General features: G+C 40.9%; 2 protein-coding genes across 8 annotated transcripts; one reads left to right on the top strand and one right to left on the bottom strand.

The window, feature by feature from the left end:
* Positions 1–65,694: 65,694 nt before the first annotated feature.
* ATP8A1 (ATPase phospholipid transporting 8A1) lies at positions 65,695–275,625 on the top strand. 7 transcript variants are annotated; one of them, XM_036332572.1, is made up of 37 exons: positions 65,695–65,984; positions 96,760–96,874; positions 97,999–98,098; positions 99,031–99,129; positions 104,341–104,386; positions 117,218–117,258; positions 123,527–123,600; positions 129,235–129,304; positions 130,891–131,018; positions 131,889–132,000; positions 134,533–134,698; positions 135,986–136,113; positions 138,415–138,492; positions 139,551–139,639; positions 146,039–146,083; positions 154,627–154,699; positions 157,297–157,402; positions 159,375–159,457; positions 164,503–164,552; positions 166,502–166,571; positions 172,005–172,089; positions 174,468–174,607; positions 189,198–189,336; positions 189,827–189,891; positions 208,152–208,324; positions 225,644–225,827; positions 225,920–226,030; positions 233,646–233,720; positions 233,824–233,946; positions 237,317–237,395; positions 240,212–240,273; positions 241,580–241,636; positions 242,844–242,951; positions 260,243–260,331; positions 261,042–261,134; positions 269,651–269,742; positions 270,917–275,625. In XM_036332572.1, exons 1-37 carry the CDS (start codon positions 65,936–65,938, stop codon positions 271,012–271,014), a joined length of 3,495 nt encoding a protein of 1,164 aa, XP_036188465.1. In that variant the 5' UTR covers positions 65,695–65,935; the 3' UTR covers positions 271,015–275,625. The 7 variants fall into 7 exon arrangements, with proteins under 7 accessions (XP_036188465.1, XP_036188473.1, XP_036188446.1 ...); XM_036332580.1 differs by lacking the exon at positions 65,695–65,984 and adding an exon at positions 81,059–81,113; XM_036332553.1 differs by lacking the exons at positions 65,695–65,984; positions 123,527–123,600 and adding exons at positions 95,468–95,570; positions 126,620–126,693.
* A 5,382-nt stretch (positions 275,626–281,007) lies between these two features.
* On the bottom strand, positions 281,008–285,906 carry SHISA3 (shisa family member 3). The gene is made up of 2 exons (XM_036332531.1): positions 285,066–285,906; positions 281,008–282,495 (listed from the first exon to the last, which is right to left on the bottom strand). The coding sequence occupies exons 1-2, from the start codon at positions 285,340–285,342 to the stop codon at positions 282,056–282,058; spliced, it is 717 nt and encodes a 238-aa protein (XP_036188424.1). The 5' UTR covers positions 285,343–285,906; the 3' UTR covers positions 281,008–282,055.
* Between the last annotated feature and the right edge of the window lie 2,452 nt (positions 285,907–288,358).

Here is a 288,358-nt window from a genome sequence, read left to right as displayed (position 1 = left end):
CCCTTAGTCTTGCGTTACAGATGAGGTCATGGTAAAGTTAAGTGGCTTACAAAAGCTTTTGCATGAATACTTATGGCAGCATTATCTATAATAGCTAAAGAAAAAAAAAAGAAAAAACTCAAATATCTACCAACTAATAAATGGAAAAATAAAATGTGATATCTTATCTAATAAAGAGGGAATATGCAAATTGACCATCATACCATAACAGTCAAGATGGCTGCACCCACGGGATTCCCTAACACAAGATGGCTGCGCCCACAGCGGAGGCTGAGTTCCCCTAACAACCAATCAACAGGGACCTGAGGCTGCATGGCACTGGGCTGGGGAAGGGGACCTGAGGCTGCACCCCCCACCTGGTGGGGCTTGATGGGGGACCTCAGGCTGTGTCCCCCGCCTGTCAGGGTTTGACAAGGGACCTCAGGCCACACCCCCCACCCCAGAACCAGGCCAGGGGACCTCAGGCCATGCCCCATGCCCCAGTGCCAGGCCATGGGACCTGAGGCCTTGCTCCCCGCCCAGCAGGGCTTGACAGGGGACCTGATGCCACGCCCCTGCCCCCACCCCGGTGCCGGGCCAGGGAACTTGAGGCTGCACCCCCCACCCAGCAGGGCTTGATGGGGGAGGGGCCGGCCGGGTCTGGATCTAGCCCAATGGGGGTAGGGCCAGCCAGGTCTGGGTCTTGTGCAATTTTGAGGCACACATGGGTGGGCAGGGACTTGACTCTGGCTCGCATGGGGTGCCCCAGACTCTGATAGGAGGAAGATTTTCATATACATTTTACTAATTTTCTTTCATCTCTGACACTTCTATTATAGAGAAAGGGCAAATAGCAATATTAAAATGTTTCCTCTAATTCCCTTTTAATGTGCACTGGGTCACTAGTCTACACTAATCTACACTAATAAAAGAGAAAAATGGTAATTGGCGTACTGCGCTACCCTTTTCATTGGCTAATCAGGGCTATATGCAAATTAACTGCCAACTAAGATGGCAGTTAACTGCCAACAAAGATGGCGGCTAATTTGCATATGTAGGCACAATGCAGGGAGGCGAAGGGGAAAGCAGGAAGAAGCCCCCTGCCACTGACAGTGATCGGAAACCCAGGGGGGAGCTAAGAGGTGGGGGGCAGGGCAAAGGCGGCCCTGGGGCGTTAGGCCTGGGCAGGGGCGGAGCCTGCAACCGCGGGGAGCTGGGGATCCCCTGCCCAGGCCTGAGACCTCTGCCGGAGGCCTCAGTCCTGGTCAAGGGGCCAATCCGGTGATTGGTGATTGGAGGGTGATGAGGGTCAACTCCTCTGGCCGAGGCATCAGGCCTGGGTGGGGGGCGAAGCCGGGGTTTGGGGGGATATGATGGTCCCCTTGCCCAGGCCTGAAGCCTGGGTCAGAGGCATCAGGCTTGGGCGGGGGGTGGAGCAAGCGATCAGAGGGAGATGGGGGTCCCCTGCCCAGGCATGATTCCTGGGCCAGAGGCCTCAGGCCTGGGCGGGGGTCAGAGCCAGTGATCGGGGGGGAGATGGGGGTCCCCTGTCCAAGCCTGACACCTCTGGCGGAGGCGTCAGGCCTGGGCAAGGGGCCGATCAGGCGATCGGAGGGTGATGGGGGTCTACGCCTCTGGCCGAGGCATCAGGCCTGAGCAAAGAGCAGAGCCAGCAATCGGAGGGGTCTGGGGGTCCCCTCTGGCAGAGGCGTCAGGCCTGGGCAAGGGGCCGATTCTGCGATTGGAGGGTGATGGGGGTCAATGCCTGAGGGCTCCCAGTATGTGAGAGGGGGCAGGCTGGGCTGAGGGACACTCCCCCCCCCACACACACAGTGCATGAATTTCGTGCACCAGGCCCCTAGTTTCTATATAATAGGATAGTATTCAGCAATAAAAAAGAACATACTGACACATGCTACAATATGGATAAAACTTGAAAACATTACACTAAAGTGAAACTTATATAAAATGTCCAGAATAGCAAATCAATAGAGATAGACAGTAGCTTAATAGTTATCAAGGTTGAGGGAGGAGGAAATAAGAGTGACTGCTAATGGATATGTGGTTTCTTTTGAGGTTATGAAATGCTATAAAATTAGATTGTGGTAATTGTAGAATTCTGTGAATATACTACAAAGCACTGAATTATATAGTTTAAATGGGTGAATGGTATGGGATGTTAATGACATTTCAAAAATGTTATTTTTAAAAGGCAAAGATTAAGTGGCTTGTTCAAAATTACATGAATATTTGGTGAAGCCAGAATTGTAATCCACATTTTCCCAACTAACATATTTTTTTTCTCCTGCTTTGCTGTTGTCTTATACGCTGGCTTTTTATTTCCTTATTTTCTGAAAATAGTCATTTGTTTTTGTTATCATTTGTGTATTCCTATTTAGTTATCTTTATTCCCTCCCATTTCTTAAATTCCTTAATAGTTCTCATACTGTCCTTGTCCAGCTGTTAAATGACCTACATTTTAATGTTCACAACTCAGCTTTATTTCTTACTTGGTTCACCTCAGGGTGACTTCTGATACTATTGATCTATTTCATCCACCAAATGCACACATGGGAATAAGCATATGAAACTTGATGGGTAAGACTTTAGAGAAGTGACTTTTAGTAGGATGTGAGCAGCAGGTGGGAAACCACTGAACAAAAGAATGACTCTATTGTTGGAATCTTATTACATTCATAGAAATGAGAGACCTGCAAGTGTAGCTTAACTTGATACTCTTACCCAGGAGATTGACTTACAGCCAGCGTGTGAGAAATGCCATCTTCCAGATGACTTCCTCTCCTCTTACAAAGTCTGGCTCCCTGCAAAGTGCTGGATCTTCTCCATGTTCAGGCGTTTGAGATACTTGTCTTTCTTGTCTGTGCTGGCTTTTTCCATTCACCTCTTTTTAATTTTAAGAGTAGGAAGGTTAATTCTTCTCCAGTGAGTTCCATGTCTCTTTTCAATATACACTGAGTGGCCAGATTATTATGACCGGCCAGATCAGGGGTCCTCAAACTTTTTAAACAGGGGGCCAGTTCACTGTCCCTCAGACCGTTGGAGCGTCGGACTATAGTTTAAAAAAAAACTATGAACAAATTCCTATGCACACTGCACATATCTTATTTTGAAGTAAAAAAACAAAATGGAACAAATACAATATTTGTATTTGCATGTGGCCCGCGGGACATATTTTGAGGACCCCTGGGCCAGATTATTATGGCCACCCCATCAGTACAATGAAGTGAATTAGTTATGCAAATAATAATAATAATAATAATGATAATAATAATAAAACCTTGAGAGTATTTGCTTAGGAAGTTTTCAATATTCAGTATTTTTGGAAGTGTCAATGAAGTACTGATGGGGTGGTCATAATAACCTGGCCAGTCATAATAATCTGGCCACTCAGTGTATATGCTTCTGTTGTAATATTCCTGACTAGGATAGAGAAAAGGCATAAGGTAAATGGAAGTTCATACTATTAAAGAAAGTCACAAGGTAATAATACACTTTCTCTCTTTGTAGGATATGACTGGATTATCTTACTCAAATTTAAGAAATGAAAATGGACCTCTTGTCCACCTTGTCTCCTCAGTCTCTAGGAGATTTCAGAGAGGAAGGGAAAGGGTGAGAAAGATAGAAACATCGATGATGAGAGAATCACTGATTGGCTGCATCCTGCATGCCCCCCACTGGGAATCGAGCCCACAACCCAGGCATGGGCCCTGATGGGAATCGAACCGTGACGTCCTGGTTCATAGGTCAATGCTCAACCACTGAGCCACTCCAGCTGAGCAACTAGATAGGCTTTTTCCACTATTGAAGACATCCTCTGGTAACTTTTAGTAGCTTTTATTCACTTAGTATCCATAATCATTACTCATTTTCCATTAATCCCAAATTGTTTGGTTGAACCATAAAATTCCTGCAGGAAAAATAAGTTAATATTGGAATTTCCCATCATTCAACCGAACATAAACTACTATGTATATAGTAGGACTTCCTGAAATCTACTGGGTGGTGATGGGGAGGGGCCAATGACAAGAGAAGGTGAAGTCATGGAGAGTCAGGTGGAAAGAAGGAAGAAGAAAAAGGATTACTCTACATAAAGTCACAGTAGAAGTAAAACCCCAAGGTGAAGCCTTTATGCAACACTTATATTCCATATTGTTAGGAGGGAAGGATTACAGGTAGCAGACAAGGTTAGTTCCCTATCCAACAGCCATTCTCTTCTTTCTTTCTTGTTCACAGAGCCCAATTGTGTTTGGGTTGACAAAGGACTAACTCATGGTAAGTCTTACCAATCATGACTTTAATGTCTCTTTTTAATATCTTGCCATTTGGGTTGATGGTGTGTCATAGTAACTCCTAAAACTTCAGCAGCCACCTTGCCGCCATTATGCAACAGAGGAAGATAAACATTAAACGTCTGAGGAACAGGAAGATACAAAGAAATGTGTTCCTTGGTGACATCACTGACCTGTTTGGACTAGAAATACTGCCTCCTCCAGACTCTGTAATGTAAGAGAATAAAGTGTCTCAAATATTCAGTTAGGTGTTTTTTAATTGCAGACCTAACTTAAAGAGTGTCAGAGCACTGCCCTGGCCTGGTGGCTCAGTTGGTTGGAGCATCATCCTGCACATCAAAAGGTTGCAGATTGCATTGCTGTTCAGGGCACATACCTAGGTTGTGGGTTCAATCCCCACTCTGGGTGCATATGGGAGAAGCAACTGATCAATGTTTCTCTCACACATAAATGTTTCTCTCTCACATTGAAGTTTCTCTCTCTTCCTCTCTCCCTCAAATCAATTTTTTTTTTAAAATGAACATACCCTTGGAGACGATTTAAAGGGGAAAAAAAAGGAGTGTCAGAACATTTTCATACCATCACGAGTGTATCTGATATGACAGATTATAAGGAAAGTTAAACCTTTCATCAGGCTTAGACAATGTAAACCTTTCAGCAGGCTCAGCTAGTCTGTGGGTGAGCAAGTTTCTCCTCTCTAATATGCTCCTCTGGGCAGCATGACTGAGGTGGAAGGCATGGTTATGGATAAGCATTCTTTAACATTCTTTTAAAAAATGGATGACCATTAAGGTTTTAGGATCTTTCCTCAAGGAGATAAGCTGTTGGATCAGATGACCTTATTTAATAATCTTTTAAAATTTACATTTCTGGTTATTATTACACACAATATAGAAGATATACCTAACTACCTAAAAGTAGACGGCACGTTTCATATTCACAAGCAAATCTTGTTAGATAGCATAGTTGGAGCCTGGAAATATGCAGCTATGCTGAATAGCATGCATCTATGCCCTTTGACAATCCCCCAGTCATACCCTCAGCCACAGACTTTTATTCAACAATAAAAGAAATAGTGTAGCCCTGGCTGGTTTTTCTCAGTGGTTAGAGCATCAGCCCTGGACCAAAGGGTTGTGGGTTCGGTTCCAGATCAAGGGCACACCCTTCTATTGAAGGTTCCCTAACCCCGGTGGGGGTGGGGGTAGGAGGCAGCCAATCAATGTGTCTCTCTCACATAGATGTTTCTCTCTCTCCCCCACCACCCTTACATACTTCTCTCCTCCCTCCTTTACACTCTCTCTAGAAATCAATGGAAAAAATATCCTCGGGTGAGGATTTAAAAAAAGAAAAAGTGAATAGTATAAAATGTACCAACACACCAAATAGTTTTTATACATCTGTCCCAATTCCCTAGGTAGATAGGTTATAAAATAAATACAATGACTATGGCCTTCTATTATTTTCCTATTAATACTTTGATCTGCAAGGTCCCCAGGAACAGAGATGTGGTCTAACAGATTCATTAACTAGATCATAGTAGGCTTTATGCAGCTGGTGGTTACTGAGCACCAACAATGAATCAGGGATTGGATTTAGCAGTGAGATGGAAAGTGTGATTCCCACAGCAGTTTCTCACAGATGAAAATGAAACCCAGTTATGTACCCCCAAAATGGCATCATGCTGTAATTAAAGTGCTATAAGAAAGGTTTGGAGCCAGAGAACAGAGATGCAAGATTCAGATGGGGGTGTCTGGGAAGGCCTAGGATGGTGGAAATTTGAATTGAATCTTGAAGGTCTCATTGGAAATTTCTGGATGAGGAGAGAAGGATATTTACCAGTGGGTGGAACTGGATATGCAAAGATTCCAAGGCAATAGAGATGAAGCAGTTAATTATGGCAGAGATGAGGGATCCATGTGAGAGAGAAGGAGCAGATGGGAAGGGAGGGACTTTGTGGCCGTCCTGAAAAGCTTAACCCCAAAAGCAAGAGGAAGACCTATGGGTATTTTAGGCAGGGAAGCAAAAGATCATTTTAGCAGCATAGGATGTGATGAATTGGAATGAAGAGGTTCTGGAAGTAGAAAGAAAACAATTTCACCAAAAAAAAAAAAATTATGACAGTGACAATGGATATGAATAAAAAAATACCAAGAGATCATCTGAAGGATTTAGTGATCAATTGAATGCAAGGGTAACAGCACTACCATGGGTCTGAGGATAACTCACATATTTCTGACAAGCAACTGGGATGAATAATTATGACATATTTGATGAAGTATAATAAAAAGGAATTGTTTTTTGTGTAGAGGAGAAGAGATGAATATACTTATTACAGTTGAGTAATAAGTCAAGTTTGAGGTGGTCGTGGTTTATTTAAGTAAATCTGCCTAACAAATCAGAAATTCCAAAGCTTTCAGGTTTCACATATCAATAAAATTTCCAAATAAATATAATAAACCAATTTAAAATTTCCAACTTTTTTATTTAGTTATTTCAGGATATGTTTTTAAAAAACTATCATCTACTAATATCAACCCTCCATTATTATAAAAGGATATTTCAACATCAAAAATTAAGGAGTGAATCTTAATATAAAAGGCAATTTATTAAACTAAGTAAACTTGCTTTCATTTAAAAAACTCAACTGGTATCATTTTTTTCAATTCCTCTTGTACCAACATGAGGCCTATCACTGACTTACAACAGGCCACAAACTGGCATTGGAAACCACTGGAATGGATTGTTGCACATAGAGATTTGGAGCCCAACAGGGAGCCTTTAGCTGAAGACCTAGAGTCATAAGCATATTATTTGAAGTTGACAAAGTGGATCATCAGAAGTACTGTTTACTCAGCACCTTCTCCATGCCAAATGCTATAAAAGTGTTACATAATTTCTCATTTCAAAATCTCAACAACTCTAGGAGTTCAGAGAGGGTAGTGCATTTTTACACATGAGGAAATTGACACTGGAGGTTATGTTACCCAAGACCACAACGCAGGAAGTGGCAGAGCTAACAGTCAAGATTTCTCTACCTCAAGGCTCTATGCCTTAAGGGTGATGTTATACTGCCATCCTGGAAAGAATATCTAGGATGAGAAAAAGAGCATCAGGGATGGAACGCTAAGGATTTTCAACACATTCAAGATGATGCCCCAGAGAAAAAGAGCCTAGAAGACGAATAATAAATAGAGCCTTGGAAAACAAAGGAGAGGGGAATTTTCAAAAGAAATGCATTGTCAAAAATTCCAAAATGTCACAGAGCAGTAAAGGTAAATGTAGATTTACATATGCATGAAGATCTATATTTATACAAATCCAGGCCAAAAAAAAGGGGAGTCCATTAATTTTTTTCCTCCTTCACAGTATATTACAGAGGTGGGTAAAAATAGGTTTATAATGGTGAGTACATGAAATAGAGCTTCATGTTTATTATTTATAAATATAAGTATTATTATTTATTATTATTTATTATTTATTAATTATTGTTATTCTCCATATGAACAACTATAAACCTACTTTTGCCCCACCCTGTATATTTGGCTATACACCCCAAAGTATTAACTTTGTGGCTGGCAAACAAGATCTTTTTTCTACTGAAATAGTAGAATCTTTTTTCCAAAAGTTCTACTATTTTTATAAGAGCAAAATTTAAAAGTTATAGAGATTTATTGTTTAGTAAATCAATAAGGAATTTGTCCAGGCAACTAATGGTCTCTGGCTGGGTTTCCAGTCATCTTCGTATTGACTGTCCCTGTCCTCATCCCACTCTACCCTCGTCCATTAAAAAAACTGCAGCTAAAACCCATCTTTTGCTTTGCCCATTTTCTGCCCCGTCATGTTATGCTTCAGGAAAATTCTGGCTACCTTCCTTAATGGACTTCTGGGGATGAAAGAGCAACTTCAATAAAAGTACAGTGAATTAAGTGATGGGACCAAGCCATTAACAAAACTCTAAGCTTGTCCTAGATTCCTAGACATATTAGCTTAGCATAGTCCCTCTAGCTTATGCATATTCTTATGCATATTAATTTAACAAATAAGTGTTTACATTTATCAGATGCCTTTTCTGCGTCACTTAGTCATGTTCTTTTCTCTCCCTCTCGGTTTTGTATGTCCATTATTATGGTGAACTTTCTTGATATATTTTCTTATGTGGAGATCTCAATGCATTCCTGAGATAAACTTGATCTGAATAATGAATTAGTGTTTAATAACCCAATGTTTGATTAACTAATATTTAAATTAGACACTGAAGCATGCATTCCCAAGTGAAATCGGCTTATAGTTTTACTTTATTGCTTTTATCTGATATTGGAATCAATATTGCACTAATCTCATTAAATAAGCTAATAGTGCTTCTTTTCTGGAAAAAAATTGTAAGATCTATTTTTTTTTCTTGAAAATTTAGTATAAATTTTCTATAAAATTGACTTTGGGCTACAAAGTTCTGGAGGCAGGGAGGCCTTTTGTGACCATTTTAAAGTCTCTGCTGCTTTTTGACCTGCTTAATTTTCCTAAAGTGGGCCCTTTATATTTTTCTAAGTAGTTTATTATTTCTAATAGGCTATGCATCTTAAAGCAGGGCTATAGGGTTAGCATATGTGTACATGATAACCAGACACTATTCTCCCTTCACGGCCAAGCCCATGAGAGCACAGCATGTCACTCCCCAACAGGGGTGCAGCGGAAAGTAAGGCAGTCAGCACCTGGGCTGGCCTGCCTCACTCTCTTCAGGCTTTCTCAGACACACATCTTTTCATGTGTAGAATGATAAGCAAGGTTGAGCACACTCTGCACACTCGGCATTTTATAAGCATGGAATTGTTCCTCACTTTCCAAATGAAGGTCACAATCTCTGTGCCTCATTAGTGAGGCAGCAAAGAAAGAGCAGGGACTACAAGTAAGGAAATCTGGTTCCAAAATTCCAGCTCTGCCATGAAATCATAGACAAGTGATTTAACTTCCCTGTAAAATGGAGACTGTAATACTTCACCACAAACACTTCTCAGGATTGCTGTAGGGATCCATAAAATATCACATAAACTCAAAGAGCCTACGGTCTATCAAAGAATTTTGTGTAGTTCTAGAAGAATAATATGGTATAAAGTGGAAAGTATAATATTCCCTTATTAAATGAGGAAGAAATGTTAAGGCACCATTTGTTTCAAATGCCTAATGAAATAATAATGAGCAATGCTCAACAATGTAACATCACACCAAGAAAAGAGAAACAGATAGACATTATCTATATGAGTTCCTAAAAGGTGGGGGAGAGACCTAAATCAGATCAAATCATCAAACCAAGGTTCTAGATCTAATTACCAATTTTCAGGAAACAAAAGAGGCAAAGTACATGTTAAAGACACTATGAGGAAGCAGTTAGCAAAATCCAGAATTCCAGAAACTTTACAAGATAAATTGCTTGCTTTCTTAAATTGTTAAGGGGGGGAAAAGAGATGAGGGAATCTACAGATTAATGGAGACTGAAAGACATGTGAGAGCCAAATATATGTGAGAACATTGTTTAGAAACTGATTCAAACAAACCAAGATTAAAGATCAGGTTGGAGGCAATCAGGGAAATCTGAACACTGACTAGATATTTGTTGATATTAAGGGATTATAGTTAATATTTTAGGTGTGACAATGGTATTGTGGTTATGTTTTTAAGCAATTTTTATCTTTTACAGATATAAATGAAAATATTCATGGATGAAATGATATAATGTCTGGGATTATTCTAAAAATAACCAGAGTGAGGGTTGTAGATAGAAATGGGTGGGGACAGACATGAGCCTCCTCATAACCAAACCTAAACAATAAATTAAAACAAAATAATTATAAGCATAGTACTTAAAGTGTATAATGAAATGTGTCACTTAAAAGATCTTTTTTGTTGTTGTTGTAGTTAATCCTCACCCAAGGATAATTTTTCCATTGATTTTCAGAGAGAGTGGAAGGGAGGGGGAGAGACAGAGAGAAAACATTCATGTTGATGGGATGCCTCCTGCACATGCCCGACGAGGACAGAGATCGAGCCTGCCACTGAGGTATGTGACCTTGATCAGAATTGAACCCTTGACGCTTCAGTCCGCAGACTGACACTCTAACCACTGAGCAAAACCAGCCAGGGTCATTTAGAAAATCTTGAACAGGCCGTGTTTCTTTTGCAGTGAATTTATAGTCACTGAGCATAATTTACACCATCGTAAGTTCTAACAAGAGCTTCAGAGTCAAAATTTACACCACATGGGAATTTTTTTTTAATCCTCACCAGAGAATATGTGTTTATTGATTTTTAAAGAAAGAGAAAGGGGGAGAGAGAGAGAGAGAGAGAGAGAGAGAGCGAGAGAGAGAGAGAGAGAGAGAGAAACATTGATGAGCAAGAGAAGCATTGATGGGTTGCCTCCCATAAGTGCTCTAGCCAGGGGTCAAAACCGCAACCTAGGTATGTGCCCTGACCCAGAATTGAACCTCCAACCTTTTGGTGTATGACTCTCCAACCAACTGAGCCACCTGATGAGGGCGGGAACTTAATATTTTTTAATACTAATCATTGAGTTCTTGAACATGCATCAATACACATTGCAGACTAGACATTTGGGGAGATGCAAACGCCTTTTAATTTACACATTCTTCTATTGTTTTCAAAGTATAAATGGAAGGGTGAGCTTTATTCTTTCAATCTTGGAAGAAATCTTTGTAACTCCTGTTAGATCTATGCTCACTAATCATGACCCTCAAAAAACCAAGTGTTCTCTGGGTACTTTTAAAGCTGATTTGTGATAGGCTAGTGGTTCTTTGGGCTCCCCAGACCTTTGACCACACATGCTAAAAATACACTTTGGGTGCAAATTATTTGCACTGTTAAACGTTACAGTCCATAAAATCATTCATGCTGATTTAAAAAAATTGAATGCTATATTTCCAGGAAGAAAAACTAAGGAAAATTACCAGTCAACATTCCTACTTTTAGCAGATTTATCCTAACTTAAATTACTAAAGACTTCAAAGCATCTAGGCTTCATATACACGTCATAAAAATGTACATAATACTAGAACATTTTGGAACAACTGTGCATAGAAAATAAAACTGTAATGTTAAACACGCAACCTCAAAAGCTGCAAGAACACCCATCCACCTAAGTATATGCACGATCTTTGGCTTCAGTTCTTAAAACTCACAGCAATTTAAAAGTAGTGCTGTATGTCCACTTCGGAGAGGTGTCTACTTAAGTCCTTTGTCCATTTTTTAATTGGATTATTTGTCTTCCTTTTGTTAAGTTGTATGAGTTCCTTATACCCGCATGTTTTGGGTATTAACCCTTTATTGGATGTACCATTGGCAAATATGTTCTCCCATTTTGGGGTATTTACCCTTTATCAGATGTACCATTGGCAAATATGTTCTCCCAAATATGGGCTCCCTTTTTGTTTTGTTGATGGTTTCTTTTGCTGTTCAGAAGCTTTTTATTTTGATGTCGTCCCATTTGTTTATTTCCTCCTTTGTTTCCCTTGCCCTAGGTGATGTATCGGTAAATATATTGCTATGAGAGATGTCTGATATTTTGCTGCCTATGGTTTCTTCTAGGAATTTTACAGTCTCCTGACTTACAATGTGGACATACAGATGGCCAAGAGACAATGAAAAATGCTCAAAGTCACTAATCATCAGAGAGATGCAAATTAAAACAACAATGAGGTATCACCTGTCAGAATGGCTATCATCAACAAATCAACAAATGACAAGTGCTGGAGAGGATGTGGAGAAAAGGGAACCTTAGTGCACTGCTGGCAGGATTGCAGACTGGTGCAGCCACTGTGGAAAAACAGTATAGAGTTTTCTCAAAAAATTATATATGGAACTTCCATTTTACCCAGTGATCCCACTGCTAGGAATATATCCTAAGAAACCTGAAACACCAACCAGAAAGAATATATGCACCCTATGTTCATAGCAGCACAATTTATAGTAGCTATGATCTGGAAGCAGTCCAAGTGCCCATCAGTAGATGAGTGGATAAAAAAATCTGTGGTATATTTGCACCATGGAATACTATGCAGCTATAAGAAAGAAAGATCTCTTACTCTTTGTGACAGCATGGAGGGGCCTGGAGAGTATTACACTAAGCAAAATAAGCCAGTCAGACAAGTATCCCATGATCTCACTCATATGTGGAATCTAAAAAGCAAACTAAACGGATGAGCAAATTAGATCCAGAAACACAGAAGCATAGAACAGACTATCAAATCTCAGAGGGAAGGTAAGGGTGGGTAGGTGGGCAGGAAGAGATTAACCAAAGAATTTACATGAATATATGCATAACCCATGGACACAGACAATAGTGTGGTGAAGGCCTGGGGCAGAGGGTTGGTAAAGGCTAGAAGGGGTCAATGGGGGAGAAAAGGGGACACCTGTAATACTTTCAACAATAAAGATAAATTTGTAAAAAAAAAAAAAGATTAAATGGCTTGAAGGACTAAAAAAAAAAAATTTAACTGGCTTTCCCTCAAAAAAAGTAGTGCTGTAATCAATCAGATGATGTCCCAGACAAAATAGAGAGAAAATCTCAGTCACTCCACCTCAACCACGTGAATCTATCCTCTTTTCATTAAATGATGGGGATCCCATCAGGGGCTAGAGCTGCAGAAAGCAAGTACCACAAACGCGGTGGCCTAGGCAGACACGCTGTCTCCCAGCTCTGGAGGCTAGATGCTCAAAGTCGAGGTGTCAGCAGGGTGAGTCTTTCTGTTGGCTGTGGAAAAGGATCTGCTCCATGCCTCTCCCTAGCTTCCAATGGTTTCCTAACAATCTGTGGTATTTACTGGCTTGTGGATGCATCGCCCTGATCTCCGCCTTGTCTTCACATGGCCCCCTCCTCATGTGGGTGACTGTCCAAATCTCCCCTTTTATAAGGACACCAGTCAGACTGAGTTCGGGCCCTCCTTATTCCAATACACCCTCATCTTAACTAGATATATCTACAACAGCCCTATTTTCAGAGAGGTTGCATTTTGTGGTGCAAGAGGGGAGGACTTCAATGTATGAATTTGGGGGATAAATAACAACGCATAACAGGACTTAAGATCATTTGCTCAAGTGATAGACATAACTATCCAGGACAAACACAGGTAGGAAGTAAAGCTATCAAATTAGAAGAGCTCAACATATTAAAATTTGTACAGATCCGTTTCATTTTAATAATTGATTTATCCATGCATTCAAGAAAAGTTATTGAATAATACCAGTGATGTGTAGATACAGTCAGGGATAAAGGAGCTCACATGCCATTAGGTACACCTGGCATGTGTTTTGTACCCTGCACAGACTAATTATTTTTAAAAGGCTTGTTCAACATTCATTTAATGGCAGTGAAAAGAAATTCATATACTATAAATAAAATTATATACTTTATTTCAAAGTCATACATTAAACCTAAAATTAACATTTACTTAATTCTTCCTATTCACATTTTTCTGTCATTCATAATGAAATAATGTTAACAATTTATACTCATTAAGGATCAAAGTGGCTTACAAGACTATAGTTATAGCTAATAGTTCAACAAATATTTGAAAGGTGTGTGTTTTTTTCTGGCTATCATGTTAGCAAAATAGTTTCTATGTTTCTGTACTTCTTAATCTTTTTTCAGTTTTTTGTTTTGTTTTGTTTTTTCTTTGCAGTTTTCTAAATAGATGACATCTTGGGAGGCACACTTAAGCGTTCAAAATTTAGGTAATAAAATAAATCACTCACTCTCATCAAATAGCACCACACCATTCGGAACTTCAGCTGACTCTGAATTCTGACTTCAGGGAACTGTGTATTGGAGGGAGAGGAAAGGGACTAAGGTTTAGGACGAGTCTCCAGAAGAAGCATCTACAGTGGGTCTTGAAGGATGTATGACAATGATTTGCAACTTTTTATCTGCCCCAAGAGAGGTAGGAATAAATCCATTTCTAACATTAAAAAACGCCTCACAGTGGCAGTGACTATACTAAACTCAGGCATAATAGGAAGAGAGTGGCATTGATGGCTTGAAAACAAATGCATCCACTTGCTCACTCACTAATCCCTGCACACCCATCTTCTCCAGGACTGCTAATGCAAGCGAAAGAACCATGGAAAGGACACACACATGTTCTGCATCTCCCTGGATGTGACTACGGAATTACAGACTGCATGACTGGGACTGAAATATGAAAATTTAAATCATTTAAATATTCAAATGTACGATGGCCTGTCTTTCACAGTTCCACACTGCACGACTTTAATTTGCCACTTACTTCAGTTGCAATCTTGCATGCCCTACTGTAATTAAGTTCCTCTTTGTATTTCTTTCTCAGTTAACATGATCTGTAGTGCCCAGAGGCATTGTTACACAACTACCAAAAAGAAAATGGTTGCTCCCGACTTTCAGGATCAGCAAATACCTAAGTGTGGAGTGATTGCCTGTTACCGCATGTGGTTAGGGATGAGTACAATTAATTCTCACCTACCCGTGCATTTCATTTTGTGTGCAGCAATGGGATAAATGCTGCTGAAGACATACTAGTAAGAGAAAGATAATATGTGCTGCCTAATTCATGCTCCTTGCTTGGAAGATTAAAACCTAATTGAAAGGATAAGACATGCACTTATGAAAGAATAAGTAAGTCACTGTGCAGGTTAGTGAACAAGTAAATGTCAAATTGAATGCTAGAAGCCATCATGCTACAAGATGGGCATAGAGAATTTGTCACAGGAGGAGGAGCATGGGCTAGAACTTGAAGAATGGGTGTTATTCAGCTAAAAAGTTAATATGCAGTCAGAGAGAATACAACTGGGAAAAGCCAAGTCAGGAGACTTGTCTCTACAAATTAAAAGATGAAGAGAGTAATGAAGAAGCCAAAGATAAGGGTCTGATCAAATTACTGGATGGGTTAAAAGCCAAGCTCAGCAATCTGTAAGTTTCCTATAGTCAAGAAAGAGTTGCTGATACCTTCTAAGGCAGTGATGGCGAACCTATGACACGCATGTCAGAGGTGACACACGAACTCATTTTTTTGGTTGATTTTTCTTTGTTAAATGGCATTTAAATATATAAAATAAATATCAAAAGTATAAGTCTTTGTTTTACTATGGTTGAAAATATAAAAAAATTTCTATATGTGACACGGCACCAGAGTTAAGTTAGGGTTTTTCAAAATGCTGACACGCCGAGCTCAAAAGGTTCGCCATCACTGTTCTAAGGTAAAGCAGAAAATGAAGAATTTGTTTTGGACTGGTTTAATTTGGTTTGGTTTGGGGCACGCTTGCATGTTCTAATACAGCAGTTCTCAACTTGTGGGTCGCGACCCCTTTGGCGGTCGAATGACCCTTTCTCAGGGGTCGCCTAAGACCATCCTGCATATCAGATATTTACATTATGATTCATAACAGTAGCAACATTACAGTTATGAAGTAGCAACGAAAATAATTTTATGGTTGGGTCACAACATGAGGAACTGTATTTAAAGGGCCAGAAGGTTGAGAACCACTGTTCTAATAGAACATGGATCATACCAAACATCAAATAACCCAAAGTCATGTGCATTTGCCTTTGGATGGCCTTACATGAGTGGCTAAATTCTTTCTTGATAGAGAATTTCCATGATGTCTGCTGAAAGGAATTTGACAATTAGAAGGAAAAATAAGTGTCCCTCCCACTTAATCCCCTTAACCAGAGAAAAATTTACAGGACTTTGTTTTGAAAGCTTAGGTACAAAGGTCTACCTGTTTATCTGGGAAGGGAGGAGTCTGATAGTTCTGTAGGGAGAGAGGGTCCATTCTGGGGAGGGTTGATTCCCTAAAGAGGGAAGGGGCTGGGAGGAGGTTCCACTCTGTGAGCAGCAGAGGCTGTGGACTCTTTCACCAATGCCCCAGGGTTTGGCAGGACCTCCCAGAGTCCAGTACATAGATACTTGGGACACTAAGCAAAAGGACACGGGCTAAGACAGAAGTTGAGCAAAAAGAAACATTGGGACTGTGGGTAATGAGTCTCCTGACCCTCCAGGAGATGCAGAGCAGCTCAGCAGTGCCCATGAAGAGCTCTGAAGACTGCCTCTGCTCCAAATATACTCTGCAAGCAGAATTGGTCAGCCTCGAGGTTGGGTGAGGAGACAGAGGTGTCCATGAAGCACAGGGATGCAAGGTGGGTGAGGGGCCAGGACCTAGCCTTCCACTACTGAAGATGTTATCAGACAGCAGAGTTAGCACAAGAGTAATGGGGCCTGAGCAAACATGTAACAAGCTATAGATGTTGAATGCCACTCGTTCGTCAAGGAAAAATGAGTTCTACCATCCTCATGCCAATTGACAAACTCTCTGGCATAAATATTTTCCCAGGTTTAGTGAGGATTAATTAACAAATGAAATTGTGTATATGTAAAGCATACAGCATGATGATTTGATATACATGGTGAAATGATTACCACAATCAAGTTAATTAATACATAGTTAACTCTGTGCATGTGTGTGTGTGTGTGTGTGTGTCTATAATGAGAATGCTTAGGATCTACTCTCAGCAGATTTCAAGTATGTAATACAGTATTGTTAACTATAGTCGCCATGCTGTACATAGAGCCACAGAACTCAGTTATAACAGAAAGTTTGTATGCTTTGACTTGTATTTCCCTATTTCTCCTACTCACCCACCCCCTGACAACCACCATTTTATTCTTTTATTCTCTGTTTCCATAACACTGGAGGTTTTTCCTTTTTTGTCATATTTTTTTGATTCCACATATAAGTACACCACCAGTATTTGTCTTTCTCTGGCTTATTTCACCCAGTGTAATACCCTCCAGGTTCATCTATGTTTTTACAAATGGCAGGATTTCCTTCTTTTCCTCTGGCTCAATAATAGTCCGTTGTATATAAATACCACATTTTCCTTATCCATTCCTCTATCGATGGGCATTTAGGTTGTTTTGAGAGTATGGCTATTGTAAATAATGCTGCAATGGACATGGCAATGCAGACATCTTTTTAAGTTATGATTGTGTTTCCTTTGGATAAACATCCAGAAGTAGGATTGCTGGATCATATGGTAGTTCTATTTTTAATTGTTGGAGGAACCTCTATATGTTTTTCTATAATGGCTGTAACAGTTCTGGTACAAATTTTAAGAATTATATTTAAAATGCTAATTGCTATGGATTAAATGATATGTCACTGAAAATTATATATGGAAGCCCTAATTCCTAATATCATTCCTAATAATATTGAAGGTGGGACCTTTGGGAGGCATTTAGGTTTAGATGAGGTCATAAGGGTGGGGCCCATGATGGCATTAGTGCATAGATGATGTAGATGTAGATGTAGATGTAGATGTAGATGTAGATGTAGATGTAGATGTAGATGTAGATAGAGATAGAGATAGAGATAGAGATAGAGATAGAGATAGAGATAGAGATAGAGATAGAGATAGAGATATATACATATATATAAAATAAGATACCAGAGCCCTCTCTCTCTGCCATTTGAGTACACAGCAAGAAGACAGGCCTCTGCAAACCAGGAAGAGGTCAAGAGACAACAGATTTCCCAGCATGATGATCTTGAACTTCCCAGCCTCCAGTTCTGTGAGAAATGTTTGTGGTTTAAGCCACCCATCTATGGGTTTTGTTATAAGAGCCCAGACTAACTAAGACACTAAATAACTACTTCTAAGTGGTTGTTGTCCTTCTTAGAGTCTTTAAGATGCCATTCCTATGGTGTAGATTAGAGTTTACTTGTACATATATGCAGATAAGATTATTTATAGTGAATAATTTTAAATAAAGTGCAGACTACAAACTATTAAAGTGTTGTCTTCTGTGTATTTTTTGCCAATAATTGTTAATATATACAAAATTGCTAAGTTTTAAGTAGGATAAATATCATTTTAAAGATGAGAAAACTGAAGCACAGACATCTATTTACTAGTTTTGTGACTATTCTAAGCCTCAGCTTTTTCACTTGTATAAATACATAGCATAATATGGTCATTGTGATAAATATGTAGGATAATATATGTGAAGTTCTTTTCTCAGTACCAGGCATTCATGAAGAAGTCAATCAATTATTATTTCAACATTCCAAATGAAATATAAATGAGTTAAAGAATTTTTAAGCCCTCACTTTAATATCTGAGTTGCCTCTAGGCAGTAATAGAATTTTACAATTAGATAAAAGTTTAGAGATAATTTAAGACCAATTTTTCCAAGAAACTAAAGCTTAAAGGACTTTTTAACTTGCCTGAGATAGCATAGAAATTCTTAGTATAGCTAAAGCCCGACAAGGCTCTACCAATGGCCAATAAAACAGAAACAGCAGATTTACAAATTAAATCCTCTTCATGTTTTAGTTAGCATAACTATACTCAATGTATCACATCTCAGAATGTCCCATCCCAGATATCTGTGTTTCTTAGAAGCCATCTGAAGTGTCTTATTATATCAGCTTGTCCATATGTCTCAGGTTTTTTCCATTATCTTCTTTTTGGTGTTATGTCAAGAGATAAATGACATCATGAGGGTAGCCTGGTGGCTTCGTCTCTGGCTTATTCTGCCACTTTCAGTCCTGGCCCAATCCCAGCTTAGCTCCCCACTGATTCATCAATTGGCAAGAAACCAAAGTGTTTTTAGCCCTGGGAACTCCAAAAGATAAAATAAAAGTGCAATGACAGCATAGGAACCCAATGTCAAAGGCTCACTTCCAACTCTTGGCTGAAGACTCAATTTAGAAAGAATGTGTGCGATGGTGCCAGTAGTTATTGAGAATTTTATCGAATATGCTGAGTAAATTTTGGCCTTTCCACAATTTCTGGCATGAACAATGCATTAAAAGAATATTAAATCATCAATGGTTTTCCCTGTTTCTAAAATTCTAACATCCAAAACTCTTTTCCTTGAAGTCTTAGGCTTGAAATGGATACTAGAGGTTCTAATTCAGTCTCCCAAACACCGTCAACCTCTGTAACACTCCCCTCAGGGGGGTAGTGAGACACATCCAGTTATTTGAAAGTTCTTACTGACATTTAACTAAAACCTGACTGTTACTTTCCGGCTCTTCTCAGAAAATCAATCCTAAAACCACAGCATTTCAAAGTTGGCAAGAATCTCAACACTATTCTGCTCTCGGAAACATAAATTAAATCTCCTTTCCACCTTAGAGCCCATATTAGTTGGCTTTTGCTGGAGAGCAAACCATGCCAAACATCCTAAACAACACACATGTATTATCTCTAATCGTTTCGTGGGTCGGCTGGTAATCCTTCCAGTATGGTTGGCTTCTGTGTGGCTGGATGACCAGAACGGCTCAACCCCCATGTCTGGCATTTGTCCGGCTGAGTGTTTAGAGGGGGGCTCAGCTGAGCCAGCTTGTCTTTGGTCCGCATGGTCTTTCGTCCTCCAATGAGCCAGCCTGGGCTCCTTCCCATGTGGTCTCGGGGAACCAAAGAGCAGTACTTTTCTATCCTCCGTTGTTTGCTAATATCCTTTTCACCAAAGCAAATCACATGGGTGTATTGGTTAGACAGTGTCCCCCCAAAGATCAAGTCCTTTCCAGAACCTCAAACTGTGACCTTATTTGGAAATAGGGTGATTGCAGATGCAATTATTTACATTAAAATGATAATAAAGTAAGGTGGCCTTGAATCCAAAATGCACTGACACACAAAATAGAAACAGAGGCATGGAGACATGGATCAGACTGACAGCTGCCAGAGGGGAGAGGGAAAGGTTACCAGATAAAAGCAAGTGAAGGAACATGGATGCATAACCAACAGACACAGACAACAGTGTGGTGATGGCCAGAGGGAAGGGGCGGGGCCTGGGTGGAGGTGGGTAAAGGGGGGAAAATAGGGATACCTCTCATAATGTCAAGAATTTAAAAAAGAGAGAGAGACATAAAAACACAAAGGGAAAATGCCATCGGATGGCTGGAGAAGACTAAGGATTCCCAGCAACATCAGAAGCTAAGAAAAAGCAAGGAACAGACTCTCCCTTGGAGACTTCAGAAAGAGTACAGCCCTGCCAACATTTTTTTACATTTTCTTTTTTTTCTTGTATTTATTTTTATTGATTTCAGAGAAGAAGGAAGAGGGAGAGAGAGAGAGAGATAGAAACATCAATGATGAGAGAGAATCATTTACCAAATGCCTCCTGCACGCCCCCACTGGGGATCGAGCCCACAACCTGGGCATGTGCTCTTGACCAGAATCAAACCCGCACCCTTCAGTCCACAGGCCAATGCTCTTTCCACTGAGCCAAACCAGCCAGAACCCTGCCAACATTTTGATTTCAGACTTCTAACATCCAGAACTATGAGAGAATAAATTTCTGTTGTTTTAAGCCACCCTGTCTGTGGTAGTTTGTTATGGCAGCCTTAGGAAACTGTTACAGATGCTCAGGCAGAGATGCAAGGGATGGAGAGAAAAAAAAGCTTCCCCACTGAATAGGAGGAAGTGTAGGACCACATTGCACAGTGATGTGCACACAGGGATGGGGAGAATTTGTGGGCACATTTTCAATTTACCAGAGAGCGCTTCAAGTATATGAGACTTGTTATAATAACTCCCCTTCCTCATCCTTTCCAGAATAATTCTTCCTGGTTCTTGTCACAAGATTTCAAACCCCTTCATGTAAGCTGCTGTAATAGAACAATTATAATAATACTAGAGGATCGATGCACAAAATTCGTGCAAGGGGTTCAGCCCCCGCCGCCACAGCGGCCAGCCAGGAGCCTCTGCTGCCTCTGCCTCCTCTACCTCAGCCTCAGCCCCCGCCCGCCACAGCTTCCTCCAGAAGGATGTCCAGAAGGACATCCAGTCTAATTAGCATATTATGCTTTTATTATTATAGATACTGTAATAAAAGTTATGTGAATGTTTCTTCTCTCTCTCTCTCTCTCTCTCAGCCTCTCCCTCTCTCTCTCTTTCTCCCATAATCTGATCATTAGGAAGGCTACTAAGATACTAACGAGCAGGTAGCACATACTCTGTGAAGACTCCAGACAAAGGGACGATGCTAGTCCTGGGCAGAGATGGAGCTGAACAGAGTGAGCTTCATCACACCACTCAGAACAGCACACATTTAAAACTTGAGAATTGTTTATTTCTGTAATTTTCTAATTAATATTTTCAGACCACAGTTGAGCACAGAAAGCAAAGCTTCAGATTGGGGGGGACTACTATACCTAGCCTTCAGCAGAAATGCAGATTTTATAAGAAATAAGAAAACCAACCTGTAAAAAGGAAAGGCACAGATCAAAGGGTATGTGCCAATACAACATCATTATCTGAACAGTAGGAAATGTTCTGAGACGCTCTTTCTAATGTGATGTACCTAGTTTTCCAGAAAACAGAAAATTGCCTCTTAAAAATGCATTGTCAGGATGACAACTGGAAAAGGAGCTAAAACTGCACCAATTTCCTTTATATTTCATTATATCTACAACAGCTTTACGTTGCAACAGCTTGATGTTTTTTAAAGATGGAAAAACAAAAGCAGTTGGAAATTTTCCTTTAAAAAATAGAAGCTAAGTACTTTTTATAAGAAACGTGTCTAACTCAATTTTACTTAAAGTGTAGGTTTCCTTCCTGGTTATGAAAGTAATAGATGCTCATCATAGAAAGATTACAGAATACACAAAAATATATAGAAGAAAAATATTAATAACTCACAGTCAGAGGAAACCATTGCTAGAATCTTTGCTATATTTACTCCCATTTTCTAGTTTTTTTACAGTGAAGTAAATATATGGTATATATAATTTTAATATTAATTATTTCTGTTAATGTTAAAATAATGGCCTTTGATATAGCATACAATATTGTATAACCATAATATTGTATAACTGCCCAAACATCATCTCAACACTAAGTGTTTGCACTTATAAAAAACTAGTGGCCCGGTTCACAAAAATTTGTGCACTCGGTGCGGGGGGGGGGTCCCTCAGCCCAGCCTGTGCCCTCTCACAGTCTGGGACCCCTCGGGAGATAACGACCTGCTGGCTTAGGCCTGCTCCTGGGTGACAGAGGGAAGGCCCAATCCCTAGATGCAGCCCCTGGTCGAGCTCAGAGCAGGGCTGATTGGGGAGTTGGGGCGCCGCCCCTTGTCATGCACAGAGCAGGGCGAATCGGGAGGTTGCGATGCCACCCTCAGTCACGCTCAGGGTAGGGCCGATTGTGGGGTTGGGGCACCGCCCTCTGTCACACTCAAGGCAGGGTCGATGGGGAGGTTGCGGCGCCACCCCGTCACTCACAGAGCAGGGCCCATCAGGGGAGTTGGGGCTCCGTACCCTGTTACGCACACAGGGTCAATCAGGGGGCTGGGGAGCTCCCCCCATCATGCACAGAGCAGGGCCCATCAGGGGGTTGGGGATCTCCCCCCTGTCATGCACAGAGTAGGGCCGATAGGGACGTTGTGGCCCCGGCCCCTGTCACACACAGAGCCGCAGGGCAATCAGAGGGTTTGGGCGCTGCCCTCTGTCACACTGATCCCGGTGCCAGGAGGCCTTGCGGCTCCGCTGATCCCGGTGCATATTACCCTTTTACTATATAGGATAGAGGCCTGGTGCACGGGTGGGGGCCAGTTGGTTTTCCCTGAAGGTTGTCCTGGATCAGGGTGGGGGTCCCCACTGGGGTGCTTGGCCAGTCTGGGTGAGGGGCTGAGGTCTGTTTTCAGGCTGGCGGGTGACTGAAGCTCCCAACTGCTCCTTTTTTTCTTTTTTTTTTTTTATTCTGGGCCAGCTTTAGCTCTGAGGCTTGGCTCCAGCTCTGAGGTCTCCGCTGCTGAAAGCAGGTATCTGGTTTGGGTTCTATAATCGAAACACTGTTTCAACTCCAGCTCTGAGATCCTGGCTGGCTGAAAGCAGGTTTCTGGGGTTTTGTTTAGCTTCTATATTTGTAACAATGTTTCAAACTGCAAGCTCAGAGGCCAGCAGCGGCAGGCGGGGAACATTGGCTTCCTCCATCACTGGAGCAAGCAAGCCTTATATTCGTTTCAAGCTGCCTGGCTGCCGGCCGCCATCTTGGCTGGCAGTTAATTTGCATATCGCCCTGATTAGCCAATGGGAAGGGTAGCGGAGGTACGGCTAATTACCATGTTTCTCTTTTATTAGATAGGATGTCTAGCTATTAGCAAGAAATAAGTCACTTGCCAGCACTTTCCTAAAATTCTTATTTTCAGGAGCAAGTTGGTCACTCTGAGAAAGTCCAGAGATACTTTATATAGGTGATCACTAAAAGAAGAAAAGGAAGGTAGGCAGAGCCAAGAACACCCTACAAAAATGAGAGGATTCCCCAGTCTGTTGGATGTCTATGGAGATGATTCTCTTTAAAAAAGAGAGAATCCCTAAGAGCTACCATTTTGGGAAGAAAAGCTGATCATTGAGTTTCACCACTTACTTCTTGTCAAGAATGCAAATCACAATGGATTTGCACTAATGAAGTTTTTTGAGTGGTTTTTGTATAATTTCCATTGAATACTTTGTAAAATTGACTTTTCATCCTGTTAACAGCTAGGGTTGACTTACGAACAAATTAGGCTGGTCCATGGTGATAAATTCAGTCAGCAATGCCTGGACTGCAGTTGGTATTACTATGATTTATGGAGCTGTTCTCTTAGGTTTTCAGGTAGCTGCAGTAACTCCAAATATCATGTCCTCAAACAACAAGGCCCAATAGGGCTTATTATCAGAGAAGAACATTTCAGAGTTCACCTTACAAGGAATTGGTCAGAATTAGTCACAAACCCCACCACAAACCATTAGAATTGGGGAACAGGTTTACTATAATTTATCTTTTAAACCAATTATGATTTGCTCCTGGACTGGACTTATTGCGCCCCAACACCTGGACAAAATCCCAGTTCTATTGACAAGGAAAGAGTGCAGGAATGGTTGGGATGTTAGCAATCAAGTGCCTACCACATCATGCCTTACTCAATGTGCATTTTCCCAGAATGAAGTGAAGTACAAAGCAAGCATTTGCAAACAGATAAATGAAAGGAGCCCAACTGGTATGACTCAGTGGTTGAGTGTCAACCTGTGAACCAGGAGGTCACGGTTCAATTTCTGGTCAGGGCATATGCCCAGGTTATGGGCTCGAGCCCCAGTGTGGGGCATGCAGGAGGCAGCTGATCAATGATTATCTCTCATCATTGGTGTTTCTATCTCTCTCTCTCCTTCTCCCTTCCTCTCTGAAATCAATAAAAATATATTTTTTAAAAAAGAAAGGAAATATTGGATACCTTTGTAAAATATCACTGGCACATAACTTGCACCAAGATTATTCAAGAACCGTGAAATGTCCCATTTTGTAGAACACTAAAGGGTAATATTCAATAAAATAAATGTATAATTACTTCCTTGAATGAAGAAATATGCTAAATTTGATAGCATCAGCATTCTTTGAAATTAAAAACAAATAAATAAACACAAGTGCACTCTGCTGGTTTGAGAAATTTGGGGAGATTAAGTTGGAGAAAACACCGATAAGGAAAACACTCAGAATTGAGCCACACAACTTTTATTGGTCTCTATCTAGTGAACAATTTTTTATATTGAATTTCTCTGTTTAACCTGGCATCAACATTGATGCTGCCTTTCTATTTTCAATAATTTAGCTACCTATATAGCACCTAATTAATGAAGGAAAGATTATTAGGTTTACTAACTATTTGTTAGTTCCTCCCATGGTACTATGGTCACAATACTTGGCACATTGATAACACAATGCTATAATTTATCCTATAAATCAGCTTTCTTCCTTCCTCCTTGAGAGCAGAGACAAGTCATATTTAACTGTCCACTTAAGAGATTCTGTTAAGTACTTGCCCAAGATCCAGTCACCAGTATCTACCAAGTAGCTTGTTCTGCGTTTCACGATACTTACGTACAAGCTTTAAGTAATTCTCTCTTATTCAGTAACCCCCCCTTCCAGACATACTGCTTTGCCACCTGGGACTCCTCAGCTTGCTCCTGTTGGCCTCTGCCAATACTAAGACTAAAGGGAGGCTGCAGCCTGGACAGCGTGGCTCAGTGGTTGAGTGTCGACCTATGAACCTGGAGGTCACAGTTCAATTCCGGTCAGGGCACATGTCCAGGTTGTGGGCTAGATCCCCAGTGTGGGGAATGTAGGAGGCAGCTGATCAATAATTCTCTCTCATCAGTGATATTTCTATCTCTCCCTCTCTCTTCCTCTCTGAAATCAATACAAATATTTTTTTTAAAAGAAAGGAAATATTGGGTACCTTTGTAAAGTATCATCGCAAGGCTGGAGGAGGGAGAAGAGGCTCGCTCTTCCCCCTCTGCCTCCTATTCCTGTGAGCGTCACCCAGCAACATTTCTTCAGCCCAGGGCAGCAGCTCTTCCTTGTAGCAGCAGCTGAAACCAGTTGGCAGTTCTTCCAACACTTGAAGAACCAGCGTCAGGTCCCAGCCCATCCTGAGGCTCCATCACCAGCCAGCCCCCAGGCGCCCCTTCTTCAGGGCCCTCCTTGCAGCTCAGAGACACCAGCACCATGGAGCAGCAGCCCCTCCTCAGAGGTCTGAGTTCTGGCTCGGTAGGGTGTGTCCTGTAGGACTCTCCATTTTAATAATTCCAGCCTCATCCCCTCCTCCCTCAGCCCTCGCTGCTTCCTGCAGTCTCTACCTCCAAAATACCTTCTAACCCTCTTTGGCCCTTTCGGTTACCTAGTTAACAGTTTTTTATGTTGAATTTCTCTGTTCAAATCACGTGGTCCCTGATTGATATAATTTACACGTGCCCTCATTTTACTAATCCATGACATTCAGTTCCAGGGATGTACACCTGAAACTAATACAGAATAATATTGGATGCAAAACCAATAAGTATTCTCTTGATTTTAAAATTTTAAGAAAATTCTCGGGCTGTTTTCCCACCCCTTAGAGTTTGGCACCCAAGGCAGCTCCTCAGCTTCTCGGCTCCCCTGAGAGATCTCTGCAAATAGGCACGTGAGACGCAGTGTTCTACGGAGAGTAGGAGCTGAACTTCTTATATTTCTGAAGATTTTTTTCCAAAAATGAACTTCTAAAAAATAGGAATACTGAATCATAATAACTAACACTGAGCGCTGGGCACTGATGCAAGCAATATAATACAGTAGTGAGGCCCTAAACATATATATATATTATTGATTTCAGAGAGGAAGGGAGAAAGAGAGAGAGGTAGAAACATTAATGATGAGAGAGAATTGTTGATCAGCTGCCTCCTGCATGCCCCTCACTGGGGATGGAGCCAGCAACTTGGGCATGTGCCCTGACTGAGAATTGAGCCGTGACATTCCTGGTTCATAGTTCGACACTCAACCACTGAGCTACGCCGCTGGGCATGAGGTCCCTGTTTTTATCTCCACTTTTCATGTTAGGAAACTGAAGCACATAGAGGTTACATAAAATTCACTCTTTTTTTTTTTTTTTACACCAGGATCTAACCGCAGGCCTTCTGGCTCTTAGTCTCTCTGCTAAGCAGACCTTGATGGTGAGCAACTCAGATCCACACAATTCAGCTTTAAGTGGCTAGCTTCTTGGGGGGTTTACAACAGACTTTTATGACACAGTGACTATTCTTAAGGAGAATGACATACAGACTCAGACAAATAAAACAATCACACAGCAGTCAAGTCTGCTGCAGCGCACTCAGTAACTGACATAGAGGAGTTGAGCAGGAGGAGTTCAAGTTGGACTCCAAATATAGAATTTTATCTATCTCTTAAGAACAAGAAAAATGAAAGAATTTGGACAATAAGTTGATGCTGACAGGAAGTCATCTGGAAATCTATTTTGGGGAATATCACATGGGTTGTTCGCCTGAATTTTTAGGGTAGGCCAAATAGTCTATTGATTTTTAACTTTCTTCAATTTACTTCCATAGACCATGTGGAAGTAAAATCACACTGTCTCAAAGAACATTTTGATCTACGTAGTCCAAAGAGTTCAAAAGCAGAGTAGCATGAAATAGAAGTGATGCGTATGTGTGCAGAGTAGCTTGAAATTGAAGTGATGTGTGTGTGTGTGTGTGTGTGTGTGTGTGTGTGTGTGTGTGTGCAGAGTAGCATCAATAGAAGTGATGTGTATGTGTGTGTGCAGGCAGACGCATACAGGCCTTTTGGCCCACAGAAATACTCTCCACCCTTCCCTCCCTGCTGTATGTAGTAGTAGGGCTGACCCCTGCAGGCTGTGTTTCCCAGGCTTGCCTGCTGAGGCCAGCCAATGAGAGGCACTAGAAAGAGATCAGAGATCAGAGGGCTGGAAGATACAGATACCTTGGAGTATCTCACTCCCCTAACGCAAGTGATGAGGGTGGAGGAAGCCAGAGACGCAGAGCCTGCCTCTTCCTTTCTCCTTTGCTCTGGAGTCAGCCGCTCTCAGCCAGTGTGTGCTCTGCTCTGCTCTGAGCCCCATGGTGAAAGGGTCTGGCCCTAAGGAGGATGCTTGCGGGTTTCTAGGACTGCCTATACCTGGGTAAATCTACCTAATTTTAAGTTTATCGCTTAGGAAGCCCACTTGCCTACAGACGCAAGCACCTCGCGCTATCTCACCAGTAATAAAGGCAGTGGTTTGACTCCCTCGTCTCTATCACTCATGTTTCTTTTTTTAAAAAAATATATTTTATTGATTTTTTACAGAAAGGAAGGGAGAAGGATAGAGAGCTAGAAACATCGATGAGAGAGAAACATCGATCAGCTGCCTCCTGCACACTCCCCACTGGGGATGTGCCTGCAACCAAGGTACATGCCCTTGACTGGAATCGAACCAGGGACCCTTGAGTCTGCAGGCCGATGCTCTAGCCACTGAGCCAAACCGGTTAGGGCACACTCATGTTTCTTATACCTCAATTGGGTCAGAACTTATTCCTGGGAAGAGGACCCTTATTGAGACCCCTCAGAAACCCACTGTAAAGAATACTTATATATACATTATATTCTGATTAATCATATTCCTAAGTCACTAGAGCATTTAAAAATAATTGCTAACCCTATAGCTTGCAGTGTGCCAGGAGTTATTTCAAGTGCTTTACTTATAATGCATTTAATCCTCAAATCAATGTGATATGTACCATTAAGATTTACCTCCAAGAAAACAAGCACAGCAATATTAAAGAACCTGCTCAAAGGCGCACAGATGATAAGTGGTAGTATCTATCATCAAATTTCAAAAGTTGGGCTGTAGAATCTGAAGCGCCACGCTATGCTGCCTATGTTTAGATTTTACCAAATGATTCTGGACTTCATCTAGTGTGATTTCACTTTTATTCTTAGATCCATTCTTTCCAAAGACCTTGTGTCACACAGTGTCAGTTTTGCCCTGCCACAGCTTTCACATAGAACTCTGCATTCTTCCCCTTACCACGTAGAATCCATTCCCACTAATGACATTACTAAGCGATGTAGATTGCTCTAAAGTTTTCATAAATAAAATGCAAAAAGGGATTTACATCCAACATCCCATGGCCAATGACAGTGTTCATACAATGGACACGTTCCTCAAGGCTCCATCGTTCTGCTCTGGCAACTTGAAAGATAATCCCCCATAGAAACAGATATAAAGTCAGCATATAACATTTACAATGTTTAAGTACAGAAGGGTTATTAATCTTTTTATGAAACACTTTCAAATTTAAGTAGTTCAAATTTACATAAAATGTATGTGCCTTCTGTATGATTTTCTCACCGAGGATGGGGAAGTCAATATTCTCATTTTTCTACCACAGGGCAAGCCGACTGTCATCTCAGTGCCCACCCACTCCACACACAGAAGCTTTTGACCTTTGCTACACTCTGCAAGTTACTTCTGCCTCTTCCTCCAGACCTGCTGACCTGAAACCCCACCACAAGGTTCGGTAAACAAAGATCTTCCCTTTTCAGAAAAGGGAAAGAAGTGGATAGAAGCAAATAGACTAATACAGTGTTGTGTTGGAGCCAGTTTACACCAGCTTGCAAGAGCCAATTGCTAAATATTCAGGAATTTGCAAGCAGTTCTTAAACATGGCCATTATTAAAAACTAAGTTACACACATTTACAATTAAATAAATTGTATTAAAACAAAGATAATGCTCAAAGCTAATCACTCCCTTGTTATTTTGCTATATTTTACCAGTATGTACTTAAAGTTATTATATCTATTGTTTCTGCATGGTGAAAATACTACAAAAAAGTGACATCATACTAGCAGCTTGAAATGAGCCATGGTGGGAGTATTATGCCATGAAAATTGGCAAAAGTTAGAAACTAAAGGATCCCCCCCTTGAAGAACCTATTGTTAAATATGTACTAGCACACCACTAGATAGTTAATAGATGATGGATAGGTAGAGAAATATATAGATGGATGCATACATGTAAACATACCTACATACATACATACATACATACATACATACATAGATCAACTCTATTTTCCTTACAGAAATGCCTCTATATTTTTAACAAAAATTCTTATAAAATTTTAGCCAAACTTCTGCATATTATATGTATTCCCTATTGGAATACAGAGCACATGGTTTCATACAGGACATGAAAATTAAAGCTCAGGCAATCCACAGAACCTCCTTCCACACAAACAGACAATAATAGGGAAGGGAACTAACAATACAAACCATGAAGAACTAGCACAAAAGTCTCTCTGAAGAGTTGTGTGTGTGTGTGGCGGGGGAGGGATGTTGAGCCAGCCCAATGCCCAGGGAGCACATTCATATTGTAAATTATAGGTGGTCAGCACAAACATTCTCCAATGGTAGGGTGCTCTTAGAAACCTCCTCTCTAAACAAGAAAAATGGTATTTTAAATTGCAATGGAGGGCAGCCAATTTCTACATAAAGAGAGCAAGACCAAGTGAATTTGCAAAAGTCGTCAGCCAGATTGTGGGGCAATCTTCTCCAGGGCCAACCTAAGTAGACAAATTCATTTTTAAAACTGCAACGACATGGCATGTCTCTGGGTTTTCTTATAATGCTAATGACAACATACAGTCATCCCTGCAGCTTGAGTCCTCACTGCTTCACGTTCCAGAGGAGTATCTGCAAACACAAAATACCTCTTTACACAAAGCTTTTAAAATGTCGCATGCTCTCTAATTGTAGTATAAACATTAAAATAAACATAGAGCACAAGCAATTCAATTCAAATATTTACAACGTTCAAATCATTGTTCTCATCATCAGGGAGATGTAAAGATTATGTCACAAGGGCGCCACTTGGCAAATAATTATAATGTTGTTGGGGAGACGCGACAACGCTTAACCTGGATAACTTGCCTAACAGCCTGGAGCACAAATATGGTCACACGTTTGATAATCCCACTGCCCGTGTCAGATGTCAGGCAAACATCTGACAGGGAGAGGTGCTTACTCAGTTCAAGAAGGACAATTTGTAGTTGACACGATAGAGCTGGGAAGTTTGATCAGGGCACTGTGAGCCTCAGTTTATAAGTGTCATTACTTCTGTTGCCACCACCTGGTGTCACGGTTGGAAATGGGTCCTCAGCTTTGCTGGGTCAGATCCTTGCAGAAGCTAGAGCAGGGGTGGGCAAACTTTTTGACTCGAGGGCCACAATGGGTTCTTAAACTGGACCGGAGGGCCGGAACAAAAGCATGGATGGAGTGTTTGTGTGAACTAATACATGTTAACACTGCTGCTGGTGAAGGAGCGGAGGGGAGAAGAGAACCCTCCGCTCTTTCGGCTCCGCGGGCCGGATAGAACAGCCGAATGGGCCAGATCCGGCCCGCGGGCCGTAGTTTGCCCACGGCTGGTATACCTCATGCTTGGGCTGCCGCCATTTTATTTTCGGTAGCTTGCACTCACAAGCCCACCACACCAGGGTGCCAAGGTGCCAGGTGAAACCTGAGTCACTAGATCCACCTTCCTTCCCAGTGAGCCCCCCTTCAGGTCCTCACGAGCTTCAGTGATTCGGGGGGGGGGGGGGGGGGGTGTTGCACATCAGGGCCTTCTCAGCCCATTAGAAAAGTCACACCATTAAACTTCAGAATGAAAAAGGGCGGCACCTCAACGTGTCTTCTCATAGTCTTTGGTCTCTCCACAAACATACCTAAATCTTCCCCAGGCATTAATTCTGCATGTTGAGGTGCCTAGATTGGGTGGGGGAGGGGGGGGGCAGAAGTGGGGGAAGAAAATAGATACTGTCCATGTTGCAGGTACAACTTCACATTTTAGTTGTACAACCAAGAGGGAATATTTAAGTTATTCTCCCAGAACTAACAAAATCTGCTGCGAGGTCATATTCTGTGTCTCCAAAGATAGATGACCACTTTGGCCCCCTGCAAATGTAGTCTCACCAGATATACTGCATCTTAAATAATTGGCTGTGATGAATGTGTGCACAAAGTCAATAAGAGCACGGACTGTAGGGCAATTACGTTTGACTGAATAGACAAGGAGAGCTTTTCAGAGCCGATGATATTTGACTTGGGACTTAAAGTGTGGATTACAAAAACAGAGAGAAAGGTGTTTATGGGCAAAACAGCCTATGGGAAGAGGATATTTTAAAGCTGGCAAGTAAAGGTGAGCCATTTACCTTGGTGTCAGAAACACAGTATTCATGGGTGGCCAAAAATGAAGTAGAAAAAATATCAGATGAAGACCCATCCTTTGTTCAGCCTTGAGAATCAAGTTAAGGAGCTTGAACTCTATTCTGAAGACAATGGGAAGCCACCCAAGCATTCAGAGCAGAAGAAGTAATGCTTGGGTCTGTAATTTAAAGAAACAATTGATACCTAAGCAGAAAGTGGACAGGTGGGAGAATGGAGCCAAGGACCTAAGCTGTTCTCTATGTCCAGGCGAGAGATGGCATGGCTGAGAATAGAGACATGTCTTGTCAGCTAAAGGGAGGGAACTAATTCTAGTAGTACTTCAGGACAGAGTTCAGAAACACTGGGAATCACTGTGCATAGGGTGAAATGTAGAGGGAAAAGTCAGAAATGATGCTGAGGTTTGTGGCTAGGGAGACTGGATAAAAGCTATGCCATTAACCACGCTAGGGAACATTAGAAGAGAATTGTAATGAAGCTGCAAATAATGGGTTCCTTTTGGACAAATTGAGTTTGAAGTGCCTGCAGGACATTCTTGCAGAAAAGCACTTTCTAAATTCACATTAAAAAAAAAAAATAAAGGAAATTGTTTTGTCTGTCTCTAGGCTCAAATGGTAATGACTGTACTGTAAGAACATCCAAACACTTTCTGAAACAAAATTCCTCACCACATACAGACATTCTGCTACAAAAACATGTCTGGCACCAATAAGACAGATGGATAGACTGAAAATACATATTAATTTTTATTTGTTTTTTATGTAATAAATGAGACACTATAGATTAATGCAAAAGAAACATTATTTCATAAATAGCAGGGATTCAAAATTGACTATTTAGAAAAAATACAGATTTAGAGCTTTAACTCATACTGTACACCAAATTAAATTAAAGAAAAAAAAATGAAGGTGAATATTTATGCAATTGCTAGATCACAGGGTAGGAATATCTTGTATACTTAAAAACAATGGAAAAATCACAATGTTTATAATGAATAAATTTAACTATATAAGCATTTTATAGCTCTCTGCTTCCATAAGAAACACTAACTTAAAGAAAAGAATGTATTAAAATTTTTAAGTAACAAATATGACAGAAAAATATTATTATTTATATGTAAATATCTAATACAATTTCTTAAGAAAATGAGTAGAAAAACAAAATGAAAAAAGGCAGGGACAGACAATAAAATTTATTTTCACTTAGAATGAAAAAATTCTATATATTTTTAAAAACTTAATGTGAAAACCTAATGCTAGTAAATGTGCAAGAACAATTAGCTGGTAAGAATATAAATGTTTATAATGAAAAACATAAGCTGATGAACAAAAATAGATACAGAGACAGAGAAGCATCAAACAGATGGTCAAACCTCAGAGGAAAGGCAGGGGAGGGGGGTGGGTGGGGAAGAGATCAACCAAAGGACTTGTATGCATACATTTAAGCATTACCAATGAACCCGGACACTAGGGGGGTGAGGGCATCTGCTGGGGAGTGGGAGTGCTGGGGAGAGGTCAATGGGGAAAAAAGGAGACATATGTGATACTTTAAACAACCATAAAGAATTAAAGGAGAGAGAGAGGGGAAGGAAGGAAGGAAGGAAGGAAGGAAGGAAGGAAGGAAGGAAGGAAGGAAGGAAGGAAGGAAGGAAGGAAGGAAATTTTCAGTTTTCTCAAAAAGCAAATTGTCAGTGTTGTTCAAACCTCTGTCCCAATTCTGAGAACACAATGTAAAGAACCAATGAAAATCAAGACAATAGTTTATACTGTTAAACAGTTAACTATTTGTTTCCAGGTGCATTTAAATACATGCTGCTATCATAATGCAAACAGCAAACACAAAAGTCTGAAAGACTGATTTGCAAGCAATCACCTTAGATGTAATCAATATGAAGGCCTGAACCTAAGAGATGATTCTATTCAAAAAATGATCCACCTGTGTAATGTGTGTGAATTCCAGGTCCTGCCAGTAAAGGGGAGAAGCGTATTCCTCTCCCTCCCTCCTCCCCTTGCTGGCTGTCCTGTGGGAGTGATGGTGGAAGACGGAAATCCCATGTTGATGATAGCAAATCCACAGACAGACACTGGGAACCCACACAGAAACCTCCCATGCGGCCCTTGACTTCACCTCATGCAGGTGTCCCTGCGGTCTACAGCCTCTAGGGACCTGCTCACTTCAGTGTTTTAAATGACTCCACTGCATAACTATACGCATAATGAGCTACAAAAATTAATGTTTTGCTCACTAATCCAAACTTGGCAACATACCTGTGAAAGTTTGGGTACATCTTTGTATCACAGCAAATGAATGAGAAACATCATATGGTTCTGTGCCCCATTCTTCTCATATCATTTAAGAAAGATCAGTCTCCCTGTCTTATCGTTTAGGGAGAATTTGTCAGCTATTAAAAGTGTACAAGTTGACAACTGCCCCCTGGAAAATACTGATAATTATAGCCGCTTGAGCAAACATAGATTGCTAACTATGCCCAATAATCACCTTCCACCAACTTCTTTGGTAATAGAATCACCAATTTTTAGCTGAGAATAGGGTTCTTTGGAATAAAATTTAGTCTCCCTTATAGCTACACATGGCCATGTGAGTAGATTCTAGACAATAAAATACAAGCAGAAGCGGTCTGTGCAAAATCTGGGAAGTGTCCTTCCTTAATAGGAGGGGTGCACCTTTCCTCCTTCATGATGGTGGGGAGCAGATGTGAGGTGTATATCTGGAGCAGCCACCTTGGACCTTGAGTTGGAAGCTATGGGTCAAGATGACAGCGAGACCTGAAAGAGGGGATGTGAGTCCCTGACAATGATGGCGTTCCCTTATTAGCTATGGATTGCCTGCTTATGAGAAAAAGAAATAAATCTCAGCCTTCTTTAGGCCACCCTTACTTTGGGGTTCCTGTGAACCCTAAATGTTACAAAGACCTAAAGCGTATCATTGTTCTGTATTCTTGAAAGTATCGGAAGGGAGTGTAGGCAATATTAAACTTACAATGATGGACAAATAAATGCATAATTAGAACTTGGACACGAGAGTCAGTATCACAGATCAGCAGCATTCACAACACCTCAAAAGTATCAGTTAGTTGTTTTTTCTCTTTCCTCTTTTAGTTCTCCAAATTGTAAATCCTGAGATTCGTGAAAGTTTCTCATCATAGGCTCTCTGCTGACTCATTAAAAAAGCAGTGAAATAGCTGCTTTAGTATTTTTTGTGTACTTTGGAGAATTGACTTAACCTCCCATGTTATAAGAAAAAAAATAAAAATGTACTACTTTCAAAAATCAATTGTAAAGCGTTATTGTGCTGTTACAAATCTGGCAATTGGCCCAGACTGAAATGTAGTGAATGTTTCACTGTCACCAGAAAAACATGCCCAGCTGAACAGAGAGAGAAGAGGAGCTATTGTGTTCATTTCCTAGCCTCTCTACTCTTGAGTTCTATAGAGAAATTGCCTGATGAAAAACTAATTTCAGAAAGGTTACTATTGCCCTGGCTGGTTGCTCAGTGGTTAAAGCATCAGCCCTCAGACTGAAAGTTGTGGGTTAGATGCTGGCCAAGGGCACATACCTTGGTTGCAGGCTCGATCCTGGCCCTGGTTGGGGTGCATGCAGGAGGCAACCAATCAATGTATCTCACATTGATATTTCTCTCTGTGTGTGTCTCTCCCCTTCCCTTTCACTCTCTCTAAAAATCAATGGAAAAATATCCTCAGGTGAGGATTAACAAAAAAAAAAGGTTACTATTAGTTACTCTAACACTTGCCTCAGGTTGTATGGTCCACTGAAAACGACAGAACAACAGTAGAATTTAGGCACAGTTCCAGGGCAGCATGTAAGGAGAAGAGAGTAAGCCATCTGGCCCCTCTGGGATGGTAATGACCTCAGGGATGGTCAAATTTCTAGTATTGAACTGTGTGACCCAGAAAGCTCTTTGTCATACCTCACGGGCCCCAGTTTAGACTCTTCTTTTCATACCACTTTCCAGATTAATTCCAAGCTTGCTCTGCATTCTGACTTGGGTTTTGACCTCACCTCCCATCAATGCTTGTCAGAAAAAGAGCATAATAGATTGTAAAGGGTATGGGCTCCGGAGACCCAAAGAGTTAAATTAGAATTCTAGTTCAATTACTAGTCAGGAGGCATTTGACCAAATTACTTAAGGTCACTTGAGTCTTGGTTTACTAATCTGTACAATGGGAATAACATAATGATTAATAAGTTTAAATGAGATAAAGCATATGACAGCACTGAGCTCAGTGTCTGACTACAGTAAGCATGAGACATGTTAGATTTTTAAAAAATTACAGTGATGATAAGAGGATAGTAACAACTGATAGAGGAAGGACAAGGAAGAAAAACTTATTGGGGAATGTTTTGGGCTATTCCCTGTCCAGCTTCTGCCCTATATTTAACCCTTTAACTTAAACTTCCACCATGCCTCATGGCCCATTAATAGGACTTTGAAAATTAACTTTAAAAATCTTTCCAATGGCTTAGGACCTTAAACTTCAGACCTTTGAATGGGCATTCTGTTCTTCCAATGGTCAAAAAAGGGGGGGGGTGTCTTTTAAAGAGAAATGGGGACAATTACTCTGCTTCGTGGAATTTCTCGGTGATGTTCCCAAGGACCCTGTCTGTATGTAGAGCCATGAGTCTGGAGGTTGGCAACATTGCTCCTTATAAAGCTTGACCACATGGGGCTCGATTGTGTTTCATGAGATGGGATCGTTAGTGAGAAACAACACGCAGTAGATGAAAGAACAACAGGCTAGAAAGTCAGGAGAGCTGGACTTTAGTCATGACCTCTCACCAATGGCTAGCTGTATGGCCTCGGACATTATATTGGAGACCTTACTTTCTTCATGTGTAAGATATATACTCACTCGGTAAGCTCTCTTCTACCTTTCATAACTGATGTTATCTCTGTTCTAAAATTGGTCCTGGATTAGTCTTCCAGCTTGGAAAAAGAATCATATGATGGACATATAGGTTTGTCAACTTCACAGTTGAATTCATGAAAGTCTTGACATTCACCTAGTAGCTGGTATCAAGTACTATATCATCATAATTTACCGAGAATAAAGAACAGACAAAATTAATGTTGCATTAAAGTGGTAGATAGTCAAAATCTCAAGGATATACATTATTGCACTGACATTTCTGTAGCTCCAATTATGCCTCAAGAACAAAAGTAAATGCTTTTAACCTTTAAAAAGAACTATTACCAAGTAACAAAACAGGTCACACGGATGATTTGATTTTCAAAGAACATATATAGGGTGATGCACACCAAATAATAATGGTATTTATTACTCAGTGACAGTTATATATTTAATTTTTTTCATTTCTTTGATTATCAGTATTTTCTACCTTATGCATGTATTGCTTTGTAATACAAAACACAATATCCTGAATTCTGAATTCTGCTTCTCTCTCTGTCTTGCAGTCTTTACAGTTTCTCTGAAAATAATTCAGAACACTACATGTCTACTCATTGGGGAGATTAAAAGGAGAAAACCAATTCTAGCATGTCTTCCAAGCAGAACATGTTTTTCCAACAAACTAGCCCATCTTTAAAAGCTCCCTTTTTGAGATGTCCTTTGGTTACTGTCCTCAATTGTGACTGTTTCTCATAAAGAAGCAAGAGGGCCAGCCTGCCGCAAGAAAGGGGTTGAGATGTCATGTCAGGTTCGCCGGCTTTTCCCAACACCAGTTAGGGAGGTTTTCACAGAGTATCCTCGACAGTAGAAGAGCAGAGCTCATATCAGTGGACTGGAATCCTACTCTACTTAAATCATGACTCTGCTATTCTCAAGCTGTTCAACCTTGAGCCCTTTACTCAACCTCTCATACCCTCAGTTTTCTCATCTACAAAATGAGTGAACAATGTTAAGATTAAATGTGATCCTACTTACAAAGAAGCACAGTTCAGTGCTTGGAAAATAATAGTTGCAATAAGCATCTGATAGCTCAATAAATTTAACTGTAATTAGTTCTAAAATAAAATGTAAGCCTATTCCCATATAATTTCAGAAACTTAGCTTTGTGAGTCCAGTACAAGATCCCTTCTCATCTCTATCAGCCTTCTTCTATTCTGAGAGAAACAAATGTACTTGAATAATATTTTAGGCACTTTTTCTGTTTTGACTTTATTAAATCAAAATTCTACCTACACTGTTTCTCAATTGGAACATATTTCAAATGTTCAAATAAGCCAATTTCTAAATAAAAAGATTATTATTTCTAGAAGCAGAATTATAATCTAATCAATCTAACTATATAAACACAGAAATGTTTGAACTGGCGGAAAATTTAAATGTATTTTTTATTCAGAAAGATACCTTTTAATTCAAATTCATGTTTATATATTTTTAAAAAAACTCATTTTTTAAGTACCTAACACTGAAACAAACAAACAAAACCACTGCTAAATGTTATATTCAAAGGGGATAGTATAGGGTCTGTTAGCACATAAGATTGATCATTTTAAGTTCATTATCAAACTACTTTGGAAGCAACTCAGTGGGAGGATGTTGAAAGGTCCTTCCCCATGACCTTTCATATGTCATTAATTTACTTATTAATTTGTTGTTCTCAGAGAGTACGTGATGCTAATGGTTAATCTTGCTAATAATGTACTAGCTCTGCTGTGTGAACAGGGAAAGTACTTAGCCCACCTTTAAATGTGGTTTATAATAATACCTATTTCATACAGACATTGTGAGAACTTGATAAGAAAATGCATAAATCATTGAGCAGAATCTGAATATAACATCTGATTTCAAATTTTATGCAATATTATTATCACTACTTTTTATTACTGAGAAAACACGAGTATGGGAGAAGTTAACTTCTTGAGGTCTCTTTATAGGAGACTTTATCAGAATAGACTATGTTCCCATAAGAACAGCAATTTATCCCAGTCTAGTTTCAAAGTTCATTTCTTGACAAATTAATTCCTTTTGCTACTTCCTTGGCCAGCTTCGGAGAAAACCTCTTCAATTCCCTACTTCGATTTTATTCCTGTGGGGAACTCAGCCTTCACAGTAGATGATTTGGAGGGTTTTTCTTTTAACTATGAAACCATTTAAACATATAAGAGTACAAAAGACAATTTGAAAGACATGTGAATGTGGCAATGCTAAAATGCAAAGAGTAAGCATATGTTAATATTTTGTTTTCTTGAATTCAGTGTTCTCACTTTGTTTTCTAAAACTAAAATGTTACAGATACATCCATACCTGCCATCTTCCTCCCCCGGACTAACCGTTATCCTAATGCTGGTGTGTATTATATTCATGATGTTTTTCTACCATATGATGCATGGAGCATCCATAATTAGTAATATTTTAAAATTTTACATCAATGAATTATACTGTAAGTATTCTTTGCAACTTCCTTTTTTACTCAGCATTACATTTTGTAAATTAATCATATTTACTCTTGTAGATCTGGACCATTCATTATAAATCTTGCACAAAAATTGTTTGAATAAACCATAGTTCATACATTTATTCACTGTTGAATGGGATTATATCCCTTGGTACAAACTTGTTCAGAGAAACCCCTGTGGGGAGTGCCTGGGTTTTTCCAGGGTAGAGAGTGGAACAGTGGGATGGTGAAGTACTAGTAGGTGCATCTCCAACTTCACGTTTGCAAATTGCTCTCCAAAGTCATCAAACCAATTTATACTCCAACCAACATGTATGTAGTTTCGTCTTCCCCCACATTCTCATTGGTGCTTGGTATTATTATATATTGAATTTCCCCAATTTATTATTATTGTGGATGAAGAGAGGGCCGCATACTAACCCTGACAAGCTCGGGGGAGGCCTGCATGGTTGGCCTTACAAACTCAGAGACCTAAAGTAACTGCTTAGGATGGTCTGCAATGAAAATTTCAAATCTAAAAGGGAGTCATGAAGGGAAGTCCTGATCTAGGTCAGTATCTTTCTTGGCAAAGGTCAATCTTTACCTTAAGTGAGCCTGTCTATTGTCTTTTTGCATCTAGGATAACATACTTTGAAATGTCAGAGTAATTCCCTTTTGCCCGACCGCAGAGGGCACAATCTCCCACAGAACATGAAATCACAGATTACATCTCCGTGCTGTAAATGTTCATTGCTAACTACCCTATACCCACCAATATAAAAGAAATATGTGTCTATCCATTTTACTTTTTATCCAGTCTCAGAGATTTCCCCACTTGGTTTTCTCCCGCCTCCCTAATCTATCACCGATGAATTTCATGTAACCCTCCTTACACCTCCTCCTTTGATTCTGATGTAAAAATAACTGGTAAAACTGCCTTTTTCCAGAGCATTTTATCAAGCCATTGAGATTTTGCTTCCTGACAACTGTCATTCAAACTCATAAAAATTCTGTGCAGATTTGGATAATATATACATTGACAATATATTTTTTCACATGTGCCTGAATTATTCGCCAATCCATTCATTTGCCAGGTAACTCATAATGTCATTTTCTGGAAAAAGTCTCTGTAATATCAGGAGAAAGAGCAAATAAGTGACTTTAACAATTCAACTTTTCATGAAGAATATTGTCTTAAGTAAAAAGACAAAGTCAATGAATGAATGGGATAAATCAACACCTGAAAAAATAAATATGAACAAAAAATCATTCTCTTCTTATGAGGTAGCCAGAGGTAAACCAACACGAAAGAAATCTTTTTTTTTTCTATCTCACATGCTGTAAATTTTTTTTTTTTATTGCTTAAAGTATTACAAAGGGTATTACATATGTGTCCATTTTATCCCCCCGCCCTAGACAGTCCCCTAGCCTCCCCTATCCCCCAGTGTCTTATGTCCATTGGTTATGCTTATATGCACGCATACAAGTCCTTTAGTTGATCTCTTACCCCCCTACCTCCTGCCCCCCAACCCTCCCCGGCCTTCCCGCTGCAGTTTGACAATCTGTTTGAGGCAGCTCTGCCTCTGTATCTATTATTGTTCAAAAGTTTATAATGGTCTCTATTATCCATGAATGAGTGAGATCATGTGGTATTTTTCCTTTATTGACTGGCTTATTTCACTTAGCATAATGCTCTCCAGTTCCATCCATGACGTTGCAAATGGTAAGAGTTCCTTCCTTTTTAGAGCAGCATAGTATTCCATTGTGTAGATGAACCACAGTTTTCTAATCCATTCATCTACTGATGGGCACTTAGGCTGTTTCCAGATCTTAGCTATGGTGAATTGTGCCGCTATGAACATAGGGGTGCATATATCCTTTCTGATTGGTGTTTCTGGTTTCTTGGGATATATTCCTAGAAGTGGGATCACTGGGTCAAATGGGAGTTCCATTTTCAGTTTTTTAAGGAAACTCCATACTGTCTTCCACAGTGGCTACACCAGTCTGCATTCCCACCAGCAGTGCACAAGTGTTCCTTTTTCTCCACATCCTCTCCAGCACTTGTCGTTTGTTGATTTGTTGATGATAGCCAGTCTGACAGGTGTGAGATGGTACCTCATTGTTGTTTTGATTTGCATCTCTCGGGTGATTAGTGACTTTGAGCATGTTTTCGTATGTCTCTTGGCTTTTTGAATGTCCTCTTTTGAAAGGTGTCTATTTAGGTCCTTTGCCCATTTTTTGATTGGATTGTTTATTTTCCTTTTGTTAAGTTGTATGAGTTCCCTATAAATTTTGGAGATTAGGCCCTTATCAGATATGACATTGGCAAATATGTTTTCCCACACAGTGGGTTTTCTCGTTGTTTTGTTGATGGTTTCTTTTGCTGTGCAGAAGCTTTTTATTTTGATGTAGTCCCATTTGTTCATTTTTTCTTTAGTTTCAAGTGCCCTAGGAGCTGTATCAGTGAAGAAATTGCTTCGGCATATGTCTGAGATTTTGACAAAAGAAATCTTAAAGTTCAATTCCTGCTCTGAAGTTTAGAATCAACTGGATTATATTTATTCTTTAATAAACCACAAGAATTGTAATTTCCTCTTTGTATCTTTCAGAAGCAGGGTAGAAATATATAAAGCCCTCACAGAAATTAATAAATATTGCCCGCTGAGATCTCATATTCCATTTGCCTAGCAAATCAAGATTAGTTCAATAATTTATACATCAACTGAGGATAAATTAAGAGCTTTGTGTATGCAGTTGCTTTTAGGTAAAGAAAATTGAATCCAAATCTGTCATGTTACAAATGTGCTTGCTATTGAGCCTTTATGAAAATAAAAACCACAGTGGTCCTCAGAATATGAATGCCAATATTGTTTCATATAAAGGAATATTCCATAGGGCTATTTAAATGATTTCTTTCACACTGTGTGAGCTGTAGTTTATGTGTTGTTGTTGTTTTTTTTGAGGAATTAGTTCATTTCCTCTGAGTTGTCAAATTTCTGTGTGTAGAATTATTTGTAATATTCTCTTTGACCATTTTTGTGTCTGCATTGGTTTTAGTGATATCCCTTGTTTTCTTCCAGATATTGGTTATTTGTGTCATCTCTCTTTTCCCCCTTTGACAGTCTTCCTAGAGGGTTGTCAGTTTTATTGATCCTTTCAAAGATCTAGCTCTTTATTACATTGACTTTCTTTATTGTCTTTTTCTTTTTAATGTCATTGATTTCTGCTCTTTGTTATTTCCTTCCTTCTGTTTGGTTTAGGTTAATTTTACTCTTCTTTTTTGTAGGTTCTTGAGGTGGGAGCTCAGGAGAATGATCTGAGACTTCTCCTCTTCTCTAATGTATCTACTGAGTGCTATAAATTTCCCTCTAAGTGCTTTAGCTGTGTCCCACAAACTTTGATATTCTGCATTTTTATTTTCAGTCAGTTCAATGCATTTCTTTTCATTTCCTTTGAGACTTCCTCTATGCTTATTTAGAATGTGTTGTTTATTTATAGTGTGTTGTTTAGTTTCCATGTGTTTTGAGATTTGCCTGTGCAAATTTCCCTCTTCTTATAATGGTACCAGTCATATTGGATTTAGGGCCCACTATAATATAGCATAAACTTCTAAGTACATCTGCCAAGACCCGATTTCCTAATAAGGTTACATTCACAAGTTCCAAGGATTAGGACATGGATATATTTGGGGGTCATTTCTCAATCCACTACATGGACTTTATTTTAACTCTAGAACAAAGTATTGGGAAAAGAATTGGCCTCTTTTTTAATGAATCACCAAGTTAGAAGACATGCAATTGTATCTTGGGTTATGATGAGTGGAACTGGAGATTAGAGACAATAAAATGATAACTGGCAACGAACTGTTTTAAACTATAAAGTGTAAAGTTGATGATATAGAAAATTCCATATAACACATAATTGTAACTAGTTTTCTTTTATAGCAAGATCAAATTTTGTAATAATATATGTGTCTGACCGATTATTGTTTTAAAGTATCTCTTTCTCGCTAGAGATTAGTCTTGAGAACAGGGATCTTGTCCTGCACTGCTGAATCGTCAATGCTTAGGGCCTAATGGAGATTAGACAACAGCTATGTGCTCAGTCATTGAATAAGTGAAAGCATACAGTGTGATGAGGGTAAATGCCTGAATTCCTTCTACAAGATCAATGATAATCCTCAGCCAGGAGTGTTTATGGTGATGCTTCTGTCTTGGTCCAAGTTCAAATCTAATTACCCCCCCCCATGGTGGACACTGCGAAGGTGGCCCAGTCTTTTCCAATATAAATGCTGATGTGATATGTGCACAATATTCCAAATCTTTTTGTATAAAAGTCCCCAAAACTTTTTCTTCAATTAAAGAGTTATTTTCTTATTTGTCATTTTTTATATTTTTGAGGAATTTTGAAAACACAAAAATATGACTGTGATAGTGACATCCATATCCTAGCTACTCATAGTTGCTGCCAGTCTTCTTAAAAGGAAATCAATCTAGATATAACTAAATTCCACTTTAACTGCTCCAGTTCCATTTTATTCTCCTATACCCGGCTCTATCTTATCTTCTCATTATCATGACTTTGGGTGTAGACGTTCAGTTCTTACTAAAAATATGTTTATATTTAGACCTGCTACCTTCATTCTCCTTATGTAGTTTGAGTAGAGATATAGTTTAATTTTGAAATGTGGATATCAATTGTGCCTACAATGTTTTTTTTTTATTCTTCACTCACTGACTTGAAGTTTTACATTTTTAAAACAAAATTTTCTACTTATATTAGTGTCTCCTGAATTCTCTTTACAATTCCATTGGCTTTTTTGTTTATTTCTGGCCAATGGCACACTGGTTTAATGAATAAATTTTTACAATGAGTATTGAATCCTAGTAAGGCGATTACCCAAACTTGTTTCTTTATCTTGGTTATTCTTAGGTATTTACTCTTCCTTATGAATTTTGGATCAGCTCATCAAATTTCATAGCCAATAAAAAAAACTGTAATTGGCATTTTGTCTGAAAATCAATTTATATGTAATTTAATTTGGGGATATTACATCATTATGATATAGGATTCTTTGACTCTATGAATATGACATCTCTCCATTTTCAGGTTTTATGTTAACATATATAAAATTTTTGATATGAAATATTTTTAATGGTTTATAATTTTCCCTATTAAAATCTTGAACAGACTCCAGACATAGCTTTCACCAGTATTAAGAACTGTTATTTTTTATGTTTTCTACATAGTTATTGGAATAATATAAGCTAATGCTTACTGAGGGCTTATTTGGCCAGATACTATTTTAAGGACTTTACCTTAATTAACTAGTTTAATCTTCATACCAACTCTGAGAAATAAGTAATATTATTAGCTCCCATTTTATAGGTGAGGAAAATACAACACAGAGAGACTAAGTACCTTAACACAAGTCTCACATGTATGAAGTGGCAGAGCTTGAATTTGAGCCCAGGATTCATATTTATATATTTCGTGTCCCCAGAAAATGTATACATACTCATTTCTGTAGATTCTCTTAAAATTTGAAAATGAACTGTATGCTAATAAGCACTGACTTTATAATCATTCAATGTGCATACATTTCGATGGGACACCCTGTATACATATTCAGAAATTTGATTAGATTAGAAGGGAATTATGATGTCTCCACATTAGGTTGCCAAGCAGCAGGATGTCTAGTAAGCCTTAAGTAGAATTGGATATTTAAAGTAACTGTGGCTAGAAATTGGGCAAGCAAGAGGTCCTTTTCTTGCCCAAATATTCTGTGATAAAATCTAGTTTGATTTGCTTTTTCAGTGTTATTGGTTAAAATTATAAACTCATGTTAAAATTTTTAAAATAAAATTATAAAATGTGAAGTGATAAGTAGATAAGTACCACTCTAAGTGTTGTGTGGATCTAGAATATTAATGCATTTTGTAGCTGCCTGGCTATCTAACAAGAACTGAAGCATAAGAAAATGATGCAGATCTTTAAGGATGTTATACAGACTGTAACCATGAACAACTACCAATGGGAAAAATAATCTTTATGAGGCAAAAGATAATACTGTTAATTCTGCCTTGAGTGATAGCTGTACTCAGTATGCCCATCTTTTCACGTTGAGGTCTCCAAAATAATTGTCTATTACACAATTTTGCTCAGATAGGCCTATCTTATTTATTCACTTTATATTTACACTAGAGGCCCAGTGCACGAAATTCGAGCACAGCAGGGGAAGGGGGTCCCTCAGCCAGGCCTGCACTCTCTAGCAATCCAGGACCCTTTGGGTCGGGCCTAAACCAGCAGTTGGACATCACTCTTGCAACTCGGGACCGCTGGCTCCTAACCGCTCGCTTGCCTGCCTGCCTGATTACCCCCAACCACTCTGCATGCCTGCCTGATGCCCCTAACCACTCTGCCTGCCTGCCTGATGCCCCTAGCTGCTTGCCTGCCTGCCTGAACACCCCTAACCGCATGCCTGCCTGCCTGATGACCCTAACTGCTCACCTGCCTGCCTGATCACCCCTAACTGCCTCTGCCTCAGCCCCCGCCACCACAGCTTCATCCGGAAGGATGTCCAGAATGACGTCTGGAAGGTTGTTCGGCTGTCCAGTCTAATTAGCATATTATGTTTTTATTATTATAGATAGTCCTATTCATTTGTAAATATAAAACATTGTCTCCTAATCACAAAACTCCAGGATCCTTCTTTATGTTCTTTTCGATCCAGTCCTCATGGTTCTGAGGATGCCAAACTCTTTGGTGATCATTACAAACCAGGAAATCTCATGAGCTCCCGCAGGGAACAAATCTAAAGCCTGAGATCACATTTCCCAACAAGGCTCTGCAAAACTTAAGAGTCACCTCAAATCTTCACCTCAAAAGTAAACAGTTGCTAGAAAGTCACACCATCTCACTTTCTTCTCATTCCTCTCCTTTTTCAGATGTTTGTTTGAATGTATCTATCTGCCTTAGAATGGAATGATTCTCCAAAATGCTAAGTTATTCAAAAGGTAAAGTAAAAGTAAGTCCTCAGAATAGGTTGTTTGGTAGCATAATTTTAATGATTATGTTTCATTATTATTTTTATGCTTAATCACTGGAGTGGGGACAAGGAGTCCTAGCCACCAGGCAGTGACGTGAGGTAACCAAGAGCACCAACTCTGAAGTCACACTGCCCTAAGTTTGTATCTCAGATCTCCCAGCTGCATGAAGTTCGGCAAGCACTTAAATCCTCTAAACCTACTTACAAGTATACCTATCTAAGAGCTCACTGTAGGGATTATCAACAACATTCATGAAACCTGCTCAGTATACAATATTGACTGTCACTTCATCATCAACATCTTCACAGCACTGTCTGAAGGCACAACTATATTACTTTTCTGTGATGAAGGCACTGACTACTCAAATTCAATGTAGTCCTTAAAATAAAGCAAAAAGGTGTAACATTTTATAGCAAGATTTGTATATGAATGGTTGACTTAATAATAAGAAGAACTCTCCTATGATTCAACATAGTTGGCATTGTTCTACATGCTTGCATATACTAACTCATTTAATCCTCACAAAAACTCAATAAGGTTGAGTCTGTTATTACCCCCACTTTACAAATGAGGAAACAGAGGAAAGAAAGGTTAAGTACAGTTACCCAAAGTTACAAAGCTACAAAGTGGCAGAATCAGAATTGAAATACAGACAATCCACTCTGTGTTCTTAACCATTCTGCTATACTACTTCTCAGAGTTAAAAAACAAATTTTGATGTTTAAGGCAGAAGCTTCAGCTATCTAGAAAAATACACTTACATGAAATACCTCACTCTCCAAGGGATCAGGAAAATGAAACACCCTCTCTTATTTCAGCTATCTGCTCTGTAATTATCTCTTCTGTGTACATTAAACGCACTCAACTGATTCCATTGACAAGTTGGTAGTCTGAAAAGTAGGATGGCTGTTCCTTTTAAAATGATAAGAAGAGCTATATGCAAGAAGGGCTGGTGAGAAATGTACACAGTGGGAAAATTCATTAAGTTCCCCAGCTTCTCATTTTCTCAGCAGAAGGGCATTCAAGGATAACAGAACAAATCATTACCCTCCGGCAGCAACAGTATCTCTGCTATGACTAAGTCAGATGCTCAGAGAGTGGAATGTACTATGAGGAAATAAGAGAATGGAGCTCAGGGGGAACAGGCTGCATTGCTCAGAATTGCACTCCAAATGCAGGAGCAAGCCTCCTGGACGCCTATGTCCCCACAGGAGGAAGCAGGTCCCTTGACCTTGCTGGATCGATTGTATTGGGTACTTGCCCGGGTTTTCAAACATCTCAGTGTTCTAAACAACAGGGTCAGACTGCAGAGCTGCTATAGAAGGACAGGAAGCTGTAAGACAGATCAGTTTTACCCTTAACTTGTTCCATCTCTGTGCTTGAATGGCTGCCAAATTTTTTAGGCTTCTTCAAGGTGACCATCCATATCATTCACTCACTGTTTCAGTACTCTCAATTGTCAGTTTCTCCAAGAAATATACTAGTATGTTGTAATTTAAAAAAATAAAAATAAAAATAGTATCTCCCTATTTACTTCCCAATGTCAGAAATCGATCTAAAAGGATATTTGAGAGAATGTGAGATTAGCTTTTCCTCTTACTATGTAGGATGAAAGATTCACTGGACCAGGTTGATAGCAGCATGCTGCTCCTCTCGTTACTTCTCAGTGAAAGTGGCATCTTATTTCTCATGCACACATTCCTGAACATTCTATAACACGTTTCAGCGGCAGACACTGCAAAGGACATATCTGTTCTACTCTATACATTTTTCTAATATATAGTCTATAGAGAAAAGCTAGGAGCAACAAGATTTCTTATAGACCAGAGTAAAATGTTTCCTTTTACTATAACTTTTCATTTATGCCAATATAAAGGAATTTTCTACAATGAGAAAAATTTCCCTAGCTTTGCAACAAGCTTATCTGCAAAGAACTACTAAAAGTGAAAGCGCCTTGAGCTTGTACTAGATGTATAATAATTTTAAAGAATTAATATTAATTCAGGTGTAATAATATTTTTTGTTAGGTTTCGCAACTGATCTCATGTAGGAACTAAGCTTCCCACATAACAGGAGTAAGATCTACAGTACAATTGGCCTGTCTTTTCTAACAAAGGTATTGGGTAAATTGTTCAGCAGAAAAAGCTTTCTTAAGTATCATAAATTTAAAAAGAAAATCTTGTTCTCCATGTTATTTTATTTTTTAAAATATATTTTTATTGATTTCAGAGAGGAAGGGAGAGGGAGAGAGATATAGAAACACCAGTGATGGTAGAGAACCATTGATCGCTGCTTCCTGCATGCCCCACACTGAGGATAGAGCCCTCAACCGGGGCATGGGAATCAAACCGTGACCTCCTGGTTCATAGGTCAATGCTCAACCAGTGAGCCACACCAGCCATTTTATTCTCCATTTTATTTAATTCCTTCCTGTTACCCCTCCCTCCCAAATACTCAATGAAGTACATTTCAGGTAGCCTTCACAGCTGTGTTGTGGGGTGAAGAGATGGAGAAGCAATGGGAATTACGGGTACTTCCCCCACTGCTAAGGCCAGTGTGGACAGGTCTGGACCAGAGAGATGAAGGGTGGGTACCAGTGGCAGAGCTGAGAGAGGGCAAGTGGAAGAGTAAATGGAGGAAGGGGGGAGGGAAGAGGAGAGAAGTAAAAAAAGAAACAAGAAAACTTCTTTTCCAAATATACAGAGGAGAATTACACTTAAAAATGTAATTTTTAATTATAAAATGTATGACAATTAAAAATGTAAAATTAGCCTCCCCCCAGATACTACTAATTACAAAAGGAAAAACTTAACCAAGGGATGAAAGTTCACATCAACAGTAACAGGGTATCCACATCCTGTCCCTCCTGATAGGATGCACTGAGAATGCAGCATCACTTCTGTGGTGTTCCTGTCCAAACCACAGGGAGACACCAGTCAAAGCTAGACTAAGGGATAGTCTACAAATCAACTGGCCTGTACTCTCCAGAAACATCCGTGTCGCAAAATACAAAGAAAGACTGAAGAACTGGTCCAGATTAAAGGAGACTAAATGGATGTGACAACTGCAACACATGACCTGGGGGGACATTATTGGGATAAATGATAAAATCTGAAGAAGGTCTTCAGATTGGACACTATTATCATTTAAATATTAAATTCTCATCTAATCATTGTGTTGTGCTTGTTTTAATAAAGTACACATGAGAGTGTTTAGGAGCAAGGGGTATCATGTCAGCAACATACTCTCAAATGGTTTAGAAAAAAAAACATTAAAGAGAAATGGATAAATCAAATAAAATAAAATGCTCTAAATTTTCTATAAGTCTGAAATATGTAATTTTTTTAAAATATGGTATAAAACTTTAAGGTAAATACAATGATCCCACAGTCCAAGAGGAAAGGGGAAAAAATATCCTTCACAGGGTGTCTCCTTGAAGGCATACTCCACTTTCTAGACTTGCATCCTTCCTTCTGTCCAGTCTTTTTCTCCAAAAAAATGCTTAACCTTCAGTGCCAGCTTCCATTTCTACTTAAGAAAATGCTCATCCTCTTGAAACCAGTGTAATGTATTGGACTTATAACCTATTTCCCAAAGATTGAGTAACTTGGCCTCGAGTGAAATAAGCAGAGGGAGGGTTGTGGAATGGATAAATAGTGGTACTTCAAGGGCCTGTCTGGTATGACATCCTTCCATTGGTGAGAAACAGCAACATACCTCCTCATTCTTCCCGTTCAACTAAAAAATAACAATTGTATCAAACTTGCACATCTTTCTCTCTTTTTCTAACACACACACAGACACACACACACACACACACACACACACAAAGAACAAGGATGATTTTCAAAGACAATGCACAATAGATGCATACTAATGAATGATTTTCACACAATCCCTCTCAACAACAAGACAGTATTTTGCATTATTACTGTGCATTCCAGCTACTACTCTCATATTCATCCTCTAGTTTCAAAACACAGGAAGGGGCCTGCTGGTGAGAAAGAAAAAAATCCATCTTTTTTAAATAACAGACCTATCTGTCCTTGCTTGCCAAATTCTGGCAACCAAGAGACCCAAGAGAAGCTCTTAATAGCTTTTCTATACCTTAGTCTAGAGATATTTAATGTCATCTGCCCATAGATGGACTGGGGAGCTGTAGAAGGAGGGGGACATGGAGCGAGGATTTGGTACTGCCAAGCTCTGCCTTCCCACTGGGGTCTTTGCTCAGTGTGTCTCTTCCTAGAATCCACCCCCAACCTTAGGTCTCCTCTCTATCCTCCCTTCATGACACTTCTCCATCCCTCCTTTTGTTTCCTTTCCAATTGCCACCAACCTGATTCCGGATCCCTTAACTGTAAGTTTAGATCTTAAGAGGAACCAATTAGAAAAAGTCTTGGAATATAAACAAAATCCAATCCAATGTCCTTAAAAGAACTATAGACATTAGTGCTAACAAGTAGGGGAAAATATGAAAAGAATTTAAAGTAAAATAACACAGTAATAGGTTAGTTGAAATCAATCAAATGGACCAAATATGGATTTCTATAGTAGAGAGAAGTTTTAGATAATGGATGACTTGAATCTAGAGAACCTAGGCCCTTTGACAGACAAAGATGATCTAAGAAAAATTTCAAGGTCTCTGTAGTTGTAGAGGTCAGATGTCTCAGATGTCAATTTCAGCCAATTGAGAGTATAACACTAAAATTGTTTGGTGACATCATTGTTCCCAAGATAATTCTTGGTATCAAATCTGGAGAATTAAGTGTGTGTGTGTGTGTGTGTGTGTGTGGTTATATACAGGGTGTCCCCAAAATAGCTAATAGCTCAATTGATGTAACTTTCTTTTCAGCCAGATTAAGGTTTGAACAAAGGAAATGCATCCTAAAATGCTACTAGAAGTTTGAAAACACAGTTAAAGTAAAAACACTGCCTCTATAATTATTCAAAATGTGTATACATTTTTTGGAACACCTTATATTTAATTTTATACCTTCTATATATATAAAAGCCTAAGTGACCGAACAACTGAATGACTGGTCACTATGATGTGCACTGACCACCAGAGGATAGACGCTCAACACACAGGATAGGGCTCCCTTCTGTCTGGATCGAGCCTGCGGGGATCAGGCAAAACTGGCTCTCCCCGACATCCCCCAGGGGTCCAGGATTGTGAGAGGGCATAGGCCAGGCCGAGGGACCCCACTGGCACATGAATCTGTGCATCAGGCGTCTCGTATATACATAATTATATGTAATACTAATATTTTGGTAAGTTTTAGAAACAATCTATATATTTAAGAAAATGTGATCTATTACAAAAAGATTTCATCCTTGTGATTGCAAATTAAATTGGCAGGACTGGAAAAATTGATTTATATCAAAGATTTTACATTGAAATCTATCAGTATTAGAAAATTTTTTAAAGCCTAGGACTTATTTTTATAAGTTAAAGTTAGCCTATTATAATGGTTAAATACTTGGAAGGCTCTTTCAGATGACTAAAGGACTTTTAAAAATCTATCAACTTCATAAGTGTAGTTTAAAATGTTTAAGGGCTTTTCTTTGTTTTTTAAATATATTTTTATTGATTTTTATAGAGGAAGGGAGAAAGAGAGAGAGAGATCAAAACATCAATGATGAGAGAGAATCATTGATTGGCTGCTTCCTGCACACCCCACACTTGGGATTGAGCCCACAACCCGGGCATGTGCCTTGACCGGGACTTAAACAGTGACCTCCTGGTTCACAGGTCGATGCTCAACCACTGAGCCAGACTGGCCTGCAAATGTTTAAGGTTTTTTTAGTTTATGAGTGGAATTTTTAAAATTTGTTAGATTTTTAGGTAGAATAAAATGATTAAGTTTAATATCAAAGCTTAGGAAAGGGCTAGGTTTTTAATATATAAATTTAATAAAGTAAATAATTTTTACAAATAAAGTTTGCTTAGGATAATCTTTTCGGGATTCAAAAACCATCCTCAAGAACACAGAAATCTCCCTGGCCAGACAGCCATGGTAGCTTCCTGACATGGTATGAGCCTTTCCCCTCAGTGCAGTCTGTGCACATTTGAGAGAATGATGCCCCCAAATGCTATTATTTGGAAATCTCTATTTTCCCCCATTCTATGTAAGCAGAGAAATATTGAAATAGAAACTCTTTTGTTTTTAGCTCATCCATTGCTTTGTGAATCTTATTCACCCCTAAGATTCTATTTTTCTTTAACCAGAAGTCACCTTAGTAACTAAGATACTACCTCATTCAATTAATCTCCCCCTCTATTTTTTACTGCACTCAATTCAATATCATATTCAATACGCATTTATAAGTTCTTTGCTAAGCCCCAGTAGTTTAAAACCTGTTTTATCAAGCCTATTTCAAAGATGAAGCGAAGTATTTTTCTTTTTTCTTATAAATATTTAAAAACACAGTGTGAACAAAACGTATTTTTATTGACTGTGCACAAAGAACTCAAAGATTTTAATCATTCGACCTTAGGAATGATTTCTCAGATGTGTGGGAAAGTGTGGCCGAGAATGCTGGCTGCCTGCCTACCCTCAAATCCATCCTCTACTTCCTCCTGGGTATCAGAATCCCAAATTTTATCTATACTGACAGCGGAATAAAAAACTAAATGTATCACCCTCCCTTTCAGCCACTAAGATACAAGCATAACTTTATGTGAGACTTCAGAAATAGAAGCTTAAAGAGATCTGACAGCATGCTGGGGTCCCTTTTAATCCTTCTTCCTTTTCCCATCTTCTAGTGTGGATCCTATGGCTGGTACACCAGGAGCCAGCTGAGACCCTGAGGTGACCTTAAGGAGGGGGAAGCCAGATGTTAGCATGGCAGAGCAGAAAGGGTAGACCCTGGATCTCTCATGACAGTGTGGAACTATCTTCAACCTTGTTTTATGTGACAGAGAAAGAAACCTCCACCTTATGTAAACCATTGTTATTTGGGGGTTAACCGCTATATGCAGTTGAACCTTATTTTAAATGGTATAAAGAGGTATATTTGTTTTAACATTTTAACAATTATTACTAAAGAGCATTCTTGCAACAAATCTCTTGAAACCAATAAATAGAATCCTGCATTAAAATTATATACTCAACATTTATGCCATTTGTCACATAAATGATTTTTTAAAAATTGTGTGTTATTTGACTGTACAAAGAAAAGCATTATTGAGGAAAACACCTCTAGTACCTAAAATTTGTTAGATTTTTAGGTAGAATAAAATGATTTAATTTAAAATCATTTAATTTTCTATTACTCACACAGTATGAAAACACGCTGGGTGCAATCATAGTAGCTAAAATTTATATAGTACATCGCAGTAAATTCTCAGGCACTTCTCACGACATTCTTATAAAATAGGCATTATAATTATTTCCCATTTTACAGATGAGGTAACTGAGGCACAGAGAAGTAAATCACTTGGCCAAAGTGATACCCGTAGTAAGTGGCAGAACCTGGATCTGAACCTAGCTGTTTTATTGTAAAGCCTATATGTTAACCCACTAAGTCAATGTAAGTTTTAGAAAGGTTTCAAAGACATTGGCAAGATCAAGGCACCAGAAAGGGCCAGGATTGAGACATAAACCAGGTCTTCTGATTCCAGCTCTTTTCATTTATTCAGGGTTGACACCAATGAGGTTTTCTTAATTAATCATGCATATTTTCAGACTACTATAAGCCCTACTATCATGAAAAGATAAACAAAACACTTTCCATAATTAAGCATATGCTCAAATATAACATACACTTAGCATCTTCCAAAGGAAGTAACAAAGGTAGTCTCCCCTCTTGGGTGTCAGGGTTTCTGATTCAATAAGAAATTGACCCAACACCTAAAAAATTTAAATAACCATATATATCTACACTAATAAAAGAGAAAGATGCAAATTAACCATCACTCCATCACTTCGCTATACCCACAAGCCACGCCCACCAGCCAATCAGGAGCGAGTATGCACATTACCCAGCTAAGATGGTGGCAGCCACAGAGCTGAGGCTTGGGTTGTCCCCCCTCCTACCCTGAAGGGGCTGTGGGCAGCCTGAAAACAGCCATCAGCCCCTCACCCAGGCTGGACAGGCACCCCAGTAAGGACCCCCACCCTGAAGGGGGTGTGGCTAGCCTGCAAACAGCCCTCAGCCCCTCACCCAGGCTGGCCAGGCACCCCAGCGGGCCCCCGACCTTAATCCGGGACACCGTTCAGGGCAAACCAGCCACCCCCCACCCATACACCAGGCCTCTATCCTATATAATAAAAGGGTAATATGCAAATTGACCCTAACAGCAGAATGACTGGGAATGACTGGTCACTATGACACACACTGAACACCAGGGGGCAGACACTCAATGCAGGAGCTGCCCCCTGGTGGTCAGTGCGCTCCCACAGGGGGAGCTCTGCTCAGTCACAAGCCATGCTGATGGCTGCCAGCACAGCGGTGGTGATGGGAGCCTCTCCTGCCTCCTCAGCAGAGCTAAGGATGTCCGACTGCAGCTTAGGCCTGGTCCCGCTGGCAAGTGGACAACCCCTGAGGGCTTCCGGGCTGCCAGAGGGATGCCTGACTGCCAGCTTAGGCCTGATCCCCTGGGGAACGAGCCTAAGCCAGCAGGTGGACATCCCCCGAGGAGTCCCAGACTGCAAGAGCACACAGGCCAGGCTGAGGGACCCCCCAGCCCAAATTGAGTGCACAAATTTTTGTGCACCGGGCTTTTATTAAATCTATAATTACACAATGATTATCTGTTTTTTTCCCAGATAAACAGACTACTGCCCTTTAGCCTCCATAGTTCCATAAGTATTACTAAAACTGTTGCATATTACCTTTAAGCTTTTTTAAAATCACCATTTCCACTGTTAATTGAACAGATCTTTGTCCTCTCCAAATTTGTCCCTTCACTTCCACCCATGCTCCTCATCCTGATACCACCACACAATCTTTTTAAAACACAAATTTACCCTGTGATTCCCTTTCCTTGGTGCATTCACTCCATCACCTCTGCTGATTGGCATGGTCCTGCCACGCAAATAAGCATTTGGTTCCCATGTACATATTCAAATTTATTTCTCGGTATTTCCCAACCTACACATCTCCCTTTGCCTCCTGTACTGTCATTTAAGACAGTAACAAGTCAGAGACCAACAGGGGCCAGAACTGGGCAGAAGATTAAACCAATGGTCATTGGAAACTTTGAGGGGCTAAAGCATAATAACCTCCATCTTGGGTAAAAACTGCTGTTTAAAATTGTAACCCTGCTATTCTGGCTTCTGTAAAAGTTTGCTTCCTTACATAATAGGGAAAAATAAGACTACTCCCATCCCAGAGAGGCCATAAACTATGCCCCAGACAGAGTTGTCAGTGCTGGTGCCAGGCCAGGCCTTGAGATATGGTCTCATGGCCCTGTCCCAGCACACAGGACTTTTTCTCAGAAGGTCCAGAAGTCTTGTTCCAAATTTGAAAGACAAAGAACTGAAAACTGTATAAATAGGAAAGACTTCCACCATGTTGGGGCCCAGAATTTGACAGAGACATTCTACTCTCAGCCCACTAGTGCTGGTGTAATAATAAAATACTCCAAATTGATTTGGCTTATTGATTAAGGCATCTTCTGATTTACAATATAACAGGGCTATGCAGGTGACAGATTACAGCTGCTTCAATGAGAGGGCATATGGCTTCTGAAAACAGGGGAGACAAGCTGGAGGCAGAAAAGCATGGATCCGGGAACAGGAGGAAAGAGGTTCCATGTTCAGCAGGCTGAGGTCAGTTTTAAGAATTCACACCATATGACAAATAGACCAAAAATCAATACAGGCAGGGAGGAGGAGCTGACCCTAGGGGTTTGGTGTAGACAAGCAGATCTATACAAAGGTCCAAGCCTCCACTCTCCTACTTGGCTCTAGGTCACTTTGCTCTTCCCTTCAGTGTCTCCAGCTCCACAAACCTTGAATCTGTACTCAGTTTCCTTCCTTTACAGTGCGTTTCCCCTGGCTGCTGCTGCTTCTTCTTCTTCTTCTCCTTTTCTTTTTTCGGGGCAAAACTAAAATGTAATCCTGGATTCAGTATTGATTCTCTTCCTCCATGTCATACATTTCCTCAGAGTTCAGAGTTGGAAAGAATTTACAGTGATAAATGATTCCTCTTTGTAGACTATGTTGTTTCTGAGTATTTTTGGAGTCAGAGGAAAAATAATTTTCAATAAATCTGCTAAATGCTGCAGTGAACTATTAACCTGAGCACAGGATATAGATCCAAGAAGCCCAAACACAGTTGGCAAGTATTTTCTGTTTGAAAGCTATAGCTTATTTCAATTAATCAGGAAACCATCTTGATTAAGTCTGGCTTTCCATCAAAATTAAAAGTCATGGGATTACAAAATTGTATGCTATAATAATATTTATTTATCTCATTTCCTGCCATACTCAATTTTTAATAAAAATGCTGTTTGTTTTTACTTCAATACTTTAACCTCATTATTGTCACCTTCCCTCCCTGAAAAAGCACTTAATATGACATAGCAAGAAAAAAAAAAGTGAGATTTACTTGGGAATTTCTTTTCATTTACAATATTGGCTTTCTGGTCAACACCAAGGAAATAAGTTACAAAAAAAATTTCTTGTCTTCAATGGTTATCCTTTCCATATAACAAATATTACATTCTTTCCAAGATAAAGGCGATACCATCCATCAAAAACAAAATGTAAATGTGTAACCAAACAATCAATGGGTCTGTGCTATTTGTCACTACTTGAGCCAATTAATCAGAGATAGGGTTGAATCATATGTGAACATTTATTCCCATACTGCCGGCAGTATGGGAGAGCAGCAGGTCATCCACAAAAGTCTGCTCTAACTCTCCCCATGAGCCAGTGGCTTATATTGGGTAGAAGGACAAAGATTACATGGGGAAGTAGGCAAAAGGGAATGCCGAATGGGCAGTTCACAGGTAATGGGGACTGGAGACCTGCAAAGTCCTGTGGATATGCAGATGCTGGGGTCCTTCAAAGGGCTAATAGTTCTGGTTTCTGCAACAGGTTGTTAATCTTTTATGATAATAGGCAGCTCCCTGATGGGGAGGATGGGCTGCATTTCCAGGTGAGCTCCCAGGTCCCATGCACAACTCCCAGCCAGGTTAGAATGCGCCGTTTTAATCAGAACAAAACAATCACGGTTAACAGAGCATTACTATTTCTTACGATTATAGTTAGTCCCCAATCATCTATGTCTGCCCCTATCAAATGTACTTTTTCAGATATATTACAAAGGCACATTATAAGCAAATTTTAAGAGTTCCAGATGTCAGAGTGAGAGCCCAGAAAAGTTTGAAGTACCATCAATATACACAGGTGTAGACTATCTTTCCTTTAGGGTATAATACACAGTTGTGATTTTATATTTATTTACTTACATCATTATTTGATTAATGTCCTACGTGCTCTCTGGGACCAGAACCTATTTGTTTTAGCTGACCACTCAATCTCCAATGCCCAGCTCAATATCTGGACTATGGTGGGCACTTAGTGAATTGTGTTGACTGCACATTGAAAAAGCAACTGCAGTTACATGTAACAGCCATTCCAAGGGGAAAGAGGAAACGTTGGAAGTGATGGATATATTTATTATCTTGAATGTGGTCATTGATTCATCAGGTGTATATATATATGTCCATCTTATCAAATTTACACTTTAAACTTATGAAGTTTATTGCATGTCAAGTATACTTCAATAAACCTGCTTTTTAAAATGTGAAAATCCATGACAATATTACACTAAAATGTATCCATGAAGTTCATTAAGGATTTTACGATATTTTATAGAGGATCAGCATTACTGAGGTGTTGTTTGTTCACCTTTGAAAAAGAAATAGCACTTCTTATGTCTTAATTTTCACTTCTTGGCTCTGGTAGGAAGAAAAACTTTAAAGTAAAAACCATTTCTTATAATCAGTTTTAAATAATAAATTTGAATTCAATCTCTCAACACCAGGGTTGTTTTCCCTTGAATGTTCATTTACTTTTTGAATAAAATATTCAGTAAATGTTTTCCTAAAAGATTGTGTATGAATTGAATGCTATTTAAAATATGCTGGAGGGCACGTAACATTTTTTCCTATTAAGAGTTCTTTCAAATAATAGAAATCCACATTTCAAAAAAACTGTAGTTTCATTTAAACAGTAGCCAAGAATTCTCAATTATAGTGAAGAAAAATTCATTGCTCTTTTTGTTATTGGAAATTTCCAGTAAATGAAGATAATAATGCTTAAAGACATTATAACTTTGAATGGAAACCTTGCTAAGGCATTTGAAAAGAGAACAATAACGCATTTATGGGAAATGAATCATAGCCATGAGGAAAAAATATTGATTTTATCATCATGAGCAAGAATAAGTGCCTGCCTGGATCATTTACTAACAATGGGGTTAGAGGTTTTGGTTGAAATCAGTTTGTTTTTCAAATTTGACCACTGAATTTTGACAAAAGCCAAAATGGTAGTCACAAGATTTTTCTGACCTCCCTTCAAGTACTTCATAGCTTATAGGCCCTAAATGATTTTATGTAAATAACTAGAGGCCCGGTGCACAAAAATTTGTGCACTCGGGGGGGAGGGGGGGTCCCTCAGCCCGGCCTGTGCCCTCTCGCAGTCTGGGACCCCTCGGGAGATAACAACCTGCTGGCTTAGGCCTGCTCCCGGGTGGCAGAGAGCAGGCCTAATCCCTAGGTGCAGCCCCTGGTCGGGCTCAGAGCAGGGCCGATTGGGGGGTTGGGGCACCGCCCCCTGTCACACTCAAGGCAGGGTCGATGGGGAGGTTGCGGTACGACCCCCTGTCACGCACAGAGCAGGGCCAACCCGGGGGTTGGGGCACTGCCCCCTGTCACACACAGAGCAGGGCCCATCAGGGGGTTGGGGAGCTCCCCCCTGTCACACACAGAGCAGGGCCCATCAGGGGGTTGAGGAGCTCCCCCCTGTCACTCACAGAGTAGGTCCAATAGGGGAGTTGGGGCACCGTCCCCTGTCACCCACAGAGCAGGGCCGATCAGGGGGTTGGGGCGCCGCCTCTCTCACACTCAGGGCAGGGCCGATGGGGAGGTTATGGCTCTACCCCATTACACACAGAGCAGGGCCCGGGGGGGGGGGGGGGGGCCCGCCCCCTGTCATACACAGAGCCGCAGGGCGATCAGGGTGTTTGGGCGCTGCCCCCTGTCATGCTGATCCCGGTGCCAGGAGGCATATAACCCTTTTACTATATAGAATAGAGGCCTGGTGCATGGGTGGGGCTGGCTGGTTTGCCCTGAAGGGTGTCCTGGATCAGGGTGGGGGTCCCCACTGGGGTGCCTGGCCAGCCTGGGTGAGGGGATGATGGCTGTTTGCAGCTGGTCACACACCCTTCAGGGTGGGGGTTCCCACTGGGGTGCCTGGCCAGTCTGGGTGAGGGACTGAGGGCTGTTTTCAGGCTGGAGGTGACTGAACTCCCAAACACTCCTTTTTTCCTTTTTTTTTTTATTCTGGGCCAGCTTTAGCTTGAGGCTTGGCTCCAGCTCTTAGGTCTCCGCTCCTGAAAGTAGGTTTCTGGCCTTTGCATACAATGTTGCGAATCTGCTGGCTGAAGTCCTGCGGTATTTGTTACAATGTTTGAAACTGCAGGCTCAGAGGCCTGCAGCCGCAGGCGGGGAGCGTTGGTTTCCTCCGTCACTGAGGCAAGCAAGCCTCATGTTAGTTTCAAGCTGCCTGGCTGCCGGCCGCCATCTTGGCTGACAGTTAATTTGCATATCTCGCTGATTAGCCAATGAAAAGGGTAGCGGTCGTACGCCAATTACCATGTTTCTCTTTTATTAGTTTAGATTCTGGCAAAGTAATATATTCATTTTATAGTCTTATGAAGGGTGCAAACTTATCTCTTCAAATAGAATGCTACCCATTTTTCTGCTTTTATTTCCAGTCTCCAACCTTAGGGAGCCAGATCATTAACAAGTACACACATTTTTCAGTTTGTTCATTCAGCAAATATTTGTTGATCTTGTGCTACATAGCAGATACTGTTCTTAAAGATAGACAAGTTGTAATTAGTTAGACAAATATAGCAAGACCTGTTTATCATTATCATGTAAACAAACAAGAAAACTTCAGCTAGAGATAAGTACCATGAGAAAAACAGAATGAGCCAATCTGGCATGGCTGGAATTGGGGGGAGTGGGGCTATATTAGCTCGGTCAGCTGGAACAATCTGAGCCCATGACTAAATGAGGGAGTAGACGGAGATGAGTCTGAGAGACAGTCAAGAAGAAGATCATGAAAGGTTTGGGTTCATTCCAAGTGCCATGGGAATACTATGCAGCTATAAAATAGGAGGATCTCTTACCCTTTGACACAGCATGGAGAAACTTGCAGAGTATTATGCTAAGCATATATATAAGCCAGTCAGAGAAAGACAAGTATCACATGATCTCACTCATATGTGGAATCTAACAAACAAAATAAACTGGTGAACAAAATAGATCCAGAGATATAGAAGAATGGAACACACTAACGGATCTCAGAGGTAGGGCAGGGGTTGGGGGCGGAGGGGAGAGATTAACCAAAGAATTTATATGCATACTAGTGGCCTGATGCATGAAATTCGTGCACGAGGGGAGAGGTATCCCTCAACCTGGACTGCACCCTCTCCAATCTGGGATCCCTCAGGAGATGTCTGACTGCCAGTTTAGGCCCACAGGGATTGGGCTTAAACTGACAGTCAGACATCCCTCTCATAATCCGGGACTGCTGGCTCCTAACTGCTCACCTGCCTGCCTGCCTAATCGCCCCTAACCACTTTGCCTGCCAACCTGCTCGCCCCAACTTCCCCCCCACCGGCTTTCTCACCCCCCAACTGCCCCCCCTCACTGGCCTGATCGCCCCCAACTGCCCTCCCCTCCTGGCCTGATCACCCCTAACCACCTCTGCCTTGGCCCTGCCACTATGGCTTTGTCTGGGTGGTGGCCTCGGAGCCAGCTGGGGCGACCGAGGAAGCCAAGCCCCCACCTCCCACCCGCTCTCCGGCCACAGCGCCACCATCTCTGTCACATCAATTTGCATATTCCCTCCTTATTGGCTGTGGGCACCACCATCTTTATTGCAAAGTGATGGTTAATTTGCATATTACTTTTTATTAGATAGGATATGCATAGCCCGGGGACACAGACAATAGTGTGGTGAAGGCCTGGGAGGGGTGGGTTGCAGGCTGGAGGGTGTCAATAGGGGAAAAAAGAGGGAGGGGGAAATATCTGTAATACTTTGAACAATAAAGACATTTTTTAAAAAGAAGGGACATAAACAGATTTGTGTTTTCAAATGATAACTATGGCTCCTGTAATATGAATCGGTGACAAAAATAAAAGCATGGCGATCAGTTAGGAGGCTATGGCAGTTGAGCGGTGATGGGGCTTGTACAAGACAGGTAGAGGCGGAGATGAAGAGACTTAAGATATACTGTGGAAACAGAGTCTAAAGAAGTTGCTGATGTCTTAGAGGGGAGCACATGCAAGGAATTGTGATAGAAAGGGAGCCTTACAAGTATAAGAATATACGTTATCAATACACTAATCCATTGAATCAATATAACACCCACTATGCACCAAAAGTAGTAAAAATCTTTTCTTACAGTCACCAGGTAGCTTTGTGATTTGATGGAATTTTATGTTATAGCTTCACCTCAATTTTAAACTAAAAGATTTAATGATCTAAAATTTAAGATTAATTTATCCAATTATTTTGTGCTTCTGCAAAAGAATTGAAGCTATAGTGGCCAGCACTGCTCAGTATGTATTTTATACTAGTGTGGTAATCAACTTTCCATGCCTCAGTCTCAATCAGAAGCAGGATTCTCAGGCATGTCTCATGTCTCTATACCCCAGGCCACAGTTGCCAAAGAACTTCTGTCCGTATTATAAGTTAGTAAATTAGTGAGCATGCCTCTCTCCCCTCCTTGCCTATGAGTTCCTACCCAAAGACACCAGTTCTTAATCCTTGGTGGCCCCAAACAAAAACTGACTCAGGCAACATCAGGTGAAAATCCAGCAAGATAGGAACACCCCTGACATCTCTTTTTCACTTTCTGGACTTGATAATTTTGTGCCTGACTCCTCTGGAGATCATTTTTTTAACAGCTTTACGGTACAATTCATATACCATACAATTCACCTGTGTAAAGTGTACACATCATCTTTGTTGCAGTCAAATCGGCCTCTTTGTCCCCCACAAACATATATGCTTTTTTATCATTCCATTTACCTTAAATATTTGTTAAACTATTATTGAGTACTTAGTATATAGCAAGCATCCCTATCTGGAACCATCCATGGTTCATTTCTACAGCCTTAACTCCTACTTCAAGACCTAGGTCAGCTATGTGGATCACCCCAGTTCTTGGATTCCCCCCTCCTCTCATTGTCTGTAATCATTGCTGCTTACCCATTGGGCATTAAGCAGCGGCCATCTAGTTACATTGCTGGCTCACTTTCACATGTGCATTAAGTATCTATGTAACTTCACACTCTGGCACAGCACCTCACACATGTGATGCATTCAGTGTGTTTTGTAGAGGATGGTAAATCCTGGTCCTTGGAGAAGCTGTCGCTGAATAGCCCTCTTCCTTAAGTCCATCCCCAGTGGAGTCAAAGGACCTGAACGTTTCTAAATGATCTTGCTGACATCTGAATTGTACTACAGATTCTATGACAAGGTCATGTTTCTGGAACTGGAGTTCCCTGCCAGGGGCTGGCACACGGTGCTTCTTACAACAATGGAAGATGAGATCTGAGAGGACTTTGAAATCAAATAGAAACAGATCAGTGCCAGACTCAACTTCAATGAGGTTTCTGAACCAATAAAAAATGTGTGTGGGCCTGGCTGATGTGGGTCAGTGGTTAGAGCGTTGGCCCATGCGCAGAAGGGTCATGGGTTTGATTCACAGTCAAGGGCATCTACTTGGTTGCAGGTTCGATCCTAACCCTGGTCAGAAGGCAACCAATCGATGTGTCTCTCAGTGAGGATTAACAACAACAATAATAAAACCTATGATTTCTAGCAATCAGGAATGAGTTTTTCATAAATGAGTTAGTTGGGACACTGCTCTCATTATGAAGATGGTGACAGAATAATCTGGGAGAAGATGCACAGTAAGCTGTAGCTACATCATGAAACGTTCTTCTGTGGATAAAAGACTGCTACTGCTGTCATTTCCTGTATGGATGACATATGTTGTCACCTTTGCTGATGGGTTGTCAGCGAGACACACACACAAAGCCATATTTACAACAGATTACAGAAAACAGGTTATCTCTGGAACTGCCTTCAAATAATAAATATTTGTAAATAAGCAGAATTGAACTTCATTTGAGGGCACATTGGGAATTGCAAAGGTGATTGCTCATAAATCAAATACTGCCATGCAACTGTGCACTGATTTTGAATAAAAACTGGCTCTGGCCCTGACCGGTTTGGCTCAGTGGATAGAGCATCAGCCTGCAGCCCCAAGGGTCCCAGGTTCGATTCCAGTCAAGAGTATGTATCTTGGTTGCGGGCACATCCCCAGTAGGGAGTGTGCAGGAGGCAGCTGATTGATGTTTCTCTCTCATTGATGTTTCTAACTCTCTATCCCACTCCCTTCTTCCCTATAAAAAATCAATAAAATATATTTTAAAAAAAGAAATGTTCTTTTAAAAAAAACAACTGGCTCTGGCTTTCTATACATTACACCTAAAATATTAATCATAAAAGCACTGCATTTTCTCTGGTTTCTATTCCCTGACTTTCCAAGCTGATTTTTCACTATTTCATGTTGTACTTGCCCTTTGAATTTTGTTTCAGACTCACATTCATCAAGCCAGAGGAAGCCTGCTTCATACAGGCAGGTGCTGCATCTGGAAGGAATAAAAATCGCCAGTGATGACAGTCCTAAAAAGCTGTGTACTCATTTCCTACTTTTAGAAGAACATACTTGTAAATCATGGCCATCACTGAAGCAAACACATTTACCTTGAGTCCTGCTCTCTCTCTCTACCCTGTGAGGTTTCCTCAACACTGCAAATGCATGTTTTTGTTGTTCTAATCCCAGCCTCTGAATCAGAGGCCAGCGGAGTGGGTTTTTCATAAATATGCATTGATTGCCTGACTCAGTATTAATGTAGGGCAGGGCTCTGATTAGCAAATGCTACCTGCAGGAGGCACAGGAAATACCACAAATGGAGATAAGATGCTATTAGCAGATTTTATCTTTATTTTTCTTTTTTTATTGAGGCTTGAAAATAATCACTCATCTCTCTGGTCAAACCTCTCCAGATCTCTCCCTTCAGGATCTGAAAGCAGTTCACTTAAAAGGTCCCATATGGGCCCTCTCCCCGCGAGGAGGGCGACTGCTACTAATTTAATTTATTCCTTTCCTGGCCTTGCAGCAGTTCACCAGGACCTATTTAGTACCATACATTCTAACTTAAAGATGAATGAACTCAGCAATAAAATAAAAATACCTCTCTTCTTCTGATCACTTGTATGCAAAATAAAAGGTTAAGAGGTTACTGATGATTTCTGGGATGCGGGACACATTAACATTTAATGTTTATGGATATTATGCTAGGACCCCTCTCCCCTTCCAGTTAATACACTGCACCCAACTTCCTGCAAGTTTCACTAAAAGCAAAAACCCCAAACAAAACAGTCCTTTTTGAGCTACTTCACTCAATAGCTGACTTTATTGCAATGCAGAGCTTTGCCAGGCTGCAGAGCACGCGCCAGGCGGGGTGCGCCGAGCCTACCCGCAGGTCAGCCCCGGACGCACATGAGCACCGTGGGCCTCGGAGCCTGTTGCTCGCGGGCCAGGCGGGGAAGCGAGAGCGTCTCGGGCCGAAAGGCTCCCGCGGGCCAGGGAGGTCGCAGTCCCACCCCCGGGGGAACTCGCGGTCCCCTTCCCCTGCAGGCGCCGGGAGTCAACCCGCGGTGATCCAGCCGCTTTCGGCCCTCGCCTGCCCACTCAGACCCCACCCCACTTTTCAGACCACGGGCGACTCCATTGTTTTTAAAAGCCAGAGGGTATGGGAGAGACCATCCAAGGGTGGAGGAGCCACAGCACCCATTCTCCCCCGGCCAAGACTTGAGAGAGTCACGAAGGCGTGGAAGAAGGAACGGGATGAGCGAAGCCACGACCGGGCGCAGCCATGACCGGGTAAGGGGGAGGCTGGAGCTGACCACCCTCCCCCCGCAGGGATGGTACGGTCCGGGGGGGCGGGGCGGGGGCGGTGCTCTGGGGTCTCCCAGTCCCATTCCCGCCTCGCCAGCCCCGCTGCCGCCGGAGCGAATGAACGCGCGTCCCGGCGACCCCTCCCCGGCCGGCTCCCCGGCTCCGCCCCTCGCCCAGCCGGCCCCTGCGCGGCTGCCGGGAGAGCTCGCCCAGCTCTGCGGCCGCCGCCTCCCTCGTCGCCTCTTCCTCCTGCCGCCGGCGTGCGGGGACCGTGCCCCGCGGCTGCGCAGCCCTGGGTGGGCGGCGGGGCCCGCGCGGCTGCTGAGCGCTCGGCGCGGCTCAGCCCGGAGTCCAGCCCGCGCGGCGCAGTGACAGGTGCAGGGTCTGGGCTGCAGACCCACCTGCGGGGGTCGCCGCGATGCCCACCATGCGGAGGACCGTGTCAGAGATCCGCTCCCGGGCGGAGGGTGAGTGGCCACCGCAGCGTGGGGCTGTGCGCGGAGCATGCGGGGTTGGGGCGGCTCTGAGCCAGCCTGGGGTCGTGTGTGTGTGTGTGTGTGTGTGTGTGTGTGTGTGTGTGTGTGTGTGTATGTGTATGCATGTGCGCGCGCGCGTGCGTGGATGGAGCGATGCCTGTCCCACCTCTCCCCCCTTCTTGCGGCGTCTTCCATGCACTTGCAGACCCCTTCCCAGCCCCCGAGCCGCAAGGCTTGCTGTTCACCGCTGCGCGATCATCTGGTCGCTGTCACCGATGCTCCTGCCCGACCCACCTCCCTCCCCACCAGCTCGCAACCCGCCGCGTCCCCACTCGGCTTCCCCACCCGAGTGAACAGATCCGAAGCCCGCCGCCCACCTTTCTGCTCCCCACACGTCACAGCTCCCCGAGGAGCAGGTTTGCCTTTCCCAGGCTGCAGGAGCCTTTGATCTCAGCCCCTGGCCTCTCAGCACCAGGAGCCTTAATTGGGTTTGGGTGCTCAGCGGGGACTGTGCGCGCAGAGCTCTGCAATTCTGCCTCCTGCAGTGGAGACTCGCCCAGCCCCCTTCTGAGGTTTCGTTTTTTGTTTTTCCTTTTGCCTGAAGCCTGCCCCGTGGCTAGCTGAACAGACTTCTTAGCCAGGTGGAAGGTGTTGTCTTTGCTCCACCCAGGGCCAGCTGTTGAATGGATACACTTGTCAGCCATGAGCAACAGATGCCCAAGGGCAAGCGAGCTTTCCGAGGGCCAGGACGCTCCATCTTGTCAAAGGAGCCCTCAGCATCCTGCCTAGCATGGGGCAGCCCGTCAGTATTCCTTGGTTTTGCTCATGATAAAGCCAAGAGTGTACATATCTCGAGGGTTTTTGTTTGTTTGTTTGTTTGTTTATTTGTTGTGTTTTTCTCCCATGAAACCCATACTTGGATCCTGCAAAGGGTGGAATAACATGCTTTTGAGAACTAGCTTATCTTGCCGTCATCACTGATTCCCATCCTTCCCCACACCCCACCCTTTGTGAAGCAGGTGGTAAAGTGGTTGTAGAAAAAAAGAAGTTAGGAGAATAGGATTCCAGGGGTTTGAGACAGGCCATGGTATCACTTTTCTTCCTCAGTGCCCCCATGTTAGAAATGCGGGCACAGGACTCTGATATCTGTGATTTTCTGTTTATCTTGCTTGGGAAATAGTAAATGAAACTGCTCTGGTGAGGAAGCCACGCAAGAAGCAAAACTGACCCGTGTCCTACATAGGAATTGAGTACATACTTATTATTATTTGTAATATGATGGAAAAACATACGGGACATTACACTTTTAGATGCACAGTGGAATAGGATAGTGTTATAAAAATGTACATAGTAAAAATGTGTTCATTCTTTTTTTGTATATACTGAGTGAAATGAGTACATTTCCCTAATTGCCATTTGAGTGAGCCATACAGGTGTTGAAAAGATACTGGTAGCAGTTGGGATTGTTCTTTCAATTAATAATAATTGATGAACCCTATAATGTGGGAAATGAGAGAAGAGACCCGAAAACAATGCAAAACCTGTGGATTTTATTACGATGGCCAGGCTACAGCGTTATTTCTGATTCACATGTGTGTTTGGCAAAGCATTTTCATAAAGATTACCTTCCAGGGCCTTGCAACACGCCTGGTGGCTGGCGAAGGCGATCGTATCTGCTGGCTGAGGAGACTGTGGCCCAGGTGGTTTGGGTACTTGCACAAGGTCGAGTCGCTCGTGCAGTGAAGCCTTGGGATTCAGAGCTCTGGGCAAACAGGGGCTGCTGCTTACTTAATCTTTGTATTCCCTGTGCATCCCGCACAGTGTCCGGGCCTTGTGGCACTTGGTGAATGACCCTTCCCTCCCATGTTGGTTGGTTTCTGTTTATTATGTGCTGAGCATCTGGTCCAGACTGTGGTGAGGACAACATAAATAATGGCTCTGTGGGCTGGCGATGTGGCTCATTGCCTGCTCTGCCCACACTTCTCTTTCGTAAGGAAAATTCTCCTCTGAGGGCTCCCACTGCCTACAGGGCCTTCTTCGGCACTGCAACCCCCTTGGCCTCAGCTGATGGGACCAGGGGAGGCTCCTGACCCAAGGGCAGACAACCCATAGACGGCTCGCACACAGGCTTGTAACCTGGTGGTTTGGCTCAAAAAGATTCTCTGTGGTGATTCTCTCTCTCATAGGATGAGTGAAGCTTAGAGACTTAGAGGGAAAATGGAAGCAGAAAGGGACAGAGGTGAACAGGCTGGGAGGGGAGACAGTGGCTGGCTGTAATAGGTTACGCAAATGCTGCTCATCTGAGGAAGCAGAAACTGGGAGTGAACAGAAAGATAGGAGAGAGAGAATGCACGGGGTGAAGAGAATGGGGCAGAGAGACACAGATGCTGAGAGTGTGGCCAGACCCTAGGGCATCTCTCCCCCCGGCCCCCCCACCCCACCCCGCCCCCGAGTTTTCTAGTCTCAATTCCCAAATAGCACTAGGATAGGCTCTTTTTTCCTTGAAGTAACTTGAATGGATTTCCGTTCTCTGCATCCCGATTGGCCAGATGCCTGACTGTCCTGTGTGCAACTTATTTACAACCAAATTGGGGAGAAAAGACTTAACGTGAAATAAGGACTGAATGGCCCATGAGGGGATGTCATTAGTTGAACATTGTGCTTGCTGTGGATGACTTAGGTCCTGTGGAAGGTCAGGACATAGGAGCATGAGGCTTGCTGAGAAAACACTTCATTGAGGTGAGACTTGAGTGCTCACACAGTGGAACTTTTAAGATACACTCGCATCACCGGAGGCCTGATGAGATGCAGGCTCTAAACCAGTGGGTCTGCGGCGGCGGGGCTGGCGCTGCTGTGTTTCTGACAAGCGCACGGGCTGTGCTGAGGCTGGCCTGCAGGTTACAGTTTGAGTAGCAAGATTAGTGCCATCTTTTTTAAGAGCCAAGAGGGTGTTGTAAGTAGATAGAGGAATCCATTGAAAAAAAAAATGGTGAAAGTGAACATGGCTTATTTGAGATTTCTTAAGTAAGCTGGCCAGGAGCAGAGGGACACTTGGAAGTCGGAGGATGTACATGGAGCTACTGCTGATTACAGAGCATTTTGGATGCCCAGATAAGCCTTTTGGATATAGAATCAACTATTTGAAGAGGATCTTCAAGCTCGTCCAATTCAATGTCTCATTCAAGCATGATGCCAGTATATAATATCTCTAATAGGACCAGTTAGGAGCCCAATCATTACAGGGGAGTGACTTCCCCAGAGAAGTGTTTCTAGGAAGATTAAGCCTGGATGTGCGTTAGATGGTTGGAGGAAATGACAGTATAGATAAACTCTGTTGTTTTAAAAAACAAAAAAGTCTAAAAATGATAAACTCCAGGATAGCATTGGAGGGGAGCAGTACGAAGAGGAAGGGAGGAATCAGAGCGATAGTTAAGTAAATCATGAACTCATTCCACAGAGAGCTATCGAACCCTTAACCAGCACAGTTCCAGTGAGCAGAATACAGAAAGGCCATCCCTGGAGGTGCTTATGTTCTAGTGAAGTGAGAGACAAAGGAAACACAATCCGTTAGCAGATAATAGAGCTTCTTCTGTGGTTAGTGCTATGGACAAACGAAAGAGGAGGTGACATGCTTAAAGCTGGTGGATGGCCTGCCGTTTTCAGTAGGTTGGTTAGGCTAGCCTTCTGTGAAAAGCTGGAGGAGGGGAAGGAGTTAACCTGGAGGGGACCTGGGGAAGGCAGAAGGAACAGCCAGAGCTAAGGCCTCAATGCAACAGAGAGTCGGGAATGGTAAAGGGACTGTGAGAGGGAGGATGGTATGAAATGAGGTCAGAAAGGTCACATCATGGGACAGGGAGATGGAGTGAATATAGGGCAGGGGACAAGGGGGTTAAAATGATGGGAGATTCTCAGGCAAGCTCCTGGGTATCTCATGAAAACTTCCGTTTCCTGGGCTGGCACATGAAAATTCTGTGCAGTCGATTTTTTATTTTTATTTTTAGGAACTCTGCTTTACAGTCTTAAACATTATTTGATTGAGAAAATCTGTTTAAAGATAAGGAAATTATCTCTCAATACAATAAGAGAGATAAATTCAGATTTTAAAGTAATCGTGGGACATCCAAATGGACATATTTTGAAGATATTAGAAATTTGGAGGTTATATGTGGGAACAATCAAACAGGAGTCTCGCGATGGAATAGTTGAAACCCTTATACTAGGTAGATTGGCCAGAACGCAAAATTAGATGGAGCAGAAGGCCAAGAATTTTAGATCTCTTCACTTGTACACCAGCTAATTCAAGTGGGTCTTTGAAAACAGCATTAGAAATGCTTGAAACAGGGACTGAAATAATAGGTTTACACAAAATATTTTTTCTCATCTTGTGAAACTGACATGGAGTCAGCAGTCCGGGCCAGGTATGCCCACTACATAAAATCATAAGAGGCATTGTCTCCGTATGGCTTTCTGCCTCACCATCCTGAGTGTGTAAGTTCCTGAAGTCATACCATGATCACTGGGGAGGAGTTCCAGGTATGAAAAAATGGAAGTGGGGGACCAAGGGGTTCTACTTGAAGTACCACAGGAAGAGTAAGTGCTCATTTTGCATTGGCTCCCATATGCAAGGAAAGCTGGAAAAGGGAGTTTGCTAGCTGGGCACATTACTCAAGGTTTTATTACTAAAGGAAAAGGAAGAAGGGTTATTGGTAGGCAGCTAACAGACACAGTTGCTATCAGGTACTCAGGCTGTTAAAGGCTTTGGCTGGAATCGTAGTGTTCAAGAACTTAAAATTTACAAAATCATAAGCATGAAATTGCTCAAAACTAAGGAAATGCACCAAAAAATACAGGCCTGTCCAATGATTTGCATTTTCTTTCGATGAATATTATAATGCTAAAATGTAAGACATTCATTTGATTATGTGAAAGATGTGCTAAAGTGATAAATTAAGGAGCTGTTTTAGGGATTGTTTTCCTAAACTGGTCTGTATAAATGGCAACTTTAATTTGTAATTACACAGAATACTATGCTTCATTTACTTAAGAGGTTTTTAAAAAGTAGCGTTAGCCCTGACCAGTTGCTCAGTGGTTAGAGCATCCATCGGCCCTCAGATCAAAGGGTCTCAATTCCAGGTCAAGGGCATGTACCCCGGTTGCAAGTTTAATCCCCAGTGCTGGATGAGGATTTTAAAAAAATGCCGTCCAAGTAATTGCTGTAAGGATTGTTAAAGGGAAAATTTTAGGAGGCCATGTCATTTATTTAGGTAAAATATGACCAAGATTCTTTGTTTAACAATCATGTTTTATGCCCTGCTGTGTGCCTGCTGATTGGCTGGTGGGACAAAAAGGTGTGGTGAATTGAGGGGATCCCAGTAGAAATGTGGAGATGAGTTAAAGATTTATAACTGACATGGCACTGTGAGAGAGGGGAGTGGAGTGTGAGTGTAGTGATACTTCATGTGATCAATATTTGAGAATCCCCAATACATGTCATTTTTCTTAGTGTCATTCTCAAGATATTAAATGTGGGAGAACTCAGTTATTTTGGGTCTTCTAATCTGTAGTACACCATTCTTTTTTTTCTTTTTTTTTAAATATCTCATTTCAGAAACAGAGAATTGAATCATGTGCCTGCCTTACAGCCATAAACCAAGTTTGCATAGATCCGAGTGTACTTTTGAAGTTAGTGAAAGGTTTGCTGCTTGAGTTTCTATTCACATAGTTTCATTATCATTCAGGCAACAGTTTCATTTTTCACTCCTCACCGGATCCCACACCTTTCAATGCTCTTATCCTCTGGACAATACACTCCCTAATGTTTTCTTTAGTGGTATGTATGTTGTTGCTCTCACCGAGGACATTGTCTGGCACGTAGTAGGAGCTATTGGTTGAATGAATGAATCTTATGACCTGGAGAAGCTATGACCTGGAGACACCTTATAATCCCACCTACTTGATATTCTCCCCCTGGAAGCTGGGCATGGGGAAGGAGTGATTTTCCTGTGACCTGTTCCTGACCTGCACTTACAGCTCTGCGGGCCACACGGTCACCTTCAGTGTTTGTCAGATGAATGGATAACTCTGAACTTCGTGTTGAATGGAAGAACTTAACTTGGTTCTCTTGTTTGTTGAACCAACACCTGCTCATTGGAAAAACTCACACTGCACAAAGGTGTAAGGCAGTAAAAGTCACCAGAAACTGTGCTATCTAAATATAATAAATGATGGCATTTAAACATACATGCTTCTTAACTATTTTCCAAAAGAGGAGAAATACATTCATTTGTTTAAAACAATGAGATCATATGCTGCATATTTTTAATTGTTTCCTTTTTAGTATTTCATGGACATCCTTGCCTATCAGTAGATTTGTGTATATTCCAGGGTAAGGGTGGATTTAATCTTTTTTCTACTTTTATTAAAATATAATGTAGTTGTTTCAGGTGTACATCATAATGATATATATATATACATATATATATATATGTGTGTGTATATATATATATATAGCAAATTGATTACCACAATAAGTTTAGTTAATACCCATCATTTCACATAGTTTGAAGATATTTTTTCTTGTGATGAGGGCTTTTAAGATCTACTCTCTTAGCAACTTTCAAATATACAGTGCACTATTGTTAACTGTAGTCACTGTGCTCTACATTACATCCCCAAGACTTATACTTGGAAATTTGTATCTTTTGACCCCCATCCCCTATGGGAAGGGATTTTTGTCTACCATGACTTATGTCCTCAGTGCCTAGAGTAGTGTCCAGCATTTGGTAGGGGCCTCGGTAAATATTTGTTAAATGAATAGATCATTAATTTCACGGCAGCTTAGTACTTTCATGTCTGTGTATAATAATGTAGTAAGAAGTCCTCTGTAGGTGGGCATATGTCATTTCAATTTTATTTGTAAACAAACCACTCTTGAATAAGCAACTTTATACATCTTTGTGTACTTTTCTGATTATTTCTCTGTAAAAAGCCCTGAGGGATTACTGGGTCAAAAGTATGTACCTTTTTAAATAATAATAAAAAAAGTATGTATTTTAAAATTGCTAGAAAGATAATACCAGGTTTCCCTCTCACTGAGAGTGAGCAGGAGTACCTATTTCTCTATATCCTTCTCCAGTATTTAGAGAGTCTTTTTGATATGAATGAATATACATATACAGTGCAAAGAGTGAATGTTTAAGTTTGCATTGCTTTGGTTATTAGGTTGGATACATTTTGATAAATTTAGTGACTTTTTTTTCTAAATTGTTTATTCAAGTTCTTTTATGAAGTTCTTTTTGTATTGAATTTTGAGAGTGTGCATGTTGAAGATATTTTTTCTCTGATTATAGTTTATCTTTTCATTTTTATAGTATTTTCTGGTGTATGTGAATTAATTTTTGTGAAATATGCTGTAATTTTTTTTCTTAAAATTTTTGCTTTAATGCCATATTTCTCATTTCAAGATAATGATCTGATCATTTTTTTACTTATATTTTTCTCCGAGTACTTTCAGGTTTCATTATAAACAGTTAATGTATAATTTCTGTGGGATTTATTTTGTTGTTGAGATTGCGGTAGGGATCTAATTTTATTCTTTCTTAACTTATTATCCACTTGACATGATAATCATATATTTAATAATCCATTCTTTCAATATTAATTTGGGTGCTTCTTTTATATACTAAATTTACATACATAATTAATCATTTCTGGAATTAGTCTCTCTTTTTCCCTCTTCTTCTGCACCCTGCCCCTCAAAACCCTAATTTTAGTTTGTCTCTTGGCCCCCAGAATCAAATTCCTTTATTGCAGTTAATAAACAATATCCTCAGAGCAGTCCTGCTCTAACTGCTCTTTTCTCTCATTTTTTTTCTGGCTCTTTTTCTGTTTATGTTTTCACTTTGAACCAAGTGAGTCAAGTTAACATTTGTGTTGGCCTATTTGTTGGCATTTCATTATGTTTATCATTTGTACTAAGAGAATTCACATCTTACATATATTGAGTCATTTAAACTTAGTTTTTCTCTCTATTTATTGGTATTTCTTTCATCTGCTGGGGAGATGTTTCTTAAAAATAAGCCCTGCCCGTTTTATGATGTGATCCTAGATGACTTATATTGTATGAAGATGTTGTGAATGGGGTTCTTTCTGAAATCATGTGTTCTTGTTTGTGACTGTTTGCCCATATAGGGTGGAAGCTATTGATTTTGAAATTGACCATCAGTCTGAATTCTTTCATTTTAAGTAGTTTTTCAGTTAATTTTCATCACCATAAATTTTAAAATTATATCATATCATAAGACACAGTATTTTTAAAGAAGATTTGCAGTTAGTCAGACTTGACCAGGTATATTTTGGTTATACTATTTTTTTTTTTTTTAGTAAGATTGGTTCACTTTTTCTTTCTGAAATATTGTGGACTCTGGTTCCAACTTATTACTTTTAAGGTATCACAAAGTAGCCCTTACATAGTAGTCAAGACACAGCTCTTTTTAATGCTTTCTGCTAGAGGGAGAAGTCAGAATTCAGACCAGCTGAGCATTAACTGTTGTTTTCATGGAATATACTTAGATCGGACTGGCACTCTTAACTTTCATCAGCACAAAGAGAAATAAACTGTGAGGCCACAAGTGCTAGACACATATGTAATTTTAAGTATTCTAATAGCCACATTTAAAAAATTAAAAACAAGCAGTTGAAGTTAATTTTAACCAGTTTCCAAATACTGTTTCATGTTATTTATATAAAAATTAATAATGAGGTAGTTTGCATTCATTTTCTGTACTAATTTTTAAAAGTATGCTGTGCGTTTTATATTTATAGTACGTCTCAGGTTGGACTAGTCCCATTTCATGTGCTCAGTTGGCATATGTGGCTGCCATACATGTTAGGATTTACTGGAGTTTTTCAGAATCTAACATTTTATAATGGAAATCATTTCTTATTAAAAATACATCTGTGGGTATGCTCTCTTAAATAGAAATTAAGGCCCTCAACTCCCTTACAACAGAAGGCAGTCACAAATGTCCTCATAAAACCTTGCACATTATTGCTAGTGCTTGGGTAATGCTGCTTTGACATGGCAATGTAGAGGTTTTGTTTTGTGTAAGTATAATCATGGCATCTTTTGAAGCCTGTTGTTTTGTTCCCATGTAACAAAAACAATTCCCTTTTTAAATAGATTTGATAAGCAAAAACCATCCTGCCCTACCTTCCTATTAAATGATTTCCATTCAATGTTAACATGAAACGTGTGTACATAGTAAATTTTGAGCAGTGTGCTTTTGTATATGATGTTGCCATCACTTTATTGATCTAAAGCAGCGGTTCTCAACCTGTGGGTCGCGACCCCTTTGGCGGTCAAATGACCCTTTCTCAGGGGTCGCCTAAGACCATCCTGCATATCAGATATTTACATTACGATTCATAACACTAGCAACATTACAGTTATGAAGTAGCAAGGAAAATAATTTTATGGTTGGGTCACAACATGAGGAACTGTATTTAAAGGGCCAGAAGGTTGAGAACCACTGATTCTAAAGGGACCGAAGAACTTGGCTTCAGGAGTCATTTACACAGCTAATTGGGCAAAGGGAAGTGTCTGTGTTGAACCAGGGCCTCTGTTCCTGCTTTTGTGTGAGCCATCTTTGAAGACGACTGATCTTGAGCCATCTGGGGCTGTGCTTACTGGGGTCAGGTTAGTCAGGTGACAGTTTAAGCCGAGACTCTTACTAAGAAGACCAAAGCCAACCCTAGGCTTCCGGCCAAGAAACCGCTTTAGTGGGCCAGACCTACTTACTAGTAGCATACAAGATACACTTTCATGAGTGAAGCAGACAAGCAGTGGTATGCAAGGCTGGATCAGAGAGCTAGATTATTCCAACCTCAACCTAGAGTAGGAGAGCTTCTGTCATTGGCTGAGGTCCCTCTGGCCGACTCTGGTCCTAAAGTGAAACCAACTGTTGCAAGAGAAATCTGCCAGAGTCTGCAGCCCATCTTTTCCTCATTCCTCCCTCACCCCATGTAGATTTAGCCCTGCCCAGTCCTGAAAAACCTTAGCGGTGGGAGACATGTAAGGAGCTCTGAGTTAGCACTCTAAGGATGTGTAATGAACCACCCTGTCATCATTGCTTTGACCCCGAGTGCCTGTCACAGTTACTCACAGAGCTCCGGGCCTGGGGGCCCTGCCTTGCTCTGGGAAAGGAGACCCTGGTCCCTGAGCCCAGCTTGGACACGAGTGCTCTACACCGGTGAGTAGTTCTGAAGCAAGGCGAGGCCTGCCAAGGCCCTGAATATCATTTGCATGTGCTTTCCTCACTGTTGCTCTTGGCCAGCTCGTCTGGACAAACTAGTTGCCCCGAGCAGGAGGTCTTTGGTTCTGAGTGCACCTGTTGTCCGTGACCATTTTTTGCTGGATCTCTTGCTCGGCCACTGTATTGTTATGCTAGTGGCTGTGACTAGTTGACCCTTTCTAGTCTCTAGCTGTACTTTTAAAAAACAACAACTCATGTTCTTTATCTGACCAAAGAAATGAAACCGATCCCTGAATATATTTTATCCAGATTTGATGTGCTGCTTTATAATCTTAATCTTAAATTGGGTTCAGTCCACCATCAGTGCCAGAATAGCTATGATAAATGCCCCCTGGTGGACTTACTCAACTTCTTTAACTTTATTTTCACAATTGTGAGTAATGGTTAGAGAAATGACATAAGGAAAAAGGACTCTGCCCCCCATCTCTAATGCAAAGTGTATGGACAGGGCAGTGGGAGGCTTGTGGAATGTGGAATGTTTTATAGCCATTTTTCTGCCTCAGTGGTGTGCAACCCTGGCTGCTCAGTAAATAAAATAAGGACCTTTGGGCAATACTGATGCCCAGACCATCCCAGACCAGTGGAATCAGGCCGATTACTGGGCATATGGACCAAGCATTGAAATCTTATCTCCCAAGTACTTCTAATGTGTAACATGTTAAAACAAACAAACACAGGTGTAGCCTGGCTGGTGTGGCTCAGTTGGTTGAGTTCCGTCACCTGCACCAAGGGGTCCAGGGTTCCATTCCCAGTCGGGCCACATGCCTGGGTTGTGGGCTCCATCCCCAGTAGGGGTAGCTAATTAATGTTTCTCTCTCATTGATGTTTCTCTCTACCTCTCCCTTCCTCTCTTTCTAAAAAAATCAAAACATATTTTAAAAAATACACAGTGATGTGGATCCTTGCATTTACTTGCTTGCAGAGAGGAGGAATGGATTGCATATAAAGCCTTGTAGGTTGCCAGCCAAAAAAACAAAACAAAAAACCCAAGAGTGTATGGATATTTTTGGTTAAAAGTTTTGTCTATTGCTCAGCTACTTAATTTCCCTGCTCAGAAATTGTCGAACTCATACGACGCTGGATTTTTAGGTTTGAAGACTTCCTTGAAAATTCTGAATTAGACATTCAATTCAGTACAATTAAAAGAAGAGCACACACATTTAGTTTGTTTTTTGCTGTTTTCTATCTACCCTGCGAGCTGGATGAATATGAGCCTTTCTGCGGTGTCATTACTAGTTTTTTGCTAACCTGTTTACGTTGATTATGTTGTAATAATTAATCTCCTTATTCATCCTGTATTTGTAGCCCGTATGTGTAGTCATGTGCACCTGGATGAAAGACTTGAACAACTTGGTAAAAAGTTTCTGTAGCAACTTTATTTCCAAGAGGCTTATTTTCTTAGGTTTACAATCATCAATTTATCCCACCGTGATGTTAAATAGTCTTTCATAGGTGAATGTATAGAAACTGGAACTGACAGTTTACCACAGGTCCCAGTTGACCTGCCTTCCCTAGACACTGGGATGAAGTCACTTTTGAGACCCTTCACCGGTGGGGTTCCCTGGTCACATGGCTGGGTGCTGGGTGTCTGGTGTCAGGATGCGATGAGGATTAGACAGGAAGCTTTGCAGTGCCTTAGACGCAGTGGTTCTCAACCTTCTGGCCCTTTAAATACAGTTCCTCATGTTGTGACCCCCAACCATAAAATTATTTTCGTTGCTACTTCATAACTGTAATGTTGCTACTGTTATGAATAGTAATGTAAATATCTGATATGCAGGATGGTCATATGAAAGGGTCGTTCGACCGCCAAAGGGGTCGCGACCCACAGGTTGAGAACCGCTGCTAGAGGAACGCACTGTGTCCAACCGTTGTTTGACTTTTTGATTGTGTGTTCTCTTTTATCCTACTGTTTCTGCATTTAGACTTTGCTTTTTTAGGTGATAATGTGACTTGTACCCTATAGATAGACATATTTTTAAGAAAGATTTATAGAGGGAAAGTTCTGTCTCAGCTCATGGTTACTTATTCTTGTCTTTTTGTTTCAAGTTCAATGAGAGAATCATTAACACAAGTTGGCCTTTTGTTGGCTTCCAAGTGATTACAATTAGCAGAGGAGAAAAAGCTCTTAATTTCCCCAGGTGCCAAGTCCACGGTCCCTTGATCTTAAGTGACTTTACCTGTGGAATTTTTCCTTATGGTTGGTGAACTATGTTTATGTTTTAGTTTTAACTAAGTCTGAATACCAAGGCCTTCAGTCTGAATGTGATGGTTTCTTTATATCAGACATTTTTTCATTTGTTCAGCTACAATTGTCCTTTTTTCTTTTAATTCCTTTGGTGCAAACTAGAATCACCATCTTTACTGTTTATACTTCATGTGGGTTTTTTGTTTTCTTTTGTTTTTTATTTTGTCTGCTAGGTACCAGTCTATCTGGCATAGTAGCCACGTAAAAAGCCCAGTGCTTATGTTCTGTGAGACGACACAAGTTGAGACTATGCATCGCTTAGTGCTGTCCCCACTCTCCTCAACCCTTAAGCTCAAGCCCTTGTAAATCACTGACTAGAGAGAAAATGCAATGAGGCACTTGGGGCTCCCAATAGGCCTGGAGTGAGATCTGACTTGTGGCTCTTCCAAGCTGTGTGGCCTTGGGCAAGTCACATAACCTCTCTGAGACTCCTGTTTTGCTTTGGCAAAATGGTAGTAATACCTGCCAATACGTCATATGCCTGTTGGGTAGAGAGTAGACAAAGCCTAGCTGCACATGGGAATCTCCAGAGGAGCTGTAAACACGCTGACCCCTGGTCCCCACCCCCAGAGGTTCTGATTTCATCCTCAGGATAGAGGTTTGAACCAGGGAGAGATGATGGTGGCTGGGACTACTAAGTAATCAGTGGCAGTGATGGGAGGTGCTCAGGTTCAGGATATAGTTTGAATTCATATCTACCTAACAGAATTGTTGATGAATAGGATGTGGAGCATTGAAGAGAAAGAGGAGTTGAAAATGACTGACGTTTTGGGCCCTGAGCCCAAAATAGTGGCACCATTTAGTAAGAGAAAAAACACTTGAGATGAAGGCCTGAAAACCTCCTTGCATCTTAGAAATGAGTGTGGAGATCCACATGTGCCAAAATATGTATGTTTGTGTACATTTCTTTTGTGTGTGTGTGTTTTTTTTTTTTTAGAAAGACTATTGCATTTATCTGAAAATCAGGATTTCAATCCATCCTCCATTTTCTCCATCTTCTTTTCTCCAAATATTCTTTAGAACTTTAGAAAACATAACTGTTAGGGTCTTAGGTGTTCCTAGATCTTAGACATCTAGGAACTGAATAATTCTATTGGCGGGACTCTTTGCTCCATAATCAGAGGTGAGAGTAGTCTTCCGTGCCATCATCGTGTTGTTTTGGCTCTTGAGGTGCTCCACGTCACAGGGATCTTCTTCAGGGTGAGAAATGAAGTGAGAGCTGTAAAGTAGGCGCTCAGCAAATGTTTCTTGAACCCGCATCCGGTGGGTGACTGGGGATAAGGTCAGCTGTTGAAGTTGTGGAAGCTAACTTTAGCGGGTGGAATGGTTTTGAAGCCGCGTGGAGTTTTCCTCTTATCACCAGAGACCCGTTGCACTTTGCTCAACAATGGCCGCCGGTACTGCACATCTTAGTGGCTGATTTCAGGATTCTAATTACTGGTGGTAGCAAGTTGGGGGCAAAGTGATGCCTTAAGAGACTCTGCACTGGCTGATTTTTACGTATGACATTAGAACAGTGGTTCTCAACCTTGGTTGCACATTAGAATCACCTGGGAATCTTTTTAAAATCCTGATTAAGGGCCTCATCCTCTGGAAATTCTGTTTCTTTGTTATGGGGTGGGGCCACAACATTAGTAACAAAGAAAGAATTTCCGGAGGATGAGGCCCAGAAGTCAGGATTTTAAAAAGATTCCCAGGTGATTCTAATGTGCAGCCAAGGTTGAGAACCACTACATTAGAAGGTTCTTGAAATATCTGTTCAAACTATCCTCTCATTGTCCTTGTTCTACCTGTGAATTGGGTAGAGCTGATAGCAATCTCACATGTGTAGGTGTCATTGCTTTAATGTCACTGAGCACTGTGCTGGGTCTTTTAAGTTTTTGCAGCCCACCAGCTGTCATTCACACATCCCAGCTTAGTGGAGGTTTATCTTCTTTTTTAGCCACATCCTGACAAACTAATGGCTGCCATCCCTGTCTTCCTTTTGTGCAAGTGACTCCTAATTCTTGGAACCTGTCTTGTCCAACCAGTCTCAGTGGTTCTTCAATGCTGCCCACAGTGCAGATGGCAGACAAGCCACCTGGAGCCGCACCCATTCTCAGGGTTATGTCTGGAGGTGGTGTTCTCCATGCACCTTTATGGGTGTCCTGTTCTTCTAGGCTTGTTCGATGGACCTGTTGGATATTTGATATGCCAGGTTGTGACACTGCTTGTCATCGATAGGCAGATGAGAGTGGCACCCCTTTTCTTATCAGGGGTAATGTCTGGTTCTACAGGATAACAAGCTGTTCGTGTGTGTGGGTGGTTTATATTGTTGTGTGTGCTGCTCTGACTCCTCCATCAAAGCCATAATTAGCAGGTAGGCTTTCGTTTCTTCGCTGGGTGTTTTTGATGGTTGAGACTTTGTTAAAAAATAAAGGTGAATAATTTTTCTCTCCTGCCAAAGTCACAGTGGTGATAAAAAGCAGGTGCCCATCAAATGGCGCTGCCTCTCCTGAGAATAACACAGCGGCAAAGTGATGTTATTAGGGTGTTTCCGCTTCTTTAAACAAAATGAAGGTGAGTCTGTTGGAATCAGTCATGCATCTACCTGTTTTTATGTTGAAAATGCATAACTAGCTCTAAAAATGAAAGTTGTGATCACTCAGAAAACTTTCATGGTTGTATTAGTAGTTCTTCCAGTATGTTTTAAGGGCTCACTCGTTCAAAACTATAATTCATATATCTTCTTGTGAAGGCATTGCCATTGAAGTCAGTGGGGTTAACTGTCCTCAAAGCATTTTTATCAACTAATTCGATAATTCCTTTTCCCATCTACAGAGTGATTAAAACTTGCTTGTGCATTGGCTCTCTGATGTATTAATGATTCTCTGGTGACCTTATAACTATCATGAAATTCGAGAGTTGGAGGGAGCTGAGCGATGGAATAGTGCCGCCCGGTCCCTGAGACAGCCCGCTCCTGCTGGAATACCTCTCAGTACGGAGAATCACACCCGCTGGTGGAACAGCCCATTTCATCCTTAGACAGTTCTATTTCTTAGCAAGTCCTTTCTTGCTGAGAAAGCAGTAAAAGCAATAAAGCCTTTTATTTTCTACACATCTGGCTGGGCCAGATGTCCCCCATATTGTATTTGCACAGTTGATTTTTTTTGAGGCCTTAGTATCAGACCTTCGATTTATTTATTCAACCTTTTAAAACCTTCCTGGATTCCGATTTTTTTTTTCATGTCGCCTGTGCATTTATTAATCATGCCACGTGTGTCCTTATCCTGTCGTCGGAACCCAGGCTGTCTGGCTCCAGAGCCGTCACTGAGTTATGCATTTAACCACCCAGGGGGTCCTCCTGGATCACAGCAGAGCCTCATGGGATTCTGGGGTCTCTCCCTCTGCCTTGTTTTTGCCTGGTATGGCCTTGTTGTTCCCTCTGTCCATCCACCCTGTTCCCCACTTCACTCACACCGTAGGCATGCACCTGGCCTCAGGGTGCTGTGACCTCCAGCCCAGCCCTCCACAACAGTCCCTGCTCAGTGCCAAGTCTGCCTGCCTGTGTCTCTGGGTCTCAAGTTCACATCCCAGAAGGAAATCTGATTAGCCTTGCTGGTCAGGTGCCTCCTGTTCTCCCTGACACCCCAGGCCAGGGAACTAGGCCAGGAGAGGGGAGGAAGGGCAAGAGCCCAGGGTGTCCCTGGTCGGCGCCCTCAGAAGGGCTTGCAGGCAGGGGGAACCAAAGGACAGCCTCACTTTGAGCCCCCTCTGTGGCTGTTTGTCATGGAGTTGTAAAGCCACAGTGCTATCTCATCATGGAATCCTGTCTCCATTTTATGGGGCCGAGCTGGAAGCCTTGTTGAAATCCAGAACGCTAAGGAGTTGGCCAATAACATTATTGCCTCAACTGAGGTGATGCAAAGAACCTTTTTCAAAGGGGAAATCTTCCTTTTAATCTCTGACTATACATCCTGTGTGTGAAAAAACACCACTTTCAAAACATTGAGGTGTCCTACTCAATGTTACCTGAATGCTCTGCAGGTGCTCACAGTTCTGTAGGTTTACAAGTTTTATATACTACTAGAGGCCCAGCACGTGATACCTTGCGAGATCCAGACCCACCGCGCCTGGGACCCCAGACCCGCCATGCGCGAGCCGAGAGCGGCCATGAGCCCCCGCACTGCACAAGCCATGAGCCCAGACACTGCAGAGCCGCGAGCCCCGCCCCTGAGAACAGCTTGCAGGCCAGGGGGAGGGACCAGGGGGAGGGACCAAGAGGTGCTCCATGCACCTCCTGGTGTCCAGTCGTTTGGTCGTTCCGGTGTGCTGGTGTGACGGCCACTGGCCTTTTATAATATAGATATGCTCTATCATAGGAATTCATTTAAGCAGCTAGGTACTGCCTTTTCTTTTTTTCTTTTTTAAATAATCCCCTACCTTCCCTCCCTTTCGCTTTAGTTCCTCCAATTAATGTTTGTTCTAACCTTTCCAGTCTTAAGAAGATTTTCCTTGACAGAGAATGAAATGAAGTATGAGACGCAGGAGTTGAGAAGTTCTGCTTTTTTTTTTTTTAATTTAAATTCTTTAGAGAAGTTCTGCTTTTTATTTTATTATCTGCAGGCAGCAGACCGATGCCATCAGTCCCTTGTTTTCCAAATGGAAGGGAGGAAACATGTTGGTAGTCTCCAACATTGTGTAAAACATCTTTCCGCCATTCTCAGATGTCTGTGTATGTTATTATTCTCTAGTGAACAGGTGACCCAATTTCCAACCTTTCCCATGACATTTTTTGTCTTATTTTACTTGTACAGTGACTTCCTGGGCAGCCCCAATGGTCTCTTTGAATACACCTCCTCTCCCCCCTTTGTCAGGACCTTTTACAATGAATCAGCATGTGGCTCTACACCTGCTTCCAAACTTCTACCCTTCCTGGGTCTCAATAACTTGTATGTGTCCTCCTCAGTCTAGTGTGCATGCGTGGCTTAGCCTGGTGTCCCCCCTTTGACTGTCAAAAGCTCTTTGGTGCAGCTATGTCTTCTATGAGTATCATTACTACTTTATCACTGTTTCATTGATTAGAGTCCAGTACACAGCAGCCATTCCTCCTCTTGTTTCCTGAATGAATTGGATGCCAAGACAAGCTACTGATGCTTTTAGCTTATTGAAACTTCTAGGAGGTGCCTGGTAGATGCCTGGTAGTTGAAACCCCTTATTGCTAGTGCGATCTGTTTCTGTGCCAGTGTTTAATTCTATATGAGGAACAAACCGTTTACTTCTTCTACCTGACCAAGTGATCCATGGGATATTCCCAAGGCGATAGCATTAATTTCCTTTCATCTTTCATTGTTCTTCTTCCCTTTCCTGCTAAGCACGATTTGGCATTGATAAATGTTTTCATTACTGTTTTCAGCAACTCAGCATGCCCAAGATGACTTTTTTTTCTGGGTTAATAGCCAAGGCAGGCAGCCAGGAAATTTGAGTGCTTACTACGTGTGAGGTGCAACACTAGGCATGCCATAGATTTCCATGTAATACCGCATAAGGTAACCTTTCCTGTGAATACCAGCAATACTTTTTTCAGCGTCTACCGCTTCGAATTCATACTACCACGTCTGGGCCTTGCTGCAGTTCAGTGTGAGTTCAGGAAGTGTTAACCCATCATCTTTTCCTGTTTTAGTCAAGACATGCTGTTGATGTGTTTCACACTTGGTTATTTTTACATCTGTTCCCACAAAGGCACTTTAAGAAAAATATTACTTACCCTGTATGGTCATGACAGGTTCTGATAGGAAAATATATCAGAGGGCATCAGGACAGGGAGAAGACTATTAAGTTTTTTTGGATACCTGATATTAAAATAGAAAATTTAGTAAACATTTATGGCATGCAAGGGACTTCCACGAAGTGTTAAGTTTCTTGCTCATATTAGAGTAACATACATGATAGATACTTACAGGTACCCTTATGTCTGCCTTGTCCTCAATATATAAGTTAGGTACATCCCTAACATCTGTTATTATTCTCAGATGCTATATAACTAAGTCGATCAAAAGATGAATGTTGGAGGGGTAAAAGACCACCATATTTATTCGAAACTTTTATAGGTGACACTTCAAGGAAGAATGGTCATCTGCCGGTAACAAGGCCATGAGGGTAGGAGAGGGCTGTGGTTGAAAAACTTGTGTTGAGTTGGAATAGAGCAAATAGAGGAGAAATAGTTACAGGGAAAGAGCAGGTCAAGCTTAGTAGTCCAATGAATGAATGCATCCATCATCACTATTAAAGTTGGGCTGGAATTTACCAGTTTCCAAATATTGTCCTGACTCTGGTACTCACTGGCTCTCTGACCATGACCAGTTCTGCGTATGAGAAGCTAAGTTTCCTTACATCCTTTTGAAAATAATCACATCGACATCATTTTGAGAATAACTCTTTATTTTTTAATGAAGTGAACCCTTTGTGAAGATGAGAAAAAACCAAATTTTGAGGTAGATAGCCATGTTTTACATAGGGTAAGTGGATATTATTTGTTACAATATTCATTATAGTTTCGGTGTTGTAACTTAAATGCACCCCAGTTGCATGAACAAGAAGGTAAAGGAGAGGAAACCAGAGGTGTGGAAAGCTTTTTGGCTGTTGTGCAACCCATAGTTATCCCAGAACATGCTGCACTCAGGGCTGGGTTAGGACAGCTGTTTATGTCCAAGGAGATCTGATATAGCAAGTACGGCCTGTTAGGGAAAGTTCCAGGCAGCCTGGTGATTTGGGGGTTGGGGGAGGGAGAGGCAGGCAGTTGCATTGTGATCCTAGGTCATCCATGCAGAGCAAAAAAGCCAGCTAGTGGTTGGGGTTCCGGGAATAGGTTTCAGCCTCTTCCCTGGCCAGGTCCAGGTCTAGACAGTGCCCAGCTACATTAGATGGGCAGTGGGACAGGATTTGGCTTCCAACCAAGACTGAAATTCCACTGCTAAACGCCTCCACTAAAATTCCACAGTATGGAAGCCATGCAGCCTGTGAGTAGTTGGAGTCGCTCCAGAGTCAAATGAAAGGCTTTACAGGAAGGTCAGGGATGACCCAGGGCAGCTTGACTAATGGACAGTCACTTCAGGATGCCACAGCGTCGGTCTTAATCTTGCTCAGCCGTTTCATATGTGCACACTGCAAATGGGCTGTGATTAGTCTAGCATGGGCCGTGTGCCCACCTTTAAAACCAAAAGGGGGGTTGCTATCTTGGACCAGTCCCTCAAGACTACCTACAGTTGAAGAAAAGGAAGTTTTCCAAAGAAAATCAAAGGAATGTTTTCAGAAGAAGCAGACCGAGTTGGAGCGAGTAGCAGATGCCTCCCCCGCTCAACACCCCCTCCCCGCCCCCCCGCATGGAGCCTGAATCAATATACTCTGTAAGGGAAGGGATATGGATGCAATCGAACACTTCATTTCCCCTGGCTGTTGCAGGCATGATCTAGAAATTTGAAACATGTTGCTGGATAGTTTCTATTTAATTTCCATGCTTTTAGAGGTGTTTGATTTCTTCCGTGCCATAGTACAGCGATTTTCAACGTTTTCTATGTCACAGGACACATACACTCATTACTAAAATTCTGTGGCACACCAAAAGGTATATCTTTTGCCAATCTGACAGGAAAAAAATAGGTATATTCTTGATTCATTCACACCGAGCAGCTATTGTTGTGTTGGCTACTGTCATTTTATACTTTGACAATCTAAGGGAAAAGGGGTCAGTGCCCCTGACTAAATAGTCAGGTATTGCATGCTTTAGAAATGTTGGTGGCACGTATCACTGCCATATCTGAAAATGTAGTGTGTAAATCTTAACCTTCAAAGCACCCGGTTCATTGTTTGCGGAGTGGTGGTTCCTTTTGTACCCTGTCTGTCTGAACGGCTGCTGCCTGGCTCACAACCGAACGTTTGACCATTCTGCTTCAACAATGCAGAACGTGTGATTCACATCCCTTCCATAGCTCTAGTAACTGCTTCTGTATTTCCAATTAAATAAACTAGATACATGTGCATATATAAAGATAGCACTAAAAACAAAGTAAATAAAATACAAACATCTAAATTATTCAGCCAAAGATGGTTTTGTTCCAGAAACTTGAGCCAAAAAGAATTTTTGTTTTAGATAAGGACATTTATTATTATTGCTTTTCCCAGACAACAAAATAAAGACATATTCAAACCTTTAGAATAGACCATGGGTAATGCTCATAATTTCCCAAGGTAAGTAACACCTACCTTTAATCACACGTATGTTCTGCGTTTGTGCCTTTTAAGTCTCTGGTTTGTTTTCCAGTTAATATTCTTTTATTTGATTATATGACTGTTGCAAGCATGGCTGTTTGTCTAATGATCTCATTCTAGGTCAAGAAACATGAGCAATCAATATGGTCTCTTTAATGTCTAATATTGGAAGCCATTGAGTAAGAAGAATATATAATTGAATTTTCCTAAATATGTTTGGGGAGTTAATATAATAGCTATTCTGATTTCAATTACAGCCTTACTTATAATTGCAATAAAGTTGAGTCTGCAAAAATGTAATGGTTCTGTAACCATATTATCAGGCAACTGAATGATTTTGTATCTTATTCTCTCCTCCCTTCTACCTCCCCACCTCTTCTTTTCGGTTGCATAACCACTATACAGATGACATTTTGGGGAAAACATGTACTGACTTAATATTAATTTATATAATTCTAGAGTAAAATTCAGTATTTTACTCTCTAGATTCATTTGCTGGTCACAGCTTTAATTAAATAGTGTCCGATTTTTTTTTTTTTTTTAAAAAGTTAATACCCTAAATTAGTGTTTCTAAGACTTTTTTTCCCATCTGAAACTGTTGGAGTGACAAGTATGGTGCTACATGGCTAACATACTGTTATTTAATCCTCATATTAACCCTATTTTATGCATGAGGAAGCCAAGCCTTAAAACATAAAATAACTTTCCCAGAGTTATATAGAAGTGCCATAATCCAAATTTGAACACAGATTTGATAACAAAGCCTGTTCCTTTTCTCTGTAGTCTGCCTTTCCGATTTCAACAATGAAAATTGCCGGAAGCCAATTCCAGCATGTCATAATTGCAAGAGTTTCATCAAAAGGTTGATAGAACTTGGGAACTCAACAAGGGCTGAGTCACATATGTTGTCACCTGTTGGGAATGGCTGAGGGCATTTCCCCAAACCTGAAAAGGGATGATTGTTTACTGCGGACAGCTCAGGGCATCTTAATCTACATGTTATTGCCTCCTACTGGCCAAACACTGTAACACCCATAGGCGATTCTTCCAATTTGACAATGGACTCTGTAAATCAGCGGTTCTCAACCTGTGAGTCGAGACCCCTTTGGCAGTCGAACGACCCTTTCACAGGGGTCGCCTAAGACCATCTTGCGTATCAGACATTTACATTACGATTCATAACAGCAACATTACAGTTATGAAGTAGCAACGAAAATAATTTTATGGTTGGGTCACAACATGAGGAGCTGTATTTAAAGGGCCAGAAGGTTGAGAACCACTGCTGTAAATGAAACCTGACCCTTTGATGAGTATATCTCTGCCCCACCTCAGGACAATTAGTGTTAATAAAAAGCATGGTGTCCTGAGCTGAGGAGATCTTAGTTTCTTTAACTAGGCTCCTCTGACCCCCAAATGCCTTTCAAAATTATGCTTTGTCACTGGACTCTTACTTAAATTACACACAGACCCTTTTCCAGACTGCTGAACCCTTCTAGATGCTGGAACAAGAACCCCAGCAGAAAATAATAACTAGAACGTGTATATGCACAGGAGAAGTTAGCCACTGTCCCAAGTGCTTTACACGCGCATCATCTCCCTTAATCTCCACAGACACCTGTGGAAGGAGGTAGTCCACTAGAGATATGTAATTTGTCTAAGGTTCCCACAGCTCATAACTGCTGGGCTAGATTCTCTCTCTCTCTCCATGGCCTGTGCTCCCAGTCCTGACTCTCTCATGTCTTATAATCTCTGGGTTATACCTTGTGTTCTCAGTAGTATTGGTTACCGTGTCCTGATGAGAAAGGGATGTGCGGTGTCTAAGGACAGGTTGTTTGGCTATGGAGACATTTCCATAAGTGGTTAATCATTTGTTGTATTGAAAACCCTGTTTCTTTTAAGTCTTGGGCTTTTGCTTAGAGTAGCACCAGGCAGTGGGTGTCTCTGGCTCCATACCGTGCTGGGATGATGAGAGACCTGGAGAGGCTGTAACAGTCAGACCAGCTCCACCTCCAAATCTATCAGGCATACATCCACTTCCTTTCGTCTCTGTCTCCACAGTCTCACATAATCACCATTCACCTGGATTATCGCAGTAGCCACAAAATGATCTTCCGGTCCAGAACTGCTCAGTGGGTGGATTTCTATTGCATAAAGAATATAAATTCAAGTTTCTTACTATGTCTCCCCATCGGGCCCTGCCTCTTCTCGTTGGATGCTCCTGTTCACTGTTACTGGTCCTCGTGTCCCTGAAAACGCCAGGCTCACTCTTGCTGCAGGGCTTCCCTCCTGCTCTTCCCAGTTTGATCTCTCCCCCTTGTTCCTGCAGCTTTTAAAAACCGGCTGCCACACAGTAGGCACGGTGTTCAACTCCTATTGAATGTATGTGTTGAATGAATGAGTGAACTGCTGATCAATGGATGTATTGATTTGCTCATGGTATCTGTGATGAGAAGTGGGAGATTTCAGAGGTGATAATTCTGTTGTCATTGTATGAAAGGACTAAAAACCTTTCACGCAATAACTATTGAGCACTTTTCTTCCCTGTTCCGTCATTCTGTGGGCATATGAGCATGTGATCATGAATCTAGGTAGAGGAAGAAAGAAAGACTACAGGTCAGTCAACACACTCAGTAACCCAGCAGTCACTGGTCAACAGGTGAGTGCCAGGTACAGTAGTTGCTGGCAACCGAGTATAGTCACTATTTACCTTTTCAAATAAGGAGATTTTTGACATGGCCACAACCACCATTTGGCCCTGTGATGAGTTCTGGGTGCAGATTATGCCAGGCAGCCGTTGCTGTGAAACGTCTGGCTCCAGTAGGGAAATTTTGTATTTTATTTTTAAACTGTCCTGTTTTTCTAAACAAATGAGATTTGACTTTTTTCCTTCCTGGTGCCCAGTAGCTATGAATTTCCCAGGACTTTGGAGCTGGAAAAGAACCTAAGATTATTAGCCTACCTTCCTCACTTTACAAGGGAAGAGAATAGCCACACACACACACACACACACACACCCCCGCCCCCCGGGAGTGTGTGGTTTGCTTGGGGTCACATAAGTAATCAGTGGGAGAACATGAGCTTGCCACACAACCACTACGAGGGCTTAATGGCCTGACACTCTTAGGGGAAGATGAGCACGTGTTCACTTCAGGGCTGTGATTAGGGTGCTGACCATCATCACCCTATGTTTTCTTGATCCAGAAAGTTATTGCTGGAAGCTGAAATAGTATATCCTTATCAAAGCTGCTTGTATATCCTTATTTAGCAATACAAATATCTCCTTGTAGGACATTCAGTAGCTAAAACCTTCTGCATGACTTAAGGGCAATGAAAGCCCCACTTTCCATGAAGCCTCCATGAGAACTGTTGATAGATCTGGCCTCACTCTCCTCCACGTGCCTTCCATGAGGGGAAGACACAAAAGCCGACTCCATTCTTAGTAAGTCTTCGGGAGAAAAGACAGGTGGATGAAGAGCTCCTGGTGATCTTTAATGATTTATGTGAACAAGCTCTCTGAATTATTAAACAGATCCCAAGAGGCACAGCTTCCCTCCTTAAAGCAAAGGACAAACTGTGTCTAGGAAGGAATGGCAACTGTACCATCTTAGTTTTACCTTCTTTGGGGCAGAGTGGTGGAGGGACCTTTGCCATCTCTGTACATCAGCATCTCAGTGAAGGCATTGCCCAGGTGTGATCATCATAGCTGTTGAAGGTGGCTATTTGAAGATGAAATTAAAAAGAAGCATAAAAATAGAGTTTTTTGGTGCATGTTGAAACTAATCCTATATAATAAAAGGATTAATAATATATTAATTATTTATAATAATATAATTCAAATTAGTTTGAATGTAGGGAATGTGTTTTCATCCGTAACCCAGAAGAAATATGAGATCAAAATTGCTGCCTCCCTTCCGCCAAGGATTGGTTCATTCATTCCAATAGAAGAGCCTTGTTTCTCTTCTACACAGAGGGAGTCTGGGTATTTTCATTACCATCTGCCCAAACCTATCCTGCCTATTTCTACAATGTAAGGTAAGAGTTCATTGCAGATTCTAATCATAACAGTTACAAACTCTCACGTTTCAAATTAGTAAGTGTGCCAGTCTTATTCCCAGATGTCTTCATGAGATATTCCTTGGACCTCTGAGGTTGGGTGCATTCATTCGGGTATTCCTGAGAATCTATGCCTTGATCACTGCTACCTGCTATCAGGTGCATACACAAGTTGGTACCTGCAACCTCCGGCCTTCAGACATCCTGGGAGTGGGCCTCAGGTGCCTGTGGCACTGCTGTGTGTCAGTGCTGGTGAAAGAGCCTGTGCAGCCAAGCTCGCTGGAGCCCGAAGTAAGCAGGGCAATGGTGACCACCGTCTCCCACTGTCTGAGTTCCTCGCCTCCTTGTTTTTGGTGCAGATCTTCCTCCTTGAGTATCATAGTTACTCAGGGATCGTACTGACAGCCCCAAGGGTTGTGCTCCATATCAGATGCACATGCACTACCTTTCCAAGGCTTTCCCATCGTGCCTGAGTGAAGAAAGCCTATGGTATCCGCAATATTCTATGCCTGGGACCATTCTGACCTTCTACTGGTCCTACCTTTCGTTTTATTTTTCAACTACAGTTTGCATTCAATGTTATTTTGTACTAGAGGCCCAGGGCATGAAATTCATGCACTGGGGGAGGGTCCCTCAGCCCATCCTGCACCCTCTCACAATCTAGGAGCCCTTAGGGGATGTCCAACTGATGGCTTAGGCCCGCTCCCCAAGCCGTCAGTCGGACATCCTTAGTGCTGCCATGGAGGCACAAGAGGCTCCCGCCATCGCCGCTGCACTCGCCAGCTGTGAGCCTGGCTTCTGGCTGAGTGGCGCTCCCCCTGTGGGAGTGCACTGACCGCCAGGGGGCAGCTCCTGCATTGGGCATCTGCCCCCAGGTGGTCAGTGCGCATCATAGTGACTGGTTGTTCCGCCCTTCAGTCAATTTGCAAATTAGCCTTTTATTATATAGGATTAGCATAGTGCTTAGACAATCATATACTTTACAATGTAGTCCCCTCCATATTTCAAGTACCCACCTGGCACTGAACATTTTAGTATTGCTGACTATATTCTCTATGTTGTACTTCACGTCTCCAGGACTATTTTATAACTACCAATTTGTACTACTTAATCCCTTCACCTTTTTCACCCAGCACCCCTAACCCACCTTCCCTCTGGCAATCATCAGACTATTTTCTGTATCTGTGAGTCTTAACTTTTTAAAAAAAGTTTTTATTGAATTTATTATGGTGACATTGGTTAATAAAATTATATAGGTTTCAGGTGTACAATTCTATAATACATCATCTGTATGTTGTATTGTGTGTTCACCACCCCAGATCAAACCTGCTTCCATCACCATTTATCCCTCCCTTATTCACTTCTACATCCCCTGTCCCCCTGCCCTTTACCTCTGGTAATGAACCTGTGTCTATTTTATTTGTTTGCTTATTTTGCTTTTTAGATTTCACACGTAAGTGAAATCATGTGGTATTTGTCTTTCCCTGTCTGACTTATTTCACTTAGCATAATACCCGCTAGATCAGTGGTTCTCAACCTTCCTAATGCCATGACCCTTTAATACAGTTCCTCATGTTGTGGTGACCCCCAATTTCATTGTTACAAATTGAACATAATTAAAGCATAGTGATTAATCACAAAACAATCTGTAATTATATATGTGTTTTCTGATGGTCTTAGGCGACCCTGTGAAAGGGTCGTTCGACCCCCAAAGGGGTCGAGACCCACAGGTTGAGAACCGCTGGCATAGACTGTCTTTATTATACATATTCTATGTTCTTGTTTCATTGAGAACAGGTCACCAGTGTAGACTTTCCCCCTCATTTTGGTGAGTTTTTTTCTTAAAGGTCCCTTATTATCAGACCTTGGTTGGGGACATACTAGTCCATCAAAATTGTTTTAAATACTCTAGCTTTCATGTTGGGGAAGGGGTTGATTTTAATTCCTTTGTCCTTTGCTTCATATAAATTCTTGAATACAAGTTAATAGGTGAGGAGATGTGATCTCCAACTCCCCCTAGCAGCCTTTGAGACCCCAATATAAATGGGTATGTCAGGAGGAGTGACGCCTAACTCTTCAGCTAAGAACATCCCAGGACTCAGGCCCCCAACAGTCCAGTTACATAAAGTACAGCCTGAGGGTATCAGTTCAGAGCAGAGCAGAGACCTGGTGTTTGTTCCTGAGGCTCTGTCCAGGTGCGGTGCCATGAACAGTCAGTCCACTGTGCCCTTGGCGCTGTCATTAGGAACATCTTTAAGAATGTTGAAGGTTGATGTGCCTCTGTTGGATAACCCATGTCTTAGTCTGTTTGGGCTGCTGTAACAAAACTTCATAGTTTTGTGGCTGGGAAGCTCAAGATCAAAGCACCAGCAGATTGAGTGTCTAGTGAGGACCTACTTCCTGGTTCAGAAATGGCTGTCTTCTCTCTGTGTCCTCGTATGATGGACGAGATGAGCGATCTCTCTGGGGTCTCTTTTCCAAGGGCACTAATCCCATTCACGAGGGCTCAACCCTCGTGTCCTAATCACCTCCCAAAGGCCCACCTCCGATACTACCCCTTTGAGGGATGAATCTTGGAGGGGCACAAACATTTGGTCTGTATTAATACATATGTGAAATTTGGATTCTATGAAACTAGGAGGGAAAGCTAGTGTATCTAACACATGATGTAGTGAAAGAAAATTATGAACCATGTGACTGACCATGGGCCAAGCTGCTGATGTGTCTAACTGTAAAATGAGGGTCACAGTACTTACGTGGAGCCGTGTGACATCCGAGTGCCGAGTATAAACCATGACTCTCACTCCCTGCCTGTCTACCTGGAAAGCTGCCTGCCAACCGGAGGATGCCATCAGACTTCTTCACAAGCATGACAGGTGCCCTCAGTCCCAGCCTGGGTGCTTTTTTAGTGCCGTATCTCACCTGTCTCTACCTGGCCTTTGTCTGTGCTTCATCTTTATGTCCTACTAGAGGCCCAGTGCACAAAAATCTGTGCACTCGGGGTTGGGGTCCCTCAGCCCGGCCTGTGCCCTCTCGCAGTCTGGGGCCCCTCGGGGGATGACCACCTGCTGGCTTGGGCCTAAGATTGGGCCTAAGCTGGCAATCAGACATCCCTCTGGCAGCCCGGGAGCCCTCGGGGGATGTCCACTTGCCAGTGGGGAGCAGGCCTAAGCTGCAGTCGGACATCCTTAGCTCTGCTGAGGAGGCGGGAGAGGCTCCCACCACCACCGCTATACTGGCAGCTGTCAGCCTGGCTCGTGACTGAGCAGAGCTCCCCCTGTGGAAGCGCACTGACCACCAGGAGGCAGCTCCTGCATTGAGCATTGCCCCCTGGTGGTCAGTGTGTGTCATAGTGACCAGTCATTCCCAGTCATTCTGCTGTTAGGATCAGTTTGCCTATTACCCTTTTATTATATAGGATTATGTAGGATAGAGGCCTGGTGCATGGGTGGGGGCTGGCTGGTTTGCCCTGAAGGCTGTCCCGGATCAGGGTGGGGGTCCCACTGGGGTGCCTAGGCAGCCTGGGTGAGGGGCTGATGGCTGTTTGCAGGCTGGTCAAGCCCCCCCCCAGTGGGGACCCTCACCCCATTGAGGTTTGGCCAGCCTGGGTGAGGGGCTGGTGGCTGTTTTCAGGCTGGCCACACCCCCTTTAGGGTGGGGGTTCCCCACTGGGGTGCCTGGCCAGTCTGGGTGAGGGGCTGAGGGCCGTTTTCAGACTGGCCAAGCCCGCCGGCAACGGAAGCTCCCAGCCTCTCCTCTTTCTCTTTTTCTTTTTTTTAATTCTGGGATTTATTTACCTTCTATAATTGAAACTTTGTAGCCTTGAGAGGAGCTCAGATTCAGCCAGGGCAGGCGGGAGGCAAGCTTGGCTTCCTCGATGGAGGAACCCACTTCTGCTTGCTCCAGCTCCGTGGCCACGGCTGGCTGAAAGCAGGTATATGGGGTTTATTTACCTTCTATAATTGAAACTTTGTAGCCTTGAGAGGAGCTCAGAGCTGGCCAGGGCAGGCAGGAGGGAAGCCTCCTGCTCACTCCAGCTCTATGGCCACAGCCGGCTGAAAGCAGGTATCTGAGGCTTATTTACCTTCTATAATTGAAACTTTGTTGCTTTGAGTGGAGCTCAGAGCTGCTGCGGCAGGCGGGAAGCTTGGCTTCCTCCATCATTGGGGCAACGAAGCCTCCTGCTTGCTCCAGCTCCGTGGCTGCCGGCTGCTATCTTGGTTGGGTTACTTTGCATATAGTCACTCTGATTGGCTGGTGGGCGTGGCTTAAGGTGTAGCAGAGGTACGGTCAATTTGCATGTTTGCCTTTTATTAGTGTAGATTCCCACTCCCTTGCACACTCTACACTCTTCCCTGCACCCTTGGTCTCCATGCCCATGTTCCTCTCCTTTGTAGAAAGCCTGAGTGATTTTCCCGGTTCATGTAGCAACAAAACCCCACAGGCCAGCTTGTCTTAGAGCACAGATGATTACCAGCTCTTGGCTGCCTTGGTGTCCTTATCATTGGGTGGAGAAGCATTCACTTGCCCCAGAACAAAACGGCCAAGTAACCACTCCTTTGTCATGTGGTGTTTGTTTATTCGGCAAACGTTTACCAAGTACCTGCTGCCTGTGCCATGTTAGGAAGATGAGTAACACGCCACCCGTAGCCCCAGGGAGTTCCCTTTCTGTTAGGGGGAGACTGACTCACAAGCAGGCAGTAAGGAAACGTTCTGGTAAGTGTTTTGCTGGGGAGAGGGGAGCATGGAGGACTGTGGGAACACGGAGAAGGTTCACTGACTTTAGTGAGAGACCCCAAGTTGCAGCTCTTAAGGGAGGAGTTGGCATTGGCTTGGCAGAAAAGAGAAGGAAAGTGGGTACTTGAGGTAGAGTACTGTTGGTGTGAGCCTCTCTAGCAAAGGGGGAGGGAATGATTTAATCCAGCCTTGTTGAATTCTCAATAGGGTAAAGTAAGCAGTTTAAATTGTTTTATTCTTCTAGAACTTACATGTATTTTTTTTAAAACCACCGTCAACTTTGCAATAAGCTGTTTCCTAGTTGAAATTGCCTGAATCTGTTGAATTGTTACAATGATTGTGAGATGACTTGATCTCAAAACATTTTAAATTTGCTTGTGAACATAAATTCTAATTAGTGAAACGAGTAAGATGCTCATAGTGAGTTAAGTAATTGTGGTGGTTTCCTATTTAAGCCTCATTGTTCATCTTTTTTCTGTCTTCATCCAAAAAGGAAAGAAAAAACAAAAGCATTCAATATGTATGCTTACATTTTTAAAATATATTTTAAATTACCTCTGTCTTGTCAGTTCTTGTCTAAAGCTATAATGTAAACCAATTTTAAACTTTTTTTTACTTTTGGACACATTCTTATGTATTGGGAGGAAATAAAGTACGTTGAACATATATGGGGGAAAGATGAACAAAAATTGGAAATCGGTCACTGTTTTTGAAATGGGTCAGTTTTTACATACTATTAAATGCTGCCTTTTAAATTTAGTAGAAATATTAAATGTGGGGCTTTTTCTTTTTATCATGAAAGAAACAAGACCAATAAGGAGATGCATGTAGCTTATAACAGATTTTAGGTTCTGGAATAGTTATGAAATGTGGCTTTGGTCTAGACCAGTGATGGCGAACCTTTTGAGCTCGGCGTGTCAGCATTTTGAAAAACCCTAACTTAACTCTGGTGCCGTGTCACATATAGAAATTTTTTGATATTTGCAACCATAGTAAAACAGAGATTTATATTTTTGATATTTATTTTATATATTTAAATGCCATTTAACAAAGAAAAATCAACCAAAAAAATGAGTTCGCGTGTCACCGGTTCGCCATCACTGGTCTAGACAATAAAATGAAGCAATTCTTATCGAGTAAGAAGACTCTCTCTCTCTCTCTCTTTAAGGTTATGAGAAGACCGATGATGTTTCAGAGAAGACTTCCCTGGCAGACCAGGAAGAAATACGGACTATATTCATCAACCAGCCCCAGCTGACCAAGTTCTGCAACAACCACGTCAGGTAGGACCTGCTAAAGAATGACCTGGGACCAGCCAGCAGGCCAAGTCCTATGGGCCTTCTCCCAGCCAAAACGAAAAAGATTGCAAAGAGCTTGCGGTTACATCAGTTAATATTGAGAGTTTTCTCCATCTTGTGGCCAATAAGGAAGGAGCAGAAAGGATAAGCAGCTGCTCATGGGTAATCCCTTTGTGTTAAACCTGTTAATAGATTGTTGTTTGGGTTTTCACATTTTAGAAGAGGTTCTTTGCCGTTCTTCACGGATAACTCCTTTTGGTTAAATAGCTGCAAAATTTAGTATGGTGGTGAGGAATGAAGGGCTGTGAGAATTACTCCATTGTTATAGATTCATTGCAACAATAATATAAACGTATCTCTGTTATAAGCCCAATTCATTTAGTGTCCCCTGGAACCAAGTGAGCACCCCCAATGCTAGCCCAGTGTTTCTCCATTGGCAACATTCCTAAACTGGAGACATGCCCATTTAAAGTGAACATTCACAACTTAAAATTTAAGCAAGAGGAACTTTTCACAGTTTGGGGAGTGTGGCGTGTGTCCCTTTAATCTCCTCTCTGTTATTAAGAAGAGGAAGATTGGATGTTTCTAATACCTAAACTGTGACTGACTGGCTATATCTGAAGTGTTCAGTGTGGAGTCCAAGCCAAAGTCGTAGAGGGTCCGTGAAGAAAATTCAAATCCAGGAAACTCCCCATTTCTCTGACATTATCCAGGGACGGCATCTCTACTTCAAGTCTCTCTGGTCCTGCTGCTCAAACTGCTGACTTTGGGGTTTTTCTGCAAGATTTTATTTTCAATGAACGTATTATACATTTTCTTAAGTGAAGTTGCCCTTCTTTGTAAGCTACCCCTGGTGATGTTAAACAGGATGGCTGACCAAGGAGAAAGAAAGATGTTAGGCAGAAAGTGAAAGTCTTACCGTTCATTTATGCAGCTCCTTTCACTCCTTTTCATTCAGGTTAATGACCATTTGCAATAGTCTCCCAACTTGAAGCAGAGAACAGAGGCTCCTCATCTACTTTTGCAGATGGTGATACTAGAATTTTGTAAACGTTGGAGCTAATTGTGGAGCAATTAAGTTTTATGCTACTTTCCATTTTGTTTTCTAGCACTGCGAAATACAACATCATCACATTCCTTCCACGATTTCTCTACTCTCAGTTCAGAAGAGCCGCCAATTCATTCTTTCTCTTTATTGCACTGCTTCAGGTAAAGTCCTGTCGTAAAACCTTAGTTCGACAGCAGATGTTCGGATTTAATAAAAGCCTGTGACCAATCTTCCGAAGCTTATTCGAACACAGAGAAATCAGCTGGTTTGGGTGGACATTTCCAGCTTCTGCTACAGCCGTGTTAGAATTTCACTACCTCTTTCAGTTTTTCCATTCATTTTTATCAGCTTATTTTTAAACATTCTGTAAATTTGATGTGGCGAGGACTATCCGTTTGGGTTCTAAGGGGGATGGGGCAATTTCTTAAAACATCAGTTTATTTTAGTAGCAATGTAACTGTCAATTCTGAACCTTAGAAGACAAGAATTATCACTTTAAATCTTGTTTCTCTTTGTAGTTGTGTTAGTTGTAATCAGGGGGGAAAAAGTTTTATTAAAAAATAGCATACACCCATTGTAGAAAGTATTAGGAAACATATCAATGCCTAAAGACAAAATTTATAACTCATTCCACCACCAAGAGGCAACTACGCTCTTAAAATCTGGGTGTATATCCTTCTGGTCTTTTTTTTTTTTTCTTGTATATTAATTTAGTGTTCAAAGGGGACCACAGAGTACATACGTTTCATAACCTGCTTTATCAGTATTTTCCCATGAGATTCATTGTGTAGCTAAAATATTATATTTTAACGGTCATATGATATATTACTATATGGGTATCCTGTAATGTATATAACCAAGCCCCCTTTGTAGGTGTTAGTCCTACACACAGCTGCTTGCCAGGAAGCGAGTTAACATGCTCTTCCAGCTGCTTCTTAGACTTGAGCAAATCGTCTTGCCCAGTGTCAGTCTGCTAAGATAGTAAAATCAAGGAAGCATATTTTAAGAGGCACTAAGATGTTACCGTTTTTAAATGTATTATCAACTTGCTAGTTCTCACTGGATTTCTCTCTTTTCCTCTTCCTTCAAATAGCAAATACCCGATGTGTCACCAACAGGCCGCTACACAACACTGGTTCCCCTCTTATTTATTTTAGCTGTGGCAGCTGTCAAAGAAACCATAGAGGATATTGTAAGTACTTGATTCTTTTCATAAGTAAATGTGACTCTTTAGTTTTATATGACTATTTTAAAATATTATTCCTTCTTTCAGTTATTTCGTTCTTGACGCAGGCTGCTTAAATGCCCATTTAACTTAGAAGTGTGTAGAATATCCTCCCACCTCTGCAGTTAATTTCTATTGATTTTTATATTATTAACATTTCAAAATGCTTGCTATAGTGTTTCCTTATGTGTGTAGTTTATTAATGAATGAAATCAATTTGAATGAAATAATTGACTTAGAAAAAATATATTTGAACATTATTATTAATTATGTTCAGTTTTCAATTTGAACTTTGTTTCAAGTTAAACAGAACCTCCAAACTATCTAAATGTAGTAAAGGGTTTCTTGGTATTTTTTATTTTTAAATTTATATACCCTAGTTTTCACCTCATTAAATACCTATGATTCCTTTCTTATTTTAGTAGTTCTAAGTTTCCTTTTCTTTTATCTTGTTTTATTAGAAGAAAGCAACAGCAAATGTGCTATTTTTATTTTTCCGTAGTAGCCGAGAAAAGAGGAAGTCAGTTTCCCTTTTATAAAATACATTCCCCAAAATAAATTCAGGCTTTTCTTTTTCTCCTATTTTATCTGTTGTTTGCCTACCTTAGTTGAGGAAGTCAACATTTTTTTCTGTGCCCTTTAAATAATTTGCCTGTCTCAAAGGACCTTCTGTTAAGCCTCAGGCAAGTCAGATGGTAAGGAGAGGAAAGGCCAAGGCATTCTTTAGAAAGCTCCAATTTAAAGTTACACAAACATTCATTAATATTATAGCTGCGAGGGATCCAATTGGGATCTCACTGAGAACACATGAGCCATAGCATCACTAGACCGTTAGACATGGGTCAGCCAACTGTTTACCAGGGATGGGGAACCTTTTTTCTGCCAAGGGCCATTTGGATATTTATAACATCATTCGCAGGCCATACAAAATTATCAGCTTAAAAATTAGCCTTCTATATATGGTCAAACATGTAATTAATGCACCCTTAATACCTCTGCAGGGCCACACCGCCCCTGGTTTAGTTCATTAGTGTCAAAAACATCTAAGTGTGTAAGAGTACAAACAGAGGTGTGTGTGTGAGTGTGTGTAAAACACTATAGTTCTCTTGATTGCCAATGACATACTTGGTGGGGACCACTAGCTGAAAAGTACAGGGGCCCTCTTCTCATGCGTATTGTTCCACACAGACTTACCACCTTTCAAATAAAGGTTGGATTTGGCACGCTATAAAGATTGGTCTTTACTACAGTTTTGTCTCTTTGCCTTTTGTACTCCCTTTTCTTTCTTTGTTTAACCTATGTTTTAATTGAGCATCTGTTACTTACTAGGTATTATGCTTTTGTTTTTGCAAAAGTTTTTCTCATTTAATTCCTTCAAAAACTTTTGAAAGTTGATATCAACCCCATTTTAAAGATAAGGAGACTGAGGCTTGGAGCAGCCAGGTATCTTGTCCAAGAAATTGATGGAATTTCTATCCCATCCATTGCTCTTCTTTATTTTTGTGGCAAGTCACCAATAATTGATACTAACTAGAGGCCTGGTGCATGAAATTCGTGCAGCGGCGGGGGGGGGGGGGGGGGGTCCCCTCAGCCCAGCCTGCACCCTCTCCAATCCGGGAACCCTCAGGGGATGTCCAACTGCCAGTTTAATCAGGCCTAAACCAGCAGTCAGACATCCCTTTCACAATCCTGGACCTCTGGTTCCTAATTGCTCGCCTGCCTGCCTGCCTGGTCGCCCCTATCTCCCACCGGCCTGGTCGCACCTAACTGCCCCCCCACCCCCCCATCGGCCTGGTCACCCCCAACTGCCTCCCCTGTTAGCCTAGTAGCCCCTCACGGCCCTCCCGCCGGCCTGGTCACCCCACGCAGCCTGCTGTTCAGTTTTTGGTCATCCCTCACTAACCCCCCTGCTGGACTGGTCGTAGGCAACCATCTTATGAGGGTGTGAGGGTTAATTTGCATATTACCTCTTTATTATATAGGAAAATCTATACTAATAAAAGGGGTAGATATCTTCCAGACAAAGCCACAGCAGCTGCCCAAGGCTCAGGCAAGCCATGAGTGGTGGCTGCCACTATGAGGGCCCGAGGCTCAGGCAACGAGTGCCGAGCCAAGGCTCAAGCAAACCACTGTGGCTGCAAGGACTGAGGCTCATGCAGCACGGCAGCCAGCAGTGGCAGCAGCAGTGGCATGATGGGGGCATCGCCTTCCCCTGATCGGTTGGTTGACTCCCACAGAGGGCCTAAGCCGTCAGTAGGACATCCCTTGAGGGCTCCTGGACTGTGAGAGGGGGCAGGTCGGGCTGAGGGACCCTTCCCCCCCACCCCCAGTGCACGAATTTTTGTACACCCGGCCTCTAGTAATATTAATAACAGTGAACTTCTGGGTTCCATGTTCATGCTTTGTGTCCTTTACATTTATTAAATCTTATATTAACCCTTTCAAGGATAAATGGTATTATCCCTATTTTACAGAGGAGGGTGAGGAGGCACAGAGTAGTAAGGTAACTTGCCCAAGCTCATACAGCTCTTTATGTGGGGCTGTGAGAATTCAAATAAGGCTCCAGACTCCTGCCTTACAATCATTGCTCTATACTGCCACGTCTACCTTTACCTTTTCTTTTCCTTATCAAAGCTAGAAGCTTTCTAGCTATGTTTTTAGTACCCCCTTTATCAAAATGCACGGTAAATAGAATGGTATCCAAGAAGTTTTTTGTTGTTGTTGTTTTAACTAAATGCCTATTAGAACACAGCTAATTGGGCAGTTTCTGAAGGATGTTATATTAGTATCATGGGATAGTAATAGTATCATTTGAAGTAGCTTTCTAATAAGTATTAAGAAATGAACTAAAAATGGTCTGTAAGAATGGTTTAACAAGACTGCTGGAGGGAGATGTCAAGGAGGCAGCTGGATATAACTGTCAAGAACTCAGATGAGAGTTTTGGCTGGTATATATATATATATATATATATATATATATATATATATATATATATATATATATATATATTTACGTATTGGTTATCATTGGAATTGCAGGTATGAATGAACTAAGAGAGTGTAGAGTGAGAAGGAAAGAGGGCAAGGGAGTGAGCCTTAAGGAATTCCATCACTGAATTACACGCAAGGAGACAAAAAAAGGGGCCAAGGTGCAGTAGAAGACCTGGATGATGATGTAACAAGAAATGTCTAGGTTGGAAGAATTACCAGAAGTAGGATTAACCAATATTGCATCCTTAAGTGTCCTGAAGTTCATGGAACTATTTACACCGTCCAGTTTATTGGTGTGCTGTCAACCAAATATTGAAAAGATTAAATAATTCACTAGGTCTCACTGGTTTTAATGAATTCTGATTACAAGACAGTGTAGGTATTTGAATTCAGAGAATAACTATATTAATTTTTCTAAACTATTACTTTTAGAATAATGATCTCTTTAAGATACAAAGATGCTTTCTTTTTGTAGTCATCAGATTAGAATCTGCCTGTCTGGGTGGGTCCTTATGTATATTTAGCACAATTATGACCTGACAAGTAGCCTAATTTATTCTGTGGTGGGAAGGTTGAGGAAAGGGATGCTCTGTACAGGAATTCTCTGTGGATGGAAAATAATGTTCAGGAACTCATTAGGTTTCACTAAGATTAAATTTCCTGTAGAAGTGGAATGTTCTGTTAATTAGCTTTTATTTGTCTCCTTCAGTTGAAAGTCTAACTATTATATATTAGAGGTACGCATTGTTTTGGAAATATTTGCACTTGCTCTAAACATCTACTTTTACCTTGGATCATTATTTCAGTCTAAAATTTATTTGGGGTTACTGTTCATTTTCTTAAAATCTTTATTAACAGACAAAAATGAGTAAGCATGCTCTAATGATATGCTCTACTGAAGCTACAAACTTAACAGAACTTTAAAAAATTCAGTTAGGAATATTTGCTGGCAAATGGTGTGCTTGCTTTTGGAAGCAATAACTTGCCTATTAAAAGTGTACATTATTACAATCTTATTTATGATAGTTTTATTCTGAGAAAGAATTGTCCCTGCATGTGGATGTGCAAGAATTATTTTCAGCAAGCCTTCCACAGAAGCGTTCTGAACGCGCACTTGCATTTTGAGCCGTTCACTGGCTGGTTATTGGGATGAAGCAAGTTCTCACTGCCAGCTATTATGCTAGTCCTCCTGAGGGTTGCTGTGTCTCCAGACTTTTCTCTTGGAAAGTGTTTTCATACATGCCCTGTGCCCCTAAAAACCATCTTTCTTCTCAATGGAAAGCTTAGGAATTTATTTGTTTTGCATTTGTTCCATCCTACTTTATAGTCAGGTATATGCAGCTAAATCTGAACATGGGTTTTATATGATAGAACCTTTGAACACAGAGTCAGTTACACTCGACACTTTTTTCCAGCATCAACAGAAGCTGATGTGTTACATGCAATGCTATACGTTTAGACGGAAGCCATGGGAAACCTCTTGTTTCCGTTGGTCATTCAAATTCTCACCTTCCTCTGACCTACCGTTTCTTTTCCTTACTGCTATAAAACATTGGTCCAACTCTTCAAACTCACCCACCTAGACATAGACTAACTCACCTGTTTATTTATTTTTTGTCCTAATGCTTTTGGGAGGAAGGAGAACAGGATCATGCATTCAGTGTCTTGCGATTTGGGGGGAAAATGGCTCTTGGGGAGCAGTAGATGGAAGAGGCTTTGTGCCAGTGGAAGATGCACTTGTTTTGTAGTCACTGACAGACATCAGCACATCATTAAATCATAGAGGATGTATCAGCTTAATTAGATAATGGATTTTATAAGTTGAAAATATTTCAGTACCGTTATTCAATGGTAGTTATTATAGATCATTCTCTTGGGCAATCTTTTGTAAGTGAGTTATTGAAGCAAATGACTAAGTCAGCCTTTCAGCGCAAACTCTTCTAGTATGTTAACATTTGAATATTACCTGCATGCTAATGTCAGATCTTCCGAGGACCATACACCTGTACTCCTGGGGAAGGACTGTGGATTGCTTTCAGTTTTAAAATTCCTGATTACCCTCTGGTTCTTCCCATCATCACAGCCGCAGCATATTTATGACAAGAAATCTCTTGTTGTAGGTGCTATTTTGTTTTATTTATCTTGCTCATTTTTCTCACAGTTTTTATTTTTGCTTTTAAACTTTAGAAACGACATAAAGCTGATAATGCTGTGAACAAGAAACAGACACAAGGTAGGAATTTTACAATTTATTTCTTATATCTGTCAAATACACTCATACTAATATAAATAATCACTTCAGTTAAATGTAACTCAGTTGAAAACACTGGATATTTCTTACGTTTTTGTTCCAGGGTAGATTCTTGCTGTGTAGCATTTATTAGCATGACACTTAAATTCGCAATAGATGACTTACAGTGGTAATACTTTGGAAAGGTAACATCTTTAATATATTTAATTACCTCATAGCAATGTGCTTGAAAGTACTGTCCATAAAATCTGCAATGGTTTTGACAGTATTAAATGCTGCAAAATGTTTTTATTTTGTTTTTTATTTATAGATATTATTCTAGAAAAGATATTATTATATAAAACAATTATTCTATAATTATTTAGAAACTAGAGTCCCGATGCACAAAATTCGTGCAAGGGGCATGGCCCCTGCTGCGGCAGCCGCCTCTGCCTGGGCCCCCGCCTGCCGCGGCTAAGTCCGGGAGGTCATTCGGAAGGACGTCCTGTCTAATTAGCATATTATGCTTTTATTATTATAGAAGATTTATAAAAAATAATAAGATATTATATTGTTTGGGCAAAAGGCATATTGGGAGCACTTTGATTATACTATACATGGAAACAATATGTGCTCCAGAAATAAAGTTATTAAATCCAGGCCAGCTACTTGGAAGTGCATGACGTTTTGGCATGGCTCTTCTGTTGTGTGGGTCTCGTTTTGATGCAGTCCAAAGCAAAATGACCTTCAACAGAAGCAAATAAACTGTTGTCAGACTTTTAAGAAATACTCAGGAACATGCAAAACAGACATAGAGTTCCATCCAGGGGCTTGTCCCATCCAAGAGTCTTGTCTCTCTCTGAAGTCCCCTGATGTGTTGAAGATGAGACATGTCTGCCAAAATGAGCTGATAATTAAAAACAGTATTTTTATATTGCTGTGATTTTCATGGGACCCCGTCAAAATGCCCTTCTTGTCTTCTTACCACCTTCCACCAAGGGGATTATCTGCTAGTTTTTGATACATTTGATGAAGTCACATTTATTTGTCACCTAACAGGTTAACAAAATATTTATGTTCTGTTATTTCCTATGGGACATAAGAAAAAAATGTAAGATGGGAATTATATAAAAGCACAAAGTACTAGTAAAAGGTGATTTTGTGTGCAAAATGAAGGACTTGGATGGATTATATGATCTCAATGTCTCTCTAAATTTTTGTGGCAAATAATGGTTTCTATTTCAACTGCTATATAATTAAAGGAGAGAAAATTATGGGGTAACTTGAGCTACATCTTAAATTTTGGGGAAACATTGGATGAGCAGAGGACATGGGGAAACCATTATGAGTGGGCTGAGTGGGAAAACAGGAGGAGAGGTTATCCTAAACAGAGATTAAGGAGGCTGTTGGATTGCTTTGTTGAACCATCATTACAGTATCAGGTGAAGAAGGAGAGGCATCTCAAAGGGAAGCTAACAAGATGAAAATGTAGACCAGGGTCAATTTTGATAGGGCCTCGAATGCCAAGCCAGGGGATTCCAAATGTTTTTATGCACACTGACTAGCTGTTGAAGGTCTACAGACAAAAAATCGACAGGATGAACATGCAGATGAAAGATGGGGAGCAGAACACATTGGGGTAGGAGGCTTTTAGAAGTCTGGGAATAAAGTTACTCCAGGAAGGTGGGGAGAGTGAAAGCCACAGGAATTGAAAGGGAAAAACTCAACTGTTTCAGGTACTGGTATTTTGGGCAACGTGCACTTTTTGCATTTGTTGCCATGTTGCTCAGAATGTTCAGTAACAGATTTTGAACTAATAATATGTAATTATTTTTTAAATACACACTGGATCTCGCAGCAGAGAGTTCCGATCATTGAGGATGGGCAGTTATTTCTTTCCAAGCATTGGCCCAAGAAGTCACTGTACAGTCAAAGAGTAGCTGTCATGGGTATGATTATTTTAGGCACCACACCTTGAACTGAAATGATCTATGATTTTCTAGGTACTTACATACTTCCAAAAATACTCCCTTTTTTCTATTCTTCAGAGAAAATATTCTTTCTTGTTTATCATTCTTGGTTTATCAGATCACCCTGGATTAACACGATCAGCTTCTATAGCTAAAAACGAAGAGTAAGCAAGTGAGCCCCGGCCAGGTGGCTCAGTCTGTTGGAGGGCCATCCTGTATCCTAAAAGGTTTCAGGTTCAGTCCCTGGTCGGGGCATAAACAGGAGGCAACTGATCAATGTTTCTTTCTCTCTCTCTTTCTCTCTCCCTCTCCCTCTCTCCTTCCTTCACTCTCTCTCTTCATCTCTCTAAAATCAATAAAAAACATCCTTGGATGAGGATTTAGAAAAAAAAGGAATAGGTAAGTGAGAAGGAAGGCTTCTAACATAAGTGTATATAAAATATATAAAACTCATGTCAAGAATAAAATATTTGGGCTTAACAGCTATAAACACCATTTTAGCAAAATACTTGATAATCCCATATATAAGACACTATGGGATACTTGATACTTGACATTGTTTTCTAAGAGATCTTTCCTGTTTTTCTCCCTGCATTGTCTAATTTAAGTACCGGTTATCTTTTTTGTTTTGAGGTTGATAGGAGATAAGAGAATTGCTTGTAGAGGACACTGTTTGCTATCACATAACTCAAATTGCTTAATATGAAAGCCATCTGTTGTCATTAGACCAGAATGAAATTGAATTTGCTTTGCCGAATTGAGTCAGTAGTGGGTGTAGGAGTGGGAAGGGAGTATTTTTGACAGATAATTAATTTTTGACAAATATTTGAAGTATTGAGCTTAAAATTTCAATTTCTAAATGTTTACCAAGACCGTGTAATGTGTAAGAAGATACCTTTCCTTCAGATTCCAATAGTAATCCTTCTCTGTTCTTAGAGAAATCAATGTTTTCTCTCCTTATTTTGCATTGAGGCACTAGAGTGACTTTTTTCTGTCATTCCCTAACAACTTCAGAAATATAAACTCCTAATGTGATTTCCAACATTACTAATCATTTAACTGTAGCCTAGTACATGTCTGATGCCTCATTTTCACCAATCAATGCACTCAATCAGGGAGCATATTTTGTACTCAACTCAGGACTTTATAAACTTTACATTTTAGCCTATTATCAACGCTTTTGAAAACAAGCCATTTCTTCTCCTGGAGTTTTTTAGTTGGTTCATTGAGCTAGAAAATTCAAAATGTTACGTTGTTCTCTGAGGACATAGCTGTTGAGGGAGGGCAGAGAACATTGATGCTCAGAAGTCTGGGGAATATGAGTGCGTCTTGAGTTGTGTGGTCCCCTTCTCCCCATGATTTGTGCCCACCTTTCTTTGCTCCTGTCCTTTGGTTGTGTGCTGCTGTAGCTGTACCAGGTGGCAGCACTGCAAAGGCAGGTCTACCTTCCTACTCATCTTCGTGTTTACCACGAAGGGGCATGTCCTTAGCAGGTGGTGTATGTGTTTGCATAGCAAATGAACCGGTGAATGAACCATTCTCCCGACAGATGCTGAGAAGGAAGAACCTAGGCATGAGAAGAGCCTTCTTGAAAATTCATTACCTGAGGTGTGAGCATGATGTGTTTCCATAACTCCACTTCGCAGGCACTGATAAAATACTAGCGTGGCGGAAGTTCTCGTCACCTCCTCACCCTCTCTGTCGAAGTCATTACATCATCATTTCACCTGCTCCGCCTCCTGTGGACACCTTACTGTGTCCACTCATCCGTTCTGTTATCCGGAGACCAGAGCACTGCCATATTCAGAATGCCCCAGGTCTCCTTGCATCTAAACCTACCTTCATTTTCTCTGACTTCTTCCCTTGATATTTGAACTCACGGTCTCTGACATACCCTCTTCCGTGTGTCCAACACACACTGAGGCAGTCTCTCGCGGTTTTCCCTAAACTGGGTTGTTCTGCCAAATTTTGCTCTGCAGGAATTCGTAAATAATAAATTCCTAATGATTCATGTGACATGTAAATTGAAGCCACTCCCCGTATGAATTTATTGTGGTTGAGCTCGTTCTCTTTTTAAATTTTAAAAACGTGCTTCTGTTTTTTTATGAAATGCTGCTCTGGCCGGCATGCCAGTATTTCGGGTGGAACGACAGTTTCACATACGGCGACAATAAGGAAGCCTGGGAAAGGATGGGGTTCAGGTACAGGGGAAGAAAGATATTTGGGAGAATTAAAAATGCCTCCTGATGGAATAGATTTGCTTCTGTAAAATGCCAGGTTTGGGTATACTCCCTGAAGGATAGTGTGCATGCATTCTACAGGTGAGAATGCGTGAGAGCTAGGCTGTGAGATCTGACAGCACATGGACCACCTGCTCAGATGCTGTGGTTAGTGAGGGCCATCCTTCTTACAATTAGATTAACACCTTGTTATAGTTTGATGTTAGGCATTAGAATAGAATAGGTCTTTATTTAATAAAGCAACTTTTCTGTTTCATTTTAATTGGGGAAAAGACAACATGAAATTCTTTTCAACTAGGCACATAGCAAAAAATAATGGGTCTCCTTTCCACCTCTTTCCAGCCTTTTCACAAGTGGAATTAAGTCGGTGGTGGCTGATGGCCACTAATAAGGCTACTTCCCCGCAGGGCACATGGTTGCTTATCTCCCACTGGAAACCAATTCCCCTTTAATGTCCTTAGTGAGAAAGGTGTTGGGTTGGTGTGGGTTGAATATGTTTTAGGTTGTAAGCCTGAAATGACCTACAAACAGGGCTGAATCTGTCTGGTTCCTGCTCAGTTCAGTGTTGTACAAAGGAGCCAGGGTATTAATTCGAAGGGCCTGAAAATAGCACTTCCCGGCTTCTGGAAAAGCGAGTGCCTTTTTGCCTCCCTGGAGGTATCTCCACAGCTATTTATCCAGTGGTCCTGAACAAACACTCTGCCATATGTACATCAACTTAATTGTGAATAGTTCTTAAAAAGTATTTGTTTCCATGACGTTAAAAATTGGGCTTAAAAGCTGAGCACATATATGGCCTAAATAATTTCAGACACCTATAAGATTAATATTTTCAAATTATTACAGAGATCTTAGGATTATTTCAATTGAACTGGTTAGATATTGTCCACAATAGCTGTGGATAGAGAGGAGGTACTTATCTGTGAGGAAAATATAACTCCAGATTGTTTTTCATTTGTCCTATAAATAAAAGTTGCACACAGAGGAGCAAAACCCACTGAGGAAATTTAAAGCTATAGTTAAAGTGAGAGAAGAAAAACATGTGTGATTCAAAGTTAGGACATTCGTTAGTTCACTTCATTAAGTCTTTACTGAACAACTACCTTGTGTAAGACCCAGTGCAGGAAATGCAGACAGAAACCAGTCTTGGTTTTTGCCCTATGGGATATTGTGTTCTGGTAGGGAAGATACTAGTAAGATGCTCACTCATATTGAATGCAAGATAGGGAAATGAATGAGGGCCAGATGAGAGAAGTGGGGGTTCAGAAAAATCATTTGTGAGGTTCTTGAAGGACAAGTGGGATTTCAGTAAGCAAAGCTATCAGGGTGGTAGCAGTGGGTGATCCAGAAGGAAGTGAGAAGGTGTGAGCGATATTTAGGGAAGAGCAAATATTCGGTTTTGGCCAGAGCTTCAGATATGTGTCAAGGAGTCATGGACAGGGATGGGAAGGCTTTTGAAAACCAGGTGGAGAATTTGGAGAGAACTACTGAAGATATGGCTAGGTTCCCACTTGTACTTTTGAAAGAAGAATGTGAAAGCTATGTAATTAGGGAGGGGGGACTAGGACAGTGATGATGAGAAGCCAAAGGGAAATACACAGTGGATAGATCCAGTTGGATGTGGCCAAATGCTGAATTGAAAGAGGACCAGGACCACAACTCTCACTAGATTCAGCATTTCTGAAGTGACATTTCATCGCTGGAGTTCCAGTTCTTAACTGGAGAGCAATGTGCTGCTATGAAAACTGAAACCCGACGCGGGGTATGGGGGAATGGGTGACTAGGGAGGCCGAGGAAGGAGGTTTTTCTTTCACGAAATTTCTCAGTGAAATAAAGGAAAGGGTGAGTGATTCTTGATGCTGTGAGCAGGATGGAGAGAGAACATCTTAAGAAAGGGGGATTGCTCACCTTTGCGCTCTGATCACATCAGCTCACCGCTTCTCCATCAACTTGCTGGGACTCACCCCTAGAGTTTGTGTCGGCCTCACTTGGTGAGGACCACTGTTAAAAGGTTTGTAAGTGAATCGATAGAAGTAGTGTCAACTAACTGAATACCTATATGTAGAATGTGGACGAGAAGGGAATTTGGGACGTTCCCTTTGTCTTTTGTGTCTGTCGACTCCAAGCAGGTCCTTGTTCTTTTGGACCTTTACAGGCAAGTTTATGCAGGAGACTTGAGTGCAATGTCAGATGTGCCTCAGTGAGGTCTTTGCCTTAAAATGGCCTTTGGAAGTAAGGGTCCACGTGGCGAATGAGCTGATGCTTTAATATGGACGTGCTGGTTTTCCGTCTTTACCCAAAACTGTGGTCTCAGCTGCCTCTCCTTGATGCACTCAAGTTCCCCTTCAGGACTTACTCCCAGATAGGACTCAACCACACTCCCTTTCCTGTGTTGTCTCTGTCCTCTGTGACACTGGTAGTGCCATTGTCCTTTAAGATATCTTGCCTCTTGTAACCCACTTCAAGAAGTGGCTTGAGCCCTAAGTGGTTTGGCTCAGTGGACAGAGCGTCGGCCTGCGGACTGAAGGGTCCCAGGTTCGATTCCGGTCAAGGGCATGTACCTTGGTTGCGGGCACATCCCCAGTAGGAGGTGTGCAGGAGGCAGCTGAATCGATGTTTCTCTCTCATTGATGTTTCCAATTCTCTATCCCTCTCTCTCTCCCTTCCTCTCTGTAAAAAATCAATAAAATATATTTTAAAAGTGGCTTGATTGGCCAGGAGTGGCGTCCCAGTGACCTTCAGTAGTGGCCCCGGTGGTAGACCGTTTTGATTGCCCCAAAGCCGGTCTTAGACTCTAAGTAAGCACCTCTACTTTTGCGTGTTTGACTGAGTCCTGAGAGACATCCAGTTTCTGCAGAGCCTTTGATTAGGGAATTCCCAACCAACTCCAACAGAATGTTTTCATTTCAAAAGAACTCCATGATGACAAAGCTGTTAAGTAGTATCCTGCTAAAGTAAAAACAGGTTATATTTAAGGTATTTGTTTAGCGTCTGAGCTCTCCTTTGCATACTGCCAGACTAATTAGATGTGTGGAAACTATAGCAGGTGCATTTGGCTGGGCTGCGGGAAGGTGGCGGAGGTTTGCATTTAAAATGTGCTGTTAAAATCCCATAAGACAGGCCGTTCTGATCTTGCAGAGCTTGCGCTCGCGCTCCTTCGCCAGGTGTCACTAATCATCTCCTCCAGGGCTCACCTTCTTGAACTCTGGAGGCATAAAGTCAGTATACTTTTGGCCCTAAAAAGCTAAACGCTCAGCAAGGGACCCCGCTTGCATCATTACTTGCTTCTGTTACAGGCACCTCTCACAGACACCAGAGAGGTGTTATTGGACGCCCCCTGAGTCAGAGGGAGAGGGCTGTCCCCACTTCAATTCTCGTCATGCTTGTGTGAATGAATTCAAATGAGTGACTCCAGATGACCGTGTTGTGATAATGAAACCGGACAGTGAATGGGTTGGGCTCCTGTCACTACTTGAGCAATTAAGCAGAGACAAGGTTGAATTGTATATGAGTATTTTGTTTTCCAATATTGTTGGCAACATGGGAGAGAACCATTCCCACAAAAATCTGTTCTCCCCCTCCCCCCACTTAAGCCATCTGCTTATATTGAGTAGAAGGACAAAGATTGCAGGCAATTTGGGTTGGGGGTTGCAAAGAGTGGGCGCTCTGGGTGGTTATATCTCCCAGGCAACAAGGATGTTCACCTTTCCAAGATGATAGGCAGTTCTCGGATAAGGAGAATGGGCCACATTTCAAGGTTAACTCCCAAGTCTTGGAGTGTACAGTTCCCAGCCTGGTCAGATGTGCCTTCTTTAATCAGAACAAAACAATCTCAGTTAACAGAGCATGATTAATATTTCTTATAACTAATAGCTAGTCCCCACTATTCTATTTCTCCCTCCCACCCCAAACAATAATTTATTATGAAAGTAAAACATGCAAATTTATTGAAGAAGCAAGGCAAGCAAATCTATCATCTGGCATAATGCGCTGATGGGCTCTCTTGGCTAATCCAAAGAGTGAGTGGAGTGAGGGCTTCTCTGCCTTATGTGCACTTTTCTGTCTATAGATTTTAAAATTCCTCTGCCAAATATCTTGGTACAGATTAATTTTCAAGCTTTCCTCCCCCCCTGCCCCCGCCCCTTAACTTTGCCGTGGCACCCCTAGAATTGTGAGAAGCACCAGCCAGGCCCCGAGGCTGCTGGGTTTTCTGTGGGATGAGATAAGACTGCACTCTTCCTTCCCCTCCCTCCCTCCTCTCTGCTGCCTTTGGAGAGACATGTGTTCTCATGTGTCCTTGGTCGGGGAAGATAATGGCTTGTTATTTACAGGCCAGCTGCGGAACTATCCAAACCACTAGGCCTTGTTTAATTTTCTTGTCTCAGTTTCCCTATTTCTCCTGCCCTGAAATTGTCCTACCTTCTCGCTGTCCTGTAACACTTCCTCTTAACCGGGTTGAGCTGGGCCAGAGGAGGTCAGCGATTAAAAATAACCAGGCTGCTATTTCCGTTCACGAGCATAATAGACGGGACACTGTTTATTTTCATTGTTCTACAGTTGGATGTTTAGGCACCAGTTCCGGAGTAAATACAACCATGAATTATGTGATTGACTTTTGTCTTTGGCCAGTACTCAAGCCTGGATTTGTACAGAAAGCCGTTATATGTTGTGAGCTGATTTTTAACTTCGCCAGATCTGTATTATTCTCTGCATCCTAAGATGGCATTAGCCTCAAGTTTGAACAAGCTATGCACTTCTCTCTTTATTTCTGTGTTTGGGGGTTTGTATTTCAAGAACAAGAGAAATGGGTGGTGGGGTGAGAAGAAATATGCCCTTAGGTCTAGGAAGCCTCCAAGGAGATACGGATGCCCGCAGGTCCCTGCACCAGATGTTGAGTAGCAAGTGTCTGTAGTTAGGGGAAGGAGGTAGAGGCTCGAATGTGCAGAAAGAAATGACGGAAGATTGAGAGAAAATGAGCAGCCTCGGAAGATGGGGAAGTGAAGCAGGTTTAGAGGATTGTTTTCGGTGGTTCCGTGAAAGTGCCGCTGGTTTCCCTCCTTCTTAGTGGAGCGTGGTCTGCTGCGTAGGGAAAGCCTGTTGTGACACTTCTGTCTGTTCATGGAGCCCAGGAGAGTGGTTCAGGGATATTTTGGGATGTGACCTGCCAAGTGGCAGTATTGCAGGGAGGGCCAGTTTAGATTACAGAGCTGGGAGGAGTGGCCCTGAGCTGACACCAGAGGACACTCATGCTAGTGCATCTGATGGTTACGTAACCATTTCCAAATGTTCACACTGGAATTATTTCAGTAACTATAAAACTGACAAGTCTATTTTAAGCAAACGTTTAAATAGTTCATCGACATCATTTTATGTAGCTGCTTTTTATTGTAGTCACATATCATAAGATTCATTATTTTCAAGTATACCGTTGTTTTTAGTGTACTCACAAGCTTATGTACCCATCACCACTATCTAATTCCAGAATATTTTCATCAACAACAAAAAGGAACCCCATACATGTAAGCAGTCAATCCCCATTCCCCTTCCATGAGTCCCTGACATCCACTAATCTCCATTCTGTCTCTAGGGATTTGTCCATTTTGGACATTTTTTATAAATGGAATCATACAGGTGTGTCCTTTCTGTGTCTGGCTTCTTTCACTTAATATAACTTTAAAATTCATTCATGTTGTGTGTGTCAGCACTTTTTTCCTTTTTATGGCTGAATAATATTCCATTGTATAGCTATCCCACATTTTGTTTATTTGTTCATTAGTTGGGTTGTTTCCACCTTTTGGTTTATAAGTAACACTACAGTAAATATTTCTGTACAAGTTTTTGTGCAAACACATGTTTTCAGTTCTCTTGGATAAATACTTAGGAATTGAGTTTCTGGAGTATATGTTAACCCTGTGCTTAACTTTCTGAGGGACTGCCAAAGGATTTTCCTATTTAGCTGGGTTTTTAAAACATCATGTAAATGTTTTTAATCTTAGATTTAGCAGGAAGCAGGGTTGTGTCTTTAGTAAATCCACGTGACTGTTATGCTGGCTTAATGTGGTCCTGAACACATAAGAACATCAGTGGATCCAGCTTGTCATTCAGCAAGTATTTACTGTGCATCTTGGTACCACTGGGGATACTGCAGAGAGCAGAATAGAGAAGGTTCCCGTTGTCACAGACCTTACAGAAGAGACAGTCTTTATATTCATGCTCTCTCAACTAAATGTAGAGTAAAACTGGTAAGTGCTTTGAAGGAAAAGTGCAGGGAGTTCATTTATACTTGGGGGTAATGGTGAAGAAGTGGGTGTCCAAAAATTTTCCCCTGATAAAGTGATGTTAAAGCTGAAATCTGGAAAATAGGTAGACATTATCTAGGTAAGGAGGAAAAGGAAGAGTGCTCCAGTCATTGAAACATGTTCAAAGGACTTTAAGCAGGAAAGAGCATGAGCTTGGGAGAGGGCAGAGGGCGTGGTAGGAGGTGGTGATGGAGAGTAGGCAGGACCTGCTTCATCTAAGGCCTTGTTGATGTTTGAATGTATCGTAAGAGCCAACAGGAGCCAGTTGAGAGTTTTGAGCAAGAGGTGAATAATCTTTTGTATGTATGTTTGTGGGTAAGGATATATGGATACACATACATAGATACATATGGATACATCATAATACATAATTATTATTTATATGTAAAATCATTATATATAGTCATTATTAGAGAAACTAAATTGGAAAGAGATTAAGAATAAATGCAGGAAACTAGTGGTGTGGCTTATGCAGGCCTCCAGTTGAGAGATGATGGTTGCTTAAAATAGGGGTGCTGGTGTTGGTGATAGCGGAGATCAAAAAAAATTTTGGCAGAATTTGAAATGCTAAGGTCATGAAATCAACAGGACATTTTTAGTCGTAAAAATTATTCTCAATTTTCAATTTTTTTTTCCCTATAGTAGCAAAAAAAGTTTAAGAATAAAGAGATGAACAGTGAACAGGCATTAAGAGCATAATAAAACTATCAAAAATCATAATACAGCATTGTTAAACAGAAATTAAGTTGCTTAGCAAGTATTTCCACAAAAAGAACAACAAAACAATAAAAAAGAAAACCCACTAGAACTAATAAGTGAATTTAACAAAGTTTTGGGATGACAAGGTCAATGTACGAAAGTTTAATGCACTTCTATATACTACCAGTGACCAGTTGAAAAATTGAATAAAAGATATCGTTTACAATATAAGAAAAAACTTATCAAATATCAGGAAGTAAATCTAATGAAAGACCCTCCTACACTGAAAACTACAAAAACATATTTGAGAGAAATTAATGAAGGTGGAAATAAAATCAAAGATACAGCTTATCCTTGAGTTAAAAGACTTGAGCCCCAAATCAAAATCCTGAGAGGTTTTGTGTGTGTTTTTTTAAGAATTGACTATTTGGTTCTATAATTTATATGGAAATGCAAAGAACTTAAATATCCAAAACAATATTGAAAAAAAGAACAAGACTTATACTACCTCTTTGAAGACTTACCATAAGTTACAATAATCAAGATGGTATGTATTGGTGTGGAGATATGCAAATTGATCAATGGAGTAAATACAGAGTCTGGAAATCTACCCACCATAGTGCCCTGTTAGTTTAATGGGAGAAAAAAACATCTTTTAAACAGAATCTTAGATATGTTGATTGAAAGCTCGATACGAAAATGCATACTTATTGTGTGATTTAGTGTGTATGAGATACAAGACTAATCTTCAGTGACTATAGTTGCTTCTGGGGATGGAGGGGTGGTTTGTACAGGGGCACAAGATCTTTCTGGAGTTCTGTTTCTTGTCCCGAGTAGTGGATTCACAGGTGTTTAGTTTTCAAGGCTCACTGAACAGAACTCTGAAGATCTGTACATTTCATCACGAGTCACACCTCCATTAACAAAAGATCTCACAGACTTGAGCCAGGTGACAGGTACCCTAAAGAAGGGAGCCAGGCCGGGTATAGAGCAGCAGGAAGCCATGAACACAGTGATAGGGCGGTGACCATTAAGTAGGTATATATCTGCTGCTATGGCTTCTGACAAGCTTTAAGCATGTCAGGCACTTTTCCACGTCATTTTTGTGGCTTTCTCCTCCAACCGAGCACTGTAATTTCTCTAGATCAGCGGTTCTCAACCTGTGGGTTGCGACCCCTTTGGCGGTCGAATGACCCTTTCACAGGGGTCGCCTAAGACCATCCTGCATATCAGATATTTACATGACGATTCATAACAGTAGCAACATTACAGTTATGAAGTAGCAACGAAAATAATTTTATGGTTGGGTCACAACATGAGGAACTGTATTTGAAGGGCCAGAAGGTTGAGAACCACTGCATTAGATGCTGGAGAAAGCCCTCAGCAACACCAGTGATATTCCCCTCTATTAGTAATGATAATTGTGGGCTCTAAAATGTACATTGGTTGTTTCTAATTCTTTATATTATTTTACATTTCCTTGCTGTCATAATTTTAAACCTGTCAAAGTGGCTCCTGGTTAATTTATTTGAAGCTATTTATTTAAAATGGGCATTTCATCAGAAATAGGTTTTGATTAGTAGTAAAACTGTTCTTTAAAATGTGACTTTTTTCTTTTCTTTCCAGTGTTGAGAAATGGTGCCTGGGAAATTGTACACTGGGAAAAGGTATGCATTGATTCTTACTTTGTTCCAGGAGAAATGCATAATAGTAGATGTAATTTTTATGTCTAATATATACAAATCTCAAGAATTCCACTGATGTGAAAGCTGTTTAATAATTGATGTTGTAAGTATACATGGAGTCTTCAGTTAGTCACATTCATTTAATATTTCTGCCATGTGCTAGAAAGACTATTTTCTTGAAAAGTAGTATTTAGACTTTTTTATTTCTTTTATGGTTAATTTACTCACACAACCTCTAATATGGTCATTAGTGAGTTAAGACATAATTTAGCAAGTGTTGTCCAAGTGTTCATATGCTATTCAGACCTCAATTTTAAAAGGTAAGCAATTGTTGTTAGTTCTCCCTTAGTTCTAGAAGAACATTTAACCTCTAGTCACCCATAGATGAATAGCCTTTGCACTTGGTAGGAGACTTTTGGAGTTGAGGCCACCCTCCCAAGGGGACTTGGTTCTGAGATTGCCAGGGCAGCAGAGATGTGACCCACAGCCAGTTTATTGGCACGTCAGTGTGTCCCAGTAGGCTAAAGGCCATGCCCCTGATTCTACCTTGTGATGTTCACAGTTAACTCATATCCCTTCCCAGAACAGGATTCCCTCTGAATTAATTGCATTTTTGTTACTAACTTTGTGGCTAAAATAGGGATTGGCCTCTCCCTTGCTAGGTATTTGGAAACTTACCACTCTCGCTTTGGTCGAACATAAAAGTAACGAAGAGGAAAATAGCTTGATTGTGCTTTTCTTATTTCTGCAATAGTCACTCTTTTCCAGAAAAGCAATATAAAAAAAAAGCCACCAAAAGTTCAAAATACTGTTTCAAAAGAGTGCCTTTTATGCTTTTGTCTGGCATTTGTGGATCTTAACAGTTTGGAGAGAAGACAGATAGGATATTATCAAGTATGATAAATTGAATTTTATTATAAATATATTTCCTTCATATAGTGTAGTTAACATAAATGCATGTCCTAACAAATTGATAGATCAGTTTCTTACCTTCTCACCTAGAGTGCTTATTCAGAAAAGAAACAGTTGTCAAGTAGGAGATAACCATCTGCTACTTCAGTCTTAACATTAACCTGTTAAAATATCTTATTTTCCTAATAATCATTTCAAGATTGTGCTAATCTACCTGGATTATTGAAACTCTTACTTTCTCAGTTTTTTATAGGAAAAAATTAAATTACCAGCCCCAAATTACCCATAATGATAGCATTTCCAGTTCTCTTGGAGATCTGTGCCATACTTGACATCCCAGTTTGAGATGCAGAGCGGGGGTAGAACCTAGAGTGTTGCCAAAAGTCATCTAGCCAAAATGAACTGATGTTACTCAATAATTAGAATTAGATATTTAATTAATTAGAATTAGTAAAAGTTGGTTCAATGATGAATTCACGATAAGTGTTCAAAAACTAACAGCATTCTTTTGTTGACAATAACAAGATTGAAAATATAGTGGGGAAAAAAGTTTTCATTCCCAATGGCATGTGAGATACTTACAAATAAACTTAAAATATATATGACCTTGGTAAAGAAAACATCAAAATTTTAGGTATTTAAGATTCACATAAATGTACAAATTTGTCATATTCCTAGGAAAGCTAAAAATAACAGTTGTTTCAAAGTATTCATGTAATATAATCCCAGAGAAATTGTTCTCTTCCTAAAGAGCTGACTAAGTTTTTCATCTTAATTTCAAAAAGTAAACAATTGAGAAAATAGAAAAAATATTTTGGAAAAATGAAGATGCATGTGGAAGGACTAATTATAAAATGGAAAGCAAAAGTTATTAAAATCATGTAGATATGTTGCAAAAATAGACATTGATGAATAGAGTAGAGCCAGCAGTGAGACATCCCCTGAGGGTCCCAGATTGGAGAGGGTGCATGCTGGGCTGAGGGATTTCTCCCCACCCCCCTCCCGTGCATGAATTTCATGCACCAGGCCTCTGGTCTATATAATAAAAGCCTAAGCGACCATTACAGTGGAATTACCAGAACAACCAGTCACTGTGATGTGCACTGACCACCAGGGGGCAGATGCTTAATGCAGGAGCTGCCCCCTGGTGGTCAGTGTGCTCCTACAGGGGGAGAGCCACTCAGCCAGAAGCCGGACTTACAGCTGGGGAGTGTAGAGGCAGTGATGGGAGCCTCTCCCGCCTCCGCAGCAGTGCTAAGGAGCAGCAAGCCAAGCAGTAAGGAGCCACCAGGAGGGTGGTAAGAAGCAAGGGATCCTGAATTGCGAGAGGGTTGTCTGACTGCTGGCTTAGGCCTTACTCCCCCGGAGATCAGGCCTAAGCCGGCAGGCAGACATTCCCCCAAGCGGTCCCAGACTGCAAGAGGGTGCAGGCTAGGCCAAGCCCCCCCCCCCCCCCGGCCCAGTGCACGAATTTCATGCTCTGGGTCTCTAGTTGTTATATAAATAGGAAATAAAAGTTGACAATAAGTAAGAAGTACAACCTGACTCAGTGTAATATTCAATCTAATAATAAAAGTTGCAAATTTAAACAATATTGAAGTCTCATTTGCTATCCAATAAATGAAAACAAACTCATGTACTTCATAATTTTTAATTTTATGAAGTATTTCATTCACATGTTATTGTGGATTAGCAGTTTGGCTCTTCATATTGAGAATCATAAAAAAAGGATTCTGGGAATTTATCCCAAGAAAATAATCACAAAGTAAGGGATAACCTATATATGTGTAAAAATGTTTATTGTAGCATTATTTATAATAGTGAAAAATTAGAATATGTGGATACCCAACAATAGGGAACTTTATAAACAAAGTATATGACATCCTGCACTCTGGTATATGTTGTGACAAGTAAAAGCTATCATCTCAAATACTATAAAAAATTTTATACCATTCATTCAACAGATATTTATTGAGTGTGCCAAGTAGTGAGCTCACAGCAGCAAGCAAGAAGTGAGGGTTTCTGTGTCATAAAATATAATCATAGATGAAGAGAACAGAGCGATATATGTACACAAAGAGGCTGACTTTGTAAAAATGGTTTATAGAACACTAAGTGGACAGGCATGAAAGCTTGCTTGTTGGGTTTGCCAGATTGTGGGACGAGTCTTTTCTTTACCTTATGTCATATTTTGTGCAATTAAAAATAAAATCAGCCGAAACCGGTTTGGCTCAGTGGATAGGGCGTTGGCCTCCGGACTGAAAGGTCCCAGGTTCGATTCCGGTCAAGGGCATGTACCTGGGTTGCGGGCACATCCCTAGTAGGAGATGTGCAGGAGGCAGCTGATCGATGTTTCTCTCTCATCGATGTTTCTAACTCTCTATCTCTCTCCCTTCCTCTCTGTAAAAAATCAATAAAATATATTAAAAAAAATAAAAATAAATAAAATAAAATCAATAAACCATACCCGAGAGTCAGATTCACATGCCAAGGTAATATAATAGACCTTAGTGCAAATGGGCTTTAATTCAGGGTTCTTGCTTTCTCTGATGTTCTAAAGGTGTGGCTACTGTGGTTGCTTTTTAATGGTTCTCAAAGGACCTACAAATTTGTCCAGCACACATCCCAGTCATTCACAGATGGGCAGACTTCAGTCATCTCCCCAGTTACTGGCCTGAAGCCTTTTCTCAAAGTTAAGTTGCCAGTATCTTGGTTTTTCTTTGAGTATTGCAATTACAAAGCCCTATTCAAGGCATTGCATCACCACTCTTGAAATGTGAACAGCCATCTTCATTGTCTTTACCACAAAGACCAGTTCTTCAAAGACCAGTCTGCAGTTGAGACTTTTCACAGTTACAGGTGGAATCATAGGGTCAAACTCATCCTTCTGGCTTTGTAGAGAAGCACCGAGTGGTCGGCTGTAGGCACGTGTGCAAGTCACTCTATAAAGCTGCTTTAATGCATAAAGTTTCCACCATAAAATGTATTATTTTGGATTCAGAATTTATATCTCCAAAATTCCCTAGTAGAAACAAATATGCTGAAGCCTACAATTAGACAAGGACAGATTTTAAAACAGTCTATTTTAGTTTGATAAGGTTACACTTTTACATAATCCTCCATTGTGATACTAATGTCAGTGACTTGAAAAGGCTCAAGGTTCTGGCCTAAAGCCCTACATATTTTTGTAACTGCAGTGTTTTGGGGATTAAAACTGCTTTGTCATGATATTCCCCCAATGAGAACTTGTGGTCAAAGAATTTTGGGCATCTTGACCTTCTCCTCTGTCTGTTCCTCTTATGCACACACCAGGTTGGGAGGGGGAATGCCACATTAGGAGCTCAGAACCCAACAAGAAAAAGAGGTGCTTGCTTGTGTTCGAGAAAGTGATCTAAACCCTAGGCATCCTTAGGAGGAAGGCCGTTCCCTGCTTTCCTGAGAGCTGCCTTAGCACTCAGCGAGCCCTTGTTTTTCCCAGACCACTGAGGTAACTACAATATGCCATATAAGGTGCTAGTATTTTCTTTTCGTCTTCAGTGTAATACCCACAAGCCTTTCGTTGTCTTGCAATGAATACAAGTGTTGGAAAGCAGTGTGGTCAATTATAAATTTTCTTAAGCCTGTTAGACTCTAACACTGTAGTGTAGATAAATGTGATCCTGATTTTTGAAGAATGTAGTCCAATTGGAGAGTGAACGTGAGCCCACAGATAGCGATTACAGAACAATTAAGTGCTAGCCTGGGTAGCATTCTATCTAAGTGCCTTGGCACAGAGAACTTGCATTTCTTTAACTTGCTTTCAGTGGGAGCTATCGGTGTATTACCACCATACATTACTTTAGGGACCACTTTACACCTATACTAGCTGATTTTTATTTTCCCAGTTTTCCCCTTTTTTTAGGGAAGGGTTTTGGATTTCAAGGTCCCTGGCAATTTGTTGATTTCAGATGATTTCCTATCAACTCTAATACATCGCTTGTGTGTGTGTGTGTTTTTAATATATTTTTATTGGTTTTAGGGAGAAAGGGAGAGAGAGAATAAGATAGAAACATCAATGATGAGAGAGAATCATTGATCGGCTGCCTTCTGCACGCCCCACACTGGGGATTGAGCCCACAGCCCAGTGCCCTGACCAGGAATTGGACTGCGAACTCCTGGTTCATAGATCTATGCTCAACCACTGAGCCATGCCGGTCTGGCTCTAACACATCTCTTTTGATCAAAGCGTCCAGAGCTTCCCTACCTGAATAACCAGCACACAACTTTCCTGACCTGTTCCTCCCCCAGAACATAAAGTAGCCAGAGTGGGCTGTCCCTGTAACAATTTCTCATTTGTTATTCCCCTGAGAATACCATTCTCTCCTTTTCTGTAGCAAAGTGTTATTTCAGGGTTCAAGGAAAAGTAGGGAGGGGAAAGAACAAAAAGGCTTTAACTAAAAAAGGGGGGCCATAGTAATAAAAAAGATTTTCTTCTCTTGATTAAAAATTAAAACTTATTTTTAGGTTCATTTGGCTACAAAGAGAGGGCAACTTTCATGTTCTAACGGGAGTAGTCATCAGTGTGATGGAGTTGGAGTTGTACTGTTTGCCAGAAGCTCTGTGACAAGCCTGTCACTTAAATTACTTCTAACAGTGTCTGATGTAGTATATCTTTAATTTGTCTTCAGTCCGTACTCACAAAAATGCTAACAGTAGTAAAATGAGAAAGAGATTAAAATTTAAAATACAGTGATAGTTTCACTATATTTAGTTGTGCACAATAAGGCTTTGTAGGCAGTCAGATGTAGATTTCAGTCTAAGCTCATCTCACTGTGATTTTGGCAAATAACTTAGAACCTAAGACCCATTTTCTTCCTCCCTAAATTGGGAATTGTAACTAATACTATTTCATAAGGTCATCATAAGGAATAATGATTATATGTGTAATATATATTTATAATATCCATGTAATATATCGATAATACATAATTTAATTGCTTTTCTAGTTGTATTGAGATTTCCTTAAACAAGGTAAAGATTTCATTTGGTAAATTCCTCCTTTTTATTTTTATGTCATAGTGACAGAATATGAGAAGTTGAGATGTCAATTAAATTGATAAAATGGATAGATTTATTTTATTCAGATGGTATATACCTGATAAAGATACGGCATTCCTTTTTTTAAGGAATTCCCTATCCTTGGCCTCACTGGTAGATAATTTTTTCCCATTTTGGAGATAAGTGGTTCTTGTTTGCCAGTAACTATTTTTACTGTATTTTATGTTTAAATACAATGGGTTGTATGTTTGTATCTATCTTTCAATGCAGATAAATTAACCAATTCCCAGTTTTCTTTCAGGTAAATGTTGGAGATATAGTTATAATAAAAGGCAAAGAGTATATACCTGCTGACACTGTACTTCTCTCATCAAGGTAGAGATACCTACTGACGCTCAAACAGTGTAGAGGACGGTTTCTCTACCCTGCATTGACCTTGTGATTTCTCCAAGGAAATAAGGAATAAACGAAGATTTTAAACCTCTCTAATGATTCTGAATTAAGCAATACAAATTTGATTGGACTTAAGTGACTCTTTCATGTTTGCTGTATAAAATAAATGATAGGCACCTGACTTTATAATTCAGAACTTATAATTATGGCTAAGAGTCTCCTCTTCCTCTGGATATGTCCAGATCCTTTTAATGTGGACTGCTGACTCTTGCCTGATTTCCTGTCATTTATTTTATATAATACTTGGATTGGGTTGTACTGATTTTATCTTGCAATCCTTGTTCATGACGAATTCCTTTATGATGCATTTGTATATCTCTCCAAAGTGACTTGATCTTTATGGTGCATTGGTACAAGAAAATGGATGATTTCTTTTTTTGTCATCATATCTTTTGAAATGCCATACTCTTCCAAGAAAAAATACAGTGTTTTGATCCTTTTCTAAAAATTCTTTCCATTACTGAATTTAGATGATTTTTGTTTCACTCATATTTAAGATAGTCATGAATTAGTATTCAGAACATATGGCACTGTTACCCTTTAAAGAATGTGACTTTCAAATGGTTTTAGGTTTAAAAACTATAAAACTAGTCCTAACATAAAGTAAGAAAATAATGTTTTTAATCTTTTAGAGGTTGTTTATCATCATTTCCTTGGACAGTTTTATTTGTAAAATCCACATATAAATATGGACAGTGTCCTTTTTTCAAAATCTGTTTAATCAGGTCATTATTGATAGTGATTGGATATATGACAAATTAGTGACATTTAAATGAGCAAGTAAGATATTTATAGAAGTAAGTCTATAAGTAGTTGAAGTATATTTTCATATTTTTTAATTGGGAGCTCTGTGCCATTTCTTTATAGGTTTTGAAATTATGAGGTTTTTAAATCAACCTTTCTGTTTATAGTTTCCTTTACTTATTGTTTGATTAGGGTAGGTTTCTAAAACTGGAGTAGAGGCAATGGCCCACACAGGGCAGTGTGGGAATGAGTTTAACAGGGAGTCTATTGCCTTCGTCTCAGGTACTGTAGGGCCTCAGGTGCTAACGAGAGCTCTGCGTAGGAGGCAGAAAGCCACGTGTCTCGGCTTGGTGATTTTGAACGGAACACTTAATCGCTCAGGCCTCAATTTCATATCTTTTTAACTGAGGAAGATGAATTACTTAATCAAACTCTCATATTCCTCAATTGTCCTTTTTGTTTAAATTGATAGCATTTCAGTAAGCTTTCAGCATGTCTGACCTACAGAATGATATGCCAAATAGAAGTTTGAGAAATGTAATAGATGACTGACCATCTGAATGTCGTGTTTATATAATTAAGTTCAAAGTGATAGTAAAACATTTCATCAATTTATGTATTGATGTTTTTCTGATTAAACTTATCATAGAGACAATAATATATGCTGAACTATTAATTACAATGTTTAAATTTTGTATGCTCAAAAATATGAAGATAACTGACTATACTGCCCTAGTTTTATACTTAGCTCTAAGTTAAAAAAATGTCAAAATATTTTTCATATGCCCCTGTCTAATCCCAGAAATTCCCATAATGCTCTGTGCTTGAATTTCTTAAACTTCAGAGCATTTTATTTTCTAAACATTAAAAACATTTACTGGTGGCTATCAATATTGGCAAATCAGAATCGTTCCCTATATCTTAATATAGCATCCGCAGTGATTAACTTCCTCCAAAAATTAGTACTTTTAAAAAGATTGCCTGATATTTCTGTCCAAGTGACAAAATACCACCTGCCTGTTTTTTCATTCTTTTTTTCAAAAGGGTTTTTTAATTACTTGGCTCTTTTGAACCTACATTAGAGTTAACAGAAAGAGGAATTTTGGCTTTATCTTGTTTATAGCCATTTAAGTTTAGCTAATGACAAGATCACTGTTACACTACTTAATTCCTAGTCTAATATCTTCATTATACCATACTGTCTGCTATCAAAATAAGTACATGGTGATTTTCCCCTGAACTAGCAATAAACAACAGTACATAATTTAATTTCTAAATATTTTTAAATTATTAATTACTAGTAATATATCTTCTTTGAGGTAGTTTGAAATTAAAGCATGAGCATGTTTGAAAGTAGTTTCATTGATTTTCATTTTGAAATAAAGAAACTGAAATTTTATCACATAACAAATAGATGCATGAGTTTAGAAAGTTTAAAATGGAGTAAAATAGCTCAGACGATTAATTTAAATCCAAACAGGTTCTGGGCATGTCTCCTTGATACTTTTGAGATTTTCCTCCCAGGTTCAAAGGATTACCCTCCAAAATAATGCATTACCCACACTTTATTAATTATTAAATAACTCAAAAGGCTGCAATTATGCCTTCTAACATCCTAAAATCCATGTCTTTGCAGTTCTGCATTAAAGTTGATAAGATATTTATGTAATAACTTTGAAAATGTTTTGGAATCAGAAAATTTTAAAGTTTTTGTTTAGTGTATGCATAGAAGAAGAGCTAGTATAGTATACTCTGTTTTTCCAAAAGTAGTTTCCTAAAAAGTAATTTCCACATCATTTCCTTTCTTCTAGGCTAGGAGTGGACACAGAGTAGATTGGCATGAGAGTGGGGAATTAGAGAAAGGAAAATCTTTCAGATAAAGTAGCTCTATGTATAGAAATATCTTTTTATTGGATATTATATAGTTATGATTAAATGTTTAATAATCAGAAATTTTCACATTAAAAATTAAAAATTGAGCTTAAAAGCAAATAAATAATCCTTAAATAGTCCATGTTTTCTTGTACCTTTAGACCTGATCAAAATAAGTTTTGAAAAAATTGGCATTAGACATTTTATTAACATGTGTTATTTTCTATAATAATTTCAAACTTTCTGTCTCCTTTGTCCATTTGTTTGTTTGTTTTCTCTGTTATTTTTTTTCTCCATTTTAATTATTTTAAACTGGGACCTGTAGGTGGCAGTAGGGGAAATAGTGAAAGTGACCAATGGGGAACATCTCCCAGCAGATCTCATCAGCCTGTCCTCAAGGTTAGAGCGCTGAGTCCTACAGGATGTGTGCATGCGGATCCTCACCCTACACCAGAGAACAGTTACACCCAAAGATGATTGAGTTCTGTGTCTCCTCCTATAAAACACAGGCTTTTTCCTACTTCTTGGTGATGGACATTTCACAGATGTTTTAAAGGCCTTATTGAAAGCAATGTCGGCTGATGTTCATCCCTTAAGTAGGCAGATTCAGCTCCTATGAGGCATGCCAATAAAGCTAGATTTTCATTTCCTGTGCATCTTTCATATATATTCATTTTTTTTTTAACAACATGCCTAAATACTAAGGCTTAATTCAATGCCTCTCCAGGATTTTATTTTGGACAATGTTAACCTTTACATGAAACAAAGTTATTGAGAAATGTTTAAGATCGTAAACATTTGTCTTACATCTAAAACTTTCTGTAAGTTCTAGAGAATCCCTTCAGCACACATGGCTGTTATTTGGACTTGGATAGGGTTTATGGAGGACTCCCTCCCTGCACAAAGCTCACTGTTGTACATTCTGTACCGCATGCTGCGGGATTAATTTTTATTCCATTTGTGACTAGTGAGAAAGTGCACGTTACTGTGGTAAATTTCAACTGTCTGCTGGTGTCTTGATTGTGATCTGCATCTTATTTCATTTTTCCACTTGCTAATCAAAAAGCCTGCTTTGCTTCTCTGACTGTAGTCTGTGTGTTGGATGTCATAACACTTTGCTGAGATATTTATTGTCTAGCATGATTTCTTCTCTGATATATCTTGCTGCCTTTTCGTAGCACTGTTAAGAACCGCTTCAGTAACAGCTGTCTTAAGGGATTAATATGTTCTGAATTGGATGCATATTTAATTTGCCCCATTTCAAGTGGAAATCAGCCATTTAACTTTCTAATCTCCGAGCCATGTAAAGTCCTAGAAAAGTTGCTTTTTGAAAAAAAAGGTACATAAATGAAATTAGAATGTTATTCTCATTTTAATGTGAGAATAGTGTTGGATCTGTAAAGTAAAACTTTTTAATGCCTTTTTTACTGCCCAAATCTAGAATCAGCATTGTTCATTTAGCATGTGTTTGTCATCATGCTTATATATTTCAGAAGATGTGGTTTATAATTTCATAAACCATTTCTGTTCCAAATATATACATAAGTAAATTACAAATTGAGAGCAATTGCCAGAGCCACATTATTATTGTGACAGTAATAAAAAAAACAACTTTGAATAATTGATAGAATGAAAATTAAATATTGAAAATTTTTCCAGTTGGGGGACAGTATCAACTTTTATGGGATTATAAAAAAGCCCATAGAGTAAATTGAAGAACATGAGAACATGCGAAGTTATTTTAAAGTCAATCTGTAAAATATTTTATAACCATATGGTTTAATAATTTTCACAAATCTTCAGGACACAAAACTAAGCTACATGCCCATTTTTGAAACTCAGAATAGTCTGTTTTGCACATACACACATTAGAAGTTGATTAGAAAATTCCAGGTGATTGTAACTGATAAATTTATTTCTTCCCAACTTTGAATACACATGCTCATTAGAGATTGCCTTCATATTTACTTATGTGATGTTCGCTAATTGGGCTTATATAATCGAGTGCTAATAAGACTGGTTAACTTCAGAATGCTTTACCTTATATTTGAGAATCAGCTTATACATTTGGACAGCAAAATCACCTGTCTATAATTATTACACCAGGAAAGTTAGTATGTGAAGGGGCAGGATATAGATGGTTCAGGACACGGTGCTTGTGAAAAAAAAAAAAAAAAAGCTGGAGAACCTGCCCTGCCACCAGCCAGTGAACACCAAACTTCACTAAGACACCCAGGAGGATCACCTAGGTCAGGTCAAAGAGCAATAAAGCCAAATTGGCTGGTTTTAGTTTTATTTAGGTTTTGTGTTTTGTTTTTTTACTGTCACAAACGTCTCTAAAACAACTTTAAGAAATAGAATAGGAGCAGAAAGCTACTTTCACTGCAAAATCTGTTCATATGGATTTTAAAAGTAGTTTTAAATTTTAAGTATTACAGTTTCTGTGATTCTATTCATCTTTCCTAAAAGGGTAGAAAATGCAAGTCTATAGAAGCAGCAATCTGGAATTTTCTGATCAACCACTTTCCTGAACCAGTTTACATGTGGCTGTGAGCATGCATCTCACTTGATATTTTTTTGAGCTAAAGTTAAGTGTAAAACGGCTTTACGTTTCAGATACAGTCTGTGTTGTATCTGTATGGATGAACACTCCAAGTATAATGTGACAGATTTAAGCATTCACTTTATCTTGAAGAACTGTACTGATCGTTGCCAGGAAATTGCTTTGGGATCCTTCTGGCTGAAAAGCTGATCCATGAGTTGTCATGCATGGGTTCTGCCTCGCAGCATTTTGCACTAAAGAGTGGGAACCGGCAAGAAACTAGGCAGCTAAAGCTTTGCTTAGAACGAAAGGCTTCAGTGAGTCTGAGCAGTCAATAAGTTAGTGTTATGCGTTTCTTCTTCCACTGAATCTTTTTCCTTTTCAATTCTAAACAACAGTGAGCCCCAGGCCATGTGCTACATTGAAACATCCAACTTAGATGGGGAAACAAACCTGAAAATTAGACAGGTAAGATCTAATACAGGTTTGTATCATGGTTGCTGTTTGATTACATGGAATCGGTAGCTTTACTTCTTACTGTCCCGAGTTGAAGTAATTCTGTCCAATTGTGTCTGTTTCCTCATTGAGCCCCTGTGAAGAGGATTTAGAAATCGGTATCATTATATATTATGGAACACTCGGGTTTACTTGCCTGATTACATATGGTCCTGTTTGTATAGATACTATTTTTAATATTTTATGTGATAGCCAACACTCTAATGATAATAAAAATAGTAGTAATTCTAATTGCTTGGATGTGTGTTAGCTTATTCCTTTTGCCTATTCACCTGACCCAAATTATGTAGCTTTACTCTATTGAAAAGACCATTTTCATTGCTGTTCTAATTGTCTCACTCATCCCAGGGAATAGTTTAGATTTGTTTACTTCTCACACCATCTCTAATAGAAAACAACTGTAGGGTTTTTACCTTTAAAGTTGTAAAAGGGTCTTAAAAAATGTACAGTCATACACTATTTGAAAGACGGGGATGGTTTTGAGAAATGCATCCTACGGCGATTTCATCAGTGTGCGACATTCATAGAGCGCACTTAGGCAGACCTAGATGGTTTAGCCTACCACACACCTAGGCTGTGTGGTGTAGGCAATTGCTCGTACTCTGCAAACCTGTACAGCACGGCACTGCACAAAACAACACGAGATTATAGCAGGCACACTGAGTGTCCGAGGCTGCTGCCAGCTTAACACACATCCAGTTTTATAGCATGCTTTTTTTGTAAGTAGAAAGAGTAGACTCTAAATCCTGATAAAAAAGATAGTATAGTAAGTACATAAACCAGTAACATCATCATTACCAAGTCTTACGTACTATACATAATTGTATGTGAGCAATGCGTTGCTCTGTGACATTACAGCAGCTGTGATGTCAGTAGGCGATAGGATTTTTCAGCTCCATGATAATCTTCCAGAAACAGTCATATATGCCATTGCTCGTTGATCAAAACATGGTTAAGCTGCTCGTGACTGTGTTCATGGGGAGAAAGACACATGGGAGATTGGGGTGGGGGGAGGGGAAATCAGTCATCACAGAGCACCTGAGTTCAGAGGGTCACAGGAAGCAGGCCGGTTCGGTTCTAGACAGTTCTCCTAGGCCAGATGGAAGAACTGTTTTGGAGTTTTCCTTCTCAGTGAACAAAAAGAACAAACTATTCTCTTTGGGCATAGATTTTATTCATTTTTTTCAGCCAAATTCTGAGATTCAGCAGAGATATTCATACTGTATTTATTTTTGGAAGCAGTGTCTTAAAAACTTATTTTAAAATATCTTTTCAGACTAGTTGAGAGTCTCTTGAGTATATTTTAGAACTTTCCAATAGATGCCCTATTCTTGTGCTAGAAACCTGTGTTCAAGTGGAGAGGAAGGTATCCCTTAATTATGAATCCACAAAGGGTATTTGTTGTCTGAGGGGCAGAATTGCTTATAAAATAGTGGTATCTCTTAGGTCATAGGCCTCGACAGATTCAGAATTCCCCTTTCCCTCCCACATGCAATGTATTTGATATACTCTTTACTTATTGAAACATTTCTAAACAGGGCTTACCAGTAACAGCAGATATAAGAGACATTGACAGTTTGATGAGAATTTCTGGCCGAGTTGAGTGTGAAAGTCCAAACAGACATCTCTACGATTTTGTTGGAAACATAAGGCTTGATGGACATGGGTATGTAAAGTCGGTCTTCATAACAACACAGAATTCACTGTGTCGCAGTGTGTTGCTAACCTGGGTACATACTTTCTTGTGCTCTCGGTCTGAGCACTTGAAACCTTTTTCTTCTACATCAGTGAGCACTTCTACATTACTTGAACCCGGAATTCCTTTGTGAAAATGATGAGATCTGTGTATTTATCTTACCTTGTGTATTTTTTATTTATTTTAATTTTTTAAATATATATATATTTTTATTTCAGAGAGGAAGGGAGAGGCAGAGAGAGGTAGAAACATCAGTGATGAGAGAGAATCATTGGTAGTCTGCCTCGTGCACACCCCACACGGGGGATTGAGACTGCAACCCAGGCATGTGCCTTGACTGGGAATGGAACTGTCCAGTGACCTCCCAGTTCATAGGTCGATGACGCTCAACCACTGAGCCACCTCTGCCTGGCACAAAGCTATTTTTCATTTAAAGAAAGGTGAGGGAGGGGGAACAGAGCTCCTTACCTAAACACTTCCAAACAACTCAGAACCCTAAATGGACTTAACTAAATCAGGAAAAGTCTTAAATGGGTTTGAAAATGAGCCTCTGCATTCCACAACATTGCCTCCTATTCTAGATTGTGAAATTGTAGGAAATGGTGGGATCGATGTTTAAGGAGAAACCGTGGAAATGCTCCCCTGCAGCTGTTCTCATGTAAGAAAATTCTTATGGGCAGAAAAATGACTTCTTTTCTAAAAATACAGTAAATACGAGAAGGGTTATTTAAATAACAGAGTCTTTTTTTTTTTTTTTTTTTTTGGAACTCTATAGTGGATGTAGGACTCCTTAAGTGTTTTAGAAAATGCCATTTCTAATGCCAACGTCTTCTCTCACAGCACTGTGCCCCTGGGAGCAGATCAGATTCTTCTTCGAGGCGCCCAGTTAAGAAATACGCAGTGGGTTCATGGCATAGTCGTCTACACTGGACATGACACCAAGCTGATGCAGGTGGGATTTTTACCTGTGCAGACCTCCTGGACCTAAATCTTTGGGAAATGTGCTGTTTGTAGCCTTTGGTGCGGGAGTCCCACACATAGTAGACCATCTGTCACAGATCCCTGAGCCCCACTTTCTACATCCAGAATCTCTTGCTTGGGTGAGCGGGCAGCGCTGTGGTTCACTGCACACACCACGCCAGAGCGTTTCCCCAGAGACCACCCGCCGCGTGAACTCTCAGCGATCTTACGTATTGGTTCCATCAGCAGCATGTACTAACTATTGAAGTGCTACGTGCAAGTTGTCTGCGTAATGACAAGTGCTCAGCATTGAAGTATTTGCCTTATAATTCTATTTGAATACAGTGATCAAATTTTAGGACTTATTTTCGTAAAATTAGAAGAAAAACATGTGAAACAAATGTTGACCATTTTTTTTGTAGCATTTTTATGTTAGGCCATTTTTTATCAGCCTTTATCCTAGCCATCTATATATATAAAGCAGTAATATGCAAATTAGCGAGGCATCATGACCGGCTCAGGAGGAGGCTGCATCACGACCGACTGCTCAGGAGGAGCTGCGTGCACGGATGGGCGGAAGGGGACTGTGTGCCGCCCCCAGCCCCAGAGGACACACACCAGGGGTGGGGGCGTGCTCTGAGCGGCCATGGCATGGCTCGGAGCACCCCCTGCCCCCCCGCCCCCCTCGTGGGTGACTGCAGTGGCTAGAGCAAAGCAGCCCCGGTCCCAGATGCCTGGCGGCGGCTGGAGCAAAGCAGCCTGGGTCCCCGGTGCCTGGCAGCAGCCTGAGCAAAGCAGCCTGGGTCCTGGGTGCCGGAGGGAAGCCGTTTCCTGCAGCCAGGGGAAGGAAGGCCTATTCTTGCACGAATCTTCATGCATCGGGCCTCTAGTTTGTAATGTTTACTAGTACACATGCCTGTGGATCCGCTGTGCATCCGCTCCTATACATTTAATATCATCAGTGTCCAGTGTTTACGCAGATGGGTGTGGGAAGCTCAGTTTTAAGATACTACATGAAAGTCTGCTCTGAGGGCTGATTGATAACTTCGTACATTGTAAAGGCATGAAACTAGAATCACCAGGCAAGTAGAACTGCTATTAAGGATTTCATCCCTAATTATTCTATAGATTCTGTAAGTCATTCATATTGGTTATGACATTTAATTTTCTGTCCTGTGAATGCCTTCTTTGTTAGCACAAATCTAGCATAATCATTTTTTATCATTAAATACATCTGAGGAAACCTGTCTATTATTCTCTACACCCAGGACTGCTTAGATAGTTGCTGTGTCCAGTAAAAAGAGTTTCTCAGTGCCACCAAAATCTGGAAACCAGTGATCCTTTAATTATTGCTTTCAGACTTTGGAATTTCCAAGTCTCTGGCTGTGGGTTCATAGGTCAACTTCTCTGCCTCTCTTCCTAAGCAGAGATGCTAAGCTAGATGCTTCTAGTCTACCCTGTTTGCTTAAGTAGCCAGGTAAACCATTGTTCATCTTGTCTGCCACAGTAGAAATGCTGTGTTTACAAAAGGAATGTTACTTCTTTCTCCTATTATTGTTTTTACTAGAGGCCCAGTACACGGGATTTGTGCACTGGTGGGGCGTGGCCTGCAGGGATCAGCCCATTGTGGGAGCGCAGCTCATCCTGGTCAGCCAAGCAGCGCTCCCACTGTGAGAGCTCACTGACCACCAGGGGGCAGCTCCTGCATTGAGCGTCTGCCCCCTGGTGGTCAGTGCACATCATAGCGACTGGTCAAGCGGTCATTCTGGTGGTTCAGCCGTTCAGTCACTGGGCTTTTATTACATAGAATATCTTACGTAGAAAAAGGCTTAGGTGACATAGCGGCCCTTAACACCTTTCGTACCGCTCACGAGCTTGCTCGTGTTTCACGCGCCATCTGTTAAGGACCGCTCACGAGTTTTCTCGTTTTTCACGCACCACCTGTTAAGGACCTTAGATGTCAACACACTGCCTTGTCCACATCGAATGAAGCGATCTCATTGGTGGAAACCGTGCAGGTCAATCTACGAAAAACTATATAATTGCACAAACCCATAAAGCATTGCAGTTACATTGTATTTTGGTCATTCGAATAGTCTTCGTCTTCAAGTTCCTGGCGCTTTTAGAAAATGTTTTACGCAGTACCATACCTTAAAAAAGTACTAGGAACTTTAATTGTTTGTTTTTGTAAATAAAAATGTTGTAATTATTGAAAAACAACACCTAAAGTGCTTTATGATCTGTAGTTATGATGATTTAAATAACGTGCAGTTTGCCCAAAAACGTGCGGTCCCTGGTGTATGTCTTAGAGATTTCTATGCGGTACAAAAGGTGTTAGAAAAAGAGGCAGTTAACCGTTGACAGCTTATTACATCTGTGATTATTATCTGTATAATGTTCAGGCACCTGCCCATGTCTGGATTTTGAGTTTAATGAGGACTTAGTCATCCTCATCAAAATACTAGATACGTCTTACTAAATCATTGTACACATTTCTTATTACTCATCTTGTATCTTTTTACAGAATTCAACAAGTCCACCACTTAAACTCTCAAATGTGGAACGAATTACAAATGTGCAAATTTTGATTTTGTTTTGTATCTTAATTGCCATGTCCCTTATCTGTTCTGTGGGCTCCGCCATTTGGAATCGACGGCATTCTGGAAAGGACTGGTATCTCAACCTCAACTGTAAGCATTGAAGTGCTGGACACTTTCTCTTTCATTAAAACGTGTGCAGGTATCTGTTTCACAGCTGTTCTTGGGATCTCCTATTATTTCTGAAAGGAGAACATTGTGGCCACAATGTGGGCGTTTAGTCTTTACTTTTCAATGCAATTTTCAGTAAAAGTAAAATGTTAGTGGCTCTAAAATTCCAGAATCCTTAAAAATAAAACGAGCACTTCACAGTAATATAAAATGTGATTTTATTCATGTTATTTTCATTAATGTTATTCGTTTGTTTTAAAATATTTTAATACAGGTAGATAGATGGCTGTCTAGTAAAGAAAGCAGACGGAGTATATCTAAAGCACCAAAAGTAGTTTAAATGTTTTTAATATGTTTACATTGAATGTACTTTTACTTGAACTCCTGAGGCGTGAGTTCTGTGTGATTGGTCACCTTGCCTTAGGGCAAGTGCTGTTAGTTTCCTTTATCCGTCTATTATGGGATTAAAGCACCTCCCCTAAGTATTTCTGGAAAGTAAGTTAGCAGGGCCTTGTGATGAGTCCTTTACCAACAAATACTTAATTTTCAAAAGTGTGAAGACATTGTAGGAAAATCTTACAGCAAAGTTGATTTTTTTCAATTATATTTTTATTATATTGATTTAGCTTTGCAGCTATTCCAAGTGGGTGTTTTTTTTTTTTTACAGTCATTGATTTACTATTTCAACTTTAAAACCATTACAGCTACCATCAATTTGTTTCTTTGTGTACATTACAGTGTATCTGGGATTACTGTTTTATTTTCATCATTGAAGATGGAGACTTTAATTTACCTAGAGCTGAATTTATCTAGGATCCTGCCCTACCATTGTTTTTGCTATCTGGGTTAGTTTCGCTGGTGCTGTTTTGTTTGTTTGCTTTTAAGGCATGCTTTAAATTGGAAACACTTTTCAAAAATTTATATAAAAGTGGTTCGGCCCAGTTAAGATTTTTCATTTATAAGCCCTCAGTCCTGTCCCTGATATCTCTAAACTTTGTGTTTGGAACAGAATTTGAAATGCTTGACAGTACTTTCACTTTTTAATGTCATTATGCAGGTCTTAATGGGATTAATTAGCATATTGAACACAAATAATGCTCTTCCATCTTGAAGAATGTTTTTGAGAATAAGGATATGTTATCAACACACTGTTCCTCCAAAACTATCAAGATATGCTATACTTTATGAAAAACTTAGTTATGCTTAAAGTTCTGGTCAAAATAACAAATATAAAACTATAAATGTTTTTCTTCCCACCTCCCCCAACAGACGGTGGTGCTAATAATTTTGGGCTGAATTTCCTGACCTTCATCATCCTTTTCAACAATCTCATTCCCATCAGCTTATTGGTTACATTAGAAGTGGTGAAATTTACCCAGGCATACTTCATCAATTGGGTAAATATGAATTATTATGGTTCCTTATCACTCAAAACATATTCTTTCCCTGATAGGATCTTTTGATTTCTTTGGAGGGGAAAAAAAAATCTTAATTATACCTTACCTTTTGTTGACTACAAGATAATATTTCAAGATATTTTAAAGCCTAATACAATTATAATAAATTCATTTGACGTGTGAAAATCAGTAACAAAATCTCTCATCACAATATCACCCAAATTTACGGACCAGACATCTGGAGAAAGCAGGTCTCTAGTTCAAGAAACCTGATTTGCATTAGATAGTGGTCTTAAAGAAAAGGAGAACCAGGGGATGGGGCGGGGGGTGGTTTGGAGTTAAAATATTCTTGTTCTACAATTTACTAACTGTGTGAGCTTTGGCAAGCCACTCGACTTCTTTGAGTCATATTTCCTTGGACACTCACACTGGAATGATAAATGGAACTTACCTGCATCTCCCAGTGGTTCTGTAAATCAAAGAAATTTCACAACATAGCAGACAGCTTCGTAAACAATGGAGCACTATAAAAATAATACTGTATGCACTTCTTGTAGCAACCAGGGTTCCTGCCATGTTTTACACATGTATAGAGTTTATGTTACCACACTGTAAACAATTTCAGCTGCACTTGAATTCTTCCTCTTCTTTTTTTTTTTCCTTAAATATTGTTTTAAGTCTTGGGAAAATGTGCTGGACATCTGTTTCCTAAATGTTTTGTTTATAAAATATGTTGCTCTTCCTCTGTTTTATTTTTACCAAAGTTAAAATTAATTAATTTATGTAAATTAAATTGATATCCGGGCCTGGCCTGCCTGAAAGTTTAATTTTTATTTTATTTTGAGAAATTGTGGTATTATCTTTTGTTTCCTTTTAAATCACTTTAAAGTCTTTCCACCTGAACAGTATTAGGATTTTTAAAAATATAACTGATGCTGCTTTTGTAACTGCTCATTATCTCCCCATGGTAAATGATCCACCTCAGCTGTCAGTCTCTTAATTTATTGGTAAAAGATTCATATAATTTAGAAATCTAAGATGAGCTGCAGCATAGCTCATTTCAGGCAGGAGATACATAATTGAAAAATTCTGCAATAAAATTTGTATAAATACATTTAAAACTTATTGAAGGTTTTCCACTTATAATCAGAAGTAATAAAGTGACTCGTTGTGAACATCAAATAACTAGTCAAATTCCTTTGCTATTTTATTTGGATTTTCAAAAATAACATTTGCTTGAAATAATTACATAATTTTAGTGGTGTGTGACCCCAGCAGCCCTTTCAACCACCTTTCTGATACACAGAGACTTTTTAACTTTCCTGACCGGAGAGATCTCATCTCTTTCCAGGCAGCTTATTCTTTGTGTGGAAATAAGATTAGTAACTGCCTCCTCTTGATCCTGGTTCTGCCCAGTAGATCTTTCATGAAAATTGTTTCCTCTTGTTTCCTTGTAAAACATTTGAAATTGACTGTCATGCCAATTCTGTTATCAGATCCCCTCTCCCCATTAAATGTTCTCCGTCTCCTTCGCTGCTTCATTTCACTTGATTTCCAACTTCATCCCCATTCCAGTCACTCCTCTCCAAACATTGCCCCATTGTTTCATTTCCCTCTTCAAGCGGGGCACCTACAACTCAACAACCTATTCCAGAAATGACATTGAGCAGTCTGAAATCAGCTATGGAAGAGGTCAGATTTAGCCTTTTCGTTTGACATGTGAAAATCAGTCAACTCTGATCATTAAACATTCTGCTCTAGGAAATATTAATTTGTATGGGATTAGGAGTCAAACTTCATAATTCTAGGTGCAAAGCAAGAATAAATTGGTATGAAAACTATACATTTCTCTTTGGGTTTTGAGAATGGACTCATTTTGCTTTCAAGTACATACAGTATAAGAAACTTAGCCAAGAATGTACAACCGATAGCATCCATGAGGTCATTTTCCCAGGGTTGTGAAGTTGTACTTATTTTATCAATATTTAGTTGCTGTGATTTTAGCTCACATTAAGCACTTACATTGTGTCAGACGCCATAGGAAGCACTTTACGTACATCATCTTGTTTAATCTTTACAGTCAGTCTGATATCCAGAGACATGCTCTACCCATCACATTGCTCTGCCTTTACTGTGGAATATAATATTCTAGATTGAGTACTGTTCAGGGAAGTCAACTGAAATGGTATAGGGTTGGCAACAGCTGCGAGTGATTATGTACATAGCTTACCAATTAAAATAAAATTTCACTCAGTGTCTTATGACTAGTTGTATTCACGGATTTATTTTATTTTTGAAAAGGACCTCGACATGCACTATGAGCCCACAGACACTGCTGCTATGGCTCGGACATCTAACCTGAATGAGGAACTCGGCCAGGTAAATGGAATTTCTCGTTTAAGTGTTGACATGGAAGTCAGATTCGCTCTAATTTCTGCCGTATGTGGCAACTTCGTATGAATTGACAGCTCCTAATGTTCTATTACTTGAATAATCAGCATAAATACATGTTAGTACATAACCATTAATTTTCATTTTTAGTAAATGAAGTTGTAAAAACATTTAAAGCATATTTTGCCCTCAAATGAGGTGTTGTGCTGAGAGGTGTCCTTCAGTATATACTCTGACTAGTAGCAAAATATTAGCAATTTTTGAGTTATAAACTCTCAGTTTAAAAATTATTCATAGCTTTTGACCAGAAGGGAAGAAAAACTTAAGTTCATCAATGAAGTTATGTAAGTTGAACAACAGGAATAGCAGTCTAATAGGAATTTTAGATTTACAATTCATACAGTATTCACACATGTGTATATTTGTAATCCATTTATTCAAACAAGGTGGGGCAAAAGTAAGTTTATAGTTGTGAGTACACAAAATACAGAGTTTATTCTTACATAATTATTTATTCATTATTATATTGTTTTCCATATAAACCCACTTTTTGCCCCACCCTGTACTGGCTTCATTTTTTGTGCCCTTGTCAGTTGCTAACTCTTATTTTTCAAACAGCATTTAGACCAGAATTAGCCTTTTCCTTACCAGTTCAGCTGTTGTATGAAGTTCATTGCAGAAACTATTGCCTGTTCTGCGATTATGTAGAGAAATGCTGGTAGATGTTTTAGTGCCCCATAAACGTTAAGTAACAGTAAATGCACTTTCTGGTGGAAATACCATATTGAGGCAGATTTCTCTATGACCGTAGTTTCTCTAATACCTTGATAGTCAAACAGGAAATGGTTTACAGTTCAAATACTAAACAAATATAGTTGAACATATTCCTTTATGTGCTGAAAGAAGTCAATTGCTAGCATTCCATTGTGCCCCTACAATATAACAAAATTGATAAAAAGAATAACTTAAGATTTTTTCCCCCCTCTGTAGGAGACTGGCATAAAGTCTCTGAAATTTTAGTGAGACATTTTAAACTTTTTTTTTAGGTAAAATACATCTTTTCTGACAAAACTGGAACTCTGACGTGCAATGTAATGCAGTTTAAGAAATGCACCATAGCTGGAGTTGCTTATGGGTAAGTTTTTTCTTTTTAAATAGAATATGAAATACAATTTAACTAGTGCTAGCAATTTGGTACATTTTGAGAGTTCTTTTAGTGGAGATTTTTTTTTAATCTGGAAAGCAGCTGTTTTACTTTTCACATACATGTATGTGTTGTGTTTTATATTTAGTCGTTGTCTTTCATTTGGAGGCACCTCTGAGGGGGGCTGCCCAGTGACATTTCAGTGTTTAGAGCTACATTAATTTCTAGAATGTAGGAATTAATTTTTACATTCAAGGTCTCTACCTGGTACCGACACCCCTCCCTCTGCGTTGTCATTAAGTCAGAGTACAGCTGGCATGTGGTAGCAGCATGCAGTCTGGCCTTGGGCACTTTTCAAGTTAAAACATTATTCTTGTTTCTCTGATAACTTATCCTTTTGATTTGCTTTTTTCTTTTACCGTCTCTCCTCTTTGCAGTCACAGAACAATTGACATTTCTGGTGATGGGGAGGAAGTAGGGACATGAACCTCTTAAATCCGGGGAAGAATTAATGAGTATCGTCAAAAACTTTTATCAGGCTATTAATGTCTCTTAGCATGTGCTGTTGAACACTCATTTTTTTCCTCATATCCAGGTATGCCTACCTGAACTGTTCAAAAGCCTTCTTTTTTTTTTTAATATGGCTTTTTAAAATTGAATTTTAGAGAGAGGGGAAGAGAGAAAAAAGCATTAATGGCTGCCTCCTGCATGCCCCTTCTAGGGATCAAGCCCACAACTTGGGCATGTGCCCTGACCAGGAATCAAGTCAGCGACCTTTTGGGTGTATGGAACGACACCCAACCAACTGAGCCACGCCAGCCATGGCAAAAAAACCTTCTCTTTTAAATACTTTATAGGGTAAAGTGAGAAATTAATTTTTACATTCCCTAAAAAGACATGATCAAAAAGTGAAACACACTCCTGGTTGATAGAATTGGTCTATTACCAAATTTTCCAACCTTTATCCGCAAGTGAGACTGGTAATCTCAATCCCTTAACCATACAAGCAAGGTGCTTGCTTTTGGGTTGTCTGGCATTCGCCCCACTCTTCCCCACTCACACTCTGTCTCCAGACACTAAGCTAGTATAAAAATAGTGTATTGAATCTTGAAAATGCCTTAGTTAAAATTATAAGTAAACTAGAGGCCAGATGCATGAAATTTGTGCACTGGAGGGGGGCGGGGTGTCCCTCAGCCTGGCCTGAGCCTCTCGCAGTCTGGGACGTCTCGCTCCTTACCGCCCACCTGCTTGCTGCTCCTTACCGCTTGGCTTGCTGCTCCTTAGCACTGCTGTGGAGGCAGGAGAGGCTCCCGTCACCACCAGTGCACTCGCCAGCTCTGAGCCCAGCTTCTGGCTGAGTGGCAGTCCCCCTGTGGGAGCACACTGACCACCAGGGAGCAGCTCCTGTGTTAAGTGTCTGCCCCCGGTAGTCAGTGCGCATAATAGCAACTGGTTGTTCTGGTCCTTCAACCATTACGGTCGCTTAGGCTTTTATTATATAGATAACCATTGGGTAGAAAAAAATTCTAAGCATGTATCATTAATCCCATACATGCACAGGGTCCAAAACGAGAAGTAGATGGAAGCAGATGTCTTTTTTCTTTGGGTCAGCAGGAAATGTGACTGGAAAAGGCTTGCAACTGTTCAGCTAAAAAGACATTTGATTGAATGGTTTTTTCACATCATAAAGACAGGCTGCTAATTTGAGAATTTTGTTTATGTTTCTGGGCTTAGACGCCATTGTGCATCTTTCCCCTTTATCTGAAGATCTGCTAATTCTCTTAGACCAAAAGGCCTCTCTTCATCCCAACCCCGAATTTACTGCTGGCCTCACTGTTTGGTCAGCCGTGGAAGCAGGAGAGGTGCAGCCACCCTTTTTGATATTGTGTATGTGAGACTCACAGTAATCCTGGCGAGAGAAGGAAAGACCTATTGACATTCTAAACTCTAGTTTGTTGTATGATTCTTGCTGATAGATTTATGGTGGTGTTTGTTTTCACACAAATTCTGCATTTATCCATAAATGTGATTATTAGAATTATCTGTTTGATAATTGGCATTCCTTTTTACTTTGTCCAGTTTCTAATTGAAGAAGCAAGCTTCTCAAATTAGTAATAATTGATGGTGAATTTCTCAGAACAGAAAGCTAGAATGGTCTCTAGGTACTCTCTCCTTCTGCATTTTATTAGGTTGGTTTTTTTGTTTGTTTTTTAATTCTTGGAACAAGTCCTTGCAGGCAGTAGTTCTAAAGAGCAGTGTTCTTCCTGTGTCTGCAGGTGATGTTGTCATTAACTATATAATGGCAGAGTGGGGTTGAGACTGGTAAATATTAAAGTAGTCTTAGAGTTCAGAATTATCCTCATTTAGACTAAGTTTTCAGTGAAACAAATTTCCTCTTGGGAAAATAACCTCTCAATATCAAAATAACTCACAAGACATGAGTTCTAGTTGTACCTTTGTTAATAATTCACTGTGACCCTGGACAGTTCCTTTCAAATATTCCAAACCCTTTAAAATGAAGATGGTGAGAGCAGGTCAGGTGATTTTTTTTCCGAGTTTGGAGCAAGGAAAGGTTTATTGCTTAAGGTTTAAGGCCTGGCTTGAGAAAATTGGAAAAGTAATTCTCAAATACATCCTGCGAGAGCTCAAAATTCAGGAGCTTTAGATACGAAGTGAGGGGAGAATGAGTGAGGTGAAGAGGTGGGTGGGGACTGTAGACAGCAAAGGTGTCCCAGGAAAAGCACAATATCTCTAAACCAGTGGTTCTCAACCTTCCTAATGCCGAGACCCTTTAATACAGTTCCTCATGTTGTGGTGACCCCCAATTTCATTGTTACAAATTGAACATAATTAAAGCATAGTGATTAATCACAAAAACAATATGTAATTATATATGTGTTTTCCGATGGTCTTAGGTGACCCCTGTGAAAGGGTCATTCGACCCCCAAAGGGGTTGAGACCCACAGGTTAAGAACCACTGTTCTAAACCCTTTTGTTCCCCGACAGATCTGAGTTCGGTTCTGTAGTAAGGAGGTGATCTTTAAGGGTTTTGCCCAAATAGAAAATTCTAACATATTTAGAAATTTTTATAGAAGGTGTTTCTTTGCTTGCAAATTTTAACTATATAAACAGAAATGTGTTTCTTTTTCCGGTGTTGTATCATGCTTTGAAGAACACCTAAAGCCTTGTTGAGTGAGGCCAGTTGTTAAACTGCTTCCAATAATCATGTATTGGTTGTGTATGTGCTTTTAGGATCCTTAACCCTGACTGAGTTTTTATTAACTTCCTCTCCTCCAAACAGCCTGATGGACAGACAATAGGAACGTCAGCATGTAGAGAGTTGTTAATACCTGAAGGCTTTGGAGAAACCGTTACTTAAGTCCACCAAACGCCACAGGAAAAAATAATTACTGCCAGCCACCTCTCTGTGGGAATGCCTTGGGTTACGGGAGTCCAGACAGGGAAATAACATGCTTCCACGACCCCACTTGCCCCGCAGCCTGTGTAACACTTGTTTAGCACGGGGAACTGTTAGCTGGGTGCACGTCCAGCTCCCACAGAAGGAAGCATGGTGTTTATCCTCCAGGACGTGGCAGAATGAAGGAAGATAACATACTTGCACATACTAACAAATGCCTTTGCGGCCACAGTTTCAGAGCTGGTGCTTTTTCAGCATTTTTAAGCAGTGAGGTCAAGCCTCAGCTTACCCCAGGTAGAGTCAAAGGTCACTTCTCTTGCTTTTATCTGGCTCATGGGCAAGATAATAAAATCTTTATATAATCTCTTGCTAATATAATCTTTACCTAGTTTTGCATAGTCCATTGGTTTGTTAGAAGATAATATTTAACGCTTCAAACAATGCTTCAAAATTTACTCTTGATTGATTTTTTTCTCATTTCATGTGAACTTTGCCCCAAATTGGATTCATGATGGTCAATGAATTAAAAATATCTGTACAATGAAAAATAAAAATTTTGCCCCCATCTGGATTAATACCAACAAATGTGTCTTCCCGTTCACATGACTATAGGTGAAAGCTGGGTAAACACCATGAATTTCTTTATTTGCCTTCTTCAGTGAATGCTAATCTCCTTCTAGGGATGAGGCACTATTAGAGAATGGGACTATACGGATCAGCCCCCTAGAGTTGAAGTCTTAATTGGCGGGTTAATGGCTTTGATTCAGTAATCATACAGACCAATAGAACATAGTGCAAAGGTCTATGGGAATCTGCGATTGGGGATTGATCTAATCAGGGAGGTCAGGGACTGCTCCCTGAGAAAGTGATACTTGAGTTGAGATCTAAGACTGAGTCTGATTAAGTGAAGAACTTACCAGGCAGATGGAACAGCAGTGACCAGACGTGCAAACAAAGGCAAAGAAGTAATCAGACCGTGCAGACACATCAGCACTGCTGGAGCAGTGATCACAGGAAACTCATGCAGACAGGATCAATAGCAGTGAGTGGGTGGCCTGCTGCTCATCACACTGCACAGTGCTCAGCATCTGCCAGGGCAGGGCAGCGGGTAGGGGGAGCAGGGGAACCCTGAGCCTTGAGTGCTGGGGTGTTTAAGCTGCCTAACCTGAGAAGCAAGACAGGTGTGTGAGATCAGGGGCTGCTGTGCCATACCGGTGCCACTTGACAGAACCTTGGCACAGCGTTGTTGCTTGGGTAGCACTCATACAGTCTATCTGCTCCTGCCCCTGCCTCATAGTCTGGAATCCAAGCATTGAGGTTGGTCAGAAGTGATTGCCTTAAGCACTGCAGTAGGCCAGTGCCTTTTTTTATTCTTTTTTAAAAATTTTGTTTTATTGCTTAAAGTATTACAAAGAGTAGTACATATGTCTCCTTTTATTTTTTCCCCCTTGACCTTCCCCCGGCCTCCCCTACCCCAAAGGGTCTTGTGTCCATCGGTTATGCTTATATGCATGCATACAAGTCCTTCGGTTGATCTCTTACCCCCCGTCCCGCCCTCCAACCCTCCCCAGCCTTCCCGCTGTAGTTTGACAGTCTGTTTGATGCTGCTCTGCCTCTGTATCTATTTCTGGGAGTCCTGCCCACATGGGACAGGATTGGTTAGCTCTTACTCTCACGCTCCACAAAAGTCCTTCCGTAGGAGAGAATGACGCGTGAGTAGGAGGGACTGCCTTTGTATGGTTGCAGTGGGTACTGCACGGAGGCAGCTCAGCCCTGTGGAGGTGGAAGAGGTGCCCTGGGAAGAGGTGCCCTGGAATGACAGGCCCATGTCATGGCCACTTTGGTGAAGGGTAAGAGAGTGAGGCGGTCACGTAGGGAGTGAGAGGATCCCAGTGAAGTTAATTGTACATTTGTCAAAAGTAACAATGGTTTTACATTGGTACTGAACTCTGCATTTTTAAAAAGTCTACCTATACCTAATATATCTGATTTAAAGGAAAAATATTGAATGAGCATATATAACAAAAGAAATGGGAGATAAAATCTGCTCTAGTTGCTAAGAGAGTAAATCTTTAATGTTTTTGCCACAAAAAGGAGATGATAATCATATGATGGGGATGTTAGCTAAGGCTATGGTGGTAATCGTTTTTGCAGTATATAAATGTATCAAATAAACACATTGTACATCTTAACCTTACACAGTTATATGTCAGTTATATCTCAGTAAAACTGTGGGAAAATGAACAATAGAAAAGAATTTTTATAAATGCATGCATACATAAGTTCTGCTCTGTGATGTGTTATGGGCCACTTGACAGAATGTATAACTGGCTGGTTAAATTAAAAGCTATACATCATCACATGTTCCTAGTGCTCACCTGAGCTAATGGATGAAATTAAGTATTGATGAACTTGCTTCCTGTTCGAGAGCATAAATGGTTTAATAACTGAATTATGATATAAGTGGAATTTTTGAAAAATCAATTAATCTTAAAATGTGGTTCCATTTAATTTACATAAATGTAATTAATTTTATTATACCTGCTTAAAGAACCATCACCTCCTGAAAGTCAGATTTACTTCTAAAATATATGTGGTAAATTTTACCAGTGTGATTGTCTGTTCCTAGGTATTAGCATGTTTGTTTTATTAAAACACTTGATTCCGATTATACAGTATGTGATTGATTTTCCATTGGCTTTGTAGTTAAACCGCTAAGTTTAAATATCTCCTGAATCCTGGATTCTGGGCATAAAATCAGTTAATCTCATGTTGAAGAGGCAAGGTAGCTATCCAGTTATAGAATAACTTTGTAAACCTGCTTCTTACCGTAAATGATCATTCTACTAACTATACTAACTGCCATTCTTTCAGAATCAGCTAAAAATTCATTTTCTTAACTTTTTGAAGATCCGTCAGCCTTTCTGTGACTATTCCTCATCTCTTTCTGTCCCTCTTCTTGCTTTCTGAAGCCATGTCCCTGAGCCTGAGGATTATGGCTGCTCTCCTGATGAATGGTAAGCTACGTGGACCTTTCTGTCTCACTGATTCCTTTAAAAGGCTTGCATTTTATTGTTTTGTTAGGCACATTTCACTGCTTTTGAAAGAAAAGCACTCCTGATCAGGTATGGTGACATGCGGTAAAGTACGTAGTTGTTGAAATTCATGGCATATCCTTGATTTCCTACTGAATAACCGTTAGTCACTTTATAGACATTTTGTTTAAGGCTTAGGCTCGTCGAAGTTTTACATTGTGTATGGGCAGTAAAGTCTGCAATAACCCACCTGGGGCCCTGGGCTGTGAACTTCCTAAGATTTCAGTTACAGCTCCAAAAACTCTGTTTTTTAGCTCAGCATTGCCACCTTCTGCCACTATGCACAGCCTCTGCTGAGCTACAGAGAGATGTTACTGAAACATACCCAACCAGCGAAGTTTCCTTTACGTTTCTTTTCATTCATTTATTAAATCTGTTTGGGGACTAGGAAATGGACTTTTTAAAAATCACATGTCTGGAATAAATGATGAAAGACTATGCTACCAAGGATTACAGTTAAATGGGATGTAATTAATTTCACAATTATTAAAGATGGCATTTTACAGGTTTAATTTCAATATTTTGGGTGGGTGTTTGTTTTTTTACTTTAAAAATCCCTCCCCCCAAAACAATAGTAAAATTAAAAATAAAATAAAATCCCTCCTTCATGAATTTATATTTTTATTTAGAGTTGTATAAGTTGATATGTTGATATTTTTATAAATCATCATGATTTGGTGGCAAATGAAATTTCAAGAAACAGTTTCCTTCAATGCTGGTAATTGTGGAAAATATTGCAGCTTTATAAGTGGTTACATTTTTATTTTCAGCTTGTGCATGTTTTTTATGATGAAACCACATTTCCAATATGTATGGAAGTCCAAAAGCATCATTTGATATTTTTCAACTGGGATTTTATTTCAGTACATTAGCGATTTGGTAACGATTTGCAGTAAAGCTCGTGAGGCCTAGGGGTTAATGACAGAGGCAGCTGTTTGGTTCATGTGCTAATTGATGAGTCACCTCATTTCAGCTCATTGCTTGGAATGTCACGCATTTGAACACCTACACACAACTGAATAATTTTTAGTATTTTTAAAAATATGCCAGAGCATCTTGCTGTTAGTGGATAATTCAAGCTTAATGGTGTAGATATTCCCTTTTATTTAATATTTTGATAATATAGTTAAAATGTTGAGTATATTTTTTATTTGTTGCTTTTCTATAATATCAAATAATTCTGTTGGGCCCTGGCATGGCACACCAGTACGCCAAGGTTACAGGTTCAGTCTCCCATCAGGGCACATACAAGAAGCAACCAGTAAATACCTAAATAAGTGGAGCAGCAAACCAATCGTCCTCTTTTCTCTCTCTCTTCTTCCTGCCCTCTCGCAAATCAATAAATAAAAATTTTAAAAATCATTCTATTGATTTAGTTTTATTGTTAATCCTCAGCCAAGGATGTTTTTGCTGTTGCTTTTCAGAGAGAAGGGAGGCAGGGAGGAGAGAGAGAGAGAGAGAGAGAGAGAGAGAGAGAGAGAGAGAGAGAAAGAGAAACATCGATGTGAAAGAGACACATGAATTGCTTGCCTCCCGGAAGTGCCCCGACCACCAAGACCAACGGGGAGGGAGCAAACCTGCAACCCAGGCAGGAAGAGATATCATGAAACTTGTTCAAGGGCACCAGTAAGATCAGGGAATTGAACCTGAGACCCTTTGGTGTTCAGACCAATGCTCTAACCACTGAGAACACCGGCCAGGGCCATTCTATTCCTTTTAAACATTGTTCATTAATATAGAATTAGGGCACATTTCTCTAAGATAACTCATTTATTCATAAAAGAAGGAATTTGCCTTTACCATATTTTTATTAAGATTGGCGATGTTAAAGATTGTTGATTGTTTACTCATGTCATTTGAAATATCCTATTTTTGATAGAAGTTATGTCATAACTTCTATCACTGTTGGAAAGAGAGGATGTTATTTTATCTAGTTTAAAAGGTTCTTTTTGTAGAACATCCTTTTGGAAAATTTGATACTTGATATTCTAAGCTAGGTAGCTCCAAATAAAAATGCCAGCTTTTCATAAACTGTACATTTCCACTTGCAGTTACATATAAATTTATATATTCATAATATTTTTAAAATAAACACTTAGGGGTGACTTTTGCTACTTTTATAATAAAACTAGAGGCCTGATGCACGAAATTCATGCAAGAGTAAGTTTTCCTTCCCCCAGCTGCTGGCACTGGCTTCCCTCCGGCACCTGGAACCTGGGCTTCCTGCCAGTCACCGGCAGGCGCCTGGGACCCGGGCTTCCTTCGCAGCCCAATTTCATCCAGAAGGTCATCTGGAAGGATGTCTGGTCTAATTAGCATATTTTGCTTTTATTATTTTAGATAAGCTTTATTTTAAATATATGCTTGGGTTTCCCATCTATCAAAGATGATGTAGGCCTGCAAAGATGAAGGAACAGGTACTTTATGAGCTTATGTTGTGTCTCAGTCCTAAGCAGGGTAAGGTCAAGGATGAAGACTGAATTCTGACCACCCAAGTTCACATCCTGACCCTATCGATGCCCTTGCACAAGTTGCACAATATATCTTCCTGCCTGTCCTCTTCTGGTAGAATGTGGACTTTATCGGGAGGTTGTAAGGATTAAGTGAGTTCTGTTTTTAAGGGGTGTAGAAGCGTCTTTGGACACGGTGAGCTCACAGAGAATGTTAGCTCTGGTGTCTCTCATTTAACCTCCTGACATGTTTGAGGAGCTGTGATTGACATGACTCTTCTAAAGTTGGTGAAATTGAGGCAAAGAAACCCCCAAGTATACAACCAGCAAACGTGGGAGCCTGGTTACAGAGTAGGTGCTGCTCACATTACATCCTATAGACCAGTGGTTCTCAACCTTCCTAATGCCGCGACCCTTTAATACAGTTCCTCATGTTGTGGTGACCCCCAATTTCATTGTTACAAATTGAACATACGTAAAGCATAGTGATTAATCACAAAAACAATATGTAATTATACATGTGTTTTCCGATGGTCTTAGGCGACCCCTGTGAAAGGGTCGTTCGACCCCCAAAGGGGTCACAACCCACAGGTTGAGAACCGCTGCTCTAGACTGTAAACAACTTTGGAAGAGAACTGTTTCTAGAGCACAAGAGGTCTTTGCTGTTTGTCATGTTACCTTTTCTTCGTTTCTTGTTTTGTTAAGGTAGGAAGAACAGGTGGAATGAAACTGGCTGCAGAAAAGTTAGTGTGGGGGCAACAGTTCTGCACATTCATAAAGCTGGCATTCCCCAACCTCATCCGATTGGTTTCATGTTGCCAGTGACACCAATATCAAAAGTGTGATCCTGGTTGAATCCTGCGCTCCAGGCACCTGACCACGTCTTCATATGGCTGGTCTGCAGGGGAAAGCTAGAGTGTGATGACTGCATAAATCCAGAATCTGAAAGTTCATTCCTATCTGTCAGCAGCTTCACTTTTCAATGTGAAGCTCATTGAATTCCATGGATAAAACCTGTGGTCTGTATGCATTTTACTGCCCTACTGTATTTACCACAAAAATGTCTAGTTAAAAAAACACATAATATTTAACACTTAAGTGTGTGTAGATTATTTTCCATTTAGTTGAATTTAAAGGCAAACCTAGAATGTAGTAACCCTTTCATTAAAGATAATTGGATGATGGCTGAAGCTCTGCTTGCTTAAATATATTAATATAAATAGTTTAGAGAGAGAAAATCATTGCCTAACCACTAGCCACTTACTTCAAAATTAGTGTGGTTTTGTTGTTATTGCCAACTACCATAAGCTATCATATAACCTTACAGATTCTTTCTATAAAAAATCTACCATTGGAGGAAAAAATAATCTGCTTATTCTCAACATTCATGTAACCCTAAGATATGGATATTTTCCAAAGCTATATATTCCCATATCCATTTTTTCTAGTGCTTATTGTGGAAAAATTCAAGCGTAGGAATAAAGTACTCATCTACTTACTTCAGTAATAAGCACTCACTACCAATTTCAGTTAATCTATATCTTTCACTATTATTTTGAAGTAAATTTCAGATAACATATTTATTTTTTCTTAACTATTTAATACAGCACCATATTATTCTTTCTAGTAATTTTTAAGTTAATGCCAGTGAGGGTAATTCTCCAGAAAAGTTACCTTAAAGCTTAGTCATTTCACTGTGATTTTTGGAATTATCATAATATCATGGGGTAGTGTCTGGTCTCCTTTATTTCCTCATTTCATTCTGTATATAATTATGTCTGGGATGAGTGGTATTGCTTTATTTTGCTAGGCTCACTGAAACATTCTCCCGGGAGTGACTTCATCATAATGAGATATAATGCAACCAAGTTAGTGTTAGACTTCAATTTGACAGGTAGTTTATTTATTCCAGTGAGGCAGCTGTTTCAGAGGATGTCTTGGAGCTCCTCTTTTATCACTGCCTTGGGAAATTCTATGAGTCACGTGGAAAAGTAGGCCTCATTACTTTGGTTAAAACCAATGGCCAGCAAAAATATTATTGGATTCAATTGTTTGCTTATAGTCTTGAACTTTACTGGACCTGACTCTGAATAACAAATTTATTTCTAAAAATTAAACCTTCTTTTAAGGATTTTTGATTTGGAACCAATAGCACCATTCAAAAGCAGGAGGTACACATCCATTTTAAAAAATGCTTTACAATCACACGGCCTTTTGTCTTCCTGTGTGTGCATGTGTGTAACATGTGCAGGTGTATAATGTACACATTTAGTTTACATGTGGGCTGTGTATATACTTCAGGTGGCTGTCATAGATTTTGTTCTTGTTTTTTTTAATTTAAATTTGATTTATGTTTTAAGTTCATCATGTTTTAACATGTTACAAATTCTAAGGGTGTGAAGAGGGAGAGGTTTTCCTCCCTTCCCTGTCTTGGAGCTCTCCATTTCCCCTCCTGAAGGTGCCAGTGTAACCAATTTTAGCTGTATTCTTCCAGATCTATACAAGCATGTATATTTTTCTCATATTTTGATAGAGAGTGAGCATACTGCACAGTATTTTACCAGCTTTTCTTTTGACTGTGCATCCTTGAGATTTGTCCATATTCCATGAATAGCTACCCATTTTTTGTATAGTATTCTATTATGTGGATATACCACGTTTTTTAAAACAACATCCCTGATGGAACTTGGGTTATTTCTAATCCTTTGCTATTAAAAATGTGCTGCAAAGAAAAAATGAATACATGCAACATTTTGCTCCAGGAAGATTATTAGTATAAATTCCCAGAACTGGAATGACCAGATCAAAGGGTACATGCATTTTAAATGTTGATAGAAATTGCCCATTTGCCTTATTGAAGTTGAACTAATTTCCATTCTCACCGATGAGACATGATTTAACTTTTTCCATAATCACGATGGCACGGGGTTGTCAAACTTTTATTTCTGTCAAATTTAAATTTCTTTTCTCTCATTATATTTAAAGGCTGAACTTAAAATATACTTGAAGCCAATTATATTTTCTTCTGTATGAACTGTGTTTGTATCCTTTGCTTATTGTTCCATTGTATTGTTGATCTTTTTCTTATTGATTTCTGAGTTCTTTCATTTATGAAAATAAGCCTTCCATACATGAGTTGGAAAGAAGTTTTCCCAGTTTGTCGTTTTTGGCTTTGGACTTTGCAGTAGTTTTTGCTCCGCAAAAATGTTTTAGTTTTATGCAGTAAGATTTATCTGTTTTTGTTTTCTGAACTTAGGCATTTTCTACTTTTTTTAAAAAAATTATTCCATTCCTTGGTACTTTTTTAAAATATATTTTATTGATTTTTTACAGAGAGGAAGGGAGAGGGATAGAGAGTTAGAAACATCGATGAGAGAGATACATCGATCTCTGCACACCCCCTACTGGGGATGTGCCCGCAACTGAGGTACATGCCTTGACTGGAATCGAACTTGGGACCCTTGAGTCTGCAGGCCGATGCTCTATCCACTGAGCCAGACTGGTTAGGGCATCTTTGGTACTTAGATTTTTCATCCATCTGAAGTTTATTTTAGTTCAAGGTGAAAAATGTAGATCCAACTCTTTTTTTTCTGATGACTTTCTTGTCAACATGAATTTTTAAAAATGTCATAATCCATACTGTCATATATGAAAATAGCTAATACCAATTAAGCCATATGCCTTCTGAGTTTTCTGTTAACTTTTATTGCTCTGAGGACTCTTCATTTTTGTATGAACAGGAAATAATTATTTATAAGGTATAATAGCTTTTAAATCAGGCTGCAAGAAGCTACCAGTTATGTGATGTTGTGGGCTACCTGCTCATGTTGTCTTACCTTAGAGTTCCACTCCCTCTCTTATTGCTTCTTGCAAAACACCATTATTTCTTTGTCTCCTGGTGAGAAAAGTGCCACTTGAAAATTTCTATGGAAAAATTTAACAAAACGTTGATATTGACTTGCATTTTTATTTGTCAGCAGTTTGCAAATTCATGTAGTTTTGTCAATTTACTGTTTAAAGTATTACTTGTATTTATAATGCAGTTGGTTATTATTTTGAAGTGACATGCACTTCTTAGTTTTATCTGTTTACGTTTACTAAAAGTGAATGCTGTGTAAGATTTTGGAGAGCGGTGGTGAATTACCCACCCAGGCCATGTGATTAGCAGATGAGTTGTTTATGTTTTTATGGTCTTGGAAAGGAAGCCACTTTCTGAAAGAGTTCTTATGGAGCATTATCCATGGTGAAGCCTTCATTGGTGAATGGAAGTCGTGATGTGTCCATGTGAATATTTCAATTGCGTATCTGGTGTTATTTGTTGTAAATACATATGAAAGTTATATCAGTTATGTTGGCTGTGATTTATAAGATGAAAGAATTACTAGTGAGATTAACCAGTTAACTGCCATGCGTCCAAAACGGAAACCATCCCCACACTCCGTAGACGCTAATGGCGTACGAAGGGTTAACAAGACAAATCTTCAGATTTACAAAGGCTTTCAGTCTGGAATTCTTTGAAAACAAAGCAGACCTCCATATGCAAGGTGTTACTGTGAATGTTCCTTGACAATTCAATTTATCTAACAAGTAAGTGGGAACGTATAACTAGGAACAATTCATGAATTGTTTAATAATAGGAAGATTTTATGGAACCCCAAATAATAAACTATTTTTAAGAAATGATACTACTTGGAATAGAAATGTGTGTTATATTTTTCTGTCTCCCTGTTAATAAGTCATTTAAAAGTTCTTGGATTTTTCTCTCCATATTTAAAACTAGAGGAGGAGGAATAATAATAATTATAATAATGTGTTGAGTCTGCTTTCCAGGGATGTGTTGAGAATTCTAACCTACTACATGTTAATAAAGTTGTATTATAATTTTGAGAATTAATAGATCAAATACTATATGTAAATATAGATGTATTTCATTATAAATGTTCTAACATCCTCTTTTGGTTTGGGGAAAAATATGTTTCATGGGGTATTGTGTATGTTCAGTTATTTAAATTCTTTTTTCTTCAATGATTTTCCCTTTTAAACTGCTGGCTTTAAAATTATGAAACTCTTGCTACTTGGCACATTAACATAGATAATGCTCTTTGAAACCTATAAAGATTGTGATTTAAAACTTTCTGGTTTACAGTCATTTAATATTGAACATATTTTTTTCCTCAGTGAACTAATTCTGAAATTTTCTTCAGTGTATACAAGCTTAGATCTATATATTTTCACTGAACATTGCAAAGTATACCCTTTAGGTTTGACATTCCCAACTAAATGGTCCTTGTTCTTTTGAATTTCCACAGTTCTATATTAAATTTCATTGCCAAGATTAATAATAGCTAGATTACAGAGGCCATTCTGACTCCGTTTGTTTCTTCTGACGTGCATAATGTGTTTGCTGACCTGAAGGTAGTCAAGCACAAAAGAATCCCATACACCTTTGTGATTTTTCTCCTCAATATACAGAACACATGTGATATGTATGGAAGCATGTCAGATATTTGTTAGTGATGATAAAATATGTAGTTTATTCATATTTTTATATTGCATATGATAATCGTGTAGTGTTAATTACTACAAATAAAGATTTCTCATAGGCTATGGTAAAAGTATTCATCAGTATTGTTTTAAATAATAACTTTATCTCAGAATTCTTAAAACTTGAAAAAAATTATAGAAGTAGAAGAAATTCAATTCCTGGTGTTTTAGCAGCTTTGTTACATTTTTTAAATTAAAATTTTAAAACTTCACTGGCTACAATATAATTTCACTCCAGGAAAATTAACTATAAAATACTATTTTCTTTATGCTACGAAAGTCTGTCATATTTCACAATGCTTGATTATATTTTCTGATTTATTCATGAAATTTGTGATGCTGTATTCATTAATGCACTCTAAATTATATTTATTAAAGGTTTGCAGGCATAGTTATTTATTTAAAAAGTTACAAATATTTCAGTGAGCTGCTATAATTAAACCAGGTTTGCTCCTTCTTTTCCCCCTGTAGGCAGAGCTCACAGTTTGGAGACGAAAAAACATTTAATGATTCATCATTGCTGGAAAATCTCCAAAATAATCATGTAAGTGATATAAAATCATTATATTTTAATTAGTGAGTGAAAACTAATGAACATTTTCCTGAATTATCTTCCCTGTTTATGTATTAAGTTTTGTGATTATTTTTAATAAATTTTGAAATCTGTTGCTAGTTTTTTAAACTTGGCCAACATGGTTATTAGATATTTAGTTTTACTATTATCATTATCAGTATTCTATCTTGTAACAAAGTCTTATGTTAAATAATATTAGAACCCTCTTTGTTTGAAAGAACTCACTATTAACAATTTCAAAATATCTGTAGAAATGAATTACCTGCTCAAAATGATAGGCCAGTGCCAAATATATATACATTAAGAACTATGGACATCTTTATCAAGTCATGGGCACTAAAATTTCATCAGAGTAGGTGGTAGGGTTTCCTGGAGTTTAAACCCCAGAACTTTTTCTCACAGTTGCTTCAATATGTGCACAACATGCTCCCTCTGACGAACGGGTGAACCTACCACCTGTGCCTCCGGATGGAGCTCTTGTAATGTGTTTGTATGGCTATTTTTATATCCTTTTTTCTTAAGAGAGCCTGCAACAGAATATTACTTCAGGACCCACAAAACCTAGACCTAGACCTCCTCTTCCCTCCAGTGCCCTCAGGTTCAGTAACTTACACCACGGCCTGACTTAATTTTCTTTCTAGGAACGTTAGGGTTGCTTTTGATACTTCCTTGTCCCTCCATCTCCAATCAATGGAGTCACCGAGTCCTTGTCAATTCTGACTTACGAATATGTCTCAAATGTCGTCTTTATTCTCTCGTTCACTCCGAGGCCAGACTTCCAGCATCCCCTGTGTGAATCACTGGAATGCCTCCTAACCATTCTCCCTGGTTTCCTTTCACTTCTTCCAGTTTCGGTTGCACAAGACAGCTGCCGTGATGCAAGCGGAAATCAGTCCCACCGCTTCCCTGCGCAAAACCATTGTCTGCTTTCCCTCTTCACGACTCCGAGTTCCGCGATCGGGGCCTGCCTGTCCCAACCTCACTCGGAGCCGCTCGTCCCTTCTTTTTCCCCAGGCCCCGCTAGTTTGCCTTTAGGTTCTCGAACGCACTTCATTATTTCCTTCCTTGGGGTCTTTTCAGTCATATTAGGTTCCTGTTTGATGGAAAACTCTCTGCTCAGTTTCTCATGAAGCTACAACCTCACCGGCTTAAATATCGCGTTATCTTCAGAACAACCGCAAACTCACCCCAATCACATTACATGTATTTGCACGTTCTCTTCTTTGTAGCCCTTTTCACTCTATAAATAGGTTACACATGTATGTTTATCTGTGTTCTGTTCTCCCCGCAAGTCGAAGCTTCACAGGGCAGGGACCATGTGTCTTCTGTCTATTGTCACTTGAACACAGTTTTCTCAAATAATAATTTGATTTAGTTTTTCAATCACTTCACTTCCTTTTTGTTTTCTATTTTTTTTAATATGTTTTTATTGATTTGAGAGAGAGAGTAAAGGTGAGGGTGAGAGATAGAAACATCAATGAGAGAAAAACATCAATGGCTGCCTCCTGCACGCCCCCTGCTGGGGACCCAGCCCACAACCAGAGTATGTGCCCTGACCAGGAATGAAACCAGTGACCTCCTGGTGCATGGATCGATGATCAACCACTGAGCAACACTGGCCGGGCTGTTTTCTTTTATTCTTTGTCCAACAGCATAGAGAAATATTTTTTTTTTATTAATTTGAATGACATTTTTCTTCATCAAGAGCCAGACAGGCAGATGTTTGATGTGAGATCTGGCTTCTTTTCTCCTACAAACGAAGCTCCTTGCAGAAAGGATTCACTTTCATGTCTTCCTTGGGTCACACGAGTCCATTGTACATAGGAACTGCTCAGTCATTTCTTTATTTGGAAAAAACTGTCAGTTAAGGTTGCCAGTTTTGGAGAGAGGGAGGACAAGGAATTACAGAGGAATCCCCTGCCATCATCACCCAAACCTAAAATAGTGAACCACAGTCAGATGAGAGGCCTAAAATTTAAATCTGGTCAGGGCCCGGCCAGTGTGGCTCGGTGGTTGAGCACTGACCTATGAACCAAGAGGTCTCTGGTTCGATTCCCGGTCAGGGCACATGCCTGAGTTGTGGAATCAATCCCCAGTGTGGGGCGTGCAGGAGGCAGCTGATCGATGATGTTTCTCTCTCATCAATGTTTCTATCTCTCTCTCTCCCTCTCCCTTCCTCTCTCTGTAAAAAAAAAAAAGAAAAAAAGAAAGAAAAAAATTAAATATGGTCAGGAGTTAGAACCAGATCAAGAACATTTTAGACTTTCTCTTCTGTCTTCTAAGCCCAGTATTTGACCATATCCACTTTTTTCACTGTACTCTTTCTATTTGACAACACAGAGTTGTCTTGTATAAATGTTTAAAAATGAATGAGAGAATACAAGAATGAATGATTTTAGTTAAAAATATTTTTTCTTCATAGTAATGTTGTCTTCTTAGTTAGCTATAACCTCATACCTTCGATATTTAATAGCTACACTCTTAATAGATGGGCATGAAGGAATATTGCTGTCATGAGTGTCAGAATGTTTAAGTGAGAAGGTCTAATGTAGCTTTATTTCTTACAGCCAACTGCACCTGTAATCTGTGAATTTCTCACCATGATGGCAGTCTGTCACACAGCAGTACCAGAGCGAGAAGGCGACAAGCTTATTTATCAAGCAGCATCTCCAGGTACAAATGACGTAATTGTGATGTATTTTTTTTTCCAGTGGAAAATTATTCTGAAATTTGAGATTGTCAAGAAAAAAATCAATTTAATTTGAAAAATTAAAATAACCAACTTATGTTTTTTAGATAAAAAAAAATCATTTACTAATTAGACAAACCTTGGCTCTTGGAATTAAATATATCTATATGTTAAAATATAAAACTTTGTTTATATAATTTTGGTAGATGACATAACATACAGAAATTTGAATAACAAAACTCAAATAAGCGAAAGTATTCTTTTATATACATATAGTAATTCTCCCTTCTTTTCAAAAAAAACTTAGTCAAAAACTGTTTTTGCACATAAGCAGACAGAAAAGGAAGATCTGTTTGCCTAAATAGTCTGCATTTTAGAACACCAACTTTGCTTCCCTCTTTGGGGAATGATAATCGATAATAAATTATTGTGTATTTATTTGGATGAGGATGATTTACACATTTGAAGGGATTCCATAAAATAATGTAGTAGCACAGTTAATTCTTGAGTTTAATTTTAGACCTATTTTCAATGTAAATTTGAGTAAATAGTCAATTCAATTATTATAAGGTTTTAGGAAAGAAGGAACACATTTTGGGGAACTTTGTTAAAAGTATTTTAAACTGTATTCTAAACCAGTAGCTATAACCTAGTAGAGTGTACTCAATTCCTTCTAAGTGTAAGAAATGTTACATCTCACATTGTTGGGATAGAAACTACGTGAACATTCTCTTACCCCACACCTACCCTCAGCAACAAGAAGTTTTAAGGTAGCATGGTGATGACAATAACTAATATATGAAAAAATCAAGCATCCATTCATTAATATTCATTTAAGTCAAATTTTCAATTAGTAGCATTAGTTTTTCTACAATCAATGTTATAGGAGGAAAAACTTAAAATGTAAGAAGGCAGTTTTGTGTCATTCATTTTGAGAAAGGTTTTTCTAGAAAATTTGCTAGACCAAGAGGTACATGTACATTTTCATTCTTGTTTACAAATAAGACTGAGTCTTGCCGAAACCGGTTTGGCTCAGTGGATAGAGCATCTGCCTGCGGACTGAGGGGTCCCAGGTTCGATTCTGGTCAAGGGCATGTACCTGGGTTGTGGGCACATCCCCAGTGGGAGATGTGCAGGAGGCAGCTGATTGATGTTTCTCTCTCATCGATGTTTCTAACTCTCTATCTGTCTCCCTTCCTCTCTGTAAAAAATCAATAAAATATATTTTAAAAAATAAAATAAATAAATAAAAAAAGACTGAGTCTTAATGTCCAAAAACAGGACTCTGGGTTTATACTTATCTCAGATTATTATATTCATTCCTTTGGCATTGTTATATAATGTTAAAGTAAATAGATTGCATAACAGGAGCCAGAATAAGAAGAATTTTAATGCTTTAAAAATTAAACAGCACCCAGCTGAGGTGGCTCGGTGGTTGAGCGTCAACTTATGAACCAGGAGGTCACGGTTCGATTCCCGGTCAGGGCACATGCCCATGTTGTGGACTCAGTCCCCAGTGGGGGGCGTGCAGGAGGCAGCCAATCAATGATTCTCATCATTGATGTTTCTCTCTCTCTCCCCCTCTCTCTTCCTCTCTGAAATCAATACAATATATATTACTTTAAAAATTAAACAGCAGCCGAAACCGGTTTGGCTCAGTGGATAGAGCCTCGGTCTGCGGACAGAAAGGTCCCAGGTTCGATTCTGGTCAAGGGCATGTACCAGGGTTGCGGGCACATCCCCAGTGGGAGATGTGCAGGAGGCAGCTGATCGATGTTTCTCTCTCATCGATGTTTCTAACTCTCTATCTCTCTCCCTTCCTCTCTGTAAAAAATCAATAAAATATATTTTAAAAAAAATTAAACAGCAAAGTATATTACAGTGATGTATTTCTCTTGTCCTGGGAATAATTTTCATATCACCATGTATTTGCTTTCACCTATTTTCCCAAAACAGATGAGGGAGCCTTGGTCAGAGCAGCCAAGCAATTGAATTTTGTTTTCACTGGAAGAACACCTGACTCAGTGATTATAAATTCAGTAAGTTATTTATTTTTAAGTCTTTTTTTCATCAAAGTAAACCATGTATAACTTTAAAGATAAAATAATACCAAACGGCTTGTTTTAAAATAGAGGTTCCCTACTCTAGAGGCAACCACCTTCTGTTACTTTATCTCTTTCTTCAGGCATTTATACATCTCATATTTTCAAAGAGTGTATGTGATTAATGATACCTGTGATTGATATAATTTCTTCAATATTATACATGTCTATTGACTTTCTGTTTTATTATGTTAAGTGAGGATTTAGCTCTTCTGACTCACCATATCTTCCCAGTATTATTATATTTGTATTACAATTTTTGGTTAAAGAAGTAATCAGACCCAGTTTATTAAATGGCCAAAAGACTTAAAACATTTCTTAAAAGAAGATGTATCAGTGGCCCATGAAAAAGTATTGTTAGTCATTAGGGACTACCACAGAGTAGCATACAGGGTATACATGTTAATCACAAAAAGATAAGATAAGGCTTGATCAGTAGCAAATTAAAATTACAATGAGATGCCACTGCATATCACCAAAAGGGCTAAAATAAAAACCATTGCACCAAATGTTAATGAGAATATAGAGGAAGTGGAGCACCCAGATATTGCTAGTAGACTCACAATATGATGCAATCCCTTTGGAAAACCTTTTAGAGTTTTCTAATACAAGTAAACTTGCACCTAACGCAGAACTTGTTCTCATAGTTACCCAGGAAAAATGAAAGCTATGTCCACAAAACGATGTCTAATGGAATGTTCTTCGCAGCTTTATTCATGGTAGCCAAAAACTGGAAACAAACCAAATGTCCATCAGTAGGACAATGGATAAACGGATTATGATATGCTAATACAATAGGCTATCTAAACAATAAAAAGGAATGAATTAATGATTCATCAATAGCATAGATAAATCTCAAAATCATTACGTTGAGAAAAAATCAGGCACAAAGGAGTGCATACTCTTTAGTTTCATTTATATGCAGCTCAAAATCAGGCAAAAGTGATTTGTGGTGATAGAATTCAGATCAGTGGTTGCCTCGGAGTCAGGGAGGAGATTGGAAAAGGGCACAAAGGAATTTATGGGGTGATGAGAATATTCAGTATCTTGTTTGAGGGGGTGATTACACCAAGTATGCCTTTGTCAAACTATATGAATTTCATTGAACTATACATTTAAGGAATATGTACGTTATTGTATATAAATTATATCATTATAACTCATCAATTAGTGTTTATATTATTACACCTGTAGTGATATTCATAGCTGACCATTGCTATAGTCAATATTTTCTTGTTTTAATTTTGTTTCACCTAAAATTGTTTCCCGAAAATGTTTCCTTTTATTTCCTAAAGCTAAATGCCTACATTTTTCAGTTGCTTATTTTTCTTTCTACCTATTGCTGATTGTCTCTATACCTTCTTAGCACACCTTTATCAGATAACCTGCCCGTTAGCTAATCCATTCTTGAGGCATCCTTCTTGAAGTCCTCCATTCTCTTGGTCTGGGCCAGTTTAGCTCTAAGGCTGCTTCTCTGGCATTTGACATTCCTTTAGATTTCTCTCCTGTTTAGGACTTTTCCTGTATCTCAAGTCTTCTCTCTCAGGGAACTCCCTTGTTTTGATGGGGCACATGATCTGTGAGTTTCATCAGGTTAAAAAGTTGTCACGGAAGGAGAGGACACAGTGCTGATAGCCCTCAGCAAGCCCAGCCCCTGCCTTGCAGGGCTCTCAGATGTCCTGGCTGACAGTTCACAGTCTTACAGTTGTCACCCTGGGGTCACTGTCCTGTATTCCCTTTACTTACCTTTAGTCTGTGCTGGATCTCCTGTTTCCTAAAGCCCATTCTCCTTGTTCTTGGTTTACTCTTTCCTTGTTGTGGAACACATTCTTTAGTGGCTTCTTAAGAAACGATACAAGGGGAATTATTTGTTTTTTTAGTCCTTTCAAATCTAAACATTTTTTATACTACCATGGTACCTAATAGTTGATAGTCTGCCTGAAAATAGAATTTCAGGATGGAAATCATTTTCCTTAAGAATTTTGATTGCTTCACTGTCTTCTGGCTTCCAGCACACCTAGTTGAGAAATCAGAACCCATTGTGACTCCACATATTTTGTGACTTGCCCTGCCCCCGCCCCCTCTCTGAAGATTGTAGGATCTTCTTTGTCCTAAGAGTTTTGAAATTGCACAATCCTATGCCTTAGTGGGAACATTTTAACCCATTTTACTGAGCACTGGACCCTTTTCCATTTGTAGATTGATAGGCCATTCCTCAGTTCTAAAAAATTTTCTTGAATGATTCCATTTTCCTTCCTTCTTTTTACTCTGCTCTCTTTAGAATTCTTGAACTAATCTTTTATTTCTTTTCAGGCCTTTGCCTTTTTGTTCTGCTTCTTGGAAGTTTTCCTCAACTTTGTCTTCTTGCCCGTCTATTGATTTTTTTTTTTCATTTTCCCTATCATGTTTTTGATTTCCAAAAATTTTTTTTGCCCTGTCAATATTTCTTTTTTAGTAGTATGCTGTTTTTGTTTCATGCATGTCATACTTATGTTATTTCTCTGAGAGGAATAATGATAGTTCTGTGAAGTTTTTATTTAATTCACAAAAAGAATAGACATAAAAAAATAAATTTACATGCATAACAATTTAATTAAACAATAGTTTTCACCAGAGTATAAAAGCTTAAACTGTCACTGCAGTTGTTTTTGGCTGTGATAATTGTTTTGGGGAAAGCATGCTTCACCAATAACTAAACATTGACTTTCAAATGTTCTTTTTCAGAATTTCTCATTTTCTACTTAGGAGAAATGACCAGCACTTAATTACAGCATCCCTTATATATGGTATATGGTAGACTATACCAGCTCTTTGACCAGAACTGCAATATGTAGAACAGTAAGGCCAATCTCCTCCAATACCACCAAAGAGTAGCATACAGGGCATACATGTTAATCACAAAATGATAAGAATTGTTATAAGCAAGCTTACTGCTTCAAACATTGTCTTCATGGGTCCATTAAAAAGCATATACTGGCCATAGCTGGTTTGGCTCAGTGGATAGAGCCTCCATCCGCGTACTGAAGATCCCAGGCTCAATTCTGGTCAAGGGCACATACCTTGGTGGCAGGCTTGGCCTTGATCAGGGGCATGTGGGAGGCAACTAATCGATGTGTCTCTCTGACATCAATGTTTCTGTCTCTCCCCATCCCTTCCACTCTCTCTAAAAAAAAAAATCCATGGAAAAATGTTCTCAGGTGAACATTTAATAATAATAATAATAATCTATAGATATAAAAGCCTAAGCAACCATTATGACGAAACGACCAGTCATTATGACGTGCACTGACCACCAGGGGCCAGATGCAGGAGCTGCCCCCAGCCTGCAGGCCCCAATCATCAATGGAGCCTGCCGGCCAACCTTCTGGTCCCTCCCCCCGGCCAACAGGCCCCAATCAGCCCACCGCCCACTTGCTGTAGTGGCGGTTGGCCCCTCCCCCTAGCTGGCAGGCCCCAGGCTGGGACAGGGAACCTGATTGGCCCTGATTGCCAGCCAGGCCTAGGAAACCCACCTAAGCATGAATTTCATGCCCTCTAGTAATAATAATAATAATAATATGAAGAAGAAGAAGCAACAGCATATACTGCTAAGGCAGCAAGATTTTCAAGAGTATAAAGGACTGCAACAAGTTTCATGCCATCAGGAAGCCACTGCAGTATAATTCTGATGACAGAACAGAAAGTGCCACCTATGAAGCATATGTCAAGCCACTTCCATCTGGTATTGAAACCAAGTGACCAGGCATCAGGACCTGCTCACACCTCCCCATCCGCCCCAGCCCATGCCCATCAGGAAACCCAGAACCTGGCTCTCCATGGGCCGACATCCAGTGTTGCGTTTGAACTCTCTTTCCTCCAAATTGCCTTTGCCTGTGTGTTTTGGGTATCTTTGTTCCGTGTTAACAGCTTTCTGTAGACATCTATGAATCTTTGGGATCCTCATGGTTAAGAATGAGGAACGTGAAAGCTGATGTGGCAGTTCTGAGCATAAGAGTATTTGTCAACAATGAGCCTCCTGGTACGGTGGTCTCGTAGGGTTAGTTTGGGGAATTGTGATAGCTGTACCTCTAGGACTTCTCTTGGTTTGTTGGATTTTCCAGTGAGTCACCTTCCAATTTCTGCCTGGAAAGATCTGGCTGCACAGTGTAGGGAGTTGAGTGGGTCGGGGCATTAAGGCCCAGCATCCAGTATCAGGATGGCAATGCCCTATCTTCAGCTGTGCCCGTCCACTTCTAAACGAAAGGTCCTCTTTCACCCCAGTCTCCTGCCAGTGCAGGAAGGGCCAGTGTTTGGGCTTCTTTTCAAGTAGCTCCTACCCAGTCCTCCCTATTTTAGGCCCCTCCTTTTACCTCATAGTCCTAGAGCTGTCTGGCATTTCACTTCCATAGACTTTGAAGGATGATGTGGTACAAATCAGGTTGGTTCCCAGCTTTTGAGTGGCTAATGTGGCATTTGACCTTCCTGTTTCTGCTAAGTAAGATAGCACTCATTGAGCTCTTTTCAAATTTTTGGTGCTATTGTCTTTTTTTTTTCCTGCCATTAGAAGTGTTTTTCTCTTTAAGTGTTTACTCTCCTTTTAGTGGGGCTTTGGGAAGGATGGAAATTAAGTGTGAATGTTCAGGCTAGAGTATCGTCCCAATATGCCAAGGTTGCAGGTTCAATCCATGGTCAGGGCACATACAAGAACCAACCAATGAGTGCATAAATAAGTGGGACAACAACTTAATGTTTCTCTCTCTCTCTCTTCTCTCTCTCTCTCTCTCTCTCTCTCTCAAAATCTATCAATAAGTAAAAAATGGCAATGTTCAATCTTCCATCTTAACCTTAAAATTAAGTAAGTTCAATAAAAGATGATATATTTCAAAAGGGACGATTTGTTGGTGTTGAGATTTTTTACATTAAAATTTCATGACTAAGGTTTATTTCCAAGAAGGCAAAGAAACTTCCAACTTTATGTAATCATAAACTCCTTTTCTTTATAGCTGGGGCAAGAAGAAAGATATGAATTGCTCAATGTCCTGGAGTTCACCAGGTAAAAACATCTGCTCTATGATTTGTGTGCATAAGATAAACGTCTATCTATTGTTATTTTTCCCTTTTTAAATAAGTAAGAAAGTGTGCTTTATTTTCTTTAACTGAACTTATTTAGACAAAATATTACATTAAAATCTTTGGTGCAGTGTTTAATTTTCATAGCTGGAAATAAATCAGAAACAGCTTCCTTCAGAATGTTGCAAGATAGGATGCCTGAAGATAGTGTAAAACTATTTTTCAGCGTGACTGTCTGCATCACAGCCGTGGGGTATAGGACCAGGAGTCTTGCGGCTAATGATCTGGAAACAGTGTTGTACTTAGAGGGACCAAGATTGATGTGGAGTGAAGATGAATCAGAGTTAAGATCCCACCACTCTAATTATGTGCTCATTAAACCTAACCGTCTCTGGGATTCCGGAAAACATATCCATGTCTCTGTTAGGTATCAAACCAGTCACTATCTAGTGGGAAAGAGCAGAAAGCAATGAGATTATTCTACTCACTTCATTTCTTAACGTCATATAATGAAGGCCTTCTGTTATCATCAGTGATATATCTGGGTTGTAGGCTTTTTATTCCCACATGCCTAGTTCGTTTCCCAGCTGACGTACATTCTTGGGGCAAATAGTCTTCAGCTACAGACAGAAGGGCCTTCAAAGGTTTCACCGCCATTCACAGGGCAAAGTGCTGTTTTTCCTACGCTCCCTTGTATTATATCTATAAAATATTTATAAATAGCCTATCCATTAGCATGTGGATATGTTCGTTTATTAGCATACACTTATAAGCCCTATGCTAAGTGGTTAGTGCCACGAAGAAAAAGAAAGCAAGGTTGGGAGGTTAGGCTTTTGCAGGATGCTTAAGGGTGAAAGGGAAAAAGGTGAATAAGGTGGTATTAAAACAGGCTCCTTGAGAAACATTGGTGGTTTAAATTAGGCTGATAGTAGTGAAAATAAAGTGAAATTGATAGAACCCAGGTACCTTGAGGAGTGTCAGGGGGACTTTGGGATGGATTGGATGTGGAAGGGGAAAGGAGGAAGGAATTAGAGTCTCAGGCATGAATAGCTGGGTAGACAGAGGTACTGTTTACACAGGTGGCAGGTACAGCAATAGGAATAGACTTGGCAGGTGACATGTTGGAATTGTACATGCCCGTGAGATACACAAATGGAGGTGTCCGAGGCAGGCAGCTGGGTATGATGGCCGGGAGCATGAAAGAGAAGCCAGTGGGCGAAATAGAAACTCTGTATTCGTGGGCCTGTCAATGGTGCCCAAAGCCATGGAGATGAGTTGGATCGGCTGGATATAAAATAGAGAATGAGGGAAACAAGAAAGGCCGAGGATTGAGCCGTGAGTAACTCCAAATTTAAGGGTTGATTAGAAAAAGGGGGGAATTGGCCATGAGACTGCTTGGTGGTTAGAGAAGCAGAGGATAATGGCACGGAGCCAGCGGGAGAGGATGATTCCGGGGCGATCCTGGTCACCTGTGTGAGAAACGGCTGCAAAGTCAGCTCAGAGGAAGGTTGAAAAGCAGGTGTTGGATTGAGCCATTCCGTGCAGTGGCGAGGAGAGACTGTCATTTCTGTTTTTAGTGACATACAGTTCATCCTAAAACATGCCAGCTTAAATGTAGTTGTTGTTCTTTAATCTGAACACATTGAACCAGAGCGCTCCTCTACCCTGGTGGGTACTAACTCCAGCAGGTGTCTAGGGAGCTGTTTCGTAAATTATCCCTCTGGGGCAGCGGATGGTACCCTACGGCCTTGAAAAACATAAAGGAACTTTCCGAGGCACCCAGCTGCACACCCAGGGGATGGTTTGTATACGTGGTCACATTTTGGTCACATTGATTTTTTCGGTGTGACCATTAAAGTTTATGAGGCATGACAGACATAGCGATGCGTGTTCTCAGGATGATGACACGTTATGGAAAACCTTTTCTTCCAGCACCAGGAAAAGAATGTCGGTGATCGTTCGCACTCCATCCGGGAAGTTACGACTCTACTGCAAAGGAGCTGTAAGTTTTTATTTTTGTCTTTTGCAGGTTTGATTGATGATGGCTTATAATGTCTATGTTAAGCATTCTGCTGTGGAAATGTAACACAGATGTGTAGCATGAAGTTGCTGACATCCACTTTCGTTGGTGTTTTATAGTAATAGTGTTTGGTCTCTTCTGGTGCAATGTGGAATTCCTTCTGGGTCAGTTTGGTACTTTAAAAAAGTTTGGCCTAGGTTATTCATATAATTTGATTTTTGATACATAACATTTAAGGTTTATATTACATAAAGAAGATAAGAGACACTTAAATACAGAAAATATTCTTAAATTGTATTAGAAAGGTAGTGATCCACACCAATTTGAATTTTAATTTTTAAAGACCACTGAAATGGGGGGGATGGGGATTGTATCAGAATTACTGCTATAATTTCTTCACTTGGTGATCTCTATTTGTCTTGCATTGTTTTAAATTATAACAGAATTTTTAACTATTGGTTGGCTTTGGTATGTTGGCAGGTTAGATTGCCAGAAACAGCAATAGGTCATTCTGACCAGAGCCTTTTTTGTTGTTCTTAGAATTGGTATTTTCCTTCTGAATTATCCTTTTCAGATACCTTAGTCTACTTGGACTAGTCAGGTAACGTACCAACTTGGAACTTTGCAATTTTGAATATAATAAAAAAACCTCACTTTAAAATTCCATGGAACTTGGAAATTGACCTTATTACGAAGCCCAAGCATCTTACTTAATTTCTGTTGAGAGTGTTTTTCAATGCCTTGGTTTTAAACCATTTGGTAGAACTACTTCGTGGTGTCTCATGAGTTTAGTCTTAGAATTCCTTTGGTTGTTGATCCAAACAATTAACATTTATTTGTTGTGTACATTTTATCTACTAGACTTTGAAATGGATTTGGATATAGGAAGATAAGACCCAAACTTGTCAGGAGCTTAAGACTAGTCAGAGAAATATATATAAAGAGAAAATGAGGATACAATATTAAGGTATATTGTAAAGACCGTCTGCATCTCCATGGTAACATTCAATGATGAGGGGATAAAGGGAGCCTTTAAGACCTCTCACTTTGAAAGGAGGATGTAAAAGTGTCCAGTTTAGTATACCCAACTCACATTTTGTCCTGCTTAGTTTTGAGTAATCTACCTAGAAATTTTGTTTGGGGAATTAAAGCATTGAATACAAAATAAAAACACTGGATTTCCTTTTTGAATAATCATGGACATCGTTGGCAAACATTAACTTGCTCATTGCATTGTTTTTCCCCATTTTCAAATTGGCTATGAAATGTGGTTAAATATTAAAAAGGCATAAGCATATAAAACAGCAAGGTACATTTGAGAACTACGTGTAGTTTGGCAGAGAACAGCAGAATGTAAGGCTGGAAAGGTGAGGTAGCTCATAGGTTTTTTGATGCCCAAGAACTTTTATGTTTGTTTCTAGATTGTTCTAATGCCATTTAGGAAGATGAGTTCAGACAAGAAAGAGATGTATATGGAGTTACCAATTGAGGCTATTAGATGATAGTCCAGGCAAGAGTTGATAAGGATCTGAACCAAGTCAGATGCAGAGAGGACTGAGAGGACAGAGATTTAGGATTAAGTAACTGATTACATGTGGGTGATGAGGAAAGAGATTATTGTCAGATTTCTACCTGGCTGAGTTATACTAACTGATACCACTTCCAAGATAGAGTATTGGGGGCAACCTCCGGCCCATAAGGCAGAGATAACCTGGATTTCCTGGGGGAGGAAAACTGGGGTGCTGATACAGATTTAGGAGATAACAGTGTAGGTGGAAACTAAAAGCAGAAGATGGATGAGAACTCACAGGAAGAAAATATCACATGAAAAGAGAGCAGGACTAAAGGTGAAACTCAGAGGATATGGGGTGGGAGGAGTGGGGAGACTGAAATTTGGAGGAGATGATTCCTTGGTAGAGTGAATAATCAACAGTGACAAGTGCATCATAGTACTTTAGTAATAAGCCAAAGAGGCCTGATACACAAAATTCGTGCAAAAGTAGGCCTTCCTTCCCCTGGCTGCCAGCACTGGCTTCCCTCTGGTACCCAGGACCCGGGCTTCCCTCCGGCCACCCTGGCTTCGTCCAGAAGGTCATCTGGAAGGACGTCTGGTCTAATTAGCATATTATGGTTTTATTATTATAGAAGTCAATTAAAAAGCCATCACTAATACTTCCCAGTCAAGCCAGATAGTCTGTTCATACTTTGATGTATTTCCTCAATTCCAATATCATGACAGTGATGGATAACAGTATAAGGAGAAAAAAGACAAAACCAGGCTCAAAAGCAAATAGGAACAGAAAGTCAAAGCCGTACATTGAAATGAAGCTTGAGCTGAGTGGGGTGGCAGTCCTAGGCCCTGGGTTTGGAATCAGGAAGGAGTGGCTGGAGATTGGTTTCTGTGGGGCGAAGGTGGCAAATAGTTCTTTCTGTAAAATGCAGATGGGAGCCAGCTTCCACTCCTTGAAGCTTACGACAGCGGTGAGCTTCTCAGTGATGCCGTGAGGCTCAGCAAAGCTCATGCCAACCTCTGCGGGGGCTAGAGACCCGATAGATTGGGATGCAGGCAGAGAGGGAGAGAGCAAGACCGGAGCGCGGGTGCACTCCAGTTGAAGTATCTGTATGGACCAGACTAGCAAAGGGTGCCTAGAGTTCAACGTGATAAAAAAATTATAATTTTTTATTTTCAATCTATATATATATATAATAGAGAAATGTGCTAATTAACCGGGACTCCGTACTGGACAGGAGGTTGCGTGTGCAGCATCGGGGGCAGGGCGGCAGCGGCCTCCACTTGCCTGCGCTGGGGGAGGGCCTGATCAGCAGCGGCTGCAGCTGCTTCAAGGGCCAGAGAGCGAGGCAGGGCCGGACCGGAGGGTGGGCAGGGCCACATGATTTCGAATCGTGCGCTGGGCTCCTAGTTATTTATAATAAAAAATAAATTGGGGGAGGGGAGAATGGGCTACCTGTAAGATAAATTAGAAACCATAAATAAATTTAAGAAAGAACGTCAGTAAATGGAATAAACTCTAGACTAGACAGAGTCGAAGGGGTGGGAGTGGAATTAGCGAATTAGATGATCGCGCCTGAAGAGTTCCTCTAGAACAGGGTGGGGAACCTTTTCTCCGCCAAGGGCCATTTGGATATTTATCACATCACCTGGGGGCCACACAAAATTATCAACTGATAAATTAGCCTGAAAACAAAATACACATTATCTATGCATATTTACTTTTCACATGTAAGGATGGCCAACTGTGATTGTCGCTTAAAGACATGCCATACGATTCGTGCAGAAAGTCATGTTCTGTCCCCCGCTTTCCTCCACGCCTTGAAGAAGGCAGGAAATTCTCCTGTTCTGAGCATCAGTTTCTCCCACCAGAATGCTTGGCTGCTTTGCAGAATTTCCTCTCCCCAGCCCTATTATCACTTTTGTTTACATGATTTTAATCATTTAAAAGATTTTCTTAGCTTTAAAATGGCCTGGGAGGGTTGGAGTGGGGGGTAAGAGATCAACCGAAGGACTGGTATGCATGCATATAAGCATAACCAATGGACACAAGACACTGAGGGGTATGGGAGGCCGGGGGAAGGTCAAGGGGAGAAAAAACAAAAAAGGAGACATATGTACTACTCTTTGTAATACTTTAAGCAATAAAACAATTAAAAAATAAATAAAAAAGTAGAAAGAAAAAATAAAATAAATTGATACCCCCTTCCTCCCCCCCCCCAAAAAAAAAATAAATAAAATGACCTATTTTAATTTCATTGAAAATGTCATTAGTCTCTGGGAAAAAAAAAAAAAGTTCCTAAGGTATACCTTTCATTCTCAGAAAGGAGCCATGCGGGGAAATTATCGTTTCCTTTGCTTTGCCCCCCCTTCCCATCCCGCCACTGAAAAATGAAAAGAAATTCCTAATTGAGGCCGGGAATACTCCATCTGCTCTGAGGTCACTGGGTTCTGCTGCTCCCAGGGGCTCTAAATCATCGTCCATTAGTCTGCTTCCAGCGCAGCCCTGAGACCAGAGACCCCAGCGTGGGGAATACCACTGAGAAAGTAATTGCAGGTAAATGATTTATTTTTTCCTGACCTAATAAAACCAGGAAGGCCAAATACTAAAATTCTTAAAATGTTCAACGCAGGCCAAAGAGGAACGGAAGGCACAATAGGCAGTTTACAAAGGGGCAAGACTTGGAGGAACATACGTGGTCCGTGAAGTTAAAGCAGAAAGGGGCTTTAAAGAGAATCCAGGAATTGGATTTTTACAGACTGAGGAAATGGAGTTTGCCAGCTAAAGTGACACAGTCAGAAGTACATAGCTCTGTGGCGATGCTGGGTGTGTCCATGATTCTCCCTACTCTACCCGCCAGCCCTCTCAGTGGATTTAGACCCGTGTCTCTCAGAATCCTTCTGTCAGCACGGTCCCATCAAAGGTGCCGTTACCACGAAAAGGTTAGGAGTGAATGAGTTTGGCACAGCCATATAGTCCCCTTAGAGATGCATCACACACAGTAGCATCTTATTATTTTTTAAAATATGTTTATATTGATTTCAGAGAGGAAAGGAGAAGGAGAGAGAGCCAGAAACTTCAGTGATGAGAGAATCATTGATGGGCTGCCTCCTGCATGCCCCCCACTGGGGATTGAGCCCACAACGCAACCCAGCAGGTGCCCCGACCAGGAATCGAGTCCTGACCTCCTGGTTCATAGGTCGATGCTCAACCACTGAGCCACACCGGTCAGTCCACAGTAGCATTTTAAAGGCCCTGGGAAGTTGCAGCAGGGCAGGCTCTTCAGCATTGAACTTTTTGAGGCTGGACCATTCTTCCTTGTGCACCTGTGAACACTGCCGTGTTCTGAACAACCTTCAGAGACTGGGTGGGAGGTGGGGGAGCCTGCAGCATGTGGAAGGTGAAGTGTTGATAGAATATGAGATCTTGAATGTTGGAATGACTACACATTTATTCAGAGGAGAAAGATGAAAATATTGGACTAAAACCTTATTCGTTATTGTCATTATGGAAATGGTATTATTCAGGGGCAATCTTCTATGCTTTAAAACCAATGCTGAGCCCTGACTGGTTTGGCTCAGTGGATAGAGCATCGGCCTGCGGACTGAAGGGTCCCAGGTTCGATTCCGGTCAAGGGCATGTACCTCAGTTGTGGGCACATCCCCAGTAGAGGGTGTGCAGGAGGCAGCTGATCGATGTTTCTCTCTCATCAATGTTTCTAGTTCTCTATCCCTCTCCCTTCCTCTCTATAAAAAAATCAATAAAATATATTTTTAAAAAAAACACCAATGCTGAAAGTGATTGGTTGTTTTTATATGGATTTGCTATGGATAATGTTGCCAACATCAACTTTATTGAACTCAGAATACTTAGTTTAAGTTTATACCTTCTGTTTGTTTTCCAGGACACCGTCATTTATGATCGACTGGCAGAGACTTCAAAATACAAAGAAATTACCCTAAAACATTTAGAGCAGTTTGCTACAGAAGGTGAGTGTACTATTGTAATAAAACATGATTAAATATGTTTTTAAAGTCATAGACTACCGATATCCTGTGGGATCATTGTTATTATTTTACTTAGAGATTCCTGAAGCAAGATAATGATTGAGGTTGATTATTTACATCATACTATATGCTATTCCCACCCGTTAGTTTTATTTTGCTTTCCTGTATTTATTAAAATTTTAAGAAACTTTGTCCCCTTGGTGTAGTAGGTACAGGGCCTATAAATTGGTCCACTTTCGAGAATGGGCACTATTTACAGTTTAAATACTTGACTTTGTATCTCAAGCAATGCAGAAGGAAAAGAAACGAGAGGCAAAGAACTGGATATTCTAATCTGAATAAAAAATAGAAGAAATAAATAAACCTGTATAACCTATTAAAATAGTTACTCAATTCAGTTTCAGCTGGAGAGTTTTCTTAGGCCCCTGCCTCCCACCAGCCTCTGTGTGAGGCCTGAGAATCTGTGGTAAACATACTCAGTGCTCCTTCTCCATCCTACGGGAATGTGTGATCCCTGGGACAAACAGTGCATATCCTCAGGGAGCTGATCTAGGGTAGATGAAAGGAAGGGAGAGTCGACAGACATCAGGCTCAGTGATACAAGAATCTGTAGAGTCTTAACTCTAAACTTAACGTAAGTGGCCCGAGCTGCATCTAACCTCCCATCTAACTTTCACTCTTGTTGTCTCGGGCTGGAACCCGTGCCAGTGGCACCAAGCCTGACCTCGGATCAAATCCTTCTTCCTCTTAATCCGAACTGTGAAAAGATCGGAATGTTTCCAAGCACTAGGCTTTGAAAAGCAAGGACATACATAACCTCCCGATTCTCCTCCAAAAATGCGAGAACATGGAGAGACTCACGTCCGTAGCGTTCAGATTCCTGAAGGCGCAGCCTCCGAGGGCTCGGCAGGTGTAATACCCAGCGTGCAGCGCAGGCCCCCAGTCCGTGGAGCATCTTCCCTCTCTGGTTGTGATGTTAAAGACATGCCAGCACCCAGACAGTTCAAATGGGCATGGCCTCCGCCTCCACCCTGGTCTGAACACACTTCGACTCCGCGGCTTCCCCACAGCAAGTCTCCAGCCAAGTTTCCGAGAGAGAGAAACGTGTCCTAATGTGGCCCCAGAGATTTCAGTTCCTCTCTCGGTGATCGGGCCATAGACAGCCCTGCTGCTTTCTGGGACAGCAGAGTCCTCCGGGCACTTGACGTCCTGTGTTCTTTGTTTCTTGTTCCTGACATGTTCCCGGGCCATGATTTATTTGACCTGAGATCACTAGCACCCAGTCTTCTGAGAGGTCAGTGAACTTGAGCGAGGGCCTTGTCCTTTCGGGAACCTGGTGAACTGCATTTGTCGTGGCTGACAGGCGTTTTGCCTCTTCCTTGTTTCAACCCAGGGACATTTTTCTGGCTGAAGGTAGCCTCCAAGTGAGTTAAGAAATTGAAAGACACTGACCCTGGGAACAGGTCCCCTCAAACATCTGCTTTGACTGTTTTCCACAGGGTGTTTCTGATGGTTTTTTGTCACTGCTCCTGTTTTTGTTTTTTTTTTAAGATTCTTTATAACTACAAATTTATAGTGGTAAAAAGCAATAATAAATACAACCTTGTCCCAGTGAGAGGAAGGTGGCTCTCCCAGTGGACCTCATTGGGGTCTCTCTCTTCCTCTCTTCATAAGCATTTAGGAAGCCACTGTGCTCAGAACTGGAGTTATAGATACAGAAGGTCCCTGCTGTCCAGGAGCGCTAAGCTAATGCAGGAGAAAATAATAATAATGATAGTGAAACATTGTCATTCGCACCATAGCAGTGTTTGGGGATTTCTGACCAGGCTTTGGGGTGAGGGGGAGGTCTGGGTGAGAGGAGGATGCTTTAAAGAGGTGATTTTAAGAATTAGTCTTAAAGTAGATGCAAAACAGACAGTGGAAGTGGAAGAGAATTGGAAAAGGTGTGATGCAGAAAAAGTGCAAAGACCCTGGTGTGTAGGAAGTGAATGGCAGAGAACGGGTTGAAAACAATTGCTATAGGGTGAATGAGCCAGACTTTAGGGTTTGGAGTTCTTTCTGGGGAACGGATGAAAGATTTCAAGCAAAGGCATAACCTGGTAAAATTAGGTTTTAAGAAAGTTACTCTAGCCATGAAGGATGGATTGAAGGAGCTGGGAATTAAAATCAGGGTGCCAATTTTAAAGGCTAAGGAAACATTAATACACATTTACACTAAGGTTTGTCATTCTTGAATTGGACTTCAACATGTTGCAATTAAATCAATGTTTCCTAAATAAGACATTGTTAAATAAAAATGGAAGGGTCAGACTCCTGAATAAAATTTTATTTGGTGTTGAGGTGCATGCTCCCCTTTTCAGGGTTAAGAACTTTATGCTTCGCTGTGGCTGAGATTTCAGAGAGTGACTTTCAGGAGTGGCGAGCAGTCTATGAGCGCGCGTCCACCGCTGTGCAGAACCGGCCGCTCAAGCTCGAGGAGAGCTACGAGTTAATCGAAAAGGTACGTGGAAGGCTGTTCTGTTCATATAGAACGTGTGGTTTCCAGGAAACTTCCGTCTTCACTCATGGGGCTAATAAAATAAAAACCAAAATATCTTTGACACCCCACTTACTGTTGAATCTCCTCTAGTCTAAGCACTGACAGATCTTAATACCAGTTAAGGTTTTTGCTGAAAAGTCTCTGGAATGACTTTGTATGGATCTTTACTCATGACACAGTTGTGGAGCTAAAACTCAAAGGTAGTTTAGTCTAGCAATATTCCTTGCCTTGCCGTGTATGTATTCCATTGCTTCTGCATCACCCAAGGTACGTATGCCACACTCCACGCACATGGACATGCATGCACATGTGCACGCAAGTGACATATACATGTTTGTGTACATATAGTTAATGAATGTGTATAATATGTAATTAAAAATAACAGAGTAAATATTTTGTAGCTAATGATAAAGAATGTGTCATCCACTGTTCACTTTCATTTCTATCACAACTAAAAATACCCTCATTTTATTATCCAACCAACCAAGGCTATTCAGCCCAAAAGTGATGGATACGCTATAATTGATGCTATTCAAATAGCAAGAAATCTTGCTTCCTTAATTAATATCAACAAACATTTTTACATAGATATCAACAAACATTTTTACATAGTACTTACTATGTGCCGGGTGCTATTTGTAGCACTTGAATCTATTTACTTATTTAATTTTCACTATTCCGCTTTGAGGTAGGTACCATTAATTATTCCAACTTTACAGATGAAGGAATCAAGGCAACAGAGAGGTTAAGTAATTTGGCTGAGATTACACAGCACTTAAGAGGACAAATTCTCACTCTGCCTCCAGAGTTCATGCTCTTAGCCACACAAGCATCTTCATTCTAACCTTTAACTTTATATTAAGCAACTTCCTAAGTACATTATTCCTTCAACTGTACTCGTGTGTACTGCATAGCAGCAAGTTTCCTGTTGGTTACAGTTTATTGGATCTTGCTTTCAGGTGAGTAAACGCCAGCATTTCCCCCACCCCCGCCACTCCCCGTGTGCCCTCCCCTCTGGGAACGGTCATGCTCCAACTGCAGGCAGTTTTCTCTGTTGGAAACAGTTGCTGTCTGTCTCCTCGGTGGATAATGATCACTTTATTTGTTTCTCCCTTGTATTTGAACTGTAGATGTGCACACATAGCAGGAGGCTTGTTACCAATCAGCTTATTGAATTTCTCTTTTTTTTCCTAACACGCTCATATATGATTATGCCTTGGGGTATTATGTGGTGAAATAAAATAATATTTTATTGGTGAGGCCATGACCATAATCTCTTTCAATCTCGTCAACCAAAGCCACATGTCTTAAAGCACTAATGGTATTGATTTGTAATCTTTTGCTTTTCTTACTCTTCAAGAAGAAATAAAGCTTAACCCTGTTTGGAAATTCTCCTGTCTCCTTTTCTACACAGCCTGAGCATAACATAGCCAGCCTTTTCCCACATGCTAATGAGATAGCATTAACAAACAATAAGTGACAAGAGAATATTTGAAGATGGATTTTAGATATTAAATGGTGTTTCTATGTGCAACATACTGTAGAAAATTCTGGAATTGAATCTTTAATCTGGATGTCCTATAATTTCTAGATTAGATTATATAGGTTAAACACTGGTCATGGTGGTGTGGTGTGTGTGTGTTTGTGAGTGTACGTGTGTGTATAATATCTGTTACTAGAAGTCTTGTGATTTCCATCTTTAAATGAAATAGATGTTTCACCTTTTACCAGCAGATGGTGATGGTGAGTCACATTGGAATTTAAGTTGCCTGGGAAATCCATAACCTGTGTGTGTATTTTTAGTTTACAAATACAGAAGCCTCCCTGACCACCGCCTCTTACCTAAAATAAATGGGAAAGGTAATTTATAGCTAATTCCTCTTTAATTCGTGATAAGCTCTGGTCTCTAAGTTTTATGGAAAAATTTAAGACCCAGAAAGCTTAAGGTTGCCTGGTTCAGCCAGCTTGTTTCAAATTTGGACTGGTTTCTTAATTCACCCCTACCCCTGAAACCATCGTTTCATCCACTTATTCAGATCAGGTGGTTAATAGATGTTAGTTACCAGGGATGCACACGCAAATCAGCAATACGCAGCATGGCCCTCTCAGCAGCTTCCTAAGGGTGTCTGAAGGGGGGAGGCGTGACTCGCAAACTTGATCCAAAGGAAACTTTCAGACAGGTGGCAGCTTTTGAAATGAGCCTCAAAAGATTATTTTACCAGTTAAAGGGGAGCAGAGGTCCTTTTAGGAGAAAGAATAGACACAGTGACAAGGAGGGAAGTCTTTGCAACTGAGAGCTGGTTTTCTGAAAAGTGCTTTTCCCGACCCTGATCCCGTTGGTACCTCTAGAGCCAGATGATACCATGTCTTCATTAGTCTGAGCTCCCGTGTTTTGTTAAAACCAGCCGGGCTTCACATTCAGTGGGCTCACGGGGTGGTGACTACCACCAAAGCCACCTAGGGAGGCAGGCCTCAAGCTCAGACCACAGACTCTGCTGCTGCATCACCCTGGCTTACCGTAGCTCTCAGTCTTACCATTCATCCACTGGCTCCTTCCTTGGCTCTTTTAATGGAGACATGTTGATTATGTAATCTTTTTAAATATGATTGGAATCGATTCTTTATGTAGAACATAACAGTGGCCTTACCACATTAGATAGTAAATTTTAAACTGAGAGTGGTTTACAAATCTCTCTCTCTCATCCCATTTTCCAAACAAAATATTGCCTGAATAATTATATATATATATATATATATATATATATATATATATATATATATTATTGTGTGTGCGCGTGTGTGTGTCTGTGTGTGTGTGTATATATATATACACACACACAGAGACACACACAGATACACACACCAGTGCATGAATCCATGCACCAGGCCTCTAGTATGCATATAAAATGTTTAGTTAATCTCTTCCCACTCTCCCCCGTTCCCTCTGAGATTCATTAATCTGTTCCATGTTTCCATGCCTACGCATTGAGCATATGCCCCCTGGTGGTCAGTGCATGTCATAGCTACCAGTCGAATGGTCATATATATACCAGGTGTACCGGTTAATAATGTGGATTTTTTTCAATAGATGGAGTTACATATATGTCGATATATATATGATTTGATATGTATGCTATTTTGTTGTATTGACAACAAGCTTAAAAACTTCTTATGTCAAATTTGCTGAAGGTGTTAACATCATAGATATGTTTACGCTTAAAAATGTCGAATTTCGTCCTAACCGGTTTGGCTCAGTGGATAGAGCGTCAGCCTGTGGACTGAAAGGTCCCAGGTTCAGTTCCAGTAAAGGGCATGTACCTTGGTTGCGGGCACATCCCCAGTAGGGGGTGTGCAGAAGGCTGTTGATCGATGTTTCTCTCTCATCGATGTTTCTCTCTCATCGATGTTTCTAACTCTCTATCCCTCTCCCTTCCTCTCTGTAAAAAATCAATAAAATATATTTTTTAAAAATGTCGAATTTCATGCCAAAAAAAGCATTTGCAGGAAGTTTTAATTCATTATTTTGAAGGAAAAGTTATCGTATACTTTGGGAAGCTTATGGTGAACATGCTCCATCTCAAGATAGTTGTGAACACTGGTTTAAACGCTTTAAAAATGATGATTTCTATGTGAAAGACAAAAAACGTCCAGGTCAACCGAAAAAGTTTGAAGACCAACAATTACAAGCATTATTGGATGAAGATGCATGTCAAACTCAAAAACAACTTGCAGAAAGATTAAACATTGCTCAGCAAACAATTTCTGATTGTTTACAAGCAATGGGAAAGATCTTAAAGGAAAGAAAATGGGTGCCACATCAACTGAACGAAAGACAAATGGAAAACCGAAAAGTCATCAGTAAAATGGTGCTTCAACGGCACAAAAGAAAGTCTTTTTTGCATCGAATTGTGACTGATGATGAAAAGTGGATTTATTTTGAGAATCCCAAATACACAAAATCATGGGTTAATCCAGGTCAACCATCAACATGGCCTGCAAGGCCAAATCGCTTTGGAAGGAAGACGATGCTCTGGGATCAGGAAGGTGTGGTGTATTATGAGCTTCTAAAACCAGGTGAGACCGTTAATACTGATTGCTGCTGACAACAAATAATCAATTTGAACCTTGCTTTGATCGTGAAATGACCAGAATGTTCCAGAAGACACAGCAAAGTAATTTTGCTTCATGATGACGCACCTTCACACACTTCAAACCCAGTTAAAGACACGTTAAAAGATCTTGCCTGGGAAGTATTAACCCACCCGCCGTATTCACCAGACCTTGCTCCTTCAGATTCCCACTTGTTCCTATCGATGGCACACGCACTTTCTGAGCAGCACTTTAAACATACAAAGAAGTAGAAAACTGGGTCTCTGAATGGTTTTCCTCAAAACAAGGAAAGTTCTATTGGGACGGTATCCACAAATTACCTGAAAGATGGGGAAATATGTAGCTAGTGATGGACATTACTTTGAATAAAGCACTTTTGATGTTTCTCTTGAAATTACCGTGTTTTCTTTGATTACAAAATCCACCATTATTAACCAGTACACCTAGTATGTAACAGCTAAAAGTAAGGCTGTTCTGCTTAAAGAGCAGAGAGGCTCAGAGAAGCCCACCTTTTCTCCCTTCCGCCTCCACCTTGCCCTCATCATGGTCATGAGCACAACCCTGGGGCTCTACTGAGCAGAGCTTACAAACCTAATACTATCCCGTCTGTGTGGGAAGTGTGTAGAACATGTGCTTCTCAAAATGACTATGGACATCTTCCCTCACTTTTCAGCAAAAGTCAGAAATACGGGGTGTTTCTGAGCCTATTTGAATGAGTAATGCAGATTGCCATTGACTTGTTCATGGAATGTCATAATAAAGACATTCAAAATGTGAAAGATTTGTAGAGCTTTTCCTGAAAACAGGAATATTTTTCACATGTAACAAAAGAAGTGAAAATTTTGTAATGTGACTAAGGTTGTACTTTTAAACCCTGCTGTCTGTCTTATCCCTTCGATGTGTGTTCAAACAAGTAATTCAGTTTTTTTAAAATAACAGCCTTGGGATCTATAACTTCCCATAGCTGGGAAAAATGCAAATAGGCCAAAAACATCCGAGAAGATACTGACATTTGTCCCTTGGTTCAGTGCTTTGTCGCTTGCAAGCACTACAATGCATTGAGGAAAGAAGACTTGGGGGAGGGGGAGTCCTCAGATATTGTTATCCCTATTGACGGTCACTGTTAGATGAGAAGACTTAGGACTTTCACATTCATCTATAAAACTTCATCTCTGCTACAAGGTGGGACAATCTGGGCACATTTTGATGGTAAACTTTTCTGAATTTAAAAAAGAATCCTCATGCTATAGATTATTTCAAGATGGTACCAAACCATCTTGTTTCTGTTACTAAATACAGGCCAAGTGGTGACCTGTATTACCAGGAAGGCAAAATTATTCAAGAACAAGAATATCGTTAAAATGCAAAACAGGTTATTAGCGTCGCATCAGGTACTTGAGGCGTCCTGGCCCCATTTTAGGAGAATTGTCGCATCCCCCTGGGTGTGTGGACGGTAACACCTCTTTGTCTCTCTCAGTCACAGCTTGAGAGAATTTACAGTTGTCTCATGCTTCCCCACAGCACACTTGAGCTGTTTTCCTTCTTTAACCTTATTCTTTTGAAAGATAATTAATGTATTTGGACTTGTAACTTTAGATTATGAAACCGCTATCGTGTTGGTCCATATTTTTAAAACTCAGATTTTTTTTTAAATTAAATTAAGCATTCATTTACTTGTTTTTGGTCAGAAATAATATCAAATAAGTAACCGAATAATTATGAAGCTTTTTGCTTCAATACCAGTGGCTTCTCTGTAATTTCTCACCTTCTTTGATCTGCCATTTTACCTTTATTCCAACATATTTCTAAGACATGTAGATTTTTCCCCCTCATACTTGTACTGCTGGGTTCCTTTGAAAATTAATGGTACAGAAAGCAGTGATCTTCCTTATCAGGGAAGATACCATAATTAAACCGTTGGTTGAAATGCAAAGGTATGCCTTCGTGGTAAATATAGTCTTTGAAAATTTTGTTATATTTATTTGCTTCAATAGACAAATTTGATTATATCTTTAGCATTGCACAAATTACAAATTAATCACTTCTCATGTTTATGAAAGCAAATTATTTGTCTTGAGCACGACAGAGCAGAGAATGAGATACTACTAGACCTGCCTAGATTGGGCAGTGACTAAAGCAGTATTTCCTCAGATAAAGTTCTTCTTTCCTTTTCTGCTGTGTTCTTTTTTTTTTTTCTTTTTCTTTTTTTATTTATTGCTTAAAGTATTACAAAGGGTATTACATATGTGTCCATTTTATCCCCCCCCGCCCTAGACAGTCCCCTAGCCTCCCCTATCCCCCAGTGTCTTATGTCCATTGGTTATGCTTATATGCATGCATACAAGTCCTTTAGTTGATCTCTTACCCCCCTACCTCCTGCCCCCCAACCCTCCCCGGCCTTCCCGCTGCAGTTTGACAATCTGTTTGAGGCAGCTCTGCTTCTGTATCTATTATTGTTCAAAAGTTTATAATGGTCTCTATTATCCATGACTGAGTGAGATCATGTGGTATTTTTCCTTCATTGACTGGCTTATTTCACTTAGCATAATGCTCTCCAGTTCCATCCATGACGTTGCAAATGGTAAGAGTTCCTTCCTTTTTAGAGCAGCATAGTATTCCATCATGTAGATGTACCACAGTTTTCTAATCCATTCATCTACTGATGGGCACTTAGGCTGTTTCCAGATCTTAGCTATGGTGAATTGTGCTGCTATGAACATAGGGGTGCATATATCCTTTCTGATTGGTGTTTCTGGTTTCTTGGGGCTGCTGTGTTCTGACTGCTCCCCTGACCAGCTGTCCCCATCTCTCTCTCTCTCTGTCCTTCGGCCTCCCTATTGCCTGAGACACAACAATATTAAAATTAGGCCGATCAATAACCCTATAGTGGCCCTTACGTGTTCAAGTGAGAGGAAGGTTGAATCTATTCAGCAGACTTCCTCGTTTTCTCATTTTAAGAAATGGCCACAGCCACCCCAACCTCCAGGAACCACCACCCTGATCAGCCTTCAACACTGAGGCAAGTCCCTCCACCAGCAAAAATATTACGATTCACCGAAGGCTCAGATGATGTTTAGCTATTTTTAACAATAAAGTACTTTTTCATTAAGGTATGTACATTGTCTTTTCGGACATAATGCTTAATTGCACACTTAATAGACTGCAATATAGTGTGAACATGACTTTTATATGCACTAGGAAACCAAAACAATCATGTGGCTCGCTGTATTGGAACATTCACTTTATTGTGGTGGTCTGCACCCTCACCTGCAGTGTCTCCATGGTATGCCTGTAATCAGAAGGCTGTATTCTTGGCATCATCTAGCTGTCCTTTGAATCAGATAGCAATATTGTGTTTTACACACATTTTTTAAATTTATGGTTAATGTGTGTCCTCCACTCGAATGAAGCTTCATGAGGGAGGGACTGTCTTTATGGTATTCATTTCTGTATCGTTAGTGCCTGCTTCTCTGGCCTTTGTTACTCACTGAATAAATATTAGACAGATAAATGAGTGATTCAGTTAAATGATTTATTCAGAAGCTACCTTTATTTAGTAGGTGCTTGCTTAATGGAAGCCTGATTCCTGTTACTAATGTAGTTCATGCTTTCTGTACGTCAAGGATGTTGGTATCAATGTGCTGTCACTAAGGATTACTTTAGGGATATGTTAGCCTGGCTGGCGTGGCTCGGTTGGTTGAGCTTCACCCCGTGCACCAAATGGTCGCAGGTTCTATTCCTGGTCAGGGCATATACTTGGGTTGTGGGTCCGGTCCCTGACTGGGGCACATACGAAGGCAACCGATTGATGTATCTCTCACTCCGTCCCTTGTCCCTTCCTCTCTCTCTCTCTCTGAAATCAATACAAATATACTTTTTAAAAAACATTCAAAATGTAGAGATGTATTTGAAAAGGAGCTAATAATTTTCAAGAATGCATTCTATAGAAATTTAGACTCGATCATTTAAAAAACCTGCCCCTCACATTATGCCATATGTGAATGTGAGAAGCATATAGTAAGAAAGATTCAACAAATGGCCAAATGCATGTCAGGTTCCGTTCTGGGCCCTGGGGCACAGCAGGGGAAAAAGAAAAACCCTCATGGTGGGAGATAGGCCTACACTTATATACTGAAAATATACTTTCAGACGGGGCTTAGCGCCCTGGGCACTGAGATTGGGCATTGAGGTCGTGATCTTTTTCACATTCTTTCCTTTACTCCTCCCCAAAATATGGTCAACACTTCTGGGATTTTTTTTTCAAGACTGCCTTGATGTGGCAGAAGATAGATCAACCATTACGCTCAGCGTGACTAAATACAACAGTTTAGTGCCCTTTGCAACACGCGGCAGCCCGTGGTTTAGAGGATTGCTAAAGAAATCTAAAACTTAATGGAAAACAGGACTTTCTTGAACATTTATGACTGCCAAGTCCGCAGTAACTTCTGTATTAGAATGGAATGCTTCTTCAGATAAAAGTACCACTTCTAAGTAGCTGCAAATATCACTTTCATTTGTACTAAAAAGTGCCATGTACTAGATGAAAATCTGCATGATGTACTGGTGATGGGGTGGTTTAGCATTCCATTAGTTTCCTGTTTCACTGTTTGCTTACGAACATTTGCAGTCTGTCAGCTCGTCTACTAATAAGACCTGCAACTTTTTGAGCATCTACTAAGCTCCAAGTCCTAGGCTCTTTACCCTGATTGTCTAGTTCAGGGGCCTCTAGAATCGGATACACAAGACGATTCACTGGAGTGAGCAAGAAAATGTTGTAACTTCTGTTTCAACTTCTGTTGCTGCTTATGTGTGATGTCATCTTTTTTTATAATTTCTGTCTTTGCATTTTTGATGCAGTATATAATTTATTATTAACAGCACAAATATGTTATACAAAAATATAGCAGTGTCATAAATAAGTACTCAACATTTTTTCCTAGCAAACTGTTACACCCACACACACACACACACACACACAAATCTTTGAGAGGACTGATCTGATTTCATCCTCAAAACAGCTTTCTTAAATTCGTGTCATTGGCCTTCCCTTGCTGATGGAGAAGTTTTTAGGTAAGTTAAGTTACTTGCTGAAGGACACATACCAGTGGTTGGCAGAGTAGGGATTCAAATCCCAGCTCTGTCTGAACTCCATGCTATTTTGCCAGCTGGGTGTAGAAGAAAGCAAGAATGTATGTAAAGCAGAGTAGATACGGAAAACAGAACCTGACCAAACGTGTAGCTGTGTGGTCCCTAGGTGGCCCTTGGAGGACGGGGGGCATTGTCGAGTTCAGGGTACATCCACTTAGTAAGGCAGCCTAGCCCCTGTGTACTCCGTGTCATGGGATGTACTCCCGTCCTTTCAAATGAAGCTGGAAATATGCTCTTCATAATTTTCTCTCAACTCGTCTCTCGAATCTTCTTGTTTGAAGTACTTAAGATTTCCTTAGAACTCCAATCACATGCTTCTCCCTGCTGGCCTGATAGATTTCCTCCTAGGAACGCTTCGTGGTAGACTTTCCGCCCTGGGTATTGCTGTCTTCTCAACTCAGATAAGATGGATGTGTTGTTTTTGCAGGCTACACCCAATCGCCTCTCAAATCCTGATTCTTTTCAGCTGGGTGTGTGAATTCTGGCTTTGTTTGGAAAACCCTTAGCTGTGTGAGAGTTCAAATATAATTTCTATGGTTCAAAAAGCACCAAGTTAAAACCTACTTCTTGGCCTTGAAACAGTTAACCGATGGCCAATGAACCATTCCAAACTTTTAAGGCTCTTAGTTTTCATGTACTGCCATCCAGGTTAACCTGAAAGGAAAGCGATATGAGGTTCTCTCCTTTTAAATTAGACCCCGTGGTTGTGCTAAAAGATGTTGAGAGGAAAAAGCATAAGGGTGAATGATGCCCGGTGGAATGCAGAGCATAGGGGAGCCCTGAACTGACTGCGAATCCCACAGCCACCAGCACTTCCCTGTTCCAGGGTCACCATATCTTAAAGCTAAAGAGGTCTCAGTAGCCTCTGACATGGTCTTGTGGCCTCCAGTGTTCCTAGTCCATCCCCAGTGAGCCACCAGCAAACTTTCTGAAACCTACGTCTGATTCTGTCCCTCCCCTTCGAGAATTCTGCCCTAGGTGCCCTTTGCCTTGGGGTCCTGGGCATAACACACACACCCTACCATTTCCCTTCCCTGCCGGCTTCTCCAGCCTCATCTTTTCCTGACATACTACTCAGAAAAAGTTTGGCATGACTGACCCCGTTGCATCTCAGAGCAGCCCCATTAAAGCAGTGTTACTTACATCGCCACCACGCCTCACTTTCACTTATTGTTTCCACATTGACTAGATGGCAACTTGTCAAACATAATAGGCTTTTGCACACCTCTGTCTGTGCACACGTGATTTCTTTGTTTGGAATTCCCTCCCCCACCTCTCCTGATTGCTTGGCTGACTCAACTCTTCCTTTAGGACTGAGGTCAAGGGTTAGCTCATGTTGGATGGGTTTTTGAGCCACCCAGACTAAGGAGATACTCTTTCCTGTGTTTATCCTTTGTAGATACAGACAATTCTGTGTTTACTTTGAAGCGAGTGTGTAACATACAGCAATGTGATTATTTTTAGGGGGAGCGGTTTCTTTCTGGTGGTAATCCTGTGTTACAGGGAAGGAGGCTCTGTCTGTAGTTTAGGATTGCCAGGAGAGGAAAGAGAACTGGGCCCAGAGGATCTCAGACCAGGATGGAAGGGGAGGGCCTGCCCAAGGGAATCTCCATAGCAACCAGTCAGGATGGAGCCCAGCGCAGAGATGGGCTCCTCTCTAGCATAGCATTCTGCATCAGGGGGTCTGCAGACTCCACAAGGGCCAAACCCACCCACTGCCTATCTTTGCAAATGAAGTTTTACTGGAATACAGCCCTGCCCATTGGTTTACAAATTATCTCTGGCTGTGTTCATGCTAAATGACAGAATTTGAGTAGTTGCAGAAGAGAAAGTCTGGCCCTCCAACCCTAAAATATTTACCATTTGTCCCTTTACAGGAAGGAAAAAAAAAAAAGGAATGGTCACTTGCTCTAGAGAGCAGTTCTCAGAGTTCAGTTCTCAAGCCAGCAGCATTGCCACCATTGCACACCTACAGGCCGCAGCTCAGACCCATTCAGAGAAAGTCTGAGTGCGGGGCCCACCGATCTCTGTGTAATCAGCCCTTCGGGTCATTCAGAAAATCACCAGTCTAATAACATGGGCTTAACTACAGCCAGGCATGCGGGGTCTAGGAGAAACAGGTACCAATAAAAGGCAAGGGGATACAATCAGGAAACAGGGCGGGGAGCAGATGAGGATGCAAAGAATCTCTAATGATGCCTCTGAAATACAAATTCCATGAAGGAAGGAATTCACCGTTGGATCCCACCATATTGCCCTGTGCTACCTGTGTGTCCATTTGCGAGTGAATGAATGCGGGCGTGCAGGCGTGCTTGGGATGGAGCCAGTCCCAAAAGGTGACTCTGAGCCCGCAGGTGGGATCGGGGAAATAGGTCCACCTGGCAGGTGTGGCTCAGGACTGAGGCTGAAACCCATTTGTAGCAAGAAAGTACTACTGAAGACTGAAGAGCAGGGATGTGTCTAAACGCCGGACGATTTGAATGAAATTCTGACTTTCATTTAATCTCAGTTTCACTTCCCAGCCCTGCCTTTGGCCGGGTATTGGTTCTGGGGATTTTGTTTTTACCATCATAGCTCGGCTGTGCCTCTGTTTGACCTTAGATAATGTACTCAAGCTTCCCGAAGCTATTAACTGGATTAATAAATGTAAAGCCCTCGGTGTCTGGTACACTTCCTCCAGTAAGGAAATAATTTTGTCGTATTTCTAGTCACAATCTCATTTCATGGTGAAAAAAAAAGATTACCAAATATTACTAGTGTTTTATTCCAGTGGTAAAACTTTGCTTATTGATATTATTCCTTCATTTGTCTTTAAAGAGACTTCTGCCACGCTGTCCATGTTGCAGCCTGAAGCCTAAGTTGATATGAGTTTCATTATTACACTTTTCCTCATTTAGCATATATCACAAACTTTTTAAAAACCAAAAAGTGCTACAATATTTGCTAATATGGAAATAGGTCATTTTGAGGTTCTGTTATTTAACAAAATATCCATGTGTTGGGAAATAAACATACTATCTAAACCAGTGATGGCGAACCTTTTGAGCTCGGCATTTTGAAAAACCCTAACTTAACTCTGGTGCCGTGTCACATATAGAAATTTTTTGATATTTGCAACCATAGTAAAACAAAGACTTATATTTTTGATATTTATTTTATATATTTAAGTGCCATTTAACAAAGAAAAATCAACCAAAAAAATGAGTTCGCGTGTCACCTCTGACACGCCTGTCATAGGTTCACCATCACTGATCTAAACCCATCTTAATACATTTTACCATACAGCTTTTAAGTACTCCTGTGAAGGTTTTTATACTCACTAGGGTAGCTATTTTACAGTTATATGCCCTTTTTTTTAAGAACTCTGCATATATTATGAACATATGAAAGAGAAAATAAGATTATTGAGGGCTTTACTAGGTGAATAAATATTATTTCATGATTTTTCAGTGATAACTAAATCTATATTATGTCAAGGAGTCATCAATCTGAAACTTTAATAACTTTTGGCGGAGTGACATTTTGAAAGTAAAATTAGTGTCTGGGTGTTTTTTTTTTAATTCCATAAATGCCATGGGAATTTTATCACGTTTCAACACTTGCTGAATATGTAATTCCCATAGGGCCCATTAGTGGCCATCTGTGTAAGGTAATACATGTTTGGGATGAAATTGATTACGGCCTAAACACTCCGGTGTTATGATCAGGAAAAGCACACAAAGTTCGCGTCTTTTTTCTAACGATCATTGTGGGGCTAAAGCTGTGAATTTCCAGAGCCAGAGCAGCCTATCACTCAAGATCCTAATCTCACCATAAGGGACACCAGGGCCAAAGGAAAGGAGATGGAGAGACTTTCACTAAAAGCAGTAAGTGCTGTTCTCGAGGAGCTAGTGGGATAAAGGGGGAAATTAACAGGCGTCGGAACATGGTATTTCCTTTGTAGGCATCAAAGGGAACCCAGTGCGGTTTCGTGAATATTCAGACTATTTCATTACCTTTTAGAAATTCCTGTTGCAGCCACCAACACACCTCAAGGTTAACTTGTAACTTTAATCAGCATATACGTTGCTGGTCCAACCCCCTTGGTCCTTTATATTATTTCTGCCTGATTTGAAAATCGCTTTCTTTTTAACTGTGCAAAACAGGTGCTTCTCTTCTTTTAAATATGTTTTCAGTGTCATCTCCTCAGTGCATTTTATTTTTATTAGATGAATACCGGTGTACTTCCTGAGCTCATTTATCTATCCCCTTAGAGTAGAGCGAGAAAATAGACAAATATACTTGTTTATATCTTTCTAATGAATGTATTCACACCTTGGCTCTCACATTATCTACGTATCTACTGGTGAAACATATTATACACAAAGAAATGATTTTTTTGGTTTAGAAAAATTTGAGAGCTTGTGTTACTGAACTGTCCCCATGATCATCTTAAAATCTGATCACGTCTCCATAGAATATGTGGCATTTGAAACTCAGCTATATCCTGATCGTCCCTGGGATGTAGGCCAGAATGACTTAGGTTCAAATGCCCTGAAAGTACACAAAAGAATTGATAGAATAATTGTCTAAACATTGAAATACAGCCATTGTGATGTTGGCGTAGTTGATGCTAAACTGCCCTTCCTTTTCACTGTTAAACTTCTTGATGATAATTATTCATCAGGTTATGATAGATTTCAAATCTGTTTTCCATTAAAGATACCAAAATAATACTGTCTCCTTAAAGGAGGAAATTTACCTTCCTGTCTTATATTTTGTATACTAAGAAGTCATGCATCAAGTGCTTCTAATAGTTGTAGAAGTTATTTGGAATATATTGAAAAGAAAATGGTCTAGAGTACAGCAATACTAAATAACATTTGGATTTGGGTTGGGTTTTTTTGGTTTTTTTAAAATGTATCTTATTGTTGAAAATATTACAGATGTCCCCTTTTTATACCCCATTGCTTTTAGGGGGGATGTGATTTTAGTAGCTGCCTGCTTTTTTTTTTTTTTAACTGACTTGATTTGCCCCTTCTATAGTGTGTTTGTTGTTGCTACTATTTTCAGAATCTGTTTCTTAGCTTAGAGAGAAGTAAGGTAGGACGGGTTAGCTTCAGTCTCATACCAAAAGCACTGGGTGAAAATTAGGGATCCTTAAGAGAGAGAACTCAACGGGCGAGTTGGAATTTACACCAGAGTCCATGAATTACCATTAATCTTGTTTTTAAAAGCATATGCATACTTCAGTGGTTTGTTCTTAGAGGATCTAAACTGGTTTTCTTAAAATGTTTATCACTTATTTTCCCAGAATCTTCAGCTACTTGGAGCTACAGCCATTGAGGATAAATTACAAGATCAAGTGCCTGAAACCATAGAAATGCTCATGAAAGCAGACATCAAAATCTGGATCCTCACAGGGGACAAGCAAGAAACTGCCATTAACATTGGTAATTCACCTAGTTCAGACTTTAAATGTGATGCTTTTAAACAGCTTGATATATTATAGAAGATAAATTAGAGATATTTCAAGATTTGAAAGATTTGATACTTTAAGAAGTCCATATTTATATTATTGGGCTTATCTATCAACTTATGGCCCCAGTGCCTCTTTAAAATTACAGTGGTTCTATATCGTAGCTCTTGTAACCACATAATACCCCTTCTCCCCTTTGTATCATTGCCTACCCCCATTTTTTGTCCACAATTGGCACGTGTAGATAACATTTCCTCAGTTATCTGTGAAAGTCTAGAAATTGGGATTATGGCAGGTTGTGTATTGATGCTTGTTTATTTGACCAAAGGTTATTTCTGAGATGGGAATAAGAAGGTTGTCAGTTTCCATTCATTTTTTGGAAACAGGTTGTTAGCTCAAGCTGCCATAACATCTCTCGAGAGGAATGTCTTACATCAATTAATTCACTTTATGTTTGGACATAGGACACTCCTGCAAACTTCTGAGGAAGAACATGGGAATGATTGTTATAAATGAAGGCTCTCTTGATGTAAGTACAATCCTATTTTTAAAAAATTCTTGAACAACATAGTCATCTTGTAGTATTTTATATTCAGACTAGAGGCTCGGTGCACAGATTCATGCACCAGAGGGGTCCCTCAGCCTGGCCTGTGGGGATTGGGCTGAAACCGGCTCTCTGACATCCCCCGAGGGGTCTCGGATTGCGAGAGGGTGGTTCTCGGGTGACACACCCCAGAATTGGGCTCCCTCCTCTCTGGTTCCAGGTGCATCACCTGAGAACCGAGAACCTCAGCTGCCAAGTCACCACAGCTCAGCAACTCCTGTGTTGAGCATCTGCCCCCTGGTGGTCATTGCAAGTCATAGCTACTGATTGGATAGTTGTTTAGGCTTTTTATATATCTGTGAAAATATTTTATCTTCCTGAGGTTAAATAATACCTTATTACTACAGTTCTGCTGTAATGTAATGTGCACTGTTTGAACCACATTGCTGTAAGTAGATTGCAGCTTCATGTCTGACAGCTGCAGGAATTGCTTAATGTGAGACCAGAAAGCTGCTTCACAAAAGCATCATGGGAGGAGGGTACCAAGTGATCGCAGCTGGTTCATATCTATCTGTATATTGTTGATATAATATTCTGCTTTAGCTTCTGGTGATACTGTTTATACAGGGATGGGCAGAAGTAGGTTTACAGTTGTTCATATAGAAAAAGGCATGCAAGTTACTATTATTACAATAGCTTTATTAACTGTGTTTTGTGTACTCACAACTATAAACCTACTTTTTCCCACTACTGTATTTTGCTTTTAAAAAAAGTGTGAACACTATTGAACAACACAAAATAACCATTGCTAATAGGAAAGTTTGGTTTTTTAATGTTGTATCTTCTGGGCTGTAATATACATTTTATGGAGGTCTTTTTTCACAGCTGTGATCCCCTGAATTTGTATTTGAGGAAGGAGGAAAGATTTGTTAGGTGCACAGTGTAAAGTAGACGTTGACAAAGAAATATGTAGGTCAAATGACCTGTAAGCATTTTATAGTAAAGGTGACAATTTGTAACTTAAGGTGGAAGACAGAACAGGAGAGGTGGTTATACAAGTGCTTGAAATAGTCATCATGTCACAGAGAGCAGAACAGAGAAAACCTTAAAATCCGAGGTGTTGGTGAAGCTGTGAGGCCAAGGACAGAGAAGGATGGAGAAGAGGAAAATGCTTAGAATTCGGGTATAGAACAGAAACTGTAACAGAAAGAGTTGACTTCTGATTTTTACATGGGAATAATTATCTCTTCCTTATTTATTCTCAAAACAATCCTTGTGATGTCTTTCCCTTTCTTGTGAAATCTTTGAGCAAACTTTTAAAAATGTTTTTATTGATTGATTTGAGAGAGAGAGACAGAGAGAGAGACAGAGAGAGAGAGAGAGAAAGCATCTACTTGTTGTTCTGCTTATTTATGCATTAATTAGTTGATGCTTGTATGTGCCCTGACCAGGGATAGAACACACAATCTTGGCACATCAAGAGGACATTCTAACCAGCTAAGCTACCGAGCCATGGATCTTTGAGCAAACTTGTTGCCTGAGGAATAATATGTGTTTTTGCAACCTTGAAAGTTGCTTATGCCTTTAATTATTGGAGAAGTGCTTTTTGTGAACCAAGCTTTAATCTTAAAAACACAAACCAAAAAAAAAAAAAAGCCAGCCTGGTGTTAGAAGACTTTCCTTAATATTTTTTCATGCACTTGGCCCCCTGCTAGGCACTGGGAGCACACCACTATACAAAACATGGGGACACCGCCCCTTAGAGCTTACAGCAAATCCAGTCTCCACCCTGAATGTGTGTTCATTTTGGTTTATTTATCCAAGTTACTATGTTGTGAAAAATTATGACTAAAACAGCCCAACCTTCCAAAAGCTTATAAATAATAAGGGGAATAAAATGCATACATGTGACAATACAAAATAGGTATGTAAATAAGATAGGTGGTTTGCTATGAAAATATTGTGAAGTTTAGGGAAGGATAAAGTAAGTGGCATTTAGTTAGATAGAGGTGAGTCATTCAGTAAGGAGGGAGTATTTGAAGCAGAAAGTTATTGCAACTAAGTTCATGTGTGGGGCATGAAGGAAGAACATTGAACTTGATTACAGGATTGTAATTTTTAAGTGTTCTTGTTTGAAGAAATATAGGCACATAATCTTCTATAATAATAAAAGAGTAATATGCTAATTAGACCACATGTCTTCCGGATGTCCTTCCTGAGGAAGCTGGGGCACAAGGGAAGCCAGCCTGGTCCCGGGTACCTGCGGGTGGCTGGAGGAGGAGGGAAGTATCCCAGGTCCCGGGTGCCGGAGGGAAGCCGGTGCCAGCAAGGGGGGAGGGGGAGCGGGGGAGGAAAGCCTACTCTTGCATGAATTTTCATGCATCGGGCCTCTAGTTCAAGTTATAAAAAGAGGGAAAAGGACAGATGACAAACAGTGTATCTTCCAGACTGGTACCCAGTCCTCCCTGGGGACATTCACTAGTTCCAGTTTCCTGTGTGTTTGTGCAGAGGTATTCTGCCTTATGTGTATGCCTGTGCGCACCTCGTCTACTAAATTACAGGGTACTGTTAACACTGCTTTCTACTTTGCTTTTCATATTTTTGGGCGAGTGTCCCCAAAAAATGTATATATACTTTGAATGATTATAAAGTTAGTGTTTATCAGCATATAGTTCATTTTCAAAATTTAAAAGACTGCAAAAATAATTTGTCAACACCTGTTTTCAAACTGGCACTGCTGATTAAGCAAAGCAATGGAATCGCAAACATCAAGAATCATTCTGGTCACCTGTTGCCAGTTTTGTACCATAAACTTTTATCTTGTATGTATCCCCATAAAAAAGTCTAGTGGATAAATTTTCTTTGTTCAGAGCTTAGTCTGGCTTCACCCATTATTTCAAATCAGTTAGACCTGAAAAGGAGTGAAAATTACATGTTATCTGCTGTTAAGGTGTGTATGAATGTTTTTGGGACACCCTGTATATCTTAGCAATTGTTGTGTAACAGTATGTGTGAAGCTACCTAGTTCTTTTTTTAATGGCTGCACAGTATTTATAAGGCCCCTGGAAAGAAATGACACAGGGAGCTGAAACTGGAAAGGCCGGCTGAGGTCAGAGTGGAGAGCTGGGCCTGGTTTGAGAATTTGCCCTCATAAGTGAGAGGGCAACTTCATCAGCCTCTTAAAAGAGGTAAGATGTGTGTGAGCAATTGTACCCGAAACTTTATCGAGTTTAGAAGGGCGGGGAGGCATGGGGTGCAGGCAAAGGACCAGGATGGGAGCTCGGAAAGAAGACATGAGGACACCAGAGCCCAGATGTTGTGTGAGGGAAGTTCAGGGACCCCTGTCCCACGCGGTCCCTGGAGAAGGAACCGTCCAGGTGGTTCCAGAGCTGGGCTTTCTGAAAACCTCAGTGGGAGCGTTCCCACGGACCTGGAGATGGTTGGGCCTTTGTCAGCTCCATGGGTCATACTCGGGACACGGTGTTTCTGACACTTGAAGGAAGTCAGAGGCGGGCCCTGTGACGCGGAGGCAAAGGCATGACGAGCCACGCCTGACTTGACATGTGATTCCTGTTGGCTGGCCGTAGGCTCTCACCTTTGCAGAACATGGTAACCTTGCTTCTTTTGTTTTCAGCTGTTTCATCCTTTTTCTTCAACTCTTGGGTAGACATGTTCTTTAAGTGTTCTGAGTATCAGGTAAAGAGTAATCTCAAGGGGAAAAAGTGAAATGCCAAAAATATTCCATGTACCGCATCATGTGTTGTTAAGACAGTGGCCTTTATTTTTATTTTGAAGTTTCCAAGAAGGTAACTCAAAAGTCATAACCACCTCACAGGTATCTGCACTACCTTTTTCTCCTGGAGGAGGCAGAGATGGGAGTCTCCTGGGAATACTCAGTTTCACTGAAAGCAGGGACCCTGTGTCTGTCTGTTTGGTTTACCATTCTCTCTCAATGCTCAGTAAATTGCCGAGCACATAGTAAGTACGCCATAAATATTGGAGAAGTACGTCTCTGAGTCATTTTAATTATGGGCTTCTTTAAAAAAAAAAAAAGTGTATACCAGTTTAAATTTGGTTGTAATCAACCACGTCTGATATCCTATATAATAAAACCCTAATATGCAAATCAATCGAACAGCAGAACGACCGGTCGCTATGATGCACCCTGACCACTAGGCGGCAGACACTCAACACAGGAGCTGCCCCCTGGTGGTCAGTGAGCTCCCACAGGGGGAGCACTGCTCAGCCAGAAGCCAGCTCACAGCAGCACTAAGGACCCCTTGGGGGATATCTGACTGCCCTGCAAGAGGGTACAGGCCAGGCTGAGGGACTCCCCCTCCCCTTCCAATGCACAAATGTTGTGCACTGGGCCTCTAGTTTAAAATATAAAGTGATTAGCAGTGTCCTTTACAACTTAAGGGACACTTGGGGTGGAAGATCACAGACAAACCCTATGGCCGCATGGATTAACACTGATTTGTCCAGCTGCAGACTGCCCAGCATTCTAGCTCTCCTGTCTGGGGGAGGTTTTTCTCCCAGGGAGTTAAGTGGTGAGTTTACAAACCGGGCTGTTTAGGGTCAGGCCTGCTGTGGGGCACTCATTGGCTTCTCAGCAGGGAAGGAAACATCACTTTGCATAGCTCCCTCAGATCTGATGTCATAAAATCCAAGGCCGAGTTTTCAGGCAAATCATTAGATGTGCTAGAATGCCCGTGGGTTAATCATTATTTATTTTTTCGTTGCCATGGAAAAGAAGAGCATCCTATGTGTGCACATTGGGCTGATGGTAATGAAATATGGGACTGCCATTCCATCAGCAAAAAAGAATAATTAACATTTAGGTAATAAACTTAGGCACGCAATGTCTTAGGAAATAATATAATGGGAAGTAAATTGTGGGTGTGTGTTTTGTCAAGTGACAGTTCCAATGAATGTATTCAAGTGATTCCATGAAATAACACAATATTTAAGAGCGCTGTTCTGCCCTCACTGGAATGGGGACCCTGGGCAAGTTGAAATCAGATAACTTCTCTGAAGCCGTTTTGCTGCCTGTAAAGTGAGGATAATGTTACCCTTGGCACACGATTAGTGCAGGACGTGGCACATAAAAACGAGATGTTATGAAACTTTATAGAAAAATCATATTTCAATAGCTTACAAGTTGTTTTGCATAATGACCTTTTTATTATGAAAAGTATATTCTTTTCCCATCTTTTAATTTTTTCTTAAGAAAGCAGGTTATAAATGCAGATGCTTTCGCATAAGTGATGCATATTGCAATGAACTGTTCAAATTTTCTACCAAAATATTATCTCTAGTACTGTGAAAATTTTAAAGCTGGATCTCTTTTATTATCTTGAAATTGTACAAATAAAGTATCATCTTTAAGCCTCCTAGATTTCCAAATAGAAAAGCCTTTCTCCTGGCGGTGATAGTAAAAATAAATCTTTGTCTTCCCATAATCCAGCTCATCTCAAAAAAAAAAAAAAAAAAAAAAGCCATTTGGCTTTTTAACTTTCTCATTTTGAGTTTCAATACAGTTATCCTTCTTGGATAAATAATGGCTGTTCAACAATTTTTAAAGCCTTTAAATAAAAATATAAAACCAAACTACATTGAAAATACAAACTGAATGGAAGTCTTGGTCCACAGAGCTAATACGGAAATCTGACCTTTTCCTCTGCCCGTTCGGCTCCTTTCATAGCAAGAGCAGCACGATGCCCAGGAGCAAAGCTGGGTGTCCTCGCCCCGTTACCTGCAAGGCTGGCGTTAAATGTTGCACAGTCAGCAAATGTGTTTCTTAGAAAGTCGATCATAATTTTTTAATTTTAGAAAGTAAAAATTTTATGAAGCATCATTAAGAATCATCTAAAGTTAATCAAAATCTGTTAGATACTTATCTATAATATATAATAATAAAAGCATAATATGCTAATTAGACTGGACGTCCTTCTGGACATTCTTTCGGATGACCTTCTGGACAAAGCCAGGACTGCAAGGGAAGCCTGGGTCCCGGGCGCCGGAGGGAAGCCGGTGCCGGCAGTCGGGGGAAGGAAGGCCTACTCTTGCGTGAATTTCATGTATCGGGCCTCTGGTAATACATAGATAATTTAGGTAATTTGTATAATTTTTTGTCATGCTACTTTGAACCACTTTATGGGGGGAAGGGGGGTTGGGGGACCGGGTTCTGGTTATTTTCTTGCTATAAGAAGATTTCCTTAAGGGTCTAAAATGGCAGGAATGTCATAGTAGTGGCTTGAATGGGTACATGTACTTCTTCACTAACTCCACCAGGCATTTCTCAGAAACCCCTTCCACTTAATGACTGGATCCAGGAGATTGTTCCAGCATCTATTTTATGGCTTTGGGTTGTCATACAGTAATTTGTTCAAACAAATTTGCTTAAAGTCTGTTAAAACTGGAAATATCTAGAAATGTGAACTAGAAATGAGGGAATCTCATGTCTTTACCTCCCAGTGCCTACTTAGTGCCTTTCAAAATGTTCTAAAACAGTTCTGTCAGGATTGGGTTTATGTTGCATTAAGGACTACGATTATATTTAGTATTCAAATCCCCGTAGCATCCCAACTCTGTAAATCTCTGTTAATACTCTCAGGTGACTCAAAATATTAGTTTGGGAAGACCTGATTCATTGAGATAGCTCGGGATTTTACTATCCTCATCTGGTGAGTCTGGGATGGGTGGGAAGACCATCATTTCTTAAGCTACTAACTCTTTAAGTGCCAGGACAGCCTTTCTTGAGTCTTATATGCTCGGTCTCCTTCCTCAAGCATCTCTTTCCTATAGACCGTTGTGGGATCTGCCCTGTGTGCTAGGGCTGGCTCTTAAATCCATTCTCCCCATTTTTACCTTCTCCTTTCTACTGTCTAGCTTCCTGGAGACCAGGAAAAGGACAATTATTTACCATACTAGAGGCCCGGTGCATGAAAATTTTTGCACTAGTTGGGGGGGGGGGGGGGGCGGTCCCTCAGCCTGGCCTTCACCCTCTCACAGTCCGGGACCCTTCAGGAGGATGCCCACCTGCTGGCTTAGGCCCGCTCCCCGCAGCTGTCAGCCTGCTTTGTGGCTGAGTGGAGTTCCCCTGGTGGGAGCGCACTGACCACCAGGGGTCAGCTTCTGCATTGAGCGTCTGCCCCCTGGTGGTCAGTGCGTGTCATAGGGACCGGTCATTCTCATTCTGCCTGTAGGGTCAATTTACATATTACCCTTTTATTAGATAGGATAATTATTGAATCCACAGGAATGATGGTTAAATATGTATGTAGAGAGCTTGGAGAAACACATTTCCTTCCCTGAAAGTCAGAGCTTCCAGTGCTGCCAAGGTTAACTCCTGAGAAGGCCTTGCCCACCTCTCTGGGTCACCTGGGCACAGGCTCTGCTGCTGCTGCCATGCACACTCAGCCTGCATAGGATTCAGCACCTCATCCTGCGAAGCAGTGTATGGATCCCAAAGGAAAATGCAGGTCTCTGGCTTCCTGTGAAAAGGAAACCCCATACCCCTGCAGGGTACTACACATTGCTGTTAGTGTCATAAAAATTAAAATAATTAAAAAACAAACAAACACTAGCTTACATTTATGAAATACTTAATATTTGTACTGGGTGCTGAACTGAGGCCTTGACAGGGACAATCACATTTCCACTGGAAACATTAGTGAGCAGATCCTGTTATGGCCTCTATGCTAAGTGTCACTGAGGATGTATCTAGGTCATCGGACTCCAGAGACTAAGCAAATAGATATGCCTTGGCCTCAGCCACCAGCTACTCTTCTAAGACAAGAATAATAACATTTTCTTTAGGGTGTTGTGGTGATCAAACAGAGCAACCCATTTTAAATACTTAGAAACAATGCCTCGCATTTAGTAAGCACTTAAGAAATACAGACCATTATCATGCTCATCATTTTTATTTTTATTTTAGCTTTATTATTCCAAGAGGGCAAGAGTGAGAGTACCTTAATGCCATCTGCTTTAAGAGGTGCTTTTAAACAGCCGTCTTTTCACTCCTTAAATTTTCTCCTTAATTGGAGACTGGAACCCCAAGCCAGCCCAGGTTTGCTTATGGATACCAATGTTTCCTCTCCCCCCCCCCCCCCCCCACTGATACCTTTTACAGAAAATGAATTGTTAGCCACATTTCATATTAGCAAGCATAAGGATATATATTTTTCAACGCCATGGTAAAAGGAAGCCTTTACGGGATTGTTCACTTTTTTCCTAGCCGAACTTGATTTTCTAACACCATGTAAGCTTCAAATATAACTTACAGAACATTCTTGACATGAATGGTGAAGTTGTCATCTGTACCCTTTTAAGTTCGACGTATATGTATTATGCAGACAGACCTCGCCGTTTGGGGACCAGCCACCGTTGAGCGGCCTCTGAAAGGAATCCAGAATAAGCACGTAATTGACTCGACTCCAGAAAAGGGGGGGAAACAGAACTCGGGCTACTTCAGGTTTTGTCTCCATATGTCCCATGAGTCCAATCCAGTGCATTTTGTGTTGCTTTGAAAAGTAGTCTAGGCAGGTTTGAAACCACACTGAGTTTCCCTCCACCGCCAGCATTGGGGCTTTCGTAGTGTGGATTTTCTCTTACTGTTACTAACAAAGCTGTTTCGGCCTTTGTGGCTATGTTTTAAGATCTTAGTTTAACTTTTAAGTTGCTAATGTATCCCTGCCAGAAGCAAAGCTCTGTCCTGTTGCAAGAATTACATTTGAAAGAAATGGGTTAGTGAAAAAATGTAAACAGTACCAAAAATGAAAATAACATCTGAGCAAATAATCTGCTCTCTTCTCTAATTTAAGATGGTGTCAGCCACAAGCCCAAGTATGTGATCGTAAAAGTTCCATCAAGCCCATTGTTTGGACTCCTAAGACCTGAATGTGTCCCCTTTTCTTAAACAAAATCCAGTCATCTTGGCTTGTGGGCAAAACCTTAAGTGAAGTTGTTCAGGAATTCATAGTGTTTCTGTTTGGAGACGTTCCCTCCCCCAAGTCTGAATAGTCTTTATCTCTTTTGCTATTGGCTAAGCATCTGAACTCTTCATAGAGCTCCCCGAGACCTTGAACTCCAGATAAATACTTTCTAACCAGTGTGTCCCTGGCTGCTGCCCTACTGGCCTACTGACATTTCTGAGGGGAGCAGCCAAGCCTTGTGACTTTTTTGCATCTCTGCCACCCTTATCTGTTGATGAGTTTATAGGAAGCCCAGCGCGTGCCAGGGGTGTCTGCATAGGTTAGTTTCTTCCCTGGGGGGCTGGTGTTTGCTCAATCTCAGATAAAGGCTGTGAGTTCACATAGCCAGCCAGTGCAGGACCCTGAGTTTCAACCTAGATTGCGCTAAGTCCAAAACTGTTGGTTCTTTCAGTTTTTGAATGCCCATGCTTTCTCCATTGGCGGCAGGCACTCATTCAAAGAAGGAAGCAATCTGGGAGGCAACCCCACATTTTCTAACTTGTCCCTACCTCCTTCCCCCACTCATCACCAGCACTCCAGTGCTGCTGAAAGAGGGGTGTCCTCCTGGAAAATGGTGCGTCTGGGGCAAAGGCGTTTATGGAATTCAGGAAAGACCCTCTATTTTGTTTTACTGATACAATTGACCCTACGATTGTATCGCGTGCACATACGAAATAGTAGAAATGATGTGCATTTGCACGGAGTAAATAGAGCAGATTCTTCTGTATCCCTACATAAGATTAGGAATATAATGGCTAATTAATGCAAACCATTATGAAAATGGGCCCAGCATTAGCTTTCTTTGTGGGTCTGGGAGACAGGTTCTCACAGGCCCCGGTTGTTACTGTCTCCAAAACCGTTGAATTGGTCATTTGCTTATTTTCAAAAAATCAGTTGTGTATTCTGAGCCGCCTCTCGCGGCTGCATTGGAGGCAGCGGGAGAGACTGGCTGTCTGCCGCCCGGAGGGGTTCCTCCGGAGGCTTCCTTCCGCCGCCTCCGGAGAATATTTAATACCCAGCTTGGAGTGAGTGTTTAGGGGCCTTTCAGTGGTGGTTTAAAATAATTACCATAAGGGCTTTGGTGAAAGCCTTTATCCACAAAACTATTTAAATGATATAATTATATCCCCTACCTCACTCTTCCTTCTTTTCCCTGGCTGTGTCTCTGTTTGCTCTGTGCCCCACCCAACACTGAACATAAACTTGGACCCGGACTCGACTCTTTCTCTCTCTCTCTCTCTCTCTCTCTCTCTCTCTCTCTCTCTCTCTCTCTCTCTCTCTCTCTCTCTCTCTCCAGCGAACCCACAGTGAGATGAGGAGCTATTTGCCTGATGGAACCTATCACCATCCCTAAAACCAAACCCCTGGCCAGGGGCCAACACAATTTACCCAGCACTGCTGCTTCCTCTCTTACCTTTTCCACGTTGTAACCCTCGACCTTTTTCAGATGGCATGACCCCACAGGGATAGTGGACCATTTCCTCAATTACAGTGTTTTATACCTACCCCCACCCCAGGAATCCTGTGTGTGTATCAGCAAAGCATGGGGATTTTTTGTGTCTTTCCCTCTACGTGTTTAGCAATATGTATTGATTAAATGCACTTGCTTGGCTGTCTTCCACTAAGCTGATTCGGAGGAGGCCTTTGACCATAGGTTGTTAATGACTTCACCTCTGTCTTCCCTCACCCATTTTGGAAAGGTTGCTTTATGTTGGTTTGGTTCTAGAAAATATGTTTTTAAAGGTTACTTTCTAATATGTATAGTCTGGGAGTTCAGAAACACCAAAGCTTTTTGATCAAAAACTATGCCTGAGAGAGTACTAAATGGACCACTTGTATATATATATAAATGTAGTTTCTCTCTATTCTCAGGTAGCTCTTCACAACTATTTATAGCCTACAGTAGCTATAGGGGCAGTAGCTATATATATTACCTGGGGAATATGGAATATCTAGTGTTCCACTGAATCAGTAACACGTTGTTGAAAAGTAGGTAATACCCAGTGGTTTATTCTGATTGCTATTATGAGAGTCATAATTCACTCATTAAGAATGTGCTAACATTGTCCATTCTTCATATGGTCATAATGTGTTATGAAGATTATCCTTGGAATGTTCTGTTAATTTGTAATTTTAGGGTGTGAACATTTGGAGAGTGTAAAAATAGAGAAAGAATGAAACATTCTGTGGTCAAAAATTTGTAAATACCTCATGTCTTAAGGGATGATGAGGTGGGACCACAAACCACCAAAACAGTTAATAAAATATGTGTTGGTTTAAGATTCTTATAGATATCCTCTTCTTTGGCATTTGAAATACACTGATAACAGGGTTTTAAAGGCAGACCCTTAGCAAACTAAAAATTTTTTCACATTCTACACCCACCTGAAGTCGAGGAAAAGCGTGACAGCTCAGCCATGGGGTGTGTTTGGCTGCTGGAACTGTAAATTCTTTACAGTGTGGCTTCAGCATTTTGTGAGCCCTCCTGGCCAGCCCGGACTTTCTAACACCCCACTTCGTTATGGCTGCACATTTGAACATTACAGGTGGGCAGTGGCTTTCTCTACACAGATGTGACATGTGTAGAGAAAGAGCTAAAGAGCTACTTTCCAGTGGCTCAGCCTCCAGCTGGTCTCTGTTTGAGCAAAGACGCCATCTTTGTTCCCCAAGATTCCTGCCGGGGTTTTCCTGTAACATTCTGTTGCATTTTACCATTTTTATGGAGAGCACGTGAAAACAGAAACCTGTGGTGTGGATACTAAAGTAAGAAGTACAGTCTTCAGACCTAACCGGTTTGGCTCAGTGGATAGAGCGTCAGCCTGCGGACTTAAAGGTCCCAGGTTCGATTCCGGTCAAGGGCATGTACCTTGGTTGCGGGCACTTACCCAGTAGGGGGTGTGTAGGAGGCAGCTGATCTATGTTTCTCCCTCATCGATGTTTCTAACTCTCTATCCCTCTCCCTTCCTCTCTGTAAAAAAAAAAAAAAAAAAAAATCAGTAAAATATATTTATTTTTTAAAAAAGGAGAAGTAGTACAGGCTTCATAAACTTAAGTTCATTCTGACAAGGGTGACAGTTACATGGCTCCCAAAAGCGAGTCATCATTAGCCCAATTGTAGGCTGATTTCCCTTCTCTGGTGCTGATCTCGTGAAGGACAAGAACAATGAATTACATTGTTAAATATCGTGTCCAAAGTCAAAGTGCACTTTGGAATTGTGATATGTTATTTTTTTTCTTCCTGGGAACCGAATCCTCCTTTTAAGTTTATCATTGGACCTGCACACCTATATCAGATCCCCAGGAACAAATGTAAATGCCAAGTATGTACTTATTTGTATTAAGACCCAGACACCAACCTGCACTTTGGACTAAATATGTATAAGGAGACTTTCTTCTTTTAACTTCTGCTGTTTGGGCTGAGCCTGGCCGAGGACACCCTCTGGGACGTAGTGACTGCACGTCCTTTACTGCCACTGCAAGTAACTGCGGCCCAGAGCAGGGAGCGGAAGCCACAACCCTTAGGTGTGCGTGTTGGACTATTTCTCTCTAACCTTCTGGTTAGACGTGCTAACGTGCCTTCTAGTCAGAGGTTAGAGGCTTTTGTTTTCCTTTCCTGGGGGATATTTCCACATCCTCTACTAGGGTGTTCTTTGGCTATCTTCCTAGGTAAGACTGTCCTGTAAACTTCTGAAAAGAATCAGGAAGAAAAAAAAAAGGCTAGGAGCTGAAAAGGGCCATTTTTATGCAGGTGCTCTGTGCTACATTGCAGTTAGGGCCATCAAAAACATAGTGCTGAGGTGACCTAGCAGGCTCATTGCACGTCTGTCCTCTGGGTTCCTTAGATGTTCCAAGCAGAGTTTGTGCCAGAATGAAAAGGGCATCTTGCACACTGTGAATCTTCCCAGACAAGTCAGGGCTTTCGCCTCGTCTCGCTGTAAAACTGCCAGATGTCATGGTCTCCGTGTCCTCTGTGACTCTTACCAAGGGTTTCCTTGGCGAAGGCCATGTAAAAGTAATGAAGAAGATTGCCACAAAGCTGCCAGTCTCCGCTTTCTTTAAGACTGTTGTTGTTCTGTGAACATGTTCATCTATTTTACCAGGCTGCACCCTAAAGATTCCAATGGAACTTTGTCAAGGCCTTCTGATTGGAGTTGTCTTTGTGAGGAATTCTGCTTGACCTAATTGTCTGCCAAGTATCTTTCTCTTTTCTAAGTATGTGTCTTATAAACTAAATGTATATTGTTTACTTTTCTTTTTTTAAAATTTATCTTTGTTATTGATAGTATTACCAGTATCCCCTTTTTACCCCCCATTGACCACCTCCACCCCACTCCCATCTCCTCCCCAGGCCTTCCCCGCACTTATGGTCTGTCTCTGGGTTATCATATAAAGCATATAAGTTCATTGGTTAGTCTCTTCCCACCCTACCCCCCTTTCCTCTGAAATATGTCAGTCTGTTCTATGCTTCAATGTCTCTGGATCTATTTTGTTCATTAGATTCCATATGAGTGAGATCATGTGATACTTGTCTTTTTCATGCAATACTTTATTTCGCTTAGCATGATACTCTCAGGTCCCTCCATGCTGTCTCAAAGGGTAAGAGATTCTTCTTTTTTACACACTGTTACACACCCTGACCTTATCTCTGAGTAGCTAGTCAAGATGTTCAATTTGTTGTATTCATTCGACAATTTATAGTATTTGAGACAGAAGTAATCCTTGGGTCATAATGTCCACTTTATTCTCTATTTTTTCTATAATAAGCATATTACTGTTTTACTTATTGTTCTAATTAAGAGTATCCAATATTATGCATGAGTTTTATAGGCAGCAGAAAACAATCCTCAAAGTGGTCACACAAGAAAAACCATTGTAACTTCCCAAAAAGTATTCTCCATTCATTAATAATTTCATTATTCTTTTATTCATTTTATTTCATCTCTTTTTCAAAGGCCTCAGTCTGAAGGTAAAATAGAGATATAAACAAATAAGCTATTATTTTTTTTAGCTACATTACATAAGTACAAACAAAGTCTTTGAAGAATCCAAAAGGTGGAAGTATTTATGGCACCTAGAGGACTCAGTAAAAGTTGGATCAAGGGACCATTCTTGGTTTATTTATTTGTTCATCGCTTATTAGTATGCAGTCTTGAAGGGGGAAAAATAATGGCATTGGGAAGGGAAGATGCAAGAAGGAAATGAGTGGAACAGAGGTGAGGAGAAGAGGGCTCTAACACCTGGCTTAATAATTAGGGAGGATCAGCTAAAGAGAGGGAAGTGTTTAGGTGAAGAGAGGACAGTTGAGGGAATTCTTTCGTGTATAAATGCTCCCAGTAAAGCAGGTAGATGTTTGCAGAAGTGACAGGGGCCAAATTTGGAATCTTAAGAAGGAAAGGTCTGGAGTAGCCTCTGGGGACAATGGAATCCAGGGGCCATGGAGGGCAGTCTGCATTGGTAGCAATGAGCACCCCTAGGAGAGGAGACAGTGGAGTAGAGCCTGCCCTCATGGGGCGGTGGTGTTTCCCTTCTTTGTGGTTAAGACTGAGAACCAAGGAGAAGGTTGGTTGTGGCCTAAGTTGTGAGTTGACAAGGCTGGCAGGTGGGTAGAAGGTCCAGGGCCAAGGGCTTCCAGTGAGCTCTTGGCTGTGGGTTGAGAGAATAGAGTTGAATGACTGACTGACTGAAGTGTCCACACGGGATACAGGTTATGGGAGGTACAAGCAAGTCCCACTGTCCCTGGCTCCCTCCCTGGCCTAGATCGCTCCGGGTATGGCGCCTGAACCCCAGCCTTCCCCTCGCCTACCTGTCTCCCCAGGTTGCCTTTACCACTGACTCTCCCTGATTATAGCAAGAGTTGCCCCTTTTCTTCCAGCCCACCAAGAAAACTGGAGAGTGAGGAGCTACAGGGCCTTTATTTGGTTGTACTATGTGGTCTTTTATTCTTTCTCCGATTTAGCTTCTCGTGTATATATTTTCACTTTCACATGTCACTAAGTTTAAATGTTTAAACATTTCCTCCCTTCGGTAGCCAAAATGAAAACAAAGCAACAGCTAATATAGTAATAAATTTATTTCTAGCTACCAGGAGATAAGCTTCAATGCAATGTGGCCATAAAGTATGGCTCCCAGGCTTAGGGGAGAAGCAATAAACTTTTATAAATAAAGGAATTTTAAAATACTCCTGGCAGTCTAAGTACGGGTAAAATATAACTTATAACCGGCAGCACACAGCCAACACCAGAGCTACTTGCAAAAGAAAACCATGAACTAAAATAAGAACACGTTTGCAGGATTTTTGTTGTTGTTGCCTTGCACCTTAGGTGGGCTGGGCTGGAGAACTCACTGTGAGAAGTTTTTGACTCACCTTCAAATATTTTATCTCAGTTACGTCTCCCAACACCTTTGGAATTGCTGTAGTTCTGTGATAATCACCAAGGAAACCCAGGGTGCTCATGCCACAAATAAGAGAATTCTCAGCAAAGGTTAAGGCTTTATAGAACACCTTCCAACGGAGGGAGTGGGCCCGAGACCGTGTCCCACATGGGGGGGTATGAGGAAACTTGCCCAGCTCAGGGGTTAACTGGACTTTCAGTCTCACTCTGTGGCAGAACTTTAAAGAAATGTGAAGTTCTTCCAAGGGCCGTCTCGGGTTTCACTTGGGTTTTTAGCTCAAGAGACTCTTGGGTAAATACTTTGAAAAATACAGTGGCATTTTCGTGAGCAATGCGTTGACTTGAAAATCTGTTGAAGTAATGGATTATTCCTTTAGAAAAGTAAGGAGCAGGCAAGAGAGTACTGCTCTCCCCTTCCCTCCTCTCTCTCTCTCTCTCTCTCTCTGTCAAATCAGAAGTGATAATATAATAGAAGGGAAAATGGAATGCTGCCAATAGGATGAAATCAGAATTGATCAGTGCTCTCATTCAATAACTTTTATTTCCCAAGCATCTGTACTTGCAGGCCAACTGTGTTTGTTGCTGGAAAGCAGGTGAAAGGTGGTCTGTCCCCTGCAGGAACTGAGGGCCTTGCTAGCATGGAGTGAGTTACAGCTGGCCGCAGGAATGAGTCTGGGAGGGCTTGGTAGATGAGCTTGTTTTAGAAGGTGGTAGACCATCCTCTGCAGGGAAGGGCATTCGTTCCAGAGAGAGGACATGAAGGGGTGGAGATGGGGAAGGGAAGTAGAATGGAGGTTAATTGGGCTTCAGTTGCGGAAAACCTTCAATACCATTTTAAGGTGTTTGGAATATACCGTGTAGACAGTAGGAAGCCATAGAAAAAAGAACAAGCAGAGACATGGTCTGTGTTTTAAATTTGTTTCATAAAGAGAAGTCTCTGTTGGCGGTAGAGAGATGGGAGACAGATGATGGGGCTCTAGGGAGTCAGCAGAGGGAATGCGTGGGCATTCCATGTGTAATTTGCTAGGCCTGGTCCTGGCTGAAGTTGGGTTTGTTTTGCTGGGTTGTGCAAAGACAAGCTCACACAGAGACTTAATTCTCAGTTTCGTTTCACACCTTAGTAGCCATGTGTTCGTGGGCAGGGAACTTGAACTCTGTCTCAACGTTACTCAACTAAAGAATGGGAATAACAGGAGGCCTCCTGGGTAGGGTTGTCGTACGTTTCACTGAAATGTTCTATCTGTATGTGTAGCCCTCCGAACCACGCCTAGTGTGTGGTACATGCTAAATACTGTCTCACTTCATTTGTATTATCAATTCATTAATTCACTTGTTTGTTCATTTACTCTATGTGAAGGCAGTCTTAAAACAGTCCAGGCTAATCTACTCTAGATTGTCATTGGTAAATTTTGCTTGGAGAATTTTGCTGATTTTTTGGGGGGCAGGGGGGCGGGGGAGGGCTTCCTTTTCTTAATTCCTCTTGGGCCAAACATTTCCAGCAGGAAATAAGAGGCTGATGCTTATAAATTAAAATAACTACTTCCCCTCAATGTAAAGTGTGAACAGAAAATTGAGCAAAGATTGCTGCTTTGTGGTGGTTCTTGGAGCCCGTGTGTGACAGGGAGCAGGGGGGTGTTCAGTAAGGCTCCGGTGCTGGGGAAACGGGGCCGGCGTGCTTTACAGTACAATCTGGTTCCATTATTTTGGTCAGTGGATTCTGAAATTCCAGAACCTGGCGTGAGCCACGCTTGAATGTGATTGCAAAAACACCTCCCCGAATCCCCAATATAAAAGTTTAATCACCTATGCCTTTGCTCCCTCTTTGTGAAAAAAGCTTTGAAATGACTGTACCACATTCTTAAATTGGAACAATACTTCTATCTCCCACGAATATAATAAAAAAATTATTATGAGTATTTTCATTGTAGGTCTATTTTATTACATAAATGTATATTTGCATTTATTATATAAATAACTGCAGGCTCAGATATTAGCACTCAGAACAAAGCTCTAATAGGAGGGAATTGCTCCTTCTTTTTTCCCTGTGCGGAGCCAGGATTCTGTTTCTTCACAACGTTAGGGCTCTTATGAAACAGGAAACGGGTCTCATTAGCTTTCAGGAAGAATCGACAGGATTTGGGGAGAAAAACTAAATATCCTGAAAAGTTTTGCCTTTGAAGAGCCGGGCAGGCAGTCTCTGTATAGTTGAGGTGAACAAAGCTCTCCTTGACACTAAAGGTTTTTATTGTACCTGAACGTGAACTCTTCATTGATGGAAGGGGTTCTTTTGTTTGATCCATCAAGATTACCAAGCCATATGTCACCATCCCCAACTAGAATGCAGCATCATGAAACGATGATAAAGTTACAGGAGCCAATTCGTGAAGTGGCAAGAGATGATAGATATTGCATTTTCTCCTGTTGGTTACTGGGAATTACATTTCAGTAGCATCAAGTACTTCTGAAAGAAAGCCCATAGATTATTTAAATGACGTTCTCAAACTTTCCTCCTTGACTTATGGCTAAGCAGTTTTGACTAGCTCATAAATTAGGCCAGTGTTGTCTTTTAATAAGATAATTTGCTGAACATGTTTTTGCGGGATCATGATTGTGTGGTTAGAGTAATGAGCAAAGATCGCACGGGATTGGGTGGTATGTAATCTAGTCCCATCCCTGCAGGAACACACGTGTGACTTCAAGCAAGCAACTTATTTCTCCTGATCATGTTTGTCCCATCTCCTTCGAGGGGCTTTTGTGAGAATCAAATGAATGGAGGTACCTGAAAGCCTCAAGCACTAGAAATAGCTAACTGTAGTCGCTGAACATCCTTAAGGTAGAACAAATGAGCATGTTGTTTCTTTGTTCACTTTTACAGGGGACGAGGGAAACTCTCAGCCGTCACTGCACCACGCTTGGTGATGCTCTTCGGAAGGAGAATGATTTTGCGCTTATAATTGACGGGAAGACCCTCAAGTACGCCTTAACTTTCGGAGTGCGCCACTACTTCCTGGACCTAGCTTTGTCGTGCAAAGCTGTTATTTGCTGCAGGTGAGTTCTCCTTAAGATTGTCAGATTTCAGTAAAGAGCGACTTTATCCCAAGTTCCCTGGTTTTTAAAGTGCCTTAAAGTTATTCTCTCCAGAAATTGTAAACGTCAGGTTATTTATTAACTTAAGGCTCACAGACGAGGATAGACTTTATTAGCAGAGATTTTGAAAGTGAGTCCTTAAAAATCCCTAGTAGTTATTGTTTACAACCAAAATTGACAAGCGTCTTGCCATTTTCTGCGTATAAAATCAATCATTGCCCTAGCCGGTTTGGCTCAGTGGATAGAGCGTTGGCCTGTGGACTGTGGGGTCCCGGGTTCGATTCTGGTCGGGTATGTACCTTGGTTGTAGGCACATCCCTAGTGGGGGGTGTGCAGAAGGCGGCTGATCGATGTTTCTCTCTCATCGATGTTTCTAACTCTCTATCCCTCTCCCTTCCTCTCTGTAAAAAAAAAAATCAATAAAATATATATTTTTTAAAAAGACATTTTAAAATCAATCATTTACCTGCATTTCCAACTAGCATTATTTCTGTAATAACTAGCATTGTCTTCGACACTTAAATCTCTGATCCTGCTGTCAGCATTTATTTGGGGGAATGGCAGGATGGGAGGCACTAATTAAATCATCTTCCAGAGAGCGGAACATTTTCCTGAAGCTACTGGGAAAATATTTATTGACTGTACCGTCCTTCACCCTCTCATGTATAATAGTGCCTATGTCCTAAAATAGTATAATATTGCCTATATCCTAAAATAAAATCTGTTTTCAGTTATCAAGTCCCCACCCATCGAATTGTATAAACCATCCCGTCCTTCCTGAGTTTCTTGTCCAAGACTCTTCCCCATCTCTTTGTCTAAACTGTTTAAACTATGTCTTCCTAAAACTTAAAGTATATTCATGACTGTGCCCAGCCTCTTCCCTTCTGGCCACCATGAAACCGAAGGATTTCCCTCTTCACTGCTCACTTACTGAATCTTACCAGCTGGTCACTCTGGGTCCAGGGTAGCAGTTTCTCAAGTTGTTTCTCTTCCTGGGAGTGAAGTGTTAGCAGGGCTTCTGAAGAATTTCCTAGAATTGGTGCTTTTAATTTTTTCTTTAAGACTGTACTGCTTGCTTTTATTATTTTCTTTAAAATGTATGTATTTTTTAAAGAATGTTACGCATTTTAAACCTTTTTATTTTTTGGTCCAGCCTTAGTCACTTAAATATCCTGTATATAATATTGTCTCCAAACTTATTAGCCATGCTATGTAGAGGTTTCCTAAATTTCAATTGAAATATACTTTGTGGAAATATGATTTAAATTGTACTTTAAATTGTACTTTTTAAGCTTCATTTTAACCTATAAAAGTGTGTCATATTTAAAGAATTAAGTTACTTATTCTTCTCAGTGGCATCTATTAATAAATATTATTACTATAAAGCTCGTGGATAAAATAGTGCACAGATCATTAATATTAGTAATAATCAGGCTCTTTGCTTAACCCTGAAGAAAGAATTGGCAATTTTGTTATCTTGACTGTGTCACTTGCACTTTGGTGTCCTCATGCTTTTTAAAAAATGCATTTTCGGTAACTTTTCCTGGCTCCTGACACTCTTCGTCAGGATAATACTGTGCCAGATTTGGTTGTTCAATCATTGTCACTAATTGGGTCACAAGGATCAAGTCAAGTTTTCTCAAAAACACATTAAGTGATACAACTCTTGGCTCCTATGTGGAAACAAAACAGAACCAGGGCTCTTTAGATAAAAATGACCAGTTCCCATGAGTCAGCAGCATCTGCCCTGCGCCTACTGTGTGCTGGACGTAGATGGTGCGCGCAGGAGGATGAATAAGACTCCCGCCCGCTCGCCTCCCTGCATCTCTCTTTCCTTTCTGTGTTAAGTAGAATCACAATTGGTTTGAAAGATGTGGGAGGCCAGTTTTCAAAATGCAGTCCTAGCAGCTGAGCCTCATTCTTACAGCATTGCCTAACACGGTACCTCCCACCATTCTTCAGAAAGTTGAACCACAAATTAAACAATAGCAGAGGGAGAGAAAAACTAGAAAGCAGCGTCGAGGGAGGAAAAATATGTTCTGTGCTTGTGAAATTCCCTCCCGAGATCCTTGTTCTGGACGCTCGCAAGTCACATGGACCTCAGGGCTCCTCCAGGCCCCGGGGAGGGAATCCCACCCAGCCGTGCACGTGCAGCCCAGCTCTGCAGCCGCGCTTATAAAGCTGTGTGTGGCCCCTGCCTCCCTCCGTCCTGCCGTACGCAGGTCCCTGTGCAGACACTGCGTTTTATTTAGAGTTGTGGGCTTGCTGTGTGTGTGTGTGTGTGTGTGTGTGTGTGTGTGTCTTGTGTTTTTAAGTAAAATATCTTCCCTTGCCCCTTTTCTTCTGATTATCTTCATACTCTCTCTTTTCCCATAAGGACTGGGGTTTGACTTCCGGTCTGGCTTTGAGAATTCCTCTAAGCCCATAATTACATCAGTGCCACTGCCCGATTTATGTCTCTGCACCTTCTTGGCCTGGTGCCTCTTGGCACAGACCATCTTCCTGTCAGTAGTTTCCAGTTTCCCTGACATGCTCCTCTCACTGGGGAGGCACAGGTGAGAAGCTCTGTGGATCAGTCTTCACCCAAAACCCCAGTGTCACTCCTGGTTTTTTAGATGATGATACTCTCCCAGCCTCAGGAAATTCTCTATTTTACTTCATTATAGGAGATGCTCCCGATAAATGCTGAACCTTATTTCAAAATACAGTGCAGGACTGTTTCCCAAATCCTCGTCAGTTCACGTAACTCAAGCTCTATGGGTTTTCCCCTCAACGATCTATTTCTTGTCAGTCTGCACAGGGAGATATTTAGGTCCTGCCCTGCGTCTGCAGCCCTCTCTCCCTCTCGGTTGGAGGGAAAGTGGAGGGAAAGGCATCCCATAATGGATAATAATCCCATATTAGCTGCATCTTCAGGATTATGTCAGCCTCTCTCTTCCCAGACACTCTCAGCGTAAAGGGCAGGAGGCAGTTCTCAGTGTTTGCCTAATTGACACAGTTATGAAAGATGAGCGTTTTCCCCGAAGAGCCTGCAGCGAATTGAAAGAAGTGGTTGTTCTCCATCCGTGGGCATCAGGTCTCTTACCCCCGTTTTCTGAGGGGGACAGAAAGGACCCCTTGGCCCCCAAATCATTCAGGGCTTTGGAGTCCCGGTTTTGGTTTACAAGGGAAGGTTGCATGTCATTCCTCGGGTATTTTTTTGAGTTTGTAAACTCCAAGACATAAAATGAAATCTGTTTTTATCCGTCTACGAAGCACTGTATTTTCATGAGCCCCGTGCAGCTTTCATTTTTACCTCCGTGCACATGTACCTGTGTAACCTGAGCGGCTTAATGGGAAACATGCATCTCGTGTTAGGGCCGTTTCCGACCAGTTTTCCTGGTGCTGAACGTCACTACGCCTTGTGGCCCTCTCCCCTTCGGTTCCCTGGCTCAAGCTCACCGGTGCTTACTGTTCTGGGTGATCACAGGACTCTTGAAGAACAACATGAAAGCTATGGACCAGCTCCTCCAAAATACACACAAACCTGTCAAATTGAATGCGCTATTGTAGGGCTTGCACAGGCTCCCCGAAACTCCTTGGACAGGTATAGAGGGAAGGGACTTGCTCCAAGAGTCATGAAGATGTGTGTCGAGAGGCGACGTCAAGAGCTATTCTGCAAAGTAGCTGTGTCAGAAAATAATTCCTCATCTCAGTTTCCAATACTTTACTCCCTCAAGTCTTACGGCTTGCATTATTGGTATAATGGCGTTTCAGCTGGGGACGCACACTCTTCTTGTTCGAGTGCTACCTCTCTGCCACTGCGGATACCGAATAGCATCTCTCCGGCCTTGCTTTGTGACCCGTGGAGCTTGGCATGTGGCAGTCACTCTAGTCCTCCAGGGAGGCTGGTGTCTAAAGCGGCAAAGAGCGGAGGTCCTCTGGCTTGGAAGGCGGGAAAGCCGTGCACACACACACACACACACACACACACACACACACACACTTGTGGCTCAGCTCCTTCCAGCTCCAGAGCTCCTGGGCCACAAGATTGCTCCGAGCCCTTTTCTTTTTCTTTTTTCTTTTCTTTTTGGATGAACCGTGTTTGTGTTGGCCACTCTGTCCTGGGAAGACTCTGCCTACTGCTTGCATTAGCTTAATTTGGGGAAGCATCTGTTCCACCTCCGTGAATATTCCCCCCAGACGAGAGTGGCTGGAACGTGCGGGGAAGTACTGCCGTGCGTTAGTTAAATGGCGTGTGGTTTCTGAGATCCTCATCAGTTCACATAACCCAGCCTTTCAAAGAACTTTACATTTTTTTCTGTAGTTGTCAGTTTAGTTTAAACAGATATTGAAACTTATGTTCTGTGACAGTTGGTTGAAAATTGGCCTAGAGCCCCCAGCTTTTAGACTGTCTAGTAATCACCATTCTTCTACATAATTTATGTACTCAAGTCTTCTGAAAAGCAGAAGTTAAATTGAAGTAAGCGTTTTTCTCGACTTGCAACATCTCCAATCAAAGTTTTAACCCCCTTTCAGGCGATTTCCCCGCAGTGCATAGAAAAACACTTGACCTCAGTGTGTGTCGTCACTCGGGAGTGGCATTCCAGGCAAGCCCTCTCACCTTCGTCCCATCGGGGGACCCTCCAAGGAGAAGTCTAAAGGGACAGTCTGCATACTTTCTGTCATAGCTGGAGTGCGTTAAAGAAAGGATTTATTTACTTCTTGAGTCTATGTCTTGAATCTTTAGGATTGTCTTAAACTTCAAGAATTTCTCTAAGTGTTCTACTTAAAGGGTAGTCATAAAGCACAAATGAAGTTAATAAGTGCTCAACAGACATTCCTTTCAAGAAAAAACGTTTGTGAGCATCATTGGATGCCAAAGCAGATGTTTGGCTCTGAGAAAACTTACAAACTGTTAATGGATGTCAACCCCCTATTTGCTTCCAAGATAATATGAATAAATGTTGGAAATGGTGAGAGGATGTTTCTTTCAGACATGTATGGCTAAAAGAGAACATAGTGAATAAATTTTATCATTTCATAAAATGACCATATTTTGCTTTAACATAATATAACAATAGGGTGTCCAGCCCTGACTATCTCATTTGCTATTCTACCTGTACTGGGTAATGTTAAAGGAACTGAGTGGCCGTATGGACAGCCTGGTAGCCAGTTATGATGTACCCCACCAGGGAAGTTCATATTTAACAGTAAAATATCTAAATTAGATGAGAGAGCTAAATGCTATAGAATCTCACTGTAATTTGATACTATGTACTTTTAGATGTGACTCAAGTAAGATAAAGCACCATGACCAACACACGATCACACACACACACACACACACACACATACATTAGAACTGCAGATTATATAAATATTCCGATAAAACAGAGTTAACCTGTATTATAAAGTATAAGTGTGCAACTCAGTGAGTTTTCACACAGTGAACACACTCCTGCATCAAGCACCCAAACATGACACCCCAGGAACCCCCTTATGTTCCCTTCAGGTCTATGATCTCCCAAGGGTAGCTGCTGTCTTTATATCCATCGCCATCCCTCTGAAAGGATGTCCTGTTCATTTTGATCTCTCTCTGTTTTGTGTTTTACTCGCTTGGAATAAGTGTATGTATCTTCTGTAACTGCATTCAAATTCCTGACGATTTCTTTTCTGTTCAACCATTTTAACACAGAACTCTGCAGCTTTCCAGGAAAGGCCTCCCTGAAGCGTCACATAAATCAGTATATCAGCACCCTAAGATATGCCTCAGGCAGATGCAGACCTACCTCAGAGAGGGCTCACAGTTCTCCTTCAGTTCTGCGGCACTAGAATGAAAGCACTTCATTTTCTGGTTTGGTGAGGGCATGGCATATGGAACCTGCAACATTTCTCCCCTCTGCCAGTCTACTGACCCGATGGGGAGGGAAAGGGAAGCAGAGTTAGCCTGGCATTTCTGATTCTCCTTAAACTCATGATGGTTTCCAGTGACTGCCGTCTTCTTAATAAACCTGTCTGAGCCATCTCCACCTGGAGTAAGTTAAAGCTTAGTGCTCGGAGCCGGGCTAGAGTTCCAGAAGTCAAGGCCAGGTAGGATGTAGGCCATGACTTTCTAGTAGCTGTAGGGCAGAGGCAAAGGAAAGGACAGACAGCATCCCAGGGGGAAGATGGCCTTGGAAAACAAAAGGCGGATTACCAAGGGATCAGACAGAGAGACAAGAAATGAACATAAAACAACAAGCCTCAAGCTTAGGGTGAAAGAGGAGGTCGTTCCAGGTAGCATTCTCCCAGAGCATGGCAGTGTTTTATAGAGAAGAGGTGGGAAAGCTTGTAAAGGGATAGATAATAAATGTGTTAGGCTTTCTAAGCTACAGAGTGTCTGTCACAGCTACTCAACTCTGCAGTTGGAGTATGTGCTGATGTAAAAAACAGGCTGCTGCCGGGGCCCAGCCCTGGGGCCATTGTCAGCCAGCCAGCCCTGCTCTGGAGTGTGTGTGGCTAATGAGTGAACAGCAGAGGGAGTTGGTTCTGACAGAACTTCCCAAGAATATTGATGGAGCTCACTCCAGGCTCCTTAGCCTGTCATTTCCAGACTCTTTCTTTTCTTGAAAATAGAGACATATTCCCATCTCACCTGGCATGTTTCCCTTTCTCTGCGATTCCTCAGAAAGGACTGGCCCTCCCTGGGGTGGCAGCAGCACAGCCTGGAGATGCCGTCCAATTTCTCTGTGCCCTGGGATTCAAGATAACCCCTTAAAATGTGTATATTCCCAGAAGAAAGTTTGTTTTTAAATGAGATGTCCGTGAATACTTACTAGTGTATATCTCAACAAGAGAAATGTGAGGAACCCAGGACCACAAACATCAGATCTTACTCTGTCACCAAAACGACTTCCCTGGGTTCTGGAAGTGCCAAAAGGTGCTAGAGTCATGCCAGAGAAGGGTCAGGCAGGAAGATGCTCAAATCAGCCTTCTCCCGAGGCTGCAGGCAGCTAGTCTCAAACGAAAACAAGTTTGTCTTTGATTTTTATATATTATTTCACTTTTGCCCTTCATTCCCTTTCTCTTCACTCCACCCTGGGAAAACAATCTCAGATATTTCGTAGGTTCCCATCCAGCTTCCATACTATATTTAGAGATCTGTGTCGCTATGAAAAATATATAATATTGTTGTGCCCATGTTAAGATAGATATGTTTATAATATTTCAACATAAATCTTTTGCCTTTTTAATTTTTTTTATAATTTTAAGACCTATCCATGATACTAGATGTAGAACAAGTTCATTTATTTTCAGTACTACTATTACAGTCATGCATGTACAGCATTTTATTTATCTGTTACCATAACGATGGCCACAGAGGTTGCCTCTAAATCTTCGCTGCCGTGGAAAGTGCTGAAATGAGTGTCCTCTCTGTGCACCCATGCAAGTGTTTTCCTAGCATATGCACTCAGGAATGGGCGTGTTTGGCTGTGAGCGGTGTGTGTATTTCACTCCAATCGGAATTGCCGCGTTGCTCCCAACAGCTGCACTGGTGTGTCCTCCAGATCCACGTAGGATGGTTGCTATTCCCTGGCTTTCCCTCAAAATTAGCACTCCTGGATTCATCTTTGCCAAGTTGAGGGTTGAAAAATGGCACCTTATTGTTTGATTCTCATTCATCTGATGACTAGGGAGAATGAGCATTTCCTCATAAAACTGTTTACCTCTCTAAATTTCTACTTTAGAAGATCATTCTTTCATTCATTCTTCCATTCGTTCAACAAATGTTTTTTGAGCACCCACTCTGTGTCAGGTACCTTAATAAGTACATAGAGCAGTGAACAACAGGAAAAAATAGTTCCTGCCTTCACATTATACCTATTGTTTAATAAAAACAAATACATGTACATTCAAAAGGCAGCCATTGCTGTGTGTTCACAATGAATTTATTACATACTAGAGGCCCAGCACGTGAGATCGTGTGAGACCCAGACTTGCCGCCCTGAGACCCATCAATGCACCTCCTGGTGACTGGTCGTTTGGTCGTTAACGGCGTTATGGCCACTGGCCTTTTATAATATAGATAAGACAGATTTATATGAAGTCAGTGGTAACAGTTGCTATGAAGAAAGGTAACACACTGAAGAGGGATAAGGATACTGAACTTCATGTTGGGTTTCCTAACTTACTTTTCTGCTTATATGCAAGAATTCCTTGTGTGTTCTGGATATTGATTCTTTGTTGATTATAGACATGGCAAAAATCTTCTAGTCTGGCTGCCTTCTTAATTCTGCCCGTGCTGTTCTTCCTTGAACAAAAATCATTGACCTTGAGGGAGTCAAATTTCATTAATCTTTCCTTTGATGGCTTGTGTAGTGAGAACTTCCCACTCACAAAGTTATTCTCCTGCTTTTTCTTCTGTTAACTGCACAGCTTTCTGTTTTCCATATAGGTCTCTAATTCGTACGAGGTTTCTTTTTGTCTGTCTTATGAAGGAGAAGAGATCGAGTGTTTTTCATTTCTACATGGTGAGCACATTCTCCCAGTGCCACTTACTAGTAGACACGATGCCCCCATTCCTTCTGCTGGTGATGCCAGGTGCTCGGGCTCTGAAACCAGACTTTCCAGAATCTGAGCACAGGCTTTACCTCTTATTAGCTGAGTAGCATGTTGCTGTAACTTCTTCATCTTTGAAATAAAGGTAAAAATCATTGTAATCATAGGGTTGTGAGTAATGAATGGGTTAATATATGTATTCAGTGCATTGGCAGCCATTATTAAAAATTATGTTACTGTTAGAAATGTGATCACATTTTTTATATGGCCTACTTGAATAGTTCTGGCAAGAGGAACACTATCATAACATAAAGATTTGTCTCTGAGTATTAGGCCTTTCCTGTGTCCTAAATTCTATTTTGTCTAGTATTAAAATGGCTAACTTGGCATTCCTTTGTTTCATGTGGGCCTTGTCTTTTTTTCCCTAAACCCTTATATTCAATCCTTCTGTATAATATAGTGACTAAGGATGCTGTCTCTAGATTCACACTGCTTAGAGTTGAACCCTGACTTTACCATTTACCTGCTGTTTTACCTTAAGTGATTTATTCTTTCTGTTCCGCAGTATCCTCGTTTGTAAAATGGCAATAATAATAACCCATCTCACATAGGGTTCTTCTGGGAATTAAATGAGTTAAAACAAATAAAGAACTTAAAACATAGTGATCAAATAAGTGTTCTCTTATATTAGCTATTATTATAAATATGTCTGTTTTAGACACCATTTTGCTGGATTTTTTTTGTTTTAATTCAACCTAAGAATCTGTCTTTCAATCAATGAATTTAACCCATGTATATTTATTGTAATTATTGCTATATTAGGCCTTGTTTCTCCTGCCTTATTTTGTGTTTTCCATTTATTATGCTTTTTGTTGTTTTTTCCTCCCGCTCCTTTCCACTGTCTAAATCAGATTTCTGATGCTGATTTATAATCTGTATCTAATCTATATGTGGTTATTTCTAAGTTTTTGATAACCATATTTGTGCTTATTATTTATGTTAGTATGTCTGTCTTTCCCTACCCCACCTCCCAAAGATGCTGAAGTAATTTTGTGTGTACATCCAGTGTCAGATCTTTGTTTCTTTGTAAGTAATCTTTGTTTTCTCTCTAGAAGCTTTTAGAAATTTTTCTTAATGTTTAACCATTTTCTTAATTTAAGGATAATATGTCTAGGGGTAAGTACCTTTTTCTTGAATTTCTTTTTGGCACTGTATGAGACCTTTGAATCTAAGGACATGTCTTTCTTTAATTCTGGAAAATTATTAATCATTCTTTTTCATTCTGTCCCTTTTTATTCTCTTCTTGGAGTTCCATTATATATATATGTACCCACCTGTATTCCTTAGTGTCTTTGCATTTTTCTTACAATATTTTCTTTAATTTCCTGCTGTCTTTTGGGACAGTTTATTTAATTGAATTGCACTTTCGAGCACTGTCATATTTACTGTTCAGTGTACTACTGGTTTCTTTCTTTTAGCAGTTACATTTTTTGTATGACTTATTTTCTAATTGCTTCAACTACATTTTTGTATGACTTATTTTCCAATTGCTTCTACCCATATCTTTCCAACATATTTTTAAATATGTTTTTAATTATTCTTAGAAAGAGAGGAAGGGAGAGGGGGAGATAGAAACATCAGTGATAACAGAGAATCATTGATTGGTTGCCTCCTGCATGCTCCACACTGGGGATGGAGCCTGCAACCTGAGCACATGCCCTGATGGGGAATGAAATCGTGACCTCCTGGTTCATAGGTTGACACTCAACCACTAAGCCACACTGGCCGGACTCGGAGGTTGTGTAGTTTTTTGTGTTTTTTTAGTACCTTTTTTAAGGTAAGGTCTCTTTGCCATTTAGCTATTGGGGTGGGTGCCTATGTGCAAGTGCACACACACACACACACATGCATATTCAGACATACACTGTCAATATGATTAGTCTCTAGTTAAAATAATTCTCTGAACTATATAACGTGAAAACAGTAGTAGTTTACCTACAACAACTGAAATTCCAGAGAGAGGAGTTTTGCATTTAAAATGCATTGCAAAGGGAAATCTTTTTTAAAGTTACTTTCCTTTTTTCATTGCTGTATTTTATTTCTGTAGAATCAATCCCTGTATTATAAGGCCCGATGCACAGTATACCCACAGATACTGCCTTTGGAGGTGAGGAAAGCGCCCACTCTCCAATCATTTGAATAACAGGGTTCTCTTGCCTAGAAGTGGTTGAATGTTTCATTATGTGCTGCATGCTAAGTATCGTTTTTAGGATTCGCTTTATAACTGGCTGTTTTCATTCCACTAGCAAACTGGCGGTGAGTTTCCGGAAGTGTTATGACACTTGTGTAATTTTTGGTGCATGTAACACAGACCTTGTTTTGCCAGATTTTAATTTTTCCTCTACTTAAAACTTTTTAAGAGCCTAGCAAATTATAATTCAAAAAGGAACCAAGTAAGATCTCATAAGTTTTTCTCTTAGGTTTTCCTCTCTTTTTGTAATTTCTTTATTAGTCAGCAGAACATGACTCCATGGGGGATAGGCTGATACTCCCAAGGAGAAATCTTAGGAAGTGTGTTGCAAAGGGAAGTACAGCAGCTCCCGGCACTAATGATCCTGATCCATAAAGAGTCCCAGGAGCCGCCCGCCAGCTTAGTGAATGCAGGGCTCTGTCAGCACCGGGCGGGCGCTGTATAAAGCACTTCAGGATACCACACGTTACCCTGTATTTCTACATGTTCTATTTTTTTTTCTCGATTCACTTTCTGAAGGCAACTTTATAGTAACTTTTAAGTTTACAGTATAAGTTTTTGAGATCATATTGTATTACCAGCATAATTTTTGCTGCATAAGGTATTTTAAGGTTATTAAACTAAAACACAATATAGTAAGCTACATTATTGTACCCCTTTTGTCTACCTGTAGAAAGTCCCTTAAAATATTCTTTATTATGTGTCTATGTGTATACCCGCACATTTCATCTTTATCCATATTTCACTCAAAAAGGTGACTTCAGCCCTAACCAGTTTGGCTCAGTGGATAGAGCATCAGCCTGCGGATTCAAGGGTCCCAGGTTCGATTCCAGTCAAGGGCATGTACCTTGGTTGCAGGCACATCCCCAGTAGGGAGTATGCAGGAGGCAGCTGATCGATGTTTCTCTCTCATCGATGTTTCTAACTCTCTATCCCTCTTCCTTCCTCTCTGTAAAAAATCAATAAAATATTTTTTTTAAAAAAAAGGTGACTTCATTGCCCCGCCAGTGTGGCTCATCTCACACATCAAGGGGTCACTGATTCAATTCCCTGTCAGGGCATATGCCTGGGTTTTGGGCTCAGTCCCCAGCAGGGGGCCTGCAGGAGGCAGCCAATCAATGTGTCTCTCTCACATCAATGTTTCTATCTTTCTCTCCCTCTCCCTTCCTCTTCCTCTAAATCAATAAAAACATATTTTTTTTAAAAGTGACTCATTTAGCTAATCCTATGAAAGGAGTGCAAAATATAATTTGAGCCACTCTATATACTTTCTAGCTTAAATGGTAAAAAAAAATTTCCACTACCACGATCTCATGTTCACAGGGCTGTGAGAATTACTACATAGCCAGTAAGGAAGGTAATGAATAACATGTGCAGAAACTACAGCCAAAATAATATCTGAAAAGCATATTGCACTCAGTGCACTGCTAGGGCGTATCGCACAGGACCACCCTCTGTTTGTGGAGCCACGGGGAAGAACTCCGGACCCTATGCACACACTGACTGTGGAGTCTTTTTCTGTCGAGGCTCTTCTCCTGAAGAATAAAGAGCAACAGCAGAGGAGAACTGTGAATAATTTAAATCCTGATACAGACCCATAGGTGGTAAAAAATGTATATATATATCTAGGGCAGAACACAGTGCTTTTATGATGTTTCTGGATTATACATTGGGACACTATTGGTATTGGCAAAGTTAAGGTTTTAGATATGTTCAACCATGGATGTGTGGGTTTTGATAGACATTTGGAAGAATTAAATTGTGCGGCGAGGTTGTTCTAGACCACCAGTTTTCAACTGATGTGACACAAGGATTTTTAAAACATGCAGTGCCTGACTATTTAGTCAGGGGCACTGACCTCCTTTGCCTTAGATTTCTCCCCCCCCCCCACCACCACCACCCCCAAAAATAGCAGCCAACACAACATTAGCCATTGGTGTGAATGAATCTAAATTATACCCTTTTTTTGCCAGATAGGCAAAAGATATATTTTTTGGTGTGCCGCAGAATTTTTAGTAATTCGTGTATGGGAGCCATGATATGAAAAATGTTGAAAATCACCATTCTAGACTATTATGGACATTGTACACATGTAGACGCAAGTGTACAAAAGTCGAGAAAATAAATAAACTCTAATGAGTGAAGTAGGTGGCCTTTTATGAAGTAGGAATAAAACCGTAGGAGGGAATATATTGTGGATAATTTTTAATATGTGCTGCTGCTGCTTTTACCTGCCATGAGCTTTCCTTGTCAAATTCTAACTCATCAAGGAAGCCTCTTGCAGCCCAAGCTAGTTTCTACATCCTCTGAAATTATCAAGTACTGGTAACCTGTCAAAAGTTTGTGTTGCACTCACTTTTATTGTCTTGTCGTTTGTTTTGCTATCTTGTAACCCCTTTGTAGCAAGGAACAATTTTTTAAATGGATGCTTTAAAAACATAGATCTTTTAAACTGAATATAGCGTGAGTAACCTGAGTCCTCCCACCCCTTAAACCACATTTTCTCCCTAAGACAGCTGGCAGGTGCCCACAGCACATCATGCCGGAGCTGGGAGGACCCTCTGTAGTGCACCCCTGCCTTTGCTTCCATGGTTGTGCATGGTGTTTACCTCTAATCAGTGGGTGCTTGGTCCCTAATCTTTATTCCTCTGCTACTTCTTAAAGTAATCATCCTTTAATTAAACATGTCATAGGTCTTAGAAATAACAATCTAGTCCAAAGAAAACCAGGTAGAATGCTCTCGAGAGACTTTTTGAGTTGCTAAAAACTTTGCTGTTGAATTGGGGGTGGGTCATATAATAAACTTGGGTGAAGGGCATCATGACATTCTAGTCTTCACATTAATGAAACCAACCGTGGATTGTGCCTGGTGAGGGAGGCTTCTGCAACCAAAGTACGCAGAATTTTAGGCGGCTGACCCCGATGCCAAGTGAGGTTCTTTGCCCTGCGTCACAAGTTTGTACATTTCTCTTTTGATTTAAATGTTTTAAGTAAGTATATTTTATTTTTTATGAATCCCCACTTAAATTTGACATCTTTCTTTAGCAACCAACTGCTATTTCAGACCCTTCAGTTATGAGGGCTTCGACTGTTTCTTGAATCTTCTTCCAAACCAGTTGTCTGCTTTTCGCTTGATAATAGAAGCAGATGCCTTAGCCAGTCACAGCGGCAGTGTGATGTGGGGAATGTCTGTGACTACATCATCAGATATTTTTTATTTTTTTATTTTTTTTTTTAGCATATTAGGCTTTTATTATATAGGATAGATGCATTGAGGCATAACTGACATACTACAAACTACACATGCTCAAAGGATACATATGTATACTGTGAACTGTCAACACAAGACAATGAGCATATTCACCACCTCCAAGTTCCCTTGTGCCTTTATCACCCACCTATACTGCCTCCCTCCATGCTCACCCAACACCATGCTCCTAGTTATGTCCCAAGGTAACCACAGGTCAGAATTTTCTAGAAATTTACACAAATGGAACTGTACAGAATGGATTCTCACACTGGCTTCTTTCACTTCACCTGCTTACATTGGGATTCACCCCACTGTTGCCTGGCTTTCAGTGAGGAATGTACCAGTTTACTCATCACCTTTAGAAGGACATTTGGGTTATTTCTAAACTCTGGCAATTTTGAAGGGAGCAGCTATGAATAGTGTGCAAGTCTTTGTATGGGCAAATGCTTTCATTTCTTTTGGGTCAGTGGGGAGGAGTAAAATGGCTGGCATATGGAGTTGGGTGGTATATGTTTAAGTTTTTAAAAACCACCAAACTAGTTTCCTCAAGCCTCACCTTTCCTCATGCTGCCCCTGAGCCAGGGTATTCCTTCCTGAATGATTGTCCCTCAATCCCTTGCCGCTTCCTTATTTTGGTTCATTTTCCGATCACCTCCCATAGGACTGTCAGTCTATCTGGCAGGATCCACACTGGGCTCAAGGTAGGCAGACCATGCACCTTCCTCTCTTGTGAAGACTTACATTCTTAATAGCCAAGGTCAGGTATGTATTCGCTAACCTGTTCCCTTATTCTTAACATGAAATTGAATCGAGTGACATTAAGTTTTCTCTTTTTTTAAAAAAAAATGTTTTCATAGATTTTTAGAGAGAGAGGAAGAGAGAGGGAAAGAGAGAGAGAAACATCAATCAGCAACCTGGGTGTGTGCCCCGATGGAGAATCGAACCAGTGACCTCAAAATGGGTATTGTCCTTGCCAAGGGGATTTGTATTCTGTCTTTAACACCTGAGTTAACCACACCCACCGAGTTGGTGTAAATTCGAAGCCAGTTCTAATCTGGAGGTATTGAAAATCGCAGTGTGAAGCAGAGAAAGCAGTGGTTGGTTGCAGTAGCCGTGAAGTAAGACAACCAAGTTCTGCCCAGCCTGAGTGGCTCCGTTGGTTAAGTATCATCCTGTACATGAAAAGGTTGCCGGTTCCGTTCCCAGTCAGGGCACATACCACCTGGGTTTTGGGTTCAATCCCTGGTTGGGGCGCTCATGGAAGGCAACCAATCTGTTTCTTTCTCACATCAATGTTTCTCTCTCCCTCCCACCTTTCCTCTCTCTAAGTATGTCCTCGGGTTAGGATTAAAAATAAAAGAAGAAAACAAAGTTTAACCTGGCTCTTTTCGGATCCTTCTTTAAATCACTAATACTAGCTGCTATGCAGAGATGTCTCCTTTAGGACACATTGACTTATGAAAAAAGGTACCACTGTTTTCTAGCTCCATTGTTGTACCATGGTGTGACTTCACATGTGTTTACACTGTAAGACTGTTAAATCGTGAAGAGAATTTGATCAATGTTTTCAAATATTTCTCTTTTTGTGCCCATTTCCCATTTGCTTTTTAGTCCATTCCTTGGTGAGCATTCTTTTGTGACACTAAATGTCAGCTGTAGTCTCCGCCTAAAACATTGGCCTAGAGCTAGTGGACTTCGGTTTATATTCGCCTGTTAAGAAAAAATTAAATAAACTTCGAAAATGACATGAAAATTGCTTCAAAGAGAGCAAAGGGGGCTCACATGCAAAAGCTCATTAATGGCCTGAAGCTCCTCCGTTGCCTGGTATTCACAGTTGTGTCGTTTTGTACAATTGCTAGACTCTGAAAGGAGATTTAAAGAAAGAGTTAAAAATAAGTCTTTCATATAGCAACCTTTTACTGAGGACCTATTTGGGATCAGCACTAGGAATACAAAGACGAGGAGACAGGTTCACTCTGCAAGCAACTCCCAGCCTGATGCAATGATTCTCACACTTGAAATAAAACCCAGCGCGGCTCTGGCTGAATGAAGCCTTTCTGAAGGGCAGTGGGCCTCCTGAAAGTACATGTTGGTGCCGAGGATCCACTGCTAGGAATGTTTCCTAAAGAAATAATCAGGAAAATGTGCAAGATGTTGAGTCTTTCAGAGTAATGATCTTCATTTTTAGATGGAATAATAAATGATTTACCAGATGTTCCAGCAGATATTATGAGGCACCTCCTCCACTTAACCTTAATAAAGAATTTAGCTGTGAGTTGTTTTTCTTGTCCAACATTGTGTGATAGTTGTTAGCATTGAATCACAGTCTTCACTGTTTACTGAGCCTGTTTAGCTTTCCTTTCTTCTTAATCGCCAAGACAGTATTCGTAATATATTAAGTTCTTTACACTGACACATTCTGTCTTTGAGCCCTGCTGTAATTGTTGTGGGGTTTATTTCTTAAGTGGCTTTTTTAAGACTTTTAAGTCTGTAATAAGATGATCCATAGTTAATACCAAAAAGGATTTTAGTTGGGTGCTGCCGTTCTCTGCCCCTGACCCCACAGTTATGCAGGTTGCTTGAGTCTCCTTGGCCATTCGTCAGTAGCTTTGGAAGAAAATTGAGGCACAGGAGCTATGCAACCAAGTGCTTGGCATTTACTTTGGTTGATTCACCCTGGTGTCTGAGAACAGGTCGAGAGATTAGCCAATGCCCTACTGTTAATTTAAGTAGAGTTTTAAGTTGTTTTAAATGTATATTACATTGTCTAAGTTCACCTTTCGGTGGCTCAAAACTTTTGTTCTCCAGAAATAGTACAGGTTTTAATAAGTATTTGGACTATAGCTTAATAGCCTTTCTGACCTTTTCATTCACAAGTGAAAACTTAGAAATGCTGATGTTATTTGTTAGGAAGTAATGGCATTTCTGAACTCAGATGTTATTTCTTTAACAAGTTAATGGACACTTGTTAGAGAAATAAACTAGTTCTGGTAAACTGGTAAACTAGTGCTTAACAAGGTGTCATAGCTTCTGTTTATCTCCTAGAGATTTGCTCCCAAGACTTTCGTTTTCTTTTTTCCCTTGAGTTGGCAACCAGGTTAACAGAGAACCAAACATTTGCAAACCTAAGACTTTTCCGGAATGGTTCTTCCTAGAACTACATACTCACTTGCTCTTATCCTTCAAGACAATTGGCATTTTAAAATTCTTTTTTATTTTCCAGAAAACAGAGCTAATTGATCATTTGTTCTAATTTAAGGGTTTCTCCCCTTCAAAAATCTGAAGTCGTTGAGATGGTTAAGAAGCAAGTCAAAGTCATAACACTTGCAATTGGTGATGGAGCCAATGATGTCAGCATGATCCAGACGGCACATGTCGGCGTTGGTATAAGCGGGAATGAAGGCCTTCAGGCAGCTAATTCTTCTGATTACTCCATCGCGCAGGTAAAGATCATTTCTGCAGTCACACCCTTCATCTAGTCAGCTGACACTAGGAAAAGGGAAATACTAATTTTTTTCCCCACTCTTATTTTTAGTTCAAGTATTTGAAGAATTTATTGATGGTTCACGGTGCCTGGAACTATAACAGAGTCTCCAAGTGCATTTTGTACTGCTTCTACAAGAATATAGTCCTCTATATTATCGAGGTAATCACCAGTTAAGTTTTAAATCCTTGTCACTTGCAGAGATACGTAAAGACATTTTCTTTATGAAGACATGTTCTCATTTTAATTATTCCATTTGCCTACTTTGTATAACTGCTAAACATGCTAAAACAAAAAGTTTGTCAGCCCTGGAGAATAATTCATGTTTAAATTCTGGCTAAAAAAGTTATATTGCTTGGGTAAGAAATGTTGAATTAGAATTGCTAATGAAATAATGTTTTCAGTTTTAAAAATACTACAAACTATAGAGTTTTTTATGAAACTCAAAAACATACAAGAGAAAACAGTACACTATTTAGGGATATACACATGGAAACTGTATTTTAAAAGACAGTGAAGGGAATGATAGACATAAAACTGAGGATAGCAGTTCTGCTGGGGGTGGTGGTTAAAGAAGCAGAAGCAGGCAGGATACGTAGGCAGTTTCGCTAATATTGGTCATCCTGTAGTTCTTATTATGTTTCAAACTTAGACACTTATATACAAGCATCCCTTGCTACCCAGATCTGTTTTGGTTTCTGAGTTTGGTTGGTAGCAGGAGTTTAGATAATGAGGAATGAGTCTAAAAGCTATCAGAATATTTAGTTCCTGTGCCTGGACAGTGAGAAATTCCAAATTCCTTTTCATATATCAAATATAACATCATTTTGGGGGGAGTCTTGGGGGACACAAACATTTAGTCTGTAAAATCATTTTTTAAATGAAAACTTAACCTGAGTTGGGAATATCACTTCTAAAGGGTAGTATGTTGTCCTACAAACAGTTTCACAGCACCCACTGGATGCCAGGCCCCAGGCTTCATTCATTGTTCTTGCTGTCCTCCATCCAGGAGCTGGGCAACAGAAATAACAATGCCAGCCACTCATGCAATTCTGGAACCACATGAGCAACAAGTAAACATTAAAGCCTACATTAACTTTTAAATGATATTTTATTTAAGTCAGTATATTCAGTATTACCATTTCAATGTATAATCACCTTAAAAACTTTTAATGTGATATTTTACATTCTTTTTTCATACTAAGTCTTCAAATTCGGGTGTTGATCTATCAGTGGCTACCATAGTGGACAGAAAAGCACCAGTGCACGAATAAGTGAACTGAACAGTCAATCGGGAAGTGATAGATAAATCATGTACCTTTCATTCACCTATGGCCATTTTATCCTCAGAAGCTATATTTGTAAAACACACTCTAAATGTTATCAGTTTCTTGCCCCTCTTGCAGCTTCGCAGAGCGTGAAGATAAGCTCTCTGTAGCTCGTTAAGAAAACCCTCTATCTGCCCCTCCTGTGAGGAGATCCACTTTCACCCTCATAAATATGCCCAGAGCTTCCTTACAGATGTTTGTTTATGCCACTTTGACCTCTAACTTGCTGGCTGCTCCTCCACAGCTGTCAGATGATACACAGCCTAACACCCCAACCAGTGTGGCTCAGTGATTGAGTGTCAAACAATGAACCTGGAGGTCACAGTTTGATTCCTGATCAGGGCACCTGCCCAGGTTGTGGTCTCGATCCCGAGTGGAGCGCATGCAGGAGGCAGCCAATCAGTGATTCTCTCTCATCATTGATGTTTCTGTCTCCCTCTCCTTCCCCCTTCCTCTCTGAAATCAATAAAGATATATATTTTTAAATATATATATATACTAGAGGCCTGTTGCACGAAGAGATTCGTGCAATAGGCTTTCCCTTCCCCTGACTGCCGGCACCGGTTTTCCTCCGGCACCCGGGACCCAGGCCTTCGCTCCGGCCGGAGCCGCCTTCGGTCTTCGCTCCGCTGCTTCCCACCTGTGTATGCAAATTAACCGCCATCTTTGTTGGGTTAATTTGCATACTCTCCTAATTGGCTGGTTAGCATAGCGAAGGTATGGTCAATGTACATGTTTGTCTGTTATTAGGTAAGATAATATCCCATGCTTTACACCAGAGAAGTAACACTGTCAATAAAACAAATCTAGATTTCACACTGACCCTATTGGCAGGTTAGCTGGGAACTGTTGTGTATTTGGTTCAGGTATTCTTTATGCCTTTGTAAGAATGCTTGTCTCCTTATTAAAATGTTGACTTAACATATTTCTTAATATAAGTTAGCTGCTAAAACTGAAACTTAGTTTTCAAGTGTGCAGGCAATTTTGTTTATTGGTCACTAAAAATCTATACTTAGGTTACAACCCATTTGGTAAAATAAGCAAATACTTGGAAACAAACAGGATAATCTGTGAACTTCCTTATTGCTCATTTCTGCTGATTTGGTCTATAGTAGTCTGTGTTTTGAAGCAAAACACACCTCTAAAATCGCTTATCAGATCCAAAAACTATATTGTTATTGTATATATAAATTTGTGATTTTTTTTCTAAAATAATTATTTATGATTGCCAGTATCCTCTATAGTTACTAGCTTTTCTAATTATACTTTTCTCATTCAGAATAATATCAATTTACGTAGTTTACTTACATATATTTTTGAAGATACTAGGAGTTTAAAGCCATTGGTAGCAAGAAATCTGCTTTAAAAATTTCTAATTTTTTTTTAAATCTAGATCATTTGACAATCAGCAGTGAAGTGGGTAAAACTTATGTACTAATAGGGGGAAATAAAATATATTAAACTCAAATGGAAAACTAAATCTGTAATTTCTGTTTCATCCAGAGTTACATGAATTGTGTTTGATTAGCCCTAAATTTCACTTGGCTTTTAATTTAAAGCCTCCTCATGAGATATTTAGCACTGACCAAATTCTTTCAATATCGAACAGGAAGTAAATCTTGACTTGGGGTGTTGAACTACACAATACAGTGTATTATAGAATTATATACCTTAAACCTATATAATTTTACTAACCAGTGTAACCCTAATAAATTCATTTTTTTTAAAAAAAAAAAAGGAAGTAAGTCCTAAACTTTACTGGAAATCTCATTTAAGTTATTTTTCTTTGAGCATGTTATGGAAATGTATTTTGAATATAATTCAACTATCTTGGAAACAAATTGACCTTTTCAATCAATTCCCAGATACCAAACTTTTGCCAGCTAAAACAAGTTCTGCAGATGTTAATGGCTCATGTCAATACTGTGAATGAATAGACAGAAAACACATCATTGAATGTCTCTAGTGAGGACAACTGCCAGTCTCAACTCTCTCCTTTCAGTGTTTTGTGCTGATCAGGCGTGGGAGCAGAGGACTCATTGACTGTTTGTAAGCTGCTGTTTAATATGCAAAAATGCTCCGTGGGGAAAAGGTCTGTGCAGCTTCAACTGCCACGCCTCTGCTGGGACGTGGAACTTAGAAAAGAATACCAGGAGAGGCAGGTCTGGAGTTTCTCTGCTAATGAAGGAATAGTTTGGAGCTCTATGGGTTTTATAGATTATCTGCAAAAACTGCCTTTCCCATTGCTGTAGTGCAGGAATGCCACCCTCTAGCCTCTCCATTGCCATAAACTTCAGCCAAACAAATAAATGCAGATTTGGCAGGTGGCGGTCTGCAGCACTTACTGATGGTGGCCACTTGCAGCAGCCTAGGCGTTCACTGAAATTACTGGATCTTTTCTAAAGAGAGTTTTGTAAAATTTCTTTGAGACATCTGACTCCTTCCTACCAAGATAAGACCTTTTCTTTCAAACCATTGGTTGCATCCAGGTTTTCTGGTAAGATCCCAAAACATTGTAGTGTTTCTGATTTCCGGAAGCTTTGAGTCAAGTCAGTGAGGTGATATTTTCCCTGCATGTTGTGCTGGGATGTGGCTTTCCTGTGAATTTAAATAATTTAGATGCCTCCCCAGAGGAACCGATGTTTGCTTTCTGCACCTGGTTTGGGTTGAGTCAAAGGAGGGACTTTTATGTATCTATAATGTGAGCTATGTTTCCAATGTATCTTTTAACTACAAATCTCGCTAACTTGAAATGAGCCTTCTGGTAGACTTCTCTTTCTCTTTGAATGCCCAAATATTTGTGTGAAGGTATATAGGGAACTCTGTTGGAAGGTTATTCTCTTATCTAGTCATTTCTCCTTTTTAAAAAAAGGAATTAGAATACTAACTTTTTTAAATGCAGGGAGAGAATTTCTAAAACCTTCTTTACATCTTTCAGTAGGAAAAATAAAAAGGTAAAAATGTATTCATACCTATCCATTTAAAAATTTCCATCATAAAGCAGTAAATTCATGCATTTTAAAAATAAACTTTGAATCCAGACATGTTGGTTTATTTGCATATTATTTGGAATGTAAAACTCTTCCTAGATTAAGGGAGGTTCTTAAATTCCAAGCTCATACTAGAACATTTGAATCAGCATCTCATGTTCTGTACAAAGAAACTAAACCAGAAGACTAGACACATTTACAAATGTTTACTCACGCACAATAAATTTATTCATATACATTTCTTGTATTATTCAGTGATAATGATTGCAGGTGCATTTATAACCATAACCTTTGAGATGATTCATATCCATTACACAAATTTGGTATGCATGTTGCTTAGGCTTTCTTTAGACCAAAGAAGATTAGACTGCATCTTCATAGACTAGCAAGGCCATAATTGAAGGTTTGGGTTTAATAATTTCTTATATTTCCATTATACCCTTAGAATCCTGAAAGAGCTTGTTTGTATGTAATATCACAGTAGATCACAGTCACCTTCAGAGAGGACATTACCATCACCCAGAGTACCACAAATATGTATTCACATAATCCACATCTCACAGAGGTCAAATATGAAAACACAATAGCAAGCGTTGAAGTCTGTCTTGTCAATTTGTGTATACTTAACACTTGAAAAATAAAAATAAAGGTGAAGTCAGCAGGACACCCTAAGGAATAAACTTCCGTTCACATGAAGATGCTAATAAGTTTTTTTAAAGTTGCATGCACAAATGAATGCTCCGGCTCCTTGTTTAGGACACATGTTCAATTTTTTTCTGTAAACACCTGTGGCAAAGCAAGCAATACTTTCAGATTTGACTCCAATTTCTATGCTCTTGTTGTTGTTAATGTGTGTATAACCCTGACACAATTTAGACTTATTTGTCACACGCTATTACTACTTTTGTTTTCTTTTTCATCTCCTGAAGCAAACATTCATTTTTCCACTCCTTCCCACTATAAACAGGAAAAAGATCAGTGTGGGCACAGAAAGTGTTCATTGCGGGGGTCGGCCTGGGTACATACTGATAAGTGGTGAATTTGTAGCAGTTCATGCTTCCATAATGATGTTAAATGAAACGTGAAGTGGAGCAAAGTCCCAGCACCTCCAATTCAAAAATTCGTTTGCCGGGCATACCAAGCCTGCTTTCCTCTGAACAGGTTTTTGTTGTGTTTGCTTTTGTGTTTGTGTTTGTGTCATCTCATTGCTGGGCCAGACGTTTCACTCTTCCAGATCAACATGATTCTAATTACATTTTAAATAACGTAGGAATTATTTATTTACTAATATCACTCTACATTATTATTTGTCTTACACATGTTGGATAAAATTTTTCTCTATTGTCCCTTAATTTTATAGCCAACAATTAAGGTTTCTATTTTTAAGAGAATTGCAAAATACGGAAGGACTTTAGCTCTATTAATTAAAGATTTATTTTATCAAAGCATAAACTTAAGTTATAAAATATCTTAATATATAAATTCGGATTTCATATTCTGATGGCTGTAATTATCAAAAACTATTTTAAAAGTGTATATAGTTTGACCTACTAATTCCACTTATGAAAATTCATCCTGGAAAAAAAGAAAGAAAAGCAAAGAGGCACAGAAAATTTTTGGAGGTGTGTTAGTCTATTGTCTTGATTGTGGTGATGGTTTCATGGGTGTGCATATATTCAAACTCACCAAATTGAATGCATTAGATGTATGCAGTTTTTTTTGTATAGCAATTATATTTCAATAAAGCTGCCTTTTACCAAAAAAAAAAAAAAAAAAAAAGAGTTTATTCTAAAGATATAGAAACATGTGGGACTTCTGCGTAAGAACATTCAGTTCAGAATTATATATAACTAGAGGCCCGGTGCATGAAAATTCATGCACTGGAGGGGGAGTCCCTCAGCCTGGCCTGCCCCCTAAACAATCTGGGAGCCCTCAGAGGTGGGAAGGCAACACCCCATCACACCTCTGCTGCTAAGGGAGTGAAATTTTTTCACCACTACCGGCAGCATAAGCCTTGGTTGGTCCTGGTTACCTGAGCCTCAGGCAGCCGCCATCTGAGGCTTGCCTGCACCTCGGGCTGGTCCTGGGTGGTTGAGCAGCCAACATCCAAGGCTTGCCTGCGCCTCAGGCCAGCCCTGGGGGGCTGAGGAGACTGGGGGACTCCAGAGGCAGGCGCCACCATCTTGTGACTGTGGGCACCACCATCTTTGAGGGCATGGCAGTCTATTAGCATATTCCCTCCTTATTGGCTGTGGGTGCCTCCATCTCTGCAACAGCGTGAGGGTGAATTAGCATATTCCCTCTTTATTAGATAGGACTAGCGGCCCGGTGCACGGATTCATGCACTGGTGGGGTTCTTCAGTCTGGCCTGCACTCTCTCACAACCTGGGACCCCTTGGGGGATGTCGGACTGCCCGATCCTCGCATGCCAGGCAGTCTGACATCCCCTGAGGAATGTAGTAGTGCGCAAAGTGGCAGGCAGCCGGAGAGGAGCCCGAGCTCAGGCCAGGTGCCGCACCATCCCTCCCTGCTGCGCCTGCCGCATCTGCTGCTTGGTAGTGCTGTTGTGGAGGCGGGAGAGGCTCACGCTGCCGCAGCTGTACTTGCCAGCCATGAGCCTGGCGTCTGGCACCCGTCAGTCAGCTGAGCGGTGCTCCCTCTGTGGGAGCGCACTGACCACCAGGGGCAGCTCCTGCGTTAAGCGTCTGCCCCCTGGTGGTCAGTGCGCATCATAGCTACTGGTCGTCTGGTCATTCAGTCATTTAGGCTTTCATATATACAGATAGATAAATCTGGAAGCATGCTAAATAATAGTTATAGCCACCCTTAGAGGTTATATATCCATTAACATCATTTTAAAGGATATGTAACAACTTAAGAAAATGCATATTACATGAGGAGAAGAGGGAGAGGAGCTGGACATGATACTATCTATATGCAGTAGGTTTCCTGCAAGGTAAATTTATGAATGTATATAAATGAAATATATGAATGCAATTAACACAGAAGAAAATAAATGGTGATGGTATTATTATAGGAAATTTTTTCACCTTCTAAATAAACGTGCTCTTTTATAATAAAAATAATAATAATCTTTAAATAACTATCAGGAGATATTTTAAAATGGAAATAAAGTTCTAAAAGTATAACGGCACAAAATATATTCCTTGAAGTGCCTTTTAGAAAATATTACATTTAATTTTTTTTAAATCTGTGATTGCCTGTTGATACAAAATTGTGGAGTTTTATTTTTTTCAACAAAAGAAACCAACTTTGACTCAAATAACAGGTCCCTTGTGAAAACATCCCTTCAAATGATAAAGTAAAGCAAAGAAACACCATTTTCAAGAGAGTCATGAAAATATTATGCTATTATGCAGTGGTTGAGTACACAACAGATTCTGCACAATGCACTTATTTTTGTGGGTCCTAATTTGCGGGGTTTTGTTTTCTTTCTAGATCTGGTTTGCCTTTGTTAATGGCTTTTCTGGACAGATCCTCTTTGAGAGATGGTGTATAGGTCTTTATAATGTGGTAAGTCTGAAACATTTGGTTTTTCCTATTTCGTTGAATACTTTGAGATAAAGGTTCACCTGCCTTTGGCTGCTTGGTGTAATGACCCATTGGTGTACTTCAGATGTTTACAGCAATGCCTCCCTTAACGCTGGGCATATTTGAGAGATCATGCAGGAAAGAGAATATGTTGAAGTACCCTGAATTATACAAAACGTCTCAGAACGCCCTGGACTTCAACACCAAGGTAGGATATGGCGTCCTGCCACACATTCGGGGGGGTGGGGGGAAGAGGAGGAGAGGGGGGGTTGCTTTGCTGCTTTAATTACTTGGGGCATCTGGTCTCCCAGAACCAGGGAAACAACTCCAGGGTGTCGACCGTGGTGAGTCAGGCTTACCTAAGGCTCTGATATGGACTGACAAGGTTTTTGTTTGTGTTGTTATAAAATTAAAATGTAACCGTGATTCACTGGGACTTGCCAGGCAGCAGGGAACTGGGTCTGGCAGACAGACAGACGTGAGGGTCCCTTTGGCCCCTGACTGCTGGTCTCTGCAGCCTTGCCCTTCACGGAGGTCGGTCACCCAAGACTGAGCGGGACTTCTTTACATGTGTGAGGTGGTGAGGGGCGGTGGAGCATTCTCTACTCGTTACCTGTTTTATGAACTAACTTTGTCCTCTGCTGAGTATTATATTGTTTGTATCGAGCATTACAAATTATAGTCTCTGGGGAAAAAAACCTCAGTCATAACACTCAGTATTTCCAAGCCATAAAAATTAAAATACAAGATAAAATAGCCAGCATAAAATCATATTCTGGGTTTTTATCCTGCATAACATGGCATGGACTATTGTCATCTCTTGTGCTCCCTGGTATTTATTCACCCCAACCACAAAAGTAGCTCATTTTCTGCAGTTTCCTTCCCTGCAAGTATATGTTCTAAACTATTTTCTAGGAATTCTAGTTTTGGTTTAGTGTGAGGCAGAATTTTCTTTTTTAATTTTCTAACAGTCAAGATGGATGTCATTTTGAAACTATAATAAAAGTAACAGAATTGTTCTCATTTAATAGAGTACATGTCTGTTAGCATGTTACTAATAATGAGATGTAACCTAGATTGGGTGTTTTGAATTCAGGACAGTTAGTGTAGGAAATCTTAAATATTTTTGAAGCTCTCAAATGACATTTCTTCTGAGTATACCAAGAAAATAAAATGAAACAGGTGTTTCAGCGTCTCTAACCTCACACCATAAATGTTGGTGTTGAGTTTATAGCCAGGATGTTGTTCATCTTCTGAGATGAGGTCTTCATGGATGCACTGTGCACGCATGGCCAGGTGTACACGTACATACAACTTGATGGCATTATTTTAAGTAACTGAATATGGTTAAGTTTTTTTTTAAAAAAAAATGAGAGTTCTTGGGCTTAAGACCATTAGTTCTGGAAAGTATTTTTAGTAGTCTCTTGAAACTATTCCAATTTATGATATGAAATGTCTATGCCTTTATTTTTGAATGAATTGTTTTTGGATTTTTTAAAACTTATTTATGATATCCAGTTTGTCTTCAATGCCACCACCTTGCCGTAACGTTCGTTACCTACGGTGGGTATTTTCAGGTAGGCAGCCACAGTGCTGTGCGAGCTCTTATTTCCCTGAAAAATTGATCTGAGAGCTCGGCATGTTCAGACATGCTGACAACGAACAATAATTCTTAGCAACCTAGACTCTTGTATCAACCTCAGCCACAGGCCCCCAAACGACCGTGGCTCAGGCACCACAGTGCTCCCTCCAGAGTGAACTTTTCAGCCACACACTGGGCCATGGTTCTGTCGCCTATAAACATAGATTCCACAGGATCACCCAGTGCCACTCCTGGACAGCCACATCCTCGCATGCCCTTTGCACCGTCGCGTTTTTGTGGCCTGGGATAAGATGTACCGGGTAGTATAGTTTTAATGTGGATGCATCCTTCCTTGCAAACTTGACAATTTTTTTTTGGTTGTTTACAAAGTATTTCATTGTCTGCAGAGCCCATGCATTTCAAAAAGTCATCAGATCAACCCAAATAGATTAAACAGGGGCGGGCAAAAGTAGGTCTCCAGTTGTGAGTACATGAAAGAGTTCATTCTTGTAATATTATTTTATTATTTGTCTTCTTCCCTATGATCAACTGTAAACCTACTTTTGCCATCCCTGAACTTCTGTATCCATTTGAGAATTTGTACACACATGAACTGCCCACCATTTTTTATAGGGAGGGTTGATGGGTTTTTCTAATGATTTCAGTGAAGATTCTTTGATTAAACCCCATAGACGTGTTTTAAAATTCAGGGGCAAATGGCCACAAAATGCATACTTGTGTACACAGCGGTTGCCGTGGGCCCCCAGTGTAGCAGCATTGTTGCCCTGAATGACGGTGATTACGTTTGTTATGGTAAAAAGGGTCGGAGGTTCTGAGGTCAGGACAGGGGTTAAAGGATTAGCATGTGACAATAAGTAGCGGTCAGGAAAATGGAAAAGTAGAACTAATTTTTCTTGCACCCACCTGTGCTTTCTGTCAAATGAAAACGTGTGGTGATGACATAGTGAGGAGAGGAGACAAAGGTTAATGAGGAACACAAGTTCAAATGTGTAATGTATTGGAGCGTAAATTGGATCATACAATCCAGTGTGGCTGCGTGAACTAACAAAGGAGATTGAAATCACGGTGGAAAATTTTGGGAGGCAGGCAACTTAATTTCTGTTGTTTGAACAGCTTAAAACTATTAATACACGGCAATTTATTTAGCATAAGTCTGGCATGCAAGAATCACTTTTTAAATGACAAACTGCGATTGTTCAAAGGGCCGTAAGAATGCTAAACAGTTTTTCTAGAATTTAATCTTTCCTAGCCATGTTACAAAGAGCATTCCAGTGATACTGGCTCTCTTGTTCTTCTTAAAATACAATCGATGTACAAACCAATAAACTGTTAAATGATATTATAACTGTAGGAAGTTTGATGTTGACAGGTATTAAAAATTGTGAAAAGCTTTTTATAAATTCAGTTATACTGACAATGCTTTACTCTAAGGAATTACACAATTTAAATGTAATACCTGCTAGTTTACGTATATAATATGTGTGTATATGTATAAAATACCTATATATGGAGAGAGACCGAGAGAGAATATGAATGCATTATATCCCTACCATTGAAAAGTTTACATTTTTATTTCACATGGGAAAGAGAAAGTAAGGATTTGACCAAATTACGATCTTTTCAAAACTCTCTTCTTCTGCAATTAGGAATATGGTCCTCCTTAAAAGAATTTCAGGCTCTGCATTATTTTAAATTTTCTTTTCTTTTTCAGGCAGAAATTTAAACTTTTAATGCTTGGTTTTAAAAGGTACGAGAAATTTCAGTGAAGCTGCAAAAACATTTTGCGAAACATAACAATAAATAAATGACCCATGAAGGTCTAAGAGGCAGAAAGTGTCTGTCAGTTCTATTAATTCACAGCGGTGGCCCGACAGAGCCACGTTCTGTGAATCTAGCCCACAGATAAAAAGAGAGGTCAGAGTTCACAGAGCTAGTTTATCGCAAATGGTTCTCATGGATTTTTGTTTTCCCCCAGGTTTTCTGGGTTCATTGTTTAAATGGCCTCTTCCACTCCGTCATTCTGTTTTGGTTTCCACTAAAAGCCCTCCAGTATGGTAAGTAGAAAGGGTACGAATGCTAATAGATGACTTTTTACTTTTTTTAGAAAACTAGCTCATTGTCAGGATATGTTAAAACTCATCGCAGTTTCATTATATGGTCTTCCTCAACTTAAAATACATGCATCCAAAAGTCGTACACCCTCCTAAGAGTTTTATTATTCCTTTGGGAGAAAGTGATTTAATATATGCAAAGCCTTTCTTCTCTACTTCTCATGTTTTCCCAACTTGCAGGGAATTAAATTTTAGGGCTCTTTTTGTCCTCTGTTGATGCATTGTTTGAAGACAATGGTGCTAATATTTTATGTAGTCTGTTTATTATACCTACGAGGCTTGTATCAAGCTCTTGATGCTGTGCCTAATCAGACATGCTAGTATTTCCAAGTAGACTTGAGCCGATGTCTTGAATGAGAGTTTTAATCTGTTTTTGCGTTCAGCGTGGAGTGTAAGCTTTTTCTCTGCTTGTGTGGAGGAAGTGGAGTGACTCTGTCAGCTTTGAGAAATGGGATCATGGTGAATTTCCTATACGCATAAAAATGATGAAGTGGCCACTGTAGAAAAGAGATCTCGGCCTTGCTTAAGCTGGAGCTGCCTTGGGACCCTGAGGAAGACAGCTGGCCATCCGGTGCCTGTGCCCCCAAACTAGCCATTAAAACTCCACCCAGGGGGTTGTCAGTCTCTTGGAGGTACAGGCCATGCCTCGCTGACTGCGAGTTAATGACTGCCCACGGAAGAGGGCTGGCCATGGGTCCTTGCTCACCCACAGTCTGTTCTCCCCCGGCAGCCAGAGCGGTCCTTGCAATATGTACATCAGACCCAGCGCCCCTTTCTCAAAACCCACAGACTTCTGTCACACACAGGGCAGAATCCACAGCCTCGACCTTCATCTGATTTCCTCCCCCACTTCCCTTCTCCCCATGCCTCCGTGCACATCCTTTCTTCACCGAGACGTTCCTGCCGGCTCTCTCCCTCACTCCCCAGGTTCATGCTCAGAGAGGCCCTCTCAGATCACCTTCATCTGAAAGAGCCACCCCTGTCCCCACTGCCCCTGTCACTATCCCATTGTCGTCTTGTTTCTTCTTCATGGTGCTTGTCCATGGAGGTGTGGCATTTTTGCTTATTCTTTATTGTCTTTCTCCTCTGCTGGAATCAAAGCTCCAGAAGATGAAGGAATTGTTCGCTTAGTTCACTGTTGTATGTGCAGTACTTAGAACAGAGCCTGGCTCATTGTAGGCACTCAGTGCATTGTCAGCGTGTTAACAAGGGCCTGCAGCATGAATGGGGCGGGTGAGTGTTATGAGAAGGCAGCAGTTTCATGCTCTAGTCAGAGATTTTGATCTCGCGTCTTTATGAATTGCTTTGCCAGTGCTGCAGTAAATACTTCTCATTTTCTAGGCCACGAAAATGAGTGTGGTGAGAAATCTAATTAAAGTAGATTTAGACTAGGGAAGCACACTGGGAATTTTTTTTTTTTAAGATACAATTCACATACCATAAAATTCACCTTTTTAAATTACACAATTCAGTGGTTTTTAGTATAGTCACAGAATAATGCAAATGTCACCACTGTCTAATGCCAGAACATTCCATCACTCCATAACGGAGATCCATCCCCATTAGCAGTCACTTCCCATTCCTCTCCACCTTCCTCGAAGCCCCCAGTGTCCACAAATTTTCACCTCTGTGGATTTTGTCTCTGTGGAATCATGTCATATGTGACCTTGGTTTATCCTTGTTGCAGCATAACTCAGTATTTCATTCCTCTTTTTGACCAAAAACTATTCCATTGTCTGTCAATACCACATTCTGTTATCCATTTATCAGTTGATGGATATTTGAATTACTTCCACTTTTTGGAGCCATGGGATATTGAAATCCAGCGTACAATTCAGAATGCCTTGATTTTAGACAAGTTCTCCAGTCAAAGTTTACTTTTTCAAATAAACTTACTTATTCCCTTACTTCAGCAGTTCTCAAAGTGTGGTCTACAGACATCTGGGAATACCTATCTCTTTTTAGTGGTCCATTAGGTCCAAGAGGTCAAAATTTCAGTTTCAAATATTTTGTAATATTATCAAGACATTGTTTATCTTTTTCACCGCTGATACAAAAGCAGTGGTGGGTAAAACTGCTGGTACCTTGGCACAATAGAGATGTCACTGCACTAGCAGTCATTACATTCCTCATTGTCATGCACCCGCATTGAAAAAGCTGTCAAGCTCTGGCTAGTTTTGCTCAGTTGGTTGAGCATCCTCCCCTGCACCAAAAGGTCACCAGTTCTATACCTGGTCAGGTCACGTGCCCGGGCTGCAGGTTTGATCCCTCTCTCCCTCTCTCTTCCTCTCTCTCTAAAAATCAACAAAAACATTCACAGTAACCCAAAAAGTCGGTTTAATTTTAAGAATACCCTTGAAGGCTTCCTAAACCCTCATCTATATTGTTATTAAAGTTCTCTCTTAAGGGTTCAGAGGCCTCCTCCTGTCTCAGTGCTCACAGCATTAAGCTTCGCTTGAACAATTAGTTTGATTTTTTTTTTTTTTTTTTTTTTTATCTCATGGACCCTGAGAATTGGTTAGCAAGTCAGGTTTCCTTCATATTGGCTCATGGAAATTTGTTTTCAATTTGTGACCCATATTCATAGCAACTTTGTGAGACTCCGTCAGTACACTTTTTAGCCTTATTTCTAGCTCCATTGTGTGGCCCTTGGTTACCATTCTTTTGCTCACCACTTCTGAGTTGATTTATCTTTGAATGGATTCTGAAAGGACCTTGTTTATTTTCGTTTCTAACAAGCTTCTCTTCTTTTCATGTAGGTACTGTGTTTGGAAATGGGAAAACCTCCGACTATCTGCTGTTGGGCAACTTTGTTTACACGGTGAGTGCAGGACATTTGCCTGGTTTGCATGTAAAAGGGAATCCTTTCATATGTGCTCATTTTATTTTCAAATTTAAATGCCTGCATTTCTGGATTTAAGGGTTCGTTGCACTTCCCTTTAAGAATGAAATGAGATGTTTTGATTAGTAAAAGATGGTTCCACGTTAGGTTATTAAAATGTCATTGAGGTTCACTGACTTTATAGTACTTTGGTTGCTATTATTTTCAATATTCCCTCTTTACTCTTATTCCTCCCCCCATTTGCCCTTGTTCTCTTCCTTATCCCTTTTTCCTCAGTTTTATTTTACTGTCCTTGTTAATGTTTTTGCTTTTACTGTTCTTGGGTGTTTAAGCAGTGATTATTCTAGAGTCTCATGATAACTATGATGGGAGAGAAATCGCCACTCTTTGGGGACATTTCACCAACATCACACTTTCATCACTGTAGACTTCCCTTGACTACTGACAATGTATAAAATTGTATTAATTATAAATATACAATCATTGATCAAGTGCAGTGCTAAGCACAGTTCTTAGTGTTTTATACTCAAATCCCAATAAGGTAGGTAAGTTTTATCAGTCCCAGTTCACAGATGAAGGAGTTGAGAGACAGAGATGTCAAGGAACTTGCCTTGTTTTTTAACTGAAACAGCTAATAAATGATGGAGTCTTGAGCACACATGGTCTGACTCCAGGCCAAGTCCATGTAACCATTGTGTGATCCCATGGAAAACACAGGGCGGTTCATTAAACCTCGTTCCCTTACTTCAGAATTAGTAGCATAGTCACCGACGATGAGGGGTGGTATTTACAGCATATAACAAGCTCTTATATCCTGCTCTGCAGAGTTTTACTGTAAGTTAGGTTACAAAGTAAGTGTTTAGATTTCTAAATATCCATTTATATTACTTTTAGAATGATCTTTAAAATTCAGAAAGTAGGGGGCCCTACGCATTAAAAATGATATAAAGTAAAATTAAAGCAGGCTTTAAAACCCAAGCAACTGCAGACATAGCCTCCATCACTATTCATGAAGTGCACACGAAGCAGGCAGACACATGCCCAGGGGCCTTGTGGATGGACTGTAAGGCTGAGGGGGAGGCGGGGGTGCAATGCTGATGGACAGTTCTGGTCGTAATGTTCAGCCAACGGCCAATTCACTTGATTCTTGTTAGATGTAAAGGCCTGGGAATAATGTAGTTCGATCATCTAATTCAGAGGTACTTGTTCTTTATATATCTCACTTTCAATCATTCTATGAACTATAGTATTTATTTTAAAAATAACATTTTCCCTTGCGTTTTAGTTTGTGGTGATAACTGTGTGTTTGAAAGCTGGATTGGAGACATCATATTGGACATGGGTAAGAGTATCTCTTATCTCAACCAAGAAATGTCACGTTTACTTATGTGTTATTGCCACTTTTTTTGTAGTTTTTCAATCTGACTTTATGTATCCTTTAGCCCTAGTTCCTTCTACAGGTTGTTAATTGTGGGGGGTCAGGGATGGAGGAGAGAGAACCAGGGATTCTTGTTTGGAAATATTGAGTATAACAAGTTTATTTACCACAAGACTTCTCAGAGCCTTCAATGTATAATTGTGTATTGTGAATATCCCAGGAATAGGGGAGGCTTTTAAACTTACAGACAAGGAATTGTTTCTCAGTAGACTGTGTCTCAAGACTGGCGTTTGGCAGAAAACCTAATGCAAAATGATTCTGAAGGCTAATAATATTAGCAAAAGATTTGTCCTCAGACATTTGTAAATATCCAGTATGGATAAAACAAGTTCCATTTTAGGTACCTTAGTTTTGAAGTATAGTCACATCCAGGTAGACAGATTTAGTAAAAAAAGAAAAAAAAATTTAAGTTTGATGCTCAGGGGAAAGATTGGCATAAGAAATTTGGATTTGATTCTCATGGACAAAAAAAAAAATAGTATTCACACAAATGTCTAACATCTTTCAGTGAGAGCATGCAGAGAGAAAAATCAAGGAAGCTTAAAAATGGTAGGGGATTTAAAAAAAATAAGAGTGCCCTGGCCTGTGTGGCTCAGTTGGTTGGGCATTGTCCCATGCGCCAAAGCGTTGCCAGTTCGATTCCCCAGTCAGGGCATATGACCGGGTTTTGGACTCAATCCCCGGTAGGGGGCATGCAAGAGGCAGCCCGTCCATGTTTCTCTCTCTCTCTCTCTCTCTCTCTCTCTCTCTTTCTCTCTACCTCTCTCTTTTCCACCCCCCCTTACTTCCTTTCTCTCTAAAAATAAAAAAGACTAAGAGGAGAGACCCACAAAGGAGGTAGAGAAAGAACAGTTCCAAATGCCAGGACCACAGACATCATAATTGTTGTGAGAAAAGATTAGCAATTAACAGAAGATCCAGTTAAAACACACACACACACACACACACACACACACACACACACACACACACACACTTATTTAGAAATGCCCAGAGATAATATTTCATGGATGTAATAAAAAGTTAATCGGGGAATTTGTGAAGGCTTTGTTAGTGTTTGTGTACTCCCTCTACCTAAAGGTCTTTTGACTCCGATCCCCTTTCTCCGCAGTTCAGCCATGTGGCGATCTGGGGCAGCATCGCGCTCTGGGTGGTGTTCTTTGGAATCTACTCATCTCTGTGGCCCGCTGTCCCGATGGCCCCTGACATGTCAGGAGAGGTAATGTGTCCTCATAACTCATGATTCAACAAACCTTAAAAAAAAATTCTATTCATGAAGGAACCTGAGTCGTTTGGCTTGGATTTACATTAAAATGGAGCATTTGACCATTTAAAAGCTATTTTTAAATTCCACAGTTGTAATAAATCCTGAGAGAATATTTTAAATGCGGGCCTTTTACTTAAATCTAACTGATCCTTTCATAAACATAGTGGGGACAATAAAGTACGGCTGTCAGGAGCGTGAATCACGTTAAGAATATCCACATAGAAAATTCCATTTTAAAATTAGAACATAAATCCACAAATACATTTTGGATGAGAGATTTGGGGAAATGGTGGGCTTATGTCTTTGGGACAGTCTATCATTTCTTCTGTTATCTCTTATTCTAAAGAAAAGCCCACCGTCACTAGATTAAATGCACTTTGAGAGTTGTCCTAAGAACATCAGTTTGGTTTTCATTTCGAAAGAGTTAGGGCATCTGACATTTCAGCCTTATCAGAGTCCATTTTCAGTTCTGTCTTTCAGTTTCTTGTTACCCTGGTAGGAGTTGAGTTATTAGGTGTTCATGGGGGAATGTCACAAGATCCCCTTTCCTCCAGAGGAGATTCCAGCAGTAGGAGGGTTTATGATTTCAATTGCAGGAAATTTGACATAAAATGTATAAAAGAAAATGTGGAAAACATTTCAGGATTTCCTGTGACCTCACGGTAACTTGCAAATCAGGGTAATGTGAGCTCCGTTCCAGCGCATTGTGTCCCCATAGTCATGGGAAACCTGTCCAGTGGTTTCCTTACACGCCTTGCCCCTAAGTAGTGCCTGAGTACCTTTCACTTTTGACAGTCTGGTTTGTAGATCATTTTCATGAAATTTTATCTGACAGCATCCTGTTTTTTTATAAATTAGCAGAATGCAGGCACATTAAAAAAATTTTTTTCGTGGTTAAATTTATTAGAGAGCCATTATATACTACTAGAGGCCTGGTGCACGGATTTGTGTACCAGTGGGGTCCCTTGGCCTGGCCGGCAGGGATCAGGCCGAAACCGATCTCTGGGTCCAGGGTACGGGTGAAGCAGATTTAGGGCCAACAGGGCCCCAGGAGCAACCTAACCCACGGCGAATCGGTCTCCCTCTTCTACTGGTCAGAGTGTCTGCCCCCTGGTGGTCATTGCACCACGTCATAGCTACCAGGAGAACGGTCGGACGGTCGCTTAGGTATATATATATATATATATATATATATATATATAGTCTAGAGGCCCGATACACGAAACTCGTGCGAGGGTCTTGGCCCTTGCAGCCCCAGCTGCCTCGGCCGACCCTCGCAGCCCCTCACAGCCCTGGCTTCATCCGGAAGGTTGTTCAGAAGGTCGTCTGGACAGTCGTCCTGCTATTCGGTCTAATTAGCATATTAGCTCTTTATTATATAGGATTACTCAAAGTCAGACATATGAAAGAGCACACACTTCCAGCAAAAGTGAAGGCTTCTTTTGAAATATGTGACCTTTAGAAAATTTACAGCGTGTATTTTAAGAACAGAGAAAAGGCTGTGAATGCATCTCCCTCTTACCTTGGTTGCTGAGTCCATCTGTCCTGAAGACATAAAATCAAAGACTGTATCTGTCTGACAATGCCACTTGAAAACCCTATTCTTTATTTTTATTTGATGTGCTCTATTTTTTCCCCAAGGTCAATTCCAACTTAACATCTTTTTCATTAGCCCTCATTTTGTCTCATTTCTTAATATTTTATCCTCAAAATGAATGACAAAAGATGTTGCGATCCAGATAGTGTAAGCAACTGTAGCCAACAGCTTCAATGACAAGAATGGGATCTTTGAAAACCTACTTCTATGACAAGTGTGATGTTTGATTGGCTTTTTGCCAACCAAATACAATTCAACCCATGCCTGTAGAATTCCCAGTATTAACCAAACACAAAACCTCATATCATCTCTTGAGGTTTGTGGCGATGCTGTGTTTAATTTGGAGTGAAATGAATGTCAGTATTCCATCACATTCCTGTTCACTTCACATACACTGGGACGTGCTAACGGGGGTTCTTGTTCTTGTTGTTTTATTATACTGATACTTCGAATATAATATTTAAATAGCTTTTGCTCCATTGAAACTACAAAAATGGATTAACTCAGCATTGGGCTTGACTAGCTTGTCCAAATGTAAGTCTGTCTAATTTATTGAAAGAAAAGAATAATACTTGAAATGTATGTAGTACTTTAGGGCTTGAAAAGCATTTTGATATATATGTGTGTATATGAATGAGCCTCACAGCAGCTCCAGAAAAAGAAGATGACAAGAATGCCACTCAGATGCTCAAGGATAGATATTCTATATTTACCATTTCCTGGGCACTAGGTTAATGCATCTCAAAAAATGCTTATAGCAATATCCATTTTTTTAAATACGTTTTTATTGATTTTCAGAGAGAGAGGAAGGGAGGGGGATACAGTGATAGAAACATCGATGAAAGAGAAACACTCCCTATTGGGGATCGAGCCCACAACCTGAGCATGTGCCCTGACTGAGAATCAAACTGGTGACTTCTTGGTTCATGGGTTGAAGCTCAACCACTGAGCCACACCGGCCAGGCACAATAATCAATTTTTGAACATATTTATTATATGTAGAATCATTTGTTCTATTACAATCCAGTTCAGTAAAGAAGTTGCTACCCTTAAGTTTATATTTTTCTAATTTTAAAACTATATTTTAACCTATTTTTCTAATCTTAAAACTATATTTTAACCTAAAGTGTAGTCACATATGCATATAGATGCATACATATGTGTGTATGTGAAAAAATTATTTATATTCCAATATTTATATCTGTTGTGTGTGTGTGTGTATATATATATTAGCATATATAATTGGACAACCATCTTGAATAAAATTTAATGATTCATCTGTTAACTTTCATAGCAAAATACTATTATAATATACTAGTGGCCTGGTGCACGAAATTCATGCACATTAAAAGGGAATTAATTAGAGGAAATATTTTAATATTGCTATTTGCCCTTTCTCTATAATACAAGTGTCAGAGATGAAGGAAAATTAGTAAAATGTATATGACAACCTCCCTCCTGTCAGAGTTTGGGGCACGCCACGGGACCCAGAGTCAAGTCCCCACCCAACTGCGCACACCTCGAAATTGCACGACACCCAGACCCAGCTGGCCCCACCCCTGTCAAGCCACGCCAGGCGGGGGGCGCAGCCTCAGGTCCCCCAGCCTGGGGCCGGATGGGGGGCACGGCCTCAGGTTCACGGGCGCGGCCTCAGGTCCCCTGGCCATGGTGCGACGGGGCAATGACTATTTGCATATTAGCTCTTTATTAGATAGGATTATATGTTACCTATATAATTATATATTGCATGTACATTATACATTACATAAATCATATTACTATTATATTACATATATAATATATTACAATACAGTAATATAATTATATATTATACTAGACATAGTAATATACCTACTATTATCAGTAATACCAGGGTAAGTATAAATATTAGCATTCGCCGTAGAGCCTTGTGGCTTTTACCCATGGTCAAATCAAGGGCCATGGAGGGGTTGGAGAGAGAGATGTCATGATCTGACCTATGTTTCCATAGCCAGACTATGACTCCTGTGTTATGAGCCACTTCGGAGGTTATTGCAGTAACCCAGGTGAGAGGCAGTGGTGGAAGTGGTCAGAGTCTGAACCTATTTTGAAGGTAGGAGAGCCAATAGGACTTGTTGCAGACTGGCTGTGGGGAGTGAGAGAAGTCAAGGCAGACTCCACCGTGTTAGCCAGGAACACCATTAGCATTTGCTTGTCCTCAGCTCACTGGATCCCCACAGCAAACTTGTTATTATAACCATTTCACAGATGAGAAAACGTAAACAGAGAAGTGAAGTACCTCACTGACATCCCACTCATACTAAGTGACAGATGAGATTTTGACTTAGCTGCCTGGTCCCGGAGCCCGCAGCCTTACGCACTGTGCCATGCTGCTCTCCGCTCATAGTCATTCCGAAGCACCCATGGTGTGTAACCTGCAAATTAGAGGTGAAGGGCCCATCACTCCCTGCCGGTATTTCAGGGATTTGCACAGAAGAGGAAGTGTCTGTTTTCTGTTTTCTGAGGGCACTGCTCTCTCTAGACATTTCTGTGGTCTTGCTCCTCCTCAGCCCACCCTCCACATGCGAGCCCATGACCATTCCAGATGCGTACACCCCTTCTCGGTGTCCACTGCCCCTGCATTTCTTCACTCGTTCACTCCAGCCTCGCAGTGTTGGGCTCCTGGAGCCCATAAATCAGTGTTAAGTAAACGATCGTTAAATAAAATTTTTTGCTTGCTTGTTTGTTTTGAACAAATGAGAAACAGTGGGGTAGAGGTGACAGAGAGCCAGATTTCAGCTCAAATGGAACATCTTTCTAACATACAGCGACCCACATGTAACAGTTTCCAGCATCAGAGCAGGATGCTGGCCTCATTTAACCAACCCTTTCTGTGCTGGTCAGCCACCAGAGATTCTTAGGAATTCCGGGCCTCATTTGTCTACACCAGCAATTTCCAACTTTTTTTTATCTCATGGCACGCAGAAACTAGCACTATAATTCTGCAGCACACCAAAAAATAAATTATTTTTGCCAATCTGACAAAAGAAATAGGTATAGTTTTTGATTGATTGCCATGAAAATTATGCATGTCACACAAGAATAGTGTACAATAATAACGTGTATCAGGTGCCTATAGTAGTGTATATAAGAATTTCTGGTACCAAGAATTAACCAATCAGGTGCAACCTTGTTACGTGATATAACCGATAAGATGCCACTCTATTATGTGACCTAGATATTTATGGTTGAAGACAGGGCATTCACATCAGGCAGCTTTGTGTTGGCTGCTGTCATTTTTTTATTTGACAACCTAAGGCAAGCATGTCAAACTCGCGGCCGGCAAGTTTGATGTGCTTGATCCAAGGGAAAAGAGGTCAGTGCCCCTGACTAAATAGTCAGGTATTGCATGTTTTAAAAATTCTTGCAGTACACCACCCGAAAATCCCTGGCCTACCCCCACTCCCCCCTACCCCCCGCCCCCCGAGGTTGCCTGCCAACTCCTGAGATTCAGATTCTCTGTGCGTTGTCTTCACTGTGTTCTCCCAGAGTCACACCTTAAATACTGAAAGGGCACAGACTCCCTTGCTCTAGTTAACAGGGTCTCAGGGTGTGAATTAGACACAAATTAGGCATCTTACAGGTACAGGTCGCATGCTTCTATATTCAGCTGGATGCATATTCACACATAGACCTGGGTTTTATAGTCATTTCCAATGTACATTCTGGGTTCATCTCTGCAGCCCCCATCTGCAGACAGAGGCATTTTTCTCTACGTGTTGAACGAAAATCCTAGCTCGCTAAGAGGGGGAGGGAAGAGAATCAACAATTATCACGCACCACCCTGTTCTCCAGGCCCTGTGTTTGATCCCAGGCCTTCTTGTTTTATCTCACGACACTTTGTGGTAAGCAAAGCAAGTGACCCAGAGAATTCACCCCAAGTGGTGATGTTGTTTTTCAAATCCCATTGGTTTTCTCTGAGGAAGGGACTAAATACGTTGGCGTGGGGGGACATTGCTATTCCTTACTCCCAGATGGGAACTCTTTCTGTCTTCCTGCAGCCATCTTTCTTGGAGTGGTTCCCCGGGCTTATCTGCTTTTTCTCAGGATCCCCAGGGCCCTGATCATTTCCCTCACGTGAGCCAGGTGTCAGAGTGTTCCCATCTCCTTTTAAAAGTGCCCAGATATTTCATTCTCCTTTTTCAACACCCACCTAACTCCCCCACGCATTTATAGAAATTCCATCGCACTACGAACCCTAGCCTCTTGCCTCTTCTTAACAGCAATATTGGTACAAATAATACCCATCTCATTAAAAAATATACACATGAAAATGAAAACCCAGTCAGCCCCCATCATCAGAGAATGTACAGTTGCCACTAAAATAATAATAGGCCCTCCTCCCTGAGGGTCAGTCACAGTTTAGCACTTTTCATGTCATCACTCATTTAACATGTGAGTATTCAATAGCACCACTGTGAGTTTGGCCCTGTTACCTCTTTCACAGACACAGAGTGGTTAACTCGTTCTCTCAAGGTCACACAGTTCGTACCTGAGCTGGGATGGGAACCCAGCCAGAAGCCATCCCGTTAAACACCACTGGCTGTTCCTTTTGCATTTCTTCTCTCACCTTTTCATTCTGCACTAAGGCTTCCCCTCCCCCTTCCCCCGGCCTTATCAACTGTAGTGGCCTAGAGGCCTTTTGGTGCCCATGTTCCAACGTACTCACTTCCATCTTGTTGGGAAGCTGAGCAGTCATTATCTGCGTGTAGTATGGCCGTCTTCAGATGTACTCAGCTGCCATTACCACCGATCAGGGTTTTTCTTCACCTGGTCAAGTAGTTTCTTCCCTTGCTCCAGCACATTCCACATGCCGGGATTTACCGGAAATGCACCCCCAAATATCTCAGAGTGGAGTGCAGCCCCACGGCTGTTCTCAGTTGGTGGGCAGGGTGTTCCCATTTGGGAACCATTCCTTCCTATAGTTTTGCACTTTGTTTCCATTACAGTAATTCTACATCCCATAATAATGATGCAAATGGTAATGATTAGCAAGTATCGCAGTGCCACAAATTACTGAAATATTTACCTATGAAAAGGGAATTCTGACCTAGGGGTGTGGGGCAGGGAAGTGGGTTAGACGAAGGTACAAACTGTGATAATAAGAAATTATTTAAGAAAGAAAACTAAAGAGGAAATAGTGTCGCAACCTTGGCTGTGTCTTTAAATATGTCCCTGTCTTCCTCTCCTCTCACAAATATGGTTGTGATTTAAGAGGAGGACTTTTTTTTTCAGACCCGGCTTGTATTTTTTCACACCAGCACAACAATTTATGGGGCAAGGTAGGCCCTGGGGAGAAGTGCTGTGTTATATAAACATATGCTGGCCTGCTTTTCCGACTGGTCTAGATAAGGTTACTGGGTATTTTTTTTTTTTTTGAATTTCCAGAAGAAAATCTTTTAGCCACTATGATGACTATGCCAGATTAAAAAATTAAAGCCAGCTACCTCAAGGATCATTTCATATCACGATGAATACCAGAAGCTCGGTATCGGCAGAACTTTTAAACGGATCTTGGCCTTGCAGACCCGCAGCGCACGGTCCTCCCCAAAGCGCCATCTGGTTCTGCTCTCCCTGGCCTGGGGGATCCATAAAACTACTGAAGGAAATTGAAGTTAAGGAACAAGCATGTGTTTTACAGAATCTCAGATCTCCTGATTGAGGTTTGTAAAGTCTTTCTGCAAAACAATAAAAATCTTTGTGGAACCCTTTGGTGTCACCCCTGTAGGAGAGGTATTAATAAACCACATTAGTGATATGATTTTCTTAACTGGTGCTGTTACCCATTTTACCAACACAATAAATTATTTTACATATGAGGAATTTCCTGGTTAAAAGAGTCCTTATTCATCTCTCAGCCTTTAATTACCTAGATAGCATGTGATAATTTAGTGGTCACATGACAGGCTCTTGCTGATAGAGTGGGGCAGTGTTCTGATATGATGGCGTTTCATCCAAGGTTACTGTGTGTAGCCAAGGGGCCTGGAGGGAGCAGCTACCCTAAGCTCTGTCAGACATTCTTCAATGAACCAATAGTTATGAGCCCGTCCGATAAGAGAGGGTCACAGTCCTCATGCCCCTGATGGTCAAGGAGACAGGCGGACCATCACAGTTCTTAAGGCAGCTGGCTGTGTGGCCACTCCCAAGCCCATTTTGTAAAGAGAAGCCTGTGTGTAATCACTGGGGAGGAAAGCAGGACATGGATGTGATGGCTGGAATGGTGAATTGGGACACGTGCACACATCTGAAAGCTAGAGCTTTCAGAGGAGTCATGAGGAAGCTGCAACTGTAGGCACAGCATCTTTCTCCTACAATGCAGAGCCAGGGGCCGTTGAGTGTCTGATGTACACCAGGTTCTGAGATGGGCACCAGGGGATATAGGGGTGACAGACGTAGTCCTTGCCCTTAAGGATCTCATTGCTAATGAGGGGGTGTTGGTGTCATCATATGAGAGATGCCGTAGGTACCCAGAGTGCCAGGGCATGGAAAGCTGAACCAAGCCTGCTCCTAGTATGGCCGAGTTTTGTTCTCAGGAGTCCATTCATTCTTGTACTAATTCATTCCATAAGTATGTGGTGAGTGCTTAATGGGTGCTAGGCTCTGTGTCAAGGTAATGGGTTAATTGGGCAGGATCCTCATTAGCAAGCAGGTTGAGGGAACCAGGGGGTGGGAAGGAGAATGGTCACTAAATTACTTAAATGACGAATGACTAAAGATGATTTCACAAAGGACAAAAGCAGGGTGGTAGGATATTACAGGGCCTATAATGGGTGCTCCAGGAAGGCCTTTTTGAAGGAGGAATAACTAAGCTGAAACTCCTACGATGTGGGGATGGACACCTGTTGTGCGAAGAAGAGCATGTCAGGGTTGAGGAGCAGCGGGTACCCCTGCTCCAAGGCACAGATGAGCCTGGCAAATGCAAAGAGTAAAAGGCCAGTGTGGCTGGAGCAGAGAGAGGGGAAGAGCTCTGTGGGACGGGCAGAGGGCAGATCTCCCCTCCAGGTTCCGCATTTTAGCTCATAAGACCAGGCAGCTTGTTTTCGAGTTGTATGCCAGGGATTCTATGCGAAAAGCTCATGAAAGAAACCATGAATGTCACTACCATCTGCTTCAGTAAAGCTCATAATTGGACACAATTTTTGCAAGGAATGGTCCAAAGCTGCTCTGTTTCAAACCCTCACTTATCCTCCCTAGCCATGTATCCTCCAAAGCAAGTTTATGTCATGTTTTTTTTATGTTAAAAAAAAAAGTAACTACATTAAACAAGATAGGAGTTTATTTCTCTTTAGTGTAAAAGAAGTCCGGTGGAGGCAGGCGGTCCAGGACTGGTGTGGCAGCTAAACAGTCATGAAGGACCAAGTTTCTTCTCTCTTACTGCATTGCCAACCTTAGTGTACTTCCCCCTAGTCCAGAATGGCTGCTTAAGCTCTGACCATTTTTTTATAAATATATTTTATTGATTTCTTTTACAGAGAAGAAGGGAGAGGGATAGAGAGTTAGAAACATCAATGAAAGAGAAACATCCATCAGCTGCCTCCTGCACACCCCCTACTGGGGATGTGCCTGCAACCAAGGTACATGCCCTTGACCGGAATAGAACCTGGGACCCTTCAGTCCACAGGCTGACGCTCTATCCCTTGAGCCAAACCAGTTAGAGCAAGCCCTCACCATTTTGCCAGCATTCCAGCCAGCAAGAAAGGAAGGAACTCTTTCTCATTGAGGCTCTTTCCTAGACATTGCCCACCACATTTCCACTTAAATCTCATTGACCAAAAGTAAGTCGCATGGCCACACCCAGCTGCAGCAAAAGAGCCAGCAGAATATAGTCTTTTGAGCTGGAGGACAAGGTGTCCAGCTAAAAATCAGGAAGTTGCATTTAAGAAGGGGAGAGGAGATATATTGGGAGGCAACTTGAAGTCTCTAACATGAAAGTAATCAAACAATTGATGCTTTATGAGATGGTTTTTAAGAAGGTAGAATACAGCCCTGGCTCCTGTGGCTCAGTTGGCTGGAGCGCCCTCCCGGAAGGTCAAGGGTTTGATACCCTGTCAGTGCACATACCTAGGTTGCAGGTTCAATCCTCGGTTGGGGGCGAGTATGAGAAGCAACAGATCGATGTTTCTCTCTATCTCTATCTCTCCCCCTTCCTCCCTCTCTTAAAAAAAGGGGGCGGGGGGGGGGGAGAAGATAGCATACAGAGCCATCGCAAAGTTATAGAAACTCATAAGAATAATAAAACAAGTAAACCTATTGAGCATTGAGGCAACTGACCCTATGTTATACATCTTATTCAGTATCATCATAATATTTTAAAATTATATTTCTCATATTAAAAAGAATATTTTGTTACTAATTCTCTACTACTTTTTCTGGTGTTTTAAGTTTTTTAAATAGCACAATAAAGAAGATTAAAATAAAACAAACAAAAAACACATTCTGTTCTTAATTATTTTTACTCCTCTGGAAACTGTAAATAAAGTTTAAATCCCCAGAAAATAAAGTTTCAGAGCCACACTTTTCCTAGTGCTCTTGATTCCTTTTTAGAAAGACTATTTTCTTTTGCATGTTCAGTATATATGGATATAGAGTCAATTGTTACTTTTTGTGAAAAAGTTAGCTTCTGATTGATCCAGGTCCCAAGTAGCCCTTCCTCTTTTAATCATTTGTTTTCTTGTTACTCCCTGCTGGAGGGTGGAGATTCAAACATCATTTCTTGCATCGCACAGCTAGATTGAATATTGGTTCAGAGTCCCAGGGGTGCCCAGCCCTCCTTCAGTCCCTCACCAGCAGAAATATCTAAGGGGAAAGAGCACATAAATGCTGTGATCTGGTATCTAATTTGCATATTTTCTAAGCTTTTCTTTGTTTGGAACAATTTGCATATTTTCTAAGATTGTGTGTGTTTGTTTGGGATAATTCAAGCCAAGGGTTTTCTTTGTCTCTGAGTAATCAAGAGCTTCTGGGGATAATTGCAAACATATTGGGGTTTATCTGAAACACCCTTCTCCTCAGTTATTTTCTGGGTGTTCTGCCTTGTCTGATTTTATGGAGAATGTCATTCATCCTTTATAAGAGCCCAACTCAAATCAGTTCAATTGAGATGTATGGAGTGCCTATGTGCCAGGACCTAGACAGGGTGTCAGTGGCGCAGAAGCTGAAAAAAGGGAGATGTCCTGAGGAGCTTGAGTCTCATGGAGTCAACCAACAGATTAACAGGCAATTAGAACGGAAGATGCTACTTATGATCGGGGTGCACAGGGGATAGACAGCAGAGGAGAGGGCGCGCCCCCCAGGCTCCGGTTTGGATAGTCTGGAAAGGTTTCTTGGTGCTGCTATTCCCTGGGCTGGACGTGTGAGGAGGGCTTTCCCAGGAGAGGACAGATCCGAGCAGAGCAAGTTTGGGGTTTCCGATGTAGGGAACGTCTGGAGCTAGAACTGGAAAGTTACGCAAAGACCAGGTCCTAGAAAGTTACCTACAAATGTCATGAACATAATTACTGGAAGCCATAGCGGATGGCTTTTGGTTATGGAATGCACAGCATTCCAGAAAGTACCTGAGGTCACAGAATAAAGATTTGGATCAGAGGACGTGAGAAATAAATGCTAGTGGTGAACTAGTACAAGACCTTTTTTCTGTCCTGGCCATTCTACCTCCCTTCTCCTCACCCTACCCCACCCCCACAAAAATTATGTTACTTCCAGTTATCATACTTTCCCTGTTTCACTGAAATATATCTTTTGCGTGGCTGGTGTGACTCAGTGATTGAGCACTGACCTATAAACTAAGAGGTCACAGTTCAATTTCTGATCAGGGCATATGCAGGGAGGCAACCAAACAATTATTCTCTCTCATCGTTGATGTTTCCATTTCCGTCCCCTTCCTCTCTGAAATCAATAAAAATTTATTTTTTGTATTTATTTTGATTAATATGGAAGGAAGGGGGAGGTAGTTTAATATGCTTAAGCTTTTAATACATGCCACCCAGCTTTTTTAAAAGAAAGGACAAGCTACATTAGAAAAGGATAGTTAGGGAACTGGCTCAACCTCTTCTCCCCTCTCCCCGAATCACATAAATATCTAGTTAAAACTGCTCCCGGGATAACTCCGAACCAGAACACAGGAAAACCAATCAAACTGTAACCACCCCATCTCAGGAACATAGTCCCAAGGCTGTGGTATTTCAACTTTTAATCTCTCCAAACACTAGATTGTAAGAACTTATTTATTCAAACATTATTTATTGAACACCTGCTCTCAGTAGTTGAGGACTTGGGTTGTGAGAATGTATTTAGATTTACTTCTTCCTCTTACAGAGTTTAAGTATTACAGGAACACAGAGGAGCAACTAGAAAATGGGTGACAGGTGCCATCAAAATGAAAGCCCGAAGTAGGGTCAGCTGACCCAAGTCTAAGGAAGGAAGTGACATCCCATGGGAATATTTGGGAGCACAGCCGCGTCACAGATGCTAGGGCGCAAGGTTGAGAGTAAGCAGGGTCGAGTTCCAGGAACCGAAACACATTGCGAGATGGACTGGCTTGAGAGATGATAGTGGGGAAGCAATCAGAGGTCAGGTAGGAAAGGTCTTGAGATCATATTAAGGCCTTTGTACTCTATCCTACGGTGGCCTGAAGCCATCGAAAGGGTTTCATCCAAGAACCGCTCACATCTGATCTGCACTTTGGAACTATCCCTCTGGCTGCCGTGTGCCGCCGGCCTAGAAGCAGAGCAAAATGAGTCAGTAAGTCCAGCGAGGAGGCTGTTTGGAGGACAAGCAACTGTTGGTGCTGGGATCATGGCAGCAGGGTTGGCAGGAAGTAGATTTCAAAGACACTAGAGCACAACAGAACCTGGTGGTGCCTTGGATGTGGTGCAAGGAGACAATTCAAGAGTAGAGCCCAGCTTCTGTCTTAGTCCCTGAAGCCATTCCCTGGACGGATGGCACAAAGGAAACGCAGGCCTAGGGGGAAGGCAGTGTGTTCCATTTGGGACGTATCTATCTGTTTGAAGGACCTGTGTGATGGTCAAGTTCACAGCTGGATAGTTGTGGCTGAAGTATAGGCAAGAGATTTAAAGCAGATGGAGTGTTGTGACTGGTCCCTATACAGATAATAGAAATTGCCAACCTTCCTAGGGGGTGTTTACGTGATAGCAGAAGGCTCCTGAGAGAATAGCAGGATAGTTTACCTTTCCCCTTTATTCAGACTCTTCATAACAATCCGTTTTCTAATCATATTCTGTGAACAGCGTCACTAACAGCTTGGATAATATTATCTTCGTGCAGGTGCGTTTACCTAACCAGCCACAGAGGGTCCTGCTAGTTTTCACTAATGTTTTAGTGTTTTTAAAAAACCCACGGTGAATATTTGCATTCCCCCAAATTAGTTCCACGGGGTGTTGGTAAGCAATGTGTGGGCAAAGTGCTCCAAGGTCCATCCATAGATTTGGAAATCTTGCTTTAAAAAACGATGAAGTAGGGTTCTTTACTGTGATTTGCCAAACAAAGCCTTAAATGTGCTACTCTGTGCTGGGCCTCTCCGCGAGGGTGTGGCTGGGGTTTGTATATACCTTTCCTAACCCTGGGCCCTGGGACGCTTTTTAGAGGGGTGCTTTCAGGACTAGTCACCCCAGAAGTTTCATTGGTTACTAACCTACTTGTAAAAGCTGCCCCAGAGTGCAACATGTAGTTCCAGAAATTGCATTAGCATGTAAACAGGAACGCACGTCCTGTCTTTGATACACGTTGTCCAACGCCTTTCCCTAAGGCGAGTACATTGCTGACGTGAATATAAATTGTCACAGCAACCTGTTTCACCAAACCCCTCTCACCTGTGACAGTGAAGTTAAATCGGATCTCATTTGGTTTGGTTTCTTTTCCAAGTTACTGATTACTTGCTGCTGCTGTTGTGAGCACCTTCTGAGGTCTTTTCCTACCTATTGGGGTCTGTAGTTGTTCTTATAAAAAAAATTGGTCTATTTTTATAAGCAGATACTATTGCAGAATTTCATATACTATGGCAGTCATTCTTGTTTTTTTGCTTTTTAGTGATGTTCTTTTTGAATTTGTGACGCTTCTACATGTTTATGAATCAGTTCTCTTAAGCATTTATTTTTATAGCTTTCTCACTGTGTTTAAGCTAAGAAAGTCCATATATAAAACTGGAAACACTTAATAATCACTTCTTGGTTTTTTGTTGTTATTCACATTAACTTTTAACCCCTCTGGAATTTATATTCATTTATCTTGCTGTCCTGCTCTCCCCCCCCCCCAAAAAAAAAAACACCTGTTTTACAGCACTATATTCTAAATCATTTTTCCTTTCAAAATTATTATGCCCATGCAGTCCTTTAATAATTTTTATGAAAAAAATTATCTCTGCTTCCTAAATTAGCAGATTGAGACGAATGGGAATTTATTAGTGGTTAGTTACTTTGGCCAGTGTCAGTCTTAAGGCAAGAATCTTTTATGATAATATGATGAAGCCACGACATTTCTAAGCTGACTTATACTTAATATGTGATTTAAAAAAAAGTCCTGCCTGAAGCTCATGGGAGAGACCACTTGGAAGAACAGAAGACTGCGTGTTTAAAGATATTTGAAAATTAAAATGAAGAAAGAAAACATTTGTTACTCATCAGTGTCACTGATTAATAAAAGCAGCCACTTTACAAACATTATCAGGTTTAATTCTTCAGTCCACTGTGCAGCTGAGAAAAAGCAGAGGCTTGGGCCCCTTCTCCCGCGTCTGGGAGCTGGGAAGGGCAGAGCCAAGGCCACTTCCAGGGCGGTCTGTCGCAGTTGGGGTCCACGGAGTGTCTTAGGGTCCCCAGGGCCTGCTGTTTGGAGAGCATCAGCCCTCTATCCGAGAATGAGCCACAGCACAGCGCTCTGATCGTTAGTGTAAAAGGGGCTGTAGGATTAAGAACGCTTTTGCTGAAGGTTTGTGGGCAGGTCGCACATTGAAATTCTGTCTACAAGACCGGACTTGGGGACCCTGAAGGTGAAGAAGGACGTGTTCCCCTGCTGTGGGAACATGTTGGTGCTCAGAAGGCCGGCCCCCCTTCTCTGGGCAAGCCCCTTGGCTTAGCTACATGCACCTGAGCTCGCGTCGTTTCCAGCGCCCTTGCTCTGCAAGTTCACGTGGAAATTTCGGAGCAGTTCCTGCTTCCTCGGCTGCATCTGCGTCTTCAGGCCGCGCTGGTGCATTTTTGAAGCCCACGAAGCCCGATGTGGATGGAGGCAGCGGCTCTCTGCAGAGACAAGCGGTTGCTTGTCCCCGCGCAGGGCCTGTGCCCTCCAGTCACCGGCTTTGCGGCTCCCTGGACTGATCCCTTCTCAAGTCCCCTGGGAGCCACTTTTGTGGCCATTGCATTTGGTCTCACGGGGCCGCGGATGAAGGGGGGTGGGGGGGTAGGCTTGGCAGGGCCCACCGATCTCCCACGTTCGGAGCAATTTGCAAACTGCTCTGGGAGGGGGCGCGCGTCCAGCCCCGAACAGGCTGCTCCTGTTCCCCCCATTGTGTGCGGGGTCGGCGCCTTTCCCCAGCTGACCTGAAAAGTTAGAGACAAAACTCGCTTCTCCAGTGGGAGGGGGGCGTTCTTGTACAGAAAGGAAGGAAATACCTCTGTGGGATTTTCCCCCCTCTCCATCCAAAAAATACAGAGCCTCTCTGTCTTCAATGCAAAGGCCGGCTTTAAATCTTTTAGGTTTGGATTAACTCTGCAAAAGAAAAAAAAAATCTGACAGGCTTTCAGATATGACGCAGAAAAACTTTTTTCCCCCTCAATTCCTGTTGTTCCTGGGGAAAGCCAGAGGCTGTGGACTGAATGGGGGGCGCCGGTTACCATCACAATGGTCAGAATTAGCAGCCAGCGGCTCCACCAGCACTGTCTGCCTTTTCTATCAGCGGACATTCAATCCAAGGTGGCAAAGGCAAGAATAAAGCTTTCTCCTCTGGCCCCCTCAATGAAAATAGGTATTTTCAGCGCCGTGACTTAGGAGCTTGAGTCTTACCTTTTCCCCCCAGAAGGAAAAAAGAAATGTAGGTTTTTTTACCGTCATCACCATCCTGAAAGGCTTCGTTCACTCCAAACAAAGCCCCCTGACTTGATAGACATTTCCTCTTACACAGTTATTGTTAGTTTTCAGTATTGAGGATGTCAGCAAGCATGTCGAAGATCATGTTTTGCTTATAAAATAAAGTGACTTTTATGTGAATATTTTTCATGTGGTTGGTGTCTAGAATATGGGTGCTGTTTCGTCGAAGCCACGTGGCAACATTTATTTTCTGATAATTTTGTGAGCGCGTGTTTTTATTTTGACCGTATTCAGGGCTATTTGTTCCTGTAAAGGGGGGAAAAAATCTTAGTATTCTTGAACCAACACTGCATCGTTAAGCCCGTGTTCATGTAGAAAAAAAAATTTAAATAGCAGTTCCTGGTCTTCAGGTGAGAGTCAAAATGGATGGGTAATGTGAAACATAATTAGTAATCTTTCTGTTCTATAAGAATTGATTGGTTAGGGTTGTTTGTGTGTCATTGTGAAACTGCCTATAAGAATTAAACTCTAGATCATTTTTAATTCCTGAACCACACTTGGTTTAAAAAAAATTCCGTGTGATCTGTGTGATTTTTAGTAGAGTTTAAATGTACATGCATTCGTTGGCTACATTTTAATGAGGTTATAACAATATATTTGCTGCAAATTTACTCTTGGTAAACAAATAAGACTTGAAGTGAAACAAAATATTTATTTTGGCTTTATTGTATGGCAGTCCTTCCTTTTAAGCTCTTTGTAATCGAATTATATTACAAAGGAATTTATATTATAATTGCAAATAACCAATAGAATTTATTAATTTTCATAGAATCATTCTTTTGCAACCCAAATGGCTCTGATATAGAAATTTGGGATTTGATACAAAAGAATGATTAAATTCTTTTTAATACACTTTTGCTTGCATTTTTTATATACTAGATATTTGGTTTAAGTTTAGCAATAATAGAATATATCAAAACAAGTTACATAAATCTTGAAACAAAAATTAAGATTATTCTACAAAATATCAGCTAAAAAGAGTAAACTTACTGTTATAGCTATCTTAACTTGATTATAATATATTCATTATTTATCTGTATAATTTTTTACTATCATGTCATATTTTATTAAAAAAATCATTAATTTTTATTTGAAAAATAGTAAATTTAGTTTCTAAGTAGGATTTATTTTACATGTTGTATTATAAGAGAATTTAATCCAGAATATATTTGAATTTACCCAAAAATATTTTTATATTATAAAGATATAAACCAAGGTCAAATGTATTCTAAGTATAAAAGAATGCCAAAGTTTATTACTCCATGTATTGACCACAATAAAAATCTCATAAAAATATGAAAAGACGAATGATAAAACTTTGCTATATTAGACACTCAATGGGGAAAAAAATAGATGTAGTAAATAACACATTTGGCTTTTGATTTCGTGTATTTCACAAGTTTAGAGTTATTATAGTATACCCTCTTGCAGAATGAGATTCTTAAAATTATTTTACTTCATGTCATATAAAAACTAAGCATGGATGACGCGTTTCTTGTGGTTTCCCCAGGCAGCCATGCTGTTCAGTTCCGGCGTCTTTTGGACGGGCCTGTTATTCATCCCTGTGGCCTCTTTACTTCTTGATGTGGTGTACAAGGTGTAAGTACAGCACTCAGTTATGTACATAAGAATACAGGTGTATGCGAACCCACACATGTCTCTACTTGTAACATCAGCTCCAGGATGTGCAGTTTGCAGAATAGGAATTAGTAGTATTCGCTTATTCTGCACACATAAATGAAGAAGGAGTGATTGAGAAACTAGAAATCTAAATGAATTTACAAGACATAAAGCAGGCAGTTTCAGTTAATATTGGAGAGGACGTTTTTAGAAATCTGCCTGAAAAACCCAGTGAAGGTAGAAGAAAAATTCTATCATCTCCAAACACACTTATATATGTTATGAGTGAACAATAGTTGTGAAGTAAAGTTTTTTGCTTGCCGGGTTATAAACATACATAAAATATAGAATGAAAGCGACTGGAACTTTACTAATGTATGTCTAGGATTATAAGTTTTAAAATGTCATCTCTTCCCACACACACACAAAAAAAAAACGGTACCGGGAAAGTTAGTTGCATGATGGTTACTTAATAACTATGAGAGTTTTAATGTTATAAACCTAATCCATTTAAGACTATTGTTTGTGTAATTATATTAGTGCTCAAAGTTATTGTCAATTTTTATATTCTATTGAAACACTGTTGTCCTCTGGTCACTGTTGTACTTAGAGGCGTGATAATAAAACAGCTTTGTGAAGTCTTTGGTCTTCACACAAATATTTCCATGCAAACATTTTTTTTTTTGCAGAATCAAGAGGACTGCTTTTAAAACATTAGTAGATGAAGTGCAGGAGCTGGAGGCAAAATCTCAAGACCCAGGAGCAGTCGTGCTTGGGAAAAGGTAATGCACACTGCATATGTTCTTTTCCGAGTGATTTTACATTGTTCTTTCACTAGCGATTGGAAATAAGTGGTAAAACTTATATTTTGTCAGTTAACAAGGAACGGGCAGAGTTGTTGACAGATTTTGGAATCAGAGAGATGTGGATTCAAATCAGAGCTGCCATTTCACTAAACGGCGTGTGGCCTTTAGCCAAGTTGCTTAATGCTACTGGGCTTCAATTTACTCGTCTATAAAATGGGGGTGATAATTCCTACCTCAGGGACTAGTTGTAAGAATTGAATAAAATATTATCAATAAGATCAACCAAAGGACTTTTATGCATGTATATAAGCCTAACCAATGGGCACAGACACCAGGGGGGTGAGGGCATGGGGGGAGGGGATAATGGGGGGATAAGGACACATATGTAATACCTTAATCAATAAAGAAAAAAATGTTTAAAAAAATACTATCAATAAAGCAGATAGCTCAATGCCTGGTATACTCATTAAATAAATGGTAGTTATAAGCAATACTAGAGGCCTGGTGCACAATATTCGTGCACTCGGGGTGGGGGTGTTCGCTCAGCCTGGCCTGCGTCCTATAGCAGTCTGGGAGCCCTCGGGGGATGTCCCATGGGGAGTGGGCCTAAGCCACAGTCCAACATCCTTAGCACTGCTGCAGAGGCGGGAGAGGCTCCCACCACCAACACTGCACTCGCCTGCCATAGCCCAGCTTGTGGCTGAGCGATGCTCCCTCTGTGGGAGCACACGGATCACCAGGGGGCAACTCCTGCGTTGAGCGTCTGCCCCCTGGTGGTCAGTGTGCATCATAGCGACCGGTTGTTCTGCTGTTTGGTCAATTTGCATATTACCCTTTTATTATATAGGATTGTGTTATGGAACTGAAGCGGGGGGGGGGGGGGGGGGACTTTTAGCTTCAAACAGCATCCATAATAAAAACAGTGGTTCTCAACCTTCTGGCCCTTTAAATACAGTTCCTCCTGTTGTGACCCAACCATAAAATTATTTTTGTTGCTACTTCATAACTGTAATGTTGCTACTGTTATGAATCGCAATGTAAATATTTGATATGCAGGATGGTCTTAGGCGACTCCTGTGAAAGGGTCGTTCGACTGCCAAAGGGGTCGCGACCCACAGGTTGAGAACCGCTGAATTAGTATGCCATGAAAATCAGAGCCTGACTAGGGCAAAGTGCCCTGCAATTGCATATGTGGCTTGGTATGTGATTAGGAACTGATAGGCATGTATCATACATGAAGGGAGTTATGTACTCCAAGCCCTCTCCTCAGCACCACCACCTCAAAAAAAGCAAGGTTAGAAAGCTAATCAAATGTACTAAATTGGCAAAGCATTACAAAAAGGAAATGAAAATGATTTGAAAGCAGTCTATAATGAACCCCAATCATGAAGGTAATGCCAGGTATATTTTTCTCTCTTTCATCACACTAAAACAAGCTAACCCGTATGAAATATTTTGCTCTGATATGTGTCACCTTCTTGGTGATTCACTGTTGTTATTCTGCTTGACACAATGGAGTAAGTGTTAGGCTGGGAACATAAGCTGAGACCTTGGCTGCCAGCCCTCACTTGTTTGCATGAGGCCGAAGGGGCGCGTCACACACCAGTCTGCCTCTCTGAAGCTGCTCACACTGGTTTTCGTTGAGCACTTACTGTGTGCCAGGTGCTGCACTTACCCCCCCATGCCTACTGTCTCACTGAATCCCTATAACAGCCGCATACAATCCATCATCTGCATTTTCCCCAGATGGGGAAACTGAGGCTTAGGCTGTGTGCTCAAGGTCAGAAGTCAGAGAGCTGAGCTGTGAGCCACACCAATTGGTTCCCAAATCCCTGCTCCTAACCATGCACTGTTCTGCCTCCTGCTCAGGAACCGCGTTAGAGCAACAAAAGCAGCCTCCGCTGGCCTGACAAAGCCCTTCACCTCTCTAAGTCAGTATCCCTGTGTATGTGATGGGGTGATAATACCTGTTGTCAAGCTTAGAGATAGTCTCCTCCCCCTCCACCTTCCCCTCCATCTCTGCCCTTCATCTAAAAATGTGCATCTGTTCCATTGCATGGCATAAACAGTCCCTCAATCAATGTCTCCTCTCTCGCTCGCTCTAGCTATAAAAGGATGTGGTAAGAGTTCTAGTTCACACGATTGTGAATAAAACCATTTATGAACAATTGTTAGGGGAAGGCCACCGATGATACTTGTTACTGCCCTCGGGAGTAAATTGCTCATATTTGTATGTCAATGAAACTTACATTGAGCCCCTTCACGTGGTATTTAGTTTTTGTGGTTTGTAGTTTATCAGTGACCCCAGAGTCTTCCCTCTAGGTGATAGTTGTGGGGATGGGGGGAGGAAATCTGTGAAAGGAGAAAAATCTCAATCATTGGGAAAGTCTTCATGCTGAACTTATTGCATTCCAGGCAGTTAAGGGATTGTCAGATTGATTTTACTGCCACGATTATTTTAGAAATCTTGGACAATGATATCAATATCGAATTTTTTTAAGTCTGCTAATTTTATCTACATTTTCAGAGGGGAAAAATTGGGATGTCTGTGTATTTTAGCGATATCAGGCTTCCTTTAGTTCCAAAACACCGTGTTATCTTATGCCTCCCTGTCTTTGCTGTTCCCTTGTCTAGAAGCTGATACCCTTTCATAAACTGGGCAGTCCAATTCCTAGCTTTCAAAACCCAGATCAGATGTAATTACCTCAACTTTTCACAAATAACAATAATTCCCACTCTATCTCTGTACTCTGTTTACTCTTATGTTTTTACATTGATTGCCTGTATTATAATGTATTTGTTTACTTATGTTTGTTTTCCCTACTGGATTGAACTCCTTGAAAGAGAGGCCCTTTATCTTAGTCTTTGCAAGGCAACACCTAGCATAGTACCAGGAACATAGTAGCACTCGATGAATATTTGGTGAATGGGTGAATGAATGGTCAAGAGAAGGAAAGAAGGGAGGGAAGGAGGGAGGGAGGGAGGGAGGGAGGGAGGGAGGGAGGGAAGGAAGAGTGGGTGAAAGGATAGAGTAGTAGGTGGTAAATAGATGTTTGACCTGTGAGTAGTTAATTAAAAATAGGATACATAAGAACATAGAGTTACATTGGTTACCCTTCCCAAATTAGTACTATCCAAAGTAATGATGGTTTACTTTTTTTGACATAGAATGATGCAATTCTTTATATATATATATGTATATATATAAAATTTTATTTTACTTTTTATTGAATTCAGAGAAAGGAAGGGAGAGGGAGAGAGAGAGACAGAAACATCCATGATGAGAGAGAATCATGGATTGGCTGCCTCCTGCGTGCCCCACACTGGGGATCGAACCCGCAACCCGGGCATGTGCCCTTGACTGGAATCGAACCTAGGACCCTTCAGTCTTCAGGCTGACGCTCTATCCACTAAGCCAAACTGGCTAGGGCAGAATGATGCAATTCTTAAGGAAGATTTTGTGAGTTGATCATCGCTAATTTTTTAAATTTTCAATAAGTGATGCTATGAAGTCAAGCTAAACATAAATGAAACTCTGGTAGAGAAACTATAACTTGTAGGCACTGTACCCAGATTAGTATTTGCAATAATTTATTTATCATCTTCACTCATTGTCAAAAATTAAAACATCTTAGTTGAAATAATGAGTCTGTTTTAGAGGAAATAGTATGCTGCTTGCCAGCAAATTGGCTATATTCCAATTTTAAATCAAAATGGGGGTCAGGGAGGTATATTTCATCATCTTAACCGTATTGCTTTTAAGCCTAAAATATTGGGAGAATCAATCCAAACCCCACTCCCGATAACTGTGTAGCCACGGCTAGTTATTTTTTATTAAGAAAATGACTTAAAAGCTGAGACCGTGTTCTTTGCTGTAACTTCTTTGTGGACATGCTCTAACACTAGGGAGTGGAAGCATCTATAGTTCCCAAATCCAAAAACAAAACTTCAAAAATCCATTTTTTTCCATAGGTCCATAGCAAACATTTCCTGGAAAAACCTAAACCATTTGTTCTATAAATATGACATTAATAATGTTTATTTTTTCTATAATGTAAATGTTTATACATTTTGTAGCACAAATATTAATTTCGGGGGCCTCTCGGATCCCACTTGAGGGTATTATATCTACAAGTTGTAACATCTTAGTTTCTCAAAAAATAAAGGAAATTCAAAACCAAAAGAATTAAAATAAGGGATTGTGGGCACTGGGTTCATTGGAGACAAGGCAGTTATTTTGGGATCTATTTTATGTGCATGTGAAGCAGTGCATCTATAGACAGGCAAATATGATAATAAGACTCATAATTTTTTATATCTAACTGTAGACATTAACCAGCATATCATCATCAGCCTTTTTAATAGAATTTTATCCAGGATCCTCAGGTCAATCCTCATTCACTGGCCCATTGCCTTTGTTTGGTCCAGAGCCTTATCCTTAAAGCAGCAGTTCTCAACCTGTGGGTCGCGACCCCTTTGGAAGTCGAATGACCCTTTCACAGGGGTCGCCTAAGACCATCGGAAAACACATATATAATTACATATTGTTTTTGTGATTAATCACTATGCTTTAATTATGCTCAATTTGTAACAATGAAATTGAGGGTCACCACAACATGAGGAACTGTATTAAAGGGTCGCGCCATTAGGAAGGTTGAGAATCACTGCCTTAAAGGGTAGGGAAGTATGGATGTCAGGTAATTTGGTCATGTGGATGGTGATAGGGGTCTCTCCCAGCCTTTCCCTGAATTGTTTATCTTAACAAAAAGCAATAATGGCATTGTCCAAGAACTAAGAGAAAAGAAGCGGTATTTCTCAGTTGTCATGCTGGATTTTATGTGCGTTATATAAATTTCTAGGGGTTTAGGATAAGCAGACAAATGCTTTCCCTGGCCTACTCATCACTGTGACAATGGTTCTGTCCAGCACTGGTAGAGGAAAGTGACCGTACAAGAAAATGCTCTCTCCTCCAGAGCAGAGATTAGGCCTGTTACGTTCATTGTTTATCTCTCCACCACCACCTCGTACAGACAGCTGTCGCGTGCTACACACTTGAGCATTCAATCAATGAAGGGTTATTATTTACTTTCCTGGGGAGATCCATTTTAATGACCCAACCAAAATAGCTTGGCAACCCAACATAAAGACAAATGCATATTTACCTCTCTCAAAAGATTATTGAAAATACTTCATGACGTTCCAGGATAGTAAATGGGTTTACCTATACTTTTTTTAAATATATATTTATTGATTTCAGAGAGGAAGGGAGAGGGAGGGAGAGATCAAAACATCAATGATGAGAGAGAGTCATTGATTGGCTGCACACCCCCACCAGGAACGGAGCCCCCAACCCGGGCATGCGCCCTGACCAGGAATCGAACCCAGGACCCTTCAGTCCACAGGCCAATGCTGTATCCACTGAGCCAAACCATCTAGGGCTACCTATACTTTTTTAGTGTTTCTAAACGAAGTATTATTTTAAAACATGGTATCATTCCACCTCACCTCCATCAGATATCCAAGTTGCAAAATTTTAGTGGGTTTGAAAATAAGGTAACAATATTTAAGTGGTAGTTGTTGTGTATGTAATTGCAATAAACAAATTTAAAATTTGCATAACTTGGCATGTATATGAAAGACTATACAAATTGAGGAAAATCACTAAGAATTGTGAAGAAGATGCAGTTTTTAAGGAGAAGGAATCCTACTCACTCTTCTCTCACTATGTTTAGCTGTTCAACAAAACTGAACTTTTAACACAACTATTAATGGTTAACATGTTACCAGCATGTTTTATAATGTGACTTGATAGTAATATCAGTACCCATAAACATCAATGGCGCAAAATGGCATAATTTTGACCTGATGAGTAGTTCTCTAATTAAGGTAAAATAAGACTAGAGAAAATAGTAAACACAAATCATCATCACTTCCTGTTTATTAAGCACCCTCCTGTGAATGGCATTTCTATTCTCTAGAAGCGACTCTGCTCTATAAGAAGTAATAGTAGGTGGCTAAAGCAGAAAACACACAAAACTCATAGCTACTAAGGAAGTGGAGTGTGAGCATTATAAATTAAGCACATGTAGTCGTAGACATCTCCTGTTAAATTAGTGTTGAATAAAAACCAAGGCATCTTTTATTTTGTTATGATCTCTGTTCTAGTTGATTTTATATATTTTAATTGATGAGAGAGAGAGAGAGAGAGAAACATCGATGATGAGAGAATCATTGATCAGCTGCCTCCTACATGCCCCCTACTAGGGATAGAGCCCACGTCCCAGGCATGTGCCCTGACCGGGAATCAAAGCATGGCCTCTTGGTTCAGGGGTCCACACTCAACCACTGAGCCACACCAGCCAGGCTAGAGGCTAGTTGATTTTTATAACTTCCGGGGATCTGGCAAGTGGTGAGGGGAGTAGCATTTGTTGAGTGCCAGTCACGGTGCTGGAAACTATACCATTCACTGAATCCTCAGTCAGCCTAGGGTTAGGGATTGTCCTCTTATGCATGAGATGGCCGAGAGGGTTTGCCTACAGGGGCCCGGCTAATACATAAGAGACTCAGAATTAAACCAAAGTAGGACAGCAGAGCCCATGCTTTGTCCAGGCGATAAGCTCCTTCCCCAGGAAAGACTTTCTTAGTGCTTTTTTTTTTTTTAACATGAGACATTAGCTTTATATATAACCGCTGAGTGAAATTCAGTGTTGCCTTGTTTGAAATGTTACTAAACATTTTCTTATATGTGTGAGTTGCCATAATGTGAAAGTCAAAACTCTCATGTCCGCCTTCTTAACACTTTGATGTTGTAACGTGAAAGCATTATGCATTTAGGAAGGCCAGCCTGAGACCTGGAAAATGTATTTGGGGGGAAAGCTGCTATATAATGATACATTACCATCCCCTAGTCTTCTGTAGTCATTTCCATTTTACTTCCCAGCGCCCCAGCCGGCCAGGCTCTGCTAACAAAATCAGACCACCTGCTGCTCAAGCTGCCCAGTTCCCCAAAACAGTTACATATTTCAGTGTCCCTCAGGGTCCCCGGCTCTGTAATGTTAGATCATTTTAAAATGGAGTAAGAAAAGTGGCTGTAAAAATGGCCCCTTTTCCCTTATCTGTTTATTTCACTGGCAAAAGCAAGTTCTACAAATATTTGCAAAACCACTGGAGCTTTAGATGAATTAGCTTTCTTGCCTTAATGTAGCTAATTCCCAGTGACAATAAAGTATGTCTAATAAGTACCAGTTAACATCCCTAGACTTTAAAAAATATGTGTGGAAGATTACTACAAATGTCAACATTTCTAAATATTTTACTTCAGCAAAAGCCTAAATATTTGTGTAATTACAAGTTCATTTTGCAGAGGATCCGTGTGTTTTTTTCTTTTACATATGATTAAAAATTGTTCCATTTCAGGGTCTCAAAATAATTGGCAAAATACTGAACTAACATAACTTACAGCAATTTAGCTGAAGCTTTTATAGTGGGGAAAATGCAAGATGGAAAATTTTCAACTGAGTTCGTTCCAGTGATTAAAACAAAATTGTATAAACATTTACTGCAACGCATATAGATTTCTTATTAGCTCTTCATGCTTATTATGTTCTTTGATAGCAAAGTTTTATAAATCAACCAATGGAGAAATGGCGTGATTGGGAGGATTGATGATGTTTCAAAGGGCATTTCAGGATTATCATTCAAATTCATGTATTCAACCAATATTTGACTTCCCTACTATATAAGACAGTTCTATGTGTATTGGGGAGGGGGGGGGGGCGGAAACTGATGCATTATTTCATGCAGTGTCCTTTTAGAAGTTACATAATTAATCATATGAATTTGTTCCTGTAGAAAAGATTATTCTAAACATTTATTGAAAAATGAATCTTTTCTTGTCATTTTACCTACTATAATTATTTTCTGAAGACAATTCTTTTATTTTAAAATGAAACTAAGTGACACATTTTATATTGTATCAGAGGTAGTGGAATTTTCCTAATTAAGTAGTCTAAGAAATTTCTTCTTTGTGTAATTTCCAGGATTTCTTTGTATAACTAAAAAAGTATATTGCATACTAAAATATGCTCAAAGTAGGAAAAAGCTATAATAATAATTAATTATTGTAATTCTAAAACACTGCTGGGCTTCAAATATACATAGTAAGTCAACTAAGATTTTAGCAGCAAATAAACTATTGGAAGATTTTTTTATTTTTTATTAATTGTATTGCGCAGGTTGTATATTTCCGTTTGACTTAAATATAACTGGGAGGTGGGGAAGTCTTTTGACTGGATTATTGGGGACAAAATAGTCTTCTATCTAAACTCCTGAAATCTCATTAGCTGAGAAAATGGGGGTAATAAAGAAATCACTAGACCACAGATTTCTCAGGCAATCTTTTGTGTAAGCCTAAGTCTCTGGTGGTCCTGCGGGCACACTGGGGTCTCCGCCGAGCTGGTCATTCATTTCACACGTTTGCACCTGCTCTGCAGCCTCACAGAGAGGGCACAACTGCTCAAGAACGTCTTTAAGAAGAACCACGTAAACTTGTACCGGTCTGAGTCGCTGCAACAAAACCTGCTCCGTAAGTATTTGAGTCCCTTTTTTTTTTTTCTTTTTTTCTTTTTTTAATTCTGCCATTACTTCATAGCATTCATGAGAACAGTATTTTGACTTTAGGGACATTTAACTATTTAAAAGTAGCACCTACCACAACTTTTGCATATTTGGCAGCATGTTCTGTAAATAACAAATGTTTAGAGAATCCTTTGACCTCAACCATCTCACTTTGAGCAGAAAAGACAGAGCACTTTAAAATCTTGCTGCTTTCATTTAAAGAAAAATAATATTTCCACATGCCCCTTGCTTCCTTAAATCTTAAAAGGAACCAGTAAAATAAATCTTAACTCTTAAAAGCTCCCTCTGTATTGTTATCTTTTCTACTTGGATAACTTTGCAATAGCCTTTTCAGCTTTCATGCAGAACAATGAAACATATATATTCCCCTTCAAAAATATTTATGAACATTTGGAGTTGTAAGAAATTACTAGGTATCATGCCCTCTTAACGTTTCAAAAGAATATAATATATAAAACCCTGTAGTAAATGTATTTATGTTAGTCATATATCTTTTGTTTCATGTTGTTTCCACATATAATTTATTTTTATTTATATACACTCATATTGAATGCTTTTGCTCTTTATACTTCAAGAGATGTGATCCCCTGGGGAGCCATGTCTCATCCATGTGCCCCCACCAGCCCTGTTGGGGCTTGAATGAGTTTATTTGTAGTTGCCCAAAGCCAAGCAGAATATTGTCTGAGGGAGAGACCATTTTTCCACCATTCGTAGTTATATGTGCTTATCGCCTCTCCACTTTCATTCTTCCTTCCCTCTCACCCACCTAATCTATGTGGACATACAAGTGCCCTCTTGGCTGGGCTCCCCTATCCCTCTGGAAGTCAGGAAGCCAAAATTAGAGGGGTTGAACCTGAGATGCTGAACGGAGAATTGAGAGTGCCCGCTCATTCATCTAGGGAGAGAACTCAGAGACTCTAAGCCAGGCATCCGTCCCAGTCCACATGTAGCTCTTGAGTCTCTGTCCTTTCCCAACATTAAAAATTAGTGTCATCATGCTTTTAAAGGGGGGAGGGGCGCATTAGTTCACCAAGTTAGAAAACGAGCACTCAGAGCTCAGACTAACGAGAGATTTCCAGTGACTTCATGATGATCGTTTCTCTTTTATCTTTAACTTCCAGACGGGTATGCTTTCTCTCAAGATGAAAATGGAATCGTCTCACAGTCAGAAGTGATTAGGGCCTATGATACCACAAAGCAGAGACCTGACGAATGGTGATGGGGAGGGCGCCCGCAGGCTCGCCGTGTCGCTGAGGAGGACTCCCAGGTCCTCACCGGAATCTGCCGACCAATTGCAGCCTGGCCCAGGGAGGTGAAAGGTGGATCTGAGCTCATGTCGTTGATTGACATTCAGATTCATGTACATTATAGACATAAGCACTGTGCGACCTACTGTAACACCATCTCTTTCAGATTTTTTAAAGTCTTTGCTAAGTCTTTGTAAAGAGAAATTGAAAACGACCTTGTATTTTGCCAGGAGCGCTTTCTTACACTGAGAATAGATCAGTATTCTTAAGCCGTTCTTGTGGGGCTGTAACTGACAATTTATTGGTTATACCGCAAAGCGACCAACCATTAAAAAAAACTCTAAAATGGTAATAAATGAGAGAGGCTCTTGATATCCAGACTTAGATTTCAGAATATGTTGTGGGGGGAAAGCCAGCATTCTTAAGGAACTGACTCACCTTACTGAACAAAATTTCTAAACAAGACATTAATAAGTGTTTGTGTCAAAAATTGTCTCGATATGTGTCTGCCAAAGAAGTTCAATAAATGTATTTCTCACTCAGTAGTCATTTGCCCGGAAATGTGAGAGTTTACCTCCAGTCCTGCTATAAGACCTGCATGCTCGACTGTTCAAATCTAAGAGTGATCTGCAAAAATGAGTATTTCAAGGCATTTGCTACTAAGATCTGTGATGTTGCACCTTTGGCCTTACAAATGCTTTTTTCTCGTCTGTCTTGTGTATTTGTTCCAGTTAGAGGGCACGCGTGGTAATGTGACTCTTGTCGTTACAATACTGATTTCTACAACTGTGTTTATGTCTCAGTCCTTTCTAATGAGGTTTCATCATCATTTAGACTTTTCTAAAAATCTGGCTTCTGCTATAGATGGAGTGATTATCATTTTGTCTTAAAGTTTTCTCTCTTAAGAAAAATATGCTTATGTATTCGCATGGGGTTTCTCATGCTTCTGTCGGGATGTTTGAAATACCATGTCGGACAAACGCATGGGCTGTTGTCCTGTGATTTGGTTCTCCCTGTGCGTTCCCACTAGAGACGCCTGCTGTCTTATGTAGCACACGCTGTGTTATGCTGACTCCCTGAAACTTAAGGCTGAGAATTACTTCACAGTTCACGTGTCAAGCAGCTCCCCAAATTGGTCACAGGCTGCTAATTGGCACAAATAAATAGTACATTTTCCCCGTTAAAAAAAAAAAACAACCTATGTTACTCAAGCCTTATAACTTTACCATCAGAGAACACTTTTCATCATGAGCTGATTCTGTTCATATGTTCCAAACTGTACGTTCAGTTTCATTATTTAGAGCATTTTCAAGGCATCTGAGATGCCTGTTTTGCTACCAACAATAAACGGTGAAGGGGCTGTTTTAAAACCACAACCAGTTTTCTACACTATTTTTAAAATAATTCTTTCATTTAAGGAAGAACTTAAAAAAGGAATTCTGGTTTTCAGATACACTTCAGAGATTGATGCAAACTTTTTGCCTTTTATTCCCAAAAAGCCTGTTTGCCTTTAAGTGGACTTACCAGCAAAATAGGTAGAAATTCCTCTTTAAAAAGAAAAAAAGTAAACTGGAATTGAGAAGACAGGTGATTTTCCAAATCACTCCTTGAATTGAATAATTTCACATTCTCGTCACCCTTTTTTCTCAATCTAGATTTAAAATTAGGCGGCACACCTTTCCTTTCCCTGTATTTTTAGCTATTTGGTTACAAGCAGGCCTCCCACATTTTCTACAAATAAGGGAGGCTGTCACACATACATAATTCTAACATAAAAGGGGCCAGGAGCTGACATACTTCCCTTCCCAGACCCTTCCCACTTGGGGTTTAGATGAAGAGAATCGTGAATCAAAACATCCAGCAAAGCCATAGGTGTAAGGCCATCCTCAAAATTCTGAAGTCACAGGCCTTGACTGTCTACTGAGTGGATCTATGAAAGTGGCTTTTCTGGGTCTCCTGACTGTTGAAGTCCAACCACAAAAATTAAACAAGAATGACGGACATCCCTCCAGAGAACACCTCATAGCAGTTAACAGACAGCAGTGGCTTCCACTTGCCCTCACCTCACTGGTGGCATTCTTCTCCAAAGCTTTAATAGGAAAATATGATGAATATAATAAAACAATGTTATGACTTCAGAAAACGAAAAGTTCTATTTTACCTTGAAACATGGATTGTTTCTGTGGAGCTCTTCAATATGAGTAGAATACTCATGGTTAATAATGAATAGGATCATGATCAGAAATAGGACTAATTTGTGCTTCTTTTGTCCCCTGGCCCTGTATTTGAATTTTCAATATTAAGTCCATTTTTTTTTTTGCTTCTTGGGTGGGAGTGGGGCAGGTTGGGGGGCCGGGGGCAGCAGGGAGTGATCTCCTTGGTGAAACTTAAAATATAACATTGTGGTGGCAGTGACTTCATAGTGCTGGATTAGAGAAAACCCTCTGGTTTTTCAACCTGCCCAAGGAGAAAAACCGTCACACAGTTTACCAGGACTACAATAAACAGTTGAAGGGGCTTTTCACGTGTATTTTCTGAAAATAAAGGACACGTACTCTGCCATTTAAGAGTCCCTTGTAGGGACTCTGGCGAATGCTAACACCGTTGCTTTCAATATTTACAATTCAGAAAATACTACTTACAGCAGAAAATCTTCATTCGTTTCGTACTGAAAAGTTGAATAGGTCACTGAAAATGTGACCCTGTCCATGAACTTTCTAAATGTTTTATATAACATATAAAAATATATTGGTGTCTCACACCCAGAAAGATGCTATAGGGCAGAAATTTCAGCAGGGAAATGGTGTTTCTCAGGAATGTAGTAAATTTAAAATGAGATATGTGTGCCCACCCTCCCACTCCCCACTCTCTGTCTGATGCAAGCCTGCTTCAGCAGGGTCGTGAAGTTAATGGAAAGCTTCTTTTGATCAAGTCAGGTGAACTGTATTCAGCTCAATAATATTAGCTATTTACATAAAATGTGTGGTCATTCAATAGAATCAGTGATTCCTCTTAATTTCCAGGGAGGAGGGGGTTTAGCATCTGTTCTGACCATTACATTTATATTTTAATTTTGCAATTCTGCATCCGAAACATCCAATAGGAAAGTCACGGAATAACTTGTTGGGCATTGAGTGCACTGTACATCACTTATAATCTGCCATTTAAAATGTTCTTTCAGAAAACGAATGCTAGTCTGAAAGTAATAGATTGTATATTTGTAGTTTTAAGTTATTTATAACAAGGTCATCATTATTACAAAGCAAAATAATCGTTAGTGTTTATTTCTGTGTAGTTGCTCTTGGACGGTTCCTGATTTTAAAACTTGTATCATCAAGTAAATCTATAATCTCATAATCATCTACAAAATTTATCAAGAAAATGCCCACCCCATTTAATCATATGGGCCAGTCCTATGAATTCTTTTTGTCAGTTACTTAATGTAACATAACACCATACAGTTTGTTACCTAAGTAATGCTTTTTAATGATGAATATTTCTATAATGCCTCTTAAAGAGACCATAGTCTGATTTTTCTCACATTAAAATAACTGAAGTCACTTGTGAAACTTAGTTCTACTTTGCTGCATTTTAATTAACCTTCAACAGCTATTAAAATGGAATGTAAGTTAAATTTTAAAGGAAAGGAAATAAATGTTTTTCATTTTCCATCTTGATTTATTTTCTGTATGAGAGCAGCTGTGTTTTTGATAGGTTTATGGTTTGCATGAATTAATATTTAAAGTGGTCCAGGCCAATGCATGGCTATTGCTGTAAATCTTGATGTTTATTTTTCCTTTTAAAATTCTATCATGGCTTACCTGGAATTTAATATTCAGTGGACAAATTAATTGGTCCGCTGCACAACTTTTTTTAATAAGTAAATTATTTTATAAACAAATTTGAACAAATTTAATTGAAACTTTTGTTTAGCTGGCCTCTGAGAATCTCTTAATAAAGCTCACAAAACTCAGCAAATAAATCTCCCTTCAGTAGGAAAAAAGCTAAATTTCATACTTGCTTACTCTGAATTAACAGCAACTTTCCATAGGTAAATCTGCTCTTGCAAAGATGTGAGCAGAATATTAAAAATAATAATAAGTATTTTTATGTTTCTTGGTTCTAGAATAGAAGCCATAACTGCAGCAAATACTATTTCTTCTTTGTTTTACTACTTGAAACTTCATTTTTCACATTTTCAAGTTTATTAGGTTAAAAAAAAAAAAAAAACAGGCAGCCTTGCAAGGCAGCTACTATGGAAAATTGCAGTTTGCATTAGTGATAAAATTGCATTTTCAGCCCCATGAAAAGCCATTCCTGCCGAAACTGCTGTAGAAATTGTGAAGCTGCATGAGTGGAGAGTGTTGAATCTGTGGTCATAGTAGTTTTCTAAGGTTTGTTTATGTCGATGTTCAATGCACTGTGTTTTATAAATAGTTACTAAGTTGAGTAATAACCCGTTCTATGCAGTGTTACGTGTCATTGGCCTTTTGTGAATGTGCATGTTTTAAACTGCAAATTTTAAACATTTTGTCCTCTAATTGTTATTAAAAATGAAATAAACTTTACCATTACATAAAAAATACTGTTAAAGTTTTAATTGCTAGTTTTAGAAACTATATTGTTTTATAAAACCTTCAAATCCACATAACTATATAGTCTGAGAAGGGGTATCCATTTAATAGCTTTATTAACATATTTTGTTTACAACCGCAGTGATATATAAAACATCCCTTCTTCTTTACCCACCTAAAGGAAACATGAGGTGGAGTATATTGACATTGGTTTAGGAAGAAGGAGAGTTTTGACAATTAAGTGTCAGAAAGAAAATATTATTTAAAGTGAAATTACTGTATTCTGATTCTACAGTCAGAAAAGCCTTCCAGGATTGTCCCCCTTAATATGCAAATCAGCCTGCAAGTGAGCAGCTCCCCCCCCCCCCCGCCCCACCCCTGGGTAAATTTCTCAGGGTCTCTGAACCCACCAGTGTTTTTTGTTTTGTTTTTTTCAGTTCATGAGAAAGTGGTTCGGTTTAGCCATTACATTTGCAGGAAGTAACCAGAAAACGATGAAATTGCCATGTGATACAAAAGTACAGGAAACATCAGAAATGACAACAATCGTTCCATCAAAAATAGGCATGGTTGGCTAACCGGTAGCAAGCTGCACTCAGCTACCTGAGGGCACAGGCTTAGTCGCAGGCACTGAGGAAGCAATCTGAGGTGCCCCTGGTTGTATTCGAGTGAGGGCCCCAGTCCTTTCCCACAGTCTTCTCAGGGACAACAGTTGGGTGTGGCTACCCCAAGCAAAACCACAGCAAAACAATATGCAGACAGAAAAGCTACCTGTCATGAATTCTTGTAAATTCAGTATGCCATCCTCGTTTAGAAGCTTTTGTATTCTTATGGCTGTGGTACACTCACTTGTTATTTCAAGTTTAAACTATGGAACTAGCGATTCAAATAAGAATTCTCTGTCAAAATAACTTCATTAATAACGAATATTTAATTGCAATTTTAAAGTAGTCATGTACACATAAAAAATGTTAACGATTTGTTCCTTGATAGTTTAAGATGCCCATAAATTCTTACTTTTTCTGAACACATACTCAGTAAACTTTTTAGGTTATACAAAGGTAAACTGACCCAATGAAATGGATCACATTGCTAAGTATGATTGTGTGTATTTTCAGGAGCCTTTTTGGTTATCTCATTTTAGGCAGGAAATTTCCTATGGACTTAGGTCAATCTGGGAAATTCTTCACCATGAGAAGGAGCTAATGATGACATCAATAAAGAATGGAGAGGCAGGGAAAATAAGAGGGACCAGTCTCTCCATTTGAACAATGAAAACTACACTCTGCTGGCTTTAGAATGAAATAACCATTTTAAAGCAAACCTACTATACTAAATGTGTGTTGTGGGGGCGGGGGGCAGGGTATGCAGATGGTAACATAAACTCGCAGGCCATTAGTACCCAACACGGTAGGAAGGTGCTCTGTCCCAGGCCATAACGGCAAATGAGCCAGGTATCAGAGGAGGCCATGGATTATCATGGACTAACTCTGTCCAACCATCGGACCATGTTCTCTGTTCCCTGCACTCCCATCAACAGTTACACCTGCCCTCCCACAGTACTTACACTTTCATTTTTATTTTAGGGTATTTCATCTGCTTTCTATCAATTATCATTAACTTAACGACACAGCTCCCTCCCTACTAGAATGCGAGTGATTTGAGGCAGGGACCCTAACTTCCTATTTCTCATGACAGTCCTAAACAGTAAGGTACCATTAATATTTCTGTTTTACAAATGAAAAAAAAAAAACAGACACAGTGAAATGAAGTGGCCCAAAGTCAATCAGCTTATAAGTAAGAGCCAGAAAACTAACCCAGACACTATGACCCTAAAATCCGTGCTAAATCACCTTCTGGTTTTATGTTTCTCGTGTGTAAAAGAAGAGATATTTGTCATGTAGTATTTCTATCTGTGTTTTATATCATCCTGGGTTATAATGTAGCACAAACACTACTGACCCTTATAATCCATTCTATCTTTAAGACATGTACAATAGTACACAACCACTGTTGCCCCAATAGATTTTCCTGAGAAAATTAGGCCTTCCAGGTAGGTGTCATAAAGAATGTAGACTCAAATTCTCTGGGAGGGTAACAAAGCATCAGAGCAGTTCCCTCCGTGTTCTGGTAGTGTGGCGGGCTGCGGTGAGCACCTCCTGGGTGTCTGAAGTGACCCAATTTTAGCGTGGCTGTCTAATCTTTCCAAAATGAAGATGTCATCGAGTGATCTCCCTCATAAAACCCTTCAAGGCTCCCTCTTGTATTTGATAAATATCCAACCACCATGGTTTTCAAGATCTCTTATCTGATCCTGCTTGTCTCTCCACTCTCTTCTTGGAATTCTTTGTCTAGTTTCCAGGATGCTCCTTGTCCTTTCCCACTGTGGGTGCTCCTCTGCCTCCCTGTGAATTCTGTGCTTTGCCGAATATGCTCTTCCCCTCATTTCCAGACTCTTCTCCCCCTGGCCATCCAGTCTTCTTCACTCCGCTCCCACTCATCGCTCCCTGCTCAGTGCAGCCTTATCACCTCCAGGATGAGTGAGGTGCTTTTTGCCTGGGCTGCCAGCATGCTCTGTGTGCACTTGCCCTATCGTTGCAATTCTAAGTGTTGGATTATGGGTTCATCTTCTCCTACGTGGCTGTGAGCTCTTGGAAAGCAGGAAAGAAAACGTGCAGCCAATCAATGATTCTTTCTCATCATTGATGTTTATCTCCCTTCATCTCTGAAATCAATAAAGATGTATATATTTTTTTTAAAGAACTGCATGTTATTCACCTTGTTACTCCCATCCTCTAGCACAGTGCCTGATCCATTAGTGTGTCCAACATGTGCTTGTTGAATGGAATGATTCCTGCAAATCTGCCACGGTATGGCCTTTTCACCCTGGGATGTGAATAATAATATTATCAGCTACCTGGCTTCCAGAGAGAAGCGCAAAGACATGTACTGGGTGTCAACAAGTACGTGGGGATATGATTTGATTCAGTGTCGCTGAATGCCATATTTCAGTGAGGTATACAATGCTGGCCTCATTTTAAATAATTTATAGCCAGTGAACTTGACTGATGGGAGCATGCTGCTAAGGAAGGGAAATGTGCAGATGTGAGCTTTCAGCATTCTTCAGCATTATTCTGCCTAAGAGATAAAAACTGCTCCCCAAAGGGATGGCAAATAAAAGTACAGCTACTAGAGAAACCTGACAACCTCCCTAGATGGTTATGTGGTGGCAGTTCTGCCCCCTAGAGGACATTGTGAAATTGTCTGGGTACATCTTTCTTCTTAATGTTTGGGGCTGGGGCAGGTGTGCTATGGGCATTCATGGGAGAGATCCTGCAATACCTGGCACAGTCCACACATCAAAGACTTAATGTCCCTTGGCATGACTTTGGAATGTCCCATCATTCCTTCTGGTGGAAAAAAACTAATCCCATTTTCCCTATAAGGTAATATTTGCACTACCTTAATATACACTGAATTTTCCAGATATAGAACAACTATGCAAATCAAAGGAGTATCAAACTTTGCTTTGTTTGGAAAAAAATCACATAGCAGCAGCACAACTGTGGTGTTTGAGTTGTCAATCTAGCAAACCTGCATCAGTCTGGCCTGGCCGGTGGGGCTCAGTGATTGAGCATCCACCCTTGACAAGGAGGTCACAGTTCAACTCCCTGTCAAGGCCCATGCCTGGGTTGTGGGCTCAATCCCCAATAGGGGGTGTGCAGGAGGCAGCTGATCAATGCTTCTCTCTCATCATTAACGTTTCTATCTCTCCCTCTCCCTTCCTCTCTCTAAAATCAGTAAAAACATATAAAAAAAAAACCAAACCTGCATTTGTCCTGATTTGGAAATGTTACATGCCAGTTATCTTGTGTAAGAGGTTTGCATCTGAGTCCTTGGTTAGTCTGCTCAAGCCATTATATGTTGAAATCAATTACTTTTCCTTTCTTCTTTCTGTTTACCATTAGGGCATTGTATTGATTTTTTCAATTATATGTGTCATAGGAGTAGTGGTATCTATGAATTTCACATGAGGACAGTTCAAGGGATGTCACAAAATAATTGTTCTAAGGAGAGCTCACTGGCTCCAGCAGAGTTGACAACCTCCGCCTTAGAGAGCGGGGCTGGGCCTCGTGCTCTGCTCTGCAGTGGGTTTCATGCATGGAAGCATCAAAACCTCAACGCAGCCCTAGCCAGTTTGGCTCACTGAATGGAGTGTCAGCCAACGAACTGAAGGGTCTGGGGTTTGATTCAGGTCAAGGGCATGTACCTTGGTTGCAGGATTGATCCCTGGCCCTGGTTGGGCCCGTGCAGGAGGCAACTAATCGATGTGTGTCTCTCACACAGATGTTTCTCTCTCTGTCTCTCCCCTTCCCTTCTGCTCGCTCTGAAAATCAATGGAAAAATAACCTGTGGGATCTTGGGAAAGTTACTTCACTTCTCTGTGCCGGTTTCCAAATATAAAATAGAAATTACAGTAACTCCCCGTTGACTTTTTTGGGAGGATAAAATAAGTGAGTGCAGATAAATACTAACAATTGTGTGTGGCTCATAAGAGTCCAGGTAACGATTAACTTAAAAATATAAAAAGAGCCATATTTAACGAACATGAATAAAACCAGTCTAATGACATGAGAATGTGTTCCAGAGCATGTTCTCAAATGCACATCCTTTTATGCGCAGCCTTTTCTCTGTTCCTCCCTCCCTCCTCTTCTCCCTTCCCCTTCCTTCTTTCCTTCTTTCCTTTGTTCCTTCATTATGGGGGCTAATTTGAGATACAGGAGAAAGCAGGAGACTGGAAGGCAGGGCTCCTTGGCCATTAGACTGGGCAAAGGCTCAGTATCTTTAAACTTATTTCAGAAACGTAGGCCCAAGAGACTCTTGGGTCCGAATTTTACTCTAACTGTATTTGAAAACAGCTGCTAAGGGTGGCCTGTGATAGTATGAATTCATTTAGGCCTGGATTCCCCAACATCTACAGGAGCCAGGCAGGTAACAGAACTGAGGGAGATGGGCCAGGTAGGGGGGATCAGGCAGAAGGCTGGCAAATGTCAAGTGTCCTGTCCGAAAAGGCCCAGCCTGAGCTGAGGGCAGAACACATCTTCTATGGGTCACAAGAAGCCAGAAATCCAGATTCTTAGGAGAAATAGCCCAACACATCTGAGGGTGGCATGCAGCCCACCAGCTGATACTCCAGAAAAAACTCACTTCCTTTACTGCTTTCATGAGCCCAGTGCAGGAAATAGCTTTTTAATGTAGTTCAAAATCAATGTGAGATCTTTTTTCTTTGCATTTCAAATGTGAAGCGTTAAGTAAAAATTTTCCTTTTATTGAATAGCAAAGAGTATCATTAAAGAGATAAAATGAAGCGCTTTGCTCTAAAATTTCAAATAGATTTCACGAAAACAAGTATGTTATTTATTCTAACCCAGCAGGATACATGCCCAAATGCATAGTCATCAGACATGGAACTCAGTGACGTTTGCAATATGTAACACTAGATGATTATAACCAGTAGCTGGACTTTGAACTCCACAGTTAATATTAACATAAAAAATTACAGTGTGACTACTAAATAATTAGTACCGTCAATGTGGTAAATCCATTAAATTATAAATCTTTACATTTGTACATAACTCATTTTACATATAAATGTTTTAAGACCCAACTGTCCAACTTTCACTTAAACAGAAAATATTGCTGAACAAAAAGTCTGCAATAAATATTCCCTCAGGTGGGTGGGGGAAATGCGTTCACATACGTCCTGTGTTACCATGAATAGCTGAGTAAATACTGAAAACTTTAAACGCCTCCTGTGGTTATCAAAATCTTGCATTCTGAAAAAAGCTCTTATAGTTTAAACACAATTTAATTATTAACTTAAAAAGTAACTGTTTCTGATGATGCTAACATTATTCATGGTTAGGTCGCTCCCAAAATCATAAATAGGTCGTTCGCTGTCCCCTCAGTTTACTTAGTAGTAAATTCTTTTAAGTGGACCTTCAATAATTACTAGTACAACCAGGTATTGCTCTTTGCTTATTTATGCATATATTTGTATTATAATTCACTAAACAACTTATAATGAGAAAAGAACATGTAGACTTTTTCTAAACAGTACAGCTGAGTTGTCCAATAAAACATCTTCAACCCGTTGGCAACTGTAAAGTTTGAACTATTGTATCTTTTGAATAAAAGTAGCATAAATTGAAATGTGCTGGTCACCATGTTTTCAAAGCCAGAAAGCAGTTCTCTAACACAGTCAGGCTGTGACTGGAGCCAGGAACCTGAAGACTAGAAAGCGTCGTATTTCCCTCACACTCTCCTCCATGGCATCGCTGGGTTCCAGGGAAGTGTCCTCGCAAATATCTGTGGCATTGACAGCAGCATCCCACCCGCCTGCCCTGGTACCGCGTGGTGGATGTATGGCCGGGGCCTGTCAACTGGAACTGAAGTCTGGACAGGTCTTCCCAGGCAGTGGGGGCTCCTGCTGGAGCGGGTACGCAAAGTATTGGGGTGACACCAGGAAACCGGACGGCTGGGTCAGGTGGATTGGGTGGCCTGTGGTGTACGGCGGAGGTGGCGAGGGCACCAAGCAGCCTGGCTCTGCCCTGGCAAAGGAGAACCTTCGGATGGAGCCGCCCGTGGAGCTGGAGCTGGTGGCTGTGCTGGACTGCCTGGAAGGTGCTCTGAGGTTTGTGGAGGTCAAGATCATGGGCAGGGTCTCTGTCTGGTAGCTGCGGAGGGAGAAGCGGATTGGCTGCTGGGAGGGCTCCTTGGGTCTCAAGCAGGTGCAGCAATAGATGGCCACCAAAGAGCCCAGGATGATGAAGGCGATGAAGATGGAGCCGACAATCAGGAAAGGGACGTAGACAGGCTCTAAAAGGCAAAAACAAAAACAAAAAGGGACATAGACAGATGCTGGGACAGGGGTCTCCCAAACTCCAGGCAGCTCAGGGGTGGGAGGTGGGCGGCTCAGTACTCCCACTGGTCAGCCCAACTTCTCAGAGCTTGTTACTGGTAACTTCTAGAGTGTAAACTGTGATGAGGGAATATTCTTGCTCCTAGCGGAGAGGAAGGAAACTGATACTGTAGCCTCTGTTAGCAATTAGCCATCATATTGCACATCTGGAAGTCAGAAGGAACAGACTCGATCCTGTTCACGCACCGAGGAAAGGAAACGGTGGGTTTTTCTTGGTTACTGTAACTCTGGGTTTAAATCCGGGTTTTAGTAGCGTTATCACGGTGGGGCCTTAGGGCTTTGACCCATAGCTGAGGCTGAAAATCCATCTCCCGTCCCGGAATCTCCAATCTAGGCGAAGAGAACTAGGCCTGTTAAATGAGACCCTCCGGAATTTGCCAGACTATGGAAAGAGCTGTGTGAAGAAACCCACAGTGGGCCCCAGTTAACTGTGTCTCCTAATGCATCACAAATGGTCATCTCTGGATGTTTCCAGAAATAAGTGGGGATGCCTACTTCAGCAGCCACACGTCTGCCTCTCAATTCCCACGCAAACCCTGCCAAGGTGAGGCTGATCTTTAGGTAGATCATGATGCACATCCTGGCGTTGGTGGCCCAGACTGTGTGTGAGAGCATCCTTCTGGCAGAGCAAACCCCAACTTCCTTGTCTCTCTACAAGGCAGGCAGGAAATGTCCCACCCCAGCGGCAGCCCCTGACTGATAGAGCCACACGTGCAGGCCGCCTCCAGTTTGGAGACAGAAGAAAGAAAACCTGCATTGCCCAAGGCCCTACCTGTGCGTGGCTCTCTTTTATTTGTCATCTGATTCAGGTCTCATGGAGGTGGGCATGCTATGCTCTATTTTCCAGGTATGGAAAGATACCAGACAGTTTTCTACATTCTCTGAGGCAGTGGGTGACGGGGAACTATCAACCCCCAAGTTCTGTGGGCTCCTAGGTGTAAGCTCCTCAATGGACCACCCATTAGGCCGGGTTTGGTAACACCTGTGGAAGGCGGTGGGAGGGGGCGGGGGAATGGAATGAGCACTGCTCAGCGTCCCTGCACTCGCGTGCCATCCACGGCCTACCTCTGAGAGTGACATGCCCGTTTTAGGAGTGAGAGGAGGCCCAGAGCAGTTCCGTAACTGGCCCAAGGTGACACCGCTGGCAAAGCACAAAGCCACAGCCGGTGAGAACCTGCCAGACCCCAGCTCAGTGAGTGCGGGGGCTGCGCTCCCTCTGAGCAGAGCCCGTGGGTCCCCCGCAGTAGGCGGGTCGTTGATGGTCACTCTGTATCTACGGACAGCAACCGGGTGCCCCCAGGTGAGAAGAGGGTATCTTTCTAACCGGCTGCCTGGAGTGCCCGACTTTCCGCTGGTGATCTTTTCTCCAGTAGCCGCTTCCCAATTCCTCTAGGCTGGGCAGCCCGACCTCCAAAGCTAGATTTCTTGAAAGTCCAATGAAATTCTAGGCAAGAGCGGGCTCCCCTTTCCTCTGGGTAAAGCACCCCTCTCCTGGCGGGGGCAGGAGGGAGAGCGCCAGCCTCATTCATTCATTCATTCATTCATTCTCTCTCCACCTCTCCTCGTCTGGCCGGACCGTCTCTCCCAGGCTTCGGACCTCCGCCCGCGCCCGAGTCTGGGGTGCGGGGCGCTCAGCTCCGCCCGCTCCTCCGGTTTCCGGGCCGTAAAACCATCGCCCGGAGCTCTAAAGGGTTTCCCTGATGTTCGGACTCAGGTGGGAAGGTCTTTTTTTTTTTTTTTTTTTTCTGTTAGCGTGTAAAGTTGCTCTGCTGGGGTTGTGATTTATTCCGCTCTGAAGTGAGCGGAAATTTGACCCGTGTTTTCCGACGTGAGAATAGGGGGCGGGGAAGCCCCGGCGACCCTGGTTTCTAAATCTCCGCCGCGAGGACCCCGGCCTCTCTGAAAGGCGTGACAATAGGGGGTGGGCTGCAGAGGGTAATTCGATGCAGAGAAATGAAAGGAAGTCGGAAAATGGACGAGCGGTTTAGAAACGCTACCAAAAGACCACAAAGGCGGGGAGAAGTGGCTGAAGTTCCTTAGCGCTGCGGGGCTGCAGAGGAGCGCTCCCCGAGAGTTGCATTCTCTGCGCCCTCGGCACCTTCCGGAGTGACGGGGCCCCCAAAACCCAAGGCCAGCCTAGTGGCTGCCCCTACAGCCCTTCTCTGCAGCCTCCCGCGGGCCCGGGGGCCCCCGCCGGCTTCCCCAGAGTCACCGGGGCCAGCGTCGCGGTCCTCGCGGTCCCGGCAAACTCCCCCTCGGCCCAACCCGCGGGGACCGCGAGGAGCGGGAGTCGGGGCTGCCAAGCGATGGGACGCCCTGACCTGAGCCGCGGCCACCCCCTCCGTCGGGGTCTCTCCACCTCCCTCGCTGCGTCCACTTTGCACAGACCCAGGGGCACCTGGGCGCCTCCCCGTGTGCACACCTCCCCGCCCCCCCCTGCAGCAGCCGCCGGGGGCCCCGCACTCACGCGCCGGGAGGCCCGGGGGCTCCAGCTCCCCGCGGTCGTTGGTGCAGCCGCCCTGCTCCAGCCGGGCGTCGGCCGCGGCGCAGCAGTAGCGCAGCGCGCAGGAGCCGCAGCAGATGGTGGCGTCCCGCGTGTCGAAGTCCTCCGGGCACTGGAAGCCGTCGTGGTCGTTGCCCTGCGCGTCCACCCAGCCGTGGCAATACTCGCCGGGCGGCTGGGCGCCCGCGGGGCCCCCGCGCAGCCAGCCCAGGAGCAGGCAGACGGCCAGCAGCGCCCCCATCGCCGCGCGCGCCCGGGGCGGCCGGGAGGGGGACGCGGCGGGAGAGCGAGGGGCGCAGCGGGGGCTCGGGGCGCCCCGCGGATCCGCCTCCCCCGGGGCGCGGCGCGGGAGGCTGCCTCGGGGGCCGCGGCCGCTCCCGGGTGCGTTAGCGGGGGCCGGGGAGGCGCCCGGGGCTGCGCTGGGGCATCCGCCGGCCGGGGCTCGGCATGGTGCGCGGGGGCAAGTGGACCGGGGCCCGCGGGAGGCGCCGGCAGAGGAGGCTGCGGGGGCCGCTGCCGCCGCCCTGGGCGCGGCTCATACCGCTCCGGCTGCTCCCGCCGCGGGGGGCGCGTCGAGCCCTGGCCGCCTCCCTCTCCGCGGCTCACGGGGCCATCGCGCCCGGGGCGGGCCACGCCAGGGCCGCGCGGCGCTCGGACTCGGCAGGTCCGGAGCGGAGCCCAAAGGAGGGAGAATGGGAGCGCCCCACGTGTGGCTCCCGGGACACGCGGCCCCGCGGCACCCGCCCCGGTCTGTCCCGGGAGCAGGAGTCAGCCGCGCCCGGCCAAGTCCGAACGGCCTCCTGTTGCTGACAGCTCTGCCTGCCAGGCGTCCTTTAAAAGGGAAGAGGGAGGGGGAGACGGCGAGGGTGAAGAAAGAGTCCGCCTCCCGGGTCGCGCCGCTGGGGCTAATCGCCGAGGGCGCGACGTGGACCCGGCCCTCCGCCTTCCCCGGCCCCCCTCCCCCGCCCACCGCGCTCCCCCACGTCTCGGCTCTAAACCTGAGGAGTCCAGATCCTCCCCACACGCCCCCCAACTCTTGCTCAGCTCAGAACGTTCCGCAGAATGGAGAGGGGAGAGGGCCACCGGGTGTCCGTGCCTATCCACGCGCGTTGGTGAAAGGGTGCCGACGCGGGTTGATGCTTTTTATGCATCTAATCAACATCACCGCAGCGCTGAGGTTTGTCGGTTCTTCTGTCGCCTGTGGCGCGCGTCCGCACTCATTCCTAGGACACCTGTTCTAAGGGTTCTGGACGGACAGCGTGATTTTTAGGGGCTGCCAATATGTGCACTGAGATTGCTACTAAGTTCCCACTTTTCCCCCCGCAGCGAGCCGGCACATTTACACACACACACACACACACACACACACACACACACACGCTTGCACTCCCTCCCCCACCCCCCTAACCGGCGCGCCGCTGAGTGAAGAATCGAGGGTCACTCCACTCACCCGCCAGGGCAACTTGCAAAACCTCAAAGAGCACGACTTGCCCGCGAAGGAAATCAAAGAACAAAATGAATGATAATGGAGCAGATCTGAACTTCTGTTGGGGCAAAGAAACACATTTATTTAAAGGATGTGTCCCCTGTGTGCTGTTTTCGGGGGCACTGCTCCTTGAGCGGCTTAAGTGCCTTATGAAACTGGTGTTATGTGAAGCCCCGGCTACGCTCAAGAATTTATTTCTTCTGCATCCCGAACTTCCTCTCGTCCTGCACTGGTATGTGTGAATGCGGCCCGCGTACCTCCACCGATTTGTCAAACGCGCTGAATGCCCCTGTCCCCGGTTTAGATGTTGGTGAGTCGGGTGAACCAAAAGAGACAAAACTGGCCGCGACCAGAAATGACAACGTGCGGTCATAAAAAGCATAGACCACGCCTGCGGCTTCCGAAGATCCCAGACGGCTCAGAGGAGCGTAAATATATACACCCTGAAGGGAACGGTTTCTTTTTTAAAATCTAAGTTAAAGTATACCCCACGTCAAGAACTGCTTCTGATTTCTGATGTTAAATATCAGGATTCTCACTGAGTTATGCGAATGTCAAAATAACGCCCAACATTTCAGATATTCAGTAGGACCATGTAAATCCGTATTTAACTTTATTGCTCGCTTAGATTTTTCTTGGGACAGTAATAATAAGCTATAAAGTAAAACCAAATTAAACCCAGGCTTTCATCCACAAACAATGGGACAGTTTTTTCTTGACTTAAACATCAAGCATATGGACATTGTTGTGCAGAAATTACTTAGAGACTGTGTTTTTATTTTCACGCCACGGGGCTTTTTAAAAGTTGCTTTTTAGGAGTGGTGTTTGGGTTATATATATCCTGAGCAATTAAGAGGGAAAGTCATTTAGAACCACAGCAAAAGTGCGACATAGTGATTATAATAAGATGATAAAACGACGAAGACGTGTTTACGGCTAATAACTTGCCCAGAACCACACCTCTTAATATTATTTTTGTTAAATTGAGAGGAATTCCATTACGTCACAACTGCATAAAGTTCTGGAGTAGCTACGGCAACCCTTGCCAGTCCCCCAAGGGTCACGTTTCTCTCATTATCCGGCTGTCCTGTGATAGCATTAATATTTTTAAGGAGTGATTTGTTGGCACTCACCTCCCATTAATTACATTCTCCATACCACAGTGGGGTTCTTTTCCTTAGCACACCAGCATAATTAATTCCCTCATTCAAAGCCTCTGTCTATTTGACTGATTTCGAGGGTATTTCACTCAAATTTCGCTGGATATTTACTAATGGAAAATACCCAAACCTTCAAATTATTTGATACTCCATAGACCTGATGTGCGCCATGCTTTCGTATCTTGATCCTGGTCCAAAGTGCCGTTAAACCATTATGGCCATCTGTTCAGGGCTACGTGGGGAAATGTGTTTGGTTCCTTGACACAGAATATCTCCTCAAATTTTGCATGGACAAATTTTAAACATTTTTTTTTAAATTGATCTCAGAGAGGAAGGGAGAGAGAGAGAGAGAGATAGAAACATCAATGATGAGAGAGAATCACTGATAGGCTACCTCCCACACACCCCACACTGGGGACAGAGCCTGCAACCCAGGCATGTGCCCTAACCGGAAATTGAACAGTGACCTCCTGGTTCATAGGTCAACATTCAACCACTGAGCCATGCCAGCTGGGCAACATGAACGAATTTTAACTGCAAAAAGGATGTTCTCTGAAAGCTCTTTGGGCACAGTACGAGAACATACACTTCCTCTTAAGTTTATGAACACC

This window comes from Myotis myotis, unplaced genomic scaffold, assembly GCF_014108235.1.
Source record: "Myotis myotis isolate mMyoMyo1 unplaced genomic scaffold, mMyoMyo1.p scaffold_m19_p_1, whole genome shotgun sequence".
In the NCBI taxonomy this organism is placed as follows: Eukaryota; Metazoa; Chordata; class Mammalia; order Chiroptera; family Vespertilionidae; genus Myotis; species Myotis myotis.
Note: the sequence above shows the minus strand (reverse complement) of the source record. Positions and strands in the feature narration are given on the sequence as shown.

Excerpts from the sequence above, each read along its gene's own strand:
- ATP8A1 (XM_036332553.1), top strand. The coding sequence starts at position 95,483 with ATGAGTAACACGCCACCCGTAGCCCCAGGGAGTTCCCTTTCTGTTAGG. Across the intron at positions 157,403-159,374 it reads TTATCAAGCAGCATCTCCAG|ATGAGGGAGCCTTGGTCAGA; the intron begins GTACAAATGACG and ends TTCCCAAAACAG. Across the intron at positions 225,828-225,919 it reads CTGATTACTCCATCGCGCAG|TTCAAGTATTTGAAGAATTT; the intron begins GTAAAGATCATT and ends TCTTATTTTTAG.
- SHISA3 (XM_036332531.1), bottom strand. The coding sequence starts at position 285,342 with ATGGGGGCGCTGCTGGCCGTCTGCCTGCTCCTGGGCTGGCTGCGCGGG. Across the intron at positions 282,496-285,065 it reads GCCCCCGGGCCTCCCGGCGC|AGCCTGTCTACGTCCCTTTC; the intron begins GTGAGTGCGGGG and ends TTTGCCTTTTAG.